The following is a 221415-nucleotide window of genomic DNA, read 5'->3' on the forward strand; positions in this document are numbered from 1 at the left end:
GAATATTATTTTTCCTTAATATACACACACACTATTTAATGGTTACTTCCTGCATCTGTCACCATGTTCATCACTCCCTCTTAATTGTATAGCAACTTTGGCTTCGCTTTATATCAACTACTCAAATTTTAAAAAGTGTATTCTGAGTGGCCAGTTTGGGGCTGAACAAAACCGATTGTTTGGAAGTGTTGTCATACATCTCATTCAAATTTGGTTTCATTTCAAGTTAACAAAACAAAAGCATGATTCAATATGTTGTCCACTAGTTTTGTAACAGGATAAGACCCGTGAAGATTCCGGGGTAGAATAGGTCTTCAGCAAGCCATGCTTGCCGTAAAAGGTGACTATGATTGTCGTAAAAGGGATTGGGATTGACGGGATTGGGTGGTCAGGCTCGCTGACTTGGTTGATGCATGTCATCGATCCGAAAAGCGTGGGTCGATGCTCATGATACTAATCACTGGATTGTCTGGTCCAGACTCGATTATTAACATACCGCTGTCATATAGCTGAAATATTACTGAGTGCAGCGTTAAACAACACACCAACCAATTGTAACAGGATAAAAAAATGAAGTACCCCTTATATGCTACTTGTTGTTGCCTGCCTGGCGCTGGGCATTAAAAGAAGAAGTGGTTGGCTTAAGAGTCAGTTTCAATGTTAACTGCAGCATGGTATCTCAGTGGGCTAGCACCATAAAACCATCAGTTCCGTTCACACGTCACAATATAAGCGCAATACAAGTAATCTTGTATGTGACGGTAAAGCCCATTTAACCTCACTTATCACTGAACCGTCTGTGTTACTCAAAAGCTTTGTCTTCCAAGTAGTTTTTTGAAATTTAAAAAAATGCCAGGCTGCCATGAGGACCCGCATAATTCAGAACCTGCAGGCCCTGACCAAACTCTTCAGGCACTAACCTAAAACGCTGCAGCTTATTGTGACAAATTGACACATAAATTTACTGCTGGCCAACCATACAAATCTGAAACCACGGGTGAACTCGAGCTCTACTGGCCACGGACCTACGGGCAGGTGCTTGTTTCGAACAGATTCCAGGATGCAATACAATGATCCTGTAATTACACTATGAGAAGTGTGCTCATTTCTAACCTCTCTCGACACCCTCCTGAACACCGTCTCAGAACACTTACCAAATATTGCAGATGGTTGGTTTGTTGTTTAACGCCGCACTCAGCAATATTCCAGCTATATGACCGCGGTCTGTAAATAATTGAGTCTGGACCAGACAATCCAGTGATTGACATCGTGAGCATCGATCCACGCAATTGGGATCGATGAAATGCATCAACCAAGTCAGCGAGCCTGACCACCTGATCCCGTTTTACAAGCATAGTCGCCTTTTACAGCAAGCATGGCAGACTGACAGCAACCTTTCTAATTTTACAACGGTTTGTTTAACACCATACTCAGCAATATTCCAGCTATATCATGGCAGCCTGTCACAACTGGGTGTTCCATGAACACCCCACACCAGATCAAATCAGACTTAGTTGACATAAAGACAAGCAATCAGGTACTGTGTTCCTGTGTACCTATTCTATTTATTATCATCAGTATTCCAGCTATATCAAGGCGGTCTGTAAATAATCAAGTCTGGACCAGACAGTACTGTGATTGACATCATGAGCATCAATCCACGCAATTGGGATCGATGACATGCATCAACCAAGTCATCGAGCCTGACCATCCGATCCCTTTAGTCGGACCTATTCTTACCCTGGTGGGTCCCCATAGGTACATACTGAGAACCCATTTGAAGGAGGTCTATGTTGTTCAAACTGACAAAACATAGCCTGATAGTTTTGGTCATACTTCAAAGTAATACTAGGAGCACATGCGGCCCAGCACTTAGCAGTGCCCTATTTTCCATCCTTGGTTGTCTGTACAATACCTTTGCTTCCAGGCTTCAGCTTTGTCAACTAACAGCAACATAGGTTATTTTCAGTGAGTGAATGGGGTTTTAAGACAGCTTTTAACATTATTTCTGTTGCATCATCGTACGTCGCCAGAAAAGCCCTAAGTAATGCAGGAGTGATTCTTGATTTGTTGTAATTGAGGCCCTATAATCACCATGGCAACAAAGATGAAAACTATTCAGAGAATCTGATTGAACAATGAGAGAGGAAATACAAAATATTCCGCAGAGTTTTTTTATTGTTGACTTTGGGTGACATACAAGCCAATAACAACAAAAAAAATAAAGTAAATCAACGCTTTCTGCGAAGACTGAGTGAATTGTGCTTGATCATGTAAGCACGACGAGAACCACCATTGGTCTTGGTGAACTTGTGTCCCTTTCCAAGACCACGAGAAGAACGGCCAGCAGAGGTGAGTCCTCGCAACTCGCGGTGCTTGTGTACAGCACGGCACAGCCAGTTGCTGTCGGGACTGCGACGGATTGTCTTGTTGGCTGGGTCAACCAAGATCACCTCGAAGAACTTGTATGTGGAGTCTTCAGCAACCCAGTATGAGTTCAACACTCGGAGTCCCCCACACTTGCGACCAACACGCTCCTGCAACAAGACATCATACAGAGTTAGGGAGTGGATGCTACATGTCAAGGAATAATGATTCACTGAAGCACCAGTGCATTGTTGTTCTTAGTTCGGAGATGCACATATTGAAATATTGCAGGACTGAAAACAGACACACAAATCTAGGTTGTTGTTTAACACCACACTCAGCAATATTCCAGTAATATGACGGCGGTCTTCAAATAATCGAGTCGGGAACAGACAATCCAGTGATTGATATTATGAGTATCGATCTACACATCAACCAAGTCAGCAAGCCTGACCACCAGATCCCTTTAGTCACCTTTTATCGCAAGCATTTGATGCTGAAGACTTATTCTAACCCAGGTCTATGGAGGGTAAATCTAACTTGTATGGTTGAAATTATGAGGACACTCCATTTCATGCTGAATTTTGAACACTCATAGCATGTCAAGACGATGTAAACTATCGTGGAGAAATATGTTCATGTCAGTCTTTAATAGCAAAAAGATATTACAAGCAAAGGGAGGTAAGCGAACTTGTCTCTCACCATGTGTTCACAACATTTTATTTAATTTTGGCATCTTCAGAACTTGTCAAGACTGAAAAATGATTAATTTTTGACAAGTACCCCTCTTAACTGGATTTATTATCCTTTTGTATGAATAGGCATTAGACACAATATCATAACATCTTTTCCACATATAACATGTACTAATATCTGAGCAGCAAATCACATTCATATATAATTCTATGAACATTACCCTAGTCTAAGACAAGTGGCGTGTTGGCCATACAACCTTTGGCTAGGTCACTTTATGTTATAAATTAGTGAAGAAACATTTGACATACCTCAGCCACACTTCTGAGTGAACGTGCGAACTTGAGCTGGTTGACTCCGTGGGTGACGGGTTTACCATAGGTACATCCCTTGGGCACTGGGCGCTTGCGGCCACCGCGGCGGACTCGCACACGGTAGACAACATAACCTGAAAAGCAAACGTTTTTCGTTTAGTTGTTTATAAATCTGTAAATTAACTAAACTATGTAAATATAGATCAATTCAATGTCCACCAAGTTGCAATTCAAGATTACTATCTCAGTCTATACATGTTATATTTAATTCAACTTATTCACCTCGTCTTATCCCAAACACTCTTCGACGATTACCACTGAAAGCCATAAGCATGAGTATGGTGCTGACAAACCCAGAACAGACTGCGCCTAAAGCTTTTGTATTTACCAGTCTGAACTTTGACCATGTCATAACATTCAGTACATTTTTGTCTTTGTATTCACATTGATACATGGACTAGTATCAGCTGATGTTACTTGACCAAAAGAATTTTAATTGATTAAGGGTTCAACATGTTCTAAACTAGCAGCCCAAGACAGGTCAAATCAGAAATTCAAACCCACATCCATAGGATTCTAGCATGCCCTTAGGAAGGGACAGAAAATGCCTCTGAAATAAACAAGAAAAGACAAGTAATTATTCTCACCCTGCTTGGCCCTGTACCCAAGCCTTCTCGCCTTGTCGGGTCTGGTGGGGCGAGGAGCACGGTGAATGGCGGAGAGCTGGCGGTACTGCCAACACCTCACACGCAGCAGGAATCGCAGCACATCACTCTGCTTCTTGCGGTACATCTCCTGCATGTACTTGTAGGCCCCCATGATGGCAGATTAATGATCTGGAAGAAAGAAATGTGTCATGATAATGTAAGGAGGAGCCAGTTGGACTTATAAGTAATTTCCACTGCACTGTAGTGGGACATACACCAGTGAAAACATGTATTTGGTATATCGGTTCCTTCCAGATTTTCACTTGGTTGAAGGCTGAATGACTAGTGAGTGTTTTCCTAGTTCTTTATGGCACACTCAGCAATATTACATCTGTATGACGATCAAAGTACATAATTGCAAGACAAACCATGGAAAGATGTATGTCCCACGACAACTGGGAAAGATGTGCACATTTTTTTATGTTGTTCGATGTTAGGAATAATCAGATTAGTTTTAGTCGTCCGACTGGCTATTGGTGTATCATCTTTATATCTTATATATAGTAAACATGTATGTGGCTTAACAGTTGACATATTCAGTGTACAAATACTGTCACAAGTTAACGACTTATGGTGAACGTCGAACCTTCAACTGAATCAGAAATATCACGATAACACTTTTTAACTTGGTCAAATTGAAGTAAAGTTGAAATCATAAGGCAGGACTAACACCGAAATATCAAATTCGATCGTTGTTAGATTCATACGTTGTGTTGATCTATCTCAAGTCACTTTAAAATAAGTATAAATCTAACATGCACCCCCAAAATAGTGAAAATACGAAGTTAGAAACCCCAGGATAGCCCTATGAACATCTGCTGACGTTGAACTCGGGCAACAAATACGACAATGTTTCACAATCGGGAAGATTAGGGTTTAAAATATAGCTAATTCCATCAAATATTAAGTCTGAGCAATCTATTTCGTTCAGAAAAATAAGTTTTTATGTTATTGGGAGGCGTAGATTGAATGGATTCAAAGGGAACTCATATCGTACCACGGGTACTGTGTGCTACTTCCTGTAAAAAGGATTAACGAGAGGACAACGAGAACATGCGTGACTGACATTAGTACTGCTTCCCTCTCAACAGATATTCTTTCTAGCATCCGAAAACCGCGCTTTGGTGTATCTGAATTGAGAAATGAGAGTTGATACATCTTAAATAGTTATACCTCTGCTATTTAACACTAAGCGAATAATGTCAATATGTCGGTATTTAAAATGGTATGAATATTATAGCAGTCCATAGCAAATTACAAAATTGTATACCAGTAATTAATTTAATCCCTAAAATGATTTCCGTTTACAAATTTGACTACAAGCTTATAAGATAATATTAGTTATTTCATTTGGTTTTTATACAATTCGCTGTGCGTTTTAACGCCATGAGAATGTATTGCTGGTTTATAATGTAGTTCAAAGTGAACTTTCTGTACAATGTCTTGTCAACAGTGAGATTTTCGAGTATAATTTCAAAAGAAATGTTCAATATAGTAACCTTGAATTCTACAGCTAACAGATCTGTTGTTCACCATAACAAAATATCTGTCACAAATTCTACAATTATATTTTTTGAAAATATACTAATTGTTGAAATGATTTCATGATTTAATCACATAAAACGCGCAGGCAAAAGATTGCTGTGTGAATACAAATGGTGTATAAAAACAAAATATACATCACTGAATTTATCAATTATAGCCTCGAGCTAGTATAGAGTAAGACCATCAAAAGTATGGAGGTATTGTTTCATTCAGTATTTGTTTTGCAATCAAGCGCGACGGAACTAACACTTGTTTTTATTGCAATTAGTACTCTTGATATTAAACCAACATTTTTACTTCAAGAAAAAGAACATTTTCCCGGAATTTCTATGACAAACCAGGGCTGAGATTTTGTCTCACAGCAAAGGTTTCGACCGAAGACCTTTTGTGTGCTAATTATTTGGAACAAGTCGTTCGCCAAATCGTTTTACAAAACTTCGACGGCGGTCTTTTCAAACAGGTGCGTGATCGAGTGACATGCTATTATTTAGATGGGGTCTGGGAAGGGTCATGCATTTATCTGGAAAAAAATAATGATAAGAAGACACACGAACCACAGTTTAAAAATATGTTGTTTCAGCAGCAGGGAAAAGACCTGTTTGCTTTGAGTGAGTGGAGACTATTTTTCTCTTCTCTCCAAATATGAAATCCTATCTCTAACAAAATTCATGCCCCGCCCACAATTTGATTATACTCTGTGGTTTCACTAGTAGATATATACACCATCAGTCTCTGTTAAAACAATACATCTCATACACCTGAATAAAACATGACTGAAAGAATAAATGTAATAAATCAATCATAAATGTGTCTATTAGCTTATATCATTGTTGATACCTAGCCGTACCTAGGATGCTAAAATACAATGTCAAGATGAAATCACATGCTTATATAATACATGAGGATGACAACGCCTCAATCCCCTGAATCCTGAATACCATCTAATTTTTTATATGAGTCTTATTGCTCAACCCTGAATCCCGAATACTATTTGACACAAATCCCAAAAGCATTGAGAAAATTTGAATTTAAATTACTGAAAAAATATCATGTATAATTTTCTTTTTTAAATGTTGAAACTTTGTCCCAAATACAATTTTATTTGCCTCCCATGTACCACACTAATGAGTCCTGAATATCCTCTAAATAGACCCCTGAATCCTGCGTACCAAAAGGGGGTTGGCAGCCTCATACACATGTGAGAATAGTTGGACTAATTAAATAAAAAAAAAAAATATGATTGTTTATTTGATTCAAATTCTGAGATATTTTATAGGATTAGACCAACTCCATGATGATATGTTACATGCAATGAACAATGCCGTAAAGAAACTACTACCAAGCTGCAGTGGTGTTTATTGATCCAGTAACTTGACACCTCAGCATCTTGTATTTTTTCAATTATGTAATGATCCAAGCTTCACTCACATGTATGTGACCAGTTGAAATGATAGTCTAGCTATGAAGTATATGTCTGTTTCAGGGGTCAATGACCCTGAATCCCAGGGTTTATGATTCCTCCGTCCCAAAAAGTAAAATATTTAAGGGGAAAAAATCAGAATGATAAGGTTGGTTTTTTAACCTCCTACAATAAAGATTTCTTTGATAATAAAAATGACAATAAGCTACAGATTTCAGATTTATTTGTATAAAGACCCAAACCAGGCCAAGATTTTATTTTTGTCATTGCCAGCAGATCGAAATCAAACTTTAAGATGATTAAAATAATCCTGTTCATTGCATTGCATTTTATTTTGACCTACCAACCAAATTTTGCACTGTCTTGTTCATATTTCATCCATCAGTGCTCAAGTTAAATGGAGGACCAAAGGGTTGCCTCATGGTTATATAGCTGGTTTTCAGACCTGGGCTCAATTCTCTACATATTTACAATGTGTGAAGCCTATTCTTTGTTGGAAGCCTATGTCTGGAATGCTGCTAGAAGTGGAGTAAAACCCCACTCACTCACTCACTCACTTTTTAATGGCAGCAAGTAACCAATATGTCCAAGATTGTCCAACTACATGTACCTGAAATTCATTTGCATTGTACTGAGTTAAAACAGATATCAAGATATACTGTAAAGTAATGAAGTGCTATAGAGTGAATGTAGCGTATCAGGTGTCCTGGCTCAGTGACTGGGAAACAATCAGTGGGGTAGACTTGGTCCTCAGTAACCCATGCTTGTCTGTCGTGGATCAACCTCCTCTATGGTGTAGTGGTCACAGGGTGGAATATAGGTGGTTCGGTCCCTGGCCTCGTCATACCAAAACACAATACAAGATGGTACGTGTTGTTACCCAGCATGGAGCTCAGCGTCAAGAGGATAAGACAAGAACTGATCGGCTTTGTTGTTACTTTTTTGACAGCTCTCATTTTAATTTTTTGAGCGTTCTTGATTAATAATTTTCTATTTGAAAAAGAAAATCATGTTTTCATTCCATTTGTGAGCTATGTTTCATTACACATGGGATTTTAATTCTTCCTATTATTTTTTTGGTTCTTTTTTAGTTTTAAAGCCCTGGGCACCGTTGTACAAAACAACCTTAGCGCAACGACTGTCGTAAGTCTATGTTAAGGTATTGGAGTTATGATCACCTTAGCGCTACGACTGTCTTAAGTCTATGTTAAGGTATGGGAGTTACGATCACCTTAGCGCTACGACTGTCGTAAGTCTATGTTAAGGTATGGGAATTACGATCACCTTAGCGCTACGACTGTCGTAAGTCTATGTTAAGGTATGGGAATTACGATCACCTTAGCGCTACGACTGTCTTAAGTCTATGTTAAGGTATGGGAGTTACGTTCACCTTAGCGCTACGACTGTCGTAAGTCTATGTTAAGGTATGGGAGTTACGATCACCTTAGCGCTATGACTGTCGTAAGTCTATGTTAAGGTATGGGAATTACGATCACCATAGCGCTACGACTGTCGTAAGTCTATGTTAAGGTATGGGAGTTACGATCACCTTAGAGCTACGACTGTCGTAAGTCTATGTTAAGGTATGGGAGTTACGATCACCTTAGCGCTAAGGTTGCTCTGTACAACGGGCTTCAATTGGGCTTCAATTGGGATAGAATGTTACTCAACTAAATCAGGCAATATCCGTACTTAAGCCAGGGGCATAAAAGCATGCAGTACCAGTGACCACAAGGCGGTAGCGGGCAGAAGGTCACTTGACCAACCAGTATTCACATCCTGTTGCCCCACAAAAGTCTTGTGCCTTGGATTTCTGTTTTAAATATAATTTGTTCTGGGAAAAAACACCAAACAATTTACCCTCAGATTTTAGTCCCAAAATCTTGGCATCACTGAACATGCTGGATGTCTGCGAGATTTAAAAAATAAATTGGCACAGAATTTCACAGAAATATGTTTGTGTGTTTTGAAGCAGTGATCGAAAAAATATACAGCCTCTAGCCTAACAAACATATCCCAGAACTAACACTCTTACAGCATTCCCGCTTACCAGTAATTACCAGTTTTTTAACGGTAAAATTAGGCTTGGACTGGTAATACATGTGACTGCCAGTCCCTGTGGACCGGCAAATAAAGTACCTTATAATTCTTTGTTGTCACATCGAACATGATGTTGAAAGAATTAAAACCAAATAATTTTCATACGTTATTTTATTTGTTGAAAGTTGGGACTGGCTAAAGTATGGGGGGACTGGTAATTTTTAGAGTTGCAGGTCCACAAGGACTGGCAGTTTCAAAAGCAAGCGGGAAAACTTGTTTAGTTTTGGTATGATGCAGCCAGGAATTGAACACCAACCTGCCACACCCCGGGCAGGCACTCTATCCACTAGACCATGGAGGAAGTCACAAATGGTGTATTTCATCATGCAAAGAAAGAACGCAATAAATGCACACTGAGTTTCTTCATCTGTCGGTTCTTGAGGACAATAACATGATGTGATGTTTGGTTGTGGGGCCAGCAGGAATGAGAATCTATTGACCATTTGTTATTGCTTTAAAGACCGTATATACATGTTTCAATAAAGACATTCTTGCTATGGCAAACTGATACACTCAGCAGATACTAATAGCCTATGGCTTAGATAACTAAGCTTGGGTAGATAGCATTGTTTCATGTCTTTGTTGTTTATCACTGGTTATGTGGTAGTTAAGGAATACAGTCTCTACAGCAATCCAGGTCTCAGGTAGAGTAAACATTCTTTGATAAGACATTCCTCCACTTGCAGCAGGTTCAAAAGTTCCTGATGATTCTGAATGTGACTTTCATATTCCCAGACTGAAATTTAAGGATTTGTTCCTAGATATCCCAAAGTTTAATTTATTTTGTTTGGATTACATAGATGCAGCACAGAAGAGGAGAATAATGCCATTGGTGAGTCCTAGGAACTTATTTTAAATGTCAGCACAAAATTACCAAATCAGTAATTTACAAAACAGCCTTTTGCTGTGTTACCCAGCGTTAGAAATTGGCAATAGTCCTATAGTCCTTGACAAACTGCCCAATAGTTAAGGTATCCTAAGGACTAGTAGAAATTGGCCCATTTTAAGGGTTTTGCTATATGTTATCATTATAAGGACTAGTGGACAAAAACTGTTGGTTTCTAACCCTGATTACCTTTAATATTGAATAATTTATTGGGAAGTTATAAAAAGTTTTATTTGAAAAAGTTCCAAATGAATGTAGAGGGGACCTTGTCTGGCATGTTTGTCAATGTGTGTAGGTTTCAGCCTTATACCTCAGCTTCATCTGGACATGCTCCTAGGTCGGTATTCGGTCCCAAGTCGGCAGCAAATGTTTGTATAAATTCCCAAATTGGAGTGATAAACTTCCCAATTCATTTTCATATAGTGTCTATGCTTCAATTCACATTTTGCATTGAAAGCACTTTTAAAATACCTCTGAAATTAAGAAAATAACAACTTTAGCAACAAAATTATTTGTGACAAAATAATGATTATTACCCAATGTAATTGCCTAGGGCACTTCCTTTAAAACCCGAGACAAGTCCCTGTGTCTTCACAACGAGTTCCTCTATGTCTGGAAGTAGACAATATATTAAATAATTAAATGAAAACTGGGCTAAGTTTAACAAATTTGTAAAAATATGTATAATTTCAGTCATATTCAAATTGATAGTTCCATTTGTTTGTCTTGATCCCTGTAAAGATCCAGGTTATAACTGGCCTCCAGCAACCCTTGTTTGTTGAAAGAGATGACTAATGGATCCGGTAGTCAGGCTTGCTGACTTGGTTAATGCATGTCATCATATCCCAATACCGATGCTCATGATGTCAATCACTGGATTGTCTGTTCCAGTCTCAATTATTTACAGATCATTGACATTATAATTGGAATATTGCTGACTGCGCCGTTAAATAAAAAATAATCAAATAAAATATGCAGCAGGCTTGACAGTAACAAGAAAATAGATGGGATGTCTTATCATTGTGAATGTATGTTTGTGGGGTTGATCTAAACCTGTGTCATTTATCAAGCTGATACAAATAGACTTGTTCACAATATAAGACTGCCCATGTAAACATGTCTGACAAAGTGTATTAAAGTGGTTTACACTGACGTTGGTAGCATGACAGTTGGGATGTTGGGAGTGAATAAATCACTGTTGTCATGGATCTACCTCCTTATCTATGCAGTACCCATGACAACAAGCTGTAAAGGAATAGTCTGTAACAAGTCGTTATTCTGATTTGACCAATTTAAGAGAAAATACTGGAGTGTGATGTCTTGTATCTGTCTTACAACTCTATCACATCCCGCCTGCCGGGGAAAAATGATGAATCTTCCTGGTTTATGTTTTTTACTTGGGTAACTGTAACATGAAATATACCGTGAGATTAAAGTACAAACTTAGAAACACATATTCTCTACAGATGTATTATAACCAGGATATTTAATATATTAGTGTGTTTGCAAAAGTCAGGCAACACGAACACATCTGAGGGTCTTTTGTGTGTAATACTAAAGAATTCCGTCTCCAAGAAATGGACTTTGAGCAACAAATCTGACTTGCACTTTGAGAGAGCTACATCACCCCCAGAACTAAGGTGTGGTGAGAGTAAGTTGAAGGTAGAAGGGTTTGACATACCCGACACCTACGGTAACAGAATTTATGTGTCCAGGCCTGGTACCCTGGGCTGACTTGAGTGGTGGCGGTGTTATAGTGTAAGGATGAACAGAGGTCAGACAACTTGTCCACATGACAATGATGACTTTGTGAGCTGCTACATGAAGGGGCGGTGGGTTCAAAGGCCCGGGATCGATTCCCCACATGGGTACAATGCGTGAAGCTCATTTTCCGGTATTGACGGAATATTGCTAAAAGCAGCGTAAAACCATACTCACTCACTCATTCACATGAATATAAAAGAACAAAGACTGGACGTAATTGGTCTTCGAGTCTCCATGATCTCATACTTCCGAGTGTAAAAGGGCCCAGGGTAAGGCACAGGAACTTGCCGGATTCAAACTTGATGAAGTCAAAAGTATTTCGAAGCTAATCAGGATGGACTTGTCATATTTCGGCCAACTTCTTTTACCATTTGGTAAAGTGCAACTCTGTGGGAGACAAAACATGATTGCTCTCTCTCCTTGCCTCCCTACACCCTGGACTAGCCTCCCATATTGCCTCTCTAGATCCTGGACTAGCCTCCCATATTGCCTCTCTAGATCCTGGACTCGCCTCCCGTATTGCCTCTCTACACCCTGGACTCGCCTCCCGTATTGCCTCTCTAGACCCTGGACTCGCCTCCCATATTGCCTCTCTAGATCCTGGACTCGCCTCCCGTATTGCCTCTCTACACCCTGGACTCGCCTCCCGTATTGCCTCTCTAGACCCTGGACTCGCCTCCCGTATTGCCTCTCTAGACCCTGGACTCGCCTCCCATATTGCCTCTCTACACCCTGGACTCGCCTCCCGTATTGCCTCTCTAGATCCTGGACTCTCCTCCCATATTAAGCCTCTCTAGATCCTGGACTCTCCTCCCATATTAAGCCTCTCTAGGTCTGAACACTCCTCCTATATTAAGCCTCTCTAGATCCTGAACTCTCCTCCCATATTAAGCCTCTCTAGATCCTGAACTCTCCTCCCATATTAAGCCTCTCAAGGCCCTGAACTCTCCTCCCATACTAAGCCTCTCTAGATCCTGCACTCTCCTCCCATACTAAGCCTCTCTAGATCTTGGACTCTCCTCTCATATTAAGCCTCTCTAGATCGTGGACTCTCCTCCCATATTAAGCCTCTCTAGATCCTGAACTCGCCTCCCATATTAAGCCTCTCAAGGCCCTGAACTCTCCTCCCATATTAAGCCTCTCTAGGTCTGAACACTCCTCCTATATTAAGCCTCTCTAGATCCTGAACTCTCCTCCCATATTAAGCCTCTCTAGATCCTGAACTCTCCTCCTATATTAAGCCTCTCAAGGCCCTGAACTCTCCTCCCATACTAAGCCTCTCTAGATCCTGCACTCTCCTCCCATACTAAGCCTCTCTAGGTCTGAACACTCCTCCTATATTAAGCCTCTCTAGATCCTGAACTCTCCTCCCATATTAAGCCTCTCTAGATCTTGGACTCTCCTCTCATATTAAGCCTCTCTAGATCCTGGACTCTCCTCCCATATTAAGCCTCTCTAGATCTTGGACTCTCCTCTCATATTAAGCCTCTCTAGATCCTGAACTCTCCTCCCATACTAAGCCTCTCTAGATCCTGGACTCTCCTCCCATATTGCCTCTCTAGATCCTGCACTCTCCTCCCATATTAAGCCTCTCTAGATCCTGGACTCTCCTCCCATATTAAGCCTCTCTAGATCCTGGACTCTCCTCCCATATTAAGCCTCTCTAGATCCTGAACTCTCCTCCCCTGTTAAGCCTCTCAAGGCCCTGAACTCTCCTCCCATACTAAGCCTCTCTAGATCCTGCACTCTCCTCCCATATTAAGCCTCTCTAGATCCTGAACTCTCCTCCCCTGTTAAGCCTCTCAAGGCCCTGAACTCTCCTCCCATATTAAGCCTCTCAAGGCCCTGAACTCTCCTCCCATATTAAGCCTCTCTAGATCCTGGACTCTCCTCCCATATTAAGCCTCTCTAGATCCTGGACTCTCCTCCCATATTAAGCCTCTCTAGATCCTGAACTCTCCTCCCCTGTTAAGCCTCTCAAGGCCCTGAACTCTCCTCCCATACTAAGCCTCGCTAGATCCTGCACTCTCCTCCCATACTAAGCCTCTCTAGATCCTGGACTCTCCTCCCATACTAAGCCTCTCTAGATCCTGGACTCTCCTCCCATACTAAGCCTCTCTAGATCCTGCACTCTCCTCCCATACTAAGCCTCTCTAGATCCTTGACTCTCCTCCCATATTAAGCCTCTCTAGATCCTTGACTCTCCTCCCATATTAAGCCTCTCTAGATCCTGGACTCTCCTCCCATACTAAGCCTCTCTAGATCCTGCACTCTCCTCCCATATTGCCTCTCTAGGCCCTGAACTCTCCTCCCATATTAAGCCTCTCTAGGCCTGAACTCGCCTCCCATATTAAGCCTCTCAAGGCCCTGAACTCTCCTCCCATATTGCCTCTCTAGGCCCTGAACTCGCCTCCCATATTAAGCCTCTCTACACCCTGGACTCTCCTCCCATATTAAGCCTCTCTACACCCTGGACTCTACTCCCATATTAAGCCTCTCTAGATCCTGGACTCTCCTCCCATATTAAGCCTCTCTAGATCCTGGACTCTCCTCCCATACTAAGCCTCTCTAGATCCTGGACTCTCCTCCCATACTAAGCCTCTCTAGATCCTGAACTCTCCTCCCATACTAAGCCTCTCTAGATCCTGGACTCTCCTCCCATATTAAGCCTCTCTAGATCCTTGACTCTCCTCCCATATTAAGCCTCTCTAGATCCTGGACTCTCCTCCCATACTAAGCCTCTCTAGATCCTGCACTCTCCTCCCATATTAAGCCTCTCTAGGCCTGAACTCTCCTCCCATACTAAGCCTCTCTAGGCCCTGAACTCTCCTCCCATATTAAGCCTCTCTAGGCCCTGAACTCTCCTCCCATATTAAGCCTCTCTAGGCCTGAACTCACCTCCCATATTAAGCCTCTCTAGGCCCTGAACTCTCCTCCCATATTGCCTCTCTAGGCCCTGAACTCTCCTCCCATATTAAGCCTCTCTAGATCCTGGACTCTCCTCCCATATTAAGCCTCTCTAGATCCTGGACTCTCATCCCATATTAAGCCTCTCAAGGCCTGAACTCTACTCCCATATTAAGCCTCTCAAGGCCCTGAACTCTCCTCCCATATTAAGCCTCTCTAGATCCTGCACTCTCCTCCCATACTAAGCCTCTCTAGATCCTGGACTCTCCTCCCATACTAAGCCTCTCTAGATCATGGACTCTCCTCTCATATTAAGCCTCTCTAGATCATGGACTCTCCTCCCATTTTAAGCCTCTCAAGGCCTGGACACTCCTCCCATACTAAGCCTCTCTAGATCCTGGACTCTCCTCCCATACTAAGCCTCTCAAGGCCCTGAACTCTCCTCCCATACTAAGCCTCTCAAGGCCCTGAACTCTCCTCCCATATTAAGCCTCTCTACACCCTGGACTCTCCTCCCATACTAAGCCTCTCTAGATCCTGGACTCTCCTGCCATACTAAGCCTCTCTAGATCCTGGACTCTCCTCCCATATTGCCTCTCTAGACCCTGGACTCGCCTCCCATATTGCCTCTCTAGACCCTGGACTCGCCTCCCATATTGCCTCTCTACACCCTGGACTCGCCTCCCGTATTGCCTCTCTAGATCCTGAACTCTCCTCCCATATTAAGCCTCTCTAGATCCTGAACTCTCCTCCCATACTAAGCCTCTCTAGATCCTGGACTCTCCTCCCATATTAAGCCTCTCTAGATCCTGGACTCTCCTCCCATATTAAGCCTCTCAAGGCCCTGAACTCTCTTCCCATATTAAGCCTCTTTAGATCCTGGACTCTCCTCCCATATTAAGCCTCTCTAGATCCTGGACTCTCCTCCCATATTAAGCCTCTCAAGGCCCTGAACTCTCTTCCCATATTAAGCCTCTCTAGATCCTGGACTCTCCTCCCATATTAAGCCTCTCAAGGCCCTGAACTCTCCTCCCATATTAAGCCTCTCTAGATCCTGCACTCTCCTCCCATACTAAGCCTCTCTAGATCCTGGACTCTCCTCCCATACTAAGCCTCTCTAGATCATGGACTCTCCTCTCATATTAAGCCTCTCTAGATCATGGACTCTCCTCCCATTTTAAGCCTCTCAAGGCCTGGACACTCCTCCCATACTAAGCCTCTCTAGATCCTGGACTCTCCTCCCATACTAAGCCTCTCAAGGCCCTGAACTCTCCTCCCATACTAAGCCTCTCAAGGCCCTGAACTCTCCTCCCATATTAAGCCTCTCTACACCCTGGACTCTCCTCCCATACTAAGCCTCTCTAGATCCTGGACTCTCCTGCCATACTAAGCCTCTCTAGATCCTGGACTCTCCTCCCATATTGCCTCTCTAGACCCTGGACTCGCCTCCCATATTGCCTCTCTAGACCCTGGACTCGCCTCCCATATTGCCTCTCTACACCCTGGACTCGCCTCCCGTATTGCCTCTCTAGATCCTGAACTCTCCTCCCATATTAAGCCTCTCTAGATCCTGAACTCTCCTCCCATATTAAGCCTCTCTAGATCCTGGACTCTCCTCCCATATTAAGCCTCTCTAGATCCTGGACTCTCCTCCCATATTAAGCCTCTCTAGGCCCTGAACTCTCCTCCCATATTAAGCCTCTCTAGGCCCTGAACTCTCCTCCCATATTAAGCCTCTCTAGGCCCTGAACTCTCCTCCCATATTAAGCCTCTCTAGGCCTGAACTCGCCTCCCATATTAAGCCTCTCAAGGCCCTGAACTCTCCTCCCATATTGCCTCTCTAGGCCCTGAACTCTCCTCCCATATTAAGCCTCTCTAGGCCTGAACTCGCCTCCCATATTAAGCCTCTCAAGGCCCTGAACTCTCCTCCCATATTGCCTCTCTAGTCCCTGAACTCGCCTCCCATATTAAGCCTCTCTACACCCTGGACTCTCCTCCCATATTAAGCCTCTCTACACCCTGGACTCTACTCCCATATTAAGCCTCTCTAGGCCCTGAACTCTCCTCCCATATTCAGCCTCTCTAGGCCCTGAACTCTCCTCCCATATTAAGCCTCTCAAGGCCTGAACCCGCCTCCCATATTAAGCCTCTCTAGATCGTGGACTCTCCTCCCATATTAAGCCTCTCAAGGCCCTGAACTCTCCTCCCATATTAAGCCTCTCTAGATCCTGGACTCTCCTCCCATATTAAGCCTCTCTAGATCCTGGACTCTCCTCCCATATTAAGCCTCTCTAGATCCTGAACTCTCCTCCCCTGTTAAGCCTCTCAAGGCCCTGAACTCTCCTCCCATACTAAGCCTCGCTAGATCCTGCACTCTCCTCCCATACTAAGCCTCTCTAGATCCTGGACTCTCCTCCCATATTAAGCCTCTCTAGATCCTGAACTCTCCTCCCATATTAAGCCTCTCAAGGCCCTGAACTCTCCTCCCATACTAAGCCTCTCTAGATCCTGCACTCTCCTCCCATACTAAGCCTCTCTAGATCCTGGACTCTCCTCCCATATTGCCTCTCTAGACCCTGAACTCTCCTCCCATATTGCCTCTCTAGATCCTGGACTCTCCTCCCATATTAAGCCTCTCTAGATCCTGGACTCTCCTCCCATACTAAGCCTCTCTAGATCCTGCACTCTCCTCCCATACTAAGCCTCTCTAGATCCTTGACTCTCCTCCCATATTAAGCCTCTCTAGATCCTTGACTCTCCTCCCATATTAAGCCTCTCTAGATCCTGGACTCTCCTCCCATACTAAGCCTCTCTAGATCCTGCACTCTCCTCCCATACTAAGCCTCTCTAGATCCTGAACTCTCCTCCCATACTAAGCCTCTCTAGATCCTGGACTCTCCTCCCATACTAAGCCTCTCTAGATCCTGCACTCTCCTCCCATACTAAGCCTCTCTAGATCCTGAACTCTCCTCCAATACTAAGCCTCTCTAGATCCTGGACTCTCCTCCCATACTAAGCCTCTCTAGGCCTGAACTCTCCTCCCATACTAAGCCTCTCTAGGCCCTGAACTCTCCTCCCATATTGCCTCTCTAGATCCTGGACTCTCCTCCCATATTAAGCCTCTCTAGATCCTGAACTCTCCTCCCATATTAAGCCTCTCTAGATCCTGGACTCTCCTCCCATATTAAGCCTCTCTAGATCCTGAACTCTCCTCCCATACTAAGCCTCTCTAGATCCTGGACTCTCCTCCCATACTAAGCCTCTCTAGATCCTGAACTCTCCTCCCATACTAAGCCTCTCTAGATCCTGGACTCTCCTCCCATATTAAGCCTCTCTAGATCCTTGACTCTCCTCCCATATTAAGCCTCTCTAGATCCTGGACTCTCCTCCCATACTAAGCCTCTCTAGATCCTGCACTCTCCTCCCATATTAAGCCTCTCTAGGCCTGAACTCTCCTCCCATACTAAGCCTCTCTAGGCCCTGAACTCTCCTCCCATATTAAGCCTCTCTAGGCCCTGAACTCTCCTCCCATATTAAGCCTCTCTAGGCCTGAACTCGCCTCCCATATTAAGCCTCTCTAGGCCCTGAACTCTCCTCCCATATTGCCTCTCTAGGCCCTGAACTCTCCTCCCATATTAAGCCTCTCTAGATCCTGGACTCTCCTCCCATATTAAGCCTCTCTAGATCCTGGACTCTCATCCCATATTAAGCCTCTCAAGGCCTGAACTCTACTCCCATATTAAGCCTCTCTAGATCCTGGACTCTCCTCCCATATTAAGCCTCTCAAGGCCCTGAACTCTCTTCCCATATTAAGCCTCTTTAGATCCTGGACTCTCCTCCCATATTAAGCCTCTCTAGATCCTGGACTCTCCTCCCATATTAAGCCTCTCAAGGCCCTGAACTCTCTTCCCATATTAAGCCTCTCTAGATCCTGGACTCTCCTCCCATATTAAGCCTCTCAAGGCCCTGAACTCTCCTCCCATATTAAGCCTCTCTAGATCCTGCACTCTCCTCCCATACTAAGCCTCTCTAGATCCTGGACTCTCCTCCCATACTAAGCCTCTCTAGATCATGGACTCTCCTCTCATATTAAGCCTCTCTAGATCATGGACTCTCCTCCCATTTTAAGCCTCTCAAGGCCTGGACACTCCTCCCATACTAAGCCTCTCTAGATCCTGGACTCTCCTCCCATACTAAGCCTCTCAAGGCCCTGAACTCTCCTCCCATACTAAGCCTCTCAAGGCCCTGAACTCTCCTCCCATATTAAGCCTCTCTACACCCTGGACTCTCCTCCCATACTAAGCCTCTCTAGATCCTGGACTCTCCTGCCATACTAAGCCTCTCTAGATCCTGGACTCTCCTCCCATATTGCCTCTCTAGACCCTGGACTCGCCTCCCATATTGCCTCTCTAGACCCTGGACTCGCCTCCCATATTGCCTCTCTACACCCTGGACTCGCCTCCCGTATTGCCTCTCTAGATCCTGAACTCTCCTCCCATATTAAGCCTCTCTAGATCCTGAACTCTCCTCCCATACTAAGCCTCTCTAGATCCTGGACTCTCTTCCCATACTAAGCCTCTCTAGATCCTGGACTCTCCTCCCATATTAAGCCTCTCTAGATCCTGGACTCTCCTCCCATATTAAGCCTCTCTAGATCCTGGACTCTCCTCCCATATTAAGCCTCTCTAGATCCTGGACTCTCCTCCCATACTAAGCCTCTCTAGATCCTGGACTCTCATCCCAGATTAAACTGTGAGCCTGGGTATTTTTTTAAAGAAATATATAAAAAAAACTTTGTGATAATGTAGTTTCTGTGGCAGGCAATTTCTATTTTTTCAACAGTCTAGCATAAATAATTTTTTTTAAAAAGAAAGAAAAGAATTTCACACAAAAACAGACAAATGTAATTGTGAGGCGTTGTATTGTATTTGTATCTCAGTATTTATATGTACTGTTTCAGCAGCCTCAACAGGTGCTTGCTGTGGTCAGATAGAACTGAAGCAGCTGTAAAATCATCAGCTTCCCCAACCTTGGCCTGGGTTTATTTTTACTTGTTGTAGCCCACTTGCCCATGCTGTGTCAGTTTGCTGGAATAGCTGCAATGTTTGACCATGTGGAGAGTAGAACTCGGCCTGTACCAGCTGGCCATATTGTCCCTCAGTCATGGATGAATTTATGCTTGGAATGTATCAGTCACATGTCCGTAGTAATCTTTTTCATCTGTCAAACTGAAAATTTGAAGGTATTTATGATTTAATTTTGCCAAAATGTGCCAAAGTGTCTTTTATGCAAAGATACTAAAGAAGTCTAAGAAAATTTCTTTCATGAAAATATACATGTTTCTCTCATTGTTAAAACAATATAAGACCTGTGAAGATTCCGGGTTAGAATTGGTCTTCAGCAACCCATGCTTGTCGTAAGAGGCGACTAAGGGGATTGGGTTGACTTGGTTGAATCTTTCATCGTATCCCAATTGTGTAGATCGATGCTCATGATGTCAATCACTGGATTGTCTGGTCCAAATTCGATTATTTACAGACTGCCATCAAATCGCTGGAATATTGCTGAGTATGGTGTTAAACAACAAATAAATAAAAGAATATAATTGATTTTATGTCCCTTTTACCAATTTGACTGACCACACATTAGGAAAAAGTCTTTGTGTTCATAACTTGATAAATTGATAAAAATATCAAGATCACATTCGAACTGTATTTGATATGCTCCCATGTGCATTCACTTTTGCACAGAAGCTGTGAAAATAAAAATCAGGTACCTGAAATCAGAAAAAAGGTCATAAACAAAATGCATTGAGAATAAAATGAAGATAATTTTGTTTTGGATTTTTGGATTTTTTAAAACTGACTGTCTCTTCATAATAGGAACATGTACATTGTGCGCGGGGAAAAACATTTGTAAAGAGCTGAGCATTGTCTTATATTTCTGAAAAACATGTCCTGAGAAGCAAGTGTAATGAGATGATATTCAGTTCTTTAAATCATGTACACAGTAAACACATCACATGAAAGACTTTGTTTGAGAAAACTATGATAAGGTTTCCATGGAAACACTGAACACTGGAAACAAAGGTTCCTGGATATGAAACTAAAGATCCTGCATCACCTAGCAACATGTAGCTGTTTACAGCAGCAGGCACACTTCCTATCACACGGGAGGAATCAAATTGTGATTAAATGGACTATAACCCGTCAGGCATTCCAAGAAACCAATTGCACTGTTTCCGTAGGACGGTGGAGATCTCAAGAGTTTTGTCAACATCAGATGCTACTGTTCTGTAATATTTATTACGTCCAGTGACACGCAATGGCCGTTACCCTGCCTGATTTCCCCATCTGTCAGGTATGGGATTGATTAAGCTTGTTGGCTGATCAGATGGTTAAGTGCTGAGTCATCAGTTCGAGTAGGTCACCGTGACCCAGGGTGGGAAGTCATCGGTTCCAGTGGGTCACTGCGACCCAGGGTGGGCGAGGTCATCAGATAGAGCCCCTCTATTAAAGTGATGATTAAGTCCCACTGGGTACAGGGCTCTCTGGGATGAACATGTGGATATTGGGATACTGCATGATCTTCATCCAGACAGGGGAACTGCAACATTAAACTAAATTATATGCTCTATTCTGTATTGATATACTGTAAATCTTGTAATTAACGCGGGCGTGAATTTAATGCGAACAATGCGAGTGGTCTTTGTTCACATTAATGAAACTTTGCATTTATGTCTCCAAAATGACAATGAACAATAAGACGGCTCCACTGCACATCTTGAATATACATGTAAACACAAACATATATACCGTGTGTTTTTGTTAGGAAACCACTGTTTATTGTTATTACGGAGTACTTTACTCAGTGCTAATAAGCGGTGCTATTTGGTGTTTGATTGTATTAAGGTAAGGATATATATCATTCCACTGGGGATGGGGTGGAGGGACTGGCATTGATTTTGGGTCGCATTTTTGACTCGTCGGCAGCAGTCGTACTAATTGGGAGACTCATTAATTTCAAGATTTACAGTAGTCATTGCATATATTATTGTAATAATCTACACAGGTTTCCAAACTGAATGTGATCAACATTTTAGCTTTTATCATTTTGTCATATTTTATTATTAGGGACAAGTTATTTATGAAAAGCAGCGTTAGAAATTGGCACTAGTCCTGTAGTCCCTACCAAACTGCCAATAGTAAAGGTATCCTAAGGACTAGTAGAAATTGGCCCATTTTAAGGGTTTGGCTATATGTTATCATTATAAGGACTAGTGGACAAAAACTGTTAGTTTCTCACCCTGAAAAGTCATGAAAAAATGACAGTGAAAGTGGAGGGTGGAGGGTGGGGGGTGGGGGGGGGAGGAGGGTGGAGGGTGTCACCAAAATGTATCACAACTATTCTGGGGCATGGGTAAGACATGAAAAATGGAGAGTTCTATTTTTCAAATATTTTTGGTTTAAGTTTGAAATTTATTTAGGGACTGGTCATTTGGGGAGGGGGCATGAAACAAAGTGTTTCAGCTTTCAAAAAGTTTTATGTAGACATGTGGAGGACATTTCAAAATTTGATGCATCTGAGTAAAGAATGATATCCGATGCAATTCCCCGTTTTGACTTATACCATATGTTCCTGTGTTTTTGCAGGTGGACAATTGACTTGCATTTGCATGTGTTTGTGATGGGTGCCTTCGGTGGGGCAGGATACGCTCACAATTTCACGAACACCTGGTATCATTACTATCTGATAGTGATATAAACACATTCTCATGATACAGTGGAATCGTAAAATCGGCTTTACTTTTAGTAGTTCTTGTGGCCATAGAAAGAGTTTTATTGCTTTTATTCAACTACAGGATTTTTTAGTGAGGTGAAAGGTGGTTTGGACAATGAATATTTATGATTTTCACTAAAAAGACCTGTGGTTGGACACCTACTGTAAAGTTCTGTATTTTCATAAGTGCTCTCATTTAAGGTCATGGTTAAAAAAAGTTAGGGTCAGCGCCTTAAATATGGTATGTCAATGGGAATCACGTCACTCTTTCAGGCCTCATGACAGCTCGACACTGAGTATAATAAACACATGTTTATCATGCTTTGTGCTGCACATGGTGACGTATCTGTATGAATAAGGTTTAGTCACACAAACATGAGGCCACACTGTTTCAGGGGTAGGTCAGTGTTAGTCATAGATGTGTCACTGGACCCCCTGAGAAGTGTGCACAAGGGTGGTGAGTGTCCCATGGTTCCGGTGTTGGAGAGGTGGCCCTGGTTCCGGTGTTGGAGAGGTGGCCCTGGTCCCCCTGAGAAGTGTGCACTAGGGTGGTGAGTGTCCCATGGTTCCGGTGTTGGAGAGGTGGCCCTGGTTCCGGTGTTGGAGAGGTGGCCCTGGTCCCCCTGAGAAGTGTGCACAAGGGTGGTGAGTGTCCCATGGTTCCGGTGTTGGAGAGGTGGCCCTGGTCCCCCTGAGAAGTGTGCACTAGGGTGGTGAGTGTCCCATGGTTCCAGTGTTGGAGAGGTGTCACTGGACCCCCTGAGAAGTGTGCACAAGGGTGGTGAGTGTCCCATGGTTCCAGTGTTGGAGAGGTAGTCCTGGACCCCCTGAGAAGTGTGCACTAGGGTGGTGAGTGTCCCATGGTTCCGGTGTTGGAGAGGTGGCCCTGGTTCCGGTGTTGGAGAGGTGGCCCTGGACCCCCTGAGAAGTGTGCACTAGGGTGGTGAGTGTCCCATGGTTCCAGTGTTGGAGAGGTGGCCCTGGTTCCGGTGTTGGAGAGGTGGCCCTGGACCCCCTGAGAAGTGTGCACTAGGGTGGTGAGTGTCCCATGGTTCCGGTGTTGGAGAGGTGGCCCTGGTTCCGGTGTTGGAGAGGTGGCCCTGGACCCCCTGAGAAGTGTGCACTAGGGTGGTGAGTGTCCCATGGTTCCAGTGTTGGAGAGGTGGCCCTGGTTCCGGTGTTGGAGAGGTGGCCCTGGACCCCCTGAGAAGTGTGCACTAGGGTGGTGAGTGTCCCATGGTTCCGGTGTTGGAGAGGTGGCCCTGGTTCCGGTGTTGGAGAGGTGGCCCTGGACCCCCTGAGAAGTGTGCACTAGGGTGGTGAGTGTCCCATGGTTCCGGTGTTGGAGAGGTGGCCCTGGTCCCCCTGAGAAGTGTGCACAAGGGTGGTGAGTGTCCCATGGTTCCGGTGTTGGAGAGGTGGCCCTGGTCCCCCTGAGAAGTGTGCACTAGGGTGGTGAGTGTCCCATGGTTCCGGTGTTGGAGAGGTGGCCCTGGTCCCCCTGAGAAGTGTGCACAAGGGTGGTGAGTGTCCCATGGTTCCGGTGTTGGAGAGGTGGCCCTGGTCCCCCTGAGAAGTGTGCACAAGGGTGGTGAGTGTCCCGTGGTTCCAGTGTTGGAGAGGTGGCCCTGGTTCCGGTGTTGGAGAGGTGGCTCTGGACCCCCTGAGAAGTGTGCACTAGGGTGGTGAGTGTCCCATGGTTCCGGTGTTGGAGAGGTGGCCCTGTGGGTGAAGTGTTGCCTTGTCATGCTGGAGACCAATGGTTTGAATCCCGATTGGGTACAATGTGGTGCAATCACTCTTGCTGTCTTAAACAACACACTAATGAAAAAACATACTTGATTTAACTTAAAAACATACTTGATCTAACTATAAGATATATTTGAATTTTTTAACTATAAAACATAATTTTTAACATATCAAATATATCTAATGGTTTCATATTGTAAACAAATAAAAAATACTTCCTTTTGTGAGTATGTAGGAGGTACATGCAATTGTGCCCCGAACATTCTGCCCTTCTGCATTGAGTGAGTGAGTGAGTGAGTGAGTGAGTGAGTGGGTGGGTGGGTGGGTGGGTGGGTGGGTGGGTGAGTGAGTGAGTGGGTGGGTGGGTGGGTGGGTGAGTGAGTGGGTGGGTGGGTGGGTGAGTGAGTGAGTGGGTGGGTGAGTGAGTGAGTGAGTGAGTGAGTATGGATTTAAGCTGGTTTCAGCAATATTCCAGCCACATCATGACATGGGGATGGTAGAGATGGGCTTCACACACATGGGGAATCAAACTCAGATCTGCAGCATGACGAGCCAGCGCTTTAACCACTAGGCCACTCAACTGCCCCTCTCTGTGTGAGTTGACATGTCTATTTAAGGTGCATGTGTACCAGTCTTTATAACTTAGGCTGAAAAATTAGTCATTTTCCCTGTTACCCGCCATTCTTAACTGTGAATGGTTTTCTGACTCGAGGAACAGGGGGACAAGGCAGCAGTTGAGCTGTCCCAACAAGTTGATTAAAGTTAAGAAACAGTTTTGTCTCTCAACTCCTACTTTATGACATGAATGAATCCAACGGTTACTGGTAACCCTAGTTATACAGAGGCAATGTCTTAGTTTCACACACGGTATAAGCCACAAGGTCCAGATTGTTGCTGAATATAGCGACTGCCTCTGTTGTCTAGGAGTGGTGAGGTAGTCTAGTGGTTCAAGCATTCACTCATCAAGCTGAAGACACGAGGTTCAATTCTCCAAATGGGTACAAAGTGTGAAGCCTATTTCTGGTGTCCCCCTGCTGTGATATTGCTGGAGTATTGCTAAAAGCGGAGTAAAACCATACTCTCACTCACTCACTCACTCAGGTCTAGTGAGGAGCATCTGCCCAGAGATCAGAAGGTTGGTGGTTCAATCCCTGGCCACGTCATACCAAAAGATGGTGAAAGATGGTACTTGTTGTTTCCCTGCCTGGTGCTCGACATAAGGAGATGGCAAGGACTGGTCAGCTTGGAGTCAGTATACTGTGTCTGAGTGGGATACCTATTCATGTTAAACTGCAGTATGGTATCTCAGTTGGCACTTTTAAACCATCATTAATGTGGACTAGCACAAGCAGCCGAACACGATGCACATGCGCACACACACACACGTATATATGTAAGCGCGGTAATCTTGAATGCAACATTAAACCCCATTTTTACTGAAAATTGAGCAGACTGTTACGATTACAGTAAGGAAGACATACATCTTATCCCTGATCACTGCTTCCTGGTACGCCTTCTTCACATGGGAGTGCATCCCACACTTAAACCATTTAAGATTCAATTAAACTTCAAATTTATAAGCTTTGCTAATAATCAAACCACTTAACTTAATTAACTTACTTAATCTAGCGGAAGTCTCCGTTTCACAGACATGCCATCTCGCTTACATTCAAACATAACATTTTTGCATGGATACAAACTTTAAGCCCTTCACATTTCATTTAAGCCCTCAAAAGTGAGGTTCCCACAAGTGAACATGCGGCGATATTGATGCTTCAGATTTATTTTTAAAGCATCTGTATGTTAAAAGGATTTTACATCTAGTTAAATACTGACATATGTGAAAGAGGTTTATGGAGGTTTAGGAAATTGGGGGAAGAGTTTACGACATTGCGGCATTAAGGATGCAGCTACTGTCCATAACTCGGTTTCTAGGCATGAAGATTTTCACTGCAACCGCCCATAACTGTCTGTTTATCGTCAAATCACCCCAACACAGCACATGCTCTGGACTTTATTTATTTTTAGCCTCACTTTCAGACATTATAAGGAGACAATTATTTTAATTATATGAATGTTCAATTTGAGCAAAGCTAACAGAGTCACGTGGACTGGTGTGGTGGATTAATTAGTTGTCCTGCTGTTTGTGACATATTTGATGCTGATGTTGAGTTAGTAATGTTGGATATGATGTGATTATAATGATGTCAAGTTGAGGGTGTCCTGAATGTTATAATATGTTGTTATTAACATTAGGTTGCTATGGAAACATGTTATTTACTGAGTCGATTATTCACAATTTAGGGCCACACTTACCTTGGTTATGTGTACAGATTTTTGCTTACCAATTTGATGGGTCAATTGATGTAAAAATTTGCGTGTGCAGCTCTCTAGTTTATTTGGCGTGAGGTTGTTTGGGTTGGTTAGTTTGGTGGCAATAATAATAATAATAATAATAATAATAATAAACAAAATATTAAAATGAGGATGATGATGATGATGATGAATTATTGAAGGGAGGAGGATAATGATAATCCATTCATAGGGCTTTTTTCCATCCTGGATATCATACTCAAAGAGCACAAAGAATTGTTAATTACTTATTTATATTATATTATTTATATTATTTATATTATACTTTACTTTAATATGCTGGATTTCAAATATTTTTGTTAACATACCTCAAACAATGCATTTGATCAATTATTAGTCAAAAGGTTAATTGTTACTCAAACTTAGTATGTACATTAAAGTTGGTCAAATAAAAAAAAAATATATACATTATTTTACTTTCTAATTGTGTTTTTTCAGAGCTAAAAATGTAAAAGTGTTGCCAAAGATAGATCTCTGCACTGGTAACTATTAACAGTAATATACAACACAAATACTGGTTAGAAAGCTTGAACCCATATGCATGAGGTTCGACTTTAAAATATAAATAGTTGAAGTATGAGGGTTATGTTTATTTGTGTTTAATATTTATAAAATGTTCAATTGTTTATATTGCATGCTTTTTACATTTAAAGACAGATCTGATTTCTAGTAAATATTGAACTTTTGTTAATTTTATTTATATATATAATAGAGTAAATACTCAGTTACTTCAGGATGAATGAATTTTCAAATCTGATATTAAATTCCTTTTTTTTATTTTACTGATTTTCTTCAAAACATTTGCCTCAAACATGACATGGAATAGTATGTGTTAAATATTGATACAATCTTAATCCCAGTAAATCAAATATTGATACCACCTTTACCCATATGAATCAATAAAGCAGTTGTTTCATGATTCACCTTTACGTGTCCTGTGACACATGTGGACTTCCCACTAGTAACCCTCCCATTTCTCTGCTGACTCGGACAAAACAGTCTATGCCAGACCATGCCATACAGAAGTTTACCAATCACATCAATAAAATCTTAATAATTTATTCCCCCATCTGACCATACCATATCTACCAGGGCGATATAGCCTCATAATGCCCCTTTAACCAATACAACAGGAGCTTGAGTTGTCCCTTGGTAGTCTGTTGTGCTGCTGCTGCTGCTTGGCAGACATGTCTGAAACTCTAGGCAGTGCCGGCTGCTTATATATGCAGAGAGCCCTGAACAAGCATACCGCCTGTGTATTACCCAGCTGCTATTCTGCACTGTAGATGGTGTTGTAGGGTAGAATGTTATGGTTGAGCCTGTTGTGAGACCCTCTCTCTGTCTCTCTCTCTCTCTGTCCTTAAGATAGGATTTCAAGCTGAATACACGACAATACCGCCATCCTCTTCAAGGTTGGTGTTTGCATGTGGAATTTCTCCAAGTATTGATTCATGCTCGATTCACATATAAGTATAGGTGATTCATTGATTATTTTATACTATTGCTCCAAGCTCTCTGCCTGTGTAGTTATGTCGTAGTATTTGCTATTTTCATCCACGGCATTCCTTGCTCCACGTGCTTCTTGTGCTCTACATAAGCATTCTAATCCAACACCTTGATACAGTGGGTCTTGTGATTTCAGTTGGTAAAATTGTTCAATTCCGTTTACATTTTCTCAGGTGAAGCAATCTGAGATTGGCCACTTAAGCTGTGACAGAGACTGTGATTAATCAGTTTGGACAGGTAGAATATGGCAGAAGAGCCAGATTTTTTTAAACCTCATCCCAACCCTAAACCTAGGGTAAAGAATTCATTCTTTGACGTTGTACCTGACGCATATTCAAGTAAGTCGCTAGAATTTACTGGCGATCAGAAGAAGAAGAAGGAACCAGAGGCGGAACCAGACAAGGCGGAAGAGGAACTGGAAAAGATGGAAGAGGAACCAGTTCCGGTGGAGGAGATAATAGCTCCACAACAATATGTCGTGGTGGAAGCCAAACCGTGGGAGCGTGGGGATGAGGTAACTACTGCATGACATGTGTTGATATACGGTACCAATATACACTGTGGTGATACTGTGGTGATATACGGTACCAATATACACTGTGGTGACATACGGTACCAATATACACTGTGGTGATATACGGTACCAATATACACTGTGGTGACATACGGTACCAATATACACTGTGGTGACATACGGTACCAATATACACTGTGGTGATACTGTGGTGATATACGGTACCAATATACACTGTGGTGACATACGGTACCAATATACACTGTGGTGACATACGGTACCAATATACACTGTGGTGACATACGGTACCAATATACACTGTGTTGATATACGGTACCAATATACACTGTGGTGATACTGTGGTGATATACGGTACCAATATACACTGTGGTGATACTGTGGTGATATACGGTACCAATATACACTGTGGTGATACTGTGGTGATATACGGTACCAATATACACTGTGGTGATACTGTGGTGATATACGGTACCAATATACACTGTGGTGATACTGTGGTGACATACGGTACCAATATACACTGTGTTGATATACGGTACCAATATACACTGTGGTGATACTGTGGTGATATACGGTACCAATATACACTGTGGTGATACTGTGGTGATATACGGTACCAATATACACTGTGGTGATACTGTGGTGATATACGGTACCAATATACACTGTGGTGACATACGGTACCAATATACACTGTGGTGACATACGGTACCAATATACACTGTGTTGATATACGGTACCAATATACACTGTGGTGATACTGTGGTGATATACGGTACCAATATACACTGTGGTGATATACGGTACCAATATACACTGTGGTGATATACGGTACCAATATACACTGTGGTGATATACGGTACCAATATACACTGTGGTGATATACGGTACCAATATACACTGTGGTGATATACGGTGGTGATATATGGTACCAATATACACTGATATCTGGTACCCGTAAACACAGTGATATACAGTACTGATATACAATGCGGTGATATACGGTACCAATATACACTGTGTTGATATACGGTACCAATATACACTGTGTTGATGTACGGTACCAATATACACTAATATACACTGTGGTGATATACGGTACCAATATACACTAATATACACTGTGGTGATATACGGTACCAATATACACTAATATACACTGTGGTGATATACGGTACCAATATACACTAATATACACTGTGGTGATATACGGTACCAATATACACTAATATACACTGTGGTGATATACGGTACCAATATACACTAATATACACTGTGGTGATATACGGTACCAATATACACTGTGTTGATATACGGTACCAATATACACTGTGTTGATATACGGTACCAATATACACTGTGTTGATATACGGTACCAATATACACTGTGTTGATATACGGTACCAATATACACTAATATACACTGTGGTGATATATGGTTCCAATATGCGATGGTAAAAATTAGTGTGTCCTTCTTATCCCAACACCCCTTTTCACACAGCAATCATAGCACTATTACTGTCGTAAGTCTGTTATAGGTCTGAGGTTTGAATCCCATCACGTGACTTGGAATACCTATGGCCACTACATACAAGACACATACTGGTGATCATTATGATTTAAATGGAGGTGACCATTACTGTGTATCAACTGTCATAGTGAATGAATGAATGAATGAATGAATGAATGAATGAATGAATGAATGAATGAATGAATGAATGAATGAATGAATGAACAGTTCCAAATCACATTACATTTCAGAAGTGGGACTGTCTTCACATGATATTTTGCATCCAGTGAAAGTAGCAGTCAGGAGATTGTGTAGGACATTTGTATAGATGTATAAAGGTGTGTGTACATGGTGTCATTGAGATTAATATTAGTAAAGTCACTGTCTGAGTGTCGGCAGTCCTCAGGACCTGTAAGTAAAGCTGTGTGTAAATGAAGGGATGAATTTCATATTGAAACAGAAGTAACTTAAATTGTGTGAATTTTTCAGATTATGCATTCATTGATTGATGATGTTGTCAAATCTTAGTACATGTTAAAGGTTTGTGTACATGATCCATCACAGAGCTGACACCTCCACATGGAGTGCTCAAGTGTAATCCTTGTACCAGCGTCCATCTTAAGAATCCCCCTGTCCCTGGATCTACAGGCTGTGAATCATCCTGATTGATTGGAGATTTAGTTTTGGTGCACTTTTCATACTTGTCTGCCCCAGTGGATATCTCATGGTTCAGTGTTAGCTGAATATTGAAAGGTCAAGAAAACTGTGATTGTGTAGTGGTATCGGCCAGCTCTCCAGTAATCTCACATTCAGTACACTGTTGTGATTGGTCAGCTTCAATATGACACCTCAGTTGATTACGGCTGATATAACACACTGTTATGACTCAAGAGATTATGACATCTTTTCATATCGAAAAAACAATAATGTCAATAGTTTGCTGTATGGATCATTAAACACATGTGATACTTACTGCAATTGCCGTAATAATTGCCTTGGGCGCTTAGAAAATGACAAAGAGGCACTTATCAAAAATCATACAGGATGAGTCAGATTTGTTTCTTTTCATGAAGTGGTAGTGAACTAACATACCGGTAGTTCAAATGTCGATTATCTACCTGTCCTGTTTTCTGTAAAAATATTTAATGTAGACAAGAAAATACAGACTCTCATTTTCATTTTCCATCTTATAGACAACTTACATATTGGTGTAGAAGTTGGACTGTATTGAACCAGGGTGTTACATACGGTGAATACGGGATATGTGAGAATACGTTATTGTTTACTCAACTCAGGTAGTAGTTTATTGCAGGTTGTTGTTTTTGATTTTTGATTGAACCGGTATGCTGACTGTTGCAAATGATAGGGTGACAATGATATCAGATCATAATGAAAGAGTCTAATTACTTTAATATGTACAGTAAACTGCGGTTAAAACAAACTCAAAGGGACCTCTAATTTTATTCGATATAACCGTAGTTTGTTATAAGCATATAATCAGCAAATATACAGCAAATGGCCGGACCAAAAAATATGTTCCTTATATCCATCAGTTTGTTATAAGCCTGTTCATTATAATCATAGTTTACAGTATATAATTTACTTTGGAACATATTTTAAAGGGGGAATTCACAGTCTGATACCCCTTTGCTGATGTTTTAGATTTTGTAATTAGTGGAGACATGGTTGGTATGTTAGAACAAGCATTAACTACGTGATTGAATAAAATTAAATGTTGAGTTATCCCACTGTCAAAGTGGATATATTATGACTGGAATTATTATTGGTCAGGATCCATTTTATCTAGGTTTTGTTTGTTGTTTAACACCGCACTCAGCAATATTCCAGCTATATGACGGCGGTCTGTAAATAAACGAGTCTGGACCAGACAATCCAGTGATTGACATCATGAGCATCAATCCACGCAATTGGGATACGATGACATGCATCAACCAAGTCAGCGAGCTTGACCACCCGATCCCATTAGTGGCCTCTTACGACAAGCGTATTCGCCTTTTATGGAAAGCATGGGTTGCTAAAGACCAATTCTACCCCGGATCTTCACGGGTCTTAATCTGAGTGGAATCGAACACTATTTGTTACTTGTTTATGTGAAGATCAGTTTGAATCAAACAGAATATGTCTTGTCCCTTTAGATGAACCAGGGGAGTGGGGTAGCCTAGTGGTTAAAGCATTAGCTTGTCACGCTGAAGACCTGGGGTTCGATTCCCGACATGGTTACAATGTGTGAAGCCCATCTCTCGTGTCCCAGGTCGTGATATTGCTGGAATATTGCTAAAAGCGGCGTAAAACCATACTCACTCACTCACTCACTCACTCACTCACTCACTCACTCACTCACTCACTCACTCACCCACTCACCCACCCACTCACTCACTCACTCACTCACTCACTCGATTGATCTCAACAGAGCTCCAGGGCAGTCCAGATACTCCTTTAAATTACTATTATACACCCATATGTATTCATCTCAAAATTAAATTTATATTTTCTAATTTGGCTTCTTTCAAAATTCCCTTTCTGTCCCAAACTATACAAGTTTTATACAAGTCCCTTCCTTGATGAACTCTCATTCGCTCACTGATTGATTGGGTAGTCAGCACGTCGGTGACTCACTCAACAAAATGGTTAATTGCTGATTAATTACTTAATGGCTGTTGTGCAATCAATGTGAGTTAGACAGGAATTACAATGCTATTATATATGGAAGGAATGATTAGGAATAACTTTGTTTTGTAATATTTTGAAATTCATATTTCTGAAGTGTCATGAGTACCTACCATGAATCTAGATAGAAAAGGTTGGGAAATGAAGAATAGCTGTAGTAGGCTAACATCTAGTCTCTGAAATGAACATATTTGACAGATAAAAACAGTTGTTAATTATAGTTGTGAAAAATAATAAAAAGGAGCCCAGAGACACTGTGTTCTAGACTTGCTAAATATAGCTTGCTGTAATAGACTAAGTGCATGGGCTGTATTGGATATATTTGTTTTATGGTCTGTATGACAGACTAAGCTTTGAGGAACACGACAATATATGGGAAGACTCCCCAGGGAGCTGAGAGTGTGTTTTGAACTGATATGTTGTGCTTTGAGCGTGAACCTCTGATCATCGTGTGGAGTCCTGTGCTGTATAAATCAACATAAGTGCATCATCATCATCATCATCATCATCATGCTTGTCGTAAGAGGCGACTAACGGGATTGGGTGGTCAGGCTCGCTGACTTGGTTGATGCATGTCATCGTATACCACTTGCATGGATCGATGCTCACAATGTCAATCGATTATTTACAGGCCGTCGTCATACAGCTGGAATGTTGCTGAGTGTGGTGTTAAGCCACAAACAAACAAACATCTATTGTAAAAGGTAAAAAAACATTTCATGTTTGGAGATTGTAAGCAGTTAAAAATAATAGAAGACCAGAACAGGTAAATACAGGAATTGTGTGTCAAACATGTTCCTCCTACTTGGGTTGGAAACACCTAGGTGTGACGGACATCGACATCAGCAAAGTAATATGGAAACAACCATCAACACGTTCATACTGATACCAGCGCAGATCTTATGTTTTTACCTGATTAACGTGCACAGTTGTCAAAGTGTTGTGTTAAAACTTGTCTCGGGAGGAAACAGTTGGTTATAAAGTGACGGGCAGCATGTTAGCTGATTTCTTGTGGGACTTGACGGAGAGGGCTAACGAGGTCGGAGTAACATGTAATGTGTGGTACGCATGGTACTGCTGAGGCAGTACTGCGGGATCTGTTCCTGCGTGATGGGTAGTAATTATTCATCTGTGAATGAAGCAGACTCAGCGGTATTTTTGTCAGCAGGTAGGGAGGTCCCGGGCTGGTGGTCCCGGGTCAGAGACCGACAGTGGTCAACTCAACCCATCCTCATTGTGGTGTTAATGGCCGGAACATTGGATATTCTTGAAGGGTGGGAGCTGATTTCAAAATGATAACATATTTCAGAGAATAATTATGGTCTGAGTATATTTTTTTATGAATTGTTTTGGTTGCAGAAATAACTTCAATATTTTCTCTGTCCACTGGTTTTATCAGAAGCACATTCCTATTTCTGGAGGGGTCCTCCCCTCATTTACTCCTCAACAGAATGACACATTAACTATAGCAATATACCTACCGCCAAAAGAAGCGTGAATACCATACATATTGGGTAATATATGAAGACTTACTCATATTCAAGAGATATTAGATTGGTTCATTGCACAAACGAACTTACTGGTATGTTGTGTGAACCGATGCTCATGAACGCATCACATGTGACCTCATAGATGCATGACTTGAGATGCACAATTTGTCGCATGCAGGATTAGCGTGTAAAGTTTGGAAATCACGTGCAGCATATTGTTGCCTGTTCCAGCCCGACAGGTGGTCCTTTACTTCTTTTGAGTTGTATATTTGCCTACAGTCTGACTGTCACCATGACTGACCTTTTAAGGTCACTTCAGTTGTGTCATGTATAAAATAGTTATTCAATAGGCGTGAGAGATCAAATTGTTTATTTGGATTATTTGTTGACTCTGAGGACCACCAAGTTTGAAATTATATCAGGCAACAAAAGCTTTACATCTACATTGTGAAATAACTTGAGATACCATTTTCATTAAAAAAATACCTAATTTTGGAAAAACAGGGATGTACTTTAAGAGAGAGTTCAAGCCAAATGGCAGTCTAAATGGGTTTGATTATAAAACAACAACCTGCTTTATTGGTTAAACTTGAATTATAAAATATATTATGGCAAAATATGTGTCAATTTTTCACATGAAACCACATCTTGACCAAGGCTGGAATTGGGCAATGGTGAGTAGTCTCTCTTCAGATAGGTCTGTTGTATTGCACAAGAACATCGCCCATCAAAAACACTATCGCAATGTCAGCATGGACACCAGGAGTTCATCCAACCAATCCACAATTCAGTTCAGACAAGTGGTAACATAGCCACATCCTTCCAACATTTCACTCAATTCACACTCTGTGATCTATCGATATTCCTGTAACTGAAATCGTACAGGACTGTGGCCATGCCTGATGGAGCATGTGGGTCGCCATGTGTCAGTGTACATTGTAGCATTCTGATTACACTACACTACACTACACTACACTACACTACACTACACTACACTACACTACACTACACTACACTACACTACACTACACTACACTACACACACCACACCACACCACACCACACCACACCACACCACACCACACCACACTACACACACTACACTACACACACTACACTACACTACACTACACACACTACACTACACTACACTACACTACACACACTACACTACACTACACTACACACACTACACTACACTACACTACACTACACACTACACACTACACTACACTACACTACACTACACTACACTACACTACACTACACTACACTACACACATATTGATTACCTGACATAGTAAAACAATCCATGGTTAAACTGTGCAGCTATTGGGAGGCTATCTGTGCAACATTGTTGCCTTGGCTAGATATCTCCTCTCTGTCAGTGTATGATATAGGTGTTATTTCCTGCAGGAGTGCAGGCATTATTAGTCTGTTAAAGTATGTTGCATCTGCTTGCCAACTTGGAGAGGAACTAGCATTCCACCTATCACTTTTTTTTCTAACTCATCAGTTAGTGCAGACTTGGCATTTCAAACTTGTTTAACGTTGTACACGTGATATATCTTTTCCAAATGGAATGTTTCAGCTTCGTTATAACAAAACAAATGATTGCTTTACCAAATGGTTTTGATTCATCATCCTCATTATCATAATTATCACACCCTTCTGCATCAATAACTGTACAAGTGTGGATATTATCATTATCATCACCATCACCACACCCATCATCCCCACAAGCATGACATTATCATCATCACCATCATCATCAACAATATCAATAATCAGTTGTCACCACCATCGCCATTATCATCATATTATCAATCATCACCATCACCACCATTATCATCATCACTACCACCATCACCACCATTATCATCACCATCATCATCAACATTATCAATAATCAGTTGTCATCATCATCATTATCATCATAATCATCATTGTCACTGCAATTATCATCATCCTCATCACCATCATCACCACATTATTTATCATCAGTTGTCATCATCGTAATCACCCTGACTTCATACCTGCTGTGTCAGCAAGAGAGTAACAATCAATATTCCCCTATCATCCTATTCACTGAACCAGACACATCTCAAATATAATCAATTATTTTAAACTAAGAAACATTTTAATCTCCTCCCCATTGAGGACAACAAAGGAAGCTGACAGCCATCTGACCGTCCCTGACTAAGGTAGCGTCTTCAGTGATGAAAACATCAATACATAATTGATGTCGCACACACGTGTGACTCAGGCGGTCTGACCTCTGTCTTACAGCAGCTTTACTCCACAGTATAGTCGCGTGGCCAGATTTCCAATTGCGACACAGATTCACGCTTGTTGCAGCAGAATGGTAACCCATCTATTCTTCTATTCTCTAATTATTCCTCAAATAGCATGGAATCCTTGACCCTTTTTAGCTTTCCTTTGATGCGGGGGGCATATTGATCATGTTGCATGATAGACGCTATGACGTAACTGTAATTAAAATTCCCCTGGATTTACCGAGCTGGCAGCCATGTTGGCTCCTGCTTGTTACATCCAGGTAAACTGCAAGTATTCGGGGGAAATAGGCTCTGAGGAAGATTGGAATCATTCCAAGCGTTCTTGGAGACAAGATTAGTTTCCCCGGAACATGGCATCCATCGTGATTCCGGTACTGTCAGGTGGTGGACATGGTCGGTCCTCAACATCTTTCTGAGTATCTTCATCAGCACAATCTGTCCCCTGGATACTGTAATATTAAAGGATTTAATTCCACAAATTTGGGATGGTTTTGAAAAGGGCCAACTCAATTTGACAAGAAATTCACTGGATGTATGTGTGTCTGTGTCATGGGAAGGATGGCTTGTGGAATGTGACCTGTTCATGTGATATATGGTCAATATGTTTGGGTCAATATCCTGTATTGAATTACATCATAAAATTATATAGACATACACTGAATACATTCATGACATGTGTGTAGTGATCACCTCACCACATCATGTATTCATTCTGATTTAACTAAAATAATATCAATCCTTATTTAACCTTGAATCAGAGACCATATACCGGTATATGGTCTCTGCTTGAATACATGACTTTTTATGGATAGTTACTTCTTTTATTCTTTGTCACAACGTTTCAGAGCTACTTCTTGCTCCTTCATCAGGTGATTGCTGAGTAAGTGCTCGAGTTAATGTGAGATCTGCTTTAATTTACATTTTAGAATTCCATCTGCCTTCAATATGTATACAAACACATTTCTTTTTGTGTCTACAAATTCTTGTACGTATTTTCCCTATTTTCTCCATAACAAGCCTTATACTTGGTGTTTGACATTTCTTTGCCAACAAACACGACTTGGGACTGCCCACTACCCTCTGTATACATGTTCAGACTACTGTTACAAACTTGTGTGATAAATTATACATATTCCCACCACACCCTAACACCAGTGCAGCCCCCACCATGTATACATATGCAATGTACAGTCAGGACTGTGTGTTACCTTATACATTTTCTGACCTCAACATAACACCAGTGCAGCCCCTAACATGTATACATATGCATTGTACAGACCACAATCTGTATGGTAATTAAACATGTTTGGACCTCAACATATCCCAAGTGCAGCCCCAAACCTGTGTATTCTCCATGTTGTCTTGGTGGACCAGTAGGTTTGGCCAGATGTTGTTTTTAGACGAGGAAACAAAGCGATGTTGGTGTATGTATATTGTAGGGGGACAGTGAACGTCATCTGGCAGACAATCATGCCTCAAATTCTCCGATTCTTTCATCTTATTTTCAAATGCCACAGTGTGAAAGTTGAAGCTGCTGTAGGAAGTGAGAGGTGTTCACTTTGGTGTTAGAAATAACCCTTCACCTGTCTGTTTTTGGGGGTGACATTTCAACAGTTGATGGGTCTGGTTGATGGGGGAGGAAGGGCTGGAGTTTCATCAAACCTGAAATTTAAAATAACTGATTTATAATTAATGTACAGTCTTTACCACTTGTGTCCAGACAGACCTAGCTTCCTGGAGGGTTCTGTCCAGAATGTCTTGGAATGCTGCTAATCAGGATGATCTCACTGGGGACACGCCCATACTCGTGAACAGGGTTTAACAGTTTAACAGACTGCATAAAAGACAGTGTACACTGAAACACACAAACTTATTTGTTTAACAATCTATATTGTCAGGCACACATACACGCAATGAGGCACACACCTGCACACTCACACACACACACACACACACACACACACACACACACACACACACACACACACACACACACACACACACACACACACACACACACACACACACACACACACACACACACACACACACAGAGTACTATGGAAAGTGCTACAACATCCAACTTGGTGCCATGGGGTAGTCTAGTGGTTAAAACGTTTGCTCGTCATGCCGAATACCTGGGTTCGAATCCCACATTGGTTCAATTTCTGGTGTCCCAAGCCGGGATATTGCTGGAATATAGCTAAAGGTGGCGTAAAATCATACTCACTCACTCCTACTTGGTACCCTTTTTTTACAACTTGGTTGAATGCACATCATCCTAAATCCTTGCCTTGAATTTCATGAATCAAGGTGTGGCTTAAAACACATACAGTTGCATAAGTCATCAATTTGATATCTTTTGGTTATCTAAATTTTTAAGAGTAATAAGGATTTGATAAATTATCTGTGGCTGAAATATCAGTTTACAAGTAAAGAAACAGTTGTTCTTAAATCAGTATTTCATCAGAAATGATAACGGGTGCCATTGTATTATCATTTGATTATTTGAATTGACCTGAGGTCGGAATGACCTTTCATGCAGGTCACAGTGACCCAGGGCATTAAACAATCCTGGAGTCATATCATTGGGTGTGGGATTTCCCTTCTGTATATTTGTGTCTTGACATTTGAAGAAAATCATTAACCGGAATCAGTGCTACATGCATTATTATGATAATATTTTTAAAATAAATATTTTATAAACTGTAAGACATGCTTAGTTTGGGTACTAATCTGATTTACGACTGAAAGGAATTGTTTATTGTTAAGGATGGGACTTTCTGGGGGAGTGGGAGAGGGGGATTTTGTTTCTTTTAGTCATTGCTTCAAGACATACATTTTTCTGTCTTATTTTTTGTAATTGCCACAGCACATTTTCTTCAGGAAATACAGAATGACCACCTGACAATTTATTTATTAATTTATTTATATTTATTGTTGGGTGTCTGGTGGGAGAAGCAGGCAGCTAAGAGCTATTTTATTTTCAGTGTTATTGTTGAATTTTTTATGTTTATTTTTTTTAAGGTCAGCCCTTTAAAGTCTTTCATATGCATTTAGGGGTTGGAAGGACATAAATGTATGACACTTTTTTTATTGATACAACTTCTCATTATTCCTTGTAACGATGTTTTTTCAGGGCTTCTTTGCCCCTTCATCGCCTGACAAAGGGGCCAGAAGCACCCTTTACACCCAGCCATGTCATCACAGGAAGGCAATCCTAGAAAGGCAGCATGAAATGTCAGCTATAAATGTGTCTTCTCGCCTTAGACGAGAATGTCACTGATTCTTCATAATTATGCAACTTAGCTCCACTGCCATTTACTGTGTAGAACAACATATGCAAATGAGAATAGAGTGTAACCGATAACTTAGTCCATCACCAAACCCAGTTAATAGGACACGAGAGAAGTCTATAAACAGTGCCCTGAATATGAATATCTGCAAGATTGATGATGCAGTATATATATAAAACAATATTCACTCACTCACTCAACTGAATTTCAACAAGAGTAGAATATATAAAACATTCCATTGGCTCCAAAAGCTTCTTCAAAATGAGTGCCGTGAGTGTGGCAGATGCTCGTAGTGTGTTCCTGTGTTTGGGGCATGTACAGGTGTTTATCGTGGACGTAGACCACATGGTGATGTTGTGACTGGACGGCCATGATCACCTCTCCCTCACCAGGGTCCCTCCTCTGCAACAGCCATTATTGGGGGGGCCTGTAGGTCTGGCAGCGATTCCCCTGAGCTGTAGGACTGACTCCGAGGTCAGATGTACTGAAAGAAATTCCGTTTTGTATTTTCTTGTTTTGTTTGGGTTTGTTTGTTGTTTAACACACTCATCAATATTACAGCTGTATGACAGTGGTCTGTAAGTAATCTAATCTGGACCAGATAATCCAATGATTGATATGAGCAACATCCCATGCTGTCGCAGTTGATGAAAAAACCATGAACCAACTCACCGGGTCTAGTCACATGAAGCCACTTGCGACCACCATACGTTGCTTGGGGACCTATTTTAACCTAGAATCCCCAAGACCAGCATAGGTTGCTTGGGACCTATTCAATCCCAGATACCCAAGACCAGCATGGGTTGCTGGGGACCTGTTCTAACCCAGATACCCATGACCAGCATAGGTTGCTGGGGACCTATTCTAACCCAGATACCCATGACCAGCATAGGTTGCTGGGGACCTATTCTAACCCAGATACCCACAACCAGCAAAGGTTGCTGGGGACCTATTCTAACCCGGAATCTCTACAACCAGCATAGGTTGCTGGGGACCTATTCTAACCCAGATACCTACAACCAGCAAAGGTTGCTGGGGACCTATTCTAACCCGGAATCTCTACAACAAGCATAGGTTGCTGGGGACCTATTCTATTCCGGAATCCCTACAACCAGCATAGGTTGCTGGGGACTTATTCTAACCTGGACTCTCTACAACCAGCATAGGTTGCTGGGGACTTATTCTAACCTGGACTCTCTACAACCAGCATAGGTTGCTGTGGATCTATATTCTGACTTGGAATCCCTACACTCAGCATAGGTTGCTGGGGACCTATTCTAACCCGGACACCATCACTGGAGCTAGGACAACATTGGTTTCTTCACTGACATACTTAGTCTAGATTCTGGTTTTGTGCAAATGTTATTGTTCTAAAAGATAAATGATTAAGTACAATACAGAACTTCAAAAGTTGTTATGATGGAAGAAGTCAGTGATGGACCTAAATTTAGACTACTATAAATTTATTAATGTATTTTAATTTGTTCTTCCAAAAGTGCAGCATATTATATTTATTTATTATTTTGAGTGAAAAGGTTTCAGAGGCAGGCTCTTATAAATTACTGTCATGGATGATAGAATCAAAGCAATGGAATTTCTAAATGGGGGAAGTTAAAACTCTCAAATCCTGCAAATTATGATCTTATCATAAGGACATTTGTGGAACTAGTACTTGGCACTGGAAGAATGTCAGAGTTAGTGTATTCACGAACAGATGGGCATACAATTGATGGTCTCTCCTTGTCTGGAATCAACTGGAGAACCTGCTTCAGAGTGTAGACTTGCACAAGTCTCTAAGGCAATAATTATTAGTCTTAATTATAATTTCTTGATTATATAAATAATAAAAATAAGGTGTCTGGCGTCCTTAGACTGAACACTTATCTAGACTTGCCTATTGTAAGGATAGAGTTACTATACACCAATGGACTCACTATTCAGTACAGCCTTGGAGCAAGTCTAGCAGGAGCTTTGTGTCCAGTCATTTGGGCTTCCTGGGTGAGACTTTCAGATTTAATACCATATTAAAAAGTCTTGTTTTATAACTTATAAAAAACAGTGAGTAGGTAGGTCAAATGTTTATTTTTATTTCCCAAGCATTCATGATAATACAGATGATGAGTATGGTTTCTATTTAAACATTTATTTTTTGTCATTAAAAAAACGGTGCGCATACTGTGTAAATCTGCTTAGCAAACTGGATTTACGCAAAATGTGCACATCGGTCTTTACGTTTATAACTCCATAAACACAAAAACATATTGAAGTCAAATTGTATGAATAAATATGTGAACAATAATAACAAAATAGGTCCATGCTGTAGACAAAAGTATGAAATCAGTGACATCTTTCAAAGCAATAATACAACACGAGCCCTCCCCTTTCTATTATCGTTCGTTCGTTTGTTGTTTAATGCCGCACTCGGCAATATTCCAGCTATATGATGATGGGCTGTAAATAATTGAGTCTGGACCAGACAATCCAGTGATTCATGTCATGAGCATTTGAGATCGATGACATGCATCAACCAAGTCAGCGAGTCTGACCACCCGATCCCATTAGTCGCCTCTTACGACAAGCATAGTCGCCTTTTATGGCAAGCATGGGTTGCTGAAGACGCATTTTATCCCGGATCTTCACGGTAGCCATTCTATTATGAGCCAATCAGGAAACAGTAGTCTGTTAGTGGGCATGGCCTAATATTCCATCGGTTTATGGAAACATAAACATGCCATGGAATCACTTGCAATTTATTTATTATTGTGTGGCCTAAACACTTGGCTGAATTTACTTGACCAGACTGGCAAGTCGTACATTATTTATGAAAGGGGTTCAAGTGGTCGTCCACAAGATTCCCCGTCCTGGAAACAGGAGGTTCAGACTGAGGTCACTCCTACCTGATGTGTTTCATATGTCGGAGAAGAAATGGCTCTTCATGCTCTGCTGCTACTCTGCATCTGTGTCAAATAAAATAAAATATATGTATGGAGACCTTCCTACCTGAATATAGGCTGAAATAGGCCAACTTGCGCCTCTCAAATCTTTACAAGGCTTTTTAAAAATAAAATATTCCGGTTTATGTTGATTTTGATTATTAAATTTTTATGTCTTTTGTTTCTTACAAAAGAAACATATTGAGGTTGCTGCTTGATTTGATGTTATAGCTAATGATAATAATGATTAAAGTGATGGGCATATTAATAATGTGTTAACTACACCCCTACAGCTCAACGTGCTACGTATATGCTGATCAGTGGATCAGTGTGATCAGAGTTTCATTCTCAGCTCCCTGGGGAAATAGAAGGTTAACCGTCACATGACCATCTCATCCTACCGGATATAGCTTCTTTGCAGAGCTCAGAGTGTGAAGGAAAACAATCGTGCCAAAAAAAGCTTTTGAGTCTGCTAGCCGGAATGTGACTCTTGGCATTATGTCTGGCACATTTTAGTGTTTTCTCATGGTATTTTATCAGCTGATCTTACTAGACCGAACAGAGTTTTACTAGACTTGGGCTTCGGACTTGTGGCTAAAGTCGCAGACTGGGAATGTAAACTGCCGAAGGTTTTCAGGTGATACACTGGTTGCAGGAGCAGAAACATGTCATCGTTTGTTTTTTCTCCGAATGTTTGTTTGATTGTATTTGTTGTTGTTAAACGCCGCACTTAGCTATATGACGACGGTCTGTAAATAGTCGAGTCTGGGACAGACACCTCAGTGATTGACATCATGAGCATCAATCCACGCAATTGGGATACAATGACAAGCATCAACCAAGTCAGCGAGCCTGACCAACCGATCCCGTTAGTCAAACACTTTCCTGGCAAGCATGGCTTGTTGAAGGCCTATACTAACCTGGATCTTCACGTGGTTTCCCCCCCCCCCCCCGAATGATGCCATAACAGCAAGACGTGCTAGATAAACACAGAGCTGTCAGTTATGACATGTTTATGCTCAAACACTAAAGAAACAGTTCTTTTATAAGTAGAACAAATACTTATTTCTCATGTATGCCTATTTTTAATGCATTTGCTGTACAAGCTCTTTTGCTGAGGAATTTGTAGCTATCCTGACTGACAAGGTGACGACCTGTTTTCTACTCCGCACCCAGGTACAGAGGAGGATTAACCCCTTCCCTGTTATCCCCATCATGTTCCTGAAACTGTCATTGAACCCCATTAACCCTTTCTCCAATTTCCTTCATTTTGTTACAAAGAATATTTTATAGTGAGTGAATATTCCAGTTGTATGACGGCAGTCTGTAAATATCAAGTCTGGACCAGACAATCCAGTGATTGACATCATGAACCTCGATCCATGCAATTGGACATGCATCAACCAAGTCAGCAAGCCTGACAACCCAAATCCGTTAGTCGCCTCTTATGACAAACATAAATGTATTGTAGTGAGTGAGTGAGTGAGTGAGTGAGTGAGTGAGTGAGTTAATATTTAATGTTATATGGGGATGATACAGAAATGGGGATTCTTTTCTTCGTTGACTTCAGCCATGCAAATAATTCCTTGCTCCCTCATTCAACTTTCATGTTTTCATCAATAGTTTTATTGTGAACCTGACTAAGTCAGCTAACCTTGATAGAATTATTTGAAAATTTGAAAATGTTATTGTTTGTGGAACAACAGTCTTTCATTTTTACTGAAGTGGAAAGTTTGTCCTGAAGGAGACTTTTTGTAATGGCTTGCGTTTGTGCGGACCTGCAGTGCCTGACATTGTGTAGGTCTACAGGAGGCCATTGAGGGGTATAAGCCTTCTACACAAACGTGTGGATCAGAGCATGTAGCCTTGGACTGTAAGTCAAGGGGTGGGGTGAAGGTGACAGGATGCAACAGGACCAATGTTGATCTTACATAGGCTGGGATCTGGTGTTTTGACAGTCCTAGCAAGCTTCATTCAAGTGATAAAAGAAACACTGTAAAATTTTGTGACCTCAGCAATGTCTCAATTATACAGCCTCAGGATCTCAACTGGAGATGAGTATCAGAGCATGAAAGATTGTCTCCCTTTAATGAGGACAGGAGGACTGCCACTAGAGGGTGTGGGTGTGGGGTGATCTAACTGAGTTTTAATTATTATTAGGTACAGATCACCGGGCAACAGTTGAAAAGATAACACCAACATTCTTTCACAATGAGCCTAAAAAGATAAATACTTGTCTGAAGGGTGTTGCTCCATCAGTAAAATACTTTGATGCTGGACTCAATTTGATTTATTAACATTAAACACCATAAATGCTAAGGTTACACTCTTTCATGCTTTAAAACATTAACAGGCTGCCTGGCAATATTTAAAAATCATTGGATGAAAACCAAGACTATATACATGTAGGTGAATGATCTCTGAGAACCACTCAAACTATATAGGTTTAAACTGTCTTTGATCAGAACCAAGACTATATAGGTTCAAAATGTCCCTGATCAGAACCAAGACTATATAGGTTTAGATGGCCTCTGATCAGAACCAAGACTGTATAGGTTTCTGATGAGAACTCAGTGTTTTTGTTTCCCTGTCTCTCATGCAGACTTTAAGTGGATGTTGGAATGCTTGAATACTTTGAGGTTTCAGGTAGAAGTCTCACAGCCTTCCAGTTACATTCTCACATATCAATAAGTTGTCTACTATGGTAATCTGAAGAATAAAGAACACCTGTAGCGTCGTCCATGTCCTGCATTATGTATGGGTTATGTCCTTGTGGATTGTGATGGGTGTGAATGAGGGGCACCTGCTGGTATTCATGACAGGTACACAGGTGGTCAGGCCGAGTATATCCTGTACAGGTGAATGAGTCAGTGGAAGAGGGCTGGGGCTAGCTTGTGGGGAGTCTGTGGGGCTAGCTTGTGGGAAGTCGGTGGTAGGAGGTGGGGCTAGCTGTGATGAGACGGAAGGGGTGGGGCTAGCTGTGATGAGACGGATGGGGGTGGGGCTAGCTTGTGAGTAGTCAGTGGTAGGAGGTGGGGCTAGCTGTGATGAGACGGATGGGGGTGGGGCTAGCTTGTGGGTAGGGCTAGGGCTAGCTTGTAGGTAGTCGTTGGAATGGGTGGGGCTAGCTGTGGGGAGACAGAAGGGGTGCGGCTAGCTTTTGGGGAGTCAGTGGAAGGGGTGTGGCTAACTTTTGGGGAGTCGATGGAAGGGGGTGGGGCTAGCTTTTTGGGAGTCGATGGAAGGGGGTGGGGCTAGCTTTTGGGGAGTCGATGGAAGGGGTGGGGCTAGATTTTGGGGAGTCGATGGAAGGGGTGGAGACTAGCTTGCGAGGTGTCGGTGGAAGGGGTGGGGCTAGCTTTTCGGGAGTCGATGGAAGGGGTGGGGCTAGCTTGTGAGGTGTCGGTGGAAGGGGTGGGGCTAGCTTTTGGGGAGTCATTGGAAGGGGTGGGGCTAGCTTGTGTGGTGTCGGTGGAAGGGGGTAGGGCTAGCTGTGAGGAGACAGAAGGGGGTGGGGCTAGCTTTTGGGGAGTCGATGGAAGGGGTGGGGCTAGCTTTTGGGGAGTCATTGGAAGGGGTGGGGCTAGCTTGTGAGGTGTCAGTGGAAGGGGGTAGGGCTAGCTGTGAGGAGACAGAAGGTGGTGGGGCTAGCTTTTGGGGAGTTGATGGAAGGGGTGGGGCTAGATTTTGGGGAGTCGATGGAAGGGGTGGAGGCTAGCTTGTGAGGTGTTGATGGAAGGGGTGGGGCTAACTTTTGGGGAGTCGATGGAAGGGGTGGGGCTAGCTTTTGGGGAGTTGATGGAAGGGGTCGGGCTAGCTTTTAGGGAGTCGATGGAAGGGGTGGGGCTAGCTTTTGGGGAGTCATTGGAAGGGGTGGGGCTAGCTTGTGAGGTGTCAGTGGAAGGGGGTAGGGCTAGCTGTGAGGAGACAGAAGGTGGTGGGGCTAGCTTTTGGGGAGTTGATGGAAGGGGTGGGGCTAGATTTTGGGGAGTCGATGGAAGGGGTGGAGGCTAGCTACCGATGTGTCGGTGGAAGGGGTGGGGCTAGCTTGTGAGGTGTCGGTGGAAGGGGTGGGGCTAACTTTTGGGGAGTCGATGGAAGGGGTGGGGCTAGCTTTTGGGGAGTTGATGGAAGGGGTCGGGCTAGCTTTTAGGGAGTCGATGGAAGGGGTGGGGCTAGCTTTTGGGGAGTCATTGGAAGGGGTGGGGCTAGCTTGTGAGGTGTCAGTGGAAGGGGGTAGGGCTAGCTGTGAGGAGACAGAAGGTGGTGGGGCTAGCTTTTGGGGAGTTGATGGAAGGGGTGGGGCTAGATTTTGGGGAGTCGATGGAAGGGGTGGAGGCTAGCTTGTGAGGTGTTGATGGAAGGGGTGGGGCTAACTTTTGGGGAGTCGATGGAAGGGGTGGGGCTAGCTTTTGGGGAGTTGATGGAAGGGGTCGGGCTAGCTTTTAGGGAGTCGATGGAAGGGGTGGGGCTAGCTTGTGAGGTGTCGGTTGAAGGGGTGGGGCTAGCTTTTGGGGAGTCGATGGAGGGGGTGGGGCTAGCTTTTGGGGAGTCATTGGAAGGGGTGGGGCTAGCTTGTGAGGTGTCGGTTGAAGGGGTGTGGCTAGCTTTTGGGGAGTTGATGGAAGGGATGGGGCTAGCTTGTGAGGTGTCGGTTGAAGGGGTGTGGCTAGCTTTTGGGGAGTCGATGGAAGGGATGGGGCTAGCTTTTGGGGAGTCATTGGAAGGGGTGGGGCTAGCTTGTGTGGTGTCGGTGGAAGGGGGTAGGGCTAGCTGTGAGGAGACAGAAGGGGTAGGGCTAGCTGTGAGGAGTCATTGGAAGGGGTGGGGCTAGCTTGTGAAGTGTCAGTGGAAGGGGGTGGGGCTAGCTGTGAGGAGTCATTGGAAGGGGTGGGGCTAGCTTGTGAAGTGTCAGTGGAAGGGGGTGGGGCTAGCTGTGAGGAGTCGATAGAAGGGGTGGGGCTAGCCAGCTTTGAAAGAGACATCTCATACACCAAACATACATACACCAAACATACATCAAAGGAAGAGAACAAATATTTTGGCATATTCTTAAGGGGTTTCTAATAATGCTATGCAGACATAAGTTGGTTTTCATTTCATGAACAATAATAACCTTTAAAGAGAGTGAAGAATGAGATGTTGAGTCAGTCGTAAACTTAAAACACACAAGATGTGGTGGGGTACCCAGTGGTTCCAGTGTTTTCTGGCCATACTCCAAGCCCTGCTTGATATCTCTGTCACTACTGATATGTATGAGAAGCAAAAACCACAAAACTTTTCTTGGATGAATAGATGCAAAGAGGAACGTTTGAGATTAATTCAGCAAAAACAGCAAGAAGTGAAACATTTTTTTATATTTTTCACTTATACTTTATGAAGTAGTGAGATCTGTATTTCAGGTAATCCTTATTAGAATAATTTACCTGCTCTACAAATGGGTATGGAAAAAGTTAGGTTTGCACCAAAGCACCACCACATGTGCAACTATCACCACCACCACATGTGCAACAATCTGCACCACCACATGTGCAACAATCTGCACCACCACATGTGCAACTATCACCACCACCACATGTGCAACAATCTGCACCTCACAATCAGGGACCTCATGAAGCAGGTCGGCCCTTAAATAGTCAACGACCATCCGGTCAACTCAACCCAGATAACAGGTCACCCACGATAACATCGTAAACAACCATCCGGGCAACTCAACCCAGATAACAGGTCACCCACGATAACATTGAAACAACCATCCGGTCAACTCAACCCAGATAACAGGTCACCCACGATAACATTGAAACAACCACCGGTCAACTCAACCCAGATAACAGGTCACTCATGATAACATTGAAACAACCATCCGGTCAACTCAACCAAGATGACAGGTCACCCATGATAACATTGAAACAACCATCCAGTCAACTCAACAAAGATAACAGGTCACCCATGATAACATTGAAACAACCACCGGTCAGCTCAACCCAGATAGCAGGTCACCCATGATAACATCGTAAACAACCATCCGGTCAGCTCAACCCAGATAACAGGTCACCCACGATAACATTGAAACAACCATCCGGTCAACTCAACCCAGATAACAGGTCACCAACGATAACATTGAAACAACCGTCCAGTCAACTCAACCCAGATAGCAGGTCACCCATGATAACATTTAAACAACCATCCGGTCAACTCAACCCAGATAGCAGGTCACCCACGATAACATTGAAACAACCGTCCGGTCAACTCAACCCAGATCACAGGTCACCCACGATAACATCGTAAACAACCATCCAGTCAACTCAACCCAGATAACAGGTCACCCACGATAACATCGTAAACAACCGTCCATTCAACTCAACCCAGATCACAGGTCACCCACGATAACATCGTAAACAACCATCCAGTCAACTCAACCCAGATAACAGGTCACCCACGATAACATCGTAAACAACCGTCCATTCAACTCAACCTAGATCACAGGTCACCCACGATAACATCGTAAACAACCATCCAGTCAACTCAACCCAGATAACAGGTCACCCACGATAACATCGTAAACAACCGTCCAGTCAACTCAACCCAGATAGCAGGTCACCCATGATAACAAACCAATAAGCTAATGAGAGGGGTAGCCTGTAGATAATACCAGTAGGTTCTTAATAGGGGGCACCTGCAGATGCAAGTTGTGACGAACTGATAGATAAGATAGTGGTTCCACCAGATACTTTGGGATCACTGAAGGGTTACAGTGAAGGGGGTTTCAGAGGGTCATCGGTTGAGCTCTGTCACACACCTGTCATAACACAGAGAATTTTCAGCCTGTTCTTCTTATCCCCAAGGCCTGATCCTGCAGTATGTCCAAGGGGGTGAGTTTGTCATGCAGATCATTTGTGGATTTTCAGGTTTTACAGCTGATTATATGTATCTGTGAGTGAAAGGAGAGGAGGGGTATGTTCAGGTGTGGCGTATCTTTCACTGGCGGCCCAGCCTGGTGTGTAGCCGGCCTGGAAGTGTGATACTTTCAGATAGGACTGCTGAGGGTGCATCTCCCTGAGCATGAGGTGCCAGGGCTCTAACACCGTAACAGTTTATATACTTCCTATGTGTTGTCTCCAAGGGCAGATCCAGCATATCAGAATCAATACCACATTTGGTTTTCAAAAGGGGGAGGGGGTCTGGACCTCCTGGACAGTCACACCCCTACTGGGTCCGCCTATGGTCTTTCCTGTGTGTGTGACGGTGTCCCTGTTTGCTCACTTCCCACTCTACTGATGTCAGTACTCAGGTATTGGGTTTCCATCAAGCTGAAGGTTTCTCCGCTCGGAGGTACATTTTTCTAGTTTTCCAGAAGTTGTGGGGTTTTCCTAACTTCTTGATTGGCATTTGGTTATGTGTGCTTTGAGTGGGATGGGGACAGGTGATTTCCCTATTTCTGGGTGTTTCAAGCACCTGTGGGGTTTTCTGTACTTGTTGCATTTGCTGGAGGGGGGGTGGGGGTGAATTTTGACATATGGTCAGTTATTCCACTACCCGTATAACCACAGGGGTCAGTTATTCCACTTCCTGTAGTGTCACAGGAGTCAGTTATTCCACTTCCTGTATAACCACAGGGGTCAGTTATTCCACTTCCTGTAGTGTCACAGGAGTCAGTTATTCCACTTCCTGTATAACCACAGGGGTCAGTTATTCCACTTCCTGTAGTGTCACAGGAGTCAGTTATTCCACTTCCTGTATAACCACATTAGTCAGTTATTCCACTTCCTGTAGTGTCACAGGAGTCAGTTATTCCACTTCCTGTATAACCACAGGGGTCAGTTATTCCACTTCCTGTAGTGTCACAGGAGTCAGTTATTCCACTTCCTGTATAACCACAGGGGTCAGTTATTCCACTTCCTGTAGTGTCACAGGAGTCAGTTATTCCACTTCCTGTATAACCACAGGAGTCAGTTATTCCACTTCCTGTATTGTCACAGGAGTCAGTTATTCCACTACCCGTATTGTCACAGGAGTCAGTTATTTCACTCCCCATATCAGCCTTGATGGGTCTATGTCTGTGATCCATGCCTTCCCCCATCTTGTTCTGCTGCAGTTCCATGTATTCAGACCCCATAGAGACCCAGGCTAGACTGAGTGGCCAGCACGCTATTGGTGTCCGTGCCACGTGATTAGATATGATTGGGTTGTCAGGCTGCGTGACTTGGCTAGTTACTTGGTGTCAGTTATTCCACTACCAGTATAACCACAGGGGTCAGTTATTCCACTACCCATATTGTCACAGGAGTCAGTTATTCCACTACCCGTATAACCACAGGGGTCAGTTAGTCCACTTCCTGTATTGTCACAGGAGTCAGTTATTCCACTACCCGTATAACCACAGGGGTCAGTTATTCCACTACCCCTATAACCACAGGGGTCAGTTAGTCCACTTCCTGTATTGTCACAGGGGTCAGTTATTCCACTACCCGTATAACCACAGGGGTCAGTTAGTCCACTTCCTGTATTGTCACAGGAGTCAGTTATTCCACTACCCGTATAACCACAGGGGTCAGTTATTCCACTACCCCTATAACCACAGGGGTCAGTTAGTCCACTTCCTGTATTGTCACAGGGGTCAGTTATTCCACTACCCGTATAACCACAGGGGTCAGTTAGTCCACTTCCTGTATTGTCACAGGAGTCAGTTATTCCACTACCCGTATAACCACAGGGATCAGTTATTCCACTACCCGTATAACCACAGGAGTCAGTTATTCCACGTGATTAGATATGATTGGGTTGTCAGACTGCGTGACTTGGCTAGTTAAATGTCATTGTATCCTGATAGGGAGCGGCAATCTCCATTCTTTCAGTCAATGGCTTGCCTGTCCCAAACTTAAATATTGACAGGCCACTGTGATATAGCTGGATTACATCTGAAAGAGGTGTAAGACAACAAACATGCATATCAAGAGATAGCATCTGGGATCATTGCTAGGTCACTCATGCCATTTTATGAAATCATAGCTTGCCTGAGAACCGATCATGCCCACTTCTCTGCTGCTGTTCAAGAAGTGATCAGACCACATGTTGCATGATGGCCTTTGACTTTGTGGGGGGCACGGGTGGCCCAGTCGTCTCAGGCGCCACGATTTGCTGTGCAGAGTTGCATCCCTTGGACACGCCAGAAACCTATGATTGTGGGTTTGAATCCTGGTTAACCCCGATTATGTTTCTAGGTTTGTCAGCACCATACCCGTGCTCGTGGGTTTCACCGAAGTGGTAAACGTCTGAGACCTGCATCACTTCGGGCTTTCCTCCCACATTAAGCTGACACGCCATGATATAACTGGAAAACTGTTAAAAGCGGCGTTAAACCAAACTCACTCACTCACTCACTTTGACTTTGTGTAGAAGACTACTCTAGTTGTTCACAGTCCTACAGAAACAGTCCTCTTTTAGGTCATGAAATTTAGATGATTGAACACTAATGAATTGATTTCGGCAACTGTCAGGTAGCATGGTCCGAATTGTTGGTGACGTCCATGACTCAGGCACTGTTATCAGCATTCTTTTCTGGTTTTTTTTCTCCTGATATATTATTTACAAAATCATAAATATTGGGCTCCTTGCATTACGACTGAACCCTCTTCCTCACCGACAATTAATTATGACAGGAAGGATCATGGCAACACAATTATTATTAGGCCATGTATTTAAACTATAGACGAAGGTATACAACTCAAAAGAAGTGAAAGAACACCTGGTTCTTTCAAATTACTATAGTTAATATGTGATGCCTCAAAAGCAGTTAAGGAACACCCAGTTCTTTCATATAACTATATTTAATTTGATATGGCGTGAATCGGGTGTTCTTTAACTTCTTTTGAGGCATGAGGTATCGCGATGTTTTTTAATTCTTTTCGGTATTTCTTGCATTTTGATGGTTCAGGAGTTAAGGGAGCAGACACTTTCTTTGCTCACAGTTTCACAGTTTCAACCAAACCTCGAGTCATGTTTCATCATTAGCTTACAGAAAATTTTGTGTGGCCTGTAGCACACTGCACAGTTTGGAATTTGGATTCTGATTGCAAAACTGTAATCTGTTCTTTTAATTTCTCTCACATTTTTTCCTTTGTGTGAAATAACTGACAGGTATTCAAGGCTTTGGAAGAATCTCATTATACCCCGTCCATGTTTTGCATATATTGTTTGAAAATATCTATGTGTTACACTATTTCTGCCTGTTTATAAATGTCTAGGATGTGTCGTGCATACAATAAACAAACAAATGTTTTTACATTTATTTTTTTATGGAGGTTGACATGCTTTTGTTGTTACAACCAGCTGTTGTTGATCAGTGTGTGTTGCTCCCGGCTGTTTCTGGGGTGTGACAATGCTCTCTTTGTGTCTGGCTATCTCCCGAGTGTTTCTCTGGTCCAGCAATTTATCTGAAATGTTCCATGTCAGAATTAAGTCGTCTTTAGTCAGCTGTTGGTATTTCTCTTAATATCTACAGAATGAAGTGATGGAAAAGTTTAATGAAACACTTGTTTGAAGAAAATATGCTGTAGGAGCATTTTCGCAAATTTAAATGAATCGGGGTTCGATCTCCGACCATGTCATGCCAAAGGACAAAAAAAATGGTACTTGTTGTTACCCTGCCTTGTGCTTGGCATTCAGGTGCTCAAACAAGGACTGGTCAGCTTGGAGTTGGTATTGTGAGTCTGAGTGGGGTATTCATGTTAAACTGCGGAATGGTTTCTCAGTGGGCTAGCACTATATAATTGGCATCAGTCTGGACTAGTACAAGCAGCCACACACCCACCATCTTCCCGAGGCTAGAGAGTTAACTTACTTTAAAAGTCCAGTTTCAAGTCAAGACAATCTGATCGATAATCAAGATCTATATTGTGATAAAACGGGTCTTACATCGCGAAGTGCATCAAATCATGTGAGCACCTTGATTAAAAACATGAAAAGTTTTGGAAAATAACTGTTGACAATGAGTTGGCGGTGCACATGCTTTGCAAATATTGCAATCGACCGAAAAATGCATCACAGTTTACAACCAGATTTCGATTTCGGTGCGTGATTGTGATTGGACTATGCAAAGACTTGTTAGTCCAGCCAAAATGTAACTCCATAATACCAGCCTAGTTCGGCAAGGGTGGAAACTGGATTTTTATGGTCAGTTAACTCACTTGCCTCGGGAAGATGCACGTCGCTATATAAGTGCAATAATTTTGGATGCGATGTTAAACCTGAAATCACTTCACTTCCTATGTTCCTGTTGAGACCTTGCATCACCTTGCATTAGTGGTTAGGAAGATACCTTCCTATGCTGCTCGAATGTAAACCTGGAATTCTGATCAAAGCCTGCCGTCCACAACCCAGCATTTAATCTTCAGTCTGCATCTCCTGGTGTGTTTCAAGCTGCAGAGTTGGCGTGCTTATTTACGGAGTTGAAGTGACTTCTTTGAAGTATCAAAATCAATCTGAAGTATCTTGACTGCTGCTGTGGTCTAGTGGATAGAGTGTCTGCATGTAGACCAAATGGTCGGTTGTTGGATCCCCAGCTGGGTCATGACATACCAAAAGATGGTACTTGTTGTTACCCTGCCTGGCGCTCAGCATGAAGGCGATAAAACAAGAACTGGTCGGCTTCCATCTCTAAATGGGGAATTCATGATCAACTGCGACATGGTACCTAAGGGGGCAGGCAATATAAACCGGTTTAAAGTTCAACTTGGATATTAACTCACAGACACTCATACTGGGCTTCCTTGTGTTTTAGAGAAAACATATTTCTGTCCCAGCATGCTTACTCATTTATTATTATAATTTATCATTTATTCATTTATTATGATAACCTTTTGGCGAGAAATGTCTTGATGCTCCTCCAACTCCCCAGTCTAAATAAGACGTATATAACTGGTGAGTCCCTACAAATGTACTCCCAATATGCAGATGTCAGACAGGCAATGCACATACACCTGGCTACAAGCAGACGGATACAGGGCTCTCCATGTCAGTGCTGGACCATCAGAACAAACTCCCCCCTAACCAAGCAGGGGACTTAGGCTGCTGATCACATGCACAAGAGTCTCGCTGTCGAGGCAGGTACTTCTAAAGGTTGTGTTTTCTCAATAATGAAATTACATGGTGGGCTGGGGTGAATGGAGTTGCCTCCAGCGTAAGCTACAACATCCAGCTGGCCAGTCTTGAGCAGTGCCTGCCTATACTTGTGCATTGAGAACAGCTCCAGACCATTCTGTCATGGTTTGACGGATACTTTATGTCTGTGAGCAAAGAACTTTCTGCAGATAAAGGAGTTTAATATATCCTGATATAGCAAATAACCTTGGTTTCCATATGTTTTGCAGAGAGAGAGGATATTTTGTTTTAGGGTGGAGTCATGGTGGATAAAAAATAGTGAGTGATAGCATGAGCAAAGTTTTTAAATATATTCAACTGGGGGCCAGGCTTTGTTTCTTGTTTGTTGTTTAACGCTGCACAAAGCAATATTGCAGCTGTATGAAGGCGGTCTGTAAATAATCGAGTCTGTACAGACAATCTAGTGATTGTCATCATGAACATTTGGGTTACAATGACATGCATCAACCAAGTCACCGTTCCTGACCACCCAATCCTGTCAGTCGCCTCTTATGGCAAGCATGGGTTGCTGAAGACCTATTCTCTACCCGGATATTCACGGGTTCCATTTGGTATGACCTAACACAGTGGCTCTAGTTTCAATATGACAATGATATGAATCTTTGTAATGTGTGTATTATTTTATGCTGACCAAACAGAAGCTCCTGGGGCAATGATGAACATTTATAACTGACTGTGGGGGAGAAGGTAAAGATGAAAGGACTGTATGTTACCTGTTGCCTGACTGCACCAATTATCCTGTAAGATAAACACACCTGCGAGGAGGCCGCCCTGTAGACCAGGTGAGTGAGTGAGTTGGGTTTAACGCCGCTTTTAACAGTATTCCAGTTATATCACGGCGTGTCAGCTTAATGTGAGAGGAAAGCCCGAAGTGATGCAGGTCTCAGACGTTTACCACTTCGGTGAAACCCACGAGCACGGGTATGGTGCTGACAAACCTAGAAACATAATCGGGGCGAACCGGGATTCGAACCCACAATCATAGGTTTCTGGCGTGCCCAAGCGACGCAACTCTGCACAGCGAATCGCGGCGCCTTAGACGACTGGGCCACTGTAGACAAGGAACAGCACAGTTGTAGCTGCTGCTTCAGAGAATTCAAACTCGATGTGATATGCTGATGACCTTTCTAGAAAGTGTACACCATGTTTGTTCCTTTTATCAAGACATGAATACATTCCATATTAACTGGAACTTTCACCTGTACAGCATATCTGATTGACCAGCTAAGAATGATCAACTTTGATTGGTCAGACCTCTCTGTAACTTTGTCACTCAATTCTGCCGGACTGAAATTGGTTTTGGAAACTTTTGATTATTTCAAAATAGCTGAACAAAGAAATAGATAAGGAGCTGAAATGCTCACATAATATTTCACCAGAGAGTGAGTGAGTGAGTTTTTAACACCGCTTTGAAGAGTATTCCAGTTATATCATGGCATGGCAGCTTAATGTGGGAGGAAACTTTCGCTGCCCGAAGTGATGCAGGTCTCAGACGTTTGCCACTTTGGTGAAATCCATGAGCACGGGTATGGTGCTGACAAACCTACAAACCTAGAAACATAATCAGAGAGAACCAGCATAAAAAAATTTATGATCATAGGTTTCTGACATGCCAAGGGATGCTGCTCTGCAAAGAGAATTGCTGCGCTTTAGACGACCGTACCACCCAGTCCCCCCAACTGTTTTTGCCTGTCTGTCTAATGCTGGCCTCAACGCCATCTTTTTGCTGGTGCTCTGAAATTCTGATGCTATGTCAGATTACACTACAGGGAGACAAGTTGTAATCAGAATAATGGAATTGATCCAATAATTTCACTCCACTAATCACATCTGGTAATTAATGTATGCTTAATTAGATAGTATCCCAATAAAGTGATTTTCCAACTAAGCTTATTGTTCGGACACATGGAGATGAAAAACACCAAATATGTTGGCTGGAGTATCAATATTAAAAGAGTCATAAAATCATACTCTATATTCTAATTTTTAATGTGTTAAAACTTTCTCCAAGGTCTGGTTGCTCTTTGAATTTGCCTTGATGAATTGTTGCAAACCAATATTGGTAATGACTTGAATGTAATTTTATAAAATGATGTTCTACTTTGGTACAAAATCAAGTTATTTCTCAGGTCTCTTTGCCCTTTGCATGTTAACTGTACAGAACAGATGTTCCGCTTTCTCCAGGATCCCCATGTACAAAATGTCCAACACAATTACTCTCCAGCCCTGCCGTGTTTAAAGACATCCCAAACAAATGTTGGTCAGATGTTCGTCTCCTGCTTGTAGTGATGATCTAATTAATGGGGTAAGTTGTACGTGAAGCAGGATCTCACCTTGTTAGACATGCCATCTGATTGGCCCAGTCTCGGTTGCATTCCAGGGTGTGAAGGACAATATTGGTTCAGTGCCAGTATCTATCAGACTAAATACGCAGACATTCTGGAACTGGCGAGGCGAACACTTTATGCCAGAAGGAAGACAACATGAAGGCAGTCGGGTGAATCAGGCATTTTGATTGGATAACATTTTCCTTTGGAAAAGTAAAAAAGTTTGACTTTTATCCAAAATATGATTGGAAGAGAGCGATTTAATCAAGTATTTTTTTTATAGATATTCCAGGTCAATATGTTCATCCAATCTAAAAGTGTATACTAAACTAAATAGAATTAAAGTAAACATAAGAAAATAATAATAAACATAATATAATGAATATAAGAAAATAATAATGTACAAAAAAGGAGAAGAACGAAATGTGTTGTTTTATAATAAAATGTAAACTATATCTCATATTACTTAAAAAAAAGATGAAAAACAAAAATAAATTGAATACCTATTTGAAAACAAAACAAAACATATTCCAAATAAGGTTACCAGCATGTCAAAAGGTACGACTGATCCCTCCGTCTTTCATCACGAGACTGGAGTAGCCTAGCACAAGGTCTAATACCATCTTTAACTGTTAACACTCCACATGTTCAAACACAATCAGGAATGAATGGACATGTTTGTGAATTATTTGTTATTGCCTTCCAACTTAAATATTTTCAGCATATTTTACGATTGTGCATACTACTGCAGAAAGACAAGCCTATTACTGTTCTATTTCTGAGAAATTATTAAAGAATTTACGAGTGGATGTGTGAGTTGGGTATGCCGCTGTGAACAATACGTCTGTTATATCACGATGTGTCAGTTTGATTTGGGACAAAAGCAGAATGTCATGGGTATGGTGCGGACAAACCGGAATTCGAAACCCATTAACATAGGTTTCTGGCACTTCTAAGAGACACATGGCACGGGTGGCCCAGTTGTCTAAGGCGCCGCGATTCGCTGTGCAGTGTTGCATCCCTTGGGCACACCAGAAACCTATGATTGTGGGTTCATTTCCCGGTTCGCCCCAGTTATGTTTCTAGGTTTGTCAGCACCATACCCGTGCTCGTGGGTTTCACCGAAGTGGTAAACGTCTCAGACATGCATCACTTCGGGCTTTCCTCCAACATTAAGCTTACGCGCCACGATATAACTGGGATCCTGTTAAAACCGGTGTTAAAACCAACTCACTCACTCTAAGAGACGCAACTCTGTACAGCAAATTGCGGAGCTGTTCAGAAAACTTGGCCAATGCGCCCCCATGATGAAGAAACTCAGTACTGTTGCTGAACGCCCACCCCACTCCATGTGTGTCTGACGACTATGTTCCCCTATCATGCCGTGTCAAACCGACACACACTGGTAAAAAGACAGATTTGTACAAATTAACACAATGATATCATCAGAAGCTGGTATATATCTGGGGTGTTTCTGAAATTAGCACATCACAACCCTCACTTCTAAAACATTCCATGAAATTGAAGAAATGATTGGCTCTGAACATTTCTGGTAACCTAAGTAACGAGCTATAGGCAGTTTCCCATACGTGTGCGCTAGATGCACCCACACACCACCTGGTGAGGGGAGACAACTTGTGTAGTTCCTGTGTAGGGCAGAACTTGTCAGTTGGCGACACCTGGTGAGGCTGATTAGGCAGACATGTTCATTGTGTGAAAAACTTTGAAGGTTGAGTAAAGTGAGAACCACTCTGGGTGTTGTAAGGTATTCAGGTGTCACTTCAGAATGTTGGAAGAATGGGCAACACTTATGGCCGGTGTCGTAACACAGAAAATGTGCTCATGTTCTGTTCCTTGCATTGGCGAAATTGAGATATCCTTGCAGATCTGTAGTAGAACTGGCTTCAGCAACACATACTTGTCGGAAGAGCTGACTATGCTTGGCGTAAGGGGCGACTAACAGGATCTGATGGTCAGGCTTGCTGACTTGGTTGATGCATGTCATAGTACCCATTTTGTGTGGATCGATGCTTGTGAGGTCAATCACTGGATTGTCGGGTCCAGACCGCTGTCATAGAGCTGGAATATTCCTGAGCGTGGCGCTAAACAACAAATAAACAAACAAACAAACAAACAGAAATAGAGAAATGTTGGAAAACTAGTTATCTCCCTTCCCTAAACATTTCCAGCACATAACAGACTTTCCTAATACTCAATACTAGTACTCAGTTTCCTGAAAGTTAAATACAATCAAAGTCTCAGTAATATGTAAGTTTTGGTTCTTCAGATTTATTTTATCAATGTGTAAAAGAAACAATCTACTTTTTTTCGTTCTTTAAAAACAGTAAAATATCCTTTATACTCTCACTTAAGGATAAATTATGTGAAGGAGATTTTTTGTACTAGCTGTGTGTCCGTGCTTTTTCAATGTTAATATGGGAACAGGTAAACTTTGTTTACAACAAACAGGTCGAAAAATGTTTACACAAAACAGCTGTATTACATTCTGATTGGATTGTTAAAAAACAGATTCGAGTGCTTCACAATGTGCATGTATTTAACAATATCAGCAGTTATCTCCCCTGTCAGAACCATGATATCATTTGTTATGACATAACCCACTTAACGGTGATAAACATAGGAGACTGCCAACAAAGATGCTCGATGTTGGAGGATTACGGAACTCAAGATGCTCTACAAAATGCCAAGATTGCTCACCTGGTGGTGTTTAGTTTGTTTACTGGCACTGGTATAGAACAGTTCCGTGATGTTAACAATGTAACGATCGTCAGGGAACGTTCTCACCCCAGGGGGTTTTGCTGCAGGGCTCCATCTGGTGACAAAAATGGGGGGAGTAACGGTGGTAAATTGAAACACATTTCGTCTTGGATCAACACAAAGTTTTTAAAGAAACTTTAAAACTCCCACTCCACCTGGTTTTGATAATAAGATGGAATGGCGGCCTTGTTTCATCCTGCTGAACATAAACATGATATGTTTTTGGTAATTATTTAGATAAACACCTTGAGGTTTGGAAAGGATTCCAAACTGTCACACACATATCTGTCTGTCTGTCTGTGTGTCTTCAGACCCTGAAGCAAATATATCCACTACAATTCATGCAAGTCTGTAATGTTTGGCAAGTCTAGATTACTGCAGTATCAGGCTGAAAATGAGGAGAGTCTCTTGGCTCCTTTTTATTTCAGAGACTAGATGTTAGTCAAATATCTCTCCTGTCTGGACCAAAGCTGTTAGAGTCGGCTGTTCCCAACTTGTCATTTTATTGTCAAGCTGTTGGAGTCAGCTGTTCCCAACTTGTCATTTTAGTGTCAAGCTGTTAGAGTCGGCTGTTCCCAACTTGTCATTTTAGTGTCAAGCTGTTGGAGTCAGCTGTTCCCAACTTGTCATTTTAGTGTCAAGCTGTTAGAGTCGCTGTTCCCAACTTGTCATTTTAGTGCCAAGCTGTTGGAGTCGGCTGTTCCCAACTTGTCATTTTAGTGTCAACATATGGAGCGTGTCGCTGGAGAGAGGAGGATGGGTGGTTTGATCCCCGGCCGCGTCATACCAAAAGACGTCCAACATGGTACTTGTTGTTACCCTGCCCGAGGCTCGGTATTAAGGGGCTAAAACAAGAACTGGTTGGGTCAGAGTCAGTATACTGAATGGGGTATAATTGTTTAACTATGGCATGGTATCTCAGTGGGCTAGCACTATGAAATCGGACAAAGTACTGACTTATACAAGCAGCCACACACACACATGCATGCACGTCATTATGTAAGTGCAATAATCGAGAATGCAACGCTAAACCCCATTCCACCTCACCATATGGGCTGTTAACATGTTAAGACCATGACTACGAGAACATATACAGGCAAGTTATGTGGACTTGGACAAGTGACAGACTTAATCTTGTCCAAATAAACATCCACTAACAGTTTAATACAGTGTTCCAGCATAACCAGGCCCAAATGAGCAAATAATGTTCTGTAAACAACATAACAGTCACATGTAACGGAACACAGCACCACGAGTATGAGGGGCCTCTCTGTGACAGCCTCTGTGAGGCAGGTGACGGCATTAGCCATGAAAAGTCCATGGATGTGTGGTAATTCTATCCTTCTAATAGGCAAGTCTAGATATGTGGACAGTAAGGACTCCAGTCTCTTATAGGGACAACTTGTTCTTAAGATTTGCATAATCTAAAACCTATGATTTAAACTAATAATTATTGCCTTGTGCAAGTCTAGTGACGGCCTCTTCAGTGTGATGTACCAGGAGAAGCAGCAGTTGGAGGCCATCTGGGTCTGTCTGCTTCCAGTAGAAATGTGGGGGGTGCTTTTAGTCCAGTGTATGTGCAGCGTGGGGGTGAAGGTAAATGTGGGGGTTGCTTTTAGACCAGTGTATTTGCAGCGTGGGGGTGAGGGTAAATGTGGGGGTTGCTTTTAGTCCAGTGTATGTGCAGCGTGGGGGTGAGGGTAAATTGTCGGGGGTGCTTTTAGTCCAGTGTATGTGCAGCTTGGGGGTGAGGGTAAATGTGGGGGTTGCTTTTAGTCCAGTGTATGTAGAGGTTGGGGGTGATGTGTTTTAGTTAAGGGTATGTGCCAATATCATAATGATGCTGTTAAGAAAACTTTGAGCAAACTTGCATTGAGTTCCATTAATTAGATTTGGACTACATTGGATTTCTACGCGTTTTTACCTTTTTCGTATGTTAATATTAATGGCTGTGTTAAAAAATAAATAGAGATATTTTGTCAGAAATTTTTAAAAAATAATTCATTATCTGGACTTCATATATATCTATTCTTCAAATATGTTACGATGATTATGTTTTAAATGTTGTTTTATTTAATTTGATTGGGTATATTTTCAAGTTTACCATAGTCAGCAGGCACACGATCCTTCATTTTCAGGAGGGGCGGTCGGGTAGCCTAGTGGTTAAAGCGTTCGCTCGTCACGCCGAAGACCCGGGTTCGATTCCCGACATGGGTACAATGTGTGAAGCCCATTTCTGGTGTCCCCCGCCGTGATATTGCTGGAATATTGCTAAAACATCGTAAAACCATACTCACTCACTCACTCACTCACTCATTTTCAGGTTGGCAACAAAATGACAGTCAGTTGAGTGACAATTAAAATGAAAACAATCCCATCCTACATAATGTACATCCTAAATTATATATCGTCTTTAAACATTGGATTAATATAGCTTTTAAAAGACATGTTTTGATAGGCATATAACACACACAATGTACCCATGGATGTCATTTGGAAAGAGGTTCTAAGAAATCAAACCAATGAGTCAAGGACAGGGCAGCTGTTGCAGAGTCAAAGAGCATAGTGTCCATACAACTGATTATTGATAAGTAAATTGTATTCTACTTACATTATAATCAGTTGTAAGTGTGGCGGCGGTATCCTGCTAGTGGGAGGTTCTGAGGGTGAATCCAGCCTGGCATTTACTTCTATAGATGTGACCTACTTGCTTACATCGCCAACAACCAAGGTTGTCAGTATCTCAATGGTGGAAGCAGATATATAGTCTAATGATGCCTTTTTCGGAGAAGCCTGCTCATGTAAGTTGATGAAATTATGATTTGATTGGGTGTAATTTGGGTGCATCTGTACTGGGGTACTGTGACATTTGCGGCGTGTGTTTTAGACTGGTGCAGCAGACAGGAAGGCGGAATCATTGCTTGTGTGTGATCGTGTGTGTAACACCAGTCCGATGTCACGGTCGCTGTTTGTTGACCTACAGATGTTCTAATAGGGTGATGTGGGTAGACAAACTAGTGCCATGGTGTGATGCTTGCCATATGGAGACATGCAGCATGGTTGTATTGATACACAGTGTCTGATGTGTACAGTCCCTCCATCTTGTATTGATACACAGTGTCTGATGTGTACAGTCCCTCCATCTTGTATTGATACACTGTGTCTGATGTGTACAGTCCCTCCATCTTGTATTGATACACTGTGTCTGATGTGTACAGTCCCTCCATCTTGTATTGATACACAGTGTCTGATGTGTACAGTACCTCCATCTTGTATTGATACACAGTGTCTGATGTGTACAGTCCCTCCATCTTGTATTGATACACAGTGTCTGATGTGTACAGTCCCTCCATCTTGTATTGATACACAGTGTCTGATGTGTACAGTCCCTCAATCTTGTATTGATACACAGTGTCTGATGTGTACAGTCCCTCCATCTTGTATTGATACACAGTGTCTGATGTGTACAGTCCCTCCATCTTGTATTGATACACAGTGTCTGATGTGTACAGTCCCTCCATCTTGTATTGATACACAGTGTCTGATGTGTACAGTCCCTCCATCTTGTATTGATACACTGTGTCTGATGTGTACAGTCCCTCCATCTTGTATTGATACACAGTGTCTAATGTGTACAGTCCCTCCATCTTGTATTGATACACAGTATGGTTGATACACAGTGTCTGATATGTACAGTCCCTCCATCTTGTATTGATACACAGTGTCTGATGTGTACAGTCCCTCCATCTTGTATTGATACACTGTGTCTGATGTGTACAGTCCCTCCATCTTGTATTGATACACTGTGTCTGATGTGTACAGTCCCTCCATCTTGTATTGATACACTGTGTCTGATGTGTACAGTCCCTCCATCTTGTATTGATACACAGTGTCTAATGTGTACAGTCCCTCCATCTTGTATTGATACACAGTATGGTTGATACACTGTGTCTGATGTGTACAGTCCCTCCATCTTGTATTGATACACAGTGTCTAATGTGTACAGTCCCTCCATCTTGTATTGATACACAGTGTCTGATGTGTACAGTCCCTCCATCTTGTATTGATACACAGTATGGTTGATACACTGTGTCTGATATGTACAGTCCCTTCATCTTGTATTGATACACAGTGTCTGATGTGTACAGTCCCTCCATCTTGTATTGATACACAGTGTCTGATGTGTACAGTCCCTCCATCTTGTATTGATACACAGTGTCTGATGTGTACAGTCCCTCCATCTTGTATTGATACACAGTGTCTAATGTGTACAGTCCCTCCATCTTGTATTGATACACAGTGTCTGATGTGTACAGTCCCTCCATCTTGTATTGATACACAGTATGGTTGATACACAGTGTCTGATATGTACAGTCCCTTCATCTTGTATTGATACACAGTGTCTGATGTGTACAGTCCCTCCATCTTGTATTGATACACAGCATGGTTGATACACAGTGTCTGATGTGTACAGTCCCTCCATCTTGTATTGATACACAGTGTCTGATGTGTACAGTCCCTCAATCTTGTATTGATACACAGTGTCTGATGTGTACAGTCCCTCCATCTTGTATTGATACACAGTGTCTGATGTGTACAGTCCCTCCATCTTGTATTGATACACAGCATGGTTGATACACAGTGTCTGATATGTACAGTCCCTTCATCTTGTATTGATACACAGTGTCTGATGTGTACAGTCCCTCCATCTTGTATTGATACACAGTGTCTGATGTGTACAGTCCCTCCATCTTGTATTGATACACAGCATGGTTGATACACTGTGTCTGATATGTACAGTCCCTTCATCTTGTATTGATACACAGTGTCTGATGTGTACAGTCCCTCCATCTTGTATTGATACACAGTGTCTGATGTGTACAGTCCCTCCATCTTGTATTGATACACAGTGTCTAATGTGTACAGTCCCTCCATCTTGTATTGATACACAGTGTCTGATGTGTACAGTCCCTCCATCTTGTATTGATACACAGTATGGTTGATACACAGTGTCTGATATGTACAGTCCCTTCATCTTGTATTGATACACAGTGTCTGATGTGTACAGTCCCTCCATCTTGTATTGATACACAGCATGGTTGATACACAGTGTCTGATGTGTACAGTCCCTCCATCTTGTATTGATACACAGTGTCTGATGTGTACAGTCCCTCCATCTTGTATTGATACACAGCATGGTTGATACACAGTGTCTGATATGTACAGTCCCTCCATCTTGTATTGATACACAGTGTCTGATATGTACAGTCCCTCCATCTTGTATTGATACACAGTGTCTGATGTGTACAGTCCCTCAATCTTGTATTGATACACAGTGTCTGATGTGTACAGTCCCTCCATCTTGTATTGATACACAGCATGGTTGATACACAGTGTCTGATATGTACAGTCCCTCCATCTTGTATTGATACACAGTGTCTGATGTGTACAGTCCCTCCATCTTGTATTGATACACAGTGTCTGATGTGTACAGTCCCTCCATCTTGTATTGAAACACAGTGTCTGATGTGTACAGTCCCTCCATCTTGTTTTGATACACAGTGTCTGATGTGTACAGTACCTCCATCTTGTATTGATACACAGTGTCTGATGTGTACACTCCCTCCATCTTGTATTGATACACAGTGTCTGATGTGTACAGTCCCTCCATCTTGTATTGATACACATTGTCTGTTGTGTACACTCCCTCCATCTTGTATTGATACACAGTATGGTTGATACACAGTGTCTGATGTGTACAGTCCCTCCATCTTGTATTGATACACATTGTCTGATGTGTACAGTCCCTCAATCTTGTATTGATACACAGTGTCTGATGTGTACAGTCCCTCCATCTTGTATTGATACACAGTGTCTGAAGTTGTATCAGACTTCCTTTCCAAATTAAACAGACCAGAGGAGAGGCAGAGGTAAGTCCAAGGAGTTGTGTCCCTTGGCCTTGTCTGGATCTGCTGATCAAAGGTTTAAATCACAGATTCACACTAATTATGATTATAAATGATGATTATGATTATGATTCCTACCAAAGTGATAAACCATTAATATGTGTCACTTTAGACTTTCTTCCCTCATTGGGGTCACCAATGTGCCACATTTTGCTCTGCGGAGTTGCACCCCTTAGGAATGCCAGGATCTTATGATTGTGGGTTTGAATAGCAGGTTTGCTCTGATTATGCTCTAGGTTTGTCAGCACCATACTCGTACTAGTGGATTTCACCAAAGTGGTAAACATCTGAAACCTGCATCACTTTTTCTCCCACATCAAGCTGACACGCTGTGATATATCGAGAATACTCTTTAAAGTGGTGTTAAACCCAGCTCACTCACTCACTCACTTTCCTCCCTCATTAAGCAGAGAGACTGAATCAACTCAAATACTGTTACATTCAGCCTTGCCCCGACCACCCTGGTCGCCACACATCTGACTGTACTCTCCAGCTCTGATGGCCAAGTGGTGACAAGCCTGTTAACATGACTGAGTGATGCACATGTACCTGCCAGCCTGTCGCTCACATGTACAGGGAGTCGGTGCCACTTGGTGAGTGATGTAGGGATCACCTGGACATGGGCAACCCTTACTGGCAAACTGCAACACAGTTTGCTGTTATAGTGTCTCCAGCTGTGTTATACTGTCTCCAGTTGTGTTACACTGTCTCCAGCTGTGTTACAGTGTCTCCAGCTGTGTTATACTGTCTCCAGTTGTGTTACAGTATCTCCAGCTGTGTTACAGTGTCTCCAGCTGTGTTATACTGTCTCCAGTTGTGTTATACTGTCTCCAGTTGTGTTACACTGTCTCCAGCTGTGTTACAGTGTCTCCAGCTGTGTTATACTGTCTCCAGTTGTGTTATACTGTCTCCAGTTGTATTACAGTGTCTCCAGGTGTGTTATACTGTCTCCAGCTGTGTTATAGTGTCTCCAGTTGTGTTACAGTGTCTCCAGTTGTGTCATAGTGTCTCCAGTTGTGTTATACTGTCTCCAGTTGTGCTATAGTGTCTCCAGTTGTATTACAGTGTCTCCAGGTGTGTTATAGTGTCTCCAGCTGTGTTATAGTGTCTCTAGTTGTGTTACAGTGTCTCCAGTTGTGGTATAGTATCTCCAGCTGTGTTAGTGTTTCAGTTGTGTTATACTGTCTCCAGTTGTGCTATAGTGTCTCCAGTTGTATTACAGTGTCTCCAGGTGTGTTATAGTGTCTCCAGCTGTGTTATAGTGTCTCCAGTTGTGTTATACTGTCTCCAGTTGTGTCATAGTGTCTCCAGCTGTGTTATAGTGTCTCCAGTTGTGTTATAGTGTCTCCAGTTGTGGTATAGTGTCTCCAGCTGTGTGATAGTGTCTCCAGTTGTGTTATAGTGTCTCCAGTTGTGCTATTGTGTCTCCAGTTGTGCTATAGTGTCTCCAGTTGTGTTGTAGTGTCTCCAGTTGTATCACAGTGTCTCCAGTTGTGTTATAGTGTCTCCAGTTGTGTTATAGTATCTCCAATTGTGTTATAGTGTCTCCAGCTGTGTTACAGTGTCTCCATCTGTGTTACAGTGTCTCCAGTTGTGTTATAGTGTCTCCAGTTGTGTTATAGTGTTTCCAGTTGTGTTACACTGTCTCCAGCTGTGTTATAGTGTCACAAAATGTGTAATAGTGTCTCAGTTGTGTTATAGTGTCTCTAGTTGTGTTACACTGTCTCGAATTGTGTTATAGTGTCTCCAGTTGTTACCGTGTCTCCAGTTGTGTTATAATGTCTCAAATTGTGTTATAGTGTCTCAGTTGTGTTAGAGTGTCTCCAGTTGTTACACTGTCTCCAGTTGTGTAACACTGTCTCAAGTTGTGTTAAACTGTCTCAAATTGTGTTATAGTGTCTCCAGTTGTATTACATTGTCTCCAGCTGTGTTACAGTGTCTCCAGTTGTGTTACAGTGTCTTAGTTGTGTTACACTGTTTCCAGTTGTGTTACACTGTCTCAAATTGTGTTATAGTGTATCCAGCTGTGTTATAGTGTCTCCAGTTGTGTTACAGTGTCTCCAGTTGTGTTACAGTGTCTCCAGTTGTGTTACACTGTCTCAAATTGTGTTATAATGTCTCAGTTGTGTTATAGTGTATCCAGTTGTGTTGTAGTGTCTTCAGTTGTGTTACACTGTCTCCAGTTGTGTTATAGTGTCTCCAGCTGTCTTACAGTGTCTCAGTTGTGTTACACTGTTTCCAGTTGTGTTACACTGTCTCAAATTGTGTTATAGTGTATCCAGTTGTGTTATAGTGTCTAAAGTTGTGATTTTTTTAGGCCCCTCTTATGTCACTGAAATATTGCTAACTGTGGCATAAAGCAACATTCACTCAAAGTTTCAAATCTGTATTTAAAATGACATTATATTCCCAATTATATCCATTATATATCTGTGGCCTTCCAGAGGTCCTGATCAGATTCTCCAGCAGATTGGCTTCAGGAATCAATGTGCACATCCAATAGCCTACAAGCAATTCCCCCATCGATTTAATGTAAACCCTGAAACCAAGACAAACATATTATCTAAGAACTCTTTAACATGCAAGAAATGTCTCTACTTTAAGAACAATTACACTTTTCTGATGCTGGTAGACTTGTTGCTCTTTGAGATCTAGACTTGTTTTGATTAAATTAAATACATAGTTGGCAGTGATGGAGCAAGACAATGAGCAACTCCTTGTTGAAGGATCAACATCTGTAACAAACACAAGCTTTGTACTGCATGGGGAACGTGGAACCATGACCGTTATTATAGATAGATTGCTGAGCCAGCAACCCTATGTCGTGAAGAATCAACAAATATAACAACCACAACCCATGCATTGTACTGCATGGGGAATCAAGGAATATTCCAATGATGGAACCATGACCGATATTGTAGATAGGTTGCTGAGCCAGGTCCTGTGTCTCCATCAACAGCAACCACTGACTCAATCTACACAAACTGTGAGGAAGATTCTTGTGACTCACTGCTCCAGCGAATGTCAAAACTGAGCCGTAATTTATGGTAAATGTTTCCATGTAAAAAGAACATCCCCAGTTACAAGCCATTGCATAATCTGTGAACCTGTCCGTCAAACAACTTGTTAATAGTTTGGGTTTAATGTGAAGTAAACAAGCTGATAATTCGGGACTTGTATCCATGTTATCAATGTGGTGTGTGTGTGTGTTTTAGCTGCTCCGTCTCACTGGGTGATGGGTCGTGATGGAGATACGCAGGGCTTATGGGGAGGGGAAATGAGGTATAACAGGAGAGTTTATCTTTGGGAGATGTGTTGACGGAAGTTGCTTTCTTTTTTACAAATTTAACTCTCGTTTGTCACCTCGTTCTGGCTGTTTTTGGCTTGAGTCCAGAAATTGAAGTTTAATTCTTAAAGATTGAAAGTTTAAGTGATGGGGACGGTGAAATGAGGTTGTTTAATGAAGGAGTTTGTTATTTAATTGATGATGTCATGGAGGATGGCTGAGTGGGTGGACTGGCTGAGGAAGGAATGACTTAGTTGATTGATGAAGGAATTAATAAGTGAATTAGAGCATGTGATCGATGGAGGCATTCAATGAGAACTGTTAAATGAGTAAACAGATGGATAGTTCAGTGTTGGCTCTAACAGGCCAAAACCAATGGTAAAGTCCAAACAGCCTCATTGTTAACTGACCCGTGAAGATTCGGGGTAGAATAGATCTTCAGCAATCAATGCTTGCTGTAAAAGGTGACTAACAGGATCAGGTGGTCAGGCTCACTGACTTGGTTGATGCATTTTATTTATCCCAATTGCATAGATCGATGCTCATGATATCAATCACTGGATTGTCAGGTCCAGATTATGACTGCCATCATATAGCTGGAATATTACTGAGTGTGGCGTTAAACAAGAAACAAACAAACATTTTATTAACATAATGATTGCTGTGAGCAAACTCACTCACTCACTCACTCACTCACATGTTAGTTACATCCCATGATGGACATGAGAAGTGTTTAACACAAGTTATTAAAACCTTGGGACACCTCTTGCATACTCCCAAGTGAATGTGTTACTTTGATACATGTTCTAAAACCCCTTTGTGCACCCCATTCAGACACAGACAGGCTCTGCCACCAACTTCCCTTCATGTCCCCAAACTAACCCAGAGTGCCCTGTGTTGCTAGCTGTGTATTTCCTGCATGAGCTGTTTTCTCATTACCTTCGCAATGTTGACATGACATAATACTTTAGACATTTCAACATTCCACCGTGGCGTACAAAGCACTTTTGTCACATAGTGTAATTATTTGTGTGTATAAATTATTGCTGTGGCAGCAAAAAACAGCAGCTCCAACATGCCGGGGTAGAGGAAATACAAGATCTGTCAGGCTTCCATTGAGAAAATGTCCTAACTGACTGGTCTTTTGTTGCATATTGTTGATGGTGTGTGGAGTTATGATGTGTTAATGTGTATATCACACAGTTTAGCATATTATACCTGTTATCTCCCCGTTATGTCACATACCTTGCAATCCCTGGGGTGTCATTGGCTCACTGATATGAAGTGATAGAAATGTCATTGTCTGGAGGATGTTTGTTTACATGTATGAATTGAAAATTATAATTTAAACCCCCCAAAACACAAATATCATGCCTACAGCTGGAAGAGTGCATTTTGGGTAAAATCTCATTGACCATCTCCTCCTTGAGATGTAGATTTCTATTCTATCTTCCGTTCGCCTACAAATCCAGAATCCCTCACTCATCCAACTTGTATCTGCCTCGTACTGTCTGGGTCTGTGACCTGGATAAAAAACAACTTGTGACTTGTGATCTGGGTAGAAAATAGGTCTTCAGCAACCCATGCTTGCCAAAAGAGGTGATTATCCTTGTTGTAAGAGGCGACTAATGTGATCGGGTGGTCAGGCTCGCTGACTTGGTTGATGCATGTCATCGTTTCCAAGTTGTGTAGATCGATGCTCATGATGTCAATCACTGGATTGTCTGGTCCAGGCTCGGTTATTTACAGACCACCGTCATATAGCTGGAATATTGCTGAGTGCAGCATTAATCAACAAACAAACAAATCCTATTCAGCCCTTATGAAGAACTTCCTATTCGGCCATTGTCAAGAACTTCCTTACAAACTGTAAATGTTCTCTTCTAACATTTGCTGACAGAAAAGTCTTCATTTTGTATCAAATAAATTAATAAATATAGGAGTGTGAAATCATTTAAAACTTGGCATTTGTAACAAAATATTTGTACAGTTACAAGATTTTAGGTTAGCTTATATGTTACTCTCCCCCAAGAAAATGAAAACAAACTACCATCTGTGCATTTTGCATGCATTTTACTTTTTCTGCTTCTAGTTGAGTAGACAATTACTGCCGGGGAAACTCGAGATTTACATTTCCTTCGCATCATGGAGTTGTCCTTGTCATCAGAGCGCATGCTGCAGAACGCATGCTGCAGAGCGCATACACAGGAAGTGATCAATTACTGTCTGTCATACCATGAGTCAGGGCACATTAATACAGTTAACTCACCAACACTGATGACATCTTGCCTGAACCATTATCTCTGCAAAGTATTCCTCTTGGAGTTTGGACTGAGTTTTGCTTGAGATCAAGTGCTGTACAGCTGAGCGACACAATGATACTGATGACAACAAGTTAAGGAACACCCACAATTGGAAGGCTGTGTTTTACAATACCCACTTAATAAGCAATGGCAGATTAATTATAGTATATGGTTGGTTGGTTGGTTGGTTGGTTTGTTGTTTTATGCCGCACTTAGCAATTTTCCAGCTATATGACGGCGTAAATAATCGAGTCCGTAAATAATTAGTCCGGACCAGACAATCCAGTGATTGATATTATGAGCAATAATTGGGATCGATGACATGCATCAACCAAGTCAGCGAGCCTGACCACTCGATCCCGTTAGTCTCCTCTTACGACAAGCATGGGTTGCTGAAGACCTATTCTACCCCGAATTATCGTATATGAAAAAAAAGTCGAGTTTTCTTTAACTTCTCAATACTGTGTTCCATCGTTATTGCACTCTTCAAAATAACTCGGTTATAGTGCCCGGTAAAGCATGGCTCCCAAAATTTACTAACATAAACTCAAGTTTTCCAATGACACGATGTTTTCCCCCCGTCTCAGAAAACATTATCAGCTGATCACTGCAATCACGAAACACCGGAAATACCAGTCAGCAGTAGTATACTATAAGTTGTCAACCGATTTTGAGGGGCATATGGTGTGCTGTACCCTGTGTGTGAGCCTATGTACCGTGAGTCGTCAGGTGTGCTGTACCCTGTGTGTGAGCCTATGTACCGTGAGTCGTCAGGTGTGATGTACCCTGTGTGTGAGCCTATGTACCGTGAGTCGTCAGGTGTGATGTACCTTGTGTGTGAGCCTATGTACCCTGAGTCGTCAGGTGTGATGTACCCTGTGTGTGAGCCTATGTACCGTGAGTCGTCAGGTGTGCTGTACCCTGTGTGTGAGCCTATGTACCGTGAGTGGTCAGGTGTGCTGTACCCTGTGTGTGAGCCTATGTACCGTGAGTCGTCAGGTGTGCTGTACCCTGTGTGTGAGCCTATGTACCGTGAGTCGTCAGGTGTGATGTACCCTGTGTGTGAGCCTATGTACCGTGAGTCGTCAGGTGTGCTGTACCCTGTGTGTGAGCCTATGTACCGTGAGTCGTCAGGTGTGATGTACCCTGTGTGTGAGCCTATGTACCGTGAGTCGTCAGGTGTGCTGTACCCTGTGTGTGAGCCTATGTACCGTGAGTCGTCCGGCGAGGTGCACTATGGCTCACACAGGCTACATCACACCATATGCCCCGGGGGATTGGTTGACAACTTATCTCACCAACATTCATTCATACAGACCTGGAATATACGTCCGAAGTTTCACCAAGTAAAAAGCTTTTTTCCAAACATTTTGACAACTAGCAGACGAAAAAATGAACTGAGTTACTTCCCTTTACCGAATGCATTCGGATAAACAGCGGTTCATATCAGCTCAATGATACTTATGCGAGATAAGCAAGTTACGTAAGATATGCTCTGATTGATTTCTCAGCGGCTACATGGAAAATAATTGCCCATATATGAACCAAACAGAAGCTACTATTTTAACGTAATGTGAGATAAATAGTATTATATATAGTAATTAGATATAATATTTGTACAGTTTTTTACAAATATTATTTTTTATTTTTGAAGCTAAGGCATTAGGCACATATAGCTAGTATGTTAATAGCCTGGATAAAATGCAGCAAAAGTGAATCCTGATAAAATATAAGATTTAGAACAAAATATTCTTTTCTTATTTTGTTAGCTCACCTGACTGAAAGTCAATTGAGCTTATGTCCAGGTATGTTTGTCAGTCACTCATTGTGTCCTGTGTCTGTCATGTGGCAGCCATATTGAAAAACCTCTTTATGGTCAATACTCAGGTATATTTGTTCAAAATGTAGTGAAATTTGCTGCATATGTAGCTAGTGGTAGACCTTCACATGTGTTCCGTTATTGCCATATTTGAAATGTTGTCCTTGATCTGACCTTTGTATGTCGGCCATATTGAAATCTGAAACTTCTTATTGCCATTACTTGACCATTTTCTTTCAATATGAAATAAAATTTGGGACAAGTGTAGTTAGTAGTGGGGCTTGACGCACTTACGATATCTTAGAAGTGGACCTCACTTTGACCTTTGCACTTTAACCATGCTTTTACTCTCGTCTCGTCAGAAACCAATTGACCACTGAATCTGAACCTTCGGCTTGTTCCCACCAATGATGATGCCTGACTTTGTTCAAACTGTTTTCCTTGTTGTCCAGAGTTCTGCAAGTTCATTGATCAAGGTGGTGCATGTTATATCGAAACCAACGCCAAAATGGCCTTACAAACAATGCTGAGGTGGTTGTACACAGATATACTGAACAGAAATAGTTATGAATATTTTAGGGATTTTTATTTTGTAGTGAAGACTGAGCACACAATTTCATAAAATTATCCACAAAATATTCATGATCTCAAACTTTTTTCGTTTGTTTTCTGTACTGGATGTACCTGAGGTAAATTCTCGGTAGAACTTGTGCCGACAGTTACACCAACAGCGCATGTCAGTCACAGTAACTAATTTGAGACGGACTGAAAACCATCCATCTTGTCTGACAGACAGATGACCAGAAATCTCCATTTGTTTCTGTCAGGAACAAGCAAATTTGTAATTACAACTGCACCAGTTCATGGTGTCGTAAATCTGCTGATGAAGCAGTTTTCAGCCACGTTGTCTGTAAAGTGGAACTCATCTCTGTCCTGACGTATTGGCAACTGGTTGTGTGCTGTACGAGTCCAGGTGCCTTGTGTTACCGCGGTGTGGTGAGTTGGCCACTGGTTGTGTGCTATACGAGTCCAGGTGCCTTGTGTTGCCGTGGCGTGGTGAGTTGGCCACTGGTTGTGTGCTATACAGGTCCAGGTGCCTTGTGTTGCCGCGGCGTGGTGAGTTGGCCACTGGTTGTGTGCTGTACGGGTCCAGGTGCCTTGTGTTGCCGTGGCGTGGTGAGTTGGCCACTGGTTGTGTGCTATACGGGTCCAGGTGCCCTGTGTTACCGCGGCGTGGTGAGTTGGCGACTGGTTGTGTGCTGTACGGGTCCAGGTGCCCTGTGTTACCGCGGCGTGGTGGGTTGGCCACTGGTTGTGTGCTGTACGGGTCAAGGTGCCCTGTGTTACCGCGGCGTGGTGGGTTGGCCACTGGTTGTGTGCTATACGGGTCCAGGTGCCTTGTGTTACCGCGGCATGGTGAGTTGGCCACTGGTTGTGTGCTATACGGGTCCAGGTGCCTTGTGTTACCGCGGTGTGGTGAGTTGGCCACTGGTTGTGTGCTGTACGGGTCCAGGTGCCTTGTGTTGCCGTGGCGTGGTGAGTTGGCCACTGGTTGTGGGCTATACGGGTCCAGGTGCCCTGTGTTACCGCGGTGTGGTGAGTTGGCCACTGGTTGTGTGCTATACGGGTCCAGGTGCCCTGTGTTACCGCGGCGTGGTGAGTTGGCCACTGGTTGTGTGCTGTACGGGTCCAGGTGCCTTGTGTTGCCGTGGCGTGGTGAGTTGGCCACTGGTTGTGTGCTGTATGGGTCCAGGTGCCCTGTGTTACCGCGGCGTGGTTAGTTGGCCACTGGTTGTGTGCTATACGGGTCCAGGTGCCTTGTGTTGCCGCGGCGTGGTGAGTTGGCAACTGGTTGTGTGCTATACGGGTCCAGGTGCCCTGTGTTGCCGCGGCGTGGTGAGTTGGCCACTGGTTGTGTGCTATACGGGTCCAGGTGCCTTGTGTTGCCAAGGTGTGGTGAGTTGGCCACTGGTTGTGTGCTGTACGGGTCCAGGTGCCTTGTGTTGCCGCGGTGTGGTGAGTTGGCCACTGGTTGTGTGCTATACGGGTCCAGGTGCCTTGTGTTGCCGCGGTGTGGTGAGTTGGCCACTGGTTGTGTGCTTTACGGGTCGAGGTGCCCTGTGTTGCCGCGGCGTGGTGAGTTGGCCACTGGTTGTGTGCTATACGGGTCCAGGTGCCCTGTGTTACCGCGGCGTGGTGAGTTGGCGACTGGTTGTGTGCTATACGGGTCCAGGTGCCTTGTGTTACCGCGGCGTGGTGGGTTGGCAACTGGTTGTGTGCTATACGGGTCCAGGTGCCCTGTGTTACCGCGGCGTGGTTAGTTGGCCACTGGTTGTGTGCTATACGGGTCCAGGTGCCCTGTGTTACCACGGCGTGGTGAGTTGGCGACTGGTTGTGTGCTATACGGGTCCAGGTGCCTTGTGTTACCGCGGCGTGGTGGGTTGGCAACTGGTTGTGTGCTATACGGGTCCAGGTGCCCTGTGTTACCGCGGCGTGGTGAGTTGGCGACTGGTTGTGTGCTGTACGGGTCCAGGTGCCCTGTGTTACCGCGGCGTGGTGGGTTGGCCACTGGTTGTGTGCTGTACGGGTCCAGGTGCCCTGTGTTACCGCGGCGTGGTGGGTTGGCCACTGGTTGTGTGCTATACGGGTCCAGGTGCCTTGTGTTACCGCGGCGTGGTGAGTTGGCCACTGGTTGTGTGCTATACGGGTCCAGGTGCCTTGTGTTACCGCGGCGTGGTGAGTTGGCCACTGGTTGTGTGCTATACGGGTCCAGGTGCCTTGTGTTACCGCGGCGTGGTGAGTTGGCCACTGGTTGTGTGCTATACGGGTCCAGGTGCCCTGTGTTACCGCGGCGTGGTTAGTTGGCCACTGGTTGTGTGCTATACGGGTCCAGGTGCCTTGTGTTACCGCGGCGTGGTGGGTTGGCCACTGGTTGTGTGCTATACGGGTCCAGGTGCCTTGTGTTACCGCGGTGTGGTGAGTTGGCCACTGGTTGTGTGCTGTACGGGTCCAGGTGCTCTGTGTTGCCGCGGCGTGGTGAGTTGGCCACTGGTTGTGTGCTATACGGGTCCAGGTGCCTTGTGTTACCGCAGCGTGATGAGTTGGCCACTGGTTGTGTGCTATACGGGTCCAGGTGCCCTGTGTTGCCGCGGTGTGGTGAGTTGGCCACTGGTTGTGTGCTATACGGGCCCAGGTGCCTTGTGTTGCCGCAGCGTTGTGAGTTGGCCACTGGTTGTGTGCTATACGGGTCCAGGTGCCTTGTGTTGCTGCGGCGTGGTGAGTTGGCCACTGGTTGTGTGCTATACGGGTCCAGGTGCCTTGTGTTGCCGCTGTGTGGTGAGTTGGCCACTGGTTGTGTGCTATACGGGTCCAGGTGCCTTGTGTTGCTGCGGCGTGGTGAGTTGGCCACTGGTTGTGTGCTATACAGGTCCAGGTGCCCTGTGTTGCTGCGGCGTGGTGAGTTGGCCACTGGTTGTGTGCTGTACGGGTCCAGGTGCCTTGTGTTACCGCGGCGTGGTGAGTTGGCCACTGGTTGTGTGCTGTACGGGTCCAGGTGCCCTGTGTTACCGCGGCGTGGTGGGTTGGCCACTGGTTGTGTGCTGTACGGGTCCAGGTGCCTTGTGTTACCGCGGCGTGGTGGGTTGGCCACTGGTTGTGTGCTGTACGGGTCCAGGTGCCTTGTGTTGCCGTGGCGTGGTGAGTTGGCCACTGGTTGTGTGCTATACGGGTCCAGGTGCCCTGTGTTACCGCGGCGTGGTGGGTTGGCGACTGGTTGTGTGCTGTACGGGTCCAGGTGCCCTGTGTTGCCGCGGCGTTGTGAGTTGGCCACTGGTTGTGTGCTATACAGGTCCAGGTGCCTTGTGTTGCTGCGACGTGGTGAGTTGGCGAGGCGCAGGTCAAGTAGGCTCATATGGATACTCTTTCACGGGTCCAGGTGCCCTGTGTTGCCGCGGCGTGGTGAGTTGGCGAGGCGCAGGTCAAGTAGGCTCATATGGATACCCTTCACACATACCTTATGTCACCACAGGAGTCAGTCAGGGCCAGGGAGTGTGTTGTTACTTTCAACGTTTTTTTCAAGCACTGCTGAACTCTTGCCCAATGAGAGATCACCATTTGAACATGAGGTGTATGTTAATATCCCGATAATGTTTTGCAGACACTAACCTCGAAAACTTTAATGGCATATTCATGAAGAAGACTTGTAAATAATGAAATAAATAAATAATTAAAAAGTAAATAAATAATGTGACTCTGACATTTTACCACAAGCCTTGTGCCTTTAATATTTAAAGTTCTTAACATGCAATTCTTGTAAATGTGATTCATCCTTTCCAAAAACTATTAACCGACAACTATTCCTGAGTATAGCTGGATGCATCATCATGAGACACAATACAGAGAAAGATCTGGCAAAGTAGTTGGCCGATCGCTCCCCAGGATCGAGCAGAATTCAAATGTCTGCCCAGCTGGTGAATGTGCAGCTTCCATTACTGTGTTACATCAAATATTACCATATGGTGGAATGAGTGGCCAGGGAAGTAGTGTCCTGCAACATACGGCAGGGAGGGGTACAGCATGCGATCAGTCAGCACAACAAGATATATACTGGGTGATTTGAAACATTCTGGCGTAACGAGACTAAACATTTGGCTTACAAACACAAAACATTCCAATCGGCAAGATTTACAGGAAGTATAAACTTTGTTCTTGGATTCCATGACTGACTCAGCCTTAGGTGTAACCCAAGTGTGTGTGACTCCTCACTGAAGGATGCCATGTTGTAACTGTCGACCCACTCCCATACACTCTCCTTCGGTTCCTGGAGTGTCCCTGCGGACTCATGTAGAGGGAGTTACCTCCCTTAGGCATGCCAGGATCATATGAGCATGGGTGTAAGTGCAGATGCTGTCAGTGTTGTACAAGTCAACACACTCCCATACACTCTCCATGCAATGGTTCCTGGAGTGTCCCTGCTGACTCGTCTAGAGGGAGTTACCTCCCTTAGGCATGCCAGGATCATATGAGCATGGGTTTAAGTGCAGATGCTGTCAGTGTTGTACAAGTCAACACACTCCCATACACTCTCCATGCAATGGTTCCTGGAGTGTCCCTGCTGACTCGTCTAGAGGGAGTTACCTCCCTTAGGCATGCCAGGATCATATGAGCATGGGTTTAAGTGCAGATGCTGTCAGTGTTGTACCAGTCAACACACTCCCCTACACTCTCCATGCAATGGTTCCTGGAGAATGCCCTGCTGACTCATGTAGAGGGAGTTACCTCCCTTAGGCATGCCAGGATCATATGAGCATGGGTTTGAGTGCAGATGCGGTCAGTGTTGTACAAGTCAACACACTCCCCTACACTCTCCGTGCAATGGTTCCTGGAGTGTCCCTGCTGAATCGACATGAAGGGGCATGGGTTGTCTAATGAAGACAGCTAGCTGTACCATTTTACACTCAAGTTACTGCTTATGTCTGTTTACAAACTGGACAAGTTGGAAGAATGACTTTGGTTCAGTGTCTGAAATAACTGCCTGCCTGTGGCTGGTAACTTTTCTGTCGGGCTGCATGAAATTTTCCTCCACCTGCCCGACTGTCTGGTAGATAATTTTAAGACTACTTATGTATTCCGTTTTATTATAACGCCTTGTAGGTTCTCAGGTGATTGTTTGCATTATTTCAACTGAATCAAGACATGATTTGTCTCTAGTTTTTGCGATCTTTTAATATTTATACTGTCTGAATGCAGGCAGGTAACTTTGAATATGGGCAGGCCACACTGTTGAGTGACCTGCCTGACTGTCTGTTGGGTTTAAAACTTTTTCAACAGTGCATTGGATGATAAATACAAATTAATTCTGGTGTCTTTTTACATCAAACACTTGTTGATGAAACTTTTATTGACTGGTGTTGATATAGTTTTTATAAAGCTCACTGGGACTTAAGTATTAGATGTTGTACCACAAAGCTGCTGGGAAATGTCAGTCATGGGTTCAAATCCCACATTTGTTCCTAGCCTTATCCTTGGTTTGTGTCTGACCTGCATCAAATGGGGGCTGTGGGGGTGTCCCCCTGCTGTTATATTACTGACAGAGTGAGTGAGTGAGTGAGTTGGGTTTAACGCCGCTTTTAACAGTATTCAAGTTATATCGTGGCGTGTCAGCTTAATGTGGGAGGAAAGCCCGAAGTGATGCAGGTCCCAGACGTTTACCACTTCGGTGAAACCCACGAGCACGGGTATGATGCTGACAAACCTAGAAACATAATCGGGGCGAACCGGGATTCGAACCCACAATCATAGGTTTCTGGCGTGCCCAAGGGACACAACTCTGCACAGCGAATCGCGGCGCCTTAGACGACTGGGCCACCCATGCCCCCTATTACCGACAGAACCAGGAGCAGAGTAACCCAACTCATCCAGTTCTGTGCATATCTGGCTCTCCATCAAGCTGACAGGCCAGGCTGCTACACTGGTGAAAACAGTGTTAAACCCTAATGCACTAACCCAATATAACATTGTGTAGATTAATACAGTAGTGCAGAGGAGGCTGTAGCAAGTCTATCAGGAAGACTGGTCCTGCAATCATCCAGGTTTGCTGTTGTGAGGGGTCTGAGGTCACCCTGACCTACCTGGAATAATGATCCATGTAGCCATTGCATTGTATCACCTGCAAGGGTTCCCTTACAACAAGACATCTTTGAAATCACATTAAGACTAAGATGATTTTGATTGAGAGATTGTTAAACAATTATGAAACAATTTCTTTAGTACTGTATCATCGGTATCTTTGGTCGATATATTTGTGAATCAGAGATTCTTAAATACAACTGTTACCATGGTAACATCAGAATGTGTTGTTTGTGTCATGTGCTATTTTCCTCTTGATATGTTGTTCCACAGATGAATTTGACATTGTTGTTTCTCCATTTTGCGGAATCCCTGAGGTAGAAACTCTGGGTACTCCATGCAGGTCACATGACTCACCCTGTAGAATCGAGTGGAAATCAATACTGGATTATATCCATGACGATCGAGCAGCATTGTTGGACAATGTTGAAGTTCAATTGTGAACTGATGTTTAACCAGCAGACATCAATATCACTTTGTTATTTGTAGTATTGCTTCATGGGCAGGTCCAGACAGAGGACCGCATTGGTCAATGAATGATACACAAGTTGCCAAATGTATATGGACCCCACTCCCTGCTTTGAAATTCCTGGTTGACATTGAGGTAGCCCTGTTGTTTATTTCTATGAAGGTGTGGGTTTGAATCCCAATATGAGTACAATGTGTGAAGACTGTCTGGTGTTTCTGTGATATTGATTGTGATAATTGTTTTTTGCATATGCCGAAAAGCATCTTTAAACCCAACTCACTCACTCACTCAAAATCTTTGACGGCTATGAACATTGGCTACCATAATTCCATGCACATACTGACACATTAGTCTGTCTCCAAGACCCTAGAGAATAAATTCAAAAAGGAATCCAGCTCAAGTCTAGAATGATTTGGCAACACTAGATTGTTTCATCTCTAAAATAAGCATTGTTCTGGGCTCCATTTGGATTAAACTTTTTATTTTGTAGATATATATGTTTAAATAAGATAACTTTCTTCTGGGAATAAATGTTAGTCTAACACATCACTCCAGCCTAATACCAACATTCTTGTTTTATATTCATGCACACATTGTGTGAACAGACATCTGCATATTCATGTCAACAATACATCAGTCTCCTTTCCATTGCTAATTTATTGTATTTGCTAATCAGTAAAATCATTCATCCCCTGCCAGACATGCATCATGAAGAGAAACTTGAGTATGGTTTTATGCCACTTTTAGCAGTATTTCAGCAATATCCCGCCTGGGAACACCACAAGTGGGCTTCACACATTGTACCGATGTGGGGAATGGAACCAGGTCTTCGGCATGATGACAAACGCTTTAACCTCTAGGCTACCCACTGTCCCAGAGAAACTAGAAACAGATGACAGGATGCTGGTTGGAACAGTAGCACTGTACCCATATGAGGAATCAAACCAGGTCTGCAGTGTGACAAACCAACACTTGAACCGCTCGACTACCTCACCTGTGTCTGTCCCATCTGGTGAACTGACTGCAGTAGGAACAGGCCTGGGGTGTGGGCATCAGTGGGAATACCTTAGCTTAATCTCACACAGGAGATATGACAGCAATTTCCCTTGGGCTTGGTATAACGATTTCATTGCATATTAATCGATCAGAGTAACTACAACCTATTTAAGCAAGTTCTTTTTACAGTGGTTTACTTAAATAGTTGTTAAACTGAACTTTCATTCAGAATAACAGCGGTGTGTTCATTTTTGTCCGGTGGCTGGGAAAGTCTTGAGTGGCTCCTGCAAGCACCTGTTAGCACTTGGGGTTACTCTACAGTGCAACATGGAGGCGATTAGGAAGGAAACAAACACAACCATTTACCCATTAGTCTTATAGCAAACTCTTGTAGCCGGGAACACGAGTCCAATATCACTTCAAGGCATTACGAGATACTGCCAACTGCACATGTTGAGAACATTGTTATTTTGAATCTAACAAAATTGGTTCTGTATTAATATGTAAAAAAATATAACTCCTTAAAAAAGTTCATATTGACCATTGTTCCATGCGTGAAGTAATCACAGCGAATGATTGAATGTTGTAACGCTGGGATCAGCTGGGAAGGGGAAGGGAGCTAACTCTTGCAGCCTTATAAGAACCATTTCTTGAAGAAATAGATCGGGACCTGATGCAGTAAGCTTCCAGAATGTACCACTCAGTGATCAGACTCCGACAGATGGATCAATATAGAGGCTGATACAGATTCCATGTCGTGGAAAACTATTGTGATTCATAGCCGTGTCATCATCGTGCATTCAAACTCAGTGTAGAAGACTGCATGATCAATTTCAGGAATCAATCATTTATAAGCGAAAAATTAGCATATCTCTTTTATGAATCTATCACGCAGAGATGATGGAGGTGCTGGATACTTGAACATGAGGACTATTCATGTGGATCTGATCTGTTAGAAAATTATTTATTTATTGCCAAAGTTGACTCATTTTTTAGATCCTCATGTACAACTTTGGTATAAAATAACAGAGTTTCTGTAGGATCAGACATGACTAAGTCACAGTAGGGAACAGAATATTGCTAAATGACTTGGAGTTGGGACTCTTCAGTACAACCAGGAGAGGACTGGACAATCAGACAGTCAGGCATACTGCGATAACAGCCTACATGAACATTATTTGGGTACAAATAAGACTCTTGGACATTAGCATGTCTTGTATTTTAGAACGACTGTGTAATTATCACAGCGTGGGACAGAGTATTGCAATGTACCTCAGATTCTTTGAATTACTCATATGACATAATCCCCGGTTATACAAAGTTGCTCATCCGCGGACAATCAGGTAGTTATTAATTACAGATTAATTAGTGCGTAGCTAGGTATACTATAGATTATGAGTGCGTGAGTTGTGTTTAATGTCTCTTTTAACAGTATTCCAGTCATATCACGGTGTGTGAGCTTAATGTGGGAGGAAAGTCCCAAGTGATGCAGGTCTTAGAAGTTTGGGCGAATGGGGATTCGAACCCAAAATCATAGGTTTCTGCGTGCCCAAGGGATGCAACTCTGCACAGCAAATTGTGGCGCCTTAGACGACTGGGCTACCCGTGCCCCCCTATAGATTATGACTTCCCAACTTTGTATGAGTTCTGTGATGCACATTTACTCAATGTTTTGTTTGGGTCTGTATGGCTCTTTAATTGTAGGATTCATATCATATGGTGACAAAGTGTAATTAGCATTAATGACAAATAAATCTGGGTGCAGTAACATTAAAAGTAGGAGTTTTTATTGAATGGTAGAGAATAGGTTTAAAGTGTGTTAGGGATATTGTTTCTAATGCTGAAGATTTAAAGACTTTTGATGGAATACGGTGAGGTGAGGTGAGGTGAGGTGAGGTGAAATGGGGTTTAACGTCGCGTCCAAGGTTATATCACTTATATAGCGACGTGCATGCACGTGTGTGTGTGTGTGTGTGGCTGCTTTTCAAGTCCAGACTAATACTGATCTTATAGTACTAGCCCGCTGAGATACCATGCCGCAGTGTAACATGAATACCCCACTCAGACACAGTACACTCACTCCAACTGACCAGTCCTTGTTTTAGCCCCTTAATATCGAGCACCAGGCAGGGTAACAACAAGTATCATATCTTAACGCCTTTTGGTATGATGCGGCCGGGGATCCAACCCCGGACCTTCCTAGCTTTGGGTCGACGTTCTATCACAAGGCCAAGGAGGCAGTCGAAGTATCAGACCTAGTGTGATGAGCAAACGCTTTAACCACGAGGCTACCTCACCCACCCCACCCACCCCCCACCCCACCGCACCCCACCCCACACTCGCAACTCTAGGGCAACCGACAATAAACCTAGCAATTTATTCCTTGGGCAGTTGTATGGATTTCCAATTGTCATAAACTTGTAACAGCATTGACAGTTGGGTCACAGTGACCCAAGGAATAACAAATCTCTCTTTTTTTTGATGCACTCAGAACCTCTTCTATTCAACTATGAACTGTAAAGCTTCTACTGTTTATATTTACTTATTTTCCAAATTGTTCTTTCAAGTTAGACGTGGCAGTTTTATTGGTTCTTCATTGAAACAAATCTTTAAGAAATTGTCACCATCTTTATATGCAAAAACATGTTGGAACTTGATTTAAACAAATGCAAAGTAGTTTTATCCAAATTCACAATAACTAGCATATTGATTCATAACAGAACAGTGTTCAAAATCAATTCAGATAAATTATTCAGCAGTCTTCAACAAAATGTTTCGCAATAACACAGACAAAGAAAGCCATTGGTCTCGAGCTCAGGCAAAGCGTTATTCCACATCTAGTTGTACACTATGAGTTTTCTATGCGTGTTGTAAGGCATATATCCACCCTTGGGCTGTACGAGGACTTGTACAGGCCGTGGGATACACAGAATAGGAGGCAGATCACACTGGCATCATCACGCTATAGAAACATTACTCACAACTGACTCATGCTGCGCTGCTGATGCTGTGTGCCACCAGCTTTTGCCCGTCAGTTCGGGCCTCCCAAGTGATGCAAGAACAGGACGACTGAAAAACACCTCCTGGGTATCTTGTTCAGGGTGTGGTGAACATACAGATATGGATATTCCATAGTGAGGATTTTTTATAATTTATGACATCTTGAGGAATTATGAAGGATTTTGCCACATGTATTTGTTATTATTATTCAAGAAGAAGTTACAGTTTTATTCAATGAAGATTATTCATCCCAAAACAATGCATTAGAAATCATTTGATAACTTCTCCACTTTGTTGCCTATTTGAGAGATTGGATATGGAAGAGATACGTTTTTAAAGACACACGTTTTAGTTGGAATATCATTTTGTTTTTTTCTGTTGGGTTGTTTTATAGTCGGCAGGATCTTGAAAATATTGTATGCTGGTCATAATCAACATGAGTGACACACTGGTCTAAAATGTCCCTACTTACCGAGTTGTCTCCCTTGGATGCTGTGATGCACTGGTTATGAGTTTGAATCCCAGATTGGCCGTTGTGAACCTATTCTCTCAGCACTACTCATTCCAAGGTGATTTTCATCAAAATGATGACATCCTCTCAATCTGTTAGCACAAAGACCTGAATCTTGTGATGCAAGTTGAAATATTCCTAACACAACAAATTTACAGTTTCTATATGAACTCGGTAACCCACACTGATGGTATTTCTGTCTCAGGAGGATCACATTTCTTCATCCGAATGTATATCAGGTGATCAAAACAATAACAAAAAATAATTCAAGTTTTCTAGGCATTGTAAAGACATTAAAGTTAAATGTCTCCTTTCGCCACAAGCTGGTTAACTTCCAGCACTAGAGAAACTATTTCAACAGAGTTGCACCATTATAAACAAGCCTTCCAGTATCAACTTACAACACATACCCATATGCTAATGCTCTCTGTGATAATTACACTAAATGTTCATCTGCCAATTTATGTAATGATTAAATAAGGAGACAAAATTCTTGTTTTCTCACAGATGGGGTGTCATCTTGTTTTTCCGTTATGAATTCATCCACAGCATTTCCGTCCTATCTAAAACTGATGAGGACAAACTGTAAAGATGTCATCTTCCATACTAGCATTCCCCATGGGGAATCGCATCCCCTTTTTTTACTTTAACCTTACATGAACTGCGCCCCAGGCCAAGTCACTTCATAACTTAGTATTAGGTGAACCCAATTTATTTTCCAAATCCTTAATTCACCTCCAATTTCTATTGTTTATAATCATAATCATAATCATAATCATAAAATGTTTTTGTTTCAGAGACTATAGGCTGATGTGGTTAGGTTTGCAATTGATGCTCATGACATCAACCACTTGATTTTCTGGTCCTGAATAGATTATGTACAGACTGCATCTATATGCTGGGATATTGCTGAGTGCATTTCACAACAAACAAACAAATAAACAAACAGGATGGTCAGATGTCCAGTATGTTGAGCCCTTGCACTGTGATAAACTTGAGCTGATGGAGGCAACATGAGTTAGAAGTGGGCTTTTTCAGTTCATTTTAACATGTGTTGAACAATGTGATAAGTATCGGAAGTTTACAGGGAGGGCCAGACATATTGTACAGTGCATCAGCAGGAAGTGTACTTCCGTTGAAATATTACACCCTTGTATAATCATTGGGGCTATATGCTGCCATTCACATCCTCAATTGTGTATGTTGCTAAGGAAAATATCCACAATGTGTAAACAATCAAATTGTTGCTAAGGAACATATCCACAATGTGTATTCAATCACATTGTTGCGAAGGAGCATATCCACCATGTGTAAACAATCACATTGTTGCTAAGGAACATATCCACAATGTGTAAGCAATCACATTGTTGCTAAGGAGCATATCCACAATGTGTAAGCAATCAAACTGTTGCTAAAGAACATATCCACAATATGTAAACAATCACATTGTTGCTAAGGAACATATCCAACATATGTAAACAATCACATTGTTGCTAAGGAACATATCCACAAATGTGTTGCTAAGGAACACATCCACAATGTGTAAACAATCACATTGTTTCTAAGGAACATATCCACAATGTGTAAACGATTGTTGATAAATATTAAACACACCAAAACAGTGATTTTCCTGATTGGCAACTGACTAGAGAGGACTTCAACCCATGACCTCCCCGAGACTGGTGGACAGCCTGGTATGTTCCAGTCAATGACATCACTATGCAGAGCACAATAATACCAGCAGGTCACAAGTTCAAATAAATAACTGCCACATTTACAAGATTTCATCTTGGAGACAAACATTCATGATCATCATAAGAATTGTTTGTCATTCGGACCCTGAAACAAATATATCCAATACAGCCCATGCAAATTTATAATATTTGGATTTGGACCCGTCTAGATTACTTCAGTTTCTGAAATGAAGAAAGTTTCTTGGCTCCCTTTTATTATATTTTTAAAGATAATTTAACAAGTGTTTTTGTCTGTCAAATATCTTCATTTCAGAGATTGGATGTTAGTCAGTAACAATTGTTTAAGTACATTTTGTAAAACAAAACTAAATCCTTTCCAAGATTTAGAATTAAGTGAAGGCTGCACTGACTTCCATGCATGTAGACCTTTGCCTTATGGCTGACATCTATCAAATACCATCTGTTTTGGGAAGAGACAAGCTGAAACACCGTGGCAGATTTACACTTGCTGTAGAAAGGCTGTCGGAGTTGATCATGAGTTGACGAGATGAATTAAGTGATCTGTGCCAGACGAAGACCTATAAACACTTGGTTGTTTAGAGATGTGAGAAGAAAAGAAATAGTTTTCATGCTTGATAAACTTTTTTTATGAGTGAGTCAAAATTTCAAAGTAGACCAAATTTTACAGATAACGTCTTTGTTATACCATGCGAGAGACTTTTTATATAAATTCTTATTAAGTTGAGTCTTGCTTCGAACACACGATGCCATTTAGAAAGTGGTCAAATGTAACAAATGTTATATTTGGGATAACACTTTCTGAGTAAAGTACAGATTCTCGTATGTTTTTGGGTTGAGTCCCTTTCGGGATTCGAACCCACACTGACAGAGTGAGGCACCTAATCGCCAGCACACAAAGTTTTGCTTGACAGCGGTATAAGGATCCATTCCGAAATGTCACTATCCCAGTATAATATATATAGTATATAAGGAAGTTGTTATCTATACACTTTTGTCTACTTTGTCATCAATAGACCAGTTTGGGGAATATTCTACATTTGGAATAAAAACAATTGAAGGCTTTTGTACAGTACTGTAGGATTCAGTTGTCTTGGCTATTTCACAAGACACCTGCCAAAATAAAGTATACACCATGTTTGATGTTGTATAACAATGAAACAAACAAGAAATGGTCATTCGATGGTGATGTATTTGATACGGGTATCAAAGTTGTGGTAGGGACCTAAAGTTGGCAGAGTTTTGGTGTTTTTAGCCAAGTAACGTCTTGATAACATTTGTAATTGTTTGGGTCAAATCCATTTTGTAAGTGTATACTTTCTTTGGCCCAGCTGTTTATGACAGTGAAGTCAGTTTTGTGGATTAAAGTGTATATTAGTGACTGAGTGAGTGGGTACTTGTGTAGGACAATGGTTAGTCCTGCACCATGACCGTGGAATATATATATTTTATGAAAAAAAATAATCTAGAAATGCATACAAAAGCAAGTCTTATAAGCCAGCTCAAGCTAGCTCTGAAATCAGCATAGGGAATTTTTATTTTATTTTTAGAGTCAAGAAGGATATTGTGTGATATAAGATTTCAGAGACTAAATGTTAGTCTAGACAATGGTCCATGGTACAATTGATGGTCCACAGAAGACAGTATGCCCAAACAGTGATGAAGAAATACATGAGAAAGCATAGTCATGCAATCTTCAAAGAAATCAGGCCAAATAGGAGTATATCAAAACACATGGACCTCTGAAGATGACATCACCTTGTTTTCACTGGTACTGTATTCACTTACACAACACACATTAACTGTTATCAATCTACATTTTGAATATCCATATTTGATATTTTATTCTTCAGAGAAACATTTCTTTCAATCAAACATGCTGCAGTTTATTGGGAAACTATTTTTGGATTAAACTTTGATGTGATTAAAGATTTGTTTAAGTGCGTTGACAACTGGCATGGGAAAACATTTTGAGCTGCACCATCTGTGCCTGAATCAACACAGATACACTAATTTCCCCCATTTTGTGTGTGTCAGTGTAATTAGATAACCTCTTGCCCGAGGCAGTAAACAACAATTGTCTTTGTGACTGCCTGGATGGCAGATTCTCCAATCAGCATGTGTGCCTTCAAGCTTTTATTGAAACTGTATCTAGGCAACGTGGCATTCCATATAACATAAAGGAGAGTCCACAATCAATATGACAATTAATTTTTCAACAATAAATCTTCAAAAATATTTTGTCAAACAACTGTTACAAAATTCGTAAATGTCATTTTGAAATAAACATTACAGAATCGCCACATGGCCCCGGGCCGAAAAGCGCACTGGTTCAACAAGTTTATTTTGATAACATTTTGTATTAGATTACGTATAATTAATGATGTGAGTATCAAGTGTGATAGAAGGCATTCTTGGTGAAAGTTATCAAAGTTTGATAAAACACGACAGATGTCGGCCTTGCACTGAGCACATCTACCGCTCGATCAACTCGTTTCAAATCCTTTATTCCAATTGACAATGGCACTTATGTAATGTTATTCCACACGCATGGTGATTGTGATTATCTAATGGACTGCTATGTACGTTATACACCACTCACGGCCCGTATTGTCTACCAGACACACGTTTGTTAGAGACCACGTGCATTTATTATGAAAATCCGCCGGTGTCTATTTTTAGCTCTTCCGGTTGTGTTTAGCTATACCGGTTCCGGGGCCGCGGATGTAGAACACATCGATCGTAGCCCATATTCTAGTGGAAGGCAATTTGCATTGAAAACTAACCGCCAAATCTCCATTCCTCTGCTAGCAAGGCTGAGCGATCGGGCTTGTAGCCGTCTTGATGGTTTATTTGTATATAATTGAATCATAGCTGACTTTTGGACAATACAGCCATATACTACCTCACAGTCGCTAGTGTCACTAGCATAATTTTGTGCCGTCTGCAAGTGCAATTTTTGGATTTCCTATTTCCAAAGCCGTGTTTCCTTGTGGGCCATTCCCATTGATTCAGTCACGGGGATTATTGTTTGTGACATCGCGTTCATATACTGTGGATCCTCAACGTTTTAACGGCGTGCAATACTGTTTGTTTTTACCATATGAAGATATTGTTGATTTGATACCAATATGCAAAGCCACGGACGAACACCGGTGAAAAAGGTTCCCATTCATTTGCAGGTATGTGACATAAATTATTGCGATCGTTATCACTAACAATGCACCTCAGTTCGTTTTTATGACAAGAATACGATGGAGTTAAGTTCTTTGTGGTGTGTTTCAAGCATAAACGTTAAATCTTGCTTTGTGATTTCTGTTGATGCGGTCATGTTAATTGCCAGGGTCATTCAGACAGTTAAATTTACCCAGCGGTGCGTAACGGTAATAGACGCCAAGTAAAGGACATTGTGACCCTTTTAACATTTTGTTGCACAAATTTGTAAACCAGTTGCAGTTCACTGTGACATCACTCAGTACGTGGTGATACAGGAAAACGGCTTGTTCAACATTGTTTGACTGAGTAACCACGTGTTAGAATTTAAACACCACTCCAGATACTCTGGACTTCATAAATCTTTCTTTATCACAAGATATTACTGGTGTCAAGATTTTGTGCACATGTAAATTTAGGTCAATCTTTAGGTAAACAAACCTATATGATTAAAGTTATACAGACTGTTATAGTTACACATTAAAGTGAACAGATACTTGCATGGTTGTCTGTGTGAATTGGGGCATATTGAGAATATAACTTGGCTCCTCCAAAGCCCCTAGAGCACTGGTAGTGCCTCTTGAGATCCGATTACGAATTCTTGTATTGATTTTAACACTTTGAAAGCAGACGAGACGATCAGTTGAATGTCAGCAATTATTGGATTAATTGCTACTGGAATGAAAAATGTGGCATCATTTCTTGTGAGGTGGATAAGTAATCTTGGCTAATGACCACAATTTGTACAACAAAATGTGCAGGTCTGAAATTGACTTAACAGATTTGCTATTACTTTTGTGTGATTAATATAGACTTTCTTTTTCATATATAAAAATATTGTTTGTGTCAACTTCAAAATAATATTGTGACAGGGTCTAATTATGTAGGAATGCTTTATACCATCCGTTATGTTAAAGGTTTGAAATATTCAGCCTTTTATCTGTGTTTTATTTTCTCAAATTTTCCCCCCCAAACATAACTTAGATGTTTGTTTATGTCTCTGAATAACATGGAGTCACGCCCTCCAAATACCAACAGGCCATTCGCCATTAATAATCATCAGATGTCATTAAAGGCTTAGGAAATACCACAAGGTAATTCAGCATGTTGGGCTATAATTGTGGAAATATGTGTATCATATTTCAGGAATAATTTGCAGAAATTATCTAGCTCTACATCTAAGGGACTTAACAAGACAGTCCATTGCAGCAGGCCTTGGTTATAAACAACATTATGCTGTACAGAGCGTAGATGCCATGTTTTATAGCATAGGAATGCATTGTTGATAAGCAAGGAAGAGTGTTTATCATGGAACTCGCTCTAGTTCGCCATCAGAGGGGATGGTTTCTGTTTAGCATAGGATAACGAAACAGCAGTAATAGCAGCAACTGCTATCGTGTTATCAAATTGCTCATAGTGAAAGTTTTGAAATCTAAATATTTGGAGATAAAGTGAGTCACCCAAATCCCATGTTGCCATTGTAGGATGTTTGGATGAAGTAAGAAGGTATTATGAGAGATATATCCACTCCCTCTCTTGGTATGTGGTATACTAGGGAATATACATGTCGTATTCAACACTGTCACATCTTAGTCGCTATCATCAGTGTGATGCTCCTTAACCCACAAGTGCAATGTCCATAGTGTACGAGACGTGATACATCTGTTGGTTTAATGTGGTTCTTTGTATGAGCACATGTTCGGGGTTTTCATCAACAGCTTTTGAAGTCTTACACAAAACCAGTTATCCAGTTTTGGACATAAAACGTCTGTGTCAAGATTTACAATATGTGTTAAAGGGAAAGACACATTCATGATAACTATTTTTAGCTCACCTGACTAAAAGTCAATTTGTGAACTAGTTTGCACTGACAACATGGGACATTAGGAGTGTCTTTTAATTCATGTATGTATTATTTATTATTTTGGAAACCATTGACAAAGAAACATGAACAAGTTTCGCGCATGAACCTTAAAGCTTAAGAGGTAATTATGAACCCAGCTTTGGATCAAGATGCTGGCTGGCTCATTCAACGTGTTAAAGCTCATTCCAGGTGTGCTCTGAAATCAATATTAATGCAGAAAGCAGTACATCTCTGAAACGACGCTCTGAACACTTAATGATTGTAGACGTTTGATGTAGTGTATTGATTGGCTGTAACACATTGTACTACAATGCTGCATGTTTAACCCAACACAGGATACAATCAATACTACTATTTGCCTCTTCGATACGTTTTACAATAAGTGACACAATCGGCCGCATTAACCTCTAAAATACTGTTCTTTTGTCCGTCAGTCGGTAGTTACACCGGCTTCTGGCAACCACCACCATATTCCACAGTTGTTGCTTCCTGACATTTACAGTTGTCGTGGAAACGACCTTGTCCCATATTTGTGCTGTTGCATGTGGTTGATCTATCTCCTTGCAATATCAGTTTCGGCCCTTTTTTTCTCTTTTTCTATCCGTGTTTCATGTCAGGCGGTTCCTTGGCTCCCGATGGTTCCTCCCTGCAACAACAGTCAAACTTGTGCGGTATTTGTCTCCTGGATCTAATTGGCAGAGACATAAGCTTCTGGTGTGTAGGCAGTAAATACAGCCACGTTTCACCATAGCTGGGCAATAAGTAGAATAGTGTATGGCTGCAGTAGCACTGTATCACATTGTTTGCACCCTGGCCTTTCAGGACACTTGTCATCTATTAATCACCAGACTTGAATATATGCTTGAGTTTGATTTTTGTTATATTCTGTGAACAGTTTTATGGATTTAGTGTTAGTTAAGGTTATATTTTTTTTCTAGACACATTCAGAGTTTGTGTTCTCAGGGAGGGCCGGTTACACCTCAGTCAATGTGTCATTACGATATACGCAGACAGGTGGAGGTGGCCATGTTGTTTAACAAAGGCTTTCATGAGGACTTTTGTATTGCATATAAGTTATCAAGGGTGAGTGGGTTGACTACGGTTGTCTTGTTGAGGCTCAATTACAGCATTATTTCGGCATCCAACAGGAATGGCGCCGGCACCACGGAATGACACTGTGGTCCCCATGCTACAGACATACTCCTTTAAATTAGGCCTAAACCCTGGTCTGACATACTGAGTTAGCCACATGACATTGTTGCAGGTGGTCCCTCCTCCCTTTTGAAAGTAGGTTAAGGTTTGGGAATTACGAAGATGTGGGTCTAAGATCTCATTGAGGGACTGGACTCCGGACTTTATGCTTGTTTCTCCAGAGTGATAGATGTGGGATCAGTTGGACACAATGGCTACAGTGTCAGAATATCACTTTACCAAGTGGATTGTGTGTCATTGTACTGTGGTCATGTCCTGATGGCATCTATCTATCTATCTATCTATCTATCTATCGTCACACTGTCTCTACGGATCTTGGATCTTTCCTCGTCAGAAACGCTGCATAGAAAGAAAAAACAATGATGAATGACAAATAAACTCCCTTTCAGGTCTAGTGGCAACCTTGGTGTGTTTGTTCTTAAATGTCACATTTAAACATCAGCTGAACAAAAACATAATTTCATGATCCTGATGATGATCAAATTCTGAAATTTGAATAAATATATTCAATTAGGGTTTCTCAGAAAATCAAAACCAAAATGTTGTGAGTGATATCAACTTTATGACTGAAGACAGTACTGGATGTGATCACACCGGATTCCAAAAGCAAGGGGATGCGAGCCAATAGTCACTGTCCCAGTTTAGGAACAGGGAATTACGTTCCTTTATCCCCTGTATTGATTTTACAGCCATCAACTCGCTCATGTAAAAGTTCATTTAGAAGTTAATGAGACAACTGTCGGCATTAATTACCTATAATTGTGTGTAAGTGACTTTCTAAGTTCATGCAGCTCATTCTGATTGGTCAGTCATTTAGTTTGGCTAATGTTGACTAATGGTATCGGACAATATGGTACACGTTAGCTAACGCAGTCAAGGTGACAACTCGGGTGGTTCTGCACTCAAATGAACATGTTGATAAAGGAGCATGATTGGGTGTTTAGTTTTCCCGTGTATTGATGGACCTAATTAGTATGGCAGACCAGTACATCCATCTCGAGGCACTTGAAGCTGTTAGTCACCATTGTCCATTGTTAATCTTTGTGGAATGTCTTCCACTGTGGTTGGTTCTCAGTCTCTGAAATGGTTAAGTGGGATTTTCTTTGATGTGCAAGGGTGGAATTAATTGCCAGATTATACTGAACCGGCTCGATTGCTTTTGGAGGTGAGGCAATTTCAGACAATAGGAACTCATGTTTAGCAGGAGGTTGGTCAGAGGATCATTATGTTAGGTAAACAGGTAGGTGGGTAGCCTAGTGGTTCAAGCTTTGCTTGTCCGGGAAGCCTGGGTTTGATTCCTCACCTGAGTAGATGTGTGTAGCCCGTTCTGGTGTTCCCAGCTTGGATATTGGTGGAATGTTGTAAAAGCGGGAAAATGTCGCATTTCTCTCACACTTTGTTAACAAGGTCATTTATCAGGTTTAACTGTGGGCGTGTTCAAGGGTCTTTCTTTAGATCATGTAACCTTGGTAACCTGCCAAATTACTGATGCTGTCAACATGAACAAAAAGGAACTTTAATGTTTTAAGTTTCATGTCCAGTAAAAGTCTAGACTGTGTGCATTGGGCCGGAATATGTAGACAATGTGTTTCAAACTGATGAGTCAGCATAAAAGGGTATTGGGTGGTGGTGATAATGACTGAAAACCCTGTTAGATCTGGAGACCGCTGAATAACTACATGTCCACTGGAACTGTATACAGTGTTAGTCTCACACAGAGATGGTTCTGTGCAATAAGTCCTTATTCTTTGTTCCCTTGTAGTGATATTAGCTATATTGCCAGTACCAGGGTGGGGATACAGTGCAACCCAGCTGCTTGTAATACCCTGCATATATCACTCGCAACATATGTAACACATAATCTATAATCTATGGTCACAATTATCCTACAAACAGGTACAATTTGTGAAGCCCATTACTCACTCACTCACTCACTCACTCACTCAGTCAGTGATGTGTTTGAGGCACTTCAGCAGGAGCCCGCTCTCTCATTCACTCCCCCACTCTCTCACTCACTCAGTGATGTGTTTGAGGCACTTCAGCAGGAGCCCGCTCTCTCACTCGCTCACTCACTCACTCACTCACTCACTCAGTGATGTGTTTGAGGCACTTTAGCAGGAGCCCGCTCTCTCACTCACTCACTCACTCACTCACTCAGTGATGTGTTTGAGGCACTTCAGCAGGAACCCGCTCTCTCACTCACTCGCTCTCTCACTCACTCACTCACTCACTCACTCACTCACTCACTCACTCACTCACTCAGTGATGTGTTTGAGGCACTTCAGCAGGAGCCCGCTCTCTCACTCACTCGCTCACTCTCACTCACTCACTCACTCACTCACTCACTCACGTGTTTGAGGCACTTCAGCAGGAGCCCGCTCACTCACTCACTCACTCACTCACTCACACACTCACTCACTCACACACTCACTCAGTGATGTGTTTGAGGCACTTCAGCAGGAGCCCGCTCACTCACTCACTCACTCACTCACTCAGTGATGTGTTTGAGGCACTTCAGCAGGAGCCCGCTCTCTCACTCACTCGCTCACTCTCACTCACTCACTCACTCACTCACTCACGTGTTTGAGGCACTTCAGCAGGAGCCCGCTCACTCACTCACTCACTCACTCACTCACTCACTCACTCACTCACTCAGTGATGTGTTTGAGGCACTTCAGCAGGAGCCCGCTCACTCACTCACTCACTCACTCACTCACTCAGTGATGTGTTTGAGGTACTTCAGCAGGAGCCCGCCCTTCAAAGGCTGTTTAAGCCCTTCAGCCATAAATGAAACTGTCAGAAGTGTTTTTATGCATTAGGGAGGGTAACGTGTTATTTTTAGAGCTTTATGGCTGTTTTTTACACCATCTCAGGTGCTTCTTAAACCCACTGGTGATATAAACTGGCTACGAAGCTTCCGACTCTGTGTGGACATCTCTGTTCCATTTACATGTAGTTCCAACTTTGTCTCATCCGTTGGTCCTGCCTGCATTCAGGTCATTTAATTTAACATTTGAATTGACCTTTGTTTGTTTGTGATTTATCAACATGCTAAGGTTTGATTTTCTCCATGAATAAGAATTATCAGTTTAAAAGCCTGACCATCATTGAAAAATTTAGCCTACTTCTTTCAAATAATGAACCGGGTTCAGCTATCATATCTACAACTTCAAACAAATGTGAAATACTTACAGATAATCCGAGGCCATAACAAAAATATTTAGTATTGGTATGTTGCAATGTGTAACTGTTTATATAGTCATTGTTTCTACATGGAACAATTGCGCCATTAAATATCTTGTATCTTGTGTCATGGGTGCAAATTGTGAAGCATGTTCTGTATCCCAAACCATGGTAATTCTGAATGTGCATAGTACTGTAGATCTATTCTGCCTATGAATCCCCACAGGCAGACAAGCATGGGGGTAGTCGGTACTGGGGACCTTGTCTACCCCCGAAAGCCCAAGGGTGTTTTCAGATAGTAAGACTGAATCATATCAGTGGTAACTGGCAGATTGAAGACATGACTGAATCCCCCTATGATCTCGTTCCCATAGTTACCTGATTTCCTATGAAAACCTTCAGTCATGATTAGTAGACATGGTCACACATGACATTACATCATCATATATCCATTAACTCCTGGTGCCATGTATTGGTTCAAAGACTATGTCAGCTATTTTCAAACCGAAAACTGACAGTTAATTTGACATAGGCGTTGAAAGGTGCCAATGTTGTTTGATAAACTCCGGAAGACATTAGTGAAATTCTGCCTCATTTTTACCCCCAAGCAACGTGGCCACATGGCTGGAGCCTGGAGTGGAGCAAGGGTTGGTTTGGTGAACATTTCACACAGTAAGGCTGCTAAACCAGGGAGACTGCCAGGGGAAATGGAAAGAATGCACCAAACATTTGTGAGATGAGTTTGGGATAAATAGAGAAGGGTTAGTGTAGAGGGGAGAATTCTTGTATATATATTTCCCTTGATTTGGCTTCATCATCTGTTATTGCCCTGGTTCATCATCTGTTATTGCCCGGCTTCAGCCTCTGTTATTGCCTGGCTTCAGCCTCTGTTATTGCCCAGCTTCAGCCTCTGTTATGTCCTGGCTTTACTCTCTGTTATTGCCCGTCTTCAGCCTCTGTTATTGCCTGGCTTCAGCGTCTGTTATTGCCCGGCTTCAGCGTCTGTTATTGCCCGGCTTCAGCCTCTGTTATTGCCCGGCTTCAGCCTCTGTTATTGCCCGTCTTCAGCGTCTGTTATTGCCTGTCTTCAGCCTCTGTTATTGCCCGTCTTCAGCGTCTGTTATTGCCCGGCTTCAGCCTCTGGTATTGCCCGGCTTCAGCGTCTGTTATTGCCCGGCTTCAGCCTCTGCTATTGCCCGGCTTCAGCCTCTGTTATTGCCCGGCTTCAGCCTCGTATTGCCCGGCTTCAGCCTCTGGTATTGCCAAACAGGAAGGATGGGATTCAGAGTTCGGGCTTTTGTTTCAGAGTAAGTGAGTATTTTGGCACCACTTTTGGCAAGAGTGGGTAGGGCTAGTCTAGATGTCTAGAGTACCATAATTTGCGTTGCATCTCTTAGGTGACCAGAAACCTATTATGATAGGTTCAAATCTTGGTATGCCCTAATTTAGTTTCCAGGTTTGTGAGAACTCATGCTTGATTGTATATAACCTGCATCAATTCAGGTTTTCCTCCCACATAAAGGTGACACGCTGAGCTGTAACCACAATACTGTTCAAAGCAACGTTAACCCAACGCTCACTCACTCACTTCTAGCAACATTCTAGCAACATTCTAGCAACCACAAGCTGTTGACAATGACTCACATTAACTCAAACTGATAACTTGTCCACCAGAGTATCACACCACCAGTAAATTAGTTGAGAGGTGGTTTGTGAATGTGACAAATCTTAGAAAGATATGTTTTTTTCTTTTGAAAAATATGCACTGTTTTACATAGGAATCCAGTTTGAAATCTATTTGGTTTTTTTTGCCATAAATGTTTACATCATATCTAATCACATTATTTCATAGACTCAATGTTACCTACTCACTTTCTTTAGATAATTTGTTTTTTTGCTGAATCAGCAATTTTGATTTCACACTGAGGATAATTGATTTTCCTTTATCATAAGCATTCATCTTCAGAGCAATGACTAATTAGCACTACATAAGATAATAGCAGATCTAATTACATGATACATCTAGCCTTTCCAGAAGTCCCCTGTACCATTAAAATTGCTGAAACAGCATATAACAATATTCATTCATTCTCACTCCTTCTCAGACCCCATTTGTTGGCTAGTGGATAGAGTGTCAGCACAGAGAGCTTAAGGTCGATGGGTTCATCCCTGGTTGTGACATACCAAAAGACGTTAAAAGATGGTACTTGTTGTTACCTTGGCAGCATAAGGGGGTTAAAACAAGGACTTGTTGTCTCAGAGTCAGTATACTGTCTGTGAGTAGGGTTTCCATGTTAAACAGCTTCATGGTATCTTAGTGGGCTAGCACTGAAAAACCAGCTTTGCTCCGGACACACACACACACACATACACACACATACATGCACGTAGCTATGTAAGTGCAATAATCTTGAACCCGACGTTAAAACCCGTATTACCTCACCTCACCTCACCTCACCTCACCTCACCTCACCTCACCTCACCTCACCTCACCTCAGGGGCGGTCGGGTAGCCTAGTGGTTAAAGCGTTCGCTCATCACGCTGAAGACCCGGGTTCGATTCCCGACATGGGTACAATGTGTGAAGCCCATTTCTGGTGTCCCCCGCCGTGATATTGCTGGAATATTGCTAAAAGCGGCGTAAAACTATACTCACTCACTCACTCACCTCACCTCACCTCACCTCACCTCACTCCTTGTCCCTTGTTTGTGTCAGTGTGATTTGTGTTCAAGGTAGGTTATTGTTTCCCCAAGATGAACCAGCTCCCCACACACTGTCAATATGGACCAAGGCATTCTTCCATTGACTTGTGCAAGTGAGATGCCCAGGGTAAATACACACATGAACCACACATTAGACAACTGAGGCCCGCGTGGACATAGAAGTTACCCTGTGGGCCTGCAGTGTGGGGAGAAGTGACAAAAGGTTTGCTGAAGATTGATGGCTGATTCTGTATTTAAAGGGGCTCTCCACTAAGTAATGTATAGGCTTAGAGGTGAATTAGAAATACAAGGAAAAGAAGCTTACCATATATCTTTGTTCTGTATGCCAGCCTCATTTTAGTCAGTTGTTTTGACAACCGTTTGATACAGGGGCCATTTTGTCCTCTGACCCCGATAAGGATCAGTTTGTGGTATGTAGTATACTAGATTCACTTAATCAGTTTTATCATAAGTAAGTTATGTATTAAGGTTGTCGATATGCTTATGTTGCATTGATTGTGAAAGGCTTTTAGTGTGGCATAATCGCTAGTATGTGTAGTCCACATGGTGTTGACATTACATTCAATCTAGCACTTCCTAGTGTTACAGTCAATATTGTAGATATTTCACCTAATATTGATTAATATTCATGTTATATACCAGATGGTGGTTGGGAGTGTCATGCACAATGAGCAACATTGTTGACATTCTTCCCATTGTCAGTTACACATTCATAAGTACATACAGCATGCTCACAGCCCTCTCCCTTTATTACCATGTTGCATAACATCATTCATCACGCCTACCACCATGTGCAACATGGGGATATATGCCCCTATCGGCCTTCTACCCTTTTCACTATAAATACAGTGAACACTGAAGACCTCCTTCCACATGCTGTCACACGATCTCAAAGGAAAAGATCTCATACTGTGATTGTGTGCCCATTCTCTACAGGAACAAGGCTCCTCTTTGCATCTTTTACAATACCTCACAAAAGAGGTATTAGGTTACAATATGGGTACAGAGTGCTAAATAGATATGGGTCAAGCATGAATTCCCATAAATATACTATGTACAGGTTATACCCCCATTTTTTATGATTTGGTCCATTTGTGGCATTCAAACTTTATTCTTTTGAGGGGTTGGTTTATTTCTTTTCTATGGACCTGAATATGGCACATGTGGGTTAATACAAGAGTTTATGGGTCTCTGGTTTAGCAAGTATGTAGACCTGCCACATGGGGTGCTTTGAAATCACCCTAAAACATGCAGGATACTTCATCTGGATTTCTTTTTTTATAATCTTTATGGTACAGGTGCAAGGTAATAAATGTTGTTTATTGAGAGCCTCAATTTGTTGCTCCTAAATGTCCTCTACTTTTAGTACGGAAATGTTCTAAAAGTGTACAATACTGGTATGAATAATGACAGGTTTCACATTTTTTAACATTTTATGGTTCACTTATCATAGGAATGTTTTAGAATGACAAAAAAGGCAACTTTGATGCTTTTTAAGTCTCTATGCATGTACTTTATGCAGGGCAGGTGGATGGAAGAGAGGGACAGACAGACTGCGGAATCTGTCAGTGTATATGATGTATATTACCTGGTGTATGCGATGTATATTACCAGTTGATGGAGAAGTGTCAGCGCTGAGAGGTGTCTCACCCTATAACTATGTTTTTTTTAATTGAATTACACTTAGATAAGATAACGTGGTGTAGGCTTTGATTTTCCTACACTTAGATCTGGGTGTATTATCAGATCAGAACAAAATCCAAACAGGTGAACTTTAGTCACTGATATTTTAAGTCATTACGGAATTGGAAGCAGTTGTAAAAGGTGAACGGAGAATTAGTTCCTGGTTATGAATTGATATTTGTTATGCAGGCCTGAGACAATGACCTTAGCTTGTATTTGAAGACATTTCAAGAAAACGTTGCTCACCACTTGCATTGTTTTGTTTGTTTGTTGTTTAACGCCACACTCAGCAATATTCCAGCTATGTGATAAATAATCGGGTCTGGACCAGACAATCCAGTGATTGACATCATGAACATCGATCCACGCAATTGGGATACAATGCCCACCTGATCTTAGAACAAGCTCAGGTTGCAGACCAATTTCTAACATGGATCTTCATGCTGTGTGTGTACATGGTGTAGGAAGTATGATTAAGTATTGGGCAACATTAATATTAGCTCCCATTCAAACATGGCTTGGTCATTGTTACAATCTAAGCCATCATCTTCATAGAATGTAACCCTGGATCTGTTTCCTGAATGCTTTACATTTTGAGAGCAGTTTTCAACCTTTACCTGTAATCACCTTAACGATGTAGGTAGGTGTTCAAGGCTACTGTCCTAAGCCTTACCCTAGGACACCTGGCACAGGGCAGATGAAATACTTCCTGCACTAAGACCAGTGGATGTCTGACTCCGTGACTTGGTCATGATAGAGTCTATATGTCACAGTGGGAGCATTTAACAACCTTTGAAGTTTGGGAAGTTCTTTCTCAGTCTTTCAAACATGTTTGACCTTCAGTGGGAGTGAGGCATGCTGGGAATTACATGAGACTGACCATTCAGACTGTCTGAATCAACATGATGAAGAACATGATGAACAACCCATGTCACTGTCTCACAGCCATGGCTTGCCTGTTATGTCCAGGGTCACTGGTAGCATTTCAGTTTGTGCTGATGTAAATATGCAGTCATATTAGGGCAAAATAAATTTGTTTCTTGTTTGTTGAAGATGCTGAAATATGCTTTCTTAGAATATTTTTGGGGACTTGTTCATTTCAAAAGTTGTTTCAGTAAAATGAACTCAGTGATCCGTGACAACATTTCCTGCCACCTTTTTTCATAGTGTTGCCCTATCTTCTAATAGAATGAATGATGTGTGATAAATAATGTTATATTTTCACCTGGGAACTTAAGCATGTTAAGTGAGAAACTGCTCCTAATCTATCCGTCTGCTGTACTGTTGGAGTCCTTGACACAATGTAATGCACTTGTAAAGCATACATATACAATGATAATAGAACAGAAATAGCTGAGTAGGCAGTTCACACAGAATAAATATTTGTCACACCACCAGTGGTGTCGTGGAAGGCTTTGTTGGTGTATAAATGTTCGTATTGCCCTAGAGGGGCAGTGTGATGAATATTGACATGTCAAACCATACAATATCTCAGTGATGTGAGCTCTTGAACATGCACCAACAGCTGTGAAATGACTGTTGAAAAAAGAGTTGAAGGAAGCTGGCTAGAGAGATCAAAACTGTGCCGGCTTTCATGAGAGTTTGAATCACGTTACTACTTGATTCATGTTAATCGCTCCTTCATTCGCACAACGGTTAGAAGTCTATATCAATGCTTTTATACCCCTGTGAGATCCTATCATGACATGGTATACCATTCATAATGCTCTGGTTGACTAACGCTGATGACTCACGATCTGTTCCTGTTGTTAGGAGCTTCAAGGGTCATATAAATTGAGCTAATTAACAGTTATTATCACTTATCTGTGGCTAACAGCCGTTTATCTCCCACAGCTAGTGTGACAGTGTGCTCAGTAATTCAGACCCCAGACATGTTATTACAGATTTCACTTTACAAGCTCCAGTTCTTTTCCTCAAAGGGTCGTGTGTGTGGTGTGGATGAGTTTGTAAACTTTTACTTAATAACTCTTAGGTCTGTGTTGTCTATAAACATCTTGTGACTGTCTCATGCTTGAGTATGATCTCTGAAAACCTTGCCCCATAGTGGGTCTTTGAGGATGTTTGGCGGAGCAGATAGTGAAATAATTGAGTGTTTGGGAGCTGTGACATGACCTTGATATGGGTTGGTGGTCAGTTTTTAACAACAGTCTTCATGAATAGGACATAGCCAAGAACATGCAACTCTTTGAAGTGTTAGTGGTTTATCTCTGAGTGATTACTGCTGTTTCTAATAGTACACATGCTGAAGGAGAGATGTTATTCGCGCGAGCTGTCGTCACCTGCTTTGCTTAGTCTGTACATAGAAACTCCCTCATTGAGAGCAGGATATTAAACTTCAAATGTTTCAAACTGAACCAAACTGAACCAATCAGAAGTTTCAGATTCTGCAGCAGCCAATCAACTACAAGCCCTAGCAGGGAGACATGACAATGTGTTGTAGACTTAGACTGTCATCAGATTCAGTTACCAGGAGTATCAGCTTTCCTAAACACTGAACATGTTTTTACAAAGCAAATATCAAACACTGGTTATCATGCATGAGAAATTGTTACAGAAACTAATACATACTGAACAAAGAAGGTCAGGGATCCTGTTCGGTATATTAAGAGCTATTTGTTACAGTTGGCCATGTTGGCCATGTTGGAGAAGATAGTGTCTCATGTCAGGCTGGGTCATTATTAGACTTGTACAAGTCCCAAAGTCAGTAATTATTAGTTTAAATCATACTTTCTAGATTATGTAAATGATAAGAACCAGTTGTCTTTGTAAGAGACTGGAGTCCTTAGAGACTTGTGAAATCCACATTTGCAACGAGCCCCCAATGTGATATTGTTTTTTTTATAATGCTCTTATTAGGATGTAAGGGGCAGTGGTCGAAAGACTCTTCTCCATCTGTGGTGTTTGCTAGGAGTTGGTGATGGGTGAAGTAGTTCTTTGGCCATGGACCCAGAATGAGGATTAAGTTTGACATTGAATCAAGTTAGGATTCCCTCCACTGATGCTGTGTGGGGACGAGGCTCGGGTTGCAATCACACAGATGGCTGCCCAGACAAATCATTGTACTGAAGAGCAAAGGAGGTTTCTCAGGATATGAGTACATTATTTCAGTGTACAACTTCATGTATCAGTGTACAACTTAGTGTATCAGTGTACAACTTAGTGTATCAGTGTATCATACGTAGTTAGTGTATCAGTGTACAACTTAGTGTATCAGTGTATCATACGTATCTAGTGGATGATTACATGATGTGGCGAGTGAGTCAGTGAGTGAGTGAGTGAGTTGGGTTTAACCCCGCTTTTAACAGTTTTCTATCACAGCGTGTCAGCTTAATGTGGGAGGAAAGCCCGAAGTAATGCAGGTCTCAGATGTTTACCACTTCGGTGAAACCCACGAGCACGGGTATGGTGCTGATAAACCTAGAAACATAATCAGGGCAAACCGGGATTCGAACCACAATCATAGGTTTCTGGCGTGCCCAAGAGACACATCTCTGCACAGCGAATCGCGGCGCTTTAGACGACTGGGCCACCCGTGTCTCCTGATGTGTCAAGGAAATGATATTCCCAAGATGTGGCTATGGCGAGAGTTGTTAATCTTAGTATAGGCTGATGTGGCTTATGGCCTGTGATTTAAACAGTTGTAGATAGGGAATACGGATGTTTCATCTAAATAGGGCGACATTAAACTGATTATTGCTTACACTTTCCCTTACTGATAGGGTAGGGTAGCTCAGTGGTTCCTGGTCTGGTCTCATACAAGAAGGTCCACTGCATATGAAGCCCACTTTTGGTGTTCAAACCATGATTTTTCTAGAATATCGTAAAACCATGCTCACTCACTTCACAAACGAACACCGAACGAACCGAATGCTCACCTCCTTGTTTTCCAGTGTTGTTCATCGAGGTTCTGCCCTCAGCATTGCATAACACTGAACGTGGCTCATTATCACTAATTAAATTCTGTTGGTAAATGATAGCTCTGATTGCCCATTGGCATTGACTAGCCATCTCTGGTTACGCGAATATAAGGGCAGGGTCCTTGATAACCCAGCATACAGGCCATTAAAGCATGCCCCCAGTACAAGATTCAGCACTGGTGGCGTGCTTACACATTTAAAATTACATTAGCATAATGGCCACCATCACTGTCTCCCCTTGGATGTTTCAACGTGCAACAAGGAATTTGTCAATTGGCTGGCACACGCACATGCATATGGTGTAAGCCAAAGGCTATTGATGGAGTGTGGTAGTGTTTGGCGATGTATTATGAATGAAGGCAGTTTGTTGTGTGTGGTGGCCATGTTGTACTCGCACAGAGCGTATTGGGTGACCTGAGTCTCAATGGCTGCTGTGATGACTCACTGATGAGATGGACTGTAATAGAGATGGTGAGACTGAGGGACGTAACGCGACTCGGTCGTTGGCAGGTAGACTTGCACAAGTCTCCAGGGCAACAATTTTTGCCTAATCCTAACTTCTAGATTATGTATATGATAATAAACGTGTTGTCCCTATATGAGACTGGAGTCGTTATGTCCACATATCTAGACTTGCCTATGAGGAGGATAGAATTACTACACATCCATGGACTTTTCTTTCAGTACAGCCTTGGAGCAAGGCTAGCTTGCAGGCTTAGCTTGGAAAAAATAACGAGATTTTTATCCCTTTTTCTGCTCAGCTACTGACTACTGCTCTTAAGTTTATTACATTTTGAGAAAAAAAAAATCTTTTCAAGGTTAAAAGAAAGTGTTAAAGGGAAATCATCTGTCAGATGTGTGATGACTGCTTGACATGCTACTCTGGCTGTGAGTTCTCTAAAAAACTGACTCACGATCGTGGAATTAATCTGGACATTTTGTTTTAGTGATCGTTATTTTCAAATGTATTTCATTTACGAGATTGTTTGTAACACCATACTTCTACCGGTTTGTTTCATGTGAGATGTAAATGTCGACAACCTGCTTGTGGCTTTCCTCCACTGTAGGTGCAATCACAACTCTGAAATACTGTTTATGGTGGCATTAAGTCCACTTGATTGCTGTGATATTAGGGAAGTATGTTTCACAGTATCAGATTCTTTGCAGCCTGTCAGGGGTCACATTGTGTAAGTACTTTGTATGTAGCCAGGCACCTGTCAGGGGTCACATTGTGTAAGGACTTTGTATGTAGCCAGGCACCTGTCAGGGGTCACACTGTGTAAGTACTTTGTATGTAGCCAGGAACCTGTCAGGGGTCACATTGTGTAAGGACTTTGTATGTAGCCAGGCACCTGTCAGGGGTCACATTGTGTAAGTACTTTGTATGTAGCCAGGCACCTGTCAGGGGTCACACTGTGTAAGGACTTTGTATGTAGCCAGGCACCTGTCGGGTCACATTGTGTAAGGACTTTGTATGTAGCCAGGCACCTGTCAGGGGTCACATTGTGTAAGGACTTTGTATGTAGCCAGGCACCTGTCAGGGGTCACGTTGTGTAAGTACTTTGTATGTAGCCAGGCACCTGTCAGGGGTCACACTGTGTAAGGACTTTGTATGTAGCCAGGCACCTGTCAGGTTTCTCCCTGTCCATGTTGATGTGATGTCTACCTGGATGGATTTCACGGACAGTCAGGCACAGCACGCATCTGTCATGATTAACATTCTTGACAGGTTTGTTGTGTTTAAACCGTTACCGTATACAGCCTGTTTGTTGATCAAAGATGGGTCTATTTTCTGTTGTCTGTTACCGTATACAGCCTGTGTGTTGATCAAAGATGGGTCTATTTTCCGTTGTCTGTTACCGTATACAGCCTGTTTGTTGATATACATGGGTTTGTTGCATATGAACTATTACCGTAAACAATCTGTTTGTTTATTCAGAAATTCCCATTGTAAACATCCAACAATAAATTACCTGCCGCTGAGCCCAATGAATGGCACATATTGATGCGTGGTACTGGATCCTCCAGGGTTCTGTCTGGGTGGGTCCTCCAGGGTTCTGTCTGGGCGGATCCTCCAGGGTTCTGTCTGGGTGGATCCTCCAGGGTTCTGTCTGGGTGGGTCCTCCAGGGTTCTGTCTGGGTGGATCCTCCAGGGTTCTGTCTAGGTGGGTGCTCCAGGGTTCTGTCTGGGTGGGTGCACCAGGTTTCTGTCTGGGTGGGTCCTCCAGGGTTCTGTCTGGGTGGATCCTCCAGGGTTCTGTCTAGGTGGGTGCTCCAGGGTTCTGTCTGGGTGGGTGCACCAGGGTTCTGTCTGGGTGGATCCTCCAGGGTTCTGTCTGGGTGGGTCCTCCAGGGTTCTGTCTGGTTGGGTGCTCCAGGGTTCTGTCTAGGTGGGTGCTCCAGGGTTCTGTCTGGGTGGGTGCTCCAGGGTTCTGTCTGGGTGGGTCCTCCAGGGTTCTGTCTGGGTGGATCCTCCAGGGTTCTGTCTGGGTGGGTGCTCCAGGGTTCTGTCTGGGTGGGTGCTCCAGGGTTCTGTCTGGGTGGGTCCTCCAGGGTTCTGTCTGGGTGGATCCTCCAGGGTTCTGTCTGGGTGGGTGCTCCAGGGTTCTGTCTGGGTGGGTGCTCCAGGGTTCTGTCTGGGTGGGTCCTCCAGGGTTCTGTCTAGGTGGGTCCTCCAGGGTTCTGTCTGGGTGGGTGCACCAGGGTTCTGTCTGGGTGGGTGCACCAGGGTTCTGTCTGGGTGGGTGCACCAGGGTTCTGTCTGGGTGGATCCTCCAGGGTTCTGTCTGGGTGGGTCCTCCAGGGTTCTGTCTGGGTGGGTCCTCCAGGGTTCTGTCTGGGTGGGTGCTCCAGGGTTCTGTCTGGGTGGGTGCTCCAGGGTTCTGTCTGGGTGGGTCCTCCAGGTTTCTGTCTGGGTGGGTCCTCCAGGGTTCTGTCCCCTTTGAGCAGGCCATCAGGTGCAGCTGCTGCCTCCCCACTGAACCCGGTGAACCTGGCCCAACCCACCAGACAATATCAGCAACTCTTTCCCTATCCCACAATGCTATTTTCAGTTGCCATTTCGAAAGTAGGTGTGCTGTGAACATGTTGAAGACCTTTTCACAGCCTGCAAGTGATACATCTCCCCGGCATGCAACTAGTATCAGGAAAAACTTGCAAATGTCACATAAAAGTAATTATTTGTCATAACCCTGTTAGAAATACAAGCTATGTACCTGTCTTATGTGTTTATGCCAGAGGAGAAGGAACTGTTTTATTCATACAACTAATACTCTCCAACACGTGAAACTTTATCAAAATAAGTTACTTTAATATTTAGTATTTGTGTAGTATATGAAATGATTGGGTATTCATTATAAGGGTAACGCTATGTTTCAGGGCATTATCATTTGCAGAAGCCCGAGGTCTTCCATTAACTGCCAGACGAAGGAGGGCAGTTGAAAAGACTGAGGGCTTCTGCAAATGATAATGCCCAGAAAAAGAGGGTCACCGTTATTATAGCTAAAATGGATGGAATTTGTTATTAAATAAAAAGAAACAACATCGGTTTTGAAACATTTACTGCAATCAACACGAATGTCACTGACCACATTTTACAAATATGGAAACGTCATACAACAAACCAGATGACATCACTATAATACGTGACATCATTTTCTCTACCCTATGACATCACCTAACAAAGGGCTTGATAATGGCCCGTCGTCAAGGGCAATATGAGGGCAATATCAAGTTACAGTCTTCGTTAAATTCTTCTGGGTAGAATGGGATAGTTCTTATGAAGAATGAGTCATTGACAATGTGATCCAATGTGAAGGCATTGATTTATGCCAGAGTGTGTCCTTGCCATGGAAACGTGTAGCTTTAATGTGATTGTGACTGAAGTATCAGTGCCATGGCCACACAAGTGGATCAGGAAGCTGGAAACATTGTTGCATACAAGTTTCATTTTGTAATTTGATGTGGAACAATGTAATACAAAGCCAATAGGCTGCACTATGATCAGATGACCAGAACATTTGAACACACGAAACTTCACTCACTCACTCTTCAGTGGTAAACCTCACTCACTCTGCAGGGTTAAACCTCACTCACACTGTCTGCAGTGTTAAACCTCACTCACCCACTCTACAGTGTTAAACCTTACTCACTCTCTCTGCAGTGTTAAACCTCACTCACCCACTCTACAGGGTTAAATGTCACTCACTCACTCTCCCACCCATGCAAATGTACAATCGCCCACACACCTACTCACTATGGCTGCAACGAATACACTGTGAGGCGAATACGATTCGTATTACGAAAATAGGGTAACGAATACGAATATTAATTCACGGATACAATAAAAAGTCAGCAGTGAATGTATTATTTGTTATATTCAGTGAAACAAAAACAACATAAATTATTTGATATGGTTTGTTAATTATTAATACATTATACACTAATAAACCATGTATACTGGACTTATCCAGGTACTAGTATCTGCTCAAATGTGACAATGACCAGTGACCACAATACTGTTAAATTGAATATTATAAGAGTTGTGTCTTTGAAAAAATCTAGGCATATAAAATGTTCTTAAGGATATTTTTAGGGGCAGGGTATGTAAGTGCACATGCTTGAATATTCATAAATATTCGATTCTAGTGGCCACGAATAACGAATTCAATTCATGAATGGATACGGTTCGATTCACCGAATACGAGAGTGAATCGTAACAGCCCTACTACTCGCCATGTTGACTATGTAGACCTATATTTTGGATATTATGGCCTGTGTGACATGCAGTTAGGCTGGATCTTGGCATCACAAGTCCTATGAACTTCCCAGACAGATCTGCTTTCAACATGCTGAAGAGGCTATATATTTTTAAAGAGCCAACTTAATTATCTGTGTTTCTAACACCAATCATGATGCTGTCATCCCATCTCCTCCACAATTCTCCACCACTAAGCCCTAGACTTGAATCTCAAGCAACTCACTACCTCCAGCAGCTGTGAGCTGTGTATGAAGTCGGCAGACTGTTAGATACTTATCTTGAAGGCTCATTATGTCTGCTGGTAGATTAGCCCTGCAGTGAAGTGAGACCCTTGTTGTCCGGCAGGTACTTGATTGGCTGCTCTGGAGATATGTGCAGTGTAACACACAGCTGTCATAACACACATGCACTGGAACACACGCGTGACCAGTGCATCCTCATCCTTCAACACTAGACTGATAGTGTACTGATGGAAGTGAACTTGTAGTGTATTGATTGTGTATTGGAAGTGTACTCGTAGTGTACTGATGGAAGTGAACTTGTAGTGTATTGATTGTGTATCGGAAGTGTACTCGTAGTGAACTGATGTCATTTTAAATATTTTGTTCGTGACTTTATCCTTGTCTTTTATCTACATGCACATTTGATGCGTAAGTGAAAGTTGTAGCTGTGTTTTATAGTGCATCTGTTCTTAAGTTTGCAATAAATGTTATATTATCTGTCTAAGTCATATATAAGTGTACTGATAGTGTACATGTAGTGTTCTTGTAGCAGAATGATTGTGTTTTGAAAGTGTACTCGTAGTGTGATGATAGTGTACTGATAGTGTTCCAATTAAGTGAATTAACTGAAGATTGATCAAAATGCCCAAACAACACAATTTTCCATAATAGAACACAAACTATTTTCCTCCTCCTCTCAACTGTTCAAATCTGTTATTGAGGTTTATTCTCTACTTACTACTTAAATACAGTGACAGAGTTTGTCAGGGGGATCTAGTTTTACTGAACTAACATTGAAACACAGTAAAATGATGCTAACAAATTAATTTCAATGATCCAAACATCAATCAGGATTTTATTACCAGTTCACAAGGATAATGTATTAGTGCTTGTATTTATTCTATTTTGATGTAGTTTCATGAAGGAAAATAAATACATTAATAGAAGTTCAAACAGGAGGTTTCAAGTAGGATGCCTGCTCCACTAGTGACTGCCCCGATCCTGTAAACCATACCTACCACTGTAGTAATGTATGGCATAGTACAACTTGCAGTGCTCATTGATGATCAATGTTTTAACTACACAGTATCTGATTGTAACAGTAGATGGGATGATATAGGCATTTATACCATGACAGAGCCATATGTTTCACGGCTGCTGTCATACCAGGGGCGCCAAGCTGCCATTGTATTGGTTACTTTGAAACATGAACCTTGAATCTGAAATTCTGATTACCTTCTCAGAAGTCTCGGTATGCAACTTGAGACCTTGATTGACGGGATTTATCTGGAAAATGTTCCTTACATTCTTGCAACAATAATTGCCAGATTTTCACAATGTTTTTATTATAATCAGAAATAAAAAAACAGAATTGGGGGTTGTGGATCACAAAGGTATTGTTGTTATATCACAGCGGTCAATAATGCACATGATCAGTCTGGCACGGGAAACAGTTTAGAGATAACAGGGAAACACAGATCAGGCCTAGCCGTAAAACTGAATCCTGAAAAATAAAAATCATGTTCTTAAAAATAAATGAAAAAGTGTAAAAAAAATTTGTTTGGTTCCTCCTTCAGAGAACAATTTTTTTTAAAAACATGAACAGTTAGTTGGTTGGATTGTTGTTTGACGCCGGACTTAGCAATATTCCAGCTATATGACGGCGGTCTGTAAATAATTGAGTCTGGACCAGAAAATCCAGTGATTGGAATCAATGACATACAACAACCAAGTCAGCAAGCCTGACCACCCGATCCCGTTAGTTGCCTCTTACTACAAGCATAGTCCCCTTTTACAGCAGAAGTGGGTTGCTGAAGACCTATTCTACCCCGGATCTTCATGAACAGGAAAGATAACTGTCTTGAACATAAAAATCCACACACACTCTTATATTAAATGGTTGGTGCCTGAAGAGGGATATAGCATCTGTGTCTTCCTCTCTGCAATCTACAGTGTTTAATGACATCTGGAGCACACAAACCAGTGTCATGCTCTTGTAACCTCAATCCAGATCCATCAGGATGTGATGGCACAGTATCAGGTTGGGAACTAACTCCTATATTCCCCGGCAGTTGTCACCCATCCAGGTATCACCTAGAACCACCCAGAACCATCAGGATGTGATGGCACAGTATCAGGTTGGGAACTAACTCCTATATTCCCCGGCAGTTGTCACCCATCCAGGTATCACCTAGAACCACCTGATGCCCATGTAAGTCATCCTACAGGCAGTTCCTGATTCTCCGCTGTTGCTGCCGTGTGGTAAAGACCTTGAATCTATGACTGCTACATTGACATTGGCAGGAGTCCAGGTCGTTGCTGACATTGGCCTAGTGACTAAGTGTTGTGGGAGGAGTGGGGAACCAGGCCGCTAAACTTGCTGCCGGTCTCTTACTTCCTGGTTCTCACTCAGGCATTCTGGGTAGAACATGCGTACAATGACTCAGTGTTATAAGAAGAGTTCAGAACTAGGCCGGTAAACTTGGCAATCACTGGCAGTAAGGTACTCTAGTGGTTAAAGTGTTGGCTATGCTGAAAACCTGGGTTTTATTCTCTGATGTGTGAAGCCTAGTTTTGGTGTTATAACCAGAATATTGCTATGAGCAAACTCACTCACTCACCCACTTGATATCCCTAAACCGGCTTGAATATTGACAAAGGCGCAGTAAACCAAACTCACTCACTGGGCTGGTGACTCGGTACATGCAGGTGTGGGAGTGGTGGATCCACTGCAAGTCGACCATCACGGATCGACCCATCTGTTAGTACCTTGTTAACTGCAATAAGCCGTAAAGTACTTAGCCACTGACACGTGTGTGTACTCTCAGTGACAGGTATGTGGTGTCTCCCTGGACGTTGATGCATGCTGTAGTTGTTCCCAGCTGTTGCTGTAGATGCAGATAGGCAGTGAGTCTTCTGGACAGACAAGAATGCTACTCAGTCAGTGTCAGTGCAGGTGTACTAAGGACATATCATGGATAATGGATTGAAAATGAGGGAAATGTCAACAATATTGAATTACTTGCATGCAAGTTTTAGCATGTATATTAAAGGGAAAAATGACATTTTATAAATAGTTATATACAGGTAAAATGTAAAAATCTTTTTGTATTGCTGGACGTTTACCCTGAGCATTTGGAGATTGCTTCTGACAAGTTCTCCGCGCCTCTGTGGTAGAACATCCAAAAGACGTTAAATGATGGTGCTTATTGTTACCCTGCCTGGCACTCGGCATTAAGGGGCTAAAACAAGGACTGGTCGGCTTGGAGTCAGTATACTGTGTCTGAGTGGGGTATTCATGTAAAACTACGGCATGGCATCTCAGTGGGCTAGCACTATAAATCAGCATCAGTCTGGACTAATACAAGCAGCAACACACACGCATATATAAGTGCAATAATCTTGAACTAACATTGAACCCCATTTCACCCCCCACCTCCTCTGACATGTCTTGCTTCCATCATGAGCTGTGAAGAGCTGCACAATTGCTGATCCTACATCAGAGAGTTGTAACAGTGTGCGAAATCATAATACCATAAATAGTGAGTGAGTATGGTTTTACGCCGCTTTTAGCAATATTCCAGCAATATCACAGCGGGGGACACCAGAAATTGGCTTCACATATTGGTACCCATGTCGGGAATCGAACCCAGGTCTTTGGCGTGACGAGTTAACGCTTTAACCACTAGGCTACCCAACCACCCACCATAAATAGTGAAATCATGACACAGACACAGAAAGAAGAGATACAGACAAGCCAATCAGACAGAAGCATACATTGTCATCAAGTCACTAACAAGCCAATTTGCTTTCATGAGCCATAGAGGTAAAAATACTGTGCACAACGACAATACTGGTAGCTTACTAATCAATATGTAACATATCATTTCACTTTGATACATGGCCTTATAAAATATTTGAATGGAAACTTGATGTAACATGAGGCATTGATGTATTAGTGAATCTTCACTTCGCACAGAACCTTGTGATGGCCAGCCATGCATTGATTTGTAGACCAACAGAAGCTCTTTGCACACAACATGGAGAATTAGTAACCACCCAATCAGTGCTGAGTGACTTGACTGGCAAGGAGAGCCACCATCACATACTTGGCACCTCTTCCACAAAGGCTTCTGTTGGCAGTGGTTTAGTGGAATGCTCCAACTGTTTGCTTACACAGGAGTGGTGTTGTCCTTGTCAATATACTTCTGTACATGACCAGCAACTGGGAGAAGCCTGTTCTGGTCATTGAAATAGGGTTACAGTACTTGCGTGTTATCCTGAAAGAGACACATTGAACTCCAATAGGTCCCCAGTACCACATGCTTGTGCCAGCTACCGTTTGGATTCAAGAGCAGATCAGGTCCCAAGCACCCAATGCTTGTCAGAAAGGCTGGCTGAACGAGCCCTTGTGCCTCAACAACGTGGATCTTGGTCATTTAGACCACCACAGGTTTACCTGGTCCAGGCTTGATTGTGTTCATACTCGCGAGGATACTGCTGATTGTAGTTCCCTCACCCTGATCTTCTGTTTGTTTGTTTGTTGTTTAACGCCGCACTCAACAATATTCCAGCTCTGTTGTGGAGGTCTGTCAATAATCAAGTCTGGTACTCGATCCAGTGATTGACATCATGAGCATCAATCTACACGGTTGGGATATGATGATATGCATCAACCAAGTCAGCGAGCCAGACCACCCAATCCTGTTAGTTTGCCTCTTACAATGAGCATTAGTTCCTGAAGGCCATTTCTGATCCAGATCTTCACTGGTAGCGCTCCTTGATGTTTTGCTGTCTAAGATGTTGGAGTGATGGAGAGGCAATGTGGCCACCTGATCTTCTTCTGCTACGACCTTCTCAACTTGAATCTGTTATCATTAATAACTTCATTGTTTGTGCATCACACACCACACCAAGGCTGCTTGGTGTCTTGCAGATAGATAGCCCATGCCAATTTGCTAGGGTCTAGTTCTTGTTTATTGAAAAACTCTCTGTCATTGCAAAGAATCTCCCTTGGTTTGTGTTGGCCATGGCATTCTTGGATTCGCCTATTAACATCAACAGAGATACTGTGTCTGTTATCCTGGACTGACGGGAGGCCTGAAGACCCTCCAGTCATGCTGGAACTCTGATGTATGTACCGGGAACGTAGCAAGCCATGGTAGTCCCTTCGCTTAATGGGTGTTCGACATACCAAGCCTTCCTACATTGCTTTCTTGTAGCTGTTATGACCGAAGTGTTGCCTTATTGACATACTCCTCCTTCAATCTTTGTAGTGTCTCGCAAGTTTAGTATTTGATTCTTGACCTTGCATTGTTGACATTCTGTTAACTGGTTTTTGATTTATTAAATTGATGTTTTGACTGACTTTCATTCCCATTTAAGTTTAAATGACCCTCAATTGAAATTGAATATATGAAAGTTATTGACTATTTATTGTTAACAGACTTATATTTTTGAATAGTTTCAGTAGTTTTCTGTGGTAAGATGACTGTATGAGTTTAAACCACATCGCATTAGCATCTTACACTATTTGTGGTGAGGGTTCAGTTAAGCATTGACCAGGAAACAAAGAAATAAATGAAATTTTAGGAATCTTTTTCAAATTTGATTATGATATACATGATATAGAAGAATGTCCAATTAATATTTGACTCAACCATGAAAATGTCCAACAATGAAAGTGGTCATGGTGAAAAGTGATTTTGTTCCAAAAGTAAATATTTTAAGTTCTAAATCAGTACTTTGACACACTGATTGTTTCCTACATGAAAAATTAAATTGCATATCCAATTCTCCTTTACAATGTTTACCAGACCAAACCTTCCCAAAGCGTAGTCTGTTGCCCGAACAGCTTGAGTGTCATGGTGTAGGGAGTACACGATTCCAGAAACAACTGGGTAATGACCTTCACTTCAACTTAAAACCAGAAGTAAAGATCACCTGTGACTGTGGTACTTCTCAAGGTTAACCTCTTCCACCCATGTTTCATTTATCAATAATTCCCTCTTAGATGTGTTATAGAGTCTGATAATCCCACTTGCATGTGGTATAATGTCTTGTATTCCTCCTCCCTGGCTATCAGTGACAAGTGTGGCAGGGTGTGAAATATGGTGTGGGGTGAAGTATTGGAATCTCTGGCTGGGGGGCACCTGCTGGTGGTGCTTGATGCCATGCATGGGGGAGACAATACCTCCTTGTCGTGCTCCTGGGTGGGATATCTAGGGACAGGAAGGTGCTGCTCATTCACAGAGTACATGGCTTGATGGAGGAGCTGATTGGGATTTGCTGCAGAATCATATATGTATTTTCAAACTATGAATTCAGGTGCTGTCTTGTCTCATTGTGAGTGAGTGAGTGAGTGAGTATGGTTTTACGCTGCTTTTCGCAGTATTCATGCAATATCATGGCTGAGGACACTGGAAATGGGCTTCACACATTTTGCCCATGTGGGAATTGAACCAGGGTCTTTGATGTGATGAGGGAACGCTTTAACTGCTAGACTACCTCACCACCCTCTCTCATTGTAGGGAAAATGTTATGTTGTTTTGTATATACATGTATATATCTCTCTAAGTATAGTGAAGAAGTCGCCCTGTCTGCCAGGAACAAGTCGTACCCTTCTGTCTGTACAGGTGCTTCCAGCTATGTATTACACATTCTCACCTTGTTTTATGGGCAGTACGACAGTTATAGCTGGTGGAGGGTTTATTGTGCCCCATATACTGGAGATGCTCTCTTCACCCATCTCACGACCTGAAGACTGCTGACTTGCTGTGATGATTTAAGCTCGAGATCTCCGTTTTAATGGTGTTGAAGTCTTTAAAAAGGAGGTCTGGTATTTGTCAAAGTAAACCTTTGATTCCTATTTGAATGTGTTGCCCATGACTGTCATGTAGCTGTGTTGGGAGGCAGAATGTGCTACTCTGGACTGCAACAGGTTGTCATGGCAGTAAAGAAGAGAATCAATGGTAATAAAGTTGGATATCACACGTTATAGCGCTGTGATTGCAGTGCAGTTGATCAAAGTATTGACTATAATGTTATGTAGTGTCTCGTATATGAAGCTAAGGTTGGTTTGAAATGTCAGACTTCAAAATGCAGACATGTACATTTATTGATGATGGAGATAGTTGTGATGATGATGATGATGATGAGTTTGATGATGATGAGTTTGATGATGATAATGATGAGTTTGATGATGATGATGATGATGATGAGGGTGATGAGTGTACGATGCTTATCCTGTCCCTTGTAGCAATATTCTTGCATATCAACGTTTCAGATTGGTTAATTTTCAGCCATTGACTGATGTCAACGAAAATGTCCTAAAGATGTTTGTCAAATTTGATAATATTGAAAAATGTCCATTTAATGTTGATTCAACCATGGCACAAAAATGTCCTGATGCCATTTGTGTCTTGCAACTTCCCTGATATCATGAGGGGAGCTAGCAATGGTCTACACACATGGAGGATCACATTCGAGTGTCAGTGTCATGAACAAAATGCATTATCCATGACGCGACCCCACCACCATGGTAGGCAGGGAAATGTCAACGATTATGAATCTATTAAGTATAGGCAGCATGTTCACCACAACCCTGTGGTGTATTGCAGCAATGGCTAGGTTTATGTGATGATAAACCAGGTGGCTTTGAAGAACTGACCAAACTGTCAGTAGTTTATGAAGGCTCCAGTTACTTTGACAAGTTGACATGCCCTCTGAAATCTTATATTACACAATATCCTTCTTGACTCTAAAAAAAAATATTCCCTATGCTGATTTAGCTTGAACTGGCTAGACTTGCTTTTGTATGCATTTCTAGATTATTATTTTTTCATAAAATAAATACCACGTATTCCACGGTCATGGTGCAGGACTAACATGCCCTATACAAGCTGGAAGGACATGGTGCTGTGTGTCTTGGCTTGGCTCATGGGGGCCTGGGGAGAAACATATTTTGTGGAAGGAAGATGGCACAATCTTGTCACAAGTTTTAGATATCAACGTTTCCTCCATTAACTATCAGAGGTGAGTTCCTGTCCTGATGGTATAGCAATAACTTGGCCCTATCGGGAATCAGCATCAGCTGTTTCAAGGCTGAAGTGGTTGCTATTAAAGTCATGGATTAATATCTTGTCCATTAAAGGCACTGATACCCTGGAGAGTCACTGTTTAATGCTGAGATGAGATTTACAGGATCTGGGTTGGTTTTGACTTCACCAGATCTCATCAAAGACCTCCAACCACTTGTAAAGATCAAATACATCAAGTTGCTCTCTGGAGAATGCCGTGATGCACTTGCAGAATGTTGCCATTTCTAGCTCTCGTCCTTCTTGGATTGGAGCAGTACAGTGTTGTAGAGTCAAGGTGGCTTTTCGTTGGGTTGTATGTCTATTCTGGGTGCGATGGATGTGTTGAATTGACTTTGTGATTCAAGCATTTGTTATCCATGCTGAAAACCTGGGAGTTTTTGTCACTCAGTCCAATGGTTGAAACATTTCCTATTAGGGTTGAAAACCTGGGAGTTTTTGTCACTCAGTCCAATGGTTTCAACATTTCCTTTTTGTGTTGAAAACCTGGGAGTATTTGTCACTCATCCTAATTGTTGAAACATTTCCTTTTTGTGTTGAAAACCTGGGAATTTTTGTCACTCATCCTAATTGTTGAAACATTTCCTTTTTGGGTTGAAAACCTGGGAATTTTTGTCATTTTGCCGAATGGTGAAATCTTTCTTTTGTTTTCCTGCCTGGGACAATATGAGATTACAACCAGCATCATGTTGATGGACCACTGTCACACTGTCTAACAAGTAAACCAAACTATTAGTAATAGGTCAAACAAACACACAGGTATGGTGCTCACAGTCCAAGGGTTCAAACCCAACCATAGATACTGCATGGCTAAAAGCATGCAACTCGGTCAGAACCGTGATCCCCTTCCACGAAGTGATTTTATAGTTGCTGTAGTCAGTGTTATCTTGGTGCTACATTAAATGCAACATTAAAACTCATTCCGCTTAACATCACCCGATAGGAACACGTCTACATTTCAAGTTGCTCCAGGTCTGACTCCCACGATAAACACACCAGTGGGAATGACTGACAGATTTCTGCAGTACAAGATCTCGACAGCCAAACTACTTGTAAAAGTTCAAATACTGAAGCTATTCCCTGAAGTAGAGCAGGATACATGTGTCCGTCTGCTCTCATCTCTTGTCCGTCTGCTCTCATCTCTTGTCCGTCTGCTTCACTCTGAACTTGTATATACATGGCCAGGAATTCAGCCTTCTCTCAGCGGCATCAAAGGGACTTCATGCCAGGCGGTATCTGATCATTAGGCAAGTTAGCCCCAAACACATCTCCATTACATGCGGTCAGGTGTTGAGGCTTAGACCGACAGGAGGTGGGACCGTGGCCGTCTCCACTTACTGCAATAATGTTGTAGGTACAGGTGGAGTTTGAGCATCTTTCCGTTGTTGTGTAAATATATGAGCAGATATGTTGATGTTTTTGTTTTTATTATTTATGATAGAGCTGATAGCTGTAATGAGATGTGTTTTGTGGCCGAGGGGTAGTTACCGAGTGGTTAAGGCCTTTGCTCATCAGGCTGAAGTCCAGGTACGATTTTCCACATGGGAACATTATATGAAGCGTGTTCTTGGTGTCTCTTGCTATCATATTGCTGGAATACTGCTTCAAGTTGCTGAATTGTCTGGTACGAGGTCTATGTGTGCAGGACTCTGATCGCTCGTTCTGTAAAATGACGTGATGTGGATGAAGGATGGGTGATCAATGTGAACATAGCCTGTCTCACAGTCCCTAAACCATTGTGTTTCCCCTCCTGTCCAGCCCTTACTGTAATACTGTAGCCCTAATTTAGCAAGTCTAGATCTACCCAGGTTTAGGAATATCCCATCTCGCTAGGGCTCCTTTTCAATTTAAAAGTAGTTATTTGTTTCTATCAGAATTATATATTTTTAGAGACAAAGTGTTAATCTAATTATAGTCTATATAGTATATCTATCCATCCACTTTGTTTTGACTATCATAACCTTTGGTATACTACAGCTGGAGCTTTTCCTTAGTATAGAAAACTTTGGGTGCCTTCAGTATATCCAGTAAAGTCAGTTCTGGATCTAGAAATATCGCCTCCAGTGTTCCTTTTAAACAAGGGGCAGTCGGGTAGCCTAGTGGTTAAAGCGTTGGCTCGTCACGCCGAAGACCCGGGTTTCGATTCCCGACATGGGTACAATGTGTGAAGCCCATTTCTGGTGTCCCCCGCCGTGATATTGCTGGAATATTGCTAAAAGCGGCGTAAAATCAAACTCACTCACTCACTCACTCCTATTAAACATGGACATCAAGGTGCCTTAGGCCTGGCATTAATGTGAATACTGAAACGTAGGTAGTGCCTAGTGTCAAAGGGGGCACGGGTGGCCCAGTCGTCTAAGGCGCCGCGATTCGCTGTGCAGAGTTGCGTCCCTTAGGCACGCCAGAAACCTATGATTGTGGGTTCGAATCCTGGTTCACCCCGATTATGTTTCTAGGTTTGTCAGCACCATACCCGTGCTCGTGGGTTTCACCGAAGTGGTAAATGTCCTTTTCTCCCACATTAAGCTTACACTCCGTGATATGACTGGAATACTGTTAAAAGCAGCGTTAAACCAGACTCACTCACTCACTCACCCTTGTGTCAAATAAATCCCAAGGACCTCAAACCCCTCTAAATTTGTACCATTGTCCCTGTTAAGTTGCCACGGTAATATTGCTGTTAGTTTTAAAGTTACTTTGGTGCGCAACCATAGAAAATATATTTTCAGATGAGTTGTCTGTGCAAAACCTACCTGTTTCTCTGTTTCCTGGCAACAGAAACAAGTTCAAGAACCTAAGTAACACCAGTTTCACTCTTAGATAAATAAACACTCCTGTCTGCTCGAAGATTTGGAGAGTCATCACCTGACTACTATTTGTTTTTGTTTTCTCGGCCTAATTAACTTTGACTTCCCAAACAACTACATTCTTTTCATCCAGCTCAAGGTTGGTAAACAGTGCCGAGTTGTCGTAGGTTGATCTGGTTTCAGGAACACCACCGCTGCCTCACTGATACTCTGATTGCAGTGAGTCAGTTGGTATTGGGTGTGAAGCAGCCATCTTGGAGGCGTGCTCGGATCCTCATTTGTCAAAATGGCTGATGTAAATATGCTGACCACTGGTGTTGTTGTTCCGCTGTGCATCTCACTCTCCACCAGAAGAGGCTGACCCCCATTGCCCCAGAGTATTTAGGCTCAACAGTCGGTGTGTTCATGTTGGTGTCAAAGATTGGCCTTTAGTCTAAGGATCTTATGGATGTCTCTTCTCTCCCCCCCCCCCCCCCCCAAATGAAGATCCGGGGTGGGGGTGTGGGGTGTGTTAGAATAGGTCTTCAGCAACCCATGCTTGCCATTAATGGCGACTATGCTTGTCGTAAGAGGCGACTACCAGGATCAGGTGGTCAGGCTCACTGACTTGGTTGATGCATGCCATCGTGTCAATTGCGTAGATCTATGCTCATGATGTCAATCATTGGATTGTCTAGTCCAGTCTCGATTATTTTCAAATCACTGTCATATAGCTGGCATATTGCAGAGTGTGGCGTTAAACAACAAATAAACAAAACAGTGATCTAAGGTGCCATGGTTTTTTCTGCAGAGTTGCTGAGAAGCGGAATACACTGGTTAAATACCTCGGAATTTAGGAAGTTATTAACTTCCCAATACTGAGCCAAAAACATTTTTTTTCCCAATTTGCCTGCCAAGGGCCATCCCTGGTTATCTGGTTGATCAACTGAGGCTGTGCAACATCACAGCACCAGGCTAACCCAGCCTGTATGTATCTGTTTAGATTGTTTATAGAATATTGTCATTGTTTCTACATGGAACATTTGCGCAATAAATATCTTGTATCATGAATCCCTTCCTAAATCTTACCATACCCATGGAAGGGATTGATTAATATATATAATGCCATCAAGTAGGTTTTGACTATTTGATTTGTATTTGAATTTTGTATTAATAATATTTCCTTAAACTTGTTTTGTCAGATTTGGAGTTTCCTGACATGTAAATGAAGTTGCTACTTGAGAAACATTCATTTCTATCCTTGTTAAAATACCTTCAGAAAATGCCCCAAATTGTTTCAGGTGTAAAAACTGATTACGTTCTTCTCAAACAGCTTTGCATGTTTGTTCTGAACTTGCCCTCAATTAAGAGCCGGCAGCGATGGCTGCACCCCTGCAGCACCACCACACACCTGGAGGAGGCTTCGGTGTTAGTGATGCTCTTATCTAGGCTCAGTTAAAATTAGCTGAGCTCCGACTGTCCCATCTCAACTAGCGTATATCAAGAATGTGCATTCTTGTGGTGTGGCTGACACTGAACCCCCCCCCTCCCTCATACATGATAGGAGGGACCTGCTTCTCTTTTATATCCCCACCCCATTAGGATCTATCCCCACCCCATCAGGACCTATCCCCACCCCATCAGGATCTATCCCCACCCCATCAGGACCTTTCCCCACCCCATCAGGACCTATCCCCACCCCATTAGGATCTATCCCCTCCCCATCAGGACCAATCCCCACCCCATCAGGATCTATCCCCACCCCATCAGGACCTATCCCCACCCCATCAGGACCTATCCCCACCCCATCAGGACCTTTCCCCACCCCATCAGGACCTATCCCCACCCCATCAGGACCTTTCCCCTCCCCATTAGGATCTATCCCCACTCCACCAGGACCTTTCCCCACCCCATCAGGACCTATCCCCACCCTATCAGGACCTATCCCCACCCTATCAGGACCTATCCCCACCCCATCAGGACCTATCCCCACCCCATCAGGACCTTTCCCCACCCCATCAGGATCTATCCCTTCCCCATCAGGACCTATCCCTTCGCCATTAGGATCTATCCCCTCCCCACCAGGACCTATCCCCACCCCATTAGGATCTATCCCCTCCCCACCAGGACCTATCCCCACCCCATCAGGACCTATATCCTCCCCATCAGGACCTATATCCTCCCCATCAGGACCTTTCCCCTCCCCATTAGGATCTATCCCCTCCCCATCAGGACCTATCCCCACCCCATCAGGACCTATCCCCAACCCATCAGGATCTATCCCTCCCCATCAGGACCTATCCCCACCCCATCAGGACCTATCCCCACCCCAACCCCATCAGGACCTATCCCCACCCCATCAGGATCTATCCTCACCCCATCAGGACCTATCCCCACCCCATCAGGATCTATCCCCACCCTATCAGGACCTATCCCCACCCCATCAGGATCTATCCCTACCCCGCAATCCCCACCCCCATTGGTGTCTACAGGAGATGGCAAGAAAACCAATCAATACAAGCCATTTGCCTCATGCTGCCGATGCAGCTAATGGATGGCTACATACATGTTTTTGTCTGTGTATCATACCACAGTGTCCGACCCCCAGGGAAGTGACCGACCCCTGGGGACCTACAGCAGCAGTCCAACATGAGACTCAATCAGCTATAACACATGTGTCTATACAACTAATGGATGGCTAAACTCAGTGTATGAGTGGACCCAGTCTTCCAGCTTCAAGTTAAGCTGAGACTCTCATTTTCACCCATGTTCACCCATTAATGATATTAGTTTTATGATTCCTGATTTATGAAGCCCGCTATCACTACCCCCACTGCATACTGCTCACTATTCTTCCTTCTTTCCCCCCCCCCCCCCCCCCCAGAATTGTCAGGACCAGGGAACGAAAGTAGGTGTGTAAACCTGATTCATTTACCACCACTATCTGGAGCCTCTACCCCACCTCCTTCCCACTCTCAACAGTAGCAAGGGGCGGTGGGGTAGTTAGTGGTTAAAGCGTTCTTTCATCATGCCGAAAGACCGCGTTGATTTCCCACATGGGTACAATGTGTGAAGCCCATTTCTGGTGTCCCCTGCCGTGATATTGCTGGAATATTGCTAAAAGCGGCGTAAAACCATACTCACTCACTCAACAGTAGCAACAAGAATACCTGGCAACCTTACCCCCACCCCACCCCACAAACCTAACCCCAATTCCCCCCCCCCCACCCCCCACCCCCCCTTTGTAACTCCCATCCCGACCCCCAAAGGCCCCCTTACAGGGATCTACAGTAGCAACAAAACAAGCTGTCAAAGCTGTCAACCTTGATTCCCCCTTCCATAAACCACCCCGCCCCGCCCCAATCCCAAAGGCCCCTTGCCTCACCCAGGGATCAGCAGTAGCAACATAATAATCTGTCAGCCTGGACCCCCTTTGTAACTCCCACCCCGACCCCGACCCCGACCCCAATGGCCCCCTGACACCCTCAGGGATCTACAGTAGCGACAAAACAAGCTGTCAAAGCTGTCAACCTCGATTCCCCCTCCCATAAACCCCCACCCCAAACCCAAAGGCCCCTTGCCTCACCCAGGGATCAACAATAGCTATATGATAAGCTGTCATGGTAATAGCATTCCAAGGCCCCGCCCTCCCACCCACATGGGCCCCTTCTGGATGGCTATATATTTGTATGCTTCTGTCTCAATAAACACCAGCACAACTGCTGAAACCTATCTGGCATGTGAAACGTGGGGGTAATGCTCTGACAGGAACAGAAATGAATCTTTAATAGTTGGGAAGCCCAATGGAATATCACCTCCCCATGGGGAAACAGATATGATGGCTGTTTCAATTGGTGTAAGCTGGGCGATTTCATTTGTCTTGTCGCTGGAGCCCTTATCTCAGGCACTGCTGACTGCTGAATATGTCGACTTTGCATTTCAGATTACCTCATTTATTACCTTCCAAAACAGGAAAACAATTATATATGTATTTTTTAGAACCATCCATGAATGAAATTAAGACATTTTGTCAATTTATTCAAAACTTATTTGAGTACAATATAATTTTTTAATTTATTATCTGTAAAAGAGTCATGTGGCTTACTTACAAGGGTTAATTATGGCTGCATGTAGGAATATTTTCACAAGAAGATATTGTTTGTGATTTGATGATGTTTTAAAGGAGAAAAATATCAAAATTTATTTGTAAATTTTGATGTTATTAGGATGTTGTAATCTGGCTTTCTTGAATGTCGTCAATTTATCTAGTAATTTCTAATGCTAATACAGAATAAGGACATTGTCTGGCTGGTGCAGGAAGTGAGTGGGTGTCGGCATGGACACATCAGCTGTTACAGTGTTACCGATGCCACAAGGCCATGTAATGTGAGCCGTGGGTCTCGGAGATGTCACACTATATCGGGCTGTCACCCAGTACAGGGGTGTTTGTGGTATTTCACACAAAAGTTGTTCTTATTTGTAGTCCTCGCCACTTGTGCCGCGAGCATTCATTTCCAGCACGAGCTGAAAGAAAAAAATCTGTACATGTAGCATTTGAAGCGCTATTGACCTAGTTCAAGATGATCATTCTGCTCAATATGACTGCCAACCCTTACCTGGATTGTATGTAACCTTGTGATAAAAATTTGTTGATATTTTTATTTCCTGAAAAGTTCACAATTTTTATCATTAATTTATGTTATATTTCTTGTTGCCAGAATGGGGGCGGTTGGGTAGCCTAGTGGTTAAAGACTTAGCTCGTCACACCGAAGACCCGGGTTTGATTCCCGACATAGGTACAATGTGTGAAGCCCATTTCTGATGTCCCCCAGCCGTGATATTGCTGGAATATTGCTAAAAGTGGCGTAAAACCATACTCAATCACTATTGCCAGAATGGCTTGATTTCACTTATTATCACAGCTTTCTTTGTTAATTAATAATCGCAATGTTTCGTGATTCTATTTCAAGTCTATAAGTCTGTGTTTTCCCAATAATCATAACAAGTTCTGTACACATTACACAGATTTGCTTGACTAAAGTTGTGATTTAAGTAGTTGATTTCTTTAAAGACTTCCTTGTCACTGTTGGAGGGAGTAACATCCTTATTGTCACCCTTCATTGTCACAGTGATCTATCACGCTGATTATTGCTCAGGGACTCTTGACTCAGCTAAAACAATGATATATCTTTCCTAACAGGAATTCATTGCCTCGAAAGTGTGGGATATTAAGAGGTCATATTCTCCAGGATCAACCACCTTATAGATGTGTCTGAAACAGTAAATGTGGATATTAAGAGGAAATATTTTCCAGCATGGCTTAATGATCTGAAGTTTTGTTGCTGTTTTTGTTTGTGTTGTCTAAGATGAGTCATTGTTTTGTTTGAAATGCTGAGCAGTAGATAATTCTTTCATTGAACGTTTTCAGCTGTTTAGTGACTCATGTACTCTCATCATTTTCCCCGCCATCACTCGTGTAGGTCTCATCAAGAACGTTTTATGCCTATGATTGTTATATATTAATGAAAAAAGGATTGTGGAGCAAAGGATGACGCAATCCCCTCACATTTCATGGCAACAAATATATATATGTCCTCTCCTCCTCAGGGATGTAGCTCAACACCCAGAATGGTAAGGTCAGTCAGCTGGTATGACTGTGGGGGGGTAGGATATAGGATAGGTGAGGAGCTTCCAGGTGGGAGGGAGGGGCAGAGGGAGTTGCACAGGGCTAGGGTGGGGAGGGGAATGTAGGATTACCCAGGAGAGTGTTAACAAGAGGGAGGGAGGTGAGATTCCAACATGGTGGGGGGTTGGGTTAACAGGTGCTTGAATAGTGGATTGGAAGTGTAATATGGGAAAGCAGAGAGAGGAAAGCAATTCAAGCACCATGTCTCTTAGGGTGAGGCAGGGTGGGGGTAGGAGATGGAAAGGAGTTTTGTTCCAACTATAGAGGGGGGTATTGAGAGCTCTGATTTCCACCTGGGTGAGGAAGGGAGGGGGTGGTTGTGCGAGGGGTATTGAGGGCACTGATTTCCACCTGGGTGGGGGAGGGGGCTGGATGTTTGAGAGGAGAGGGAGAGAGTAAGGGTATTGAGGGCACTGATGTCCACCTGGGTGAGGGAGGGGGTGGATGTGGGAGGGTATTGTTGAGGGCACCATCTCCAGCCTGGTGGATGGAGGGCTGGAGGCTGGAGGCTGGAAGTGGGAGAGGAGAGGGAGAGAGTAAGGGTATTGAGGGCACCAACCTGTTGACTAAGCTAGCATACCCCACATTCTACACAAGTCAACTGACTTCTCCCCTGCCTCAGAAGGCCGGCAGCACAGGCTGGAGGCAGGCCTGAAAGGAAGCAGAGATGGTCTTATCATAGCTACGCTGCATTGGGTGGCGCTTAGGGTTTCAGCCCATTTATCAGTGAATGGCCCAAATGTTACATTTGTATGTCAGGAAATGGAGATGTTCCTATTTTCTTTGCCTTGTTTTAAATAAGAAAATGTTTTCACAGTTCATGCCCCTTTTCTCGATTGGTTGATAAAGAAGGGAATTGACTGGTTGATAAAGAAGGGAATCGATTGTTTGATAAAGAAGGGAATCGATCGGTTTCGGTCTTTGACCCACGGCATTATGTCACATATGGACATACTGTTGTACTTCAACATACAGATGATGCTTCTACAACACAAAACTATTCTTGCAACATTAAGTGTGATATCACATGCTGTTATTTCAGTGACATATTTTAGAAGCATTGGAGCTTTGCTGGTAATAAAGCTCTCTATTGCTACAATAAGAACATAATGTTTGATAGTTGATCTAGACTAACATCTAGTCTCTGAAATGAACAAATCATACAGAAAAAAATAGTTGTTAAATTATCTAATATAGAGGAGCCCAGAGACTCTCTTCATTTTCAGATACTGCAGAAATCTAGACTTGCCAAACATTATAGACTTGCATGGGCTGTATTTGATATATTTGTATCAGGGTCTGTAAGACAGACTATAGGTGATCCTAGCTACCATCTTGCAGGGTGTTCTGTATGAACACTTCGTGTATTTCCCACTCCAGACTCATGTTTCCATGTGTACATGATAAAGATATCACTGAGGAATACAATGTGACATGTTGACATTCATGTATTCCCACAGTGACAGCTGGTAGCAGCATGAAATTGATTTGGATCTATTCATGCTGTGATTTCAGGACTGAAATTAATGCATTGTTCCATATGAATATTTGTAGCAGATAAAATAAATATCAATTGAAACATTTATTTTCAGGTCAAATGAGGAATGTATTGTCACATGTCAAATCTACAGGGTCACTGAGTGCATATAGAACATATCACACACTTGCCTTTAAGTGAAGGAATATAAAGCATATAGACCTCACTGCAAGTAATTTGCCAACAGTAATGTATGCAAACTGTGTCGCAAACTGTTGTCACATGTATCATTCATATGTTGTGTCTCACCGTGATTGGTTTATTGGTGTGGAATAAATGACTGAAATGCTGTCTCTTAAATATCATTACTTCACTTATCACATGACTTAAGTTGTATTTCGCATGGATGAAATAGGGTGGGCCAGTTTATCAAGTGTTAGTTCCTCTCATTCAAGACCCGAGACCCGAGACCCGTGAAGTAAATTTGGACTCGTCCCAGCCCTGGTGTATATGATGCAAGATGGGCCTGAGTCTAGTCTGTTATGTGGAGTGGCATCACAGTGCCTGCCGCCTCCTCCCTCTTCCTGTGACAGTTGTGTTGATAAAGGGTGTACATTTCAGGTCAAGCCATTTTGACACTGTTTTGACATGACATCTTAGGTGTCTCAGATACGCCTGAGAGGGAAATACCTGAGAGGGAAATACCATGCAACATGATAACATGCAGAGATAATAGCCGGCAATCTGTCATTCCACTGTCCAGGAGAATAATTGATATCTCTTACCACTATATCTGATGGTTGTGTGCATTGGTGAACATTTCAAGTAGATCCTTGCACTGATGTCAAATAATTCATTAACAGGTGTCCATGTATTGTTTATTATTTATCAGTTTGTTATAATGACCTTCCCATTATTTCACTTGCAACTCTTGGGGTGCTGGACAGAGTTGCGTCCCTTAGACGAACCAGGAACCTATGATACTAGTTCACCCTGATAATGTTTCTTGGTTTGTAGGCGCCTATACTCATGGGTTTCACCAAAGTAGTAAATGTCTAAGACCTGCATCACTCTGGGTTTGTCTCCCATGCTGACATGCTGTGATATAACGGACATACTGTTCTGTGCGGCTAGCCAAAGTATGTATTTATGCTCCCACAACCTACCCCCTAGATGGATCCACCTGAGATAATTACAGGTGATAGATGCTGATCCCCCTTGAATCCCCCATCCACCTGTCCATCACCCAGCCCGAAGTAACTCCCCATCGTGATGCTCTGTAAGTTTCTCCTCAATCAACTGCTAGTCTTCCATGGTCTCTAATCCAGCATAACCTGCTGTGTATTAAACTCCCATTCCAACTCTGATTTGCAGGTTCTTGTAATGATGCATACATTCTGAAGGTGGTACCGTAAATATACCAAAGTCTTGCGAAGCTAGTTATATTTATAATAGATGTTAATGGAGCCCAATTTACTCAAGCTTGTCCAGGTTTTCCAAGGTTTACCAAAGTTTATCCAGGTTTTCCAAGGTTTACCAAAGTTTATCCAGGTTTTCATTCGCTCACAATATGAAAGTTGCACTGAAAATGCAGGTTTGATTCCTGATTGGGTACAATGCCATTGCTTGTGTCCCCCAATGATCACTCACTCCCTCATTCACACTCTTTGTTTAAGTCACTTAAAATGTCTTAATGTGTCTCACGCATCTTGAATCCCAACTGCGTAGATCGATGCTCATGATATCAATCACTGGATTATCTGCTCCAGACTTGATTATTTACAGACTGCCGTCATATAGCTGGAATATTGCGGGAGTACAGCGTCAAACAACAAACAAACAAACATGCATCTTGACAAAAGGTCAGGGGGTTATGGGTGATCCGGTGGGCTAAGGCGGCTCATGTTGCTGTGCAGAGTTGGGCATGCCAAAAACCTGTAATCACACCTGGACAATAAGATTTTAGCATTTTAGTTGTCTGTGGATAGGTAACAAATTGTCTGGAAAGTTAACAAATATTTCTGTGCCTACGTTATTCACGTTATTCACGTGTTCTTCCCATGATCATTTCTGGCCTTGTGGTGTTTTTTTAAAAATGCATCCTGTCTGGGAAATGGGTCAGGGTGTTAGGGGAAGGGGCTGTCTGGGAGGGGTGTTGGAGTGAGATACCACGGAGGCCATCTGGAGTTGAATTTATGATGTGAGGCAGATAGAGACTCTCCAGTGTTGAAAATACAGAGCACCTTGTCTGGAGAACCAGGACGAAGGCTTTCTGGTGCATCCTCATTAGAGAAGATGCTTGTTTGGTTGTGCGGTGAACAAATCGGTTCTTCTTACTCTGGGTTGTTTATCTGGACTTTACATCAGTTATTTCATTTTTTTAAAATCCTTGTGCGTCTTCAGATGTTCCTTATGTTCTACAAATATACTGCTTAAAAGAAGTTAAGGAACACTCGATTCTTTCATATTACTACAGTTGATCTGTCATGTTACGACGGATTATCTATAGTAATATGAAAGAATCAATCAGATGTTCTTACCTTCTTTTGAGTACTATAATTCTCTAAAAATATTGAAACAGTTTATTCTGAACTAGTCTCTTCTATCGATTATAAGGTTTTCTGAAACAGATTTTCATGCCATATTCCTTGCTGGATGAATTCTGTTGCAAACATAACTTTTTTTTAAACCAATTTTGGGAAAAATTTAAATAAGCAATGTAACCCAAAATAAGTTAATTTCTTCTTCTTGAGAAACTTTAAGTATTTTTTCCCAGCCTGTCTGCTCGTGTTAAATACATACATATATGAATAGTCCTGACCTAATTGACGCCTAATTGCTTATAGTGATGGCATACCACAGATGTGGAATACGGCTTTGATCTGTCAAGACCAGTAATGTCAGCTTCAAGACAAGATTCCATGTTTCTGTTAATGGTTTAGGATGAATCTGGTGCACATGCAGGGATGCTGTCTCGTTAAATGTTAACCAATCCTGTTAAGTATCATGTCAGACTGACCCCTGTGACCTCCACTTCCGGCATGTTACCAGGCGGGGTAACACAAACGTGCGTGTAACCGGAGGGGGTAACAGAAATGTACCGACTGTGATTTATCAGGATGTGGGGATTCCTCTGCAGACGCTCACATGTATGCAGCTGTGTGTGATGACGATGAAGATCTGCAGAATAAATATAGTTGAGTGAGTGAGTGAGTTTAGTTTAACGCTACGATGATCTGTATTTAAGTTAGATCATGGCGTCAGTTAATGTGAGAGAAAAGCACAAAGTGACGAAGGCCGTAATCGTTTGCCTCTCTGGTTAAAGAACAAGCACAGAAATGGTACTGATTGACTTAGGTTGATAGTTTGAGAAAATTGAGGATATGAACCAACCATTGGATCCTGGCGTGGCTAAGGGACACAATTCTGCTCATTAAATTGTGAAGCCTAACACCACTGGATCTCCTGTGTCCACAAATACAGCTACATATTTTGAACATTTGATTAACATATTACTACTTTCCACGTTACACAGACTCAACATCACGCATAGGGTTATATCAATTTGAATAAATACTTAATTATCAGCTCCCTGGGAAATATACTTTTCTTATGAGTGAGTATGGTTTTCCATGGCTTTTGTCAATAATCCATCAATATCAAGGTAGGGGACACCAAAAATAGGCTTCACATATTGTACCATTGTGGGGAACCAAACCCGGGCCTTGGGAGTGGTGACCGAACACATTCACCACTGGCTACCCCACTGCCTGCTTATCTATCAAGAAGTTCAAGTACCGGTAGCAATTTCTGTTGTACAAAGTGCTAGATTTAGAAATTGTATCACAGCTTCCCATGACTGTTGGCCTTCCACTTATTCCTTTCTAGTCCTGCGTGTAATGGCATTAATAGCACTGATCTCCTGCCATCTGACGTGACTCAGGAAACGTTAAAGTCAATTAACTGCTGATTTTAGATAATGGCTAACCTAATTTTGGTGATAATTCTGTACAGGAAAAGCATGGTTACAATGATTTGCATCTAAAAATATGGGCTGTATTTGATGAGCGATCATTCCGTAATGGCTGAAACTGACCCTGTGGCACCATTGTGACAGCTGAAGGCAGAGTTTGATGCATGGGTAGTTCATGAGAAGGTTTGTCTGTGCCGCACTTTGAGAGAGGAGCGTACACGTGTAGGCCTTTGAGTAGCTGTTGATAGTGTAGAGTAATATTGTAATATTGTACATCTTCAGAGATGTATGCATGTCAGGGTTTTGTTAGAAGGATTCTTCAGCTGTGACTAACTCTTAGTCTCTGTAAAGATGTAAGTTTGATAGAAACAAGCAACTACATTTAAATTGAAAAGGAGGCCCAGTGAGATGGGAGTTCCTGAACCTGGGAAAATCTAGACTTGCTTCATTTGGGGCTATAGCATTCTATTCTCCAAATAGGCAAGTCTAGATATGTGGACCTTCTGAGGACTCGTCTTATAGGGACAACTTGTTATTATTTACATAATCTAGAAATTACGATTTAAACTAATAATTGGTGCCTTAGAGACTTGTGCAAGTCGACTAGAGACCAGCAGAGCAGAAGGACAGTCTTGAGTAATGTTCCACAAGGGCTTTGTGGATGGAGCCATGTTTGATTCCCAACATGGCTGCAATGTGCACAGTTATAACTGGTGTGAAACCCTAGTCACTCACTCACACATAGAGCAGACTTAACAGTAATCAGAGTTATTTCATAACTAGTCTGATAAGCAACAGAGGTCAATCAGAGATCAATGTTTGCAATTTCAAGTAAAACTGTCTTTCCTATTGGAACACAAGACAACTGTGTTATTGGCATGTACAGAGATGCATTAAGAGTTAGGCAAGGATAATATTTTAAAGTGTTTTTGCTGTACTTGAACAAATTTATTGTTGGCTGCCAATTCGGAGGACTTTAAGTCTGCTTTCATCCAACAAAGTCAGCAAATTGTGATATGTCTTTGTCTAACTGAATGTGAAGCAGATTTGGAACATGATAGAGAGGCCTTCAGCTGATTGAATGTGTAGCCAGGTTGATTTGAGGATGGAAATAGCTGAGTCATCATATATTGATTCAAGGGTACATTAGTGTTGTGTGAGGTGATTTAAAAATGTGAAAATGGCTGTCTGAACATTTCAGAACAATGGATGACCCATGTGATATTTTCATTATATTTATCACATTCAATTAGGGAAAATATATCAATATGATTCAGATCATACATGTATGTCTTTCAGATTACTGGTAGATAACAAATATATATCACGTCTAATAATCGATTGTCTCCATCAATATCAGCCAACATGATGGCAATGTACTCTTGTTGAGTGTTGTACCACAGCGCTGGATGCAGCGTGAGCGCTGTAGCGGAGGATGACCTATTGATTATGGTGTTGTATCGCCTGGTCAGGGAGGAATATGCCCAGGCACTCCGCCAGACTCTGCTAGACTTCATGTCTGGGAGATACCAAACTTGCACAGTCAGCATTGTTTTATTTCAAGGATGAAATAGGATTTTTTTGTTTACTGTTAAAGAGAAATGTGTGTTATTTTTTATGCATGAAATTTTGTGATTTTTACACTTTTATCGGTTCTGTGAGAATCATTTTGGTATTTCATTTTGTTAGAGTTATGATCTGTCATTTTTAGATGCACTGGGTGTTTGTTGAGTTAACTGTGGTGCAGCTCTCATTCCTGGAGAAACCTGTAAATATCGACATGTCTTACATCTTGTATGGGGGGGCACAGGGGACAGGCGTCTAAACTGCTGTGATCGTGGGCTCAAATCACATCTCACCCTGATTGTGTTTCTAGGTTTGTCAGCACCATACCCATGCTCGAGGGTTTCACTAAAGTGGCAAACGCCTGAGACCTGAATCACTTTGGGCTTTCTTCTAACATTTAGCTGACACATAGTGATATAACTGGAATACTGTTCAAAGCTGCATTAAAACCAATTCACTCACTCATTTGTGTCCATGATTAATTCTCGGGATTTGGACAGGCTTACCCATTAAAGAATGATTACAAAGATTTTGGGAAGAAAGGTTCAGCTTGCATAATCTCAGTTCAGTCTTATCCAAATCCCTCTGTAGCCTTACAAATAGTAAAGCCAGTGACTCCGGGAGGCGATCAGTGGATGTGAATATCCATAATGTATGCCTTTATAGCTGAGTAAGCCATTCTGCTTGTATTGTACTGTAAGCTGACTGGATCAGCCCAGGGCTATACTCACAATCTGCTGGATAAATCAATCAGACGGCTTAAGGTGGATATAGCTGCCAGAAGCTGATTTATGTACCAGTCCAGGTGTAATTATGTTATTGAAATGGAGTCAAAGTTACCCACATTAACATGTGTGAATTATGTACCATGCATTCCTGTGGCTTGACACCCAATTGCTGTGATTAAGAATTAGGTTAAGAATGTATAAACTGATTGGTTAGTGTATTCTTAATTACTAACTGTATGATGTGTGCATGGTATGTCTGATTGCTGACATATCAGTGTGCATCAGTTCCCTCAGTGATTATGATGATGTTGAGAGAGCAGAGGCAGGGCAGGGTTGGCCTCGGATGTTGTGTAAGGGAGACAACTCCAACTGCAGGCGCTTCATCTCCTATTTGAATCTCTTCTCTAGCTTTCTGGTATCTGGTCTGATATAAGGTGATGTTGGAACTTTTATATATCATCGGAGTGTATGTTGTTTTTTATATTATTTGTATAAGAGAAAGATTACATTATTAGGAAATTAAGAAATTTGTAATTACCAATCTGGACTAGTGACATTGATTAGCTTTTGTCAAGAAATTGTTTATGAAGTTATTCCATTCATTTGATTCTTTATGTTTAAATGAGGACAGTTTTTATATGCCTCAAGGTTAGTACATGTTTTCACATGTGAACGGAGAGAGATCACTACTGCATTTCAACTTCGGAATATAGAAAAATAATCCTATATATTTTCAGGTTTAAGTAATTGGCAAGACTTGATTAAAAAAATACTTTGCCAAAAAAGTCCAAATTTAAGTAAGTTGAGGCGGTCTCGTTGTTCAAGCACCTGCTTGTAACTGATGATACTGGTTTTTCTCAAATTGGGTGAAGTATTCTAACTACCCTTGGTGCCCTGACTTAACTCATACATTGCTATCAACAGTAGAAACTCCACACACACCCTCTAGTTCCACGTCTACCCCTGAATGAGTTCCTCATCACCAGGCAAGTGGTACCAGCTGCAACTTGACCACACCTCTCCTATAGCTGCTGCCAACACACCCCTCCTCCCCTTCTCTGCCCCGCCTTACAAGCATGGATGCAGCATGACAACATCCCTCATATCATTGCTTCTCCTCCCATCTCTCCTGTGAGCTAATCATTGTGTTGTATGCATATAAAGGTATACCCTAGTCCCACCAATAACATTTATCAAAGTATATCTGCTGTGATGTAACTGAAATATTGTTCAAAGCTGCAATAGTCCTAAATATGGACTTTCCTCCCTTGCCTGCAGACAGTGGTGTAATTGAAACACTGTTCATAGCTGCATCTCACTCACTCACTCACTCGGTTGGTCACTCACTCACTCACTCACTCACTCACTCACTCACTCACTCACTCCAGAAAGGTCTCAAGGTGTTGATGACAGCTTACGAAAAAATTAATGTTAACATTGCTATATCTTGTTTTCATTTTAAATGTTGTGTAAATAGTATTATTTTTGTTGTGAGATAAGCATGGGTTGTAAGAGATTGCAACAACAGTTTACAGTGACTCACTCAGTCTGAGGACTCATCTCACTGGATGTTGTTAGGGTGTGGCTGTATTTGTCCTACCACAAAAACAGACCTCATCTGCCATGTGTACCCTTAATGGGGAGAGTGTGTGTTATCTGGGTACATATGATTGGTCGTTACTTGTGATAAAGTAAGGAGACAAATGTTTCCTCCAACTGTTGTCCTGTTATCATGGGTAGATAGAGGGCCGTGCATTTGTGTGTCATGTGATCCAAAGAACATGATCATCATTTTGAGGAATCGGTTGAATTAAATTACGTGCAGAATTTGTCTTTCTGGATCAGAATAAGTACCCAGCACCCTTGCTTGTTTTATTGTTTGTAATTTGTTTAATGCCACTTTCATCTGGGTTATGGTGGCTTGTAATTGTTTGAGTCTGGACAAGACAATCCAGTGATCGATATTATGAACAACGATCCATGCCTCCACGTAAAAGGACACACAATCAATTAAGTGACCATTTGGTCGCACTTACAGCCAGCATAGGCTGCTGGGGACCAATTCTAATCCGGAAATGTCCAAGACCTGCATCAGGTCGACCTTTCCTCCCACATCAAGCTGACATGACGTGATATGACTGGAATACTGTTCAAAGCAGTGTTAAACCCAACTCTCTCACTCACTCTAATCCAGAAGAAGCCTATTTTGGGGGATTGGTTGTAAGGCTCTGTGACCTGGTACCTATGATTGTGGGTTCGAATCCAGGTTCACCCTGATCATGTTTCTAGATTTGTCTACATTCCTTCGGGCTTTCCTCCCACATCAAGCTGACGTGCTGTGAAATAACTGGAATACTGTTCAAAGTGGCATTAAACCCACTCACTCACTCACTCACTCACTCACTCACTCACTCACTCACTCACTCACTCACTCACTCACTCACTCACTCACTCACTCACTCACTCACTCACTCACTCACTCACCTGACTGTATCACCATACCTGACAGTGTGAGACATTGCCCATGCTATCAACCTCTGGGTTATCTCCCCTGGGATTATTTATGTCATTATTTATACACATTATTCCATGATCTGTCATCGTGGCCTGATAATAACGGGCTCTGATTATTTGTGTACTGGCTGTAACCAACTAGAATATTACTGACTAGAATAATATCAACAACATCCACACAGTCACTCTCTTCTAAACAGGCAGGTAAGACAACAGGGACCACCTCTCACATGTCCAGCACCCATGCTGACACGTTCTTTATGTCGGCCAGTCCGACCCCAGGGATTGGTCCTGCTATGATGTCTGTATGATCTGACCTTTGATCTTCTTTGATAAGCCCTTCAACTGGCAGGGCAGACTATTTAGGCTTCACCCAGACATTAAACTAACAGTACACTGGTCAACTAATCCTCTTGAGGATCAAACTGAGTGTGATGGATGGACATGGGTATTGTCTGCACGGGCCCACCTGAGAACACCTGCAGTCACAGGTTAATTAGCACTAGTCCACTACCCTGGACCAGCCGCATGTTTGATTTAGCCTGAAGGGGTCTGCATTTGGGAGAGGGGGAGGGGGGACATGTGACAACACACACACACACACACACACACACACACACACACACACACACACACACTCTCTCTCTCTCTCTCTCTCTCTCTCTCTCTCTCTCTCTCTCTCTCTCTATGAAGGATGCTGATGGTGGAATTTGGTACCATGCAGGTCGCTGTGTAAGGAGACTTAATGTGATTCCATCCATATCTATTTTTCATGAGGGCATTAATTGCTGAATAATTTATTTCAATTAAGTTGCAACATTGATTTGTCATGTAATTAATTTAGTGCTTTTATGCAGGAAATATATTTTGTCAAAAATGAAAGAAATTCTTTTGAGAAAATGACGTTTTGATCAATGATTAACTTACGCCATATGGTCTGTCAACGTGGCCTGATAATTACTGGACACTGATTATCACCCATTATCACTGATCTTGTGATAATGTCAGTATGTCCTAGACACGCTTACAGGAGATACTTCACACAGTCAGCTATTGTCCCCTGATAAACTTGATGCGTGACGTCCCTTGTACCCGACTTGCCGACCGGCACAGGGTTCGCACACCGACAACCGGTTTGAGTCACAAGCCATTCAGAGCAAGCCGCGGGAAACTATACCGAAGGTCGTGACCTAGGAATCGTACACCTTACCAACTGGAGATCTACCTGTAGAAAGTATTTGCCTGGTCAAGGACAGTGTAATTGAATTGAGGCATCCTAGTCCTTGTCATCTCTTATTTCTTAGTCTTGGAGCTACAGTGTGAAGCTTACACACAGGTCCAAGACTTGTCAACTGTGGCAAGCTGAGATTTGCAGGCATTCGCTGCCACTTGTCGGGTGGACGTGCGTTGATTCACAGGTAGAATACCACCATGGGTGAAGAAAATAAGGAGGTAAGGGTAGAGATTGAGGTGTGTATGGGTGTTAATACTACATGGGTGTGATCAGTGTGAATGTCATTGAGAACATTGGCCATGACAAGGACATATTTGTCTTGTCTACCTGATGGGGCGAGACAGGTGAAATATGGCAGGAGATATGCAGGCTATATCCTTGTTCCATGCGATATGTACTTGTTATTCCATGACTGATCAAATTTATTGATTTGCTTTTCTGCATTTACCATGCTAACTTTACTCGTGTTTTTCCATGTCTTTGAAGAAATCAGGTTTGCAGACTGATAGTTTTGCAAATGCATGACATATCGGGAATGCATGCCAATTATTCTCGATGATGCTGTTGAGGTTTGGACTTGTGTGTTTTATCATGTTATACATAACTACCACCTAGCAGGTCATTGTCCAACCAACTCAGTTGTTTTGTTATGACCTGGTATATAGAGCCTGGTAGGCAATATGGCCTATAGCTGAGTGGGAGTGGGAGTGGGAGTATAAGTGTTATGACATGTCTGGGATGAAACCAAACATATGTCTTGTATTTAACTGTGGCTATAGAACTATTCAGTTGTCTCTGTGTGTGACATACATAGATCTAGACGAGAGACCAGGGACCATATACATTACACATGGTGCAGGAACGGCCACCAGGTAGCAGTCATATTGATTTTTCTAATATGCAAAGTCAGTAGTCAGTCGTCACTATGACCGATCGCATGGATTGGGAACTTGAAACCAGGTATAATGTTTGTTTATGACTCACGGCACAATCATTTGACATTCATGAGCATGAGGGAGAAAATAACAATTTTGTTTGTGTGTCATAAGCCCTAACATATGAATTTGGCTGTCAAAAGTGATAAAGGTAGGATAGGTCATTAATTATAAATGAGTCTTTGAAATTGTTCTTAAAATATTTTCATCTGACGTATGACATATTTTAAATTGCCCAAACATGAGTTGAAATGCAGCATTCTTCCTGATAGGGACAAAGAATAAAACGGGATGACAAATGTGTATGAAATTTGAAGTTTAAATTATGTCATTTATAAATTCAGGAAATGAGAATTATCTAGTAAACGAGAATGATTTTTTTCCCTGCCCATCAGTTTTGCTACACAAGCTCTCCAATAAATGTTTGACTAATACACTGTCTTTGCTAGGTCAGTACTCTTATCACAGAGACCCATAACAAGGTCACAGATCAAGGCCAGGTATAGCAAAGTTCAAATGTCACAGATCAAGGCCAGGTATAGCAAAGTTCATATGTCATAGATCAAGGCCAGGTATAGCAAAGTTCAAATGTCACAGATCAAGGCCAGGTATAGCAAAGTTCATATGTCATAGATCAAGGCCAGGTATAGCAAAGTTCACATGTCGCAGATCAAGGCCAGGTATAGCAAAGTTCACATGTCATAGATCAAGGCCAAGTATAGCAAAGTTCACATGTCGCAGATCAAGGCCAGGTATAGCAAAGTTCAAATGTCACAGATCAAGGCCAGGTATAGCAAAGTTCAAATGTCACAGATCAAGGCCAGGTATAGCAAAGTTCATATGTCATAGATCAAGGCCAGGTATAGCAAAGTTCAAATGTCACAGATCAAGGCCAGGTATAGCAAAGTTCAAATGTCACAGATCAAGGCCAGGTAAAGCAAAGTTCACATGTCGCAGATCAAGGCCAGGTATAGCAAAGTTCAAATGTCATAGATCAAGGCCAGGTATAGCAAAGTTCACATGTCGCAGATCAAGGCCAGGTATAGCAAAGTTCAAATGACACAGATCAAGGCCAGGTATAGCAAAGTTCAAATGACACAGATCAAGGCCAGGTATAGCAAAGTTCAAATGTCACAGATCAAGGCCAGGTATAGCAAAGTTCAAATGTCACAGATCAAGGCCAGGTATAGCAAAGTTCATATGTCATAGATCAAGGCCAGGTATAGCAAAGTTCAAAAGTCACAGATCAAGGCCAGGTATATGTATGTCTGTGTGCATACTAGTTTCTCTAAACTTTGTTACCGTCTTGTTGTAGATAGACATTGTACTCTCTGGCCCATGTGGGTGTTTTTTGTACAATAAATATTTATTCTTATTTCATTCAAGGTACATTTCTCAGCATTCACAAGATGTGTTGTTGCTAGGGCAACAGTTTAACTGCTTTGCCAACAGCTCTTACACTCCGCCGAACACATTATCATGATGAAAGTGTTTGGACAAAGATACAAACCTTGAAACTTCCAACTTGTGACTTCTAACACACTGTTTAAGTGTTCATGTGGAGAGTTTCAAGAAAGTGTTTACTGGGGCGAGATGCTGTAGACATTCTTGCTCCTTCAGGAATGTTACTGCTTGTGTTTCCTACATAGGAGGTAGTTACTGTCTACAGGTGTGAAATGTTTAGTCCAGGTAAACTTTTCCCCCTTGCGGCCGTGACATGTTGACACGGGTCTTTAGCTGGAACAATCTCTGATAGCCCTTTGACCAGCGCCCCCTGCTGGGTGACCCTCCTTCCAGTTCTGATTTCAGTTCAGGACGAGATGTTTGAACATTTACTGTTAGGTTTATGTATACTGGACATACAAAGTTAGGGATCACAAATATTTTTGGGAACATTTTTGTTGTGATAACTTTTTGTTGTTGTTCTGTTCGCATCATTCATCAGACAAACACAGCACCATTTGAACAACATGAATCAAAGTTGTTAAGACTGCCAACTGGACTGTTGTCAGAAGAAATGGTCCCATATTTATGACATGTTGCAAAACTTCCTACATTACATACAGACAAACACAGTCACACACAGCTATGTGTAATAGCATTAAATTACAATGACACATGTGGACAACTTGATATTGCACTTAGTTGTAGTTAATTCACTGATGTATGTTAACAGTTGTGCATGTTACGCATATAACCTATTGTTTCTAGGTTTGTCAGCACCAAACCCATGCTCGCGGGTTTCACCGAACTGGTAAACGTCTGAGTCCTGCATCACTTCAGGCTTTCCTCCCACATTAAGCTAACATGCCCAATATAACTGGAATACTGTTAAAAGCGGCGTTAAACCCAACTCACTAGTCTGTCTTACAGACCCTGATACAAATATATATCAAAAATAGCCCATGCAAGTCTATAATGTTTGGCAAGTCTAGATCACTGCAGTATCAGAACATGAAGAGAGTCACTGGGCTCCTTTTTATTATATTTTTATTAAGATAACTGAACAACTGGTTTTTTATGTACGATATGTTCATTTCAGAGATTAAATGTTAGTCTACCAACTCACTCATACTGACACTGAGATAGCTTGCAAAATTTAGTTTCCAGGACGATATAGCTCATATCACCTGACGCTGATATAGCGTGCAATATTTAGTTTCCAGGACGATATAGCTCATATCACCTGACACTGATATAGCGTGCAATATCTAGTTTCCAGGACGATATAGCTCATATCACCTGACACTGATATAGCTTGCAGTATTTGGTTTCCAGGACGATATAGCTCATATCACCTGACACTGATATAGCTTGCAATATTTGGTTTCCAGGACGATATAGCTCATATCACCTGACACTGATATAGCTTGCAGTATTTGGTTTCCAGGACGATATAGCTCATATCACCTGACACTGATATAGCTTGCAATATTTGGTTTCCAGGACGATATAGCTCATATCACCTGACACTGATATAGCTTGCAATATTTGGTTTCCAGGACGATATAGCTCATATCACCTGACGCTGATATAGCTTGCAATATTTGGTTTCCAGGACGATATAGCTCATATCACCTGACACTGATATAGCTTGCAATATTTGGTTTCCAGGACGATATAGCTCATATCACCTGACACTGATATAGCTTGCAATATTTGGTTTCCAGGACGATATAGCTCATATCACCTGACACTGATATAGCTTGCAATATCTAGTTTCCAGGACGATATAGCTCATATCACCTGACACTGATATAGCTTGCAATATCTAGTTTCCAGGACGATATAGCTCATACACCTGACACTGATATAGCTTGCAATATCTAGTTTCCAGGACGATATAGCTCATATATACCTGAATGATGATAACAGCAGTATGGATATTTTGAAGTCGTTCCACCTTTGATCCTGTGTGAGAAGAAACTTTATAACACTACAGGCATGATTTATCCCTCCTTTTTATTCCTAATGGACAATGTTAGACATAGACAGTGTGAACATTTCTTAAGAGGGATTGGTGCCATTTAGTCCTCCATTGGTGATACATTCTTTGTCAGCTTTGTGATCTCTACATATTGTAGCAGGGTAATAGTTCTCCTTAACACATGCCTTGTGGATCTGCTGTTAAGGATTGTGCTTGTCATATCCCATGCCTTACACTCGTTGCAAATGCTCTATCTGTAATGATTGTTTTATGACCTGACTTGGATCAATACAACACAAGGAAAATGAATGTATGAGCCTCCATATACTTAGTCATTTTTTATTTGCTGACACAGCAGTTCTTCTCCATGGCTCATGGGGGCACGGGTGGCCCAGTCGTCTAAGGCGCCGCGATTCGCTGTGCAGAGTTGCGTCCCTTGGGCACGCCAGAAACCTATGTTTGTGGGTTCGAATCCCGGTTCGCCCCGATTATGTTTCTAGGTTTGTCAGCACCATACCCACGCTCGTGGGTTTCACCGAAGTGGTAAATGTCTGAGACCTGCATCACTTCGGGCTTTCCTCCCACATTAAGCTGACACGCTGTGATATAACTGGAGTGTGTTCAAAGCGGCGTTAAACCCAACTCACTCACTCACTCCATGGCTCATTCCAAGCCAGAAATGTCAGTAATGGTGAAGCATGCCTCAGCTGATGTCTTTCCCAATGACATTCTTCCTTGTCCCTCTACGCCAATCAGCCATGACAGTTTCCCATTGTATCTTGATGTGGAAAAATCTGCAAATGTGTATATACCTTCTGGGCAAAATGAATTAAATTGTTGCAATTTTACAGATGACTTGCATTGAAAAGCAGGCATATAAAGATATGTCTTGCGGTGTTATTGCAGTGGGTGTCACTTCATTGAGCTCCATGGCAGATAGCCAGATCCTCTTATCAAAGAAAGAACTTCCCGCTACTTTTCAACAACCAAGTTTGATAACTTCCCAGTTTTTAAGAATATGGTTCCTATATATTTTTTTGTTAAATGTCAAGATCATTTGGTGAAGCTGTGGGTGGTCAGTGTGTGTACACCTGGACTTAAGTGCCATACTGGTGATATGAGATAAACCAAGGATGTTAACAGTTGATAACACTCGTAACTATCTAGCTGATAAATACGGTATCCATCAACTTGGACTGTTATTCGACAGATAAGTGCACGTCATGTTTTTGTATCACTGACGATAAGAATATACAGATTTTATTTCTGGAGGGTTTTTAAGAGTGAGCAGAAGATATGGAAAAGAATTGTTTAAATTTGAGGATATTTTTTGCGTTGAGCAGATGCAAGCCATGATTATATGTTTAAAGCTGCAGGCGCCAAATCTTGGACCAAATTCCTTTGTTCTCTGTCCAGACTTACAATCTTCAGCACTGCTGGTTTTTTTTGGCGTTTAGTAAATTGACGATCCAAGACACATGTGCACAATATCGTTGGAATGATTCATAGCGAGATTGGGCTGCTCAATTATTAACAGCTTTAAGGAGAGAGAAATCCATAAAACATTTGCATGTGCTGTGGGAAGAATCAATATGCTAATATGGTTTTTAATACCGAAGGTATTGCATCATGTTGTCGCTTCACGCCTCGGAATTCTGGGTCTCTTGCTCATCTCAGTTCCCCAGCCAAGTCCATCATCCATCCCCCTTGCCCCAACCAAGTCCATCAAATACCACGCCTGCCCCAGCCAAGTCCATCCAATACCATGCCTGCCCCAACCAAGTCCATCCAATACCATGCCTGCCCCAACCAAGTCCATCCAATACCATGCCTGCCCAACCAAGTCCATCCAATACCATGCCTGCCCCAGCCAAGTCCATCCAATACCATGCCTGCCCCAACCAAGTCCATCCATCATCCATCCCCCTGCCCCAACCAAGTCCATCCATCTTCCATCCCCCTTGCCCCAACCAAGTCCATCCATCATCCGTCCCCCTGCCCGGACCAAGACCATCCATCTTTCATCACTCCTGTCTTAACCGTCCGTTCTGCTTAACCTTGAATCCCGCACCCCACCCCACCCCAATCTTCACACCTCTCTAAACATGTCTGCCTACTATTTATAGCTCACCCTAGAAGTCCTCCCACCCCCACCCTGACCCAGGTTTCCAACCCTCCACCCTGACCCTGACCCTGGCTTCCAATCCCCTCCCTCCCAACTTGCCCCTATCTTCCTTTCCCCCCCCCCATCCCCCCTACCCCTCCCGTCACCCTTGCCTGTGAGCTGGTCCTTATTACTCATGCATGTTGTGGCTGCTGCGACTGTATTGATTGTTACACACATGAACAGAGTCTGGGGCCATCCTGTTTATGTAATGAAGCCTCACGATGTTCCTGAGCACTTCCACAGACAGCCTCCCTGTACAGAACAGAGGCTTAGGGCCCGACCTGTGACCAACCCTGCAAGGATCTATCCCTATCCCATTTCCTATTATTACAAGGACTGAGGAGCATGTTTTCTGACACTCGATAGGGTGAAGCAACCTTTTTGTCATACCATGACTCTGTTTAAAGTCATCTGAATGCCCCCTCCAGACATCTAATAGGCTGTCTGTGAACGAGTGATGTTATGAGTAATATGAATTTTTTGCCCTTCCATCTCATTGAAACCCAGGCATGCTCAGATCTTGCATTTTAAGATCTTCCAGACCCGATAATTTATTTTATGCAACGTTTTTGCCGTTCAGCAATTTGACACGGGGCAGCATGATGAAGCTGAATGGTCTCAATCAGGATGTGCAAGCAGCATGTCTGCTACTGAAGGGGAGGTAAATGAGGGGTTATGTGGGGTTATGTGCCAACGTGCCTGAGGCGTTGAACCAGCCCTGACGAACATCGCCTGGCACTTCCCATGATGCAAGCCATCTGACCAGGTTGCCGGGTCCACCAGGTGATCTGCCTCAGGCTGCCGCCTCCATCGTCATCTCCCAGCATGCACCTCTCACTTCCTGTGCAGATGCAATGACAGCTTGACCATAGCTGCTGTTGGAAATTTGTTTGGTATTTTTAACCCGTGTTTTTTCACCGGCAACTTGTCTGGATCTCTTGTGTTGGTGCTGCCATATTCCTGTACCATGACGGATGTGCTGCCGTCTGCTTCCACTGTCAGTCGCCATGTGTTCATATATCAGGATATTTTGTGAGACAGATGACTGGATTTTTAAAAAAATATTTCATGTCACATTATGTGAGGAAGGGTTGAGGTGATTTACATGAACTCGTCGCGACAGAAGGCTCTGAGACTGTTGAAATCTATATGACATCTGCTGATGAAAAGTGAGAATGGGTGAGGGTGACGCATCATGTTACCTCTGACTGCGCCAGCTACAATATTCAGTTACTTGGAGGAATTCATCAGTATTGAACTGTACCACATCTGCCACACTGAGCTAAATCATTCCTCATCGAATTGCACACTCCCTATTCATAGACTGATTCCTTCCATTTTGTATTTCTGACTTGAACCGAATGAATGTAAAACCTGATATCTCTCTCACCTACACGTGGGAGCGATAACCCTGTGTGTGTGTGAGACGTGTAGACCGGCACCTGATCTCACCGGGACCAGTTGTAGGGACATGTGGTATTGATGTTTTACCTGAACGTTTGGACCTTCACAGCTCATGGTGGCAGTGAGGAGATGTTTACAAACAACAAGCAAGGTGTTTAGTCCGTCCATTTTGTGTGAGAGGTGACCAGTTCTGCTGCGATGGGAGAGGTTTGCAATGGGGAAATGCATCTGCAGACTGCAGGAGGATTCTGCTTGTGCAGAGAGCATGGAGTAAGCATTCTAGTCTGGCAATGTTGTCACTGTGTGTCTGACCAAAAACTATAATCTTATCTACTTCAAATTCTACAAGCTGTACGGCAAATTGGTGGTTAATGTTTGCTTTCAAATGAGTTGTCACTCTCTTTGTTTTAACTATTGAAAAATTGTAGTACTTGTTTCATAATATATGCTCTTTCTTCAGATTACTTTTTAGTTATTAAGTTTAACAAGTGTTTATTTTTTACAAACTGGAAATAGAAGATATTGTAGTATGGTACAGTTTAATGTAGATGGTACAGTTTTGTAACATATCTCCTTGTTTTATAGAAGTCAGTCGGTGATTATTGATAAGAAAATGTTCAAAATAGATCCTTATCTGCAGGTAATATGTGTTGGGTATATTCCATACCTTTAGTCTGCCAGGTGGTTTTGTTATTGGTCATTAGCACAGTACAAAATCATTCATTATAATTTCATTGTTAAAAAATACAGAATGATGTGAGTCAGACAAAAGCCAGAAGGTCAGGGTGACCTACACCATGGAATGGTCAGACTGTGTATTGATTCTCTGCTCGGGGACATGTGACTGATTAATTTCTGTCTGAAACAGTCATTTGCATCTCTGGATTAAAGGGCTTCATCTCTGGGTGTGGTATACAATGATCACAGTTTAATATTGTGTTATTTACATGATGTAGTGGGGGATACGAGTCATATCATACCGAGTTGCAATAAGCTGGAATAATCAATGTTTATGTGTGTTCTGCTTGTTTTGATCACAAGTTTAGCTTCTTGGCTCATAAGATATATCAAGACATGGGAATAACTTCTATTGTAATATACCCTTTTAGAATTGTTTGTCTTCCTTGAAACAGTCATTGAAAGTTAAATTGAAAGCATGAAATAATATACCAGATGCCAGCAGTATATTGACCACATACCAGGAGTATATTGACCATGAAGAGTATTGCTGTGAACAATAGGCAGCTGACATACTTCTGTTCCAGTAAATAGGCTCGAAAAAACCACCCTGATAGGATAAATTCAATACTTAATAATAGGTTGAATAACAGCTCATTGAGCTTGCAGTGAATGCACACTGCTGTTGCCCGGTGTTCAATAGACTGGTGTAGGTTCTCTTCATCCTGATATGGTCATTATGATTCCACCAGCTTCACGATGGAATGACAAACACACTAAATATAGAAAACAGACATCTTGATTTTCTCAGCACTGGACCAAGTAATGACAGCATTAATGTTTTAACATAGGGAAGGTAAAATATTTCCCTGCAATTAGTACTCTCATGCAGTCCATAGATGTATATAAGAGTTACCTGTGTCCTTACGATGGTCAGACATAGATGTATATAAGAGTTACCGGTGTCCTCATGATGGTCAGACATAGATGTATATAAGAGTTACCTGTGTCCTTATGATGGTCAGACATAGATGTATATAAGAGTTACCGGTGTCCTTATGATGGTCAGACATAGATGTATATAAGAGTTACCGGTGTCCTTATGATGGTCAGACATAGATGTATATAAGAGTTACCTGTGTCCTTATGATGGTCAGACATAGATGTATATAAGAGTTACCTGTGTCCTCATGATGGTCAGACATAGATGTATATAAGAGTTACCTGTGTCCTTATGATGGTCAGACATAGATGTATATAAGAGTTACCGGTGTCCTTATGATGGTCAGACATAGATGTATATAAGAGTTACCTGTGTCCTTATGATGGTCAGACATAGATGTATATAAGAGTTACCTGTGTCCTTATGATGGTCAGACATAGATGTATATAAGAGTTACCTGTGTCCTCATGATGGTCAGACATAGATGTATATAAGAGTTACCTGTGTCCTTATGATGGTCAGACATAGATGTATATAAGAGTTACCTGTGTCCTTATGATGGTCAGACATAGATGTATATAAGAGTTACCTGTGTCCTCATGATGGTCAGACATAGATGTATATAAGAGTTACCTGTGTCCTTATGATGGTCAGACATAGATGTATATAAGAGTTACCTGTGTCCTTATGATGGTCAGACATAGATGTATATAAGAGTTACCGGTGTCCTTATGATGGTCAGACATAGATGTATATAAGAGTTACCTGTGTCCTTATGATGGTCAGACATAGATGTATATAAGAGTTACCGGTGTCCTTATGATGGTCAGACATAGATGTAATATCATAGACAGTTTAAATCTGCTGGATACACGAAAAGGCGTTTAAATTTCAGGAGGTCTCTTTTTCTTTCTTTTTTTGTTACTTTGACCAAAGGATCTTTTGATTGATGTAATTCTGTTTCTGTTATGACAAGGACCCTTGAGTTGATGCTTAAATTGGCACCCTGTAATGTCAAACTGACACATTTCATCAAGACTCCAGGTTAATTCACTCCTTCCTAATGGGAATCTAGATAGGCCTGGAAGATGCTGGATCTGAAAGCTTATACATGAAGGCATGTTCACACTCCTAATTCCCCAACCAGGCTCCAGAAACTCAGTAATGTCTTCCACAGATGCATCATCTGCCAGGAACCCTTTGCACCATCTGAACAATGGCGGGTTAAAAACTACTCATCATCAGGCAGCTCTGATAAGGCTGTTGCTCAGCAGCTTCCTGCAGTGGGACCGTGGGGATCTAGATGAGCCACGCATCATTCTACCTGGGATAGATAGACAGTTGTGTTTGCTTAATGGCTAGAGAAAAGTTGTCTTCTTTGCAGGTATTTCATGATGGTATTTGCAAGATTGAGTTGGAATAACAAATATTATTTGGATTGAAGTTGATGGCATACCTATCTGCTTGTGTCAGATGCAGTCCTGAACTTCGTTTTCATGCCGAAGTGTAGCAGACAGACCTATTGTTGTCAGTGAGGAGGGGAAATCAGACCTTCCATGACAGTGAACCAGCTTGCAAAATTGGTAGCATTCCGCTTTGTATAGTTCTTGAAACTTTCATATGCAGCAAGCCGCTGCCCCTTTCTATTGCTGAGTATGCTGCCCTTCATGGCAGGGAAAAGGCAACGCTTTCCAAAGAGTCATGTAAGACACTGGCATCATGGCTGCCAACTCATCCACATGTAGAGGATGTGTGTTGTCAGGCATCGATGTGTGTTGTCAGGCATCGATGTGTGTTGTCAGGCATCGATGTGTGTTGTCAGGCATTGATGTGTGTTGTCAGGCATCGCTGTGTGTTGTCAGGCATCGATGTGTGTTGTCAGGCATCGATGTGTGTTGTCAGGCATCGATGTGTGTTGTCAGGCATCGATGTGTGTTGTCAGGCATCGATGTGTGTTGTCAGGCATCGGCGTGTGTTGTCAGGCATCGACGTGTGTTGTCAGGCATCGATGTGTGTTGTCAGGCATCGATGTGTGTTGTCAGGCATCAGTGTGTGTTGTCAGGCATCGATGTGTGTTGTCAGGCATCGATGTGTGTTGTCAGGCATCGGCGTGTGTTGTCAGGCATCGATGTGTGTTGTCAGGCATCAATGTGTGTTGTCAGGCATCAGCGTGTGTTGTCAGGCATCAGCGTGTGTTGTCAGGCATCAGCGTGTGTTGTCAGGCATCCATGTGTGTTGTCAGGCATCAGCGTGTGTTGTCAGGCATCAGCGTGTGTTGTCAGGCATCAATGTGTGTTGTCAGGCATCAGCGTGTGTTGTCAGGCAATATGAGACATGTGTTGGACACAATCTGTATCATGAAACATCCAGCTACATGTACTGTTGCAGTTGTAAAGTATGTGGTATCTCTCTTCTAAATGCAATATTTATGATGATGTTCATGAAGTGTGTTTGTATTTTCCAGAGTGCACAGTCCCGCCTCTTCATCAAGGGAGGGAAGATCGTAAACGATGACCAGTCTTACGACGGGGACATCTACATTGAGGATGGAATTATCAAGTGAGTAGCCTAATGGTTAAAGCATTCTCCTGACACCCTGAAATGTTGCTGGTGTCCACTGCTGTGATATTGCTGGTGTCCACTGCAGTGATATTGCTGGTGTTCACTGCTGTGATATTGCTGGTGTCCACTGCTGTGATATTACTGGTGTCCACTGCTGTGATATTGCTGGTGTCCACTGCTGTGATATTACTGGTGTTCACAGCTGTGATATTGCTGGTGTTCACTGCTGTGATATTGCTGGTGTTCACGACTGTGATATTGCTGGTGTCCACTGCTGTGATATTGCTGGTGTTCACTGCTGTGATATTGCTGATGTTCACTGCTGTGATATTGCTGGTGTTCACGACTGTGATATTGCTGGTGTTCACTGCTGTGATATTACTGGTGTTCACTGCTGTCATATAACTGGTGTCCACTGCTGTGATATTGCTTGTGTCCACTGCTTTGATATTACTGGTGTCCACTGCTGTGATATTACTGGTGTCCACTGCTGTGATATGTTCACTGCTGTGGTATTGCTGGTGTTCACTGCTGTGATATTGCTGGTGTCCACTGCTGTGATATTGCTGGTGTCCACTGCTGTGATATTGCTGGTGTTCACTGCTGTGATAATGCTGGTGTTCACTGCTGTGATATTGCTTGTGTTCACGGCTGTGATATTGCTGGTGTCCACTGCTGTGATATTGCTGGTGTCCACTGCTGTGATATTGCTGGTGTTCACTGCTGTGATATTGCTGATGTTCACTGCTGTGATATTGCTGGTGTTCACGACTGTGATATTGCTGGTGTCCACTGCTGTGATATTGCTGGTGTTCACTGCTGTGATATTACTGGTGTTCACTGCTGTGATATAACTGGTGTCCACTGCTGTGATATTGCTGGTGTCCACTGCTACTGGTTGAAGCAGCATAAACCCACACTCACTCACTCACTCACTCACTCACTCACTCACTCACTCACTCACTCACTCACTCACTCACTCACTCACTCACTCACTCATTCACTCATTCACTCACTCACTCACTCACTCACCGACTCACCAAAATCCCACTTTTATCTTGGTCAGAAATAAGAGCTCAGCTCAGTCAATAGGGCTGATAAGGTGTGTAGCTGGTCGCATTATTTGCCTGGTTGGTGATATGGGAATTCCAACCCTCAGTCGTCATGTTGCTGAAAGTTGGTTAATGGTCACTCTACAGTGTGGAGGGAATTCCTTACATTATGTACATCACTTGGGATCATAACACTCACTCACTCACTCACTCACTCACTCACTCACTCACTCACTCACTCACTCACTCACTCACTCACTCACTCACATAACTCATATCTGCTACTAGAAGTTGGCAGTGGAATGGCACATGACCACATCTATTGTGTTATGTGTTTAATGTCTTGGTAACTGTGAAACAATTGAAACACAGGTTCGTGTGAATGGTGTGATACGTTGACATTTGATATTCTTGAACAGTCACCAAGGAATAAATTGTTTGAAAGAACTTTGTGAGAAATAGTTTGACATTGGATTAAACCATTGACTGTTAATCTAGCTTTTGTAATCAACAGAAATCTTACAGCTTGTGTCAATTTGCTGATCATGCAAGGAGGACCCTGAATCTATTAGGAAAAAAATAATTTTTTATTCGTTTGTTTTCATTTTCTTATTTGTTTTCAGACAAATCGGAAATAACCTGGTTATCCCAGGGGGAGCTCGGACAATTGATGCTCGGGGCAAGCTCGTTATCCCAGGTAAGATTATTTGAAAGAATTTGTCTTTACATGCGTGTCAGATGTGCTGGTGCCAAAGCCGGAGGAGTTGTTTGCTTGGCCTTAACAGACCAGCTGAGAAGAAGACATATATGGTCATTTTACTTGAACAAGTTTTATAGGAAGAGCCTGGGGTCATCCTCATGTTGACGGGGGAGTAACTAGGAAGAGCATAGAATCTTTAACTGGGGTGTCTTTCAGAAGAGGGTTGTCCTTATCCTGCAACAGGGGAGTAACTAGGAAGAACATTGAGTCATTAACCAGAGTCTGTAGTCATTATCCTGTAACAGGGGAGTTTGTAGGAAGAGCTTTGAGTCATTAACCAGAGAGTCTGTAGTCATTAGCCTGTAACAAGGGAGTAACTAGGAAGAACATTGAGTCATCAACCAGAGAGTCTGTAGTCATTAGCCTGTAACAAGGGAGTTTGTAGGAAGAGCCTTGAGTCATCAACCAGAGAGTCTGTAGTCATTAGCCTGTAACAAGGGAGTTTGTAGGAAGAGCCTGGAGCCATCCTGGTAAAAAGGGGATAATGTGACTGTTGACCTTCTAGTGCCTCACAACCAGCTTGGGTTGTATACTCCCCAGGGAGCTGAGAATGTAAATTGAGTGCAAATTGAATCATAGACTCGGTAATGCTTTAGCATATTATTTATTTGCACATTAATATATATCTCCCCCCTTAACACACACCCCCACCCTGTTTTAAAATCGGGGGCTATAGCAACACCATGTCCGTCCATCTATCAGCCATCCCTTTTCCGTTTCAGGAGCAGAACTCCAAAAATGTTAAATATTACTTGTTGAAACTTGCTATATAGATCAGTCTAGTGGTGAACTTTTGATGATTTGGGATTTTTTTCTTTACTGAACTGAAGGTATCCAATGGCAATGAACCCAAAGTGGGGTATAAGTAGCCAAACTGTCTGAATTGCACCAGACTGGGGGACATGTCATCTCCTGTTGTTATCCTTGTGGTACAGTGCTGACAAGGCTGGCTACACTTCTGTTGTCTTGCAGGCGGCATCGACACACACACGCACATGCAGCTGCCCTTCATGGGGACACAGGCGGCGGACGACTTCTACAGCGGGACCAAGGCAGCTCTGGCAGGAGGAACCACTATGATAAGTGAGTGGAACACAAGCTGGGTACACAAGAGAATGTGGGTTGGTCTTCATGTGGGCATTGTTGTCATCTCCGGATAAGTCTGTCAATACTTTCGACTCCCCCAATGGTCCAGTGGTAGAGCGTCTGCCCGGCAAGCAGAAGGTCCTGGGTTCGATTCCCGGCTGCGTTATACCAACACACGTTAAAAGATGGTATTGTCCTGAAATGTAGGGGAGCCCACTGGTGATGAAGTTAGGTTGGATAGAGGCTGGTAAGAGAAATATCTGGCTGATAGTTGGTTGGGATATATTTTTGTGAAATTAGGTGGAGAAACCTTTTGTTGAAACTAAGAAGGGTAAAATATTACGGAAACTATATTATTTATTAAATGGTAAAAAAGTAAGAAGAATAAATATATTGTTGGAACAAACAATTGCATTCTGTAATATCTATCCTTCCACTTTCAGTTGATTTTGTCCTGGATCAGAAGGGTGTGTCTCTGTTGGATGCTTACGACAAATGGCGATCCTGGGCTGACGAGAAAGTGTGCTGTGACTACGGGCTCCACGTTGCAGTGACGTGGTGGAGTGAGCAGGTGGCCAATGAAATGGAGGTGCTGTGCAATGAGAGAGGTAGGAGCCATAGGATGTCTATAGGATCTGTAGGACTTCTTTAGGATCTGTAGGGCGTCTGTAGGATCTGTAGGGCGTCTGCGTCTCCAGACACATCTTCCACTCGGGACAGTGGGGTAGCCTGGGGTGTGCCTGTTCCACATGTTCTTGTCTCTACACTTGTATTGCCATTCTGGTTGTGACGTGATGACTGCCTCCGTTGTCTAGTGGATAGAGGATCTGTCGGATCTGACTGGAATATTGTAGTGTGAGGCCATGCTCACTCCCGGTACGGTGTGCCCACTGTGGAAGGAACACATCTGGCTCATATCAATAACTACAGTAAACTATGGTTATATCGAACTCAAAGAGACCACTAGTTTTTGTTCGTAATAACCGTAGTTCGTTAAAAGCATATTTACAGCATATATACAACAAATGTCCAGGACTAAAAAATAAGTTTTTTATAAGGGTGTTCGTTATAAATGTAGTTTACTGTATCAAGGCATCAGTTGCCTCAGTAGCATTTCCTGGGACCGCCTCCGTGGTCTAATGGTAGAGCGTCCGCCCGGAGAGCAGAAGGTCCCGGGTTCGATCCCCAGCCGCGTCATACCAAAAGACGTTAAAAGATGGTACTTGTTGTTACCCTGTCTGGCGCTCGGCATTAAGGGGCTAAAACAAGGACTGGTCGGCTCGGAGTCAGTATACTGTGTCTGAGTGGGGTATTCATGTTAAACTGCGGCATGGTATCTCAGTGTGCTAGCACTATAAATCGGCATCAGACCGGACTAGTACAAGCAGCCACACACACACATACAGGTGCATGCACGTCGCTATATAAGTGCAATAATCTTTGATGCGACGTTAAACCCCATATCACCTCACCTCACCAGTAGCATTTCCTAACTTTATTGACCGCCTCTGTGGTCTAGTGGTAGAGCGTCTGCCCGGAAAGTGTATGGCCGCATCATACCAAAAGATGTGAAAAGGTGGTACTTGTTGTTACCCTGCCTGGCTAAGGGGCTAAGACAAGGACTGGTGGGCTTGGTGTCAGTATACTGTGTGGGGTGTTCATGTTAAACTTCGGCATGGCACCTCAATGTGCCAGCACTATAAAACTGGCATTAGTCCGGACTGGTACAAGCAGCCATGCACGCAAGTGCATGCATGCCGCTATGTAAGTGCAATAATCTTAATGTTTAACCACACTTCATCTCACCTCATAACTTTTTTAACTAACTATTTGAAAAGATATGCTGTCAAATAAGTGAATCACTATTAAAGGAGAACTGCAAGTAACAAACGTCCATAGGGGTTAGCATTACACCCGTAATGCACAAGTTGTTCAAAGGAAGCAAAACTTTTACTGACGACAAATTGTTTTTTTTAATATTTGCATCTTACCTGTAAGGGTATACAAATTCTCCTTATGACTTTGATTGGTTTCCAAGTGCATTTGTGTTGTGATATTTTCCAGGTGTGAACTCCTTCAAGATGTTCCTGGCCTATAAGGATGTGTTCATGCTGTCGGACACAGAACTGTACCAGTCCTTCCTTAAATGTAAACAGCTTGGTGCCCTCGCTATGGTGCATGCAGAGAACGGGAGCATCATTGAAGAGGTAACAAGCAGAGTTGTTCCCCTTAGATTACAAGCAGAGTTGTTCCCCTTAGATTACTGGAGTATGTCAGTGAGGAGGTAACCAGCAGAGTTGTTCCCCTTAGATTACTGGAGAATGTGGGTGAGGAGGTAACAAGCAGAGTTGTTCCCCTTAGATTACTGGAGTATGTGAGTGAGGAGGTAACAAGCAGAGTTGTTCCCCTTAGATTACTGGAGTATGTCAGTGAGGAGGTAACAAGCAGAGTTGTTCCCCTTAGATTATTTCATTGAGAGACAAAAAAATGTATATAATAACTGTGATTTAGATTGGACAAATGACATTAGGACATTTTCACGATTTTATCAACTTTTGACATCTTCCAATATGTTTTGGACCTTTGGGATGACAATCAGTCAGTGTCCTTGAAAAGAACTGACCTGAAACCCTGATCAATGAGAGTGTAATTAACCAGCTGGGCACAAGGCCCACTTGCACAAAACGATCGTAGCGCTAAGACTATTGTAAGCCTATGTTAAAGTATGGGAGTTACGATCATCTTAGCGCTAAGACTATTGTAAGCCTATGTTAAAGTATGGGGGGGCGGTCGGGTAGCCTAGTGGTTAAAGCGTTCGCTCGTCACGCCGAAGACCCGGGTTCGATTCCCGACATGGGTACAATGTGTGAAGCCCATTTTCTGGTGTCCCCCGCCGTGATATTGCTGGAATATTGCTAAAAGCGGCGTAAAACCATACTCACTCACTCACTCACTAAAGTATGGGAGTTACGATCATCTCAGCGCTAAGACTATTGTAAGCCTATGTTAAAGTATGGGAGTTACGATCAGCGCTAAGCAAGGCCGTAGTTAACATTTTTTGACGGGGGGAAATATTTGCACGAGTATCAAGTTCAAGTTAACTTTCCCAGGTCTGTAATGCTAACAGGACTCTATATTCGAGTCTTCCCGCTTCAGAAATCTCGGGAGATGCTGCAGATGGGAATCTCAGGCCCTGAGGGCCATGTCTTGTGTCGACCAGAGGAGGTGAGTGGCAGAGTAGAATCAATCAATCAATCAATCAATCAATGCTTATAGGTTTTGTATTATATCATATTTCAGGAGGTTACTAAATTTCATGGGATATATCCTATATATTAAGAAGAATACTGTACATCAGCAGTAGAAACTAACATTTTTAGTCCACTAGTCCTTAAAATGATAATATATAGCAAAACCCTTAAAATTGGCAAATTTTGACTTGTCCTTATGATACCTAAACTATTGGGCAGTTTGGCAAGGACTACAGGACTAGTGCCAGTTTCTAATGCTGTACATATGCTACACATCTCTTAAAGCATCAAAATTTGCCATGCAGAGTTGCATCCCTTAGGAACGCTAGATCATGGTTTCAATCCCCAGATTTCCCTGATTATGTTTGGTAGCATGTGTACTTCCTCCAACAAGCCAACATGCCGTGATATATCAGAAATACTGTTAACTGCTGGAGGCGCATTCATCCCTGAAGACATTGGCAGATACCCTGGGTGGTTTATATTACTACAGTATGTGTGACTGGGCTGTTTGTGTCTACAGGTTGAGGCGGAGGCAACACAGCGAGCCATCACGATAGCCAACCAGGCTGACGCACCCCTCTACATTGTACACGTCATGAGCAAGAGCTCTGCCGATGTCATCTCTGCTGCAAGGAGAAAAGGTGGGTGAAATACAACCTTGAATGTTCCTGGTTACCTGATATATATATGTTCACAGTTTGGTGTTAATTGAAAGGGCTCACACAGTTCTGATCTGATTGTAAAGATGGCTACTATGTCGGCCATGTTGAAATAGTGATTTAGCCCATCCCTCTGCTATTTGTTCATATATCATTTACTTTCCTTCTACATATTATGTGACCCGTGATGATCTGTGTTAGAATGGTTCTTCACCAACCCTTGCTTGTCGCAAGAGGCGACTAACGGGTCGGGTAGTCTCTAAAGAATTTCTTTCATTTTGGTGAAAAATCTTCCCTGTATAAAAGCACTAAGTTAATTACATGACAAATCAAAATTGAAACTTAATTGAAATAAATTATTCAACAATTAATGCCCTCATGAAAAATAGATATGGATGGAATCACATTAAGTCTGTCTCCTTACACAGCGACCTGCACGGTACCAAATTCCGCTATCGTCATCCTTCATAAGACCATTAATGGTGCCCAACCAACCAATCATTTCTCTGACGACTCTCAATCACTGACTTGGTTGATGCATGTCATCGTATCCCAACTGCGTAGATTGATGTTCATAATGTCAATCACTGAATTGTCTGTTCGAGACTCGATTATTTCAAGACAGCCCCCCCTTACAGCTGGAATATTGCTGATTGTGGCGATAAAAAACAAACAAGCAAAAAACACATCAAGTTCTCCTGTTAGTCATGCTGTGTTGGTGAACCAAGATTTGTTTTAACCACTGGTATGACATGAGATATATATTGTTTGCAGGTATTATAGTATTTGGTGCGTCTATTGCAACTGGTATGACATGAGATATATATTGTTTGCAGGTAATATAGTATTTGGTGAGCCTATTGCCGCCAGTTTAGGCACCGATGGTACTCACTGTTTCAACAAATGCTGGCGTCATGCTGCTGGTCATGTGATGGGCCCCCCTCTCCGGGCAGACCCCACCACACCCGACTATCTCATGGATCTGCTGGCCAAGTAAGTGGGCGATACGGTTTCCATAGAAACATATACAGCAAGTACATTGAATCATTTTCAAAACTCTTTGTTTGTACATAGAGCAATAATTGTGAGTTATCTTGTCAGAGAAATGGAAAAAAAATTCAAATCTGAAAAGCTCCACCAAAATCAAATGTACGTGATCATCACAGTAAAAACATTTACAATATTCAACCTGTAAGAATGATGGACTGTCTTTAGAATACATGTTCAGATTGTTATAGAACCAACCAAAAAATCTGAAATGTTGGTTTAATTTTATTTTTTCACACCTACAAACCAGATTTCTTTTCACAAAATTCTTTAGGCAAAGAAAACAAGTGTCTGGACTTCAGTCATGCATATCTGTTAATATTGCTGCAACATTTCTTAATGCTGTTCAAACTGTGAACCAGTACATACTAGTTCAGGCCTAGAGAAACACAGGTTCTTGTTAGTGGTGCAAGGGAGGTAACTCCCTGAAATATATTAAATTTGTGTGAAAATGGTTCAAAATGCAACCCAAATGTCCACTATAGGGCAGTGTTTTTAAATGAAACATATTTGTATCTTCTTAAAGCATTCTGATCTGTAATTGTATGTTTTATTATTGTATTATTGAAATGTGAAGCCTGATACCCACTCATTCTATAATCCAGCAACGACCTTCAAGTCACGGGCACAGATAACTGCACGTTCAACGCTGATCAGAAAGCTCTAGGCAAAGATGACTTCCGTAATATTCCAAATGGCGTCAATGGCGTTGAAGATAGAATGTCTGTCATCTGGGAGAAGGGCGTTGTAAGTAGAACAAAGAGATCACTTCTGAATCATTCAAAATGGATTTTGAGTTCTAATATAGGTCTCAGAAAGGTCTTTAAGTTTGAGGTTTAGCTTGAAATGGCCTTAGTTTGAGGCTTGACTTTAAATGGCAGTGAAGTTGAGGCTTGTCTTAAAGGCCTGAAAATTGGTCAACTGCATTGTGTAATAAGGTCATGAATTTTGTATACTTTCTCAGGCCACAAAGTTGCGACTAAATTGGTCGCCATGGCGATCTAGTTTTGTATTTTGCGACTGGTATTTTCATGTCAGTCGCCAACTGGCTCCTTGTGTTTAATTAAGTTTGGCGACTAAATATCTCTTGTCATAAGATATTAAAAAAGATCGTTTTTAATATAAGTGCGGTAACTTCAGTGAAAAAAATCGATATCAGAACATAATAACATCGATAAGATCACTGCTGGGCCATGTGTTCTGTTTTCGCGTTCGATATGAAGCTCCATACCTGGAATGAAGGAAGCACTTTCCGTTATTAAGTAATGCACTAACGATGTTAAGAGTTTAGTACCCACGCATGCGCTGTACGACATGCGCCCAGGTGACAGCTGTGGCGGTCGTTTCGCCGTTCAAAAACACGAAGTATTTTTCCATATTTGCGCAAGTCAAAACAACAACAAATCGTTGTCAATCGACAAATGATGAATACCGTATTTTCTTTAGTATAGTGCGCAACCCTCTCTAGCGGATTCAGTATTTTGGGGGGAAAAACGGGTGGAAATTTGCCATTTCCCGACTCCCGGGGCAACTAGAAATACGAGGTCGGGCAACAAAATCACTTACTTTAACTTGTCCGGAGGCAAGTAATATTGGAAATTACTATCACTGTCTACATGTCTAACTACTTTTAAAATGGTACAATAAATTGGCTGAGAGAAATTTCGTAATCGCGCTTTCGTAACATCGCCTGGTTTTTTTCCGTAGTTATAACAAGCAATTTCATTAGATTAAAATTGGTTTCTAATGACGCTTTCTTGCCGAAATCTGCTACAAGTTTCTTGATTGGTCAATTTTGAGCACATGACCTCAGGCAGCCTCCCAAGCTCGTGTTTGATCAATTTCAGAAGTTGGCGAAAGATTATTGTTAAATCGCGTTATTCTGAACTAAAAGGCAGGAAATCACGATATATATTAAAAATATGGAACTTCGTGAATGCATCGTGCTAGGTTACGAGCTGTGACATAGATTTTTCATGCATATATTTTTGCATTAAACATCGTGTCCGAGCCGAGAATTTAAGCCAAATTAAGGCGACGAAAGCCGAGATGTCATTTGACTTACATTACACGCGATCGCACGAAAAGATGGAAATAATAACTTAGATGTAAGTTTGATTACTTTTAGATATATTTTTGTTGATTTTATTTATTACTTGTGTATAATGTATTTAAAGATTTGTTTAAAACGTCTTTATTTTGCTCTTTGACATGTTCGATGAGGACCCGTTGTCGAAATGTGTGTCCGAGAATTATATTTTCAATAACATTGCGGGAAATAGTAAATATTTTTTTAATTTATCGATAAAAAATGATAAATTGATGTGGAATACGTATTTCAGACATTGTGAAATGTGATAGATTTAATAAATGAATGATATTATAGGTAGGTCCATAAAAATATATACTATTTTGACGTGACTACGGCTTGGCCGGAAAACCGGCCTAGGGTGTTGAAAGAGATAAACACATTGATCTATTGATGATTTGAAGTTTTATTTTGAAATTATTTGGGCAAGTGAAAATAAAATCAGGGTGAGTGAAAATTGTCTTTAAACTTGTCCGATGGCAAGTGAAGATGTTTTTTTTTAAATTTCCACCCCTGATCTACCAAGCGCAGAAAAAAACTTACACCGTAGATATATCTACCCCTTTAGCGAAGTCCGGCAAACAAACGGGTGATGAGAAACTTGGTCAGTACAAATTCGAAATTTGAGATAAAAAATCACCAGACATGTTGATTTACCGTTTAAATTGTATTTTTTTGTTCTGCTAGGCATTGTTTTATATCCAGGGATTAGGGTTACCATGTGTATCTTCTCGTAAACTAAGCCGGACACAGCAATCAGCTGTACACACATTTTCTTGGAATTTACCGTTGATTCAGTCAAGACACACCCAATGATATAACTTTACAGGGTTTTAATGCAAGGATGGGCAAACATTGTATCTGAAACTATTTTTTTATCAGGAATAATGTATTCCAATATCTTGTTAATTTAGATGCAGCTTTTACTAAACATATTTGAAATAATAATAACCCTAAGCGAAGCAGCTGATTGCTATTACCGGGTATTCTACCATGAATTTGGAATTTACTCGATTCTGATTGGTCAATCAGAGGCTATTAAATCACAATAAACCCCCTCTGATTGAAACAGTTGATTTGACGGCCGCATCACCGCGGAAGCTAATATTCATAGAATAGTACTATTTTCAGTCAGTGTCGGTAGGCATATTTAAATAATTATATCTGTAATTACAGGTTACAAAATGCACAGACGCGGTTACTACAATATTCAAAGGATGTGTGGCAATACATTTCGTGCAGAAAACACGATAGAAATCTACACAGGGAATGATTTTATGTTTTGGAGACACAGAGAGCTTGGAATTTTGGGGCTTTTCTATATGTGACTGTGACGTCATTTCTTTGCGTCACAATGAGCGATATGACGTCATAATGGTGACGTGCGATGTAGAGCGAAAGCCTTGCAAAGCTTGCTTTGTTTTCTTGAGGGATGCCCACCTCATGTCAGCTTACCAAGCTGCCGTGCTTATATGCTTTCAATGCCTGTCATATGTTAGAGTGAAGTATTACGGTGTAAACAAACTGCTTGAGTATATACGGCACCATAATTTGTTCGGTGATTCCGTAATTCAGATCGATAACCCACTCAAAACACTGAACTCAACCCATGCCGCTTCACTCAGTATATTTGCTAACACCAAAGAGTTCGCATTTTATTTAGTCATGGTAGAATGGAGATAAACATACTGTGTTTTCAATGTAGAGCTAGGTTACCTGTAGATTTAACCGCGCTAAATTTAACATTTGAAACCTCACGCTGCGCGTTCGGTTCCAAATTCAGTTTAGCGGGGTTAAATCTACAGGTAACCTAGCTCTACATTGAAAACACAGTATGTTTATCTCCTAATTACATGGTTTTACATGGAACACACAGTCTGACCAGTCACCGTCAAGGCTCACGCGCACGTGATCGCGTGATCGCGAGAATTACGTGTTGACATAGAATCGTCCAACAAAAACAAATATGACTTTTAACGAGTCAAAGTATGGCATTTATGACATATGTATCCATTCTCTGTCAACTAAAGTTCGTTTCAAGGCGTCAATAGCGGTAATGTGACCGTGGTTTCTGTTAATAACCGTTAGTTGTGCGATCTTCCGATCGCTTCACACACGATTTCGCCGAAATTAATTGAAACAATATTAAAAGTAATTTTGAATAAAGTTAATGAAATAAGTTACAAACATAAGTCCAGATATACAAAGAACACTTTTTATAGTCAGACAGTGTAATTACATGATTAATTTGCGTACTTCAGTATGGATTTGTTGACATGGTATTTCTGGTGTTACGTGCTCACGGTAATGTCTCATTATTTCGTGTATAATGCGCACCCCCTTCTACACAGCTGTGTTTTTTTGGAAATAAATGCGCAGTTTACTCAAGAAAATACGGAATGCTTTGAATGGCGAAGCTTACACGGAAGTTTCATCGTCTGTCGACACGTTCGATGAACCAAAACCTGCAACTGGCACCGGTAAACTGTCAGATGATGTTACTGACACAATGTTCTAAAGCTTGTTTGTCTGAAAAACTCAAAAGCTTCAAAAACAGTTGTTGTTCATGATATAAAACTGATTATTCAAACTAATGGATTTTTTGGTGTTTTGTTATGCAGAAGCTCAGTTAAATTACAAGTCATTACTTTTGGCTCCTTACATTTTGTCTTGGCTCCTTGAAATTCTATTTGGCTCCTTGAAAAAAACATTTAGGAGCCAAGTGGCTCCTTTGTATTTTTTTTAACTTTGTGGCCTGTTTCTGTATGAGATGACACTATTTGTTTACAGCACAATGGTAAGATGGACCCATGTAGATTCGTGGCTGTTACAAGTACAAATGCTGCAAAGATTTTCAACATGTACCCCAAGAAGGTGAGTGAAATATGTTTCTGTGTGTAGGGTAATCACAGCAATGTATTGGTCAGTAAACTTGTGATGGGTATCCTCGGCTGAAGAAATATAACAGCTGATTTTCAGGCAACAACTATTAGAAACAAGATGTGTATGATGTTCACGTTTCTTTTGATGCTGAGTATACATCTATCTCGACAATCACAGTGCCTGTCATTATAGTTAGGAGCCGGTGGCCACTGAAGCCGTCCTCCGTGGATGGGGTGCGGGATACTGCAGGCTGACCATATTGGTATCGTAAGACAATACCTGGCAGTCGGACAGTGTTCACCTTAGGGTAAAATGTTGGATCTTGTGGGTCAGTCCAGACATGACCTTGGCCGGCCGGCCATTCCTGTTCTGTTCTCATAAAGTAGTTGTATGAACATCCCGAACTATGAGTGTGGGCCTATAGATAAACATGACACACCGATATTCCTGCGATACATTTATGGTTTGTCTCAGTGTACACGTCCTTGAGGGGACACAGGTGGCCTGGTAACGTCAGATGGCACAAAGTGTTCTGCAGAATTAACTCCCTTTAGCATAACAGAATCCTAGGAGTATTTTCATTGGTAACACTGTTGCAAAATTGATTTACAAGACTGCAGAAATGTGTGAGTGATTTTCTCCCACATTGTTAGCTCCCCTGTATCCATGACAACAAAATGGCGGCAACTGACCATGCTGCGTAATATTTACTGTAGTATGTAGAAAATAGGATCTCCATGTACAATCTGTATCAATCACTGTCCAACACTTTAGCTCCCAATATATTGCAGTGCATCAGCAGCTCATGTTCACCCTGGGGTGTAAATGACATAAATGTTTCGAAGCCGACAGAATAGGATTTAGAATATGAATATGTTTAGAATATGATCTCCAATTACAGGGAAGGATAGCAATTGGCTCGGATGCAGATATCGTTATCTGGGACCCTAACCAGACACGAACAATCTCGGCCAAGACTCATCACCAGGCCGTGGACTTCAACATCTTCGAGGGAATGGTCTGTCATGGTGTCCCTCTGTACGTCATGATGAACGGGCATGTTGTATTGGACGAAGGACAGGTTAGTTTGTCCCATATTTTCTGGGTCTTGTAGGAATGACACTTCTCACTCCGTCTACAGGACCCCCTTTGTCGGGTGGTAATGGTCTGTGGAATTTTTTGTCCAAATAATGAATACTTGGTACTGAGTTACCTCCCTTTGTGTTGATGTCGAAATACCCACCAGTAGTTGTGGTAGGCGGGACATGTGGGTCTTTACTGATGGGGTTTCTCAGTGTGTATTATGTAACGGTTGTGACGGGTGTAAAACTACATCGCTGACTTATTCCCTTGTCTTACAGCTGAAGGTGACTCAAGGTCTTGGCCGCTTCATCCCTACCAACTGTAATTCCGAGTACGTCTTCGGACGAGTGAAGGAGAGGGAAAGGGTGAGTCCGTGTCTTGTTCTGAACTGTTAAACCTTTTCATGAAACAGTTACACCCATCACGAAAGTATGAGCTCCTGTCATGAACAGTGACAGCTTGGATCGGAACTCACAATATCAATCACGTGATTGTTTGGTGCTGATTATTTACAGGCTCTCACCATATAGCTGGAATATTGCAGAGTGCGGTGTCACACAAGCCGCACACTTACACACATATACACACACTTCACCACACATGCACAGGCACGCACACGCACACACACACACACACACACACACACACACACAGAGGCACACACTACACCACAGGAGTACACAACACACGTACATACACATGCACTGACACGCACGCACACACACTACACCACGCACACACACACACTACACCACGCACACAGATTCACACACACACACTACACCACACGTACACACACATGCACTGACACACACTACACCACACATTCATACAGACGCACACACTACACCATGCACGCACACACACACTCACACACACTCACACACACACACACAAGTGTGACATGCATGTTATTGTAATTTTCTGTTGTGTCAGGCCCGCCGACCAGTGAAGGTGGAGCGTGACCCCTACACCGGCCCCGTCATTGAGGTCATGATGAACGCTCTGTCGATGAAACCCGTGCACAGCAATCCCATTATCCCTGACGCCAACTCGGCCGAGTTCCACAACCGACCATTAACCAGTGGAGGTGGACGAAACTTGCAAGACTCCAGCTTTAGCTTCAGTGGTAGGCAGGCTTGCCAAGTTTTCATTTGGCCAAAGGGGTATATTTCCTACCCTGCACTAAGTATTCCCCCATATCAACGCTGCATAGCGACCTCATTATCTCCCTTGAAATACAGCCAAAAAAAACCATGCAGAAACTTTCATTCCATTTTGCATGAAATTTTGACTGCATAACCATCAAAATAACAGTAGTACACTACAGCGAGAAACAAAACATGTTTCAACATGTGACGAAAAATATTTTCAACATTGTCAAGTCACTGTACCGGTTGACTAACGGTTTCAGACATTTTTGTGCCACTTGAAATCAGTGACTGAAAGTGAAAAAAGAAAGAAAAATTAATTAATTACGTAAGAGTATAAGACACATGAGGTTGTCAGTGAGAGTTGAGGCTGCTCCAGGGGACATAACGTGACATCAGGGAGGCGGACATTTAAACACATGACAACATCACTGCCTGTAAGGGGTAACATAACTAACGTACCAGTCATTTATCATAGGGGGAAATCTTTTTTTTTTCAACAAAAATAACCTTTTCTTAGTGACTCCCAAAATTTTCTTCTTTAATGTTTTTTTACCCTTATTGATTTAAAACAAAAACAACAAATTCTGTTAAGTTAAAGTGTTTTCAAAACTATACAATTGTTTTAATTTTACCTTCCCCCATGGGCTTTGGTATTTAAGAGAAAACATTTATTTTATTTTTTTACGCTACTTTTCCTTTTCTCAAAAGAGTATATCATTCTTTTCCCCACCAAAGTCCTGCTACAATCTCAAATTGTCCGTGATACTCTACGATTGCTTCAGTTTCGACCATTTGTTCACAAGACCTGATTGAGTGAACTATCATATAGCTATCCTTGTCATCCACTGTTTACAACACTTGCCAACATGCGTACTCAACGACCCCGAGTCGAGTGTCCTAGGCAGGCTGGCATAGATACCTGATGATATTCTCCCTGTTGGCATGAGATGGTAGACTTATCTGAACACGGCTGTCTCCCGGACAAACTGGTAGACTTGGCAAGTCTGGTTCCGCAACATGTCAAATAACATGGCTATTCTAACCTCATCCATTCATTACTGTGTTGCTTGACATAGTCTTCCTCTCTAAACGAATGTTCTCTCATAGCGAATGTGCTCTCATACTAACAGGAAATAGTGGATCGTTCGTGTGTCTTGTTATGCCTGATTGTTGTTTGTAGTTTAAGAGAATGTGCCCCATGAATAGATCGGCAAACAAGATTTTAATTAGATTTTGCATGTCGTACCTTGATAGTTTTTCTCCTCCACAAGAGAAAACAGCTGCTACTGAATGTCTCCAACTCTCTCTTGCTTGACATGCATAGGACCTCTGAAGTTGTCTTGTGGACAGACAATCATTACTGTTTGTTTTTGCTTGAAATAGCTTCTATTGTCTGAATAAATAGTTCTAACTTAGAATATACATATTTATTACCAGTTTTGTAGGAAATATGAATAGAACATGTACAGATTATTAGCTTTGTATTTTGAAATTATGTAGACTACCAAGTTTTGTTTGTATTTATTGAAATGAGTACTTCTCAACTAGAGTAAAACATTTCTTTCTCTATGTAGAAAACTATGTTGATAATTCAGTTGTTTCTTGTTGCTGATGGTATGAATTTTGTTGAGAAACTTGATTTTAACTGTAGTGAGTTTTAAATTATCTTGTCAAGGTTTTTGCATGTGTTAAATGTCCAAGTTTGCTATTGTGTACGAGATCCATCTTCATCTGTAACACATTGATAAATGCATGGGACACAGGTGATCCAGTCAGCTAAGGCTGTGCAGAGTTGTGCCCCTTGGGCATGCCAGGAACCTATGATCATGGGTTCAAACCCTGGTTGGCCCTGATGATGTTTCTAGGTTTGTGTGCATCACTTCAGGCTTTCCTCCCACAGTAAGCTGACAAGCAGTGATGTAGCTGGAATACTGGCATTAAACCCAACTCACTCACTCACTCATTACTGCATGTGGCTAATGTCATTACATTACAAGTGACAAACGAACGTAGGCTTGTGGGGGACAGAATTCTCTCCCTTTGCCCCTTTTGTTTTATCTCCTAATTTTAGTACCTTTTGTCAAAAGTGTTGGGAAGGTAGTGGGAAAACATTATACTTTTAAATATGTATATATGGTTGGTATGGTAAGTTGCTAAGGAGTAATAAGCATAATATGTTGACGAAATAGTTTCCTTCGCACAGTGATCTGGGTTTATGGGGTGGCCTTATGGTTAAAGCATTGGTTTGTTTAACCAAGCATCTGAGTTTGATTCCCGATATGGATACAATGGAACCATCTTGGGGACCCCTTATTGTTAGAGCATTGCTAAAACCAAAACAATGATGGACCCTAATTTTGATCTTATTTGGAAATTTTTATTCATTTTTCAAACTCAACTTCAGAAACAGGGATGTTTTTTTTAATGTTATTCCACATTTGTCGATGATCAGGAAACAATGCAATAAAAGACCTGATTTATGTTTGTGTGCATCTCGGGGGAACAAGAACTAGTGTTATTGTTTACTGTATATCATCACACACATGACCAAAATGTTAGCTTCATTTTCCCTTGTCCTGATTCTTCTGGTAGAAATCATATGCTTCCCTCCTTTTGTTGCTTCAGGGTTTGACCTAATCTGGTCCCTTTTTCTTCTCCAGGTGCCCAGATAGATGACAAGGCTCCGCGGCGCTCAACCACTCGCGTTGCAGCTCCCCCTGGTGGTGCTGCCACAAAGCTGTGGTAGTCAATGTGCTACCCAAGGGCAGATAACTCAGGCTGTCTCTCGCTTACAGTAATGAAGTGTCCAAGTGGAGAGCTTGTCAAGTGTTGCGTTCTTAATTGCTGCAGATTATGAGAGACTGTTTTGTTGGGTGGTCCACCTTGTGTACAACTTGCAGACAACTTGTTCAACTTGTTACACGTAGGAAACGTAAATATCAAAGTGCAGAAACATACTGTATCCATGACAGTAAGTGAGTGTGGGTTAATTGTTTTGTCACTGAGACTGAAACTTTCACAAAATACGTTCTACAAATCATTTTATTTTTAATTCCTGTTTTATTCTACATTTTGATAGAACGTTCATGTTTGCAGTTGTACAGAATGTGTGGATGCCAGTTTTCAACGTGCAGACATCTGTTTCATCATTCCGTGTTAAGTTGAAAACTCAACGATTCGTTTCTAAACATATAATGGAATCAGGTCGTTACAAAATTAACAGCATGAATTTCTATTTCGCTTGAAAAATACTTCTAGTCTTACTGGAATATATTTTCCAATATCAACATCACATGCAGTGACAAAATTTCAACTGAATATCGTGAGTGACAAGCCTTGATTGTATGATGGATGTGTAAACATGTGACAATCACATGACATGTCATGTGACCCCTTGACTGCCCGCTGCTGTTGGAGCAATGATCTCAGAACACCATTCCCATGATCATGCATTTGTGAAGCAAACCAAACCAAACATTTACAAGGGTAAACCTCTTTCGTAATAGATACCGGATTGTGTTTCTATGTTGTATACATGTACATGTCAATCATTAATACTGAAAACCATGAATAGTCTAGTCTGAAAACTGAATTACCCCAAACTTAATCTGAAGATGAAAACTGGTTGACAAATGCAGAGTCAAGGGTCAAAGGTCAAAGGTCAACATTCGACGGCAAGCTTTTAACCAGAACTCTATTTCCCCACCAAAGGGAGGTAACTGAAGTAGTGGATGTATGAACCAGTGAGTGGCAACCACCTGGTGTCAACACTATTCAGTGAGGATAGCTTTGTCAGGGTTCGAAGTATAATGTTTTACAAGATACATAATAATTTTATTTCTTTGTACAAGTAACCAAATATGATTCATGATATTGTAGACATGTGTCCATTTTGTTTTTTGTATTGTAGACTGTGCATGTTTTGTTGAGTTTTTGTCAAATTCATTTTTAAACACATAAATATTTTACAGAAGTGAAAATGTTTCTCCCTGCAAGGGGAGATAATTTGCCTACATTCTTACTAATGAAATTAACACCTATAACACAGGGAACAATGAACTTTTAGTTTCAATACTAATTTTATTTAAAAAACTAAGTATCCAGAAAAATATATCACCAGGATTTGTCTCAACTGTTAATTGACTGTCTCTTTAAAACCTCCTGGGATTAATTCATAGATGGCCCTGTTAAAGATCAACTACCTATGCAAGGGGAAAGTACCAGATATAATCTCTTGTACAAGAAAGTATTTAACTGTCATTAATCAGACATATTCAGCAGAGTACACCATGTATATGTAGGGACTGTCAGTGTATAGCAGGTTATTGTAAATTATATTCTTTTATAATATGGGTTGGAAATTGTACGCTTTGAGTCAGGCCAGGCCACTGGAAACTTGCTTCACACTTGTTCCTTTTAAATTCCTTTTTTAATTTTGACATATTAACCCTTTTTCAACTGTCATTCCTTGAACCAAAGAACTGTTTTTGCATCAGCTTTATAAACAGACTATCTACTGCATATTATTCCCTATTTATTTCAGTGTGGATGGTGCCTTTTTTTTTCTGGTAGATTGGAATTCAACCGAACATGTTTACCTTAATTGATTTAAGTAATTCTTTTTTTCAAATAAAAAAACGTTTTGAAATCATCTTTATAGATTCTATTCAAAAACTTAACAAGAGCTTATTGTTTGAATTTGGAATTGAAATATTCAAGGAATGTTTTAACGAGAGGGGTTTAGGTGCTCCCTGCACCATCCATCCTGCAACAACACTGTCTGTGAGTCTGTTTATCCCAGTGCCTGAATAAGGGGAAGAGAGGTACAATGGCCTTGTTGATATTGTCATAGTCGTAGCCTGTTGTAGGTGTCAGCATTTACATCTCTACTATGTACTGCCAATCAAGGCAAATAAATTATTGCTTCTGATGACGTTGTTGTTGTTGTTGTTGTTGTTGTTGTTGTTCCCCACGGTGGGGTAGGTGAGTGGTTAAACGTTTGCCCTTCATGCTGAAGACCAGGGTTTGATTCCTCGCATGGTGGTACAATGTTTGAAGACCAGGGTTTGATTCCCCGCATGGTGGGTACAATGTTTGAAGACCAGGGTTTGATTCCCCGCGTGGTCTGTACAATGTTTGAAGACCAGGGTTTGATTCCTCGCATGGTGGGTACAATGTTTGAAGACCAGGGTTTGATTCCTCGCATGGTGGTACAATGTTTGAAGACCAGGGTTTGATTCCCCGCGTGGTCTGTACAATGTTTGAAGACCAGGGTTTGATTCCTCACATGGTGGGTACAATGTTTGAAGACCAGGGTTTGATTCCCCGCATGGTGGGTACAATGTTTGAAGACCAGGGTTTGATTCCCCGCGTGGTCTGTACAATGTTTGAAGACCAGGGTTTGATTCCTCACATGGTGGGTACAATGTTTGAAGACCAGGGTTTGATTCCCCGCGTGGTCTGTACAATGTTTGAAGACCAGGGTTTGATTCCTCACATGGTGGGTACAATGTTTGAAGACCAGGGTTTGATTCCCCGCATGGTGGGTACAATGTTTGAAGACCAGGGTTTGATTCCCCGCATGGGGGGTACAATGTTTGAAGACCAGGGTTTGATTCCCCGCATGGGGGGTACAATGTTTAAAGACCAGGGTTTGATTCCTCGCATGGTGGGTACAATGTTTGAAGACCAGGGTTTGATTCCCTGCGTGGTGGGTACAATGTTTGAAGACCAGGGTTTGATTCCCCGCATGGGGGGTACAATGTTTGAAGACCAGGGTTTGATTCCCCGCATGGGGGGTACAATGTTTGAAGACCAGGGTTTGATTCCTCGCATGGTGGGTACAATGTTTGAAGACCTTTTCCGCTGTCTGGGATTCTGGATATGGCTGGAATATCGGTAAAAGTGGCGTCATACTCAACTCAACTCACTCACTCCTGGGTATTCCGGGACAGAATAGGTCCCCAGCATGGTTCACGATCTGGTAGTCACAATATGTGGAAGGCATTGGTTAGACACATTTGCTGTGATATATTTCACTTGCGTCGGTTCACTCTAACACTATTCATACATGATGTCTAAAGTTACTTCTTTGAGCGGCATTACATTTAAGCGTCTTCAACATCAATTATTTTAAGAATGTCCTATTGTAAGGAGAATATGACCCTTGTGTTTCCACATCATATTTAGAAATACAAGTTATCCACTATCGTCACCGAAGGCTTGCATACCGATAATACAGTTTGTAATCCTAATATATTTATGATACAGAAATACACAGCGTAATAACCTCTGTGTGTATTGCACATAAACAGCAGTGTTGAAGGGGTGAGTATGTTTTTACGCCAGAAATGGGCTTCACACATTGTACCCATGTTGGGAATCAAACCCGGGTCTTCGGCGTGGCGAGCGGACGCTTTAACCACCAGGCTGGGACGAGTCCAAATTTACTCCCCGGGTACCCACCCCGCTATTACCCGACCCTACCTGGGTACCCACCCCACTATTACCCGACCCTACCCAGGTACCCAACCCCCTATTACCCGGCCCTCCCCGGGGACCCACTGTAGGTCTCAAGAGATACAAAATGTCCGATTGGGAATTTTTTTACCACAGCACTTGCAAAACGTATGTAGATACAGGTATTAAACTATCTGGTCATGCATCCGCTGCAGTTGACTTAAGTTTATTTATTTATTTATTAATCTTTATTCAACCATATGAAAAGTCAGAAGGAATGGGTGCATAGTCAGAAAGAAATGTGAACATTAGTGACTTGTAGTGTAACCATAGAGTTCTAGATAATTTTTGGCATTAAACAATTTATCACGTGACTAACTACAGGTCCAGGTAGTCCTGTGGGTACCCGGGTCCTACTCAGTACCCACCTGACCCGGGGACCAGAATTAACCGTCCCAGCCCTGGATCATTGACATGTGAACTAAGCTTCTGACAACAAATTTAACTCGTTAATAGTTTAAATAAGTGCCCCCCTTTTTCAAAGCAGCAGATTGCAAAATAGATCTACCTTGCTTGCTTTTGATATTCTGGTGTGTGGGCTGAGGAGGATACTGTTGGAGAGTGACGAGTTGGGTTGGCACAGTATCCCCTTCCAATCACCAGCAACGTGCAGGGAGAGCCCACGGTGCCACAGGGGGACTATGTTCATTTGTTTGTTTATTTGTTGTTTAACGCTGCACTCAGCAATATTCCAGCTATGTGAAGGCAGTCAGTAAACAATCAAGTCTGGGCCAGACAATCTAGTGATTGACATCATGAGCATCGATCTACGCAATTGGGATACGATGCCAAGCATCAACCAAGTCAGCGAGCCTGACTACCCGATCCCATTAGTCGCCTTTTTACGACAGGCATGGGCTGCTGAAGACCAGTTCTACCCCAAATCTTCGCATGTGAGTACCTCAGAAGTGACGAACTTGGAGCAGGTGGTCAGACTCTGTGGTTTGGTTAATTGTGTGTCATTGTATGTGGGACATTGCTCGTATATCAATCTCTTGCTTTTCTGGTCCAAACTCGATTTTTTAGAGGCCTGCTGTGATACAAGTGGAATTTTGTTGACTTGGCAGAAAGCAACATCAACTTGCGATAATTACAAAGCCAGTGAAGAAGAAAGTCACACCAGACAGTGAAAAAGATTTATTCTCCCGCAATGATTACACATCACCATCTGTGTAACACACATACCCCACACATCCCACCAAGTTACTTGACAGGGTTACACAACTGTTTGGTCACTGGAGGGGTGTTCAACCCCTCTCTGTAACACACATACCCCACGCGTCCCACCAAGTTACTTGACCATGATGACAGGGTTACTCAACTGTTCCTGTTTTCTGTAAGGAACTGTCCAATTCCAAATGTCAAATATGGTAACAATTATCGATAGTTGCTCAATTTACAATCATCAAATACATCTCATTTTCATCACTGAACTCTGAACTCCATTAATAGTTGTCTGGTCCCGTGAGCTATATTCATCAATTTCATCACCCGGGCTGGTCATGACCTTGACCTTGTTTTTACAGATGGACAGTCCACCCAATACCAAGCCACCCGTTGCCAGGAAACCATGACAGCGAGATGGACAACACACTATTGTGTAAGCTCCACTGGTGTATTCCCAGTTGAGCTAACAACCACATTGAAAGAACTGGATATTATATACAAATAATATACACAGTGTTAGAGGTTCCTAGACCCTCGATAAGAAATTAAGAATATTAATCAAGTTTAGAAGGATTTGACAACACAGTTCTAGGTCTGAAATTAAGCAAGAATCTGGGTACTTTTGGATCATATTTTAATGTATATCTATATTTTTAATCATGATAACTTTCTTTCTTGGACTAAATGTTAGTCTAAAATGTGAGTGAATGTTGTTTTACGCCTCACACAACCCATGTAGGAACCAACCGATGTACTACTTACACTTTCAAAGTCTCCATACACTACCATATCACCCTTCAAAACTAGATGGATAACAAGTAACCATGGTAACCAAGTATCGGTACTTTTGTTCAATGTATGCAGTTTGTTGGCAGGATGCAAGGACAGTTAAACGTATTCTAGAAACCCACGTGATTAGCGGTACATAGGTACAGTGATACAGTATTATATCCCGATACAAGGCCCACGATACAATACATTGATTCACAATCACTGTATCGCAATACATAATATACATTGCATTATGTTACAAGTAATGTTGGTGTGAATAACAAAACTGTCCAACAACCAGATTATGTAGTCTCGAGTTGGCCATTAATAGTATTTCCTGTATGGCTCTAAACAGCATGCATTCACAGTGCCCTCTCTCCTATATGTTCCTGCCTTACAATATCCTATCTTCGATCAATGAAATTTATAAACAAATGATTCTGGGTTGTGATTCACCTGAAAAACAAAAGCGTATCAACTTATGGAATAAACGACTGTCCTGATATATGTGACCAGCCATGAGATAAGGGACCTTATGGATGAAAAATCACATTTTGACTTTTCAGTATATTTTAACTCAACAGCATCTTTGGAACACAAAAATACAATTCACAGGCTTCAATTCATATTTATTCCAGAGATACATGGTATCACATGGCTGTCTTCACTGAAGTAAGATGACAGAAAACGTCTTCATGACGTCATAGCACATCGTATCCTAGCAACCATAAGGTCTCTTTTTCTCCAAGTGGGTCACATATATTGCATGGAGAGATGTATTGTACTGTGACCCTCCGTCTCATTACACCTGTAATAGTGACACGCTGTGTAACATTTCCCTCGGGCAGACACACAACCAGGATGTTTCAGGTACGGCTGCTGTACTGTGTACGTGATAACCGACGAGGTACATTTCTCATTCTTGAACCTAACATGCTAAATACCTCAACACCCATCTGGGATCATCTATCCTGACAAAACTTTAAATGACTGGCAAATCATGTAATGAAGGTTTGTGTGTGTGAAATTATGACAGAAATGGACATTCTGAAAGGTGTGTGAATGACAGGTCTTGTTATGTACTTTCTATCTGAAAAAATAAAAAGGGTATACACTCTAGTTGTTACCATGGTTACCACCAAATCAATTTGGTCAGTATCAGGGTTTGAAGATCCCTATCATAATGGCACAGTGTAAGTAAGTCCCCCTGCCTTGTTAGAAAGTGCACATGCCTTCAGCACATGTAAAAGACACACTTAGAAATCACATTCTTAAACCAGCCCTTTATCCCCGTACTCTCTCACAAGCAAATTGAAGAGATTTATGTCCGATAACAATTTCAAATAAACTAATTTTTTTAAGAAATATTTTCTACTTGTACATGTTGTAGGCACACTTAAATCTCACAGTTGTATTTTGTTAATTGCCGAATGATGTATGTGGTTGGCTGACCTGTGACACTATCAATAATTTAAGAAGTCATCTTCCCTGTCCTCCTGTACAAGCAGGGTGTATGGAGAACATAGTCCCCGGTGATCAAGACACCGTGACCTCCCTAGTGAGTGAGTTGGGTTTAACGCCACTTTTAACAGTATTCCAGTTATATCACGGCATGTCAGCTTAATGTGGGAGGAAAGCCCGAAGTGATGCAGGTCTCAGACGTTTACCACCTCGGCACGGGTATGGTGCTGACAAACCTAGAAACATAATTGGGGCGAACCAGGATTTGACCTTCCTAAGCTAATGGTACACTAGTGAATACAAGCAATCAAATACATTCAATTCTTTCCCGACCCATTAGAAAATTGATCCAAGCAGCATGTAGGAGTAAGTAGGTAGGCTGAAACCTGAGAAAATGTGGATGTTATTAAAACTTTACCTGAGGATGTAAACACTGACACAGGGTGTTACCTTGACCTTCAAACATGGGGTCCAAGGGACCCAAATAATTAATATTAAAAGTCAATGCTGGCAATATGAGGGTTCTGTAAAGTAATGAAATGGTGTACTGTACTGTACTGTACTGTACTGTACAGTTTCATGATTACTTCAGAATCTGGAATGAATCAGTGATCATGTGGATAGTTGTCATGATGGATGGATGAAATAACAGACACCCATCACTGCTCTTAATGACCTGTAGGTAACATGAATATTTTTGTCCGTCCTTCGGGATGCAGTGTATTCTTTTTCATCGTCCAATCTCAACACACCTTTGTGCGTCACATAAAACCCTGCCGATGTTTCTTGGTTTCAAAATAACATAATATTTTTTCAGGTTTCACAGAATAATAAGCAATATATCTTATTTACTACTAGTGGGATGATACGCCGATGCATCGCAATATTATACTTCCCGATACAAGTATCGATCACAGTCGCACACTAAGTAAAAAATATCGATTCATACCTTAAATGTTTACTTCAATGACTGTTACACCAAACACTAATTAGTAGAGAAAAAGTAGATATTTTCATCCATTGCGCCATCTTGACACTGCCAACTGTAAATCATCACTGTGCCAGATATTTGACTATCCTGTCTATGAAAAATATGGGTTACACTACAGATACGAGCACATACACAGATCGTGATACATATCGGATCGTGAGCAAGGTATCGTGATACGTATTGGATCGCACAGCTGTTGTATCTTCCCAGCCCTATTATTTACATAGTTGGTTATCTAAATTGTGAATTGATGCAAATCTCCCATCAATGCAAAATAAAACAACAGTAACCATGGTAACTAACAATAAACAATGAATGAAAACAAAAACACAATGGCTGTACATGGCTCACAAACACAACATTGTGAACCATGACAGCTGAAATATGGTAAATATGTTATTGTTAAAACAAAATGCAAATAATACCACAATAATAATGTGTACATGCCACCTTGTCTGCATACGTGGACAGTAACTCGTCTCACGTCATTCCATATTCATAAGTTTAAAGTCAGCCGATACATTAACATGAGTAATATTCTGACCATGCTAATTAAATTGTACGGAGTTATATTCACAACCAGTCTTCCCCAACCCTGTAAAATTCATAACATTTCAAGTCATGAGAATTATCTTGTTGAGACTCTTGAGCAATCTGAGTGAGTCAGTTAGTGAATACCGGTATTGCAAAACAATGCATCAGCAATTCTACATTGGAAATCAAATTGGAAAACATCCCCTCCACAGAAGACGAGCCTCTTTAACAAACACATGACAGTCATGTGATATTTCAACCGTTATGTTAGTGGTGGCTCAAATTTGAACAGTCATTCTCTCCATTTGTTTACTTGAAGAAAAGTTGATATAAAAACTGAATGTATATCATGCTTTTTTCATGCTGATTTTCAATATTCATAAAACTAGTTAGTTTTTTCAAACTCAAATTTTTACTTTCCAAGTTCACTTGTGTAATAAATTAATTCAATTTTGTTATGAACATGACAGGCATGACAGAACTGCCTAGACTTGCTCAAGTCTGTAAGGAAATGATTATGAGCTTAAATCATAATTCCTAGATAATGTAAATACTAAGAGCATATTGTCCCTACAAGAGACTTGGGTCGGCTTATCTACACTTGCCTATCATAAAGATAGAACTACTATTCATCTATGGACTTAATATTCAGTACAGCCTTGGAGCAAGGCTAGGAACTACCCAATGTCTGAGTATACCAAAGTAGGTGTTGTCTTCTCATGTCGCTATCATAAAATTCTAGATCAAGCACATGATACAGGGGAGACAACTCCTAACAGCATTGCTGGTGTGAGGCGACCTTTACAAAATGTCAGGTCAAAACCCCAGTATACAGGAGTAACCATGGTTACTATCCATATCATTTGTGCAAAATGAAACTATTGCCTACAGAAATGATGTTGATGTATTCTAAAGGCTACATAAGAAATGAAGTCAGCTGTTTTCAACAAACATCAGGGAAGCCATTTGAAGACAGTAGACATAGAAAATGTAGAAATAGCCCGGACCGGACAAAAAAAGGTAACCTGGTATTTTGAGTACAAAGATGATAGAACTAATATTGCTGACACAAAAGATTCAAAACAAAACTGTTTCTGTCAATGACACTAAGATTTCTTTCGGGTTTCTGAAATCCGTAGCGACAGACACTCATGACTCCATGTAGTGAATTGTTACGAGAGGCCTACCGATTTGCTGAGTATTTTAACAAGAACGCTGGTGTGGAAAATGATCATGACACATTCAGGAACAAGCAACAGAACACTCTGTTCATGTCTGGGTGGAGTGGAGCCAACAGTTATCTCTTGTGTATCCCCATCCAGATAATGCAGGGTTAGAAAGTAAGCAAGTCATATAGACCTTCCATGACCCCAACATTAAACGTTGGCAAGATCTAGAGGGTTCCTAAATTAAAATACTATAGCTCAGCGATAGAAATTGGCACTAGTCCTGTAGTCCTTGCGAAACTGCCCAATAGTTAAGGTATAATAAGGACTAGTAGAAATTTGCCCTTTTTAAGGGTTTTGCTATATGTTATCATTATAAGAAGTAGTGGACTAAAACTGTTAGTTTCTACTGCTGTCTAAGCAGCAAACCTTAAGGATCCAAGGACCCCCATAATTTCAAACACAGTAATGATATACAAAACAAACACATAACATACATCCGTGGTAGTTTTCTTGGATTTTGATACGAGTCCTTTTCTTTGATATTATTCATGCAGTTGTGCATTTTCTCCCTAAACTATGGTCAAGGTAGCTGTCCATCAACATCAGGATTTCTTCTTTATTGGTACACCAAACAATGTCCTTGTACTTCATTCATATAACATAACTTATCCATTTTCAATCGACAGATTGAGTTGTCAGTGATGTTTTCATTCACCTCTACCATCAGACCTTGAATCAGTCAGACTGGAGGTCTACATTCCCTGATACACAATCTCTTGAGCATCTATATACCCTAAAACAAAATCTTTAAGACCAAAGAACACAAAAATTCCAGAACATGTTAAGAAATATTCTAAAAGATGTTGTGAATATGTTCGCTCTCTGTCATAATGGTATCTTGCTTCAAGTTCTCATCGTCTTTCGCGATTTTCACAAACCTGATCCCGCACAGGAGTCCGAGCGACAGGAGCACTATACAGATAACGAAGATCATCCTGTTGCCGTGCCGGAACACGTCTTCGTGCAGCAGCATCAACACAACACAAGATATGAGGTTGAGGGGGATCCGGAACCAGTTCATTATGCTGTAACGGTGTGTCTCCGGGATTATGTGGTTGCGGAGAAAACCCATGGATGGAAAATAGATTCCGACTCCGAACTCGAACATTAGCAAAGCTAGGTACGTGACTGTCACATTCCGCTGCTCGGGGTGAGTAGCTATCACGCACACTGACATACTTGCTATGGCTATTACAGTCGCTGCTATCAACATGGTAGTCACTGGAATGTTCCGTGAAGTAAGGATTTGGTGCACAGCCTGACCAATCAGAATACACACCATAAAACTCGAAAATGTTATTCCAAGAGATGGGTGACCTGTATCCAATACTGGTGTCCATAGAAATATTATAATGTAGATAACACTCTCAAACAGGGCTTCAATTGCACCGATCATGAAAATCTTCTCGTTGGTAACAATGCTCTTAAAACCTTCTCCACAAACCTTTCTAAACTTCACCTTATGCCCGCTGTAGTTTTCATTCCAGTGTGTGGAAATTATGATCCCGACGAATATCAAGAACGGAACGGCTAGCATGTACGGCGCCACAGGGCCAAGGCCGAACCATTCGGACACAATGTTTGTTGTAATACCAGCAGTCATGGCGAGAATACCATTCCAGAATGAGGCTTTAGCAAATGTGAGGGAAATCCATTCTTTAGGAAAGTCGTGAGTTTCCAGATGTTCGTGAACATACCAAGCCTCGAAGGCTGAAAACAAAACCGATGTTGCCACACCGCCAACGATTCGTCCAATGATCAATATCATGTAGCTTCGCGATAGTTTGAGCAAGCATGATAAGGAATAGGTGACTGTAAACACAACACATAATTTCTTGCGACCGAACTGATCTGCAGCGATTGGAGTCCATGATCCGAGGATGACAGTCGAGGCAAACCCGAAGACGTAGAGAACGGCGATCTGCTCTTCCTGGAACCCATAGTAACTGTAAAGCTTGTAGAGGTACGGTCCTTGAAGCCAGTCGGCAAACATGGCGACCAGGTACACCAGGTAGTAGCCTCGCTGGAACTTGAGGAACTGGGGATTGTTGCCGATAGATTCATCTTGCCGTGTGCGATGGGCCCAGAACTGCAAGATGGCACAGAGCACGGCCAGAGCCACGAACAAGAGAGACGTAATCAGCAGCATCGTGAGGGATCTTGTGGTCGCCTACTTCATGGTCCTGGGGAATAGAGAGTTGAGAGTTGTGAGTGAGTGAGTGAGTGAGTGAGTGAGTGAGTGAGTGAGTTGGGTTTAACGCCGCTTTTAACAGTATTCCAGTTATATCACGGCGTGTCAGCTTAATGTGGGAGGAAAGCCCGAAGTGATGCAGGTCTCAGACGTTTACCACTTCGGTGAAACCCACGAGCACGGGTATGGTGCTGACAAACCTAGAAACATAATCGGGGCGAACCGGGATTTGAACCCACAATCATAGGTTTCTGGCGTGCCAAAGGGACGCGACTCTGCACAGCGAATCGCGGCGCCTTAGACGACTGGGCCACCCGTGCCCCCAATAGAGAGTCATGAGAATACACAATCATATGAAAAAACTTTTTTTTTTTTTTTTATAGGTTGAGTAGGTTGACATTTCACTGCTTTGTCTGACATGAACTTAAACCATCAATGTAAGTGGGCACGCTCTTTTCAGATTAGTGCCAGCTCATAGACAGAAGGCTAGTGAATTACTTAGCTGACACTTCGCCACAGGACCACAGGTACTATCAGACAATTAGTTATCTTTTAAGTAACTAGTGACTACTACCTGATTAATGCATATGCACAAAGTGTAAATTCTTTCTGCAAAACTCAAAACTTACAAGTTATGGATTTACCTCAAATAACATCTTCATCTTTAGAAACATTTGATAAAAATAGGTATGAGTGAGTGGGTTTGGCTAAGGCTCCTTTCATGGGTTATCATTTGATGTGGGAGAAAAGCACAAAGTGATATCTCCATGATCGCAAAAAATATTATTTAATTCTTTTAATATATATAGTTAATATAGTTAAGAAAAATTACTTCAGAGACATCAAATTTAATGATTAACACACACAAAGCTGTAAACAGTCTGAAATCAGTGACATCATTCAACGCAATAATGCAACACAAGCCCCGCTCATTCTATGATCAGCCAATCAGGAAACAGTATGTGGGTGTGGCATAATTTTTCAGTTTATGGAAACATCCACGCAAACAATATTGCAGGGTTAGCCAATCCAGGGACCATATATCGGTATATGGTTTCTGGCCAATCAAATGCCACGGAAGCGCTTTCAATTTATTTATTCCAGGATAACCTACATTATCATATAATGGGTAGGTTTCTCGGCAGGATAAAGCCAACGGATAAAAACGATATCTGTTGGGGTCATATGCGGATAGAGATGCAAATATCAAAGGTCAAGTATGGACTACTTTCAGTGTTTATAAACAAACATGGCGTCGCACTTGTCATTCGGCGATTGAGTCAGAATTAACCATTGTAAATCTGGATAAACTACAGGGATAATTGCTACAATTATAAAATAAACAGTCTTATGTACTGAAAACCAGTGTCGAAATGCGACGTAACTAAGGCATTTTATAAGTTTTGGCAACTTTGGAGATATAAATTTCGAAACAATTTTGCGAGGGCACTAGGCCTAGCCAAGCGGGATCAGTAGCCATATCTGTGCTTGTAGACCTCTGCGGCTTGAAACCTTTTCCACAAATAAAAATAGTTGGATTTAGGCGAAATATGTATGAATTGTTACCTTGTTTTGTTTTGGGGCTGTACATCTGACTGAACTTCTTAACGTTATGACAGAACAGGCCGACTTTCAACAACGTCTGAACGTGGCCGTGACGTCTCATAGACTAGGGTTAGAGTAGCTTCCCTTTGACAAAGGACAGTTACTCTAGCTGACAGACCGATGGATGGCCGCGAAAGGCAAGTAAAAACAATTGTTGTTTTGTGTATATGTTGCTTCGCCACTGTATAAGAAACAGATTTTAGTTGGAACTATATTGGCTACTGTCACTGTCCATGCTGTCCGACTGACACATCATTTACCCTGTGACATTATAAATATTAATGCGCGAGTGAGGGGAAGCGATTTTCAAGCACAGAATTGAAGAATGACATTATATGATAAAGAAGTTATCACGCTTGTGATAAATATCCTGTATTAGGAAGAAACACTATGTATTTAGCTCGCCAAGGCTCACTAAATACAATGTTTATTCCTAATGCAGGAAATTTACCATCCCCAAACTCACTCGCGTGATAACCTCTATGTAAGCGTAACACACCTAATGATCAGAGAAGCATGTGCAGCAGGGAGCACTATACAGATGCACCTGTTTTCTTGGCCACATTCAAACACTGCATGATAAATATAAACGAAGAAATGCAGCAGACAAAATGTTTTGCAAATAGATACCGCTAAATGTCATTAATCCTGCACTGTCATGTATTTCACAAAGACAGCCATGACTATAGAAATCATGATCTACCCAAATGCGCTGACAGGCTCTGAAGTCACTGAAGCAAATACATTTATGAGAATTACTTCAAATGCATCCTGTTTCATGTTTTTTGGTGACGTGTCTTTAATGTCTCTCTGCATTAAGTAACTGATTCCGAAAATAATAAATAATTGCGCTCATAATTGCTTTTATCTAATTATATAATGCATATATACCTAATTACTAAACGTTTTACACACCTTGATGTCACACTACACACGACTGCTAGTGACAGATACTGGTCCTCTCTGTCTGCAAGCTGCCATGTCAACTCATAAACTCCAATCCAAAATGTACATTCACAATCTTTCTTCCTTCGCATCTACTGTATGAATGAGCACATATAATTGTATTCACGTATATTGTAGTTTGTAATTACAGAATATTATGAGATATTGTCGTTTATTACAATAATTACACGTGTAAAAGATTGAGTTCGTAGCTACCCGGAAGAATAACCCACGTGTGACTTCCGGTGTGAAGTGCCGACCGAAAGAAGCCGGCAACATGGCAACTCAGAAGTTACCTCAGAAAAGATATTATAGACAAAGAGCTCATTCAAATCCGATATCTGATCACAGTTTTGATTAGTATGAACACGTTTCGTTTCTTTTGTTATGTTTGTTTTGGAGAAAACAATGCTGTATGAAATATGGTGCAATGATGGATATCTTTTCCGGACGCTTCAAACAATATTGTGTCAGACCATCAACATTGTTTAATCACCTTCAAATTTATGTATAGGTTAAGAATCAAACACTCTCTGCATTTAAAGAATTCATTTAAAAAATCTGGAGAAGTAGAACGTTTTATGCAAATGTCATTCACTTTGACAATATTATCAAACATTGAACATGTATAAATTTGATTGTGGCTCGTAGACTAGCAATATGTGTATAGTCGCACCTTAAGTCCGTAACATAATTCTCCATATGGATCTGTTATTTTAGTGTATCAAATATTTTTCATTACTTCACTTCCCACAGGTTTTCAGTATTTGACCACATGATGGAGACTCCAGGAACCTGTTCTCCAAGAACCACACTGACACCTTAACCTGTTACATGGTGTCATTCTGTTGCACCGTTTCGTTATTGTTGTCTTGTTACAGGAAACAGAAGTCAATAACATCTTTGGGGGATTTTCATCTTGTGAAATTTGATATTGTTGTACCATTTATAAAATGTTTGCCAAATAGTCAAAACATAAACCTATGGAGAGTATGTTTTGCAAATTAACAAAAGACAAAATACAGTAGAGACACTAATATCTAGGGACCTATTCAAGTGTCATGTTAAGCTTATCATAGAGTCGAGTTTGACTCAAGTAAGCACTCTGAGCTTATATTTAGTGTTACAATATGACAATACCTACCTCTTAAGTAACCTCGCACCAGAAATAATTCTAAGACAAAGTCTGCTCTCAGATCATTTAGTCTTTCTTATTGCCTGTTGAGATGTGTAAGGTATGGTGGGTATGGATTTGTCACTTTGTGGAGAGACATATAAGTTTGTTACTCTCTTTAGTGTAGCACTCATTATCTTTCCTCAGTCCAGTAGATCCCTGGCAAATGGATTGGTCAGAACACTACCCTCAGTTCTGTAAGCCTCCAGATACTGTGATCGATGGTTCCAGTGACAGAGCTTGTCCAAAACACCAGGTGGAGTTCGCAGACATTGGATGTGGATATGGTGGTCTCCTCGGTAGGTATAAGATAAGATAGATAAGATAAGATAATATTTATTGCAGAAACGTTCCATTACGGGACAGATGCAATTTTAAAAGACAAGACATTATGATTCATATATACATATATACAGACATACATAATTTACATTCCTGTAGACACATACAAAAACAAAACAATCAATATTACATATTTGATGATATTATTATACATAAAATGTCAACGATTGAATATGAAGGGGTATTTATTGTTTGAAATGATAGATATGGAAACAAATGCAGTTGATATTGACTGCTTCGTTTTTTGACAGGATGTAGTGAAATAATTTATCTTCATGACTGTGGACATTTACATTTACATTTTGTCTGGATAATTTTCCAAAGAGTATATTTCTTTCTTGAGTGTGTTTAATACAGTGAAGTAAGTAGTGTTTTTCGTCATCAATGGTTGAACATGTAGAGCATAGCCTCTGATGTAGTGGGGTTGGTGGCTTTGTATGTCTTCCAAGTTCAATATTTAATTTATGGTTACTTAATCTTAGTTTAGAAAAGTGGACTTGATATTTTCTTACTTTACTCTGACTGAGATAGGGTTCTAATTTTATTTCATTTTTAACTTTCCTGTATGTCCTAAGTTTGTTTCCTGTGCCTCTTGTTGCATTTACATCTTGAAGAGATTCCTTGAAGAGGGAGTTGAATATAGATTTGATTGTCTCTTTGAATATTGGTGATAGGAAAGCTGAAGTACTCAAATTGTGTTTTCCTAAGAATAGATTGAGCTGGTAAACCCATCCTTATCGTTTATTAACCAAATATGTACTTTCTGTAAAAGTGTTCAGAAGTATTATGTTACAACTAGCAGATGTTGAAATGGCAGTCAGAAATGGATACTACAGAACTTAAACATTTTACCTGTAAGATAAACCCTCTCAACATACCAGGGTCAAACAAAGTCCCCAGAATGGAAACATTGTATCACAGGTGTCCTACTGGCTGATCGCTGCGCAGAGTTGCGTCCCTTGGGCACGCCAGAAACCTATGATTGTGGGTTCAAATGCCGGTTCGCCCTGATTATGTTTCTAGGTTTGTCAGCACCATACCCGTGCATGTGGGTTTCACCGAAGTGGTAAACATCTGAGACCTGCATCACTTGGGCTTTCCTCCCACATTAAGCTGACACGCCACAATATAACTGGAATATTGTTAAAAGCCGTGTTAAACCCAACTCACTCACTCACTCCTACTGGCTGAGGGAGCCTCGCTGACTGTGCAGAGTTGCCTCCCTTAGACTATGGTTTGCTCATCAATTATCCCCATGTAGGATTAGCAAGGGCTGCTAGCACTGTACCCGTTCCAAACTTCCCATAGCTGATGGGATTCACCAAGCTATGTTTGTTCTACAAAATACAAAGTAATATTGCCCCAACTTACCTTAAAGACATTGTACCAACCACTGTAGGTTCCAATATATCATATAATTTAAGAAATTCAGACAATATTGGGATTCCATATACTAGATTAAAACACTCAACGTGTTCTTTTATTCCATCAACTGTAAGGTTATGGAACACTATTCCTGTAGCAGGTAGAAATTGTACATCTACATCCCAATTCAAGACATACATACAAAAAGAGCAAGTCATTGCACCTCCATATTTTTCCTATGGTGTTAGAAAGTTGAATATTTATCATACTCGATTAAGATACATGAAAAGCCAGTTAAATTATGATTTATACAGAATAGAGGTAAAATGTGATCCAATATGTCAATGTGGTGATCCATGTGAAAACGCATATCATTATTTATTAAAGTGTCCATTGTACGTCCACCAAAGAAAAACTATGTTAATAATAATTCGGGACATTTTACAGAACGCCGTGAACAAAAATGCTAAATTAGATTTAAATTTGATGTTAAACGGAAATGAATGTTTGTCCATTATCGAAAATCAACACATCTTTAAAGCAGTGCAAATGTTTATAAGTCATACAAAGAGATTTGGGTAACACTTTAATGTACATATACTAGTCTCTCTCTTTTGTACATTTCTTGTTATCTTTACACTCATCTTCTTTTCTGTTTTTCTTGTATATGATTTACTGTACAAGCTTTGTAAATACCATGGAGAGGGAGTCCTAAGTTGGATAACTTGTTCCCAATCCATTTCAATCTGAATAAAATATGTTTAAATCATGGGATTCACCAAGTTCAGCTGATATGTCATGATATGACTGAAAGTTTCTTTGAAACGACACAACACCTTGGGAGTGTCCTCTGTGTTACCTTAGGTGTATCACTGGCTTGTTTGTTGTTCGGGCATAAATATCATTGACTGTGGTCCAGTCACATATCTGACTTGTGTATAATCTTGTTTCATTTAATAGATACAATATTACTGATACAGGCTATAGCAATATTCATGTACTTGTCTACAAAACATGTTTATCAGAGCTCCAGATAAGCTTTTGGTGTTGTGGGTATTTTACCCATGCATTTTAAAATCATTGGGTATCAGTAATTCTATCGGGGTATTCAAATTTCTGTTACCCACAAGTTTTTACACATGTGGGTATTTAAGTTAAATATTTAAAAATACTATTCATCTAGTCCCTGCTAACTGGTGTCGTGTGGGTTCGAGAGCTTTATAGGACTCAAAAATACCACGATACTTCCACAAGAAAGTGTGATGGCAAATGATCATGATGTAACTGTCATCGAGTTTGGCAAGGTTGGTGGAATGCCCGTTTTTAATTTCAAAATAAGTTGCTGATTTGCTAATCGGGTACGCAGGGTTACTTCACAATATTTTGATGATACGCACAAGTTTTATTTTTGTAGCGTATCTGTAATGTTCGTTGCGTATTTGATACGCTTGGATTTTATTTGACTGCATATTTCTGCATTTCTGATGCGTATTTTACGCAGATACGCAGCTTATCTGGAGCTCTGTGTTTATTCAATAAGTATACCTTAAATATCTCCCATCATGGAATCTGGGTTAGAACAGGTCCCAGCAGCCCCACAGAAAGATCTGAGTCCTATGAGGATCAGTACTCCCGTACTTTAACATAGAATTACAATGGTGGTAGAGCTACGATCGCTTTGAGCAAGTGGGCCCCTGTTTAGACGAACATTTAGTCTCTGAAATCTTATATTACACACTTTCCTGAAAGACTCTAAAAATAAAATAAAAATTGTGGAATAGCGCCAACTAGAGTTGGCTAGACTTGCTTTTGTATGCGTTTCAAGATTATATTTTATTCATAAAATAAATGTATTCCACAGTCATGGTGCAGGACTAGCCCCTGTTGTAAGAGGCAACATATTAGATCAGGCGATCAGGTGATTTGCTTGATTTTGTGTCATACCCTGATGGCATTGTTGCACATTATATCATTCACTGGATTGTCAGGTCCAGAGTCTATTATGTGCAGTCTGCCGTAGTATATTATATTTGCATGCTATTGAGTGCTGTAGAAACACATGGTATTGTTTACATTACAGCAGTGCCACGCCTACTGTGTGTGAACTACATCGTGCGTGACGTCATCAGTGTACGTGGATGACGCCATCCTCAGTAAATGATAGAAACCCCCATTACAGGTTTTCGTTGCCACTTGTTCCTGCCCCAAATATACAACATGCCGCATCATTAGATGGAATATTGCTGAGTGCAACAAGGAAACTGAAATAGCTGTTTTCTCTTTTGTAGTACAGTTGTCTCCCTTGTTTCCCGAGTCGCTGATATTGGGGATGGAAATTCGGGTCAAAGTGTCTGACTACGTCAAGGACAGAATCAAAGCTCTGCGTGAACAGAGCCCGGAACACTATCAGAACATTGCCTGCATTAGAACTAATGCCATGAAGTACCTGCCGAACTACTTCTTCAAAGGACAGGTAGGTGTAGCTGGAGCTGTAACACTCTGGGCGCAATACAATATGTATCCTGATACAATTTGTACCCCAATTTGTTGTTAGATATCAGAGATCGAAGATGATATATTGTAGGGCAGAATCATACAGGCTAGAGGGCACTGTGAATGTTATGCTATTTATAGCCAACCAGAAATATATGAAAATCTGGTTGTTTGTCTATAGTTTTTGTCAACATAGACCTGTGAAGATCCGGGGTAGAATAGGTCTTCAGCAACCCATGCTTGTCTTAAAAGGTGACTAACGGGATTGGGTGGTCAGGCTCGCTGACTTGGTTGATGCATGTCATCGATCCCAATTGCGTGGATCGATGCTCATGATATTAATCACTGGATTGTCTGGTCCAGACTCGATTATTTACAGACCGTCGTCATATAGCTGGAATATTGCTGAGTGTGGCGTAAAGCAACAAACAAACAAACAAACTACACCAACGTAACTTGTAATGTAATGTATCATATGTATCATGATACGGGGGATGTAAATCAATGTCTTGTATTCTCGTATCGTGACATAGTACTGTATTGCCATACCGCTACACACGTGTGATGTACATGTAGACCATGCCTGGCAGACTGTCAGTCCTGAGGTCGCCAACCCACTTCTAGGCATCAAGCGTACCACATAATTCCACCTGGCATTTAATTCAAGAACTCTTGAGTCATATCAGTGTACGCAGCTGGTACAAGCAAATTAGACTGGTATTTTCACACAGAATGCATGGCCCAGCATGTTCATAAGTTCAGACCTAAATGTTTATTGAATTGTCACTGTGTAAGAAAAAAGAAAAAAACATTGAAATATTGGCTTCTGCATACTAGTAAACATTTCATGGCATCTAGTATAATGCACTGCGGCATCCAAGGAATACCATTTAAGAGAGGTCGGCATCCTGCGTACCAAAAGGAATTTAGCAATTAGTGATTACCCTAGTTACACAGACACAGTGTCGAGTCCAAGGTATTCAATACTCGACTGAATCAAGGCAGACCATGGACCATAATACATTATCCATATGGTGGACATATAAATTTTTTAATGTTGAAAAAGTATTATAAAATTGTTGCCATTAGGCCTTTGTTGACTGCCTGTATGGCGTTTCTTGGTAATTGAAATATTTTTCAAAATGGTGTAAAACCCAACTCACTCACTCACTCCAGCTGTCCAAGATGTTCTTCCTGTTTCCGGACCCCCACTTCAAGAAAACAAAACACAAGTGGAGGATCATCAGCCAGACGCTGTTAGCGGAATATGCATACACACTCCGCGTGGGCGTAAGTGTTGACTTTGTGCACCTAGTTTTATACAGGTTCCTCTTGTGAAGATCTGGGTTAGAATTAGTCTTCAGCATCCCATGCTTGTCGCAAGACATGACTTACTGATGTTGTTGCATGGGCGGATACAGAGGGGTGCGGGGGTGCGCACCCCCCCCCCCCCTTTTTATTTTAAAAAAAATCTTTATTTCTGTATAAATTACCACCAAAGACAATAAATAGATCTTAATTGTGCACCCTTTTCAAAAAAGCTGTATCCGCCCATGTGTTGACTCATGTCATTGTATCCTGACCCGTGAAGTTCCGGGGTAGAATAGATCTTCACTCAGCAATATTCCAGCTATATGATGGCGGTATGTGAATAATCGAGACTGGACCAGACAATCTAGTGATTGACATCATGAGCATTGATCCGCACAATTGGTTCAGATGACAAGCATCAACCAAATCAGCGAGCCTGACCACCTGATGCCATTAGTTGCCTCTTACAACAAGCATAGTCGTCTTTTACAGCAAGCATGGGTTGCTGAAGACCTATTCTAACCCGGATCTTCACGGGTCTTAAGTCCACAGTACATACAGATATAAGACTTCAGAGTTTGAGCTGTGTTGTCCATTTTAGCAAAGCTTGAGGCACACACAGAGCTGACACACTCTTAACATCCTTCTCACTTTGTCACTCTTGTCACTGGTGTACGACATGTTCATGATGAATGTTCTGAATGGCAACATTGGTCCCGGAGAGTAGTTGGATGGGTGAACACGTTCAGCAGCTTGACTCCTGAGAGTTTCTAGGGCATTAGTCCTGCCCACACTGAAGCCCATGTAGCATGTCTTGTCTCCTTAGGCAGGTGACTTTGTCCAAATGCAGCAGTGAATGGGTACCCGGTAGGATGAGATGGTGATGTGGCTGTGAACCCTCTAGCATGTCACTGGCTGCTAGGGTTGTATACTCTCCAGGGAGTTGAGAATTAAAATCAAGTGCAATTGATCCGCTGACTGGGGTAGTGAGGTAGCACTTTGAGCATGCTTTAGGGTGTTGATTTGGTGCATTATTAATATGCACATTATTAATATGCACATTATTGATATGCACATTATTGATTATGCACATTATTGATATGCACATTATTGATATGCACATTATTGATATGCACGTTATTAATATGCACATTATTGATATGCACATTATTGATTATGCACATTATTGATTATGCACATTATTGATATGCATGTTATTAATATGCACATTATTGATATGCACATTATTGATATGCACATTATTGATGTTGCAGGGTAAAGTGTACACAATAACAGATGTGAAGGATCTTCATGAGTGGATGGTGCAGCACTTCGAAGCCTTTCCCTTGTTCCAGCGCATGTCGGAAGACGATTTGGTAAGTAAACTAGCGGAAGAAAGTAACTATTTAAATGTGAATTTCTTACAAATTAAATATCTTTAAAACTTTTAGCCACAAGCACAACATGAGGGTAGGTTAGATCTTCAAATAAAGAATAGAAAGACAAGTTACCGTATTCGACGTAATAAGCGCCCCTCTCTAATATGCGCCCACCGCAATATTTGCTAATATATTGGCTAGTGAACAATCCCAATTAGCGCCCCTTCCAAACAATGTACACAAAACTTATTTATTCGTGTATTATACGCACTCGTGTGTTATATGCACCCTTAATTATGGGCAATAAAATTCTGGAAAATATATCTGTCGTGTATAATACGCACAGACTTTTCTTTTGTATCATTTCTGGCTGTCAGCATAAACCATCAAATTTACAATCTTTCAACCCCCTATTTCTAATTTTGAGAGCGTCCGGGGCGCTTATTACGTTAAATACAGTAATTTTGTTTCAGTGGCATCGTCAGTGTATAAAATTCCCCAAAATTTTACTCAGACAACTGGACCTGCAAGTTAGCAGGTTAACAGACCAGATATGCCAGTTCAGAATTTTCTGGGCGAATGAACAAAAGTAACGAAAGGCTAAACATAAGAATAGTACTGTTTAATGTTAGTTCTCAGAAAATAACAATTAACTGGTGGATTGTCAACTTAGTTACTATAACTCCCGACTATTGGGCGTGCAACTTTTCAAAACTGTCCGCCAGTAAAAAAGACAGTCTCGGACGTTCTGGCAGGCGGTTTTTTAAAGACTGATATATTTATGGAGATTTTTTCAAGATTCAGTTATACACTAATGGGACTCAAGTGAGACAGTGGGCTAAGGTGCCAAAATTCACGGCAGAGTTGTGTCCCTTACTCATCCCAGGTTCAGCCTAGTTTTGATTCTTGGCTTGTCAGCACCTGCCGAAGCTCTTGGGTTTCACTCATGTGGTAAATGTCTGAGACCTGCATCACTTTGGGCTTACCTCCTACATGGCACTGACACTGCGATATAACTGGAATACTGTGCAATGAGTGAGTGAGTTGGGTTTTTAACTCCAGTTATATCTCACCGTATCAGGTTAAGTCGGGTGGAAAGCCTGAAGTGATACAGGTCTCAGATGTTTACCACTTTGTGAAACCCACTGTCACAGGTATGGTGTTGACAAACCTTGAACTATTTCGATGTGAATCAGGATTCGAACCCACGATGAGAGGTTTCTGGCGTGACCAAGGGATGCTATCCTGCACAGCGAATTGTGGCACCTTAGATGACTATGCCACCCGTGCTCCCAATATACTGTACTGCCTTCTGTAGTGACCTAATCTACAGAAATATTTGGTCTAGAGCATGAAACCCTATTTACTCACTAACTCACTGAAATCTTGACATAAGTTTAACAGATACATACATTCACATACCAAAATGATAGGACAAATTTTATTACAGACAGGTAGATATAATTTTTGGCATGTCTGTGCAGTGTAATATATTTCCAAGAACACTTCAGCGAGTACTTCCTGTTTACAGAAGGGAGACATCATTGTGGACAAGTTGTTTGACAGTACAGAGGAAGGTCAGAAGGTCACACGAAACAAGGGAGATAAGCTGCTTGCCGTGTTCATGCGGATTGAGGACCCGTTCTGCAGCTCAAAGCCCCTGGACTTGAGCTGATGTACACTGTATCAGAACATTGTATCAACACATTGTATATTGTATTAAAACACTCATTTCATCATAGCTCACCTTATGTTTGTTTTGTTTTTTAACGCCACACTCAGCAATATTCCATCTATATGACGGTAGTCTGTAAACAATTAATTTTAGACCAGCCAAACCAGTGATTGACATCATGAGCATCAATCTACGGAATTGGGATCAGTGACATGCATCAACGAAGTCAATCACCCAATTCAGTTAGTCGCCTCTTACAAGTATCAGTTACTGAAGATCAATGCCATGTCCCCGAGGCAAGAGAGTTAACTGACTTTAAAAGTTTAGTTTCCACCTGGTCGAATTAGGCTGGAATTATGGAGTTTTATTTTGCCTGAACTAACAAGTCTATGCATAGTCCAATCAAAATAATGTAACAATATCGACACCCGGTTCATAAACAACATGGCAGAGCATGTGTAACGTCAACTGGGCGTCGACAGATATTTTCCAAATATTTTCATGTTTTAATCATGGTGATCATGTGATTTGATGCACTTTGCGAAGCAAGACCCATTTTATTACAATATAGATCTTGATTATCGATCAGATTGTCTTCACTGGGCGACACCATTTTGTTTGAAGCAAATGCAAGTGATATGCAATGTGGAATTTGATTGGTCAATAGGAGGGACATAGAAGGGACATAACTTGTAATAGCCACTGGTGACGCTACCATCGACCCTGCAACTGCGTGAGAATACCAAGGCTAAAGTTCCGGTTATTGTTAAAGACCTTTTCCTGCGAAATGTACCCTTCGTATTTGCACTTAAATGAAATAGACGCATGGTCCACGGCTTGCACAGAACTAATAGACGCCCAAACATCTAATAGAGGAAGTATGGTACTTTGAAATATAATTTGCATCCAGCTCCATCAGTGCACTCCATGATGGTTAGTCTCCGGACATTTCAGCCACCCCTCTATATCACGAAAAGCTGGACGACAGTGACCTGGCTCGTCGTATCTCATCATAGACCATGATGTAGATTGTGCTCGCACTATCAACCACATGTTTATCTGGACCAGGCTTCTTTGTAGTCCCTAGGGGCGGTCGGGTAGCCTAGTGGTTAAAGCCTTCGCTCGTCACGCCGAAGACCCGGGTTCGATTCCCGACATGGGTACAATGTGTGAAGCCCATTTCTGCTGTCCCCGCCGTGATATTGCTGGAATATTGCTAAAAGCGATGTAAAACCATACTCACTCACTCGTTGTAGTCCCCTCTGATTAACTCGGGGACTTATGAAACAAAATTAATCTGTATCCAAAATTCACTCTTCACGTGATGAAAAGCTTTGATTACCTCTTGTGATGGTATTATAGTCAGCCGTAGGGTTACATATTAGCAAAGTCATTGGTCATACGAGGACTTTAACAGATATTGCTTTATTTCAGGCTGTAGGCAAATACGTACACACAGATCATGTTTGATGTTAAATACTTATCAAGGTCAAGTATATTTCACTCATTGGGTGGGGTAGGGGGGTTTGGGTACTTTCAGAGTGGTATTTGCAACATTTGTGGTTAGAAATCGTGGAAAGAAAGGCGTAACATTACAGTCGAGATGGTTTCATTCAAACTTGTGCGCATGATGAAGTGAAAGATGCGCTCGTAAAATACCATTTCCAAACCAGGATCTGTGAAGATCGGTTTCGAACATTTGTAGCATCAGCATGTCTCTTGAAATGGTTAAAGAATAAATGTGCATGAATGTTGTTTCACACCGCATGCAACACTATCCTGGCTAAACGAGTCACGGAATTAACTCGAATACGAACTGCGTTGTTCTGCATGAGGAAATAACTATTTGCGCCGATAAGGTATGATGACACACAGGCGTTCCAATACAAACTACATAATATCACCCCCCTGACCTGGTTGTTCCAACGTCTTCACTTCCTTTGAGACAAAGCGCAAACGCATTTGTTTCGAAATGAATGTTTACAATTGAGTCTTTTACTAATTATCACTTAAGTAGCAACACTCATGTTCCATTATCTAGAAACGCTATCGGTCACACATTTTCGTATTTCCATTTATCTGCAGAATATACTTGCGTGACCAATTTGAAATAGCAACAACCAGATCGCCGTCCAGCTGCTGGTATATTCTAGGCATCGTCTGCCAAGTACATGTGTTTTTGTATGTTAAAGTGTCTAATGTTCTCTATTGTTATCTCATGCAAAGTCGCCATTGTGTTTAATCGAGTGGTAATAAATTAACTCACGTCATTTAAGTGGTTGAAATTTGCAATTAGCATTAGAGCATTAAGTGTTATAATGGATTGCTAATTTAGCAGTCAATTAACTGGACAAAGGAACATCAATTTGCGTAAGTTGCTAATAACGCAGGTGTTAATTGACGTCTCATTGTTTTCTTTTCCTGGTTTATTACTGAATATACAAGTATATCACGTGCTTGAGGGTTGATATACGTCTTAATGCATGCAAGTGGCATGTTCGATGGTTACTAGGGGACCCTAAAATCCCAGGACATAATTTGCATTTTGTCAGGGTGTTTATCTAATCAAGACTCCAAGATAGTGCGTGTAAGCTTGGGAATATTTAACTATATAGTAATACTAGCATTTCTTCTCATCATACAAATCCGCTGATGTAAAATATGTCGTTTTAGCCAATGGTATGAAACTATGCTTCCTTTGAGCGTGTATTTGTTTGCGTAAAAAATATATGATTAATGAAAATACAGCATTGAATCTAGTTGGCAAATATATATACTTTAATTAAACTTATAAGATTGTATCAACAAAATAATAACTTGTTGAACAAATATAGAAATAGAAAACATAGATATGAAAACCAAGGGAAGTAATCGCGTTTCAGGCTGGACCGATTCGTGCACGGTGCCCGTCACGTGACATCAGGGAATTCTGGGAGAGAGCCATGTGTGACAAAAGGGAGAGATGAAATCCAATGTACGTCAAGTCTTCTGAAGAGTTCACGGGATCATTTTCCAGATCGGACCCTTTCGAGGTCCATGGGTGAGTTTATAAGTATAATGTGTATGCCTATCTGTCCACGTGACAGGGATTTACTATGACAAATGCTCTTGGACATCGAAAACAAAACTGACAACTTTGCGATGTTTTTAACTTTTCTAATCCACAAGCCAGCTTCCGGACCTGACTGCCAAGCTGGTTTCGAAAAATACTTTAGTACGAGTGATTTTATACGAGTTATAGTGACGAACGGTTATGTGGTGAGTGGTGTAGATATACACAACTATGGAATGAGCTTGTTTAAAGGGAGTGTATTTAGTTTGTTTGTCTTGTCCATAAAAGGTAAATTATCCACTTGCAGAGTTTATTTTGCTGACGTTCTTTCCTAAAAGATTTTATTGATAGCCAAACCATCCAGCCTCGTTCAACTTATCACAGAATATCATAGATTTATTTTCCCTATCTCAAACCAAATTATTTTAGATGCCTGATTAATAGAGTTTTGGTCAAATCAGTAGCATGCCTCCATATTCTCCAGCACATGATTGAATGGGTATAGGTAATCCTCAAAATCATAACATTATGAAGCCTGACCATTCAGTCAATGGAAAGTTTGCAGAGGGAGAATAATCTTCAATGTCCAATCAATAGAAAGTAACTCTCTGCACACAGAGTACGTTTTGTTCTGTGTACATGGTGTAATATGTTTCTGCAGAAACTGCTTTATAGTATCAATAAATATATTGCCACACCACTCACACAGATACAAATTCCAACATGAAAAGAGAATAAAGATAAGGTTTCTGTCAACTTCAGTGTATGCATGATCTGATAATTTGGTGCATGTATCTAAGCAGCTTTTGCCAGGACTCCTGTAAAACTTGAAACCTGCAGTGGGTAGTAAAGTTGGACTCGTCCCAGCCCTAATTCATATCATAGTGCAGAGACACATGTTCATATCTAACTAAATGTAGAAATGACATAAGCATTAATCCACGATACACCGATAGACATGCAGAAAATGTTTATTAATTGTTGCAGTGTTCAATGCATAAATAAATAAAACTCCATAACCTTTGTTGATTGAAGTACAGCCTGTGGTGCCAACTGCAAGTATGAACCATCTTTCAGTCTAATGGTGATTGTCGTTGTTTCAGGATGAAGCTGACTTGGCAGTGATATGTGGTACAGGATGGGGGCAATTGTGTACCTGGCACTGACACTTTGTACCATATCCCTCGCAACAGGGAGGTGCAGGAAAGGGTCGGAGTTCTTCAACGAAGATACCCAAGCCTGTGAACAATGTTCAAAATGTCCACAGAACAAGATCATTAAGGAGCCATGCACAGAGACTCAAGATGTACAGTGCAAGTCATTCACAGAATTCCGAAACTTCAACCAGATAGATACGGTCCAGTATACCAATGACAAAGAAGAGGAAGGTGCTTCTGACCCAGGTCATGACATTACCATCAAGGAAATACCTGCGATAACGAAGGACGAGGGAGAATACTGGAGAAACCTGGCTTTTGCCCTCATTGGAGTGTTGTGTGCGTTGATTGTCGTGGCAACCATTATAGTACTGTGTGCATGTCGAAAGTTACACGAAACAGCGGCTTTAAAACGGCCGGAAGAGGATGACTACGGTAGGTTCTGATGCAGATGTTGGTAGGGAAGGGATTATGCAGGAATTGAGGGATTCTTAATAACTAGGATTGAGACGTTACTAGTGGTGGGACGATACACTGATGCATCAGTGGATCACAATTGTTTACTTCCCGATAAAAGTATTGTTCACAGCCACACATCAAGTAAAATGTATCGATTCTTACCTTAAATGTTTTATTGAAAATAGTGTTACACCAAACACTAATTACTAGTGAAAATGAGTAGTGAAAACGTAAATATTTTCATCCATTGCGCCATACCTGACACTGCCAACTGTTAATCATTAGTGGTCCAGGTATTTGGCAATCCTGTGTATGAAAAAGATGGCTTACGCACTACAGATAAGTGCACATGCAAGTGTCAGAAAATGTATCGGATCGTGAGCAAGGTATTGTGATTTATATTGGATCGCACAGTTGGTGTATCGTCCCAGCCCTAGATGTTACACATCAGCTATGATAGTCCTTTAGCTTGATAATTTTTACTTCATGATTCCGCTGTGGGGATTCCGGTCAGAACTGGTCCCTAGCAGCGTATACTGGTCGTAAGCGATGACTGAGTGGATTGGGTGGTCAGGCTTGTTGAATGTGGATTGTATGTTGTTGTACCCCACAATGTGAGATGTTACTCTTAATATCGATAACTGGTTTGTCTGCCATCACATAGCTGGAATATTGCTGAGAATGGGTATGTTGTAGAGAAAGGGAAGAAATATGTGACTTATTACATACGTGGCTATCCAGTGAGAAGTATAGACGATGGGGTTTCTGGCTGTAAGCTTTTGTCAGGTTCATTGGGGTGTTAAGTTTATGTGAATTGTGTGATATCCAAAGATCATAGTATCATATCTCCATTCCATTGTGTATTGGAGAAGTCATGAGAATCTTTTGTTTCCATAACGGGAATCAACAAGCCCCGAAGATTCAAGTGATTTCTCAGACTCATACCATTTTATGGTTGATGTATAAATTCTCTATAATATGTTGAATAATTGAGGATGTATTAGCAAGTGTTTGAAATAATTTTAAAACATAAGTGTTGCCTGCCCATCTGCAAAGTGACCTGCCAGCATTCAGTCATTATAATTATTGAAAAATCGCCAAAACTATGAGACAAGTCACGTCTTGCTTCAGTTGAAATAATGCAAATGATTACTTTAGAATCTACAATGATTAATAATTAAAATGGATACATAAATAATCTTAAAATTATCTGCCGGATAGTCGGGCAGGTGGAGGAAAATGTCATGCAGACCGACAGACCACGGATAGTCGGGCAGGCAGGCAGGCAGGCAGGCAGTTATTTCGGACACTGGTTCGGCCCCTAGCCACGTGGAAGATCTGTTAAAGCAGTATACCAATACAGGGGCATGATTGGCTGGCTCGTCCAAGGCGCCACAATTAGCTTGCAGAGTTGTGTCCCTTGGACACAGCATAAATCCATGATCGTGGGTTTGAATCCCAGTTTGCCCAGATTATGTTTCCAGGTTTGTCAGCACCATACCCGTGCTTGTGGGTTTCACCGAAGTGGTAAACGTTTGAGACCTGCATCACTTTGGGCTTTCATAGTAAGCTGACATGCTGTGATATAAATCACATAACTGGAATATTGTTCAAAGCGATATCAAGACCAACTCACTCACTGTACCGATGCACATGTTCCTGACAATCCCTGCATAGGAGGTGGCCAGATGATCAGCTGCATCATGCCTGGGGACGAAAAATGCAACAAAATAACCTCAAGAATAAGCGTTGCACCGCTACAAAAGGCGAGGATGTGTTGTATATAGCTCGATACACTGGTCACAATATAACACTGGTCATGGTATGCAGAGCTATGGATAAGCTTTTGGTTATTTGGATATTATATATTTTGATTTTGATTGGGTATCCACAATTTTTAGAGTGTATTCAAAATATTTATACCAACCTGTTTCATGACATTTGGGTATTTTAACTTGAAAACCTGTTTCCCGGTAAATATTTCAGAACTAAATTAATAGTGCTATACCCATCTGTGTCTGCTTGCAGCTCCCTCTCCGGGAAGCCATTCATATTTGCAAAACCTAGCATTGAAAGAAAGGCCCTAATTTTTTAATCAAGAAAGAGCGTCCGCCCGGAGACCGCCTCTGTGGTCTAGTGGTAGAGCGTCCGCCCGGAGAGCGGAAGGTCCGGGGTTCAATCCCCGGCCGCGTCATACCAAAAGACGTTAAAAGATGGTACTTGTTGTTACCCTGTCTGGCGCTCGGCATTAAGGGGCTAAAACAAGGACTGGTCGGCTCAGAGTCAGTATACTGTGTCTGAGTGGCGTATTCATGTTAAACTGCGGCATGGTATCTCTTGGGCTAGCACTATAAATCGGCATCAGTCCGGACTAGTACAAGCAGTCACACAAATACACGCTAACATGCACGTCGCTATATAAGTGCAATAATCTTGGACGCGATGTTAAACCCCATTTCACCTCACCTATTTACAATATAGTTATGTATCTCAATGTGCCTGGGGGCACGGGTGGCCCAGTCGTCTAAGGCGCCGCGATTCGCTGTGCAGAGTTGCGTCCCTTGGGCACGCCAGAAACCTATGATTGTGGGTTCGAATCCCGGTTCGCCCCGATTATGTTTCTAGGTTTGTCAGCACCATACCCGTGCTCGTGGGTTTCACCGAAGTGGTAAACGTCTGAGACCTGCATCACTTCGGGCTTTCCTACCACATTAAGCTGACAAGCCGTGATATGACTGGAATACTGATAAAAGCGGCGTTAAACACAACTCACTCACTCATTTATACCTATCTTGATACACTGACCACGGTACAGATCTTGATATGCTGGCCAAGACACAACATATCTCGATACAATAGCCATGGTAGTATCTGGATACACTGACTGCGATACGTATCTTGATGAACTAGTGGCCACGTATCTCGATATGCCAGAATAGCATCACAAGGACAATGAACTGAAAAGATTTCTTAATTCAAAGAAAAAATTCAACAACCACTTAAACTTGTGGTAGAAACTTCCCTCATATCTGTCCCCCAAATATGTATTTTGTATTGACATACAGGTCCTTGTGTATCATGCTTCCGATCGAAGGTATCACTGTGTATCCGAGTTGTCGTTTCCCCCTGCACTGTCTGGTAAATTTGCTTAACTAACAATGCTTTGAGAACTCTTTTAAATACTGTTAGCAACAAGTATCTTTCTGTCTTCTTCCTAATAGAAGATTAGGAAAGGAAAAGCTAGCTGTAGACATGTTTGTAGATGTGTTTGTAGATGTTACTTTTCTGTGGTGAAATTGATATGCTAATTACAGCACACTTTGCAATATTTGACGGACAAGAATGCTCAGGGTGGGGGTGTCAATAAACGAGTATTAACTAATATATTTTAGCCAATGTTTTGTCTTGTATTGTTATAAAAATAAATGTTTAGTATCGTTGCATGAAAATTCACGGTGCACCGATGTATTGTTTCGCCCCTAGTGACAGCTACTATGGCAGAAAGCCCGAGACACTCTAGGACTCTTGTAGTTTCTACACATCTTTAGGCAGAGTCAGATATGACCACTGGTGTGCTAGCCTGTGACTACCAAAATTCAGGAAGGACCAGTTGTATTTTTCTCTAGGTCACACGTGACTTTGGGCCTTCCAGTCTCTGGGTGTCACTCAATGATGATCTTCAAATAACTTAAAATGTTAGGAAACTCTAGTAAGATTAAAAACTATAGTTGATATATTTAGGTCACATGTAACTTCAGGTCTTCCAGCCTCTGGGTATCGCTCAATGGCCTCCTTTAAATTTAGTTGTGACTTAAAACCACCAGTCCAAAATGAGCTGTGGACTATTGGATTTAATTTGTGTCTACCCCAGTAAAATGCTCAGTCTTTGAGATTAGTACAAGCTCGTAAGACAGTTAAGTAGAATTTAAAGCAACCTGTCTAGTGAAAAGAATCTTCCGTCTGTAAACTACCTTTTTAATATTGATATAAGTTTTGACTTGATTTCATCATATTAATATCTAGGTGATTAGCACCTCACAACTTTATACTTAAGCCACCCAGCCACACCCCTTCATAGTACCCTCGGGGGGTCCCTGCATAGTTCTGTGTCCTGACATAATGCCTGCAGCATCCACTATTCAACACACAATACCTGTTTCTAGAACTAGAGAACTCCATTCACACACACACACAAAAACATTACTTCTTTATTCATGGGGTAACCGTGACAATAGATTCAGTAACCGTTGAAATAACGGAGATCTGTTCCAGGGGGTGAGTTTGTAAAGGGAGCTGGCTATGCAAGTGATGGCTCCTGGGCTGGTACACAGACCCACTGATCCCCACTTCCTGTAGCCCCGAGGTAATCCCTCTTCAACACTGGCAATAATCTCAGGGCTACATTGTCGGAATTCATGCAACTTTTTAAAGGATGACGTTAATTTTCGGTGTAGGTTTCATGCTAAGGGTATAAAGAAGTGCTTCAGAGGAATTTGCAAGTTTAAACGTTTTGTCTGGATTGTGCTTTAGTTAACTTCTGAAAGGCTGCACTGAGTTCATACTGACTTGCTATGCTTAATTTGGGACAGAAATTGACACTTGTCCCCAAAATCAGGTTGTCTAATATTGATGCTATCCAAAGGGCTGTTAGAATATCGGGAGTTTTGGGGATGTCCACATTTGTGACATATTGTCATTATTCAGGAACTTACCGTATTCGACGTAATAAGCGCCCCGCTCTAATAAGCGCCCACGGCGATATTTGCTGATATATTGGCTAGTGAACAAGCCCAATTTGCATCCCTTCCGATTGATCAATGTACACAAGATTTATTTATTCGGTATAATACGCACACGTGTGTTATATGCACCCTTATTTATGGGCAATTAAATTCTGGAAAAATATATCTGTGGTACATAAACATTTCAGGCTGTCAGCATATACAACGACATTTATCTTTCAACTCTGTTTTATTTCAACAAAATAATATTCTAATAAGAGCCCCCTATTTCTAATTTTGAGAGCGCCCCGGGCGCTTATTACGTTGAATACGGTAAATGTTTTAGTTTAATTTTTACCCCTATTACCATGATTACGAAGAGACTTGATTCCATTACAAAATTAAATTGAAGAAATGCTTATAGTGGTTGGCATGCTACTTTCAAATTGCTGGTATAAAGATTAAATTTGTGGAAGGAAGAACTCATGAAATGATTCTGGATACATCATTTGAATGGGTGCCAAACAGTGTGAAAATATTATTTCTAGAACCATTTTAACAAATTTTTCAAAATTGAAATGAATGAATCGTGTGTTAATAGCTGCACGCTGTTGCACTGATGAAATAAAGTGTTTTTATTGGAAATGGCACTAAACTATTACAAGAAAAATGATATTCCATATTTCATTTCATCTATTTTGTTTGATAAATGTATATATGTTCCAAACAATGTCTGAAATAATTCCCATCCTTCAGTAGTGACTGGTAACTTAGTAAATTGCTGTCTCACCCCATAAGAAACATCTAACTAGGTATACTAGTATACTACCAGAAGTGACACAACGTGGCAAGTCAGATTAACGATGGTAATATGAAAGTATCGGGTGTTTTATTAAAAAAAAATTGAGTAATATATAATAAAATATTGACTTGCATCCACTTGTGACCGTCCAGCACTGTTCTAACACAGTAATAATTTACAGTCTGAACTTCACAATGAATTATTAACCTGTGACATTTGACTGACCCATAAATTACAGGTAATGGCCAGAATGGCAGCACTGTTGTGACTGTGAAAAGAATGTACCCCTCACCCTGCTGATTCCATCAGTCACCGAAATGAGAGTATTCTTTGTTCAAATTTAGATGCAAATCGCAACAAAGAAAATTAAAACAAAGCCAGGATGGAGGCCAGCAGCTTCAACAAAAGACTTTCTTTTCCGTTGTGTCTGCTGTGTGGGTTGTTCTTGGCAAATAGCAGCTCTAGAGAATGTTGGTCTTGACTTGGAGCTTGCATTGGTTTAGAAGGCCCTCAGTGTGGTTTGTTTGTCAGCTTTGTTTTGTTACACAGTTGATGAAAAATCTGGTTAGGGTAAATCTCTCTTCAGGAGCAGTTTCCTGTTGTCGAGGGAATGAAAGCAACATGCTGTTTGTCTGCAATTTAACACCCTTTGTACATGTCTCCATTTTGATTATAACAACTTTCAGAGGGCATCCAAGAGTTGAAACAAGTTGAACATACACATCTGGCCATCCATAACAGTGCAGTGCAGTGCAGTGCTGTCTTTAATGTTAGAACTAGAGTGGTGCAGCACATGCATGTCCTGTGCTATATTACGACCTTGTAGTTAGGTGTTTGTATGAGGTATGTTTTTCATGTTTGTGGTAGGAATTATTGTAGAAAAGGTGATCGAGATCCGTTATATATTGATACGTGAAATAATAATTAATCCTGATTAAGCCCTAAAACACTAAGCCAATTAAAACATGGTCTTGTTCTCATCATTTTAATAAAGTAATAATTGGTTAGGTACTAAGGTAGGAGTGAATATTAATTTTAAGGTTGATTTCCCAACAACTCCATCCTAGATTAATATTTGTGCTTGACATGCATTTGTTTATTGTAACATAATCAACAATGATTTAATGTTCTTATAATGTGCAAGTTGTGTTGAATCTCTACATCTATACGCAACAGTTGCTCACAGAAAAATATACATGAGTAGGAGAGAGTGTTAGGTTTGTGGCCTACAAATGGCAGCCCTGGTCTGTGAAATAGGAGGAGGTACCACGATTCATTAGATGAAAATGTTTTCATTGATTTTTTTTTATTACCAACATTGGTCAATATTTAGAAATTTAAAGAAAGAAAATGACAATATTTGATCCACTCTTAATGTCAATCAACAGACATGTCAGATCCTTGACTTAGGTCTTCTGTATTCAGCGGGGGTCAGACAAAGGAAAAGGCAAACATCAATTTGTAACAGCAGCTTTTGCCCCCAAAGACATTCTGACTTTTTATTAATCGTTAATATAAAATAAGTTGAGGACCATATGAATCCTTCATATTGCTGTAGTTAATCTGTCATGGCATACAGATTGTCTATAGTACTAAGAAATGATCTATTTTTGAGTAGCAGATATTAATATTATGACAGGGATTGACACTATTTTCATTGATCAAGTGCAAAGTGCTCCAAAGTGAAGAGCTATTTGAAAAAGGTGTCTGACTCAACGGAAACGAGCATAATAGGACAACAGGAAATGGCCTTCGCTTCAAATTCTAGGTCAACAGTCGATGACCCTGAATTAATCTGACAAACTGGAGGGAGGGATCGGGGTGTGGCGATATTTATAGTCATGATGCAAGTGAGGGGTATTAGGAGGAAATTGTGAGAGCTGGTGGTTTATTTGAACATTGAACATCTTGAAGTTATGAATTAGGCGCTTGTGCCAACAGGATTATATTTAATAATATTTATGTTATTAAATATTTAAAAACATATATAGAAATAGGTTTAATGGAAGTGTTGCCAAGTGGTTAGAGGAAATGTCACTCGTCCTGAACTTTGCCTGTGTTGGACTGTGGGCTGATGTTAATGTCGAACGTGGTATTGGAACAGGATATTTATTCTGGTGTCCCGTAAAAGTGCTCACCGAATTCCAATCCTGAATTTGAACATGGCCACCATGGCAGCTATGTAGACATAATACACTTGTAACACCATGGCAGCTATGTAGACATAATACACTTGTAACACCATGGCCCATGCTTCTGATGCCCACTGTACAGGAGGTCAAGCTCAGTGACCTGCTGATTGTGGCATTGTACCCGAAGGCATAGAATGTTGCTCCCAATATCAGTCACAGGATTGTCTGGTCCAGACTTGATATTTACAGACCTACGTCATATAGCTGAAATGTGACAATCAACACTACATTCTGCAGGTGCCCTTTACTAAATTCTGCAGGTGCCCTTTACTACAGTTTGCAGGTGCCCTTTACTACATTCTGCAGGTGCCCTTTACTACATTCTGCAGGTGTCCTTTACTACATTTTGCAGGTGCCCTTTACTACATTTTGCAGGTGCCCTTTATTGCATCCTGCAGGTGCCCTTTATTGCATCCTGCAGGTGCCCTTTACTACATTCTGCAGGTGCCCTTTACTACATTTTGCAGGTGCCCTTTATTGCATCCTGCAGGTGCCCTTTACTACATTCTGCAGGTGCCCTTTACTACATTTTGCAGGTGCCCTTTATTGCATCCTGCAGGTTCCCTTTACAGAATTCTGCAGGTGCCCTTTACTACATTTTGCAGGTGGCCTTTACTGCATTCTGCATATGCCCTTTAGAGAATTCTGCAGGTACCCTTTACTACAGTTTGCAGGTGTCCCTTACTACATTTTGCAGGTGCCCTACATTTCACAAACCAAGATGAAGATGTTCTGTTAGTGTGTTGCTCTGTACCTGCTGAACTGACCATGTGATGTGTATTGCTGTGTTTCAGATGACACAGACAGTGGGTATGTGGTGATACGGCAGATCAGACAGCTGCCGTTGCCAAGCAACTCACGATCTACATCCGAACAGGCTGCATCGTCGTTCCAGTCCTCTCGACATCAGAAAATGCCCTGGCTGTATCGGCCAAAGAGACGATTACTCAATGAATATGTTGATGATGTGTTTGAATCGGAAGACAGTGCAGGTTCACGGGCAAGCCGGAAACTGCCGTTAACTGTTATTCCAGAACGTGAGAGCGAGGGAAACAGCTCGGGCAGCTACAGCGTCTAGCTCAAGACTGCGTTGTGGCGTCCGCATCTACGAAACAAATGTGGTGGTTCCCATTACATCATCAAAATTCAATATTTATGTTACGGCGACAAATTAATTATTTGTTTGTCCTTTGTTTTGATCAAATGTAGGAACTTGGTTATTTGTTGTTGTCATTGTTGTTTCCATAAATTGGAATTATTTTCAAAATTGCTTCTCTCAATTGGTGAATGCATTTTGTAGTTGTCCCAGCCGATACTGAACATGGAAGATTTATTAATAGACACTTCGGGTTACAGAGTCAAGCTTGGTTTTACTGTCTGGGGGAAAAACAGCTTTTGTAATACCAATCCTCCACAGAGCCCTCAATATGGAGGTATTAAGTCATGCATAGGGACAATCAATTCTGCTTCATTTAAACCCAATTACAATACAAGGACAGTGTGTGTAATGTTAGGGGCATGTGGAGGGTTGCTTCCCTTCCGTATGCCAGGATCTGTTGTGACTAGATCCATGGTCTGTAAGCAGCAAACTTTTAAACATCTGGTCTGTGACATTTTGGCTTTCCTCCTCAACTATTGCTGAAATACTGTTGGAATCAGGTTCGAACCTAGTCCATCTTCTGATCAAGTGGATGTTTGATCTTGCACTTGTGTATCAGTTGGATTGTCCATTATTTTTAGAAAGTTGAAAAAGCTGGAAAAAATGTTGATTAGCCAAAATTGTTTGGTTGTGTAATTGGAACCAAAGCATTTATCTGGACTGGTATGTTACTGATATTACGTCATGCATGGTTTCTATAGCATGTGGTATATTTGAAACTTAAAATTGTGTATTTGTGGAAAATGTATATCAACATATACCAAGAAAGTTGAGTTTTTGTATTGTTTATCCGAAGGATAACAATATGAACTTATATTTTGTTGTCACTAGTACTGTGGGAGGACCCATTCTGATGCTGGGTTATTTCAAAACCAAAGTTGTAATTATGATACGGTTTTCAGGGTGTTTGTACCCAAGCTTCCACATATCCTACTGACTACAGCATTAAACTGTCTTCCATTATCATGATAAAAGAGCATGTGTCTATTTTCAGTAAGTAATAGTGTTGGAAAAAAATGTGAAATTGAGATTCTATAGTGCATGCATTTCTGCTGAAGATAGATGCTGTGGTATGTGTTAATATCTTAACATCACGTGAAACATTACGTGAAATTTAATAAATTAGAATGTTTGCTCGGCTGCAGTTCCAGCTACATAAAGGGGTATATGGCTACAAAATTATAATAGTCTTGATTCTCAGGCACTGCCCGCATCATCATAAAGTTCGCCGCACATTTCGTTTGTATTTCCATTTTAAAAAACCCCAACCAAAACAATCCTTAAATATTGTCTAACTTTAGTCATATATTCCAGTATTTTACTCATTAAGGAATACTCGAGGGAGGCCCTTTCCCAAAGTTGATGGTACACAACTGTTTAATTGGTTACATACTAGTTTGAACCCCCACCACCACCCAAAAAAAAAAGATACCGCCCGCCCGCACTATATTTTCAAAAAACAATTGCCTGAGAACCAATTCTTTTATTTTTTTAAGCCTATCAGACATGCTTTTGTGTTCACTGAATAGTCCTGCTAAATGTGCGTGTGCTGCCAAATTATGAAAGTACTATTGTATGGACAACTATTCATAACTTATTGTAATTATTATTACTTGCATTTAAATCTTGAATCTCAAATCTCAAAGTGCATTTTGAGAATGTCTGTTGTTGTTTTAGCTCTTGCCGTAGAAAGAAATCAGTGTTCCATGTGTCATGTTAAACTTTGTCGTGATTATTTCGTACTTTGAAGGTGTTGGGTAACCGGCATCTAATACAACATGAATGAGGTCATGGGTTACCCGTTGTTACTGGTTACGGTGTGGAACCAACATGTTATTTGTTCAGAGTTGTGTTGTACTTGTCATCAATTTAACATTACAAGATAATCACTGCCAGGAGTTGAGAACTAGAGGGGTACCATCTTCAGCTTTGTGTCTCGCGTCTCACACTCGACTAAAAAGTAAAATAAAAAAAAACAAAGGTTTTTCTCATAGACTTAAAATGAAATCTATCTGAATAAAAACTGTCAAATCTTTCATTAAGTCTTCCAAGGAATTTTTTATTTTTTTGTGGCAAATTCAGTGACAAGTGTTAAAAAACAGCTCTTGTTATCTTAAGAAAAATGGTTACTGTCATGACGATCCGTTTAATGTATGGTGATGTGAAACATGAGAAATTGACTATGTTGCCCCTTTGGTGCTCACTAATAATCAAAGAGCATTTAATCAACATTGGAGCCAGATCCAGTCAACATGACAGTGTCAGATAAAACCCTTAACGTTTCTCTTGGGCTGTATTTAAGAAAAATGTTTCTCCGGCAAATTTTTCTCAAAAGTGAGGATGGAGGTATGACTTTATTTTTTTAAGTTAATATTTTAACAAAAGAGATACAGAACACTTTTTTGTTTTACCACCAAGAATACAGCAATACAAACTGGCCACAGATTTAACACGGCTCTTTAATACAATGTATGGTTAACAGAGTATGTTTCACATGACAGGACATTTTATTTATTTTTGCCAATATAAATGACGTAAAGTGACATGAGGATGCCTGAGACACATTTTTTTTAACCAGCGTTAATACATTGCTCATTCCTCTGTTTGTATTGTCTTTTTTGATTAATCTCATAAATCTGTCAATCATCAAGTGTGAATTTGTCTTCAGCTAGAGTTTGATGTTTTCTGTGGTTGACAGGTGGGAGGAAAGATTTCATATATAACAGCTCTTGTTTGTTTGATAAGGGTGTCTATGGGTTAATTTGAACCTGCCTATGCTATTCAATGCAATGTTTTCAAATATTTTTGATGTACAACTTGGCAAAGAGAGCTAGGCTTGGAGAAAATGGCTGGTTGGATAAGGGCCATGTTGATTTTAAAACGATCTTGGCGTTACATATTTCGTAAATCTGTTAGTGTCGAGCAATCCCAAATCTTTTCTCTTTTAGTCTCTTTATATGGTCTCTAGGTGAACCAACAAACAATTGCACAAACATAACGAACAATCAGAATGAAGGATCATGAGTATTTTGGGGGATATTTTTTGTGTGTACTCAGTCTTCACTATGAAAAAATAGCCCCCCAAAATTCATTATCCCAATTTAAAAAATAAATAAATCAGAAAACAATGACTTCTTTTGATAGATGGCCTTCATTACAACAACTAGATTTGTAAGAAGTGCCACGGTGGGGGCCTTCCTTAACAAATGTCACCGTTGTAATATTGGCTCCTTTAGACTTACACTACTCAACTTCTGATTGGGAGTCTGAGCTATTTCATACTGTGACCAACCAAGCACACTAAGTTGTAAAACCTAGAATATCCCTATCGAGGGGTGAGTTGTATGTGGGGGGATGCTCTGTGACACGTCCTCTCCCCTGTCCTTGCTGTCCGTTGTTTTGTTGTAACACCTAGAATATCCCTATCGAGAGGTGAGTTGTATGTGGGGGGATGCTCTGTGACACGTCCTCTCCCCTGTCCTTGCTGTCCGTTGTTTTGTTGTAACACCTAGAATATCCCTATTGAGAGGTGAGTTGTATGTGGGGGGATGCTCTGTGACACGTCCTCTCCCCTGTCCTTGCTGTCCGTTGTTTTGTTGCTTGTCCGGAGACTGTTGTTGGTGGCTCTGCCAGGAAGTGGGCCAGCGAGGAACATTGTGTACATAATGCGCATGGTGAAATGGCTGCTTCTTCATACTATTTAACGTGAGCCAAACCACCGTCGTAGCAGATAATAAATAGAAATCAGTTATCAAATATCAGTCTTGTTGTCATTTCATTATTGTTTAGCACAGCACTCATAAATATTCCCTCCAGTGAAGATTCGGGTTAGAATATGTCTTCAGCAACCCATGCTTGCCGTAAAAGGCGACGATGCTTGTAAGTGGCGACTAGTAGGATTGGGTGGTCAGACTCGCTGACTTGCTTGGTGCAATTGCGTGGATCGATGCTCATCGTGTCGATCACTGGATTGTCTGGTCCAGACTAGATTATGTACAGACCAGTTTTATATAGCTGGAATATTTCGGAGTGCAGCGTTAAACAACAAACAAACATAAATATTCCTGCTTTATGACCTGTATCTTATCAGACAAACCAGTGACTGATATTATGAGCCACGTCCCAGAGTGTTGGGTACACAAATTCAACCAAGTCACAGATCTGGACCACCATTTGGTCACCTCTTACAACAGCATGGGTTGATAGGGAGCTGCTTTAAGATAAAATACAGTCTTGTGAATGGTAACGATAAGATGGAGACACTTGTACGAAAATCTGTTTTCAGTGAACATCATCTGGAACTCTGGTTGGTTGTTTTGTTGTTTAACGCCGCACTCGGCAATATTCAAGCTATATGACAGCGACTGTACATAATCGGGTCTGGACCAGACAATCCAGTGAATGATATGAGCTTTGAATCACGCAATTGGGATTGATGACATGCATCAACCAAGTCAGCGAGCTTGACCACCGGATCCCGTCAGTCGCCTCTTACGACAAGCATAGTTGCCTTTTACGGCAAGTATCGATTGCTGAAGACCTATTCTACCCCGGATGGTCACGGGTTGGAACTCTGGTAATAAAGCCAGGGTAACTGAAGTTTAGTTGTTAAACCTGGACAGTGTTTCCAACACTTGAACCTCCTGGTTCGGGATGGGATAGCCAGTACTTAAAACGTTCGCTCGTCATGTTCAAGGCCATCGTTCGTCCCAACATGGGTACAAAGCGGCTTAAAACCAAACTCACTCGCTTTCCGGGTGGCATGTGTAGCCCAATTGTCTAAGGTTACAGGATTTGTTCTGACACCCATTTATTTGTGGGTGTGACTGCACTTTTTTGGTGCCAATTATGGTTTGAGGTCTAACACCTGCATTATTTTGGGCTTTCCTCCCACATCAGGTTGAATACCGTTCAACATTGTGTCAAACCAAATTCATTATCAAACCGGCCAGCACAAAATGAAAAAGATATGTTTTTCTCTGATTTGCTCATATAAAATGTATTGTTTGCCGGATATTCTGAAAAAATGTAAATTGTTCAGCTCCTTTCACCAAATGTTTCTTTGAAGCGGTGACCGAAAAATATATCCTGTCTATCCAAGCCCCCCCCCATATTACTCTACTTAGTTTCAGGAGCCCAAATTATCAAGTAGTTATGAAGGAGAGGAAGTCAGAGATGGGCCAAGCACATCACACCTTCTGGTTCCTACATATCCAAGCTGTCATGGGCAGCAGGAAGGCCAGGCCAGGCTACACAGTCGGACATTTTACTGGTGCTTCATTGGATTCACACCGCCAGTCACAGACGCTATCAATGACTCATTTAAGCATTGGGAAATCTGACAAACCCAGAGTCAATCCCTCATATGTGAACTTGTATGGTATAATCCTCAGAGAGGGAGGGAGATTAAATCTCTTGAAGAAATAGGACAACAGTCAGGATAGGTCTTACCAGGATAGGTCTTCAGCAACCCATGCATGCCGAAAAAGGCAACTGCTTCTCATAAGAGGTGACGAACGGGATCGGGTGGTCAGGCTCACTGACCTGGTTGATGTATGTCATCGTATCCCAATTGCGTGGATCGATGCTCATGATGTAATCACTGGAGTGTCTGGTTCAGACTCGATTATTTACAGATTACCATCATTTAGCTGCAATTTTGCTGAGTGCGGCGTTAAACAAATATGAAGACGAGTAATATAAGGGGAGACAACTCGTTTTCGATAGAAGCAAGGATAAATTCATTTATTTCCTCTCAATATGAAATATTTGTACATAGTTATACAGCTATCTTCAATAGTCCTAGATATACATGTATATATAACAAAGTAAGATGGCAACATTGTGGAATTATAAAACAAACTCTGGGAAATAATGCCGGGCCTGGTTGATACGAGTTTGGCAGTATATAGTTGGTTAATATTCGTCATATTCAGAGTTAAGACAATGGTAGTTCCTAATGTTAACAGAAGTACAGCAGTACAGCAGTCTCTATGACTAATGCAGTTCTGCAACAAGTGACTTTCTAGCAAATTCACATTATAATTGCAAGAGATAAGCAAATAACTAAACCTCCGTAAGCTACAAACGATACATTGTTATCAATGTAAAAGTTGTTACCAACACATTTTGTAATACTTCAATCCATGGTTAACAAATATTTTCTTCACTCCTACACTTCATGTAGTGAATTACACCTAACAACATAATAATACTCAATGTCCAGTCTGGATAGCTTAGTCATGACACCCAAAATATACTCTGCAAAAGAAGTTAAGGACCACCCAATTTCATATTATAGTTAATCTGTCATGACATGACTATAGTAATCATAGAGAAACAGGTGGTCCTTAACTTCTTTTCAGCCGTATATGCACACACTGACCAGCTTGTACTGCATGCATGTTATGCTAATGTTACACCCTGAATGTTAAATCCAGATTATGAGTGAGTGAGTTGGGTGTAACACCTCTTTTAACATTATTCCAGTTATATCACGGCGTGTCAGCTTAATGTGGGAAGAAAGCCCGAAGTGATGCAGGTCTCAGACGTTTACCACTTTCGTGAAACCCACTAGCACGGGTATGGTGCTGATAAACCTAGAAACATAATCAGGGCGAACCGGGATGTGAACCACAATCATAGGTTTCTGGCATGCCCAAGGGACGCAACTCTGCACAGCGAATCGCATCACCTTAGACGACTGGGCCACCCGTGCCCCCCCGATTATGAACCTGATGAAAGAATCTTATCCTTTTTGGTAACATTTCCTGCATCAAACAAGTATGAATGTCCTCAGTCCCACATTGGGTGCCAATGTAGCAGGCAGCAAACATTCCCTTGATTTGATTTGAACCGTGGACCTTATCCGAGGTTGGATGCCTTGTCCTGATGGCGGATAATCAGTCCTTTCAGTCAGCTTGCAATATAAGGATGTAGGACACTCTACGTCTTGCAACACAGTTCCTGGAAACTCCTTCGTCCCATAGGAAGTCACAGGAGGGGGATGTCATTATTAAAGACAAAGATGACATGGCTATCACATTAACCTTGGTTGCAGAGAGTCTTGGATGGGTGACTGTGTTCTGCTTCTTTACTCCCAAGAGTTTAGTTTTGGGCTTCGGTCCTGCCCAACACTGAAGCACATGTGGGGACTCCTTAGGCAGATGACTTTGTTCGAAATGAGCCTCTGATCGCCCAGCATGGAATGGGTACCCGGTAGGATGAGATGGTAATGCGACTGTCAACCTTGCACCTCACAGGCAGCTTGGGTTGTATGCTCCCCAGGGAGCTGAGGATGCAAATCAAGGGCACACTGATCCACTGACAGGTGTTTAAGTATGATCTATCATGGTCTGAGCACACTTTACCAGGTATAAATTAGAAAATGTCCAATACAAATTCATAACTTAGTTTACAATTTAATTTTTAAGGACTTGTCTTGTAATAACATACTTCCACAGGAAATGGCTTAAATGCTGCAGTGGAGAATAGTGTCCCATGGCTGATAATGCACTGTATATAAACATTCACTCACATTTCAAGGCATATGTAATGAAAGACATATGGATTAAAACTATACTTGACAAGGATCTTATTGTTCCAACATATATATATTGTTTGTATATATGTACAGTCAATAGATATTGCGGTGTACAAACTGAACGGAACAACAATATATTTGTACACAACGCTGAACACATTGTATACAGCGACAATTGCATTGTATACAGTGATGATTACTTTGTTTGCAGTGATAATTACATTGTATACATTAACGATTACATTGTATACATTGACGATTACATTGTATACATTGACGATTACATTGTATACAGCGACGATTACATTGTATACATTAACGATTACATTGTATACATTGACGATTACATTGTATACATTAACGATTACATTGTATACATTGACGATTACATTGTATACAGCGACGATTAAATGGATAACCCCATTATATACAGAGATAATTACATTGTATACAGCGACGATTACATTGTATACAGTGACGATTACATGGTATACAGTGATATCCCCCATTGTATACAGCGACGATTACATGGTATACAGTGATATCCCCCATTGTATACAGAGATAATAACATGGTATACAGTGACGATTACATGGTATACAGTGATAACCCCATTGTATACAGCGACGAATACATGGTATACAGTGATATCCCCCATTGTATACAGAGATAATAACATGGTATACAGTGATGATTACATGGTATACAGTGATAACCCCATTGTATACAGCGACGATTACATGGTATACAGTGACGATTACATGGTATACAGTGATATCCCCCATTGTATACAGCGACGATTACATGGTATACAGTGATATCCCCCATTGTATACAGTGATGATTACATGGTATACAGTGACGATTACATGGTATACAGTGATATCCCCCATTGTATACAGAGATAATTACATTGTATACAGTGACGATTACATGGTATACAGTGATAACCCCATTGTATACAGCGACGATTACATTGTATACAGTGATGATTACATTGTATACAGCGACGATTACATTGTATACAGTGACAATTACATGGTATACAGTGATAAACCCCATTGTACACAGCGCCGATTACATTGTATACAGCGCCGATTACATTGTATACAGCGACGATTACATTGTATACAGTGACAATTACATTGTAAACAGCGATGATTACATTGTATACAGTGACAATTACATTGTATACAGCGACTATTACATTGTATACAGTGACAATTACATTGTATACAGCGATGATTACATTGTATACAGTAACGATTACATTGTATACACTGATAACCCCCATTGTATACAGCAATGATTACAATGTATACAGTGACGATGACATGGTAAACAGTGATAACCCCCATTGTATACAGTGGCGATAACTCCATAAAGAGTGATGACCGAGTATAGAGTAATGATTACATTGTATACAGTGACAATTACATTGTATACACTGATAACCCCCATTGTATACAGCAATGATTACATTGTATACAGTCACGATGACATGGTAAACAGTGATAACCCCCATTGTATACAGTGACGATAACTCCATAAAGAGTGATGACCGAGTATAGAGTAATGATTACATTGTATACAGTGACAATTACATTGTATACACTGATAACCCCCATTGTATACAGCAATGATTACATTGTATACAGTGACGATGACATGGTAAACAGTGATAACCCCCATTGTATACAGTGACGATAACTCCATAAAGAGTGATGACCGAGTATAGAGTAATGATTACATTGTATACAGTGACAATTACATTGTATACACTGATAACCCCCATTGTATACAGCAATGATTACATTGTATACAGTGACGATGACATGGTAAACAGTGATAACCCCCATTGTATACAGTGACGATAACTCCATAAAGAGTGATGACCGAGTATAGAGTAATGATTACATTGTATACAGTGACAATTACATTGTATACACTGATAACCCCCATTGTATACAGCAATGATTACATTGTATACAGTGACGATGACATGGTAAACAGTGATAACCCCCATTGTATACAGTGACGATAACTCCATAAAGAGTGATGACCGAGTATAGAGTAATGATTACATTGTATACAGTGACAATTACATTGTATACACTGATAACCCCCATTGTATACAGCAATGATTACATTGTATACAGTGACGATAACTTCATAAAGAGTGATGACCGAGTATAGAGTAATGATTACATGGTATATAGTGATAACCCCCATTGTATACAGTGACAATTACATTGTAAACAGCGATGATTACTTCATAAAGAGTGATGACCGAGTATAGAGTAATGATTACATTGTATGAAGTGACGATTACTTCATAAAGAGTGATGACCGAGTATAGAGTAATGATTACATTGTATGAAGTGACGATTACTTCATAAAGAGTGATGACCGAGTATAGAGTAATGATTACATTGTATACAGTGACGATTACTTCATAAAGAGTGATGACCGAGTATATAGTAATGATTGCATTGTATACAGTGACGATTACTTCATAAAGAGTGATGACCGAGTATAGAGTAATGATTACATTGTATAAAGTGACGATTACTTCATAAAGAGTGATGACCGAGTATAGAGTAATGATTACATTGTATGAAGTGACGATTACTTCATAAAGAGTGATGACCGAGTATAGAGTAATGATTACATTGTATAAAGTGACGATTACTTCATAAAGAGTGATGACCGAGTATAGAGTAATGATTACATTGTATGAAGTGACGATTACTTCATAAAGAGTGATGACCGAGTATAGAGTAATGATTACATTGTATAAAGTGACGATTACTTCATAAAGAGTGATGACCGAGTATATAGTAATGATTACATTGTATAAAGTGACGGTTACTTTATAAAGAGTGATGACCGAGTATATAGTAATGATTACATTGTATACAGTGACGATTACTTCATAAAGAGTGATGACCTAGTATAGAGTAATGATTACATTGTATACAGTGACGATTACTTCATAAAGAGTGATGACTGAGTATATAGTAATGATTACATTGTATACAGTGACGATTATTTCATAAAGAGTGATCTAGACATACCTCACCATGGTAAAGGGACATAACTCTGCATGGCAAAGGGACATAACTCTGCATGCCAAAGGGATGTAACTCTGCATGCCAAAGGGATGTAACTCTGCATGACAAAGGGACATAACTTTTTATGGCAAAGGGATGTAACTCTGTGTGGCAAAGGGACATAATTCAGCATGGCAAAGGGACAATGACACATAATTGTATGGCACACCTTGGCGCCTTAGATCACAAGGTCATCTATCACCCTTATCTTGTAATCATAACACGGCATGCTGACTGAGATACAGAATACAACAGAGGCACAAAGTCTCACAGCTTTACATCCCAGATGCAATCAATGCAAACACCCTCAAGATGAAAATGTATAACATACAAAAACATTAATATACAATCATTATTCAGATAATATTGTTCAATGGTGAATGGATATGAATAGTTCTTAGACCCCTAATGGTCCTATAAGATGATATAGTGTTAAATGAATATTGAACATATTTCAGACATACCAGAGCTAGATGATATACAGATGGAGAAAATTATATATTTTAATAACCACACTATGCACTCTTGACCGGTATGAACAATGAGATATTTGGCCGTAATAACCACACTATACACTCTTGTCCGGTATGTACAATGAGATATTTGGCCATAATAACCACACTATGCACTCTTGACCGGTATGTACAATGAGATATTTGGCCGTAATAACCACACTATGCACTCTTGACCGGTATGTACAATGAGATATTTGGCCGTAATAACCACACTATGCACTCTTGACCGGTATGTACAATGAGATATTTGGCCGTAATAACCACACTATGCACTCTTGACCGGTATGTACAATAAGTTACTTGGTCGTAACAACCACAAAATACATTCTTGACACGTATGTACAGTGAGATATTTTTTCCTTAGCAACAGTAATCTCTAGGGTCATAACACATACTATGTTGCCAACAAAATCCTCGAAAGGAAGTAACTCCATAAATAATTTGATAGGTTGCAATTTTATACAAAACAATCAAAATACATTCAACTGAACAGGGGGAGTAAGGTGAGTTTGATGTCTACACATTCTATTCAACAGGGGAGTAAGGTGAGATTGATGTCTACACATTCTATTAAACAGGGGGAGTAAGGGGAGTTAGATGTCTACACATTCTATTGAACAGAGGAAGTAAGGGAGTTAGATGTCTACACATTCTATTGAACAGAGGAAGTAAGGTGAGTTTGATGTCTACACATTCTATTAAACAGGGGTAGTAAGGTGAGTTTGATGTCTACACATTCTATTCAACAGGGGAGTAAGGGAGTTAGATGTCTACACATTCTATTGAACAGAGGAAGTAAGGTGAGTTTGATGTCTACACATTCTATTAAACAGGGGTAGTAAGGTGAGTTTGATGTCTACACATTCTATTCAACAGGGGAGTAAGGGAGTTAGATGTCTACACATTCTATTGAACAGAGGAAGTAAGGTGAGTTTGATGTCTACACATTCTATTAAACAGGGGTAGTAAGGTGAGTTTGATGTCTACACATTCTATTCAACAGGGGAGTAAGGGAGTTAGATGTCTACACATTCTATTGAACAGAGGAAGTAAGGTGAGTTTGATGTCTACACATTCTATTCAACAGGGGAGTAAAGTGAGATTGATGTTTACACATTCTTTTGAACAGGGGAGTAAGGTGAGTTTGATGTCTACACATTCTATTGAACAGAGGAAGTAAGGTGAGTTTGATGTCTACACATTCTATTGAACAGAGGAAGTAAGGTGAGTTTGATGTATACACATTCTATTCAACAGGGGAGTAAGGGAGTTGGATGTCTACACATTCTATTCAACAGGGGAGTAAGGGAGTTAGATGTCTACACATTCTATTGAACAGAGGAAGTAAGGTGAGTTTGATGTCTACACATTCTATTAAACAGGGGTAGTAAGGTGAGTTTGATGTATACACATTCTATTCAAAAGGGGAGTAAGGTGAGATTGATGTCTACACATTTTATTAGACAGGGGAGTAAGATGTCTACACATTCTATTGAACAGGGGAGTAAGGTGAGATTGATGTCTACACCTTCTATTGAACAGAGGAAGTAAGGTGAGATTGATGTCTACACATTCTATAAACAGGGGAGTAAGGCAAGTTTGATGTCTTCAACTAGAGGACAATCATGTTTCACCGTAACACATATTTGTTCAGCAGAAGGAGATACTATGTCTCTTTGATCCCATCTTGGTTGCTTCAATCAGACCCATCCACCAACACAAGTTCCCCTGCCACACCGGGTCAGCAGGGGGCTGGACTAATATCAACAGGTCATCCATCCTAATAGCATGAATAGACTGGGAACAAATCATACCTAATTCATTTAGTTTGCCAACTCAGGTTTATACTGAAATACTTGGAAAACTCATAATTGGACTTTTGTAATATTACACAAAATGGCAACCAAATCAAATGAAGACGTCCTGTGTAGAAGCAAGGGAATCAAACAACGATGTCGTGGTTCGGTTTCAATCTCAATCGAAGTGTTTCAAGGTGGACTTGAGTGAGTGAGTGAGTGAGTATGGTTTTACGCAGCTTTTAGCAATATTCCAGCAATATCACGGCGGGGGACACCAGAAATGGGCTTCACACATTGTACCCATGTCGGGAATCGAACCCGGGTCTTCGGCGTGGCGAGCGAAGGCTTTAACCACTAGGCTACCCAACCGCCCCTAAAGTGGACTTGAGAACAAAACCACATCATGTCTGATCCTGCGTCTCCATCATGTGTCAGTAGATACCAACAGGAACTTATCAGTGGAGGATTCCACTCACGAAGAAATGATACCTCACTGAATACAGTGGGTCTCCATCGTGTGTCAGTAGATACCAACAGGAACTTATCAGTGGAGGATTCCACTCACAATGAATGATACCTCACTGATTACAGTGGGTCTCCATCGTGTGTCAGTAGATACCAACAGGAACTTATCAGTGGAGGATTCCACTCACAATGAAATGATACCTCACTGATTACAGTGCGTCTCCATCGTGTGTCAGTAGATACCAACAGGAACTTATCAGTGGAGGATTCCACTCACGAAGAAATGATCCCTCACTGATTACAGTGGGTCTCCATCGTGTGTCAGTAGATACCAACAGGAACTTATCAGTGGAGGATTCCACTCACGAAGAAATGATCCCTCACTGATTACAGTGGGTCTCCATCGTGTGTCAGTAGATACCAACAGGAACTTATCAGTGGAGGATTCCACTCACGAAGAAATGATCCCTCACTGATTACAGTGGGTCTCCATCGTGTGTCAGTAGATACCAACATGAACTTATCAGTGGAGGATTCCACTCACGAAGAAATGATCCCTCACTGATTACAATGGGTCAGTAGATACCAACAGGAACTTATCAGTGGAGGATTCCACTCACAATGAAATGATCCCTCACTGATTACAGTGGGTCTCCATCGTGTGTCAGTAGATACCAACAGGAACTTATCAGTGGAGGATTCCACTCACAATGAAATGATCCCTCACTGATTACAGTGCGTCTCCATCGTGTGTCAGTAGATACCAACAGGAACTTATCAGTGGAGGATTCCACTCACGAAGAAATGATACCTCACTGAATACAGTGGGTCTCCATCGTGTGTCAGTAGATACCAACAGGAACTTATCAGTGGAGGATTCCACTCACAATGAATGATACCTCACTGATTACAGTGGGTCTCCATCGTGTGTCAGTAGATACCAACAGGAACTTATCAGTGGAGGATTCCACTCACAATGAAATGATACCTCACTGATTACAGTGCGTCTCCATCGTGTGTCAGTAGATACCAACAGGAACTTATCAGTGGAGGATTCCACTCACGAAGAAATGATCCCTCACTGATTACAGTGGGTCTCCATCGTGTGTCAGTAGATACCAACAGGAACTTATCAGTGGAGGATTCCACTCACGAAGAAATGATCCCTCACTGATTACAGTGGGTCTCCATCGTGTGTCAGTAGATACCAACATGAACTTATCAGTGGAGGATTCCACTCACGAAGAAATGATCCCTCACTGATTACAGTGGGTCTCCATCGTGTGTCAGTAGATACCAACATGAACTTATCAGTGGAGGATTCCACTCACGAAGAAATGATCCCTCACTGATTACAGTGGGTCTCCATCATGTGTCAGTAGATACCAACATGAACTTATCAGTGGAGGATTCCACTCACGAAGAAATGATCCCTCACTGATTACAGTGGGTCTCCATCGTGTGTCAGTAGATACCAACATGAACTTATCAGTGGAGGATTCCACTCACGAAGAAATGATCCCTCACTGATTACAGTGGGTCTCCATCGTGTGTCAGTAGATACCAACATGAACTTATCAGTGGAGGATTCCACTCACGAAGAAATGATCCCTCACTGATTACAGTGGGTCTCCATCATGTGTCAGTAGATACCAACATGAACTTATCAGTGGAGGATTCCACTCACGAAGAAATGATCCCTCACTGATTACAATGGGTCAGTAGATACCAACAGGAACTTATCAGTGGAGGATTCCACTCACAATGAAATGATCCCTCACTGATTACAGTGGGTCTCCATCGTGTGTCAGTAGATACCAACAGGAACTTATCAGTGGAGGATTCCACTCACAATGAAATGATACCTCACTGATTACAGTGGGTCTCCATCATGTGTCAGTAGATACCAACAGGAACTTATCAGTGGAGGATTCCACTCACGAAGAAATGATCCCTCACTGATTACAGTGCGTCTCCATCGTGTGTCAGTAGATACCAACAGGAACTTATCAGTGGAGGATTCCACTCACAATGAAATGATACCTCACTGATTACAGTGGGTCTCCATCGTGTGTCAGTAGATACCAACATGAACTTATCAGTGGAGGATTCCACTCACGATGAAATGATACCTCACTGATTACAATGTGTCAGTAGATACCAACAGGAACTTATCAGTGGAGGATTCCACTCACAATGAAATGATCCCTCACTGATTACAGTGGGTCTCCATCGTGTGTCAGTAGATACCAACAGGAACTTATCAGTGGAGGATTCCACTCACAATGAAATGATACCTCACTGATAACAGTGGGTCTCCATTGTGTGTCAGTAGATACCAACAGGAACTTATCAGTGGAGGATTCCACCCACAATGAATGATACCTCACTGATTACAGTGGGTCTCCATCGTGTGTCAGTAGATACCAACAGGAA

The 221415-nt window shown here is 41.6% G+C and overlaps 5 protein-coding genes and 1 long non-coding RNA gene across 15 annotated transcripts; 3 read left to right on the forward strand and 3 right to left on the reverse strand.

Annotated features, from left to right (window-relative positions):
• Positions 1 to 2160: 2160 nt before the first annotated feature.
• On the reverse strand, positions 2161 to 5208 carry LOC124143162 (60S ribosomal protein L15-like). The gene is made up of 4 exons (XM_046512015.2): positions 5079 to 5208; positions 4022 to 4210; positions 3372 to 3508; positions 2161 to 2537 (listed from the first exon to the last, which is right to left on the reverse strand). Exons 2-4 carry the CDS (start codon positions 4191 to 4193, stop codon positions 2232 to 2234), a joined length of 615 nt encoding a protein of 204 aa, XP_046367971.1. The 5' UTR covers positions 4194 to 4210; positions 5079 to 5208; the 3' UTR covers positions 2161 to 2231.
• An 854-nt stretch (positions 5209 to 6062) lies between these two features.
• On the forward strand, positions 6063 to 169781 carry LOC124143163 (dihydropyrimidinase-like). Of its 9 annotated transcripts, none has more exons than XM_046512023.2 (16): positions 6063 to 6086; positions 9947 to 9978; positions 149687 to 149781; positions 151460 to 151533; positions 152569 to 152679; positions 153126 to 153290; positions 154747 to 154889; positions 155839 to 155907; positions 156457 to 156577; positions 157432 to 157588; positions 158248 to 158389; positions 162522 to 162605; positions 163516 to 163695; positions 163976 to 164062; positions 164634 to 164826; positions 167512 to 169781. In XM_046512023.2, the coding sequence occupies exons 2-16, from the start codon at positions 9970 to 9972 to the stop codon at positions 167595 to 167597; spliced, it is 1716 nt and encodes a 571-aa protein (XP_046367979.1). In that variant the 5' UTR covers positions 6063 to 6086; positions 9947 to 9969; the 3' UTR covers positions 167598 to 169781. The 9 variants fall into 9 exon arrangements, with proteins under 9 accessions (XP_046367979.1, XP_046367972.1, XP_046367973.1 ...); XM_046512016.2 differs by lacking the exons at positions 6063 to 6086; positions 9947 to 9978 and adding exons at positions 27863 to 28016; positions 28284 to 28624; XM_046512017.2 differs by lacking the exons at positions 6063 to 6086; positions 9947 to 9978 and adding exons at positions 27863 to 28016; positions 28284 to 28624 and having other exon boundaries at positions 164634 to 164787.
• LOC124143173 lies at positions 59392 to 62872 on the reverse strand. The gene is made up of 3 exons (XR_006862257.2): positions 62735 to 62872; positions 60064 to 60178; positions 59392 to 59447 (listed from the first exon to the last, which is right to left on the reverse strand). It is a non-coding gene; the product is annotated as an uncharacterized LOC124143173 (long non-coding RNA).
• Positions 169782 to 172492: 2711 nt separating the features above from the next.
• Positions 172493 to 182400, reverse strand: LOC124143168 (molybdate-anion transporter-like). The gene is made up of 2 exons (XM_046512028.2): positions 182235 to 182400; positions 172493 to 179706 (listed from the first exon to the last, which is right to left on the reverse strand). The coding sequence occupies exon 2, from the start codon at positions 179670 to 179672 to the stop codon at positions 178317 to 178319; it is 1356 nt and encodes a 451-aa protein (XP_046367984.2). The 5' UTR covers positions 179673 to 179706; positions 182235 to 182400; the 3' UTR covers positions 172493 to 178316.
• Positions 182401 to 182475: 75 nt separating this feature from the next.
• LOC124143169 (tRNA (guanine-N(7)-)-methyltransferase-like) lies at positions 182476 to 192069 on the forward strand. Its single transcript, XM_046512029.2, has 6 exons — positions 182476 to 182624; positions 183586 to 183737; positions 187434 to 187618; positions 188815 to 188928; positions 190224 to 190325; positions 191860 to 192069. Exons 1-6 carry the CDS (start codon positions 182542 to 182544, stop codon positions 192001 to 192003), a joined length of 780 nt encoding a protein of 259 aa, XP_046367985.2. The 5' UTR covers positions 182476 to 182541; the 3' UTR covers positions 192004 to 192069.
• A 2852-nt stretch (positions 192070 to 194921) lies between these two features.
• On the forward strand, positions 194922 to 209301 carry LOC124143170. 2 transcript variants are annotated; one of them, XR_007218715.1, is made up of 4 exons: positions 194922 to 195043; positions 196159 to 196647; positions 205181 to 208880; positions 208978 to 209301. XR_007218715.1 is itself a non-coding variant. In XM_046512030.2 (3 exons), the coding sequence occupies exons 2-3, from the start codon at positions 196182 to 196184 to the stop codon at positions 205462 to 205464; spliced, it is 750 nt and encodes a 249-aa protein (XP_046367986.1). In that variant the 5' UTR covers positions 194922 to 195043; positions 196159 to 196181; the 3' UTR covers positions 205465 to 209301. The 2 variants fall into 2 exon arrangements, 1 of the variants encoding a protein (XP_046367986.1); XM_046512030.2 differs by having other exon boundaries at positions 205181 to 209301.
• Positions 209302 to 221415: the final 12114 nt, after the last annotated feature.

The sequence above is a fragment of the Haliotis rufescens genome, unplaced genomic scaffold (assembly GCF_023055435.1).
Source record: "Haliotis rufescens isolate VD_foot unplaced genomic scaffold, xgHalRufe1.0.p SCAF_6, whole genome shotgun sequence".
In the NCBI taxonomy this organism is placed as follows: Eukaryota; Metazoa; Mollusca; class Gastropoda; order Lepetellida; family Haliotidae; genus Haliotis; species Haliotis rufescens.

Coding starts and splice junctions, on each gene's coding strand:
- LOC124143162 (XM_046512015.2), bottom strand. CDS start 4,193: ATGGGGGCCTACAAGTACATGCAGGAGATGTACCGCAAGAAGCAGAGT. Junction 3,509..4,021: donor TGGGTACAGGGCCAAGCAGG/GTGAGAATAATT, acceptor TTTGCTTTTCAG/GTTATGTTGTCTACCGTGTG. Junction 2,538..3,371: donor CACTCAGAAGTGTGGCTGAG/GTATGTCAAATG, acceptor GTCTTGTTGCAG/GAGCGTGTTGGTCGCAAGTG.
- LOC124143163 (XM_046512016.2), top strand. CDS start 28,355: ATGGCAGAAGAGCCAGATTTTTTTAAACCTCATCCCAACCCTAAACCT. Junction 153,291..154,746: donor GGTGCTGTGCAATGAGAGAG/GTAGGAGCCATA, acceptor GATATTTTCCAG/GTGTGAACTCCTTCAAGATG. Junction 163,696..163,975: donor TTGTATTGGACGAAGGACAG/GTTAGTTTGTCC, acceptor CTTGTCTTACAG/CTGAAGGTGACTCAAGGTCT.
- LOC124143168 (XM_046512028.2), bottom strand. CDS start 179,672: ATGCTGCTGATTACGTCTCTCTTGTTCGTGGCTCTGGCCGTGCTCTGT.
- LOC124143169 (XM_046512029.2), top strand. CDS start 182,542: ATGGCAACTCAGAAGTTACCTCAGAAAAGATATTATAGACAAAGAGCT. Junction 182,625..183,585: donor TCTGATCACAGTTTTGATTA/GTATGAACACGT, acceptor ATCTTTCCTCAG/TCCAGTAGATCCCTGGCAAA. Junction 188,929..190,223: donor CATACACACTCCGCGTGGGC/GTAAGTGTTGAC, acceptor TTGATGTTGCAG/GGTAAAGTGTACACAATAAC.
- LOC124143170 (XM_046512030.2), top strand. CDS start 196,182: ATGTGGTACAGGATGGGGGCAATTGTGTACCTGGCACTGACACTTTGT. Junction 196,648..205,180: donor GCCGGAAGAGGATGACTACG/GTAGGTTCTGAT, acceptor GCTGTGTTTCAG/ATGACACAGACAGTGGGTAT.